General features: G+C 40.9%; 8 protein-coding genes and 4 non-coding genes across 23 annotated transcripts; 7 read left to right on the forward strand and 5 right to left on the reverse strand.

The window, feature by feature from the left end:
• Positions 1-76,746: 76,746 nt before the first annotated feature.
• On the reverse strand, positions 76,747-76,831 carry LOC141921967 (small nucleolar RNA SNORD100). Its single transcript, XR_012622850.1, has one exon. It is a non-coding gene; the product is annotated as a small nucleolar RNA SNORD100 (small nucleolar RNA).
• Positions 76,832-77,165: 334 nt separating this feature from the next.
• Positions 77,166-81,280, reverse strand: RPS12 (ribosomal protein S12). Of its 3 annotated transcripts, none has more exons than XM_074819061.1 (6): positions 81,145-81,280; positions 80,955-81,006; positions 80,402-80,518; positions 78,608-78,710; positions 78,035-78,136; positions 77,166-77,252 (listed from the first exon to the last, which is right to left on the reverse strand). In XM_074819061.1, exons 2-6 carry the CDS (start codon positions 80,966-80,968, stop codon positions 77,190-77,192), a joined length of 399 nt encoding a protein of 132 aa, XP_074675162.1. In that variant the 5' UTR covers positions 80,969-81,006; positions 81,145-81,280; the 3' UTR covers positions 77,166-77,189. The 3 variants fall into 3 exon arrangements, with proteins under 3 accessions (XP_074675162.1, XP_074675163.1, XP_074675161.1); XM_074819062.1 differs by having other exon boundaries at positions 80,955-81,003; positions 81,145-81,264; XM_074819060.1 differs by lacking the exon at positions 80,955-81,006 and having other exon boundaries at positions 81,145-81,263.
• Positions 77,588-77,722, reverse strand: LOC141921964 (small nucleolar RNA SNORA33). Its single transcript, XR_012622847.1, has one exon. It is a non-coding gene; the product is annotated as a small nucleolar RNA SNORA33 (small nucleolar RNA).
• On the reverse strand, positions 78,206-78,292 carry LOC141921965 (small nucleolar RNA SNORD100). The gene has a single exon (XR_012622848.1). It is a non-coding gene; the product is annotated as a small nucleolar RNA SNORD100 (small nucleolar RNA).
• LOC141921952 (small nucleolar RNA SNORD101) lies at positions 79,597-79,671 on the reverse strand. The gene has a single exon (XR_012622835.1). It is a non-coding gene; the product is annotated as a small nucleolar RNA SNORD101 (small nucleolar RNA).
• A 7,801-nt stretch (positions 81,281-89,081) lies between the features above and the next one.
• On the forward strand, positions 89,082-107,506 carry SLC18B1 (solute carrier family 18 member B1). Of its 3 annotated transcripts, none has more exons than XM_074819074.1 (14): positions 89,082-89,486; positions 90,278-90,417; positions 91,479-91,574; positions 93,259-93,332; positions 94,105-94,252; positions 97,026-97,182; positions 98,690-98,826; positions 100,504-100,605; positions 101,575-101,666; positions 102,770-102,865; positions 103,677-103,751; positions 105,198-105,291; positions 105,392-105,438; positions 106,979-107,506. In XM_074819074.1, exons 2-14 carry the CDS (start codon positions 90,286-90,288, stop codon positions 107,049-107,051), a joined length of 1,323 nt encoding a protein of 440 aa, XP_074675175.1. In that variant the 5' UTR covers positions 89,082-89,486; positions 90,278-90,285; the 3' UTR covers positions 107,052-107,506. The 3 variants fall into 3 exon arrangements, with proteins under 3 accessions (XP_074675175.1, XP_074675173.1, XP_074675174.1); XM_074819072.1 differs by lacking the exon at positions 89,082-89,486 and adding an exon at positions 89,655-89,802; XM_074819073.1 differs by lacking the exon at positions 89,082-89,486 and adding an exon at positions 89,702-89,802 and having other exon boundaries at positions 90,281-90,417.
• Positions 107,507-107,621: 115 nt separating this feature from the next.
• VNN1 (vanin 1) lies at positions 107,622-126,394 on the forward strand. Of its 5 annotated transcripts, XM_074819063.1 has the most exons (13): positions 107,622-107,709; positions 109,428-109,649; positions 109,745-109,875; positions 110,763-110,955; positions 111,483-111,774; positions 114,098-114,268; positions 118,027-118,268; positions 118,373-118,503; positions 120,017-120,209; positions 121,676-121,967; positions 123,325-123,698; positions 125,451-125,621; positions 125,881-126,394. In XM_074819063.1, the coding sequence occupies exons 2-13, from the start codon at positions 109,437-109,439 to the stop codon at positions 126,007-126,009; spliced, it is 2,532 nt and encodes an 843-aa protein (XP_074675164.1). In that variant the 5' UTR covers positions 107,622-107,709; positions 109,428-109,436; the 3' UTR covers positions 126,010-126,394. The 5 variants fall into 5 exon arrangements, with proteins under 5 accessions (XP_074675164.1, XP_074675169.1, XP_074675165.1 ...); XM_074819064.1 differs by lacking the exons at positions 107,622-107,709; positions 109,428-109,649; positions 109,745-109,875; positions 110,763-110,955; positions 111,483-111,774 and adding an exon at positions 113,067-113,201; XM_074819065.1 differs by lacking the exons at positions 107,622-107,709; positions 109,428-109,649; positions 109,745-109,875; ... (1 more) ...; positions 111,483-111,774; positions 114,098-114,268 and adding an exon at positions 114,776-116,253.
• A 92-nt stretch (positions 126,395-126,486) lies between these two features.
• LOC141921091 (pantetheine hydrolase VNN2-like) lies at positions 126,487-138,169 on the forward strand. 3 transcript variants are annotated; one of them, XM_074819070.1, is made up of 8 exons: positions 126,487-129,233; positions 130,124-130,355; positions 130,460-130,590; positions 131,666-131,858; positions 132,463-132,754; positions 133,748-134,121; positions 134,278-134,448; positions 135,747-138,169. In XM_074819070.1, exons 2-8 carry the CDS (start codon positions 130,143-130,145, stop codon positions 135,879-135,881), a joined length of 1,509 nt encoding a protein of 502 aa, XP_074675171.1. In that variant the 5' UTR covers positions 126,487-129,233; positions 130,124-130,142; the 3' UTR covers positions 135,882-138,169. The 3 variants fall into 3 exon arrangements, with proteins under 3 accessions (XP_074675171.1, XP_074675172.1, XP_074675170.1); XM_074819071.1 differs by having other exon boundaries at positions 126,487-128,202; XM_074819069.1 differs by having other exon boundaries at positions 126,487-130,355.
• A 6,918-nt stretch (positions 138,170-145,087) lies between these two features.
• Positions 145,088-153,241, forward strand: TAAR1 (trace amine associated receptor 1). The gene is made up of 4 exons (XM_074820721.1): positions 145,088-145,141; positions 146,332-146,411; positions 149,787-149,914; positions 152,142-153,241. The coding sequence occupies exon 4, from the start codon at positions 152,177-152,179 to the stop codon at positions 153,239-153,241; it is 1,065 nt and encodes a 354-aa protein (XP_074676822.1). The 5' UTR covers positions 145,088-145,141; positions 146,332-146,411; positions 149,787-149,914; positions 152,142-152,176.
• Positions 153,242-161,946: 8,705 nt separating this feature from the next.
• TAAR2 (trace amine associated receptor 2) lies at positions 161,947-163,104 on the forward strand. Its single transcript, XM_074820543.1, has one exon. The coding sequence runs from the start codon at positions 161,974-161,976 to the stop codon at positions 163,102-163,104; it is 1,131 nt and encodes a 376-aa protein (XP_074676644.1). The 5' UTR covers positions 161,947-161,973.
• A 9,267-nt stretch (positions 163,105-172,371) lies between these two features.
• LOC141921619 (trace amine-associated receptor 5-like) lies at positions 172,372-176,649 on the forward strand. The gene is made up of 2 exons (XM_074820544.1): positions 172,372-172,377; positions 175,531-176,649. The coding sequence occupies exons 1-2, from the start codon at positions 172,372-172,374 to the stop codon at positions 176,647-176,649; spliced, it is 1,125 nt and encodes a 374-aa protein (XP_074676645.1).
• A 6,941-nt stretch (positions 176,650-183,590) lies between these two features.
• Positions 183,591-221,166, forward strand: STX7 (syntaxin 7). Of its 2 annotated transcripts, none has more exons than XM_074819075.1 (10): positions 183,591-183,693; positions 191,003-191,167; positions 208,750-208,819; positions 210,669-210,759; positions 213,031-213,168; positions 213,837-213,889; positions 214,644-214,734; positions 215,973-216,045; positions 217,027-217,109; positions 219,743-221,166. In XM_074819075.1, exons 2-10 carry the CDS (start codon positions 191,086-191,088, stop codon positions 219,833-219,835), a joined length of 774 nt encoding a protein of 257 aa, XP_074675176.1. In that variant the 5' UTR covers positions 183,591-183,693; positions 191,003-191,085; the 3' UTR covers positions 219,836-221,166. The 2 variants fall into 2 exon arrangements, with proteins under 2 accessions (XP_074675176.1, XP_074675178.1); XM_074819077.1 differs by having other exon boundaries at positions 183,598-183,696; positions 191,014-191,167.
• Positions 221,167-238,198: the final 17,032 nt, after the last annotated feature.

Here is a 238,198-nt window from a genome sequence, read left to right on the forward strand (position 1 = left end):
AATGCTTCTAAACTATTTATCTTATGTTAAAGAATTTCACAATCTCCATGAAATATTAAAGTGACTAAATTCACAGTGGAGTGCCTCTAATTCACATTAAGGTGCCTCCTCATGCTGGAAGGATGAGGCTCAAATTTTAAACTCTTTGATGCCTGCACTGTTACTGTCAGACACATGCTCTTCCCTTTGTCCCTAGGGCCCAATGTCATTTTGATGTTCTCAGCAGCCCAGTTGGCTTACACAATGGCTTATACAAACTGTGAAGAGATACACCCACCGGCATTTGTGTCACGGCCAATGGCTGGACCACTCTCCTGGCATATGGAGGACCTGGATTCAAATCCAGTCTCCAGAATTCAAGATCCCACTTGACTTCACCATGATGTTCTCTTGTGAAAGTTGCCCATCTGCTGTATCTCCATTCTTTCTGTGAGAAAGGAGGTGTTTTGGTGTTAAGTACACAAGAAGCTTCCTTTCCATGACAAGAAGGTTTCTTTCCAACGAAACTGAGTGGAGAGATCACTTAGTTCCCGAGAGCCCCTGTTTCATATTTCCTGCTTGTTAGCCTAAGTGGTTTTCCAGCGCAAATGCAGATCTTGGTGAGGTTTACTCTTTACTGCTTTATTCTGCCTCTGTGCTAGTCTCTGGGCTAAGCCTCAAAGTGGACTTTTTCAGATTGACTATTGCCAAGGTGCTTGAATGCTGCTGTGAAGTACAACAACAGGAACTTGCCAGAATATTGTCCTGCAGCTGGGCAAGTCTGAAAATGACTTTACTACTAGCAGAAGTATAAGGTATTATAATATGACTAGCTAAAGAAAACTTGAGAAATTGCAAGACTTTTTTCCTTATCCCACCCAGGATGAGTATTATAGTTGGGATCAGACATGACTCCAGACAGCGAGAGTCAGAAGTACTCACGTGGATGCAGCTAATGCACCTCATCTCTTCTAAGCTGGAAGAGAGTGCACCACCCACTTAATTTTCACAGCTCCCTCTGTGTTAAGAAATGACTGTCAGAGAGATGTCATTCCGTATCAGTTTGCGTTAAAGCATAAGCTTGTCTTGTTATTGCATAGACACAGAAATGTTTTTTAAGTCGCTAAACCAGAGTTTGGGAGGGATTACCCTGTTGTGCAATGAGAATAGTGAGTTGCAGGGGTTTAGGATCTTGGGCATTTAAAGGGAAGGGCAAGGGGTGTTTGCATGATGACGAAAAAGCGCAAAGGAGGGAGAATGTGAGAGGATCACAGGCACACTGGGGAGAGGTGAAACATGTAGCTCTCTGCTGCTGCTGGGAAAATTAAAAAAAAACCTCTAGGGGAGTGGGAAAGAGTATGTGAGACCTTGGGAGAGGAACCAGAGTGAGCTCGGGGAGTGAAGGGAGCTACATGGGGAGCGGGAAAAAAGCATTACATAGTCTGACAGTCAGAGATGTGCTATGGGCAGGGGACAGCTCTAGGTTAGATGAAAAGAAAATGAGGGGATACAAGCAGGGCAATGGGCAGCATCAGCATATCCTTCCCCTTCCCATGCCACACACACATAACTAGAGAGAGGTGGAGTAACAGCATGTGGGAGCTGAGAAAGAGTCACATGTTTATCTAAGTGGAAAATGGGGCTGAGACAGCAAAAAGACACCTTGTCTTTTCTTGTCATGCCTACATTAAGCCCTCCTCCTCCTCTGCCTCATCTTGATTTTTTCCCAGTCTGCCCCTTTAAAAAATACTCACAGAGCCCTGTATGAAGCTGAACTGGCTGTAGGGAACTGAGACAGCCAGCCATAGAGATGTTATAAAATCCCCTCAGTGCCAATTTATTAATGCTAATGAGACTTGTGTATGCTCAGAATAGATATATTGCTACAAGGGAGGCCTTCATGCAGCCAGAATCAGTCCTCATGGCTCCGCTGAGATGTAATCTACCAGTAAAAGCACTGCTTGAACAAATGTTTTTATTGTAGGGCAGGTTTCCCCCCCTCCCATACAGCAGCCCAAAACCCAATGCTTTCCATCCAAATACCCATGGGTAAACCTGGAAAATCATCAACTACTTGGCAGTACTTAGAGTCATTGTTTTCCAAAACAAAACCTAGCCTCGTTTGTGATGCAATACAGCTGAAGCATGACAATGCAGCATCTCTAGACATGTTGCTGTGCCGTGTCAGTGTGTGCCACAGCACACCCGGCCACCCCTCACATCCCAGCTGGCACAGCACAGTGTGTGCCAACAGCAAAGGGTGTCAGGCATGGAAGGGGGGTCTTGCTGCAGGGCAGAGGTTCGGGGCAGTGCTGCAGGTCATTTCACAGCCCAGTGAGGCCTCTTGGCTCTTTCAGCTATGACAGGACCTCTAAAACAGCCCGGGATCGAGAGAAAGTAGCTGTGGTGGTGAACTGTGTACATCCCGGCCCTCTCATGGCTGCACAGGTGAACAAAGAGTTGGCTCTGGCCCAAAGTGACTCCCCAGGAGCTTTGCTTTATAAATGAGAATGACTGTAAACTTCCCCACTGGTAGTCCCTCCCATTCCCCACCACATCTTAGAACCAGGAGTTAGCAGCAAAAGCAAAACTGAAGCTCATTAAGATAAAAAAAAAAAATGGCCTGGGACAGCCAGCCAGTTTATAAGACTTAAAGAGACTTATGCATGGGAGTGTATTGTCAATTTTTCAAAGACCCCATGAAAAAGAGCAGGGCTTTATTAAAAGCTGATTCCATATAGTAAAACACACTATCCAACAAACCTGATCCTCTGGTTATTTCTTTTAGTGACTCCCTGAGCTAAGCAGAGGTAGTAAGTCCACTCCAAAGAAGGACATCTGCTCCAGAGATGAACATCTGTGCTCACAAACTGGTCTGTAGGATCAGGGCTCCTCTCCTTGGTGTGTCTCAGCTTTTCCTGCACACAGTAAAGCTTTTGCAGTTTCAGTCCAAGCATTTTGGTGTTTCCTCATAGATCTCTTGAGTTTAAGACTAAGAGGGGTCATTAGATATCTACTTGACTACTTGACTAAAGAAGGCCTGAAAATTTTACTGCCTACATCTGACTTGAACTCAGTAACCTGAGTATGACTCTTATACATCTCTCAGAAAGAAATCCAGACTTAATCCGAAGTTGGCAAGATATAGCAAACTCTTCTTTCCCTTAATAGCTGTTTCAGTGGTCAATCTCCATCTCCCTTGAAAAGCCTCTCTTGTTTCTACATTGGATTCATTTGGTCACAGCCTCTCCCCATCCAGATGCTTCAGAGCATCCCCTTGGGATGCTATGGGCAGGGGATGCTCAGATGGGCATAGGCTGCAGCGCAGCCAGCAGGCCTCAGTCCTGCACCCCTGTGGGCAGCCAGTGCTGTCTGAAGGACTGGAAGGGCTTGAGTAGAGCTGGTGCAGCATGAAAGTAACAGGCTGACCCATTCTCCAACAGCCATGCCCCCGTTAGACTGGAAAGCATAGGCCTTCCAAGGCATATGGCTTGTAAAACCAATTGTAAGTTCATGTAGTGACTTACCTCAGTGAAGTGCACTGAGTTTTGTATAACATTAGAAAATAAATATCTTAACAATGTCACTGCCTGCTTGTTCTCAGTCCCATGTGTGCTTGGATGGGTTCAGACACACAGGCAAGGCGAGGTCTGTAAGCAGAAATATGTCTTTTCCTAGGCAAACTACTGTAATTGGAAAAGCCCCTCTTTGTTCTGAAATAGAAGCAGCAAGTTGAGAACAATTATCCTGAGCGCAGCAGGAGTTCAGAAGTCCTTATACATGTGGGAAGGGCACTTTTTTATATGTTGTTGTTTTTTTTTTTTTTAATATGGAGCAAAGTAGAATTATATTACTATAGCCCTCCCCAGTAGTCTTGCAAAGCCAGAGACCAGGAAAGCCTCTACCTTTAGTGCAATCCTACAGCCAGCTGTGCAGCTGAGATTTGTCATAATGTCAAACAAAACATAACCGCACGCCTTTCAAATGCATTCCAGGGGGACCTTCAGCTCTCAGTGGCATGGCCACATCCAAACAGGGTGGTTTGCAGGGGAAATAGCTGACGGGCTTTGACTAGGGCACAATGCTGCAGAGCTGATATGCCATACTGATAGAGGCATCTATCATGTAATATATTAGTATAGAATTAAAGTTAATATGTTTCTTCTTTCTGTGTTTCTTCTGGAGCAGCCTCAGGGTCATGACCAAAGCAGAGGACATGATATAGAAAGGGAGAATTTGGGAGGGCTCGATAAGCAGAAGGGTGGTGGGTTCACTGTGGGAAAAGGCAGACTTCCAGCACTCCTTTTCAAAATCTTGCCCACAAAAGCCAGTGCTGCAAAACCATGTGCTTGCAGGGAACTTGGCACATGCAAATAAGTCCACTAAACTCGGTTATTTTCAGTCATAAATATGTTTAAGATTGGTGTCACGGTAACTAGTACTGTAGTAAGGAGATTGATCGTTATGATCTTATGTGTCTTATGTAAAGCAATGTAAAATAAATACAAATAATCAAACATTCACATGAAGAACATAAAAACAACACTTTTGTGGTCTTTATTCAGTAGAGAAAGTCAAAGATAAATTAACATACTGATAAAAATAAGACATTGTAGCAACTTCCCTTTTCCTGATGAAATCAGAACTGAGAAGCTTAATTCTCTAGAGGTTTTTATTTGTTGGGTTTTTTATTTTATTTTTATTTTTACTAACCTCCCCCAGATGCCACAATTCATGACATGCTTAGCAGATATTCAAGTGTAACTGAAGGCCCAGCCAAATTTCTGTCTGCTGATCTCACTGTCAGTATGTCATGTTTCACTTAATTTTTATATGATGCAACTGGTGGAATAGACAAAGGAAATCTCTAGCACAGAAATTCACTGCCAAGAACTATCAAACTGCTTTTTTTCAGAAGAGACTAACACAAACTATAGATAAATGAAAGAGAAATATTGTCATATTAATTTATCATAACGGAATCCAATGAATTTTCCTCCTAGATGGATTTTTTTTTTTTCATGAAGCAGACCAAGGATTTGTCTACAGCAAAAACAGACTTCTGATATTATCTTAACCTGCTATGACTGAAGTTGTAAAGAGGGCTTATGATCCAGGGTAGGTTTATTGCTGCAGCACAAAACACAGCTGAAAAATGGCAACTGATTCTCTGTGAGCTCTTATCATGCAACAGAGACAAAGTGACTCACCCAGCCATGGAAAAACTTGGGACAATAACAATAGCAAGTAACTCCCTCCCTTGTTTTTCTTCATTGTTTTGTATTGTTTTAACCCAGCTCATTGAAATAATCTAAACTCCAGTATGGGTCCACAAAAGGACTTGCATTAGCAAGCTAAGACTGATCTCCTGAGGTCTATCATAACTTCTGATGATAGTTTCCAAATGATAATCTTCAAATTTAGCTTCACTGCCAGAGAAGCTGCATGCAAACTTCCCACCTTATTAACATTTGTCTTCTGCAGGTTAATACTAGAAATGAGGCTGGGCTCAAGAGTTGACCTATTTCTCCTTTCCTTGATTATTAGGGAAACTAAGGTCTGAACTTAGAAGCTGTTCCCTTGACTGAATCAAAGCCACTGAACAACACCTGCTTGGGAAGTTTGGATATAGATCAAGACTTTGTGGCTCGGGCTCTTTCCCCAATAAATGGAGTGCTAAGTAATTTTGCACAAATCTCCTTTTTCTCTTATCCATTCCAACAAAATACACTTTAACAGTCAAAAGTAATGTTTTATAATTACGCATTGATTAAAGAGTTATTCCTAGAAATAAATCAGTGAATATCATCAACATCGATTTAGCTTACAGGGGATGTGTGCATTCTCATACTGTTGGAGGAATCCATTACTCTCCTGGAAAATACGAATACAGTTCTTTAATTCTAATTATACTTCTTATTACCAAGGCTTTTTCTAGCTTTGAGAAAGTTGAATCAGTCCTCATAAAGTTGTGTCTTTAAATGTCCCCTACTTCACACTTCAGGCCATTGCAGTGTAAAGCAGCCAAGATGCTGTTGTGCCCCAGGCCCTACTGCACCTGTGTCAGACAGGTACATTGAAATTGCCAGGTGCTATAGATGTGCCATTCAATCCGGGGTCTATTTTTCAGTGTCTTAATCCCTGATCAATGTTTAGCTTCTAAAGTCAGTAAGAATAGCTGATTCCAGCCATGACACTAAACCAGATGTGATTATGACTTCCTGAGATGTATGACGTGCAAGATCTAAGCACAGTGTTTAAGGAGCTTTTAACAGAAGAAGGAAGGTAAAAGCCCGGAACATACTATAAAGAACACATTAAATAAGTGAACCACTCCCAGGCAGGAGGAGGGAAAGAAATGGCCCAGTTCCCTGAAAATAAACTGCGTAGCAAACAAGGCTGGATCACACCTCTTTATGTAGAGAGGAAGCATGAAAGTGGATGTTTTAGGTCATTCCACCATTAATAACAGCAGCCGTAAAGATGTGACTAAAATCTTCCCAACTCCATAAGCTGCCTGAAAAATTGGAGTGACTAAGGGGGATCACCACTGTCAAAACACATTCCCAGTCAGGTAGGGACAAAGTTGGCACTAGCTCATCAGACACACACATGCATGCACATGTCCAGTCTCCCTTCACCTCCCTCAGGAAGGAAGAAACCAGTCTCCCAGTTGGGGCTGCTAAACAACGATGGGTTGTTTGGTGGGAGCTTCCAGGAGCCCGTGACAAGACTCATGCAGAAATTGCCAGGCTGTGTCAAGGTGCCTCTCCCTGGCAAGCAGTATACAAAGTCCCTCTGACAAGTAGCATCCAGTACAGAGGGCACCTGAGATGCGGGGCTTGCCTCAAGCTCCCGTTATCGTGCATAACAGAGGTGATGTATTGATATAAGTTTCCAACAGAAGGGTCAGCACATACAGTGGAATCAGAATCTGAATTAAGTCATCTCTTGGATTCGTCATTTCCCTGCAGTTACAAGTCAGTTCAAGCTAAGACAATACATGAAACTGAAGGTTTGAACCCATAAGGTGTTAAATAACTTAGGGTGCTTCCAGTCCAGTTCCTCCTGTAGCTTCTGGGAACAATTTTCTTTTCCTCCTAAGTTGTCGTGCTGGTCTTGATCCTTAGGGGGCTGCCAGGCTCCACCTCAGAGCCAGCTTGAGCTCTATGGTGATGCACTGATTTTTAGTGTAACTAAAAATTGGTCATTTACTTTGGAAAGGAAAATCCTTTGGAATAAAATATGTAACACCGGCACTAAACATGAAATATTGGTAATACAGTGACACTTACCTTAGATAACCAGCCAAAGGACTGACAGAAAGCTGTGCCACTCGGTAGAAAAGGTGTCCTGGTATTCAACAGAGCTGAGTGAATAATGGAATTTTTGTTTGTCTGAAGTCTTAAGTAAAACACTGCTGAAAAGGGGAGAAGAGTGAGAAAGGGCAATATTTTGATCCATATAAAATTAATTTTTGGGAGGTTCTTACCAGACTGAAAAGCCCAAAATATTTCCATTCCCATTTAGGTCTTTTGAGCAGAAAAAGGGCAACTGAAATAAAAGGCAACATTTTGGCACCATGCATAAGCATTTTATTTTTTTGTTTAATAGCATAGAGATGAAGGCAGCAGCTTCCAAACTAGAGTATATTAGGAAAATTTATAGGTTAGGTTGGAAGCTCTCAGAAATGGGGTCCCAAGGGAAAAAGGTGGGGGCCCTTGTCTCCAGGGCACTAACTGTGGGCATCTCAGGCTCAATTCCTGCCCTTCACTGAGGGAACGAGAACCAGCATCTCCCACCACATGTCCCCAAGTGTATAGGCACAGAGTGGTGGAGCTCTCCACAACTAAGGAAAACTGCCCTAAAAATCACCACCTCTGCAAACATCAGTATCAAGAAGCTGGATACCGAAGGCCTTCTTTGAATGAAACTGTTTAGAACTCAGATTAATTGTGACAGAGTGACTGAAACACCCTTTTCTGATAAACAGTTCATTGCTAACAAAAGCAGAGCCTGCCCAAGACAGCAGCAGCTCCAAAGGTATTATGAAATGATCTCTTCAAGCAGGTACCATCAAGGAGAAACATAATTATCCAAGGTGTATTTGTTACACATCTGTAACAAATGGTACTAACTCCAGTGTGCTTAGTGTGTCCCACAAGGCTGGAGGAATTGTTTTTTGTGGTGGCTGCTGTGGCATGCACAGTGCGACTCACCTTGCAGTAGGCCAGTTCACCTGCGCTCTCCTCTGTGCTTTGTCTAGGCAGCCCACAGGCTCATCCTCTCCTCCAGGCTCCTCTGATCCTCTCACAGTGTTAATGTGACATGAGAAAACTGTTTATCAAATGGGAAATTTTATTTTGATGGTTGTTTCCAAGCATTATGACTGTGTGCATAACTAGAAGGTGATACAGCAGTAAAAAGATTTAAATTTTTCTTTTGATTTGGTCTCACTGGGATAGTTATTAAGAGCATGAGCCAGTAGGATTGTTGCTTTTTCTGTGTAGAGATCAGTCAACTAGGCAGTAAGTATAGGCGAATAGCTCATTTTATATTGGCAGCAAATGAAACGGTGGCTCCATTTTGATTATAAGGATGTAAAAATTCTTCAGTATGACACATTTGATTTGTAAATGTAGTGAATGAAAACCAAAGTATGCTCAATATTAAAATTAAGCAAGTTATTTTATTTGGACAGGAGTTAAATTCAGTGTGGAAATGTTTCCCATAATATAGCAAAATCTAAAAGGAGTTTAATACAGCAACATATCTTTTATATGTATACACACACACACATACCCACAAACACACATGAAGAAGTATACGTGTATATATGTGTATGTGACAGCACAAATGTATCAAAATGGAGACAACATTGAATTCTTACTGAACCTTAACAAATGCACTTTAGTACAAAAATAATTACATCCACACTGGACAGCTTCAAACACAAAATCTACTCTCTAACATGAATCTCTGCTCTTGCCAGTTAAAATGGGAAACCTTCTTTTGAAGAGTATCCATTTACATCCCAAGTTGCTAAGCTACAGAACAGAAGGGTACTGTTATGCACACCTTGTTTTCAGAGGCCACATCTCTGCATTCAAGGACACCAGTGCATATTGGTTTAGTTGTTGCCTTTGAGAGCAAGTCTTTTACTGAAGCCCTTGAAATTCTGGCCCTGCAGTGGGAATTTTGCTATTAAAAAAGAAAAGGAAAAAAAGGGCAAGATTTTATTCATAATCTATAATCTACATTGACTACAACTTCATTTTGTCGTTGCAAATGTAAAGGTAGAAAAATGAAAGTGTCTTTTGCCATTTTTTTTTCCTACACAAAGTGTTCTGCCACACTGGTCCCACTCCTTTAATTTCCTCAGAGCACTTCTGCAACGGTTTGCTCTTACAGAATGGTTGACCCAGTGGACTATAACCCTCCTGCTAGCTCTTATGAGGGGAACCAGAAATGCACACCTACTCTATAAGTATTGCTGTTAGCCAGCCCCATAGAAGAAAAACATGAGATACCCATGGTTTTAAGAGTAATGTGTGAACATCCCTCAGCTACAGTCCTTACAGAATGGTTATGCAACCGAACCCATAGCTTTTAGTGTGTATATTATTCAGAGACACAACAATCGATGGGGTGTTTCCAGGATTCACCCATAACCTAAAGGAAATATGTCTACATAGATGAGGGCTAGAAGATCTCTCTCTAACACAGTAGCACTGACTTAATCTAGAAGCTGTATCAACATGGTAGTGTGTGACTCCCTTTACCTTTGCTGCTTGCAATAAGGCAGCCATATAATTTCTAGACTAGAGCTAGCTTATACGCCAGCTCGGAGGGAGGGAAAGTCAACTTGGCCCTCTACAATACAATAATAGATTGTGTGTATCAGATCTCTGGTCCCTGGGTACCATGTAACAGAGGTGCTTGAACTGCAGTCCATGCACCACTGATGGCTGCAGAATAAGTGCAAGGGTGATGGTCACAGCATTGAGTCTCAAGGTGCTGCTTTAACCTCTGTGTTTCCAGCTGCTAAACAGCAGGAGAAAACTGATAAATATGTAAGAGATTTCTTTGTGCTACATTTTCACTTTTTACTTGCTATAGAAGCAGTAGGTGATGAAAAGGACAGGATGAAAAGTGATGTGTATGGCTGCAAAAGAGAGAGAAAAATACAGCTGGGCATCTCTAACGAGGTGCAGTCCAGTTTATGAAAAAATTTAAAAATCATTGGGCCGAGCACCCTAGTGCAACACAGGCCCAGATTCTTTGCAAACAGGAACTAATTGCTAAAAGCTCTCCAGAGGATTTTTCTTCATTCCTTTCAGTTAGCATTGGCAAAGAGTTAGAAATTTCAACAAGAGAAATGATTTCTTATAAGTCCTTCTTTCTTAAATCTTTTTTCCCTCTCTACTGATGTGAGGATTGGCACCAATTTAAGCAACTTCTTTCATCTCTGAACATAGACGTTCTTAAATTGGTTTAAGAATTTAATCCATTTAGCTGAGGTCCAATGCAGTCAGATCCATTCAAGAATTCTATGGAACAGAACCTCAGTGTTTTACCCAAACCACTGCTCTATTAGCAAGAAGAGTAAGAACGGCAACTTCAGTCAATGAGCTCATGTTGCTCCTTCTTCTGGTAACCCACCCTGACACCCTCGGCTGACTCCTGAAGACTTAGGGGGCCTTGTAAATTGGTTTCCAGTGTGAGAGAAATCAGTGTCTCTGAGGTGGACTGTGGCTTTATGGGTATGCTGGCTTTATTTATACCTACATGAAAGTTGTTAAAAAAGAGGCAATCTCATATAACCTCCCCAAAATCTCTGTAGTTTAGGGTCTAAACTAGCACAGCAACATCTTAATCCCAAAAAGTAATCCTCCTTCAAAACTGTCCTTAAATTTCATCAATATTGCAGGCAGTGACCTGCCAGGATATTTTTCCCCAAGGGATTTTTCAAGTAGAAGAAAAAATGAATATCAACCTCATATTTTGCCAGAGGCTAGACATTTGACCCTAACTGAAGAAAAGGATGGTAAGTCATCTGGCCCCTCCTGTCATATCACACAGTTGAGTGTTGGAAGGGTTAATGTTTTTTGTATGCCTGTGTTACTAAGCGAAGCGAAATTACAGGTCTGCTAACATTTGGCCGAGTTGGCCAGCAGCACTCTGGGAGCTCTGCTGGGTGCTGAGGCATGCGGGAAAGCCCATTGTCACCCACCGGGCTGACCCATCGGCTCTTCCCGTCTGCCCATTTCAGCCTGCAGCCTGCAAATTACAGGCTGTGCTCCCGCTATAAAACACACACACTTCCGTCCCCCAAGTTCGTAATGTTATTTTTATATTCATTAAAACATTAAAGTCAGGGTAAAAGGGACAAATAGTTCAGATTTGAAGATTTTCCAGCTAGACCAAAAAATGTTGCATGGCATGTGTGTTTAGCATTAGCAGGAAAATAAATGTGCTGTTTTCAAATTTTTGCTTCAGGGTCAGCCAACATCAGTCTACCATGTAACAGCTTTGAGGGGGGAAAAAAAGCTTCACTTAAGGATATATCTGCCAGAGTAAACAGTGCCTCAAACCAGGGAAATCTAAAGCACATGCCTCATTGTCAAGTTTGGTTTAACTTGTTTTACAAATCAAAACAGCAGCTCAGTTTTTAAAACCTATTTTTAAGTCCACTAGTGTTTTATCAAGGAGGTTAAAGACCTACATTAGTGTTTCAGTCCCTACATTTTAAATCAAATATGATGTACTAATTTATCTTTTGTGAATTAATGTCTTATCCCATTCTTACATGCAGCTCTTCCTACCTCTTCATCACATCTCATAAACCAGAGGGTAGGACTCCCCATTTTAACTGTCCTGATATACCCTGTGCTCTGTGATCAGTCTTTATGTAGCTACGGGGGCTTTTTATGAAATATGTTAGTGCTTCCTGCAGTGTGAGAGCAACTGGTCCCCAATACATGTTGAAGCATGCAAAATTTTGTTCTCTGTGTGAATAGGATTAAGCTTGTGTTCAGAATTTATTTCTCCTTACGAAACAAAGCATATATCAAAAAAGAAACCTCCTGCACTTAGGGTATGTGCAGACAATTCTTCTGATTAATGTGGGAGTTTTTGTATGCATATCTGAGGGAAGAATTTGGCTCTTTGCTGTTTAAATAAAACACTGAAGAGTATTTAAGGAGCAAAACCAAGCCTGGAATGTTTTGAAGACATTTCCAAGAAACTCTAAGAAAGGAAAAAGTCTTTGCCAAACATAGACAAACCTCATCAAACCCTATAGCTTCCTTTCAACTTTTATTGTTTCTGTTCCCCCACAAACCAAGCCTCAGCAGGTAATTCTGCTTACTTGACTGCAGCTGAAGTTCCATGATTATTTTATTCCATAAGTCTGAGTTGTGTTGAAAGGAGGTGGGTGAGGTGGTCCCTTCCCCCTTCTTTGTCTACCCAAAGCTACTTGTGCCTTTGCGCCTGTGTGTAATTTGTTTGGTTCTGCAGGGAGCCAGATGAGGGAACTGATCCAGTCGAAAATCGGCTTTCCCTCACCCAGCCCTGCATTGTGCCTTGCTCCTCTAGCACTGCACGGCTGGATGAGCAGTAATGTGAGCACAAGGAAAGGATGGGGATATGCAACCGGATGAACAACAGAGAGAAGGAGCTGGGGTTTTCATCACACCCCCCACAAAACATCAGCTGAAGAAAACATGTAACTTTGACCTGAATCTAAGGGTGGTGTGCTGCTATCAGTCTCACTCAAGAACTTCCAAGATGAGTGGTGATTAAACACTCTGCATGTCTTCACTGAACATAATGAAGATTCTTTTCTTTAAAAAGACCTTAGAAATTAATTTTAAGTTTAAACATTCCATTTCTCAAATGTCAACAATAAATATTTCCATCAGAAGGGAAGATCCATTTCTCTGAGATTGTATACAGCATGCAAAACTGTTTCAATATGTGACATATAACCACACACACTGATGCATGATAAATAAGGGGAAACGTAGGTGGAAAGACATTTCTATTTATTGCTGTCTGTCTTGTTGCATCAGCTATGTGCAACATGGCTTAGCATATTTATGTGAAAGACTACTTTGGTGACATCAAATAAGATTTCCCATCTTTAGTGTCAATTTTTGCATTTGTTGATTGTATATGAGTAAAATAGGCATAGTTAACAGGGAGTCTACTTCCCTATCATTGTGGCTTTTGAAGTTCCTGGTGGGGTACTGGTCAAGATTTGGATGCCACTGTAGTAATAATAATTCAGTTTTAAAAAATCTCTGAATACCAAGTATTTACTATAAAATGTGATCTAGATCAAACAAATACAGGAGATGTCCCATTTTATATGGAAATCTATTAAAACCTAAGCCATCTCTCTCGAATATCCAAAGCATTACTTAATTGACATACGTTCAAAAAGTAAAGAGGTTAAAGTGATGCTTAATGGCCAAATTTTGAAGTTCATTCAAGTCTGTGAGCCATTACTTACTCCAATAGGACTGATTATGTGTGTGTCACACTGCTCACCGATATCAGTGTGAGTCCAATAGATCCTAGATCTTTCAATATAGCTGCAGTAGATGCAGTCATTCAGGTGTGAAGCTGGAGTGAGATCAGAATTTGGCTTCAGCCAGTATGTTAGCAGGAGTTGTAACAGAAATATTGACTGTAGCATGCAATGGGATTCAATGAACAAAGGAAATAAAGCACATATGATTCCTGCCCAACATTATCCAGGTTGTTCTAAGATGGGCCGAAATTTAACTTTTTAGGAGGATAGGTGTTTGAAGTGTTTCTTCTCTCTTGGGTAGTAAGAAGGACTGATTCAGTTTCCAGGTATTCCTGTGAAAATTACTTAAATGGCACTTGCCAAGGCCTCCCATGCAGAAACTCGGGAAGCTACATAACTCTCCAGGAGTGCTTGGCAATAAGCAACGCCTCGCCAGGCAGGCCCTGGGGTTTAAACAAAGGGGTTTACACAGACGTGACTTCACAGGATGGAAAGGGGAGGTGGAGGACACAATAAAATAGCAGCTTGGAAGGGATGAATGCTCAGCAGTAGAGGAGATCACCACCTCCTGGGCAGCTCTCGGTTCAGCACTCCTGTGGCTGGCTGGTGCAAGCTGTCACAGGCTTTTCTTGCCCCTGTTGATGTCCAGACCAAAGGTGGTGTCAGGTGGCTATGGCTGGGGAGAGAAAACCTGTTTGGATCCTCAGGGCAGCACTCATCAGCCTGTGTCAAGGATGGGGCTGTGCCCTGCCCAAATGCCTCTGAGGTGGCCCAGCCATCACTCCCTGTTGCTGATGATCAGAGTTTGGATATGTTTGGATGCTCAGCCATGGTTACCATCTCTGAGAGCTGCCCTGGGAGCACTCTGTCTCCCTGCAGAGGAATGGGAGACCCTCAGTGCTCTCAGAGGACCCTCACCCCCTGAAAGGGAGGTCATCTCTCATTGGTTCCTTTTTCCCACTTCTCTCTATTTCTTCTATGCCTTCCAGTTTGGATCTTGTACCTCAATCCCACAAACTGAATCCTGCCTAGAGTCACCTTCCACCCTATGCATGTGTGACATGGATGGTGGACTCAGATGGTAATTTTGCCTCATTATTTAGCAGCAGTAAAAGGAAAAACTGCCTCAGTCAGTTGCCTGCATACAAATGGTCCCAGCCTACCCACACAGTTCCTTATTTACTAAAGATATTGGCAAAGAGCTGCTTCCCCAGCAAGTCTCCATCTGTCTGGAGGCCGGGTCTGCCCGTACACCTGGTGTTGATAACAAGCGTCTTGGTCTTTCAAGGTTTCAGACCATGAGGATCACGAAGTAGAAACTACTTTCAGGTCAGGCTCAGCTGTATCTGTCCAAGAACAACACAAATCAGGTGTGGAACAGATCAGTCACATACATCCCTGACGTGACATTGTCATATATAAACAGCTTATTCAAATCTACTCGTTGACTGCAGTCTTCTTCTGTCATGTCTGTGGAGGAGGCCAAGGAGGACTTGGACAAATGTCTTGCAGCAATGCCTTGTGGAATAGGATAGCTGAGAAATCATCCTGCTTGGATCACTGTGCAGAAAGCCTTTGTTGCCAAGAGCCAACATCTTTTATTTTGCTGCAGAATCAAATTTAGCACACAGACATTCAGCTCAGAGGAAACCTTTTTACAGCAGCTGGCCATTTTAATTATAGAAAGAATATAAACAATAAATTTCTAATATTAGATACATTTCTCACAGTCCTTGTTACGGAATAATATCTTAGGGCCATATCCAAGGCCCACTGAATCAGTGGAAAGCATCCCACTGACCTCATTGTGATTGGATCAGAGCCTTAGTTTCTTAAAATAAAATTTTACAAGGTGCAGGCTAATCCTATTTCACATATTTTTAGTAAAATAGCTGAAAGATTTTTTTTCCCCCCCATTAAGATCCATAAGAAACCAAGACACAGTCACAATAACCTCTTGGCACTAAATATTTTATGAGGAATTTAAATGAGGAGGAGGTGAGGGGTGAGACTGTTTTATACCTGGGCTTCAAAATGGCTGGTTCAGAGCGCAGGTCCCAGGAGCAGCAGTGAGGGCCCATTGCGACTGGCAGTGTGGCATTCACTCTGCAGTGCCCTGAGAGCAAGGGGTGGCCAGCCTTTCCCCAGAAAACAAGCAGCGAGACAAGCACAAAGCTGCAGACAGAGCTGGACACCCCAGAGTGCTTATCAAATTCCACAATATTTCATTTATTTAATTTTTCGTATGTAACCAGGCTCTAGATGGCTATAAGGAGCTAGAGCTACCAAAATACTATGTGACAAGCTGTGCCTGGGGTATGTCCAGCCACACCAAGCTGAGAAAGCAGTAAAGCACTCTCAAGAACGTCTGATTTTGTGATTTTCCAGCCTATTTTCCAGCCAATAAAGTTTCAGATAAGCCTTAGATAAGCAAATGGGGGGTGGGTATCCAAATGAAAATATCAACCTGCTCCATTTATTCTACCCCCAGCTTCTGGTGCAAACTGAAAAGGAAATGTCTTGAAAGGAGCAGGGAGGTTAGGAGCAAGCAGAGTCGCGTGCAAACAGAAGTTACCTCTCCTGCAGCCAGAGGAAATCCCCATCTTCAGCACTGCAGGAGCAGCCAGGCCAGCAGTCAGAGACTCCCTGCACTAATATCTACAGCATGACAAAAAAATGTCATTTTTAGAAGATATAAAAACTATAGAGGAAAGAGGGGAAAAAGCAGACAGCATGAAAAAAAAAAAAAAAAAGAATGAAAGTGTAAAAATATAGGTGACAAACATAAAAGTAACTTCCCAACAGACCCACTCTCTGGCAGTTATTGCTGCAATATTTCTGCTGTTGCTTTTAATTTTATCTCTATGAGCTGCATGTTACCCCTCATGAATTTTAAGGACCCTGTTTCTAGCTGTGTGAAAAGCCTGTACTACCCTCCTGTCTGGTCTGGTAAACCTTTTGCACATCAAAGCGGTGTAAAAGCCAGAGCACAAACGGTACCATGCCCCAAACCAGAATTGACCCAGTCAGTGCCATCTGCAAAAGGCCTGATACAACATCCTCTGAAATTTGTGGATTTTAACAGGATCTGGATATGGAGTTCAGCTAAAATGCATGCAGCTTGGGTTTCAATTAAAGTGCACTCACACCCTGACACGTTCAAAGAACATTTTGACACGTCGGCATGCAGATATGAATGCCACAGGTCAGATGAAAGAGAAGGGGCTAGAAAAACACCGGGAAGACAAAATGAATCCATGACAGCACCATCCAATTTCACCATCAGGAATAATGTATTTATTTTATGCCTGAGCCAAGGTTTAAATTGCCAACAGCTTTGTCATCATACCCTTTCACCCCTGGCTCACTTTTGCATACAGCATATCACAAGACACAACAATTCATTTTCTCCTGTCTCACTTCCTGTCAAACCCTCCTGCACGTTGTGTAGGAATTTCTCGCCCCATAAGTGGGGAATAAATAGCCAAGTGATCCAACAGTGCAGCCTAATGCACACTTTGTTTGACATTTCCAGCTTGCGTTAGCCCAGCCTTGCCCCCTGTCCCTTGGCCCTCTGAACACATGTTCATATTTTAAAATTAATTTTAAGTTTAAAAAGTATTTTTCCCTAAGCTAAAGAAGATCTGAATGGCTGGTCCTAAGCTGGGGGCCTCTTCAAAAAGAGGGCAAGTCTGCCTGGGGAGCCCTCCAAGCATGGGATGCTCATGAGCTTTCGTCTCTGCAGTATCTGCAGGATTGTCCAGATCCAGCAGAGCCGAACAGAGGTGGGAAGAGCCCATCATTGCAGTTGGGCCTCCCAGATCCTCCTCAGCAGCACTAAGGCAGCTCCTGGACCCTCATCCTGAGGTCTGCCTCTCCAAAGAAACTTAGGAAAGGAACCATAGGAATGACACAGGGCTGGAAAAATATATTTTAAAGTAAGATACACAAAGAACACTTTTTATTGTCATCAAAAGAAGGTTAAGGATGACTCTTGTAAGCTGATGCACCAATGTGCCATGATAAGTATCTACATAAGGATTCATAGGGTTGAAGACAGAACATATTTTTAGATCACCTTGCCTAATCTCCTGAATATACATATTGCCAAATTTTACCCAGTTACCCCTCAAATTAATCCTGGCTTTGTCTAGATCAAATGTTACTATTTTCCAGCTTATTTGGGTGACCAGTTTGTGCTGAACAACTTGGCCAACAAATTTGATCAGACTTATTCTTTGCACATATTCCAAGGTTTATTCAATGGTCATGAATTTGTGGTTTCAGTAGACCAACTGGTCACTCAAGTTCCACTGTGTTACCCGAGTTCTTGGACTAGATGACTTAACCATTCTTAACCTTTTTTTCCATATACCTGAAATCATTTCATTTAGTCAACAAATATATTTTGTTATGCAAAAGAAACATGTCTGCTACTCTGCTAAAACTGACCCTCCAAAAGGTTTGTGCAACTACAACTTGCATTTACAGAAAAGTGCACAATAAGCAAATAAAGATGCTTGGAAACACAAGCTACGGGAAAAGTTTCTATATGTCCTTAAAGTGTCTATAAATAAGTTTTCTCACTACTTACCCTAGTGGTTTAGCAATCCAGACTGTGGGTAATGTTTTATGTCAGTGTAAACTATACCATTTCCATTTGCTTCACAGGAGATGTGACACTGAACCTGATGCTAAATTTTGCATTTGTGTGTTTGGAATTGCAGACAGGAGAACAGACAGCTATTTGTAGTTGTAGTCTAGTCATTTTTAACAACAATGTGCAGAAAAGTTCAGCCATCCATATTCATCAGCAAGAGGAAACGCCTCATAAACTGAAAATGCTACACTAAGGACTCTCAGTTTTACTTCCCTCTTTATTTCTTTAAAGAGTGCTTTGTTTCCACTGCTGTCTTGTTCCCATTCAACTCTGAGAAATACAACCTGTACGCTTTACCAGTCTGCCCACCCCCAGATACACTTACAGCCAAATATTGCTTCTCCTTCACTTTTTAAAACAAACATCCTCTCATTGCTCCCCCCTTGCTGCTCAGAAGATCCTACAGAAGCGTCCAGGATACTTTGCAGATATTTGACAGCCGGCACAGCAGCAGCGTGTTTTTTTCAGAGGAGAAACTGCAGAAGGCTGAAATGTGCTTGACACTGGGGCACCCGGCAGGATGGGGCTCCCCACCCGTCCCAAGGGCCACCCTGGGAGCAAGGTCTCCTGAGGCCAGAGATGCCATGGCTCTCCTGAGCCCACTGCTGACCAGCCACGAGGGGAGCAGCAGGCAGCGGGGAAGGACGGTGCTTCCCAGGGTGCTTTGATGCTGCAGACTGTAGTGGTTTCTGCTGGAAAGGGGTGAGGTGGACAGGGCTGACAGCCACCAGGCTGTGGATAGAAAGTCTGGGTCACCAGGGTTAGGCTCAGGACAAACTAATGAGCTCCACCCTCCCCTTAAAAACAGCTTGGTTTTCTACTGTTTGCATTCCATAACCACACATTCACTAGTTCTGTGAAATAGGGACTTCACACCCTTTCGTCTAGCACAGCAAGCCAGACCAGAAGCCAGTCCACTGGTCACATGCTCATCAAAACCATTCCCCTGCACCAGCGTAGTTTTTATGCTTCTTAAGGTATTTCAGGTTTGCATGTAGCAATCCCCAATCATATTTGTCATACCAAGATGCCATTTTTCAGCCCAAGAGCTGAGTTGCTCACATGTGGCAATTTAATTATCAACTCTAGAAGTGCTTTAAAATGTAAAGACTAAATATAGAAACAGTAAACATTAAACCAAACTGTGGTGACCTCTCCATGAGAGGTGAGCAAACCCTGCCTGTTGTCCTAGACACTCCAGGTTCAGCTCCTGAGCTATCCAGCTGCAGTGCCCAAGAAAGGGTGCATTCCTAGAGGCACAAGTCACACCCAAAGGGTACCCAAAGGTCAGTGTTTAGCCAACATAGGCCACCAGAGCTTATAAAGGTCATACTTCTATTCAAAGGATGGTATTTCTGCTCTGTGAGATCTTGCAGCTAAAATTTTCATAAGGTCATAATCCTCTTAATTCTCATTCATAAAGTCTCATCTTCAACAACATCTAAGAAAATTTACTCTGAAGATATGCAAATACCAAAGCTGCATGAGTTCTGGAATTTAAAAAACAGTACAGGATTGATCATATGGTGCTTTTGACACAACCTTGAGCTCCTGAGACTCTGTTCTTGAGAAGACGATCCAAAAACTTGTCTTAAAGTTAATGACTAAAATATATTTTTCTATCAGTGCTGCAGAGAGTTGGATGGGTGGGTTCTCCTTGTTCAGGACACCTAAATCATTCTGTTTGATTGCAGCACTGATGTAAGTGTTAAGCTGTTAGTTTCTAATTTGCCTTCAGGGTCTCCATAACTACTGCTCCAGATGACAGTATGAACAAGAACAAGAATGATAAGTACCTGACATTGTTGGAAACCCCCATGCATATCGGATCTCGCAGGGCACATACCACTTGCTGTAAATACAGCCATTACCCAGGCTTACACAGCTTTAGAGAAGCAACCAAGTATATGTTGTAGCTAGCAGTAAATGCTCTCTTGTAAATGATGCCTGTTCTATGTAAAAGTGGATGATACGCACAACATTTTTTCTTCCTTGCAAACTAAACAGAAAGATTTTTCCTCATTTAAATAGTTATTTAATTCTAATAACTGATGGTCTCTCTGATCTACCTCTAAAGAGAACATAGTGACTAAAAAAAGAACCCCCTTAAATATGAAAATTGGTTCAGGGAAATTCCTACCAAGTCTTTAACAGACTAGCTGGTGCCTACCTTAATGAGATTTAGCAGTGCATTTACAAAAAGTGTCCACATTGATGTTTACAAAATGCATACCCATAAGGAAAATTGTCACATGTATTCAGAATTTGCAGCAGGAATTGAATACTAGACATTAATTTGCATCTGCACTTCAGCTAGGTTCAAAAGGCAAACATATATTTGGCATATAAATAGCACCTCTTCAGTAAATTTGTCTTTTAAGTATTGGAGAAGATTCCATTCGATAGGGCATTTTTGACAGGCTTACAAAATGTAACAGCAGTTAATGCACTGAAGTGTTAGTTTCATATCCTACTCACTCAGATGATGATATTTTTTAAGCACAGGTATGATGCTAAGGATAATGAACATGGGAGACACATTTTGTTGATTTGCTCAGACAACACTGTCTGTGTAGGAACAAAGTATTTGTTCCTGGGCTGTTAAATGAAGGGGAAGATGTTTCCTTTACTTTGGTTTCTCTGTCACTGATGATGCCCAAAAAGAAAAGACATTTATGTTTTATGAAGCCTGGTCTAAAGTTAAGAATTTTGTTGGGATTTGTTTTATAAATCGAGAGGATAAGGTCTGCACACCGCTGATTAGCAGAGGCTGTATCTACACTAACCTTTTTGCTGGCCCCCTGTGATACAAGGGAGCACGGTCCAGATTAACCACCAGAAAATTATGTACCTGCAGGAATGTTCTCCAGATCCATCTAACCTGTAAATCTTGAGCTCCCTTCCTGGAGGAACAGGTGCACAGCCTGATACATGTTATGTCCTCTGTAGGGACACAACAGAGTGTTCACACCCAGGCTCCGAGCAAGGAAGTTTAGATACCAGCAAAAGTCCTTCCACGGAAACATTCACACCAGTATAGCCTATAGAGGAGTCCTGTGTTCAGCCATGGGCTCCTGAGTACAAGACAGACCTTGACATACTGGAGCAATGCCGGCGGAGAGACAGCAGGATGGTCAGGGCTGGAGCCCCTGGGGTGGGAGGAGAGACAGGGAGCTGGGCTTGTTCAGCCTGGAGATGGCCATGGGGCATTTACTGCTGGTTTCAGCTACTTAATGGGAGTGTGCAGAGAAGACAGAGCCAGGGTCTCCTCAGAGGTGTGCAGCAGTAAGGCAGGGGACAAACAGCATTTGTTATAATAGGAAAAAAAATCTGATTAGATATTAGGAAAATATTTTTACCATGAGGGTGGTCAAACACTGAAACAGGGGCCTAGAGAGGGTGTGGGATTTCTGATGCTGGAGATATCAAAACTTGACTGAACAAAGTCCCGAGCAACATGATCTAAGTTGGCCCTGCTTTGAGCTGGGGGTCTGGACCAGGTGATCTCTGGAAGTCCCTTCCAACCTAAATTATTCTGTGATTCAATGAGAATGTGTCTAAGCTATATCAGCAGAGCTGTGCCCCTTCTATTAATTGTCAGCAATTTTAACTGTTACATGAGAGTTTGGAATTAACTGGATACATAATCAGCACAGGAAATTAGATTTTCTCCTTTAAATTAAACTGTCATGGTAGGAAGGAACATAAGTAGGGATTGATAGTGCTGTTCAGTATGTTGTACAAAATCAGCTGCTTCTGTTGCTTTTTCATTGTTGGGTAGGTCTTTACCTTCCCAAGTACAAAAAAAAAAAAGTGTTTCAAAGCAATCTAAAATCAGACAGGTAAGCACTCCTTTTTTCTTTGTTTTTATGCCTCATAGCTCTGCCTTCCTCTATACATTATTTTGACTTGTATCACATGGTCCTAAGAACTGCTATCATGGATCCATTCCTTAAAGCTGCTTTATCTTCTCTTTGTCTTTTCCTTCACTGCCCTGGTTCCTGGCCAGCCCTCTTCCACTCTCTTGTAAATGTTAATAGCTGCCTTCAGCTGTACCTGATCTACAGATAGCAGAAGAGCCAGGGGCTAATCTGTCTTCCTTCATGTCTCATTTTCTGTATGAGTAGCTTGAAATAATGACAGTCACTGAGTTATTGTTTGAGACAAGATCACCAGGGCCTGTCCAAAACCAAAGGTGGGGGGGGGCGCTGGGACTTGGACTCAAACTTGGGCTCTGACTTGTAATCAAATCTTAATTTGGGAACCAGGAGACTACTTTTTGGCAAAATGTCTGTTTGAGAGAGGCAGAAAAGCATTTGTGACATCAAATATTCAGGATCCAGTGGAAAGTCCTACAAACTGTTTGCAAGGAAACTGTTGCCATTTATTTTCCTTATACTCCTCAAAACAGGGTTTGCATGCATTTCTTGTTAATATGCTGAATTGCCACATCAGTTTCTTCTCCTAATGAAAATAGCCTGACAAACCCATGGGTGTTAGCTATAACCCTGCATCAGCATGGCGACAGCATAAGTAACCAACACAGAAAGTAAGTAGGTTTGACCTCTGAGAGAAACCTCTCCTGCAGCCAAAGATAAAAATAGCAAAACATCAGTGTTTAACATTTAGCAGGTATAAATGGTGTAAAACTGAACCTCAGTGTGATAAATCTATCCTGAGAGTCTTCTCTATACACTTTTAAACTTCATCACTTCTATGGTTCTTAGACAACTATGTTAAACTGAATTTAAAATTGAAAGTATTAAAAGTTTCATTTTTCAATGAAGACAGTAAATACAGCATCATATTTAGACTCTGAAGGCATCCCTACTTTTTAAGGTATGGAAATCATCAAGCAATAACTAAGAAAGGAAAATTTATCTCTGAGGAATGGTTGGGTTACTTCTGATATTACAGTGAAATCACTTATTTACAATGAGCTACTGACCTAATCACAATTCAAACTATGACAAGGTTATTAATAACATCTTGCTTAAAATCAGTTTCATGCAAGGTTCACCTGTATGTGATTTCACCTGTGTGTATGGCCACATACAGAATAAATCTGTGCAGCTTCATTTTTGAAACCGTTTTCACGTGAAACCTATATAAATTTTGCACTTCTTAAGGGACTCACTCATTAAACTTAATCAATGAACTAATCTGAGATTTACTTTTAAAATCTCCAAACGTCAAATAAGGCATATGAAGGAAAAGATTCTGAGCACTAAAAGGATATGATTTGTGTACAGTGTGTTCAAAGGAAAAATTCAAATCAGCTTTCATTGCTGAAGGCCTGTTATAATCTGATGGAGAAATAGTTCTAGAAGTTGGTCTTTATTTGTATTAGATTAGGGCAGTGATTTACCATGTGGCTTTTGAGTGGTGAAGAACTGACAATAAATCCAATGCTGCAAAATGTGAATTCCCTAACATGGAGCTGTTGGTGAGAAAGTGCCATCTTCCTGTAACGTATTCAATTTATATGGCATCTATAAGTGATATAATGGTAACTGACCTCAAAAGTGCAAAACACCAACACAGTTTTTGGGAAACAGCAGTGTTTGAGTGGCGTTTCTGACTCAGTCTTGTGATCCAAGGTGCTAACAGAGGTTGGTGAAGAAGCTGTGGTGAGGGCATAGGCTTATTGACACAGCTTATTGCGGTGTGAGCAGTGTGGAGCAGAGAACAAGAGTCTCCAACAAAACCAGATGCTTGCGAAACAGGCTCTTGGCAGGTACAAACAACAGTTTCCTCACCCTCAATACCTTACCCGAATTGAGTGCTGCTAACTTTTATCTTATACTTAGGATTACAATCAGCATTAACTTCAGAGGTGGCAGAGGACAGTCTTGCCACTCCTTCTTTGACATTTGCAGCACGTTCTCCAGCCTGCAGTTCAGCTATTGTTCCTGTAAGCATCATATGCCACAGACAAAAGCATACAAAAATCATTTGTGTTTATTTCTAGCAGATCCACAGAGGAAACTCTTCCACTGGCTTTGCAAGTAGGCATGTTTGGCCATTTTGCTACAAAGTCTTCCTCCTAAGCACTCAACAACAACTTATTTCTGGGTTTAAAGTGGTGAGATAGCTGCACTTAAGCATGCAATTCTCATATGGTGGTATGTATAGGAATAAAGATTTTTTTTTTTAAAGTGGGATTTCTGTAATTTCCTATTATAAAATGTTGGGTTCACCAGAATTGGAAAAAAAAAAAAAAAAGTCATCTTTGGCTTTTCCAAAGCAGTGGGGTTAATATGTGGTACGAAGCTATGGCTCCTGACCTGAGATATTACAATGCAGCTATTGCAATGCAGATTAAACAGGTTAGCTGGAGCTGTCAGTGCTGGGCAGGCTGATGGGAATGTTCCCTTTTCTTGGAATTACAAGCGAGAAGGAGCAGAGTTGTAGGAACTGTGGCACCTCAGCTAGACTCAGGATGTTCCTAAAATGCACTATCACATGGATCTGAATGAGCAGGGATTAAATTCAGAAAGCTGTCAAAGAAAACTCAGAGCAACAAATAAATCTGAAGCAAAACTTAATTTCCAGAACAGAAAATTCATCTCAGGAAAACTCAGTAAGCAAAAGATCCCTGCTTTTACAAAACCCACTCTGTGTGCATGTGTGCATGCATGCGTGCACGTGTGTGGTTCCTGTGGTTACGGTAGAGCAGGCCATTGAATTATCAAACCAGTAATTTTGCCATTAGTTTTTCAGTTTGCTTCTTGCATGAATATTCTGTGGTCAAATCCATTAGTAAGTTATAGTGATAAACACCTGGAGTCTATCAAAAACAAAGAGAGTCTTATTCTGTAGGTACAACCAGCCTGGTGAAGGTAACAAGCAGAGACTAACTACATAATATAGAACTCAAACAGGAATATGTTTTTTATGATGTGCCAGCATAAGGGAGATCAAAGACTAAAGCCAAATAAATAGCAACTGGGTACCAGCAAAGGAAACATATTTAGACCTTAAAGTAATCAGAAACAAACCCAGTGTATGCCAACACCCTGTGAATTCAAAAGTAACATTTTCCTCCTTTTCATAAAAGGCTCAAAAGCTGGCAGATTTTGGTTTAGTTTCAAATCTACTGTTTTTATGACTGGGAGGGAATTTTCATTTCTCACAGACAATGGAACATGAAGCACAAGAACCATCACCTCACCCCATCATCCACTTCTTTCTAGTGGTTTTAGGGAGTTACACTGCTGCTACCCTCTGATTGAATTTTCCTTGGCTGCTTTGTGGAATTTGCCAGCTTACATTAACCATTTATTGAGCTCGACTTCTTATCTGGAACATCGCCTGGCAAACTGCAACAATCTGTCTGGCACCTGGGGACTGGCAGAGCAAATTTTTCCAGGTGGTACAAACAGACACCCAGAATTACATGCCAACACTATTTTGTGAGACAGTTTGATCAAAAGGAAAAGCCCAAATGACTAATGTTCAGTGTCATGTTTAGTACCTGCAATGTATCTACATAAACAGTTTTAAATGACTATTACTACTAAAAACACTTGCAGTGTGGGGGAGATGGAGGAGGAGTTGGAGAGGGGAGCAGGGGGAAGATACAAGGGTGGCAATGAATTGACAGGCTGAGCCTGGGGGCAAACAGTTACATCTGTGCTTGATTTGTCAGGGATTTACATTAGTGAAACTTTAACTCTGCAGATGATAAGTAAGATTACACTTACAGAACAAGTTTATGCAAATAAAGCTTAGTCTATGGAGCATGTGAGTCCAGACACAGTGGATTTGGCAGGTTTCACTGAGACTGGTGGATGGATTTAATAAATTCATTTACATAAAGGATTGTGACATCTGGAAAAGTAGCATGGCAGTTTACTGAGATATAAATAACGTTAATTGAGAGGTCACAGGTATGCAAAACACTCCATACATGCAAAAGAGTATCATAGAAAATGAAGGAGCAGAGACTTGCATCTTGCTCTTTGTTACATGAAGCTAAGCTGTAGGTACTAGCTGCCCCATGATTTTCTAAATGCCATTCTTGATTTTAGTTCCCATTACAGAACCCTACTTCATGACAGGTATGCACATAAACAGTCCCTTATTCATAAAAAAACAAAACCAAAATCAGTGGTTCATATCAACTAGCATCAGGAGACAGCCAGAATTCAAAGAATCTGTAGGAAATTACTTAAAAACTGATCTAAATAAGCAGTGGGGTAGATAATTCAGTTTTACCCAAATGCCTGATAGCCTGCTCCCATGGCAACAACATCTCTTTTCAGCAGCAGAAGTTACACAGTGTTTACACATAATTCAAATTTGCTTTACAAATTCTGTGATACATACTTAATAGACTTTTGGCTTTGCAAACTAACATCCTAGTGAACTGGTAAGCACGAGATAACAAGTTGTATATGATCAAGCAGTTTGCAAGAACTATACTGTACCCCAGGATTAATTTATAGCTTGGTAAGCAATTCTAATTCCTTTGCATTATTTTTAAGAGTATAAAATGACAGTTTCTCAGCATAAACCAACAGTTCAGCAGAGCACACGCAAACCTTTTGCAAAGGACTAGAATGTCCATATGTTTATATTTCAAGCAGTTTCCAATAAATATTATTTTAACACAATTGAAATGTTGCTTATACAGAGCTAAAAATATCTTACTTTGAGGTTTTTCCTTTTTCCAGTTTTTTTTATAAGTTCTGCTTAGTTCTGTCCCTTCTTGAAGATATTAAATACATGCAAACAAAATATTTGTCCACACGCATACTCATTTAGACATAGCACCATACACATACTACATTGAGATGTACAGGGGAACAACAATGATAAGCTCATCTGAATTAATATACTGCTCTCTGACCTGGTTGTGCAAAAGCCCTGTATGAAGCAACTTTGCTTTCACTCTTACCTGAGATAGAGTGTTCTGTTAGAAATGCTGCAAAATACACTGAAAGAAAATATATATGCACAAAGCAAAATATTTCTACCACCTGGCCTTAAAATGGTCAGTTTTGCTCTTGTGCAATCCAATTATATCATTGCTATATTCAGATGGAGTGGGCATCTGGTTGAAATATGGGGCAGGAGCAGCTGGGCTTATGTAGTCAGTGGGAATGTTGTTGCTGTACTTATTGACCTTATCCAAGCAATTCAATATGTAAAACTAAAAGCCAAGACATATAAGCATGAGGTATGAACATATCAGCAGCCATGTTCAAATGGGATTAGCTTTTGGAAGTGCCAGTTCAGCTGTGTGCTGCTGCTGGCATCTGTTAAGAGCAGGGGAAAACACTCTTCATGTCTTGGTCCATGAGCCAGATATATCACTTCATTCATCCTTGTGGTGGGATGTTGATAACATCTGAAAGCAAACAAAGGTGATGATTTGGAGTGGCTGCTAGTGGGCACTCGCGGTTCTCTTTCCACTTATCATGCTCTGCTTTGGTTGGATCGTGTCCCCAACAGACAAGATTATGATTTGCCTTAGAAAGTGGCCATGTTCACTAACGATTACAAATTGTGATCACAGTCCAAATGTAGATGAGGCTACAGCACCCCAAGAAATACAGCCCAGCTAAATTAATGGGGGTTGTACAATCCTGATTCTGTGTGAACTTCTCACCTAAGGAAATACATGCCTAAGTAATTTCTTTTTCTCCAGTGTTTATGGTAGACAAATGCCAGAAACCTTCAGCTGTTCAGTTCTCTCTGTGGCTGGACTAGTTAGTTCCAGCCCATCACTGGCACAGGCTGAGGGGAGAGAGCTTCTAGCCTCTGCTGCTCCTCTTTGGCATTCAAGCCATTACCCACTCCTGAGTCAGCTAGCTTTGTAAAGTCAGAGTTCAATTTCATGCTCCTTGAAAAACATTACAAAAATTATCTTCAATTTACTGCAAACCTCTACTGCAAATTCCAGTTATTGTCAAACTATTAAATCTATTTTCAGTCCTTACTGCAGAATATTCATGTCTAAAAGAATTATTTAAATAAACTGCATACTAACTACCCAATAGGTTACAGGTAAAATTGCCCTAGAACAGCCCCAGATCTGAGCTAGACAGCTGTTGTTGCAGAGGGCAGAGTAACTCACATCACTGTGAGTCATTCTGGTTAGCGCTGCCCACTGTACAAACTTTCTCTTTTTCACATCTCATGCAGTTTGTTCCTGAGGACACTTGGTAAAAACAGTCTTATTTCCCTTGAAGTGAAGATACAGCATTTTCCTAACACAGTATAAAATGTACAGAAAAGCAGCTTATTATTCCCTGTCTCTGAACAAGTTAATTGGAGATTAGAATTAGAATCATGTTAAGTAATCTCTGTCAAATCCTATTAGCTCCCTTGCTCTCTTCCAGAGTATGTGCTCAATGATACAGAGCTTGTAGAAGAGTTAATCCTCATATACCTTATGAGTGCAGCTGAAGTATTTAATTTGTCAAGGTAAAAGAGACCCTCAGGCTTCCCATCCTCCACAGCAAAAGGAGAGCTCACCATTCTCCCACGTCACCCTCAGCAGTAACCAAGAACAGCAAACTGGAGATACTAACCACAGTTGTTCATGACCCAGGTTACAATTTAAATGCAAAAATATACCGAAATCTGAAGCTATAGTTCCCACAGCAGCTATAACTCAGTCGCTGGTATTTAGACATACATTGTGGAGTATAGACACAGTAATGCAAAATACTAAAGCTACCCCTGGTTATGGTTCGCTGGGGGAACCGTAACTCTGAGTTTCCTGACTTTTGTGTTAAGATCTCAACCATAAATATTGCTTTAATGTAGCTTTGTGCAGTGGGTTTACATTGGCATTGGGAGGTGCTCATACGGAAACAGTAGAGAATTAGTGTGGTATGCTTATTAAATGAGTAATGCTTTTAGAATAATTCCTGGGGTGAAATCATGGCCCCACTGAAGTCAATGGAGCCAGGGTTTCAACTCAGAAACATCTTATTTATTCAGGGAAGAAAGCAGCAAATGTCCTAGTGGTTTTAATCTTTATAATAAAGGAAAGAATTTCAGACCAGCTCCCTCCCTCCAAATCAGGGCTCTAAAGGAGTAATCAATTTATTTTAAAGGAGCAATCAACCTCCCCAACTGGCAAATGGCGGGGGGGGGGAGGTTGCCTCCACAGAAAAGCTTAAAGGTTATTAAGTTTGTTGTTTTGCTGTTCTCCACATTAAATACCCCAAAGTGTCTATGTTTTTCACAGGAAGTTATTTGCCAGCTAGAAAAATCTCTAACTTTTCCCTGTTTACCAGTAGATGTCAAGTAGCGATCTTGTAGAGTATCAAGCAACTGAAAAAGGGACCCCTTTGAAAAACTCAGCAGAAAAGGTTCAGCCAATCTTGGTATTAATTTCAGTTGTTAATTTCTGCATACTTATTTGAAGGAGGAAGTGACATATTATTTTGCCTAGTAAGATGCTAGAGAACATTTCTCCTAGAAGACTGGTTTTTAGCTTATCATGATTTAGCTTGCACAAAACAGCCTATTTCATTATGCAAATAATAAATAAATAAATGAGAGATGGGCTGTACAGAAGAGGAGAAAAATTTTGTATCTTGTAGTCTGTGACCAGCCAGAGGAATGCTCCATTTGTGCCAATCTGCCTTGTGTTTTCAGCTGGGAAAGACACTGTGCAAACTGATAGCAGATGGTAGAGCTGAAAATAGGTGCTTTACATGTTTGATTGAGAGCCAGCATTTTGTCATTTAGATGCCTCATGTCATTGCACTCTGTTATGTTGTGCAATCACATGTGACATGCCGAAATCAGCCTTACCAACACAGTATTTTCTGAAACGGGACTCCTGTCCTGACGCAGTGGGCAAGAACTTGATGTGTTTACTATTTACTGTTCTTGGAAAGGCTTTCTCTGTTGGAAGCCACGCTCTGAGGAAAATTTCTGCCAGCTTATCCTGATGGGAAGGGACAGTGGTGGTACTTGGAGAAATCTCTGTTCAAAAGCTCTCACGGGAAGAAATCCAGAACCCTTGGCAAAGGCTGGCATGGGGACGGGGTCTGTGAAGAGAGAGAGAGGGTGATCCCTGCAGAGCAGTCATGAGCCATGCAAATCCAGTGCCACCAGCTTGCCTTGCAAAATGAAAATGTTCCAGCTCCCTGCCAAAAAACGTCATGTGGCAGCACACTGACGTCCTCTATTTTTAGCTGCAAAGGCAGCTATGAGTTCAGTTGTTTCTTTCTTTGCTGAAGCAAGGCTCTTAGATTGCTCTGCCATGAGCATGAAATGGTTCATGTTGGTGAAGACTGAAGTCAGATTATTCAGTGGCTAAATCTCTGCCTTAGTGCATGGTAACTCTATTTTGAGCTGTTGAGGTTTTTCATTCATAAATCTCAAATCTATCCATTTCCATGGTGGTCAGGCGATAGCTGCTCTTCTCCATTACATTTCTTCACCTGAGCAAGAAAAAGGAGAGAAAAGGAAAGGATAGAAGACAAAGATCATTGCATGTAATTATCTATGACAATCTTCTTCCATGAGACTGTTTCCATTATGCTGTATTTGCTTCTTTCTAGATTTTTTAGAATGTTCTTTGCATGGCAAAAAAACTAATAAAGATAACAACCGGAAAACAGGCCTCCAAAATTTCCAGTTAGAAGCTAATGAATGCAGGTCATAGTTTAGGCTTGCTAAGCTTGCCCTGCCTGGGTGTCTCTTCCCTCCGTGATGTTTTACTGAGGTGTGATCTCTCCTTGTTCTGCTTTTCAAACTTCCTGCAGTCAGTGGATGCCATTCCCATGATTTCTGCATTTACTGGCATTCTCAAACCACATTAGATGTTTTCCCCCTTTTATTGTTGAAAACTGTGTTAGAAATCAAGAAGTATGAAGTTGAGACTGTAACACAAGTCAGGATAAAAAGCCTGACCGCAGTGCTTCAAATGTCTTTCATGAGTTTCTCTTGTAAGTAGACTTGTTTCCTCTAAGGTAAAAGCCAGTGGAAAAACATCCATCAGCTCCAATAGTGTCAGGTGTTGGGACAACACAGCACAAAAAAGTAAAGAAATTCTTGTATTCAGTCCATCAAACATGGTAATTAGTGCCACTACTAACTCAGTCCTCAAGTAACTCCTGCTTCCTTCCTCCTAGCTGCTTAATAAATCTGAAAGCAGTTACAGGAGGAGCAGAAAGGTAAGCTGGCTGGTATGTCCCCTTTGCTGTCACCTTACACAAATAAATGTAAATATTTTGTTTTGATTAAGCAATTTCAATTAAATAATTTAATTTCTTTTGACAGAAATATCTCAGGGAATTATTGCAACTCAAAGCAGTTGAGGATGTTCCTCGCAAAATGATCAGTAGGAGCCCATATGTACAGGCACATATACTTAAGAGGATAAAGAAACAATATTTGGTAGGCTTTGCTTTGGAGAAAAAATATATTCACGGCTATTTTACTCCCAAAATAGGGGAGGCTATGCTTGCTGCATTGCAACTGGAATATAATATTCTCTAGAAACAAAGACTTGCTATGTTTTCTTAACTGTATATTAAAATAGCAAAACCTGTAAGCAGCAAGATATGGTGATTTAAATTTCCCAATTGAAAGTTGTTGCATGCATATCTTTGGTAGATGTTTTGGCTAATTAGAGAAATAGAATCAAATGAACCTTAACATAAACCCTTAAGAATATTACCATTGCAAAAACTGTCAGGAAAAGATCCTTGTTTAAAATACTGGAGTCTTCTGTGACATAGGTATTTTTAGAGGGCTTTTTAGTTTGCATTCGACATGGCTTTATGTTTACAATTTGTTACGCGGTTTTAATTCTGGTTTTCATAGTACTTAAAGTATGGGTATGGGTTTTGTTTAATTTTTAAGCTACACTGCTTATTTATCGATTTCTGATGGAACCTGGAAACAAAACAAAAATTAGGGAAGTTTTAAAGACTTGTTTAAAACATTTGTCAGATTTTTATGTTAGAAAATTAAAAACATATTGCACAAACGTTAAAGATAACACATAAATTACCTATGACATAGAAATATAAATCCTTCTGTATAGTTCCAAATGGATTTTCCTTGAGATTTGCATCCAAAGAGTCCAACAGCTTCAGTGGGAATTTGGAGTGGTACCTTATGGCATGATCACTCCTTCCTGACAGCAATTTCTGCAGGACATGCCCTCATCGGAAAAGCAGGACCAGCTCAGCCCCTATGCCCTCAGCTCCTGGGTAGCTCACCCTCCATGCCTGGAAGGGAGCTCAGAGTCCCTGCAAGAGATGGGGCCTTTCTGAGATGATGCTTCTAAAAGTTTTTCAGGCATAGTCTGTTGGGGTCCAAAGACCTTCAGAGCAAGAGCCAAGAAACGCAAAATTAGTTAATGGGTTAAAAGCTAGGCCTTCAACTGACACATGCATGCAGACCTTCCTCACAGCATAAATTTTCTTGCAGTCACCAGTTCTACTTTAATGGGAGCACATTTAGTCATTTGCTATTTATTCCTTTTCTAACCTTTTGCATTGACATGTACCAATAACTTGTCCAATATTCCTAACTCCCATGGGACAAAGAACTAGTACAGCTCTGTGGAAACTACTGAAATCAATAGAGCTACTTCAGCCCTGAACAGGTTTATACGGAAAAGAAATCTTGCCCATACTTCATACAAGGGATCTTTGTTGCTGAAATCTGTGCCATAATTGGGGGTTTGTTTGTTTTTTTCAGCTTTCCTACTGGCAAGTGCACCATCCCGACCTCTCTCTTTCTTTCTTTTGGAGGCTTTTTACATAATAGAGAGGTATTTGGCAGAGGTCTGCTTGCTTTCTTTTTTTTTTTTTTTGGAAGAACAATGATCTTTCCCCAGGGTACATTTAGATGCTGAAGCAAATGTAATTCTGAAATGCAACTTTTTTTTTTTTTTAAGAATATTCACAAGTTTGATCAAAGACAGGTTTTTATCTAAGGGGATAATTCTTTTAATGCTGAGCTGAAATGGCAAATGCATTATTTACTAGGAGATACCCTGTTCTGTACAGAAAAGTGAATTTGCTCTCTATAAAACTGCAGCATAATAAACCATGCTGTTTAAAGCAAAACAAAACTAACATCATACATCTGATAAAGGAAAAAATGCAGCTTGCATATTGCCAGAGTAGTATTTTTATCTCACCACAAAACTAGTAGTATTCACAGACCTGCCTCTTCATCTGTTTGCTTCAATAGTAACAAATGGGAGATTTCAAATAATATTTCAAAGGTCATCCACAATTTGAAGGCCAAACCACTGTTGAAAATGAATTCGAGCTATACTATTGTCTTGGTGATGTGGTGGTTGAGCTATGGTTGGTGACACTGTTCAGCTACACTGGGTATGGAAAGAACCTTTCGAAGAAACTACTTGTTTTTCTCTGCCATGCAGAGTCTGTAAACTCACAAAGTAAATTCTGAGGAAAAGGTGAAGAGTGAGATTCAGACTGCTTCCTACAGTGCACAAATCAGGACCGAAAAGCTTTAATCCCTCCAAAATCTGAGGGACTGATTCAACCATCTCCAACAGCCCTCCAGGACTGGTGGTACCTATACTCAGAAGATACAGCTCATTTTGAAACACAGAGTTCCTGGTGGTTTTGTTTAAGATCATCAGGTTCTCCTGGTGCACCCTGTCATATCACATCATCAAAACACAATGGCAAAGTCTGGAAATGGCATATAATCAAACATTCATAATGTAACAGTTTCCTTTCACAGTAAGACAAAACACTGGCAAAGCAGCGAAACTCAGGTATGGTGAGGTCTGGTTTGCAACATTCAAACTGGTGTTCATGAATCTTGGGAAAGAAGGAAAACTTTGCTTTTAACATTTTGGAAAAGTGGCAATCTTAAATCAACTGTGCTAGTTTTCTCTGAGAGTTGGCATGGATTTATTCAGATAACTTCATCCAAGTTCTATTGGTTGGCCAACGAGATCTTAAAGTTAAAAACCAGATAATCTAGTAAAACAAAATAAAAGGCCTAATTAATGATGGTAGCTCTGGCCTCATAAGAAAATAATGTGATGGATTTGGAACACAGATCAGAGCACTAGCTCCACAGAAGTGTTATTCCAGCCACAAAAGGTCTTAAATACACCTTTTAAAATGTATAATATAAAGCCAGATGGTTAAGCCACATCTGAGTTTTTCAGGGCATTCAGTATGCGATCAAAGTTAGGTAATCACTGAAATAAAGTTGCTAAGGACCTGCCATTATACTTAATGTGAGCACTGATAAATTGATTTTTGATCTTGTTCAGAAAAACTCTTGGTGGGTGGCATTTCTGTGAAATAGGTGTTAACTGGAATAGCTCAGTTTCAGGTCATGTTTTTCAGCTGAAAATGTAGTTCTTTCTAGTACTTTAATAAAATAAAATTAATATAAAGCAATAGTTTGTCTAACTAATAGCCAAACTTCTGAATTCTCTTGTTATAGCCAAAATGACATCCAGCTCTGAATCAAAATCTGGGCAGTTTCACTCCTGAACACAACCAATCCCTGGCTGGACAGTTTGGCTGCATCTACACTCTCTTTTGAAATCGTTATGTGGGGGGTTGCTAAACTGCTCAAGTTCTCTGATCGCTAGATCAGATATGGCTGTCTTCAATCAACCTGTCATTTACAGGGTGAGATTCAACTTTACATTAAGACACATAACTTTAGATATGTGCACGTATGTGTTGAAACTGGCATTGTAGCTAATCAAGATCTACGCAAGGCCATCAACAGTGTCTGAATGGCAATTCACCTCAATCCAAACTAGATACTTAGGGCATGGTTGATTGCATTTAGGTATCACATGCTATTTGAGATGATCCAGCGTATCTGAAACACACCCATAGGGGAGGTAAAGGTGACATGCCCCACAGGAGACCCACGATTTCCTAGACTGGCAGCTAGGAGGTCAGGCAGGACACCCTGGAGCATCTTAAATGGTATGGTTAAATGACACATGTGCATGGACAGATGAGTTCAGTGACTGGTTAACCAAATCTCTCTTTAGATTCTGTAGACTGTACTGGTAAATTCTCCATTGACCAGATTGGGATTCAGACACCCAGCCCACATGCAGACACACAGCCAAATGTAGAAGCCTTAATCCTGTAGAAGCCTTGGTCCTACCCAAAATGTTAGTCTGCAGTGTGTACAGACATATTCAACTCTGCCTGCCTAGGAGTTCATGGTCCTTTACATGGGCTTCATGGGTCCTCTATATGTAGGCTCCCAGGTTGTATTATACTCCACATTAGTCCCCTAACAAACAAATCCCACAAACATAATTGATAAACACAGAGGTGGCAGAGCCAGGTGACAAACAGCTGTCCATCCAAAGGTAGACATCTGATCAAGGGGATAATGTGGGCTGAGATCCCAGATTCTTCCCATGGGCCTTGAAGATAGGCTCAGCCCATGTCTGAACACCAAAGTGCACCCATATGGTGTGAAGAGTCTCCACATGGACTCAAGCCCAAACCCGCTCTTGTTTCCCAAGATTATTTATTATTATCCCAGAAAGCCACTGGTTACACGCAACACTTTGGAGTGGAGAGAAAATTCATGAAAAGCAGACAGGACTGCCATGGTATGAAGGTGACCATGGAGCATGTCCTTGTTCACCACGTCAGTGGTATAAAGGAGGAAGACAGAGGAGTTTTCCGGAAAAAGAAAAATCACTTAGAGCAGGGACATGATGAAGACCTTGCCAAGTGGTTTTATGTTGCCCAAGTTAAAATCGCCAAAACAGTTACCCTGGTATAAAACTCATGTAAACAACAGGAAATAGCACCTATATTTTGCAAGCAACAATGAAAGGTAACAAGTGTATCAACTAATAGGAATACAGGTATGGATATACTTTTCACAACAATAGTAGAATTTTCCAGGTCACCAGTTTAAAAAAAATGCAAAAGAATTAATTGTTTTGTCTTTAGGCCTTTATCCTTCCTTGATCATGGGTCAGGAAGGAACTAATGAGAAACCATTGTTGGACAAGGAAATAGCTTGACAGTATGTTATTTATTTAGTGCCCCTGCCCCTCTGCTGTTTAGCTTGTAAACAGTTGTAAGCACAGGCTGATCAGCAAAGTAGGCACTGCATGTCGGCTCCACAGCCCAGAGACTGGGTATAAATATGTTTAAAAGAGATGTCCAACTAGATCCTCAGCAGGTGTCCTTCACAGTAGCTCCATTAAGGGCCTTGCTAATGCCTAATTAAGCTTCCCTATATGCCTAATCCCAAATCCCAGTGTGGACTTGATTCATTGAAGATTTTTCTGGGTTTATCGTGTGAAGTCACGACTTGTTGCAGTTTTTTCATACAGCCCTAACATTTTAGTGGTTCATTAGTAGTAAACACAGTTGTTATAAAGTTGTAGAAGTTACAGCTTAGGGCATGAAGAGCAATTTGGGGTGATTATCTGGTTATTATTTGCTCTATTTTTTAATGAGAGGTTTATACAATCCCTTAATATTAATTTTCCCCGTGACTTCCAGTTTTTAGTCATGCAAATGTGTCGAATATGTAGCTAGGACTTTTTTCTTCCTTTCTTTCCTTAATAGAAAACTTAATGTTTAAATAAATAGAAATGTACAGTGTTCTTAGACTGTTTCTTTCCCTGAAAGACATTTCAACTTTCCACCAGAAAATAAATAAATATTTTTAAATCATGCTTTTAACAGTTGAAAGTATCTTTACATTTTTAGTAAGAAGAAGGAAAAAAGAGGATTTCCTCCTACTCTAGCAAATAAAGATAAGTTGCTTTATCATTAAAGACTTGAAGTGGTTATGCCTCCCACCCCCAGTAAAGATTTCTTAGGTATCTAGATGAGTTGCTCTGGACATGCCTAGAATGTGTTAGCCTCAGCAATGCTGAGCATCTTGGTACCTGTGTCAGTAATATCAGGATCACTGCCAAGACCACCCTGCAGGATCTGACCAGCTAGATGGTCTCAGAGCACACCGCAGATTGGTCCCTGCACAGCACAGAGAACCTGGTACAGCTGCTACATCAACTCTTATCAATTCTGATTAAAAATCCCACTTACCTGTGGTATAGGAAAGTTGTTTCAGCTCTCTTTCTCCCAGGCTCTATAGTATCCAGGGTTAAGGTCCTCCCTGTCTACCCTCCTCAAGCTGTTAGACTTTTCATTGACTAAGCAGTTAACTGGCCATCAAAGAAGGGACCAGCAAAGCCCCAGCTTCAAGATCAGTGGTTGGGACAAACATTTGGGAGAGGGGAGATGTATAATGACTTGACCTGACCACAATTAGGTTCTCTAATTATTTCATTAAAAACACAAGAGCTTCAATGGAAGGAATTAAAAGAGATCCTCAACAGAATGCCATTGGGGTGTGGCATTTGGAGAATTTGTCAAGGTGGAGGGAAATTCGGCTTTACATGCACTCCTATGCTGACAGAGGGCCAGGATGGAGGGGACGGACTCTCCTCCTCTTTGATGTAATTACTTCCCAGTGGCCAGTAGGAGCTCATACCCTTAGCCAGGACCAGAGACAGACATATGCTCCACACACAGCAGAGGACCAATCCCTTGAGATGGGAAGTCTCTTCAGAAAGACCATGTTTCACCATGCTCTCTCCTTATAGACCTCCAGCCCCAGTCACCATGTGGTGAGGCTGCTCTCACCACACTCCAACACTCCAGTTTCCTGTCTCCTGCAGATCTCTGGTTGTCTTCAAAATGTGTAGGGCTATTGCCAAACCCTTCTGCTTTTCCACAGTCTTCTGCAAGCAGGAGAGCAAACTGGGTGCCATGCTTCAGCTGCTTCAACCAGATTCCTGTCAGCTCTGTGCCTCAGTCCGTGCAGCCATGTGCTACTTTCTCTGCCCCTCTGGAGAAATCATTCTACAGTCTAGTGGTACAAGGATGTAGGTCAACCTGCACCTATATAAATTGCAGATACCCCTCAGCATTTTTCTTCCTTGGGGCATTGCAGCATGTTTAATGAAGTCTGCAAATTTGCCAGCTCCCCAAGTCTCCCTAATTAGGTACTTGTGATATGACAAGCTTCTTAACAATATTATTTACTTTTCCTCAGACATAGCAAGGGAAGGTTATGTTTCTCTCCTTGCAGAAACCAGTAGCATGATGGATGAAACTTCAGGAAATATTATACTGGCTGGTTGTTTAAGTTTTAATATAAAACATACTTGTGTCTGGGCTGGACCTGAGTTTTTCAGCAACCTGAATTCCTGTAAGGATATTTTAATTTCCTTTCTTTGATGCAATTAGGTTTTAAAATCTTTCAGCTCTTTTTTTTTTTTTTGCTAGGAAAGAAAAAAAATTTTAATTCACACAGATCCTTTTGGTATTACACTAAGATGTAAGAGGGGAACCCTCTCTTCCACTGGTGGTGTTACCTCCAATAGAAGGAAAAAAATCTCAAACCAATTCAACTAGCTTGTCAGCCACGTAGATGAGCGTGCATACAATAACCAAAGGGAAAAGAGGAGAGGGCAGGTACCCAAATGAGGAGGCAAGCACTCTCAGGGGTGACACCCTCTGCAGTGTATTTCTGTGAGAAGAGCAGAAATCCCCCACCTCTCCCACCACTCCCTCTTCTGCCCTCAGCCAGAGCATGATGCTGGCCTGGGGTGCTGGGGCTTACCTTGGTGGCACCTCCCTCAGCAGCTTAAATTTAGAACAAAGTGATGCTTTCTTCAAACTGAGAGAAATGGAACTCTTCCCTGCAGCATCCACTTTCCTTAAGACTTGTTCGGCAAAATGAAACCAAACAGCATTTGGAGATCTCCTAGGATGAAGCCAATCAGTCTTCAACATCCAGCTCCCGAAATGGCAATAAACACAGCTGAGGCACCTGATCCACAAATCCCCAGTAAAGTCTGAGAGTAATGTAGAGGTGCTTGTTGCTTACCAAACTGAGTGTCTCCACCAGTGCCAAGGAAGCTAGCAATATTCTGCCAGTCACCTCCATTACAGCCTTTCCAGGACTTCAAGCATCTGGACATCACCTTTACCATGTTACTAAGGTGCTGTCATGACTAACAGCTTTTTCCAATAGTATTTTAAGCTCAAACAAAATACCAGTCTTAGGGAAAACATAAACAAACAAACAGTTTACCACATTTCTCACACCTCAAAAAAAAAAATCTTCAGATGATGAACCTCAGAACTTTGTTTTACACCTGTGGATCAACCTTAAAATCAGGAGGTATTGGGAGATGGCTTCTCCTACATTATTCTGGGGGTGAAGAAATATATCCCAACCAAATTTAGATAGATAGATAGATAGATAGATAGATAGATAGATAGATAGATAGATAGGAATTGCAAGGAACCTAACACTATTCAATACACGTTAATGAACCACCAGCCAAATCAATTTAGTTATGCAACAATACTTGTTTTGTCTCCTCTGCAGCACCTCATGCCAAGGGAGGATTATAGCAACAGCAATTTGTTTCAGATTTACTCTGTCAGATCAGCTGCTGATAGCTTCAGACCACCCTAATCTGGGAGAGAAAATGAAGCTATCTGTTGACAGAAGAGCCGTCGGTGATTTTCTTGAGGCACTTCATTGTTTATGTAAAACCATTAAGGAAGCTGGGAGTGATATGAGTTCAAACTCTTTTTTAAAAAGATATAACTAAAAAGACTTCAGATTTATGATTCTGTCTCAGTTCTCCTCATGAGATATTGCAATCTTCTTGGCTCAGATGAAATGCAAATCTAAACACCAATTGTGACCACAGTGCCTGCTACTACAAAATATTTGGTATCTCCTCATAGAACACTAACAGCGGTTTAGCTTTGGGAGCTGTAAATAAATGGACTGCATTTTGAAACAAACCCCAGAGTTTACATCATCTTAACTATAAATTGTAAATTAGGTGTAATGGAAGTTACGTTAGACCTTTACATGCTATTTAGAGGTAAGGCTTTCAAAGATGTCTAAAGAATTTAAATATCCAGTTCCTATTAATTTTAATAGAAAGCTACGCTCAGCTCCCTCAGGTAGTTTCAAAAACTTCATTTTAACAGACCTGTGTTATAAACCCTAAACCTATTAGATCCTTGGAGAGATTCCCACTGGGTTTAGGAGAATTGAATCAAGCTCTCATTCCCTTTCCAGGCTGGGGATCTTCTCCTTGGGCATCAGCGTTGGCAGCATAGTGGCAGGGCCTCAAATGCCTCCCTAATTGCAATCCCATAATCTGCCATTGTAACTTTTTTTCCCTAGAAACAGAGTGAAAATCAGGGAATCACAGAATCATAGAATGGTTTGGGTTGGAAGGGACCTTAAAGATTATCTAGTTCCACCCCCCTGCCATGGGCAGGGACACCTTCCACTAGACCAGGTTGCTCAAAGCCCCGACCAACCTGGCCTTGAACACTTCCAGGGAGGGGGCAGCCACAGCTTCTCTGGACAACCTGTTCCAGTGTCTCACCACCCTCACAGGCAATAATTTCTTCCTTACATCTAATCTGAATCTACCCTCTTTCAGTTTAAAACTCTAACCCCTCGTCCTATCCCTACACTCCCTGATCAAGAGTCCCTCCCCATCTTTCCTGTAGCCCCCTTTAAGTACTAGAAGGCCGCTATAAGGTCTCCCTGGGGCCTTCTCTTCTCCAGGCTGAACAACCCCAACTCTCTCAGCCTGTCCTCATAAGGGAGGTGCTCCAGCTCACTGATCATCTTCGTGGCCCTCCTCTGGACGTGCTCAAGCAGGTCCATGTCTTTCTTGAGTGGGTCCAGAAGAGGGCCACAAAGATGAAAAAGGCCACTGTAGTTCACAAACTTAGAAAGACTGCATACGACTTCTGCATCCACCTAAAGTCTGTAAATCTGCAGACTTTCTTGGTTGAGGAAGCCGGCAGCTAATGTAGCCTCTTCACATGCCTGGAGAGAACAAAGTGGGTGATTCTGTCAGGTAACTTCAATGCCAGGAGAGAGACCCAGAGGAGGGTATTACATTATTTTATACCAAGGTTGGCAAGACTGTCAAACAGCTTATGTCAATGGCAAAGCTCCCATTGCCTGCAGTGGTGCCGGATTTCCCGTGGCTGGAGTGCTGGAGCTCTGTGGGGAACTGCAAACCCCTGGGCACTACAGGTGCCCTCACGGCTCAGGCCCATCTCTGCATCTTCTACCATAAACTCTGACCAACACAGGGAGGGCACGTCCTCAGGTCTGAGCAGTGCTGACACACTGTAGATGTGTCACCTCAGGACCTTCACCCCAGGGCTAAGCTCTGGCTGAGCAGTATGTCCATTACCTACGGCATCATTTGAGGGAACTAGTTAATTCTCCATCTTTGCAGGAGTGGGCTCTTTTTCCACAGGACTCATTGGAAGCATAAGTTTCATTCATACACAGGATTTAAGTTTACTTTTTCATCATAGGAACAATGCTGTTCGAGAGTCCAGATGACATAATGCTGAATATTGCAAAAATGAGAAAATAACCACAGGCAATTTTAAACCAAACACAAAATTATATTAGTTGCACTTGAATTTAAAGCCAAATTTTGGATTAGGGCTTCATTTATTGGCAATTCTGGGAAAAGGTTTCAGTATAATCCCCAGTTAATGAAACCTTTGCTAGTGAATTTCCTTTGTCAACACTGCATTTAATGTGAGAAGTGCTTATACCTGCTAGATCATCAAAACCTGCAAAGCTAATAGACTCAACTGGAATGTAAAAAACAGGGAGGATTTTCATAAAACTTTAATAAAAGGTTTTGGCCTAGAATGGTGTAGGGTGATTCCTTTAAAAACAACTCTACTATTACTATTCTGCAGTTTCCAAATACTTTTTTGCCATGAAAATTGACAGACAGCTATGCTAAAAAAATATATATAGCAAAGTATTTCTTGGAAATGTTGCACAAGTAAAAGAAAAATTCAATTGTAAAATCCCCAGAAACCTAGCCAAGCTGAGCTTTAGATCCTTTTGGTCTTGTGCAGTGCTTACAGAGTCAGACAGATGCCAAGACCCAAATAAACTGGTCAGAGAGAAAGGCAATCTTGACCACTGCTAGCAAGCAGCAAGAGGAGAGGCTGGTTTAGTTCACTGAAATGCTGGGCTCCCCTGATGCAGTGCCGGGTTTCCCTCAGTGTCAGGACCATGGTGACTGACAGGAGCATGACAGAGAGATATATTCTGATCTCCATCCAGCTCATCCATCCTAACCTGCCACAGGGCAGTCTAGGTTTAGCTGGGTAGGGATATCTGCATCGGAGGCATTTTAGAAAAGCTACCTTTAATGAAAGAGCTGTAGGGTGGTGTATTTTTGTGAGACTTCTGTGCCAAAGGTGAAGTTGTTGATTCTGTTTGTATGTCACTCAAAAATTCTCAGGGGCTTTCTGTTGCTAGTAGCATTAATTATGGTATAGGAAAAGTGTTTCCTTTTTCAGGAATTCAAAGTAAAAATGCTTTTGAACACCACATGACTCTTTTTCCCACAACTTCCCACAACTGCAATTTTGTAGTCATCCGCAACACCACTTCATTGGATGAAATGTCTCTTGCACTGTAGTGTCATTTCCATAACTGCTTATCCACCTGAACTTTAGGTACTCCTTTCTTCCTTCTCCTATATGAAGCCATCTGCCACAAGGACCTGGGATCCAACAATGAGAGAGACTTTTAAAGAATCCTTCCTTCTGCATGTAGCATGTGCTGAGGCAGGACTTTGGAAATTCAATTAATGCTTCCATGAACACAAGTAATGTGTGAACGTGCCTGTGGCTGTGTACTTCCCCATGAAACCTTAGAACTAGGATTAAAGTGACTTTCAGGTCAAGCTGGATGATTGCACTAAGAAAGAAACACTTTATTTTTCCTTTAAAATTTTAAACTCTTCATTTCAACCATGTTGACTTTGTGTTCACAAAAACAGGAATGCTCATGGAAACGGTATTAAAAATATTTTTAAATACTCGGGAAAAGCAAATTTTGAAGTCCTACAAAAAATATTTGCAGTGGAAATCTCATTCCCCCTCATCCAGTCAGGAAACAGAAATACACCATATACACTGTACAGCCATTACAGCTGTTTGAAGTGTGCCAAGAACTACTCATAAATTAACTACAGACATAGAATTTTGTAAATAAATTTGATGAATAACTAATCAAAATCTTCTCAATGGCAACTCAATTAAAAAAAAGTGGAAACATTTTTTGGAAAATAAAGTATTACAGACTGCATCTCTAGCTTGACTGCCCAGTTATCTGAACAACTGTGTTACTTTCTGCCAAACGTATCCCGGCTGACTGGTAAGAAAAACTTTTGCTTTATTTTTCTTCCCTTTCACTTGCCATATTTCTAGCTGAGTTTCTCACGACAGTGCTGCCTGAGTGGCATCTGTGGGAGTGCACAGCAAAAATCCTAGGAAAACAGGGGAACTGCCCTTCACCAAAGACATATACTTGGGTACAGTCCTACACCAGTGTACACAGACCTCACCCTGATTTCTTGCAAAATCCCCTTCTTCACATTTATGCTTGAAGTCTCCATGTTTAAAAACACCTACACCCATGCTTAAGTTTCTCTCTGTTTGAAACATGCCTTAATGTGGAACAGACCTGTGACTGACGTTAAGCGCGCTGTAAACTGGCTTTTCTATAGAAATGCTTTCCTGAATTTGAGCGTAAGCACTCAGTTACTAGACAGAAAAATAGATTCATAATCTTTTTGGCTTCTGGTTTACTACAGTTATAATGACCACAGTGCTGTATTGTCTAATACTGTACAACTAATCGTATCCTGAAAAAATCATATCATTAGCTTGATATCAAACATTAGGTGAGTAGAAGCCAAAGGCAGGATATCTGCAGTTGGGATTCCACTTGAGCATAACATCACCCCTGTCTTCATTCTTCTAGCCATGGGTAGAAGAAACACAATCAAAACATCAGATTTCAGTGATAGTTGGATGATGTGCACATCAAACTTCATAGTTAGTTCTTGAAATATGGACTCATCCAAACCCCCACTGAAGCCAGTTTGATGTCAGTGAATTAGGGGGTTGAATTCGTCTTCAGAAGTATCACTCTCCTGGTTGGTGAGGAGAAAGTAGCAGCCAGTGCTACCTAAGTAAGCAAGGTTAAAGGAAAATTATTATCTATCTGTCTGTCTGTCTGTCTATCTATCTATCTATCTATCTATCTATCTATCTATCTATCACCTGAATTGTTCTGAAATCCCAAAGCTTTCTCAGTGAAAAAGTTTTCTTCTTTTCCCACGTAAGCAAAGTTTTCTGTGATGCAGATTTTCTACAGGCTAAGTTCAGCAATAGTGTAAACCTCCATTTTGAGTTGTGTTCTGTTAAATAAAGGTAAATAGTTACTGGACTAAGAATGAGTTGTCTCAGTATCAGATTACAGAGTTGGTCCTTTTAGTTTCAAAAGTAAGGAATGCTATAAGCAAAACTGGGAGGAGAAGATTGGATGGTAAAACCTGGAAGTGCTTCTTAAAAGTAATTTATTACATTTTGAAAAAAAAGCCCAAGATCTTTATTGCACAACCGAGGATGACAACTTTGGTTACAAATGCATTTTGACTCAAGTGGCAAAGATGAAGAAAAGAACAGAAATAGAGACATAAATACAAATTCAAGACAAAGATACAGCAAGCAATACACACTACAAAGTGTGGAAAATTTATAGAGAAAGCCAAAGATGTTCACCTGATCAGGCTGGCAATAAAAAAAATCATAATAAGAGCAAAAGCAAACGTAATGTAGAATGAGATGGCAGGGGTTAGAATATGTAATAAAATGCTGAAAAAGCAAAATAAATCATTCTCTTCTGTATTTTAAAGAACCAGAAAGATGCAATACTTTCCAGTGCATTTGTAACTCAGGACATCTCCTATGGAGGAACATTCTATACCTAGATGGATTGTACCCCTTTTCTTAAAGGAGACATCTTAAATGGCCACATGCAAATCGGTACATCTGGAAACAAGGGGTGCAGGTCTCAGGCAGCAATATGGGAGTTGCAGTCCTGGAAGAAACTGATGCTTGTGGGAACCAAGGGATTGATATGGCTGACCCTGTGTGGCCCTCATTAGAGCCACAGCATGAGCCCTCAGCCTGATTTTCCAGCAAAAGGCTGAATATGGGGTGCAGTATAACAGGGTAAATAAAAACGCAAAAGAGAGTGTGAAGCCACCAAAGTGGGAGGTACAAAGGGAGTAGGAGGAGAGAGTCCCAAGCTCTCTTCAAAGGAAACCATGACCCACCAGGACAATGAGCCTATGTGGGGGCCTCCATCTCCTACTTCTTGCTGAGAGCAAGGACCTCATGGCGGGATGCAGGACACTGGGGCCAGGGAGTCTCTGCTAGCTGCTGCACCAGTTTGCAACAAAGACAGGTTGCCTCTGGTCATGATCCAGATACTGTCCTGATATTTCTTTTAAATACTTACCAGACAGTCATTTTATTGCATTTCTAGAGCCTATAAATCCACTTGTACCTAAGAGGGATGTCTGAGCACCCGAGCCCTGCTCTCTGCTCACAGATTTTCTCTGCTCCCCTTGAAAGAGGCTCCTCTGGTCTAGTGCCTTTTTGGCTGAGGGGCAGACCCCTTTGATTTGCTTTCTGAACACTGGAATTTATTGTGATTTGCAATGATTCAGCCCTCAGCACTTGAAATGTTTATGACATTTTAAACTATTAAGAAATATAATAGTCACAAGTATAACATAAATAAATTTAAATATAATAAACTCCTCTTGCTTCCAGCCAACGCAAACTATGAAATGAGAAACTTGGGGACTGTCTGCCTGAGGAAAAAGAGACTAAATACACTTAAACACACACAGAAGCCAAAGGATTCCTCCGTCCTGGGAAATGTCTTGAGTCTTAACCCCATACACCAATAAAAGTTTTTTGCTGTTGGTTTAAAGCAGTCTTTCTTAGGGCCCTTATTCAGAAGCCCATCACAGGTGACCCAACTGAAGGAAAGCACACCCTTGGACAACCCAGAAAACTGCTACTCAAGGTTTGACCAAGGAGGGGCCTTTCCTAAACCCTAAGTTTTTAAGCACTGAGGGCTGAAGAGCATTTCTCCTGCTCTTCTGGCATTCTCACATTAGTGTCTGTCTCCCCATTTTGTGTTCTGTCTGCAAACTCCACACAGCAGCTACAGCACCTTGGTTCATGTTGGCATTGCACTTAGCACTGCAGGACCATGACCTGTGTCCACGCTCTCCAGACGCTATCATAAGACTGGTAAGTAAAGTCTGCAGATGTAGTACTGCTACCACCACATGTAGGTGAGAAATATAAAGACCAAATGAGTATGATTTGGATACTGGCTATTTCAGAGGCAAACATAAATTACAAATATTTAAAAGATCTGCTATGTCTCTGATAGAGAGAAATTATACAGAAAGATAATCAAAATTACAACAATGGATAAGAAAAGGAAACACTAGAGCTAAAATTGGGGCAAAAGTACTTCTCAAGAGGCTGAGATATTAGTGTACAAAAGAATTTTCTAGAGAAGAAATATTGTCTTCAGCTTTTAGGCTGTTAAGTACTGTATTGGACAAAACCATTTATAGACGCAGTAAAAAACAATCTTGTACTGTCAAAAAAACAAACAGATGATGCAGAATTTTCCTCCTCTGGAGCTGATAAATGTAAACAGCTATCTCTTTTTTCCTTTTACATATGATATGAATCTTACTCTCCTTTGAAAGTACTAATTCTTCAGAAAATACTTCAGAAGTTGTCCAGAAGTATTTTCAGCATAGAAGTTGCCTGTTAATGGTTCACATTGACTAATCTATGTTCAAAAATAACAAGAAATTTCTTTGGCTCTCCTTCTATTTGAGGAAAACATTTTACACTTAGAAAAATAACAAATAAGAAATAATTATTCTTGGTTAGCTAAACACTCCTCCAGATTTTTTACCCTTATATCCATGAAACTTGGAAGAATCACTGACATCTACATACATATTTTTAAGGCGCAGTTTGGCTCAAGGAAAGAAGCAAAAGAATCCTGTCTTTTCACATGACATCATTCAGACTTAAATTTACTTTAAATTCTCATTTTTATTTTCTATAATCATGATTGTTTTCATCACAGAGAATTTAAAAAGAAACATCTCAATAACTGCAGTCACATCAACAGGACACAAGAAACCAGAATTAAACCATGTATTTTCTGACTTGAATATTGACATTTGATTCTTCTGGAATAAATTTGCATAGTGCACACTTGATTGCAGTTAAAAACTCTTTTCAAAAAATCTAGTTTTGATATTTGACGTGAACAATTTCACCATTAGACTAGACAGGGTTAAGCTTGTCTGTGAGCACAGGACTAGCACAGACCCTAAAACCTTCGCCAACCCCTGAAATCCTCTGACATGGCTAGACTTCTGCACTGCAACCTGGGTATCACAGAATTACATTGTATTTGAGTATTTTTAAATTTGCTGGATTAAAAAAACCAAACCAAACCAAACCAAAGAACAACTCTTTATTACTTTGAAAAATAAAAGCTTTTATTAGTAAAATACCTTTTTGGAGTGCTCAAGCTCTCGAGTTCAAGGTTAAAAACCTGACCTAACACTCGAAGTTAAGAATGTTCTCACAAACACCCAAATAAGTGGTTTGTGTATCTGTTTGAAAAGAACCTATTTAGTAGAGTGAAACCTAAGACAAATTCTTTTTCTTCTCTGGCAAGGAGAAGAAAAAATTAATTTTTGCATCCCTTTCTCCCATCACATAAAAGTGTTTAAATAAGTTCTTATCACTTTATTTTTGTGGAAGTACAAATAATTCTTCATAGGTGAGTTTCCCATTTATATTCAGAATCATATAGTGGCCCCATTCCGTTTCATGCAGCTGTTACAATACTGAATCAAGCCACTGTCCCCTATTTATCATTTCAGAAAGAGCATGAAGTATTGCCCAGTTCTTCTAAATCAGGCTACTTGGCAAAAGTGGCTTAAAATAAAATAAAAAAGAAATACAAACAAACCCTGGAAAACATCTTTGTGAAACCTGCAGAATTTCGAGGAGACTTCAGAATAAAATTATTTTCTTTCTCCTACTGCAGAACTTTTTAAAATCAAAAACTAGGGAGCTTCTAATCTAGAAGCACATTCTCAGCAAAGATGACTTCACATTAGAACAATAAATATATTAAACTATTGACTAAAATGGCAGAATATATTAACAATTGCTGCATAAAATTTCACCCTTGTGAAGAAGGGATCTTCAAAAGGAAACAACTTGCATGTGAAGTATTTTTACCTAGCTAAAATAGAAAGTAACAATGAAGGCATGTTGCATTACAGCTGCTATGCTTATTAAGGGCCAGTACCTCTGCCACTTTGGTCCCATCAGGTAGTACCCGAATTCCTTTAGTAATCCCACTGAATCCAGTGGGAAAGCTCACAGAGTAAGGTACAACTATTGTGATTAACAGTGGCAGAATCTGACCTTAAGGTCATTTTAATAAGCATTCTGGGGACTTGCTATTTCCTAAGGACCTCTTTTCATAATACATTCCATAAAAATAAGCTCTAGACAGATATGGTTTCTCCTTCTCCAATATTCCAGGCATTTGGAAATCCTGGTGAGAACAAAACACTGTCTGCTTGTCACAGTGATGGAAATGCCCAGCAGAACATCTGTATGCCGAGGGTCATGTAAATGACAATGTTAAACTGTCCCCTGTGGCTCTATCCTGGAACTGCCCTGGCTTTCACCACTGACAAACCAAGACCACAGGTCTGATGTTGTCCTCCTGCTCTGCACATCACATAGTTTACCTGGCTGGCAGGTACATGCTTTAGAAAAAATAGAATGATAAAAACTAAAGGTGAGGAAGCTTTATTAGATAGTTTTATTCACCATCATCCTAGGGCAAGAATATTCCCTACAGGATAGTCTTCAGTACTTTGTCTAGTCTGGTTTGAAGCCTCTATGGCAGAAGGTATATAGGCCAAGACTAAGCAAGATTGGCAAAACTGCATGGGGAAACTTACATTATCCCAGCTGCAAGCCAAAGAGTATTAGTCCATCACTTTTAAGAGCACAAAACCTACTGACATTTTAAGCACTAGATTCACTTCAGCTAACATCAGCGCCAGGGCCACGAATACCACACATACCTTCAGGACCAGAGCTGTGCTGGGGAGTGGCCACACAGACTGCACACTGGGATATGCTTTTGTGCACGCACTGGCATAAAAGAGTTAGGTATAGCCTTTAGAAAAGCACAAAAGAGGTGTTTAATCTTCAATATCAGGAAGTAAAGAGGACATTAAAACACATGCTTAGCTGAAGAACAAGCTGCATGGCTGCATTACCAAGGTACTAGCTAGGCTGTCAGCCAGAGAAGCAATGCAGCTGCAGCTGCTATGAGGCTCCTCTAAAGCAAGCAAATGCTCCTAACACAGAGATTTATATCCAGCTCAGTGTTACCTTACTGGGTGGAAAGATATGGCTGATGACCCTGTTGGCTTTGCCAGGGCAAAGAGTTCCCAAGTCCCTAATTTAGGGACTGCTGCAGGGAAAGAACCATACGATCTCAGTTTTGCCCTTGCAGCTTTCTGTTGCCGATGGATGGATCCTGCAGCCAGCAGGCTCTGCTGGATCGGGTACCCATGATGGAGAACACCCACAGGGTCTTAAATACAAGTCCCAAACATAACCATTCCCCTCTGGTATCTTTACTGATGTGTCTAAGACTAAATGCTGAAGCTTTAACCTGCTCCTGGTTATCAAGCTACTTTTTGTCAATTTTCATTAGTAAGTTTATACTCTGAGATAAAGGTAACACACAAAAATGTCAAACTGTTCCTTAAGTACCAATTTAAAGTTCCAACATATCAACAAAAATGTCTTCCAAAGTGTAGAAATATCTTATGTAAACAGACCTTGTTGATAGTACTTCAACAGTAGAAAATATACATGTGGTCTACACTCTCTTCACATTTTCTTCTAGCTGTTGTCTCTGTGCAATAAGAAAATAGCACATGGTTTATGTACTGACCTGTCTAGCATAGAAGAAATGGGAAAGGTACAAACCAACTGGTGCTGTCACTTAAAAAATACCTCAGGTCTTCAGTGGAAAATGTAATATCCTACAGAGATTAATATAAGCATACCAGGTTTATGGTTATTCATTATTAAGCTTCTGGGGAAATAGAACAATATATCCTGATAGTTTTAAATACATATTAGATCCTCTGAGTCGCTGCTGATTATTTAGCCCATATTTCTGTCACCATATTTCAAAATGACCTGAGAGAGCATTCTGAATTTGTAAAGTTACAAGAAAAATCAGCAAAAATATTTTTTTTTACACTTAAAAAGGACACTTAAATGCTGACTAGCAGACTCTCATCAAGACACCAGCCAGAAAGTGGAAGACAAGAGCAGGAGACAGCTAACAATAACTTTGAACTGACCGTCAAATGTCAGCTACCAAGCGATGCTCTCAGGATCACATAGATTGTATTTCCCATAATGGGAAATAAAAGCCCATCGTGTTCTGCTCAAGTGAATAATTTGCTTTGGTCACAGGACTAAGAAGCTAAATATTTCTAGCAAACATAGGTACTTACAAAGTTCTGTTTTAAAGTCTGCTCTTATATTGGCCTTGGGAGGGCAAGAGCAACCTGGTCCTCCCCATTCAAAGTGTAAACAGATCTCTCTGTAGGTAGAGAGGAAAGGGTAAATTAATTAGCCAGCTTTTCTTTTGACTTACAAAGCTGTTTGTTGAGGTGGGGAGGAGAGCAGAGGGGGGCTGGAAAAACAAAACAGTCCTTGCATAAGAGCCTTTAGCAATACACATGAGTAAGAAAAGATGTCAGCTGAATTCAGATAAATAGCTTGCACACCAACCTGTTCAGAATTCCAGAACAATTCGTGTTAACTGAGATGAATTTTTAAGCATATCAGAGGAGCATGTTATGGCCTGGCTTAGATCAGGCACTATCCTGGTAGGTATGGAAAACACTGCTGAGGAATTCAGTGTTTCAGTATGCAAGACAGAGCAAGAGTGAGGGAAAATGAATGTATAAGATTAATTTTGCAACAAAAAAAGAGAATTAGATAGACCACAGATGGATGGTTCAGAGGATGAGAAGACCCACACTGGAACAGTTGATTCCCCAGCACTGTCTCCTCTTGTGCTGTTTTGTTGTGATGGGTTCAGCTGGGATACCCGAGAGTTAGCCTTTTCTACAGACACTGGGTCTAGATACTGCTGAAACCATTTAGGCATGTAACCACCTCTGAAAGCCTGCCCACAGACATGGCTGTGGAGAAGAGTGAGGTACAGCCTGGTAACAGCAGCAGTGAAAAGGTGGAAATTTCATAATCTATTGCCTTCCTTTTGAACTCACCCCACCTAGACTATCTTCCCTGCTTCTTGAGGAAGATTTATTTGTGATCGCTAAAAAGCTGATGATTATTTCATTTACCACACACAGCAACTCTCATTGCAAGGATACAACCAGCATCCCTTGGCTCCAGGGATTCCTGCTGTTTTTATAGCCCTAAACCTCTCCTCTTCCTGAAGGCAGGACTCCTGAGAAGAACTGCATGTTTTATACACCATGTAGAGGTTGCTAAAACAATCAGTCCACCACAGATTCCCTCCTTAATGTATGCAGCTCATTAACCACCACAGCTTTATGTTTATAATTCAGTAATTCTACTGAAAAAAACAACCCAAAACCTGTATTAGGTAGAAGGCCATGCTCCAAACTCAGCTGGTGGAGCACATCCAGTTTTATACAGCTGTATCCAAGATCAGAATTTGATTCCAGCACTACCTTGAGCTTAAACAAAACCTCGAGGTGGGACCTGCCAGTAACAATGGGGACTGAGAGGAGCAGACCTCGCTGGCTGGGATTCCCCCTGCAGCATACCCGGCATCCTTGGTAGCTCCTACAGGGAACCCTATGTTCAGACCTCCATCAAAAAACACTCAGATCTTCTGAGTGGATATTTTGTGGGATCTTTTGATAACTGTTGGTGTGCTAGTCCCCAAAGAGAAGAAGAGGAAGATGAAGAAGAGGAAGAGGAAGAAGAGGAAGAAGAGAAAGAACAAGAAGGAGAAGAAGGAGAAGAAGGAGAAGAAGAGCAAAAAGAAACCGTGGGTTTAAAGTTTCTCAGAATTTCAGGCTTGAAATTGCACAGGGGCTAAGGAGTCAGCCCAGACCCCCCTCCATCCTCGGCCAGATCTGCATCCAGCATTCTTCGTTATGTTTACAGCTGGGGAGAAATTGAATTACCTATATAGTATTATTTTAGCATAAACGAACAGGAAGACTGCACCAAAATTGATGACCCAGCGGGTGTTGCCCCTCCCTGACTGTACTGTATACGCCGAGCTTTCTAGACTCCAATTTATTGGTTTGTCAGAAACTTCAGTTATTTTCATCAAGTTGAGTTTTACATTAAACATTCCTCCACTTAATTGGAACCATGCGGATACATTTGGGCAGCATCCATATTCCTGCTCAAATAAAAGGGGTACTTTGTTACAAATTCAGCATACTTTGCTGTTAAATTATATTTTGCTAGCAATTACAATTAAATATGAAGTTCACACTTAATAGCAGACCTTGTAATCATGTGGGAGTAGTTCTCCCGTGAACATCATGCGTGGGTGGGAGAAGGGAGAGTTCTGCAGCCTCATTTTAATAATGAAATAAACAGTTCTGCTGGTGAGTAATTCAGGGATTTTAAAACAGGGCAGTGGCACGATGGAAATTGTTTAAGAAGCTTATTTAACCCTCTCACCTGCTACTTCTTGCTCACTCAAGAATTACCCACCACCCAACTGCAGTCAGACAGGAGCAGCACCAAGAGATTTGGGAAGAGATCAGGGAGTGGGGCAGGGGGTTGTGTCATGCCCAGTTTTATTCTTGCTTTTAGTCCCCTTGTGAAAATTGTTGAGGACAGCAAAGTCACATTTACAGAAAGCTTTTAAAGTTCTCTTTTTTCCCCCAATTGAATTCTGAATTATAATAACAACAATTCTCTAAAAATTTTCTGCTTTTCTGGCATTTGTCTTGGAAAATAGGTAATGTTGTTCTGCAAATTGAGATTTCATTTTAAATTTCATTTGTGGTTTTATATTTTTATGCTTGTTCCTCTTAGCCATAAATGTGTCTGTTATGAAAAGGTATCAAGTGGTTTCATTAGAAGATGGAGACATTTTGCTATGGAAAATCAGATTTGATACTTCAGTCAGTACAAAGCAGGCTCTTTCAATTTTAAAAACAGAATGTGAAATATTGCAACTATTAAATGTTATGGTGGTATTTCTACTATCTTGAAACATGGTTCTACTGACGTGTCATGGAATTATAAAATACAAATTATAATGAAAAATACAAATTATAAACCTTACAGGAAAACTTCTTCATTCTAAATTTGATTTTTATTTTCTTCTGAAAACAAAGTTTTAAATTTGGATTTGTGCATAAGGAAAACTTATGAAAGAATCTAGAGGACTCAGTCTGAGGAGACACTGGGATGAAATCTGCTTTACTAAAACAAAGAAAACCCAAGATTAACCTGGTGAAAATATTTCTGCCCATCTCAAGCTAATTTCCTAGTCTTTGCCCTTAAAATCTCTTGCTGTCTTGCAAATGAACCTAATCTCCACCCTGCCCTTTTAGAAGCAACTGGAGCTTGTCCTCCACATAAAATTGATACTGGCCCAGCTACTGTCACCCATCATTCAACCCAAGGCATGCCCTGCTTTTTCTCTGCTAGACCGGGTTCAGTATGTTTGAAAGACAACTCTATCCGTGTCTGACTCAGAAGAAAAGCAAATGACGAGACTGATGCTGTGTCAGCAGTTCAAAGAAATTGCCCTTGCTGATGATGGCAGCTGCTTGCGTTTGTGATCACATGTTAGTGGCCAGCCGGAGAGGTACATGTATCACAGGGCCTGTGGGGATGGGATTTATGTCTCCAGATACACGACTTCCACACTGAGACTTGCAGTGCATACCACAGAACTCTGCACCGAGCACCTACTCACTGTAGTGTGGAATTTAAAGGACTGTTTTCCTTTAGCCTGCACGCATAACCCGTTTGCTCCCACCATTGTTGTTCCTGCATAAAGCACACTCAGAGAAGCCAGCTCCGTGCAGGCGGAAGCCTTTCAGTTCTCTAGGATGGGGGAGTTAAATAACTCTGAGAGCTACAGAAGGCATCACCCTACAACGCTACTACCCTATTTCTGATGTTGCACCAGGGAATTAAACCCACAACAGCACACTGTTCTCACTATAGAGTCCACCTTACTGTTTCCCTGGAGTGAACTGCTGAACTCTTCTGATCACCCCCAGAGCTGATGTCTCTCTTGGGGGTTGGTCATCCACAAAGCTAACACCTCCTGGGGTCCTGAGAGATGGCAAACTGCTTCCCCAGATTCAGACTTTTCTGCTTTTACCTCTCCTCTCTGCCTGTGCAGCTATTATACCTGTAAATACTGGAAAGTCCATCTATTTCAATTATAGATGGGTGAACCTTGTGGCATTTGAAGCATTGAAAATACCTTGAAATACTTTGGGTTCCCAAGCCAGTTCCAACTCAGAAAACACTTTTACTTGGTACAATTTAGTTCCATGTTTGTCTCATCGCACTAATTTCCAGTTGCGATTTCATTTTAAGCTGGAAAAAAGATTTTTTTCTACACTGGGGCTTTCCTAAAAAGATCACAAACACAACTGCACAGACAGCACATTGAACTTTGGAATCTGTGCTGTTTGACTTGTTTTGAAATTTTACAATATAATGATCCTTAAAAGATCCAAGAAGTGTTTCTGCTCTGTTATGAAGTCCCGATGGATCCCAAAGGATTTCACTGGCCAGTACCTTGTGGTTTATTTCCCAAAGATTCTCAGTGCTGTGCTCCAGCTCACACTTTCTCTGGAGGTGGCCAGATTTCCCTAAAGGCAGACAACACAAGAAAATTGCAGCTGAAGAGACAAACCCAGAAATATTCTACTGAGCTTGAAACACCATATTTCTTTCAGATCTTGAATCCAAGCCCCCATCATCCTGAAAATATGCCTGAAAAGGTATTGCACTAAAAATTACTCTGCTTTGCAGCAATAGATGCCTTCTGCTCTTTAAACAGGTCCCCTTCAACAACACATATTTTCATCTGTGCATTTTTAATAGAAGCATAATTTTTGTCATATGTTATAACAAATAACATACAATTAAACAGTGGATATAAGACTGTAATTCCATCTGGGAGTTTGTTGACATTGATAAACCACTCGTGTGTTGCTTTTGTGGTTTGTACATTACAGCAGCTCAACAGGATTACAGTCCTGTTAGGATAGCTGGTTATAGGCATTATACCATATGATAATGACTGTAAGTTTTATTAAAGAAAAGATTTAAATTTAAATATGTAATTGAAAATTCTCATCAATGGTCTGATAATATGGTGTTTAAAATTATCTTTATGTTATTACCTGAGTGGCTTGTTTATTTTATTTAAGATTCCTCATCTCAGGCAATGAACATACTTTAGTTGGATTTAATTATATCTATACTGAGGGACTGAAGCATTTCCCTTGCAATTTTGTGGCATCACGACTTTTATAGGATATGAAAACCAGAACATTGCACTGCCCATAAAGGAAAGTGAACCAGACAAGTCTAGTAATTTCATAGTCTAAACCAAGTTAAACAGATACACACGAAAGCAGATAAACAGTGAAAACTGCAGTTTTACTTTTTGTTCTTTAATTTCCAGACACTAACAGTGATAGCAGTGGCACTGCTAGGGATTGTTTAAAATATATAACAACATTTTCCTTTAATTCGATTATAATTAATAGATTGGCCAATCCATGCGTGCATTTCCCTCAAAATGAAGTTTATGTTAAGACACATTTCCCTCCTGTCTGCAAGTAAAGCTATGAAATCTGTGTGAACAGGAGCTTTCATTCTTCTGGATTTTACTCACAGTTTGTCTGAATCACCACGAGTTTTAAAAATTTCAGTCATGCATCCTGTTTCCACTGTAGCCTCTGCTAATTGCCATTTAGTTCACAATGAAATTACTACACTGACTACTTCAGCAAAGTCCAGCTATCCTAGGTTGGACAGAAGGGAAATATTTCTGATCTGAATTTTTCTACTTATGTAAATCACTGGAAATGGCCACCACTGCCTGACAGAAGACTGGGCACTAAGTCTGATGTCCTGCTGTTTGGCTCCGCCCAATGTGCTCTGTGGAAAGGTTATTATCTGTAACAACCCCTGTACTGAATTTCCAGATTTCACTTTTTGCACCAAGTAAACATTTAGCAGCACCAGCAGGAAAAATCACTGGGATAGGTCATGGCAGCCCACAGGCACAGTGCGCATGGGACAGAGCACAGCTACACTTCCCCTTCCCACTAGTGGTTTTACTGAGCTGCTGCTCACCCAATGCCTGCACACCAGCCTCAGATGCCTTACCGTTGCTCCCAGATGTTTCTCTGTCCAGCCACAGGAACTCTAGTATTGTGGGAGAGAGTAGAGGTACTCACATTATCTCCCGTCAGCAAAATTAGGGTAAGAAACTAGAGGGCAAGACTGCCCAAAGAGCTGGTGGAAGCTATTCTGTTGAAGCCTATGTGCTCTGGATCATCATCTTGAGGCTCTGCAGGTGATGAGAAGCTTCCAGACAGAGGCAACATTCACAAAGCATCTGCTCTAAAGGCCAAGCTACCATTTAAAGTGTTAGGAGATATTGGGGTACGTTTGCCCATTTATCCCCATTTCATGCAGTTTCAGACTCCACTTTAGACTACAAAAAACTGAAACTTCACTTTCAACATAATGGCACTTCCACCCCGTGGCTAGGGCCTTCTCTGTAGTACAAGATCCTTGCAGACATAGCTTTCACAACAAACTCTCCGAGTGGAGATGTGGTGAATAGTGGCAAAAGATTTTTGTTAGCAGTGTTTATACCAGCTACCCAAATGACATATATTATATCTCTCAATAGAGCTTTTTGCTGGTATAAGAACATTTTCCAGAACTGGTAATTTAATTAGTGGTATGTTTCTTTTCCTCTCTTCCCATGCTCTTAGCTGACAAAGCTGTATATGCAAAATGTTTGAATGCAGACAGACCTATTACTTCTGGGGAAGCTGTGCAATGGCCAGCAAACGATTCCAGCATTGATGGGGGAGTGGAAGGGGCTGAAGCAATACAGCCATGACATGCAGTGAAGCAGCCTTCTCATGGATCCTGGGCAATGTCCAACAGTAACACACAAAAATCTGGGGTGGGATTTAGGGCTGCAGGTTGCTCATACAGAAGTTCTCTGGAGCCAAGATGGAAGGAAAGAGAAGACAACCACCAATGAAGCTAGTTTCTCAGTGATTTAAGATGTTTAAATCCTTTCACTCAACATATGTACTAAATTCTCATTAGCCTTAACATATTAGAATGATCAGAAAACCTTCAGTATGGCACCGTCCGACTAAACACTGTCTTTGTCATCCAGCTATACCTCCTTACTCGACTAACCAACACAGATTTTTCCTCTGTTAACACCCTACAATTACAATGACTCCTGGGAGGGCGAGATGGAAAAGGAGAAAGACTTGGTGGGCCAGACATTATTCTCTCTTGCACATTGTAATAACATTGTCAGCTAAATAATTAAATCATCCTCATTATAAATGCAACACAGAACAGAACTTGATTCCAGGTGGGGTCTGCCACACTGTCAATTTTTAAAAATATTGTTTAAAGTAGGCAAATTTGATCTGGAGCAACTGAAAGAATAAATTTGGAAGACCACCAGGCCATTTTTACAGAATCCCTTTTGTAAATGTAATGGTACTTTAATGGAAGTTACACTACATACACACATAAACAAGAGAAAATTAGTGTATATCAGTTATGATAATGTTTTCTGCTGAGTACTGAAAAATTACTGGAAAATCACTTAATAACTATGTAATGTTTTATAATACTGTCAGCTGAGTGATTTCCTGCTCTACGGGGAGATACAGCCCTGCAGTTAATTTCACCAGGTTGCACTCAGGGACTGTTCCTATGCATACAAGTGCTCTTAGCAGTTGCCTTGTTTGTCATGACACAAAAGGGGGTACAGAACCCACCCTCTGCTCTGTCAAAACCCAGAGACATGAGATAGTTTTGGCATTATAGGCATAGAGATTTTTGTTGTTTTTGAAGCTTTAGTTTTACCCTAGAATGAGGAAGCCAGAGCATCTCTGCCACAGCTGAACCAGGAATGCTCCAAGCTTTATTGACAGCATCACTACTGTAATACAGCTACTAATAATTTGTTTACCTCAGGATTGACAAATTAAATAGTTCAGAAGAAACTAATCAGGAGGCAGAAAATTAAGACTGGGTAACTCAGACACTAGGGCAGGCATGGTACCTCTACCAGAATTGTTGGGCGATTGGCAGTTGGCATAGCCAAGCACAACTAGAAGGTGGCGTCACCTGAAAGAGGTACAGCCGTGCAGCAAACCCCCTTTAGCTCTTTCCTCTTTCTTCCCTTCATGTGGCTCACAGTTAGATCAGAGCTGCATCTTCCCTGTACCACGCTGATCTCGGCACTGATCTGGAGTGAAAAGAGTTTAGACCTTATCCGTTCCATTTTTTCTAGGGTCACTTTCTTTCCTATATTGAAAGAAAAATCGTGCATTTTTCCTAGGGTTAGACACATTTGTGGTTTTAGCCATTTCATATGTTGCTACAGCTAGATCCAACACTGAGTCCTAGCAGCTGGTTTGACCAAAAGGTGGACACACAGTTCTGATTCCTTATTATGAAGCAGGGGAGAAACTAAGTGTCCTCTGTGTCTTGCAGACTTTTTCAGAGGGGAGGAAACACCCTAACCAATACTTTTTAAAATGTACCATCCTGAACAAACATGCTGTGGAAAAGGTGGCAAGGATCTTCTGTTGTATTAGGTGTTTTCATGCCAAATAATTTTATTTCTAGGACTAAATAATCTCCAAACCTGATTTCAGTTTCCATATCTTCTTCCACTGAAGGCAGTGAGGATGAAGGGCCCAACTGCTTGCTAGTTCTTCCTTTAAAAGTAGGGGCAGTTACAGTGTGCTCACATTTACTGGCACATATTTAACTGACTTTCAGCATACCTGACTGGCCATGTGGATTTGCAGTCTCATGGATCGCAATTTGAATTTGAGCTTTGGGGTATATCCAGCTTGCATGCTGAGAGCAAAACTGCAACTTTGAACAGTTTCTAGGTGGTTGTGGTCAGGGTAAAGCAGCCATTTGGTACTGTGTACACACTATTTTTAAGCACTGACCCTGTCTTTGATCTCCTTCCAATGCCTTCCTCCACAAAGAGCTCACTAACAGAGCACAATACACTTCTTTTACTGTGGCAATTCCTGGGGGTGTTTTTTGGTTTGTTTTTAAGGAGGGAGATTCTCCCCATTTTTACCAAATTTGGAGACCAGACAAATATTAGTGGCTGCTAGTCAGATTCCAGCAGAAAAAATGCAGAGTAAGAGAACTAAAAGTTGTTCAACTCTAGCTTTTTCTGTAATATATTAAGCCAGGGCTACTTAAATGCGGGACTGTGATGCAGACCTGGTCTGAGGTAGCTTTGTTCACAGCACCACAAGTAAGCAGACATTTGGGCCCATCGTCAAAGGCTCCCTTTGCACTTCCAGAGGAGCAGGTGCTTCATTTCACTCACCATTTTAATTACCTACTTTACAATGAGATTAAGTGACCCCCATTTTTGTTTTCCATTGGCAGTAAGGAGAGTCAGGGGTGATAACCGTACCTTGTAGATACATAGGTTTGATAAATCAGCCTTGAAGTCATAAACAAACACCATGGGAGGGATGAAGGACCTTACCAGAAGAAAGTCAATGGCATTCCTGGTGTTATGTCCAATGGACTGCTTCTGCATTTTACTTTAGAGAGTCATTGAATCAAAAAAGTAAACAAAGTCCCAAGAAATTACTTGGACATAAAGGACCAAGCTTCTTTCTCCCCATTCTCAGTTCAGCATTGCATCCACTGAACTACAGATCAGAATCTCTCCTGCCTCCTCTCTTTCTTACCCCAAGACTTTAGCATTCCTGGCTGCACAGGTCCACCTTCAGCAGGGTTGAGGGGACACCACCTACATAGAGAGACTGAGAGGGCTGGATTGGTTCAGAAGAGAAATCAGTAAAAATCTCTACTACAGAAACTTCCTAACACAGGCAACAGCTAATAAAATGGACATTTGTTTGCTATAATAAAAATATACCCAATTAAATTACTGCACATTTAAAAGTTCTTCAGGACTCCAGATTTTTAAGCACAAATGAGTGAAACTCTGACATCATTATTATTAAAATCAAGAAAGAAGTGGGTTGGGATAACATGAATATCTGCAAGTACATTACCTCCTTCAGGGAGGGAAACACATGTATGCACATGTACACTTGTATGTGTGCGAACACATGCAGTGGGGGAGTCAAGAAAGGAAACAATTTTCGTAGACTCCCCAGGAAAAAGACATTTAGATTATGGTGTATTTTTCCTTAAATAAACAAATTAAAAGTTGCAAAATAACAATGTAGAAATTTCTCCTTTGTATCAGCACAGATTTCTGAAGTATTAGACTACAATGTATTTTATAATGTGACAAATTTGTAAATGTTTTCAAGAGTAAACCAAAGAATATTATCTTAATCTAATTATTTTTTTTTAAATATAGCTAAAAGAAAACATTAACAGATGCAAATGGTAGCTGCTGTCTTGACTTTACGCAGACAACAAATTAGCTCATGTTTAAAGCTGTAAGGATTTGTTTGGGCTTCCCATAGGCTTTCTGTTTGCCTTAATGTTATCCTACCATACTATCCTCTAAGTACAGGAAGTTTACTTGGAAACATTTGTTTATTTTTTTCAGTTGACCACAACTCCTTGAGATAATTGTTTTAACATTGCTTTTATGGCTGGACTGTTTCAAGTCTATGTAGCATACCAAAATTATCTTATGAGAACCTGTTGAATTTCTTTGTGAGTTTTCTCCCAGGATCCAAAACTTTAAAAATGCTATTATTTTCCTCCCTGAGGTCAGTTTCTGATGGAAAGAGATAGTGGGCTTCTAAGCTCTCTACTCAAAGTGTCTTCAACGCATTTCCTTCCACCCTGTTCTTTGTTTTATGAATTTTCTCATGGCTAACCAAGTAATTTTCACCAAGGTTCAGCACAAAGTTTCAATAATGACTGCTCAAGAACTATCAGTGAGTGGACTCCAGGTTTTCCAGGCCATTCAGATGCTGCAAACTGCCTTCAGACCTGGGAACCACTGCAGCCAGAAACAGCCAGCCCCTCAGAGACGGAGAACATGAGGGACCACAAGAACTCCCTACAGGAACCAGGGAGGTATCGCATGGATAAGACTTGGGTAGGTCTGAAGAAAATTAATTCATGATACAGTTATAAATCAGCTCACCACCTACATAGATCTGTTTTAGGAAAATAGAGTTGGTACACACTAACACTCTCCCAAACACAAACATTGCAGTAGTCACATCACAACCATGAATCTCTCGTTGGCTCAACATATGGCTTTCAAAGTACAGGATGATGGCAAGTCATTTGTATTTTGGGGGACTCTGTATCAAATATTCTGTAGATTAAAGTTCTGTTCTATCATTACCAGTAGTCTGTGACTTTGTGTACAAAAATTGGGATCCGCGATACATACAACTAACACAATGCAGTCTGTGTCCTAAAGGGTTTCCAAGCTAAGTAGATGAAACACACAACAGAAATAAAAAGCCATACTACCCTTGCTCTTTGTATTTGGTGAGCTGAGTGACAGATTTGTTCTAGGTTTCACAGTAATCACTGGCAAAGCTGGGAAATGATTCAAGACCCATGTCTTAACCATAAAATCATGCTTGCTCTCCTGGCATAGAGAGAAACAGGAACATGCCAGAGATGCAAAGCAAACGCCAAGTTGTGGAACGGGCCCCTAAAGTATTCTGTTCCCTGGAGAGAGATTAAAGTCTTGCAGTACATATAAACACCTGCCTAATGATGACAGAACAGAATTTATTGCTTCATGCAGCAAAAATGCCTCAGAAATAAGATACTAGACGTACTATTGAGATCATCCAAAACACAGCACGTGTTGTAGTTATCACAAACTTCAGGTGATCAGCCTAAAACATCTGCAGCACATGTACTATCTATCTGGTGAACACCAAGGCACAGCTCATCACAACTCTGCCCAGGACCCTCCAGAGATTGTAAAGTAGCTGAGACATGATAGACTCAAAAGAACACCTCACCTCATGAACAACCACCACTACCCTAGCACAGCAGCTCCAGTGGAAGCACTGCCAAATGCTTAAGCTGCGCACCCTCTCCTTCAGCTTATTACACTCTTAGGTTAGTGAAAACACATTTCTGAGACTGGGATAATAAATTTGAACAGAGACCTTAATACAGAACTGCTGCACCTTTTCCCTCAGGAATCAACTATCTTTTATAAGCACTGAAGCCACAAAGTCTTTCTAAAAGAAGAAAACTGGGCTTCAAAAATGTTAATCAAATGCAACATTTTAAACAAACCTTTCTAATCCCTCTTGATACATCCACATAGTTGAAAAACAAAGCAGTATCATAACCAGCATCTGTTGGAACAAGTAGTATCATGCCCATACATAAAAGCTTTCCAGCTCTACTGGGTTTAAATTTGGTATGAGTAAAGGCAATTTCCATTAAACTATTTCTGACAGTGATGTTAAAGGTGAGGTACTGTAATTTATATACTGGCTGTAATATGGTTAAAATCCCAGTACAAATGGCAAAACAATCTATGCTGCAGTCATCTGATATTGTTGGATTTCTTTTCTCTTATGAAAAAAAAAGTTTTCACAGCTTTTTATTGACAGAAGATGTAATCAAAATGGTCACTCTTGACTGAAGAGAGTTAATCATGCAGGTTGAGGAGGAACCATATTTGCAGGTCATAAATGAGGTGAAAAAGATCCGTGTTTGTTTATTTTCATTTTTTCTCCTCTGGACAAAAATCCCTATTTTATTATCTGGAGCAACTGGCAAATATTTTAAAATACAGTCCCTACAAATTACAAATTTAGCTTCACTCCTCAGATCTCAGGCCAACCACAGCTAAGAGAAAGAAAAAAACAAATAAATCCTTGCCCCCATTCACCCTTTCACCACCTTCACGATTCTGTTCCTCTCAGAAAAACTTAAGAGAACTGGTGAACTTTGCAGTGTGCCAGAGAAGCTGGTGCATATGGGCTATTTTAGATCAAATGGAGAAATGCCTTCTGAAGTGCCAAGAGCTCCCTCACTATTATACCAGAAAAGTGCCAGTTCACCTTTTCTGCTGGATGAAATATAATGGAGAGAGAAGAGCTGGTGTCTAACATTGGCAGGCCTGGATCATTAAGGACTCTTTGGAGTGGATAAAAACCAACTTTCAACTCCTTTTGGAAATAGCCCATCCTGGTGCACAAAGGCAATATACTTGCAGGGCAACAGATGGCATGTGCCAAATTCAGCCCTGGACTGACTTCAGTTTCTGAGCTGGCTGGGTAAGTAGTTCCAAGTGAAGTGAATCACAGCAATGTAATTCCCAAGATGACAAAAGCACATAAGGTACGTCCACTGCAAAACCAGAGCAACCTCAGAGGGGGAAAAAAGAAAAAAAGAACTTTTAACAAGATTACCTACAAGTATCTAGAAAGCTAACTAGATTAGGTATGTTCACAGTTCTAATAGTCTCAATTTAAATGATAGTAAGAAGGCCTACTGCTTTTTCCACTTTCATAATCTACCACCCTGAGCCACCTTCAGTCTCTGCTAGTCTACAGTTTGGAGCCAGCTGCTAATCAAGCAGATTCACAGAATCATCTAGGTTGGAAAGGACCTTGAAGATCATCTAGTCCAACCGTTAACCTCGCACTGACAGTTCCCAACTACACCATATGCTCAGCGCTATGTCACCCCTACTCTTAAACACCTCCACGGATGGGGACTCCACCACCTCCCTGGGCAGCCCATTCCAACGCCTATTCCTGAGAAAGTCTAGCTTATTGACTTCTAAAATACTGAAGTAGCCGCTTCCTCATGTCTTGCTTTCTCTGTAAGTGCTAACGATTCCTTTTGTACCTTTTAATGATGTGACCATAAAACCAGAGGTTTTAGACATCCACCTCTTTTAGCACTCTTGGGAATGTGTCCATCATACCTTTTCCTATCAGAAATGCTCTACAAGGTGAGGTCAATGTCCATCACCCAGTTTTCTGTCTCTGACAGTGGCTGTTGCAGAAGTTGCTCAGGGAAAGTATGTGAAATGAGTCACTATCTGAGGTCCAATCCTCATGCTCCTCCTGCATCCCGCTATTAGATTTCAGATGTCAGAGGGAACATTGCTGCCTATTCCCCATAGTATCTGGTTTGTACCTTTTAACCATTAATTTGTCTAATCCATTTTGAACCTCTTGATGTGTTCTGACTCCACACTTTCTTGCAGCAGCAAGTTGTAGAAGTTTATCACATGCTTTTGAGAAAGGCACTTTTAAAAACTTGTTTTGATTTATGTCCTATCAGTTTCAATGCATGTTCCCTGATCTACCATTGTAGGATTTGGTAAACAAGTTTAGCACTCATCTTCTGCACTGCCTTCTTGATTTTGTAAATCAGCTTCATCCTTGCTCAGCCTTCTCTCCAAACTGAAGTGAGACCATAAGTCTGCTATTACTTCCCCCTAATAGTTTCAGATGACCTTCTCCATACCTTTTTTTTTTTTAAAAAAAAGAAAAAACTACAGTATTCTTGAGATGTGGAGACCAATTGTATGCAGCACTCAAGATGTGGAGGCAAAAAGATTTTCTACAGTGGCAAAATGTCATCTTTGGTCATGTTCTCGGTACCCTTCCTGATATGGGCAATTTGGGCTGCAGCTGAACACTGAGCCAAGGATGACAAAGAACTGCTAACTCAGCATGGCTTGGATTATTCTAAAGCACCACAGCATTGTTTTAGAGATGCCCAAATTAACTCCAGACAACAGACTAGATCACACAACAAGACAGGATAATGCCATGCAGAGATACTTGCTTAAGCCCTGGAAGATTTGTAACTACATTAACACAGTGCACAGCCTCCTCCTAGATTTGGCAGCACCTTGCCCAAGTAGGGTGTTTACAATCACAGCACACTGGGTAAAATGGGCAGGCCAGCAGTCCCTCCTGTGCATCTAACTTCAGAACAATACCTCTCTTTTGGGGAGTTCTCTCCTCTCCCCTCAAGGTGTCCAGAGGTCTGTATCCAATGTGAACAACATCCGAAGTCTATGTACTACAGAGTTAATCAATAAAAATCAGTGACTAACAAATTCTCCCCAATTTACAACTTGTTTTCAGTCACTGAGAAAATTTACCAGTACCCCATCTGAAGGGCAAGGCATAGCTGTTATGTGACAGAGGAGGATGAAAAGTATGAACTACTTCCTCTTCACCCAGTGCTGCATGTCTTCTCCCTCCCCATGTACGCCACTGATGCACCTCAGAAAATATTTATGAGTTCTCATTCAAATACTTCAGCTGATAAATTTAATATCACATTCCCTGGGGTAAGCAAAAAATAAAATATTGCATTGGCCTTCGCACATGTGGAGATTATATTACTTTACAATGAAACCCAGCAAGCTGCACATTACAGTTTTTACCACAATCTCCTTGGTAGGAATGTTTCAAATACATTGCATATGTGTGAATACAATATATGCATACTGAAACGCTTTGAACACTGTAATACATCAGACACTTGAGGCAGTGGGGGGAAAAAAAAGCCTTCACCTATCTTGGCTCTAAAGTCTATATTGTCCTTTAAATGCTTAATTTGACACTGGTGTTCTCTAGTCTCATAGACAGTGCTACTTACAATGTACAAAGTGAACTTCCAAACAACCGGCTACTTAAACATGTCCCTTGAACCTCTCTACATTTGTCCCTTGTTCATTAAATATCTCCGTGAAAGGAAGCAGACGGGAGTGCCTGCTCTATGTGGTACTGCTCCGAGAAAAACAGATTAAAGGAGTTGCAGCTGTACAACAAAGTCCTTTGGTTTATGCAAACACATTTCTACACACCGTAAAAGTCTAAACATCTGACTGACTTGGATTTTACAAGGCTACAATACTGGAAAATACGCATAGAAATCGACAACATTCAAAGGCATTAAAGAGTTTCATTTCACATTTGTTTCCTATGTCGCCAGCTTGCTGGGATCACCGCAGCACCTGCTCCTACAACTCCAGGCGCGGGCAGCCAGGCCCGGCACTGGCCCGGGCCATTTTTTTTTGGCCACGGCCCTTCAGCTGTAGCACGGGTGCCACCTCCTGCCTCGCCGGGGAAGCGCTGCCGGCAGCGGCCGGCGGGGCACGACCGGCGGCGGGACCGGGAGCTGCCCTCGGGCCCCCGAGCCACAGCCATGGCCCCGGCCCCGGCCCGGCCCGCCGGGGCTGCACAGGCCGGGCTCTCCTGGGCTGCCCCCGCCAGGGCGTGGGCACCGCTTGGCTGCATACAGCCCGAAACTGAGACACCAGCCAAACCCCAAAGCAGGTCCCCGGTGAAGTGCTTGACAAGCAGAAAGGGATTTGTCTTCACTACCCTCCCAAAGGGGGTTATTTCCCTATTCCACGCTTTGGGAAATGGTAATTCACAGGCTGCAGGCACCCATCCATGTAGACTACCCCATCTGAGACTCTTGTAAACTCTCTTTTTTGGGAAAAAAAATCATGCTTGGTAGCTTCCTATGCTTAAACTAAATAGTGTGTCAGTACCTGTGAATGTTGGTCGTTCCTACAGAGTAAGGCACAGCCAAGCCGGTGCACCCAGAAAATGAAAACACAGTATCAGACCCCCTTTGTGAACATTTCCAAGTGACTTACCAACCTCTGCATAGGAACTCCATGGCAGGAGCAAACCTACATCACCATTTTAACCACAAAACCATAGGTTTTTTGGTTTGGGGTTTTTGGAGGGTTTTTTTGTAATACACAGCAGCCTTCTTCACAGTAGATCCCTGGACCATTTTTAGGGTCTGATGGTCTTCATTGCCTTCAAATTACATAAGACAATTGTAGAAACAACAGCACATGACTGCATATTTAAAGAATATATACCTACCAAGAGACTTGGACTGGGTGGTACATACAGCCTTTTTTCCTCTACTATTATCCTGAGCTTTGTTATCTGCCTTTAAAATGGCACATGCATGTGTATGTGTGTATGCATTTTCACTCTCCCACTGAATTTTTCTGTCCCTTGACAGTCATTCTCCCTATAGATCAGTGTTAGAGGACAATGAGAAACATAATTTGACACTCATTGCACAGATGATTATTGGCAAGAAATCAAAGGTGAGACAGGGGTCTGGAGGCTCAATACCAGATTCTCCTGTATCTCATTGACTCAGCCTATTGCTATTCCTGTTCTACCCCCACCTACTATTAATTATGTTGACCAGTCTGCCTTTTCTTTCTTACACATCCAATACTCTCCCTTCATCTATCATCTGGAAGTGCTTCTTCTCTCCTCCCCCCATTTTCCTACTACATCTCAAGTCCATGAATGGAAACACTTGAACTTCCTAACAAAAATATTTTAAGAAGTTAACTGAGCTTTAAAAAAAGAAGTAAATAAACCCCTATCAAACACCTTAGACTCAACAACAGTCTCAAAAATAGCTATGCTGCTTTAACTAAAGTTAAAAAATAAAAATATTTGAGATAGACCCTCAACAAGGAACAATTTCAGGACATGAAAAATAAGCTTAGCAAAATTCTCAACAACCTAATTAGGATCTTATGGAAGGCTAGCTAACATTATCTACATTCACAACCATACTAGCTCAGTCAATAACGACATGATGGATTTTATCATAGGATAACGGAGACAGCCATACGAAGGGCACTGCAATTCCATCCCTGTTTCTTGGCTGTAGGCCAGTTTGGCTAAAAGTTTTTCTTCTCTTCTGAATATATGCAAAAATCACTTATAGCTTATGTCCAAACAGCATTTTTAGGGGTGTTTTCACACAACTGCAGAGGCACATATATTCCAATTAACTTCCATTTGAAGAAGACACATAAATAGGCTTGAGGGTCAGACAGACTGATGATGCTGTTCATAATTATCAGAAAAGGATCAAGACATACTGGTCTTAACAGTAAATGGTAAAAGCTATCATGGTGAGTTTAAAACAGATGGTTAGATAGCTGTGAGGGAAGAGTCAGAACCAGCTGAGATTTTGATTGGGATATAAAATATATTCATGGAAGGAATGGAAGGGTGAAAGTCAGCCTCTGCAGAAACAGAAATTGAATTTATAGGTTTTTAAAAGTACAGTAGCTTGTTAAATTCTATTCACATAAAGGCACTTCTTGTACATGTGCTGACAAACATTGTATTTTGCTGCCCTGAAAAAAGCAAAGCTGAAGGGTGTTACTTGAATATTGTCCATTCAAATAAATGGATGAAAAAGAGAATATAGACCATAGCTTGTATTGACATACAAACACTTATATATATGGATATCTGAGGGTGTTTCATTTTTCTTTGTGGAGGGGTTCTACAAAACATGACCTCCATTCTCTTAAACACATATTCTTAAAACTAGAAACATTTCAGGTTTTTTTCCCCCTTATTTGCCTTCCTAAACCTGTCCTAAACATCTGTATTATGTTATCCAACACACTGGCTGCTAACAATACAATCAATATAAAAGGTTACTTAGGGGGCATGGCTTTTTTCTGTCCTCAAAATACAAAGCTTATTTTAACAGGGATTTGAACTCTTTCACTGTGGAAAATGTCTTAGAACCATTCAGAGAAAAAAAAAGGAAAAAATGAAGCATACTGGAATTACAATTTTTTGGAGTATGAAAACAGGAAATTTGCCTTAATGAATACTTTTTCTGCACATCAGCATAAAATATATTTTTTCAGTTTCATAACTTGATTGTTAAATTTTACAGGGCAGGAACTTGGCATGCCAGCCACTGACCTAAATGCCTATTAAGAACATCTGACCACTTAGGCATTGATATTTTTGTAGAGTATTGACATACAAATTCTACCATTGTGCTTCAAAGAGTAAAATTTACTCTTATCTCAGACACTAGCCTCGGTCTGGCTACAGCAAAGAACAACAGTTTCCCGACTTTGACTGAGCTGGAGGACTACCTGAATGTAACAGACTTCCAATCAGATAAGCAAAATAACAGCTAGGTTGATCTGTACATAAACATTTTTCCCCTTGTAGATACATATTTTTATATAACTCTGCTTTGTGCCTAATAACCTTTCAGTAATATGAAATAGCAGATGGTCATTAAAAGGATTTTTTTTAAACAAACCAATCAGGTGTAAACAATTATTATATCAGTGTGTAAATTTTTGAAAAGCATGACTGTTACTTTACTTATCAGAAGTATTCCCTTACTATGTAATACTGTATTGCTCACACAGGTCTCAGGAAAATGTTTTAAATACTTTTGCTTAAGTACTCTAAAAAGTCTCTCCAATTGCTTTTTGAATTGGAAGAGGAGGGGAAAAGCTCCCGTAAGTCGAAGTGATTTTCAAATTAGTTTCTACTAGTTCACATAACATGACTCAGACACTTTTGGAATTAAAAGGAAGAAGCACAGTTACCAATGGCTGAAAGTTCAGATATTTGTATAGTGGTTTACTTCCATAAAAGATTACATCATCATTTAGAACAGGTCAGCTACATGAAGCAATTAATGTGGATTTGGGGCTTTTTGTAAGTGGACTTTCATTCAAAAAATAATGCCAATGCATGAGAAAATTATGAATGTGTGTAGGATCATTATATATGACAGCATACTAACCACTTCATCTGCTCAATTTGTTAAAAAGACTCTCAAAATAAACACTTGCTTACTGACCAATGGCTGAAAAAATTTCTGTATATTTACTTAACTGTCTAAAACCATTGAGAAAATAATTTGCCATTACTTCTGTTTTTTCTCAGACTACATAAATCAAGCCACAGCTGTGCTCACCCAACATCCAGTATGTGGTTCAATGGCCTTACGCAAATTAAAAATCCTACTGAGGCTTCACATCCCAAACACATCATCTCCAAAGGAGAAGACAAGGCGCTCAAACTGATGTATGTTCAGAGTTCTTTTACATCACTGGATGAGAGACCTTTGTGAGGTCTCCACGAAAGGGAGCACATTTTAGGGACCACGTTTGCACCAGCTTCAGTAACAAGAACACAAGAGGGGCACTGGCTCACAACTGGGATATCCAGGTTCCGTAGTACAAACAAGGAACAAAACTGAAAAGGTAGAGGCAACTCTAAATCCAGAACATTAGTCAGAAAATACTGAGGCTTAAGCCTATTTGTTGCAGAAAGTGTTAAGGATACATGTGTTTTAATACTATATTTTTTCTTCATGTGGGATTAGTGTTCAGCCTCCATAAAATACTTCACATGTTAAATAAGACTGAAAAATATACTCTTCTCTTGGCAAAGCAAGCAGAATAAACAGTGCTCTCCAAAGGAATGGTTGGAGCCTGTAGAAGTGCTTGTACAGCACGGTGATTTGCTGCTGACAAGCCCTGGTCCCCTGACCTTTGTGCTACTGCAAAACATATCAGCATAATACAATGGGAGATCCTGATGCGAATAAGCTGTCCTGATAAGAAATTGCCTTCAAATGAGCACTCAGGCTCCCACTGCAAATTACAAGCACACATACTTCCTTCTTAACCAGAATTAGCATGGAGTAGCACTGCCGTTATTCCAAACTCCAAAGGATTGAAATAGTAAAATGGGCACTGTCATGGGAAAGAGTGGAGGGCAGGTATAACCAACTCCCCTACAGGAACCACAGTCAGGGTCCACAACTCCATCAAAGTAGGAGCTGTGCAAATACGAGGTGGTGGTGCTGTCCAGATGCTCAAGCTTTTACATCTAAGGCAAAATGCACAAGACAAAAAAGCAGTACTGGCCAGGATAACACACAGATGGTTCCAAAACAAAATGAGCTTAACTGTTGTCAAGATATTTTTTTATTTTAAATCTCACATAAGATGTTCTTCCAATATTGTCTATAAATCTGTACTTTGCACCTTCAGAATGGCTTACCAGCATTTCTTCAAAGCACTGTTAGCTTTCTACTTCACATGGAAATGTAAAAATGTAGGCCTGGAAAGGACTACCAATCCATTCAAAACCACTAAAACCTGGTATTTTAGTCCAGAAAAAAATTCATTCTGCTGCTTCTGCCAACTAAAAGCCACAAAACATGCATCATTGAGCAAGCCATTCTGCATTATCATTTCACAACAAGGAAAACCTGCAATGGACATTAAGTACGATCAGCAACAGAGGAAAAGTCAGGGCCAGTCCTGGAACTCTAAATCCAAAGTCTCTAATTCCCAGTTCAATGTTTAATGCTGTCTACCCACAGGTATCTTTAGGGTGATAACTGCAGATGGCTATAATTTAAAGAGTAATCCAAAGTCTACTCTGAAACCTTATCTGAAATACTGCAGGTGTTAAGGGAGAAGCATTCTCACACCAGTCAAGCCACACACACACACCACCCAAGAATTTAACTGCGAAGACCCAGGTCCCTTCACAATGGGCAACTCCAGGGAGCCAATGGGTGCCCCTTTCAACTCCTCACACACACACACCCTCAGACACTACTTCTTCCCTCAGACTCCACCCTAAGTTCCCCAAAGCAGAATCTCCAAACAAGGCCTTTGTACTGGGTCTGGCTGAGCCGGAATTGGTTTTCCCCTGTAGCAGCCCTCATGGTGCTGTGTTTTATGTTGGGAGCCGGCAGGGTGTTGATAGCACACTGGTGGTGTGGCTACTGCTGAGTAGTGCTTACACAGCACCAAGGCTCTTTCTGACATTTCCTCCCCCCCCAGTGGGACGGGGTGGGCAAGATCTTGGGAGGGGACACAACCAGGACAGCTGACCCGAACTGACCAAAGGGATATTCCATACCATATGACATCTGCTCAGTATAAAGCTGGGAGAAAGAAGGAAGGGGGTGGGGTCACCCTTGGTCCTCCAAGGCAACCACTACGCATATTGTAGCCCTGCTTCCTGAGAAGGCCTGACATTGCCTGTTCATGGGAAGTAGAGAATAAATCTGGTTTGGTTTTTTTTTTTGCTTCCGCGCGTGGACCTTTGCTTCGCTTTGCTTATATTAAAACTGCTTTTGTTTTACCCACAAGGGTTGGGGTTTTTTCTATCTTATTTTCTTTCCCCTCTTTGCCCTGTGGAGAAAAAAGGGGAAGGGAGGGAAGTGATAGAGCGACTTGGTGGGTACCTGGCAGTTAGCCAAGGTCAAACCACCACAGCCTTCGAAATAAAAAGCGTAATTTATACTATGGTGCACAAATTTAGACAGCTCGATCTAGGTCCCTCAAATACTAAAATGCCTGGGCAATTATACCCTTACAATCTAAGTTCCCACCCCTCACACCATAGTCTGGTCCAGTAGTAATATTTGGGTCCTGGGTCATCTTCTGTCTCACTGAATCCTTTTTCTTGCCTCTAGGCAGGTTCTTTCTTGTTCCTGTTTTTTAGGCTAGTGGTCACTATGTCTCCTTTTCTTGGCTCTGAATGGTTCTGGGGCTTTACAAATCTTATTCCTCCAATCAGAAGATAAGTCTATATTAAGCAAAAGCAAGCTGTGAGTTCTGCTTTATCCTGAACTACTTTTAAGTGGCTAAACAAAGTCCTTAAAGCCCTCCAAAACATTACCAGCCTCTGTACGTATTCCTGTGCTATTATAGCCTCACAATCTTATACTGTTATTGCCACATGCTGTTCACATCTTGTCTGGTGTGGTCTGCATGCTCCTGTAGCTTCTCTTTGCCATCTTCCACAACACAGGACACAGTTCATCTTCTATGGAAAAACAAAAATACCATCTACCAAATGTGAAGAAACTCGGTCTCTCTAGTCTACAGAGGTCTCAAAGCATATGCTAAGTCTAGCAGTATGAAGAAGGACTAGCAATCACTTGTCTTCCTTGGCCAATTTGAGTAAAACACAAATTAACTTTCACAAAAGATGGTGAACCAGAATGTCTGGGTGGAATTTAGTTCTTAGATTTTTGAAAATAAAGTCAACACTAGGGATAGTCTTAAGTATGAAGTAAACTGAGTCTTAACCAGTTCTCCAACACTGACCCTGCATAGGTTCTAAGGTCACTTCCAGGAAAGGAAACATTACAGAAAAAACCCTAACTTGATACCTAAGCATTTTGATCAGAAAATTGAGATCTCAACCCAATTCCTTCCAGCAAAAACATTTAGGAAATGTTGGTTCTGTTCCTACCTTAGCCTGAAGAGTTGTCATTCCCTAGTATTAATATTCATTGCCATGTAAAATAAGGTGATGTAAAAAAACCCACAGCCCTGAACTTGTATCATTCCATTGTTGCAAAAGAAACATTGCCTAACAAACTTGCTCATGGACTACTTGAACCCCTTTTCCTGCCAGTCACATGATCATACCTGATAGTAATTAAGAGGAAACCTATAACCCAGCTACTGCTGAAGTAGCAGTTGAATATCCCATGAAATTTTGATAGTTATTTTTCTCACACTGAAAATAAATAGTTAAAATGTGCTAAATGAAGTAGAATATTCTGTGGAGTTGATAGTTGGGAGTGTGCTGGACTCTTCTCAAATTGCTTGCATGCTTAAAATATGTAAAACTCCTTAAGGACCTATTTACATTACAGTTAAGACTAATAGCTTGACTAGACATGTAAGTTCACAACGTGTTATCAATTCTTAAGTCTTATACAACTATAGATTCAATGCACGTTCCCCATATATGGCTTTAAAAAAAACCCAAACCAAAAAACTTGTTAGAAGAAATTTCACTGCTCATTTCAGAAGTAAAAAGCAGTATACTACAAATCCATGAAAACAGGCATCTCACCTTTAACACAAACCTGAAACTGGTACTGTTGTACTATTCCAGCCTAACCCAGCAAATGCAATCTTACTGCAACCTTCGTGTAGGTTGTGAGTGATCACTGAACATTTTTCTTTACCCAGCATAGCCTGGTTCTCTACGATGTTTTAGTTGGACAGGAAATCCAGTGATACCACAATGCGGTATGCTATTTTGAATCAGCTTTCTCCACAAACATTGAGGGAAGTGTAAAGGGGAACAAGTTCAGATATTAAATTCAAAACACAAGGTGAACAGCCTTCCACATCCTCTATGCAGGTAAAGTAGTAACAGCCAGACAACTTCTTCATAATTTTAATAAAGCTACAGGTTGTCAACTTTATTTCCACTCATTTTCAGTGATAGTTCCTTTTCCTTTCACTTCAAGACCATCATCTCAGTTACAATTCACCTGTACACGAACATTTTTTCCTTCTTCTACCAATATCCTTCCTATTTTTTCCCCAATAGGAAATCATAAAATAGTAGCCTCTGAAACTTTAGTACATGTTGGTATTAGTGCTTCACAAGATACCGTTAATAGATTTATGAGAAAGTAAGTTTTACTAGCCGAAGTTTTCCATGTTGAGTTGACCTCAAGCTAAGTTTCATTTAGAACAGCAAATCCAAATTAAAAAAAAAAACATCTTAAGGTCTATTGTTTGCCCATCCTAAAGCAACCAAAATTTTACCCAATGGCCCTCAAACCTTAAGCAGGTTAACTTCCCATACTCACACATCCAGAAAATAAATATGTAGACATGATTTACTTGCCTGAATTCCTGCTGTAGTCAGTGAAGCGTATCTTCATTAGGGACCATGCTTTTCTCTATTGTCCTGGGTCATTTTGTGTTACAATGTAACAAAAAAATGAAAAGCTGTATTTTAGCCAAAAAGCCAAACATCTGGAAAAGCTCAGTTTGCTTGCACAGACTTAGACTTTCTCTAATTTGGTAATGTAAGTCTATGGATTTCTTCTTTTTAAAAATCTTCACCTGCTACCCTGGAGGGGCTTACTGGACTGCACGTTTTTACCCTGCATCCAGAGATGTAAGGAGTTAAGAGGACTTTACTACTCCTAGCAAGTAAAAAATGTTCTGGTACAGAAGCACATTCAATTAAGAAACAATTTTCAACCTCAGCAACACACAGGCATTGAACCCAGGTACTGAGCTCCAGTTTTGGATCCCAATTCCCCTTGTGAATTTAACTCTGATAGAGCAGCCAGCCAAGGAAAAGCAAACTATTAGACTGCCAACACCACCACCATTTCAGACAATTCTTTCTCTAGAATGTAGCTGCAAACATTATAAAAATATGAAGAATAGCATAACTATTTTAATCAAAACTCTTGGAAGATGCACCTTCAAGACAGGACAAAAGATGAAGTGTGCTTCTGTATACAAGAGTCATACTCAAAATTAGCCAAACAACTAACAAAGTTTTTCAATAGTTGGCATCTTTCAACTCCATTTAAAAAGAAATATTCTTACAAATTACTCCTATTCTCAGTGTTTAGAAACCTGTAGTAATTTAATTAAATAAGATCTGCAACTAAGTCTCTTATCTACAGGAATGAACTTCTGTAATTTCAACTATATTCAAAAACCATTCAAATGGAAAATGGCAACATTCATGCATTTGTTAACTTCCCTCTATTTGCAATACTGGCTTCTCACTAACTGAAACGTTAAAAGCTACTTTAACTCCTTCACTGAGAATTTCAGAGAAGACTGAACATATATGAAGTTCAGCACAAGGATAAATTTCTTGGTTTTAACCAGACTTGGAACAGGTGACTGCATCATTAAGTATACCTGAAAATGTTACTATAGGAACCTCTCAAAAATCTAAGTCACCCCAATCTACCTATTCAAAAGCTGTGACAGGGCTAAACCCAAGAGACATTTCAAGAGCTTTAATGACAGCAGTGAGGAAGTGCACCTGAGCCCAGCATCTGGAGATGCCTGTCTCTCTACACTACATGAACGAATGGGGACATCAAAAAAGGGGTTTACAAACCTTAATGAAAATTCAAGCTCAAGAGCCTGAGAAGTAAACAGGTACACATTCCCATCCCCTCAGTTTACAGGTGCCCAGCCCCACCTATTCACATTCATGTCGTATTTATCAGCATAATGGAGCAACATTCCTCACAATTCCACTTAGAGAGCTGCTCCGCAGAAAACATAAAACAACTTGCAGGAGAAAAGTAATCTTAAATTCCAGTGTGAATCCCACCTTGCTTCGAAAAAGCAAATAATTGACAAAACCACAAGTTCTATACATCATCCAACTATTATGGAAACACCAAGACACTGGTTAAGTCAGAGCTCAACACTGCCTTCTTTGAGATCTCAACTACCTGGCTACCCTTGAACTGACAACTCCTACAGAATCAGATCTAGAAGTACATGACAATAGTTCTTTTAAGAAGCCAATTCCACCCACAATTTGTGGGGTGGGGGAGGATGGAAAGGGGCAGGGGACAGCAAAACACATTGTGTGAAGCAAGTTCCCTGAATAAATGAAGACAGCATTTAAGACTCCTTCAACATCTCAGAAGCCTAAGATAACCATTAAGGCCATTTTCCTCATTTGTTTCAGCAGAGGGAGCCAAATTTTCATCACAGATGCAGCAGTACTTCAGACTCCCTAACAAGTTACTCAGAATCCCTGCAGAAGTACAGGCCTAAGCACTGCCAAGCAAAGGTAGTCATCAACTGTCAGCATTTTTGCAACTGAGAAGCTGTGCAAAGTTCCCTAAGTTGATAACCTCTGGGGTAGGAACAGGAAGCAGAAGCACCCTAGCACAGCAATGGCTGGGATTGCCATTATCTTTTTAGCAAGCTGACAGTTAACACACTAATGAACTACACCAAGACCCACAAAGTCTTTTTATCTTCTGATGTTATCCTTCGCAACTCTCAGAACTATTCCACCGACACCCACCCATTAATCACACACACAAGTCAGGTTCAAAATTTATTTTCCATTCATTTCTTGCACTTGAAGTACTCTTCGATGACATCTTTGGCCTGAGACTCCTTGCCATAGTCCTGTAACACAAGATAACCCATTAACAACATACAGGCCCATTCAAAACTTTACAAGCTACTTTTAAAAGGACAAGTGAGATTCTGACATTTTTTCTTAAAGCATTCCTAAATGTTCCCAAAATTTCATACCAGTAACCTCAAGCAATCTGCCAGCTTCTTTCCCTTTGTTCTCTAATACAAGACTATTTTGATAAATGACTATTTCAATAAAGCGTAACACCCATTGGCATGAATCCAGACAAATTCTTCATTTCTGCTTAAAGAAAGCCAAGTAAAATACGTGAAAGTAGCAAAACCATGAAAACACATGCAGAAGGCATTAGTCTTTATTGTGAAGATGTAGCCATCTCTTGGGACCTCAAAGACTACGAAGTCTTCAAGGCTCGTACTGTGGCTTTACTTTACCAGTGTCATTTTAAAATATGCTCTGCAAAACATATTCAGGTTGAGCAGACACATTGAACTGGTGGGGGGCGTTTTTTGGCAGCAAAACTTCGTCTCTTCTATAGTTAAAAGGTCTTTCCTTTGATGCTTACTGGCAAGTGGGCATAGATACTTTAAGGACACAACCATTAACTCACAAAATGAATATAAGTATTTTAAACAAACATGAAAAGGAATATAGAACAGTGAAGCAGTTTATTTTCACTATGAATGAGGGAAAGCAGCTGCTTAAAAAGATATCCAAGAGCTCTACTTAATAGTACCTTATGTAAAGCAACCTTATCTTTACTGCTTATTTTCAGAAGTCAAGAAATAAACTGTAATTAGCATCATCTTACTTTGACAACCACACAACTGCAGCCCACTACTTTGCGAGGTTTTCCTTCTCTGTCGATCTTGCAGAGACCTACCCATTCACCCAGTTTCTTGTTGTCATCAACCTGTGTAAAACATATTGCATCACATTAGAACTAGCCATTTCTATCCTAACTGGGTTCAGCAAAAAAGCTGCTGTACTCTCAGAAGTATTGGGTAACGGATGGCTGCTTTCCTCACAAGTATCAGTAGAGGGAGCCAAAGTATCATCATTGTACAGCTTGTATTTTAATTTGAAGAAAAAGCCATGCTGAGACTCCTCCCATGCTCCACAACCACCTGCAGCATTAATTCTTCTTATACAGGACAAAAATTTACACTCAATACACATTTCGTTTGCCATTTGCATCCAGTTTCTGTACTGCTTCTATGACAATCATACAGAACTACAACAATCTCTGCTGCCAAGAGAAATTTTGCTTAGATAAGTCACATACAGAATTATAGGATAGTGTTTCAAAGGTTCAGCTCTCTATATGCTGAAACTAGCAGCTGGACCACTGTTCCAAGCTTGTGTGTGAAGTTCTGACACTCACCTTTATTAAGTTGATCTGATGTTCTGCACAAAGTGCTTCAACTAATTTTACATATGTGGGTTCATCACAGTTTGAAGCCAGAACACAAAGATGGGCTTGACGTCTAAAAAACATGAAAACTGAAAAATGTAACTTCAGAACTGCTCTTTCTTTACAATCAAAACCACAAAGAACAAAATTCATCATGTATATTTCTAGACAACCACTTCCCAATTTTTAATTTTTGGTTTTGAGACACCATATGCTTCTTAAATACTAAATATACCTTTGCTATTATCTACTATTTATGTTTTTCATATATGTAACAGTCTACTAATACATTGTTATATTTATTATCAGGTTCTATTCCAGTTTTGGAAGCTTCTAAGAATCCCACTCACAAAACTCTCAGCCATTGGGAAAAGGTGTAATGACTGGATAAACACCAGGTCCCATAAAGAACTGGTGTCACGATTAGATAGCAACCAAGTTACAAGTTACTTTTTTTTGCTTACCTCAGATTACAATAATTTAACTTTAGAATTGTAATTAAAAGCTTGAATTTCCATGTCAAGTTGTTATAAGCTCTTCAGAACAATCTTTTCTACTTACGTTCAAAGAAGCTGTTATGACAGGGCCCCAATTCTAATTAGGATCTTTGTATACTGTGGTACAATGTTAAGAATACCAAGGGGATACCTGACAACAAAGAGAGCTGTATAGGTCTTCTATGCTTAACTTAATGTAATGTGGCCACCGCAAACAAAGTCAGTTTTCTTTATGGCTGCCTCCATCATGAGTTTCACCAGAATGTTTCACAAACTACATTTCCAAGCAAGAACCATCACACACAAATGTATATAAACCTTGTGCATACATCATCATCTTAACACACAGCATATGAAGTTGTAGCTGAACTCAAAAGAACTCTTACAAGCTACCTGTCAGTCACCCAAGTTGTATTTCTCTTCTATCATTTGGTACCTTGCCTTAGACGTTTTTGCATACAGGTTTGTCAGACTGCTGTTCTCACTCATACAATGAGTGAAGGGGTATCCGACAAACTGTGAAGTCATCACCCAAACACTGCAGCATTACACTTAAACACTGTCTATTCTTAAAAGCATGTGCCTATATATAGACACACAGAGGTGTACCTATGTGTATATATACACATATATATACACAATACTTCACCCTACCAAGAAACCATAACTAATTACCACAGTTGGCACATATATGACAAGTTTAATATTGTTTTGATATTGTATCAAAGCAATTATTTACAGCTGCAACAAAAAATGAAGCTAGTAAAAGAGTAAAGGCAAGCTATGAGTTCCAGTTTTCTTCCATAAAAACTAAACCAACTCTTCAAGGTTAAGTCTGATATACATATTTACCCTCTCAATAAAAATCTTAGAAAGTTTTGAGAAGTTTATCACTTCTTAAAACACAAGGTTATTAAGCCCAATTTCCATAGCTACATACCACAAGTGCCATTCCATTTTCTTCACAAAACCAATCCACACAAGAACTCAATGGCACCAAGGTTGCAGAAAGACAGAACCTAATACACTATATGCTGGTATTCCTGAATCACCGAGTTTAGCATCTGTATTTTAAGATCACAGTTAAAGACTCCAGAACAGAGATAACAAAAGACAAAACTCACTGGCAGAAAAACATGGTCTTGCAAAAGCTTTCAATTAAACAGCTAGACAAAGTGACCACTGCATGTGTTCAACATATCTCATCACAACATACCTCACCCAGTTTTGCTATTCACCACAGACAAAATGAGAAAATGAAACTTACTTGTCCAAAGCTTTGGCTGCTTCACGAATACCACGAGCTAGGCCATCATGGATAAGTGCGGTCTTCAGCACTTCTTGCAGGGCGGTGTTAACATCCATTACACCTCCAGCAGTAATGCTAAAGGGAGGACAGACAGTGCTCTCTGATCGTGCCAATATCTTACAACTATAAGCAAAAGCTTCTCGTTCACCTGCAAGCATCCAATCATTAACAAATACAGAAGGAAATGAAGCTAAAGAACTAAGCCAAAGAAAAAACTGAAAGAAGGTGAACTTCAAAGAAAGCCAACCGGCTGCGCTCTCTCCGTGCTCCCTGACAAAGCGGGGGGGGGGGGGAAGCCACGCCATGCAGACAGCGACCCTGTCAGCCAGACCCCGGCCGAGCACCCCGCCTCTCGCCAGCGGTAAGCATGCGGCAGCGCCGCGGCGGGGCCTGCGCAGGCAGCGCGCGCCCGGAGCTGCCAGGCCCGACACGCAGCAGCGCGAAACGGCGCGGTCAGGCGGGACGCGGCCCGCGCGGCCCCTCCACCCCCGACGGCCCCGGCCCCGCTCACCCTTCCTCGGCCATGGCGCTCTCGGTGGGTGCTGTTCCCGCCCGGGTTCCTGCTGCAAATACAGACACAGGCCGCCCCGGTGAGTGGCGCCGGCCGCCCCAGGGCCCCCGCCCAGCCCGCTCCCGCCGCGATGCCCCACCGGCCGCAGGGATTCAGCCCGGCAGGCCCCGGCGCCATCGCTGCTACTCACCCCGGCACCACCGCGAGTCGCACGCGAAAGAGGGGGCGGGCCTTCCGCCTCACGCTCTTATGGCGCGCGAGGACCCCAGCCCGCGCGGGCGCGGAGGCTGTCCGCGGCGCTGCCTGATCCGCCACCTCGCTCGCCGCGCCCCCGCCCGCCCCCGCGTAGCCATGGAGATGGCGGCGGCGGGGCCGCGGGGCCTCCCCCCCTCCCTCGGTGCCAGAGCAGGCCCGTCCTGGCCCGGCCCGGCCCAACTGCAGCAGCAGCCGGCGAGGGGCCATCTGGGGCCACGGGCCACCTGGGGGTGGGTCCCGTCATCTCCCCTTGGGCAGTGAGAGCACCTGTTGCTGCTACAGCGGTCTGGCTTCAGATGGCACCGTTCCTCAATACCTGGCAGCCTGGAGGAAGAGCGGGAGCAAACCATATTTAAATCTCTGCCGTCTTTCAGCGGGGGTTACAGCACTTAGCTGTAACTCAGAAACTGAAAAAGCGGAATTGCACGTTCCTGTCAGATGCGACGTGTGATGTGTGCACGGGCATGCACAAGCGATTCAGCTGATCTGTGCATGCACAGCATGGCCATCACACTTCAAACGTGTTACTTGCTCAGGTGCTGTCAGTGTGACGTGGGACTTTGTCCATCCTACCTGTTTCAGACTTGACAATTTGACTGTTGGGTGGTCTACATATTGCCGTCTTTGTAAAAAATATGCAGTGACAACGTATAACAAAAATAGGCAACAAATATTGATTGCCATGGTTTGTGGCTAATGCAATCAAACACAGTCACCAACGTTGTCAGTCACCTTTCTACCATATGCCCTTCTTTGATCTTCCTGGCATCTCCTTCATACTGCTCAGACCCCAGAAAGCACTCAAACACACACAAATTATAATGGCCACCTTCTTATCCTCTCCCCAGGGAGAATGTTCTTCTCTATATCCATCTATCACTTCATCTTCTTGTGCCCCTTAAGAAAGCCCCAAAGATGCCTAATCTATAGAGGAGTTTTTGTACTGAGTGGAACAATAAACCATTATCTCCCTCAAGGTCATCAAAGGATAACAAGAAGTCCGTAGCAGCCATAAGACATATGCTGGATAAGTGCAATATATATTCTGTCCAGGAGATGGAAGTATGCACATCTGAAAGATTTGTATTACAGCAAAAGTGATATTCACAGTCAAATTATAATTTAATATTCTAGAAGTAGAATATGCGAAAATAGTTCCTAGCACAGTTGCAAGAAAACAAAGCTGTGCTAAGATGAAAGTTATGTATGTGTAGAGGGGAGGTTGGCATTGGCACTGAACTCTGTGTTGAAATGTTGGTACAGCATAGTAGGTGTACATACCTACTGTGTGTAATAATTAATGGAAGTGTGTGATCCAGTTTGAAAGTCCACTCCACTGCACAGTGTGTTAATGTGAGCTCAGCGTTCACACTGGTGCTCTGCACACTGTTGTCACTACTTGACCTTCTCCACCTTTCTGTCCAGATTCCTACAAGGAGTAGCTAGTCTCTTAACATCTTTATTTTCTCCTGGAGTTATGATGTGCACTTAGCACCCTTCAGTTTAAATGCTCACATACAGGCACAGGGCATGACACGTTTAAGCCGAGGATTGCAGTCCTGTGCTAAGAGAGCACTTCTAGTGCACTTGAGAGTGGGCGAGTGGGGTAATGAGCAGAGTGCTAGAAACCGAGGAGCTGCCAGATGCAGTGCGAGGGCCTGCCTGGGCTCCAGAGGGCTGAGGTGGTGCCAGTGCAAACACTGGCCTGGTGTTTCACTGAGCTGCCAGCACCAGCAGAGGAACTCGGTCGTCTCAAGATTTGCTTATATTTATAAACAGCATAACGTGCTGTCTATAAACTTGGATTTGGGGAGGGGGAGAGTAACAACAAGCTGCTGTCCCATGACATTCAAGAATTTGGATTCTCACCAGCTAGCTGTTCTGGGTGATCCATTGGGACTCACCATCTTGCTGCATATATTTAAAAATCCTCTGGTTATAGCTACTACCCTCTGTGCTCTCCATTCAATTCCTTCACTCCCCCTGACTGTCCCCCCTTTCCAGGGTGGCAGCCTCCCTCTTTTTTCCCACTATGATGAAAATGACAACTGAGCTTGGGGGCTTTTTCAGGACAGCCGTACTGCAGTGAGGATATAATAGTTCACTCCTTCTCAGCCACCCTCTTCCTTCTCCTTTTTGCTTTAGTTATTTCTCTCCTTGTCTCTTGCTGTGGTAACCTTTACCTTCACCCTGTGCTCACCCTGGGAACTACGACCCATCTTTTCATCAAAATGCCAGACTCCAGTTATGGCTTAAGTGCCACGTTGTAAACTGTGGAGACTCAGGAACTGAGTAGTGAGTAGTTTAGACAGTGGCATAGTATGGTGAGACAGCCAGGTAGGCAGGTGAAAGTGTCAGGTATTACAAACTTGAAAGAGAGATCCACAACACTGCTAAACTCTGAACAATCAGTTCTGAATTTCAGTTCTGAACAATCCTTGCAAAACTTATTTCCCTCTGACATCTGTTTCTAGAAATACAAAGCACAGGCATGTGCTACGATTAGATTTCCAATGTCACATGACAGAATCATCTCATTTTCCTTCCAAAACAGACATGATTTCACAGTCTTGTGGGACACTGAGTTGGAAGCCTTCTTGCAAATAACACCAGTGCACATTTCACCCTACTCTTCTTAAACAATTATCTTAATCATTTTGTGGTCACACAGTCCAAAAAAAGGTTCTGCATCATAAAGATGGAAGGCCAGGCTATTTTTACCAATTTTCTTGGTAAGCCACGGAAGTCCTGCTCACCAGCCCAGAGGGGAGAGGTGTGTATTTCCAAGTGCCTCCAGGTAACAGTTCAGAACAGCTAACCACATGCTGCTACTCAGGAGCACAAGAGATGTCTGCCTCGAGTTTCAGGTGCCTGGAGAAATTATGGTGAGACTATTCTGGGGTCTCAGAAAGAGGACAAGCTATGGCATTTCAATACCAATTTGAAAAGAAGAAAAACGTTGATGTCATGATAACTGAACAAAAGAGTTTGCTGCATTTTGTTGCCTTCCATGGATTCTGCACTAGACTCTCAAAGGATGTGGTTATCATGTGGTTACATTAGAGCCATTTTAAATTCTGTCCAAATACCTATGTGTAGCCACTATGACTTCTGGCAAAAGAAATAGCAATATAATACAAATAAGCACTGGCTAAGTGATTTTTGGATGTAATGCAAAAGTATTTCTAAGTTCTCTACAAATATACAGAACAATAATAAGGGATATATATTCCCATATGTGCTGAGCATTTCAGAATATCCTGCATGTCCACGAAGGAAGCTGCTCTTAAAGCAACTTTCTTAATATGTTTTTATCTTGTGAACATAAGCAATGGATGTAGACTCCATTTGTAGTATTTATAGAGGGCTAGTTCTCCAAGGCCTGAATTCTACACATGATTTGGGATCTGAAGGGAAACACACATTTTCTTAAAGTTGCTGCAGACATGACATATGCATGAAAGGTCTGTACACTTTTAAAAAAATTATTTTTGTTAGACTTTAAAAAACTACCATGACAGGCTATTACCAAGTCCCAGTTCAAAGGTTCACAAATATTTATAGCTGTGCTATTTTTGGCTGGGATAGAGTTAATTTTCTTCATAGTAGCTAGTATGGGCTACGTTTTGGATTTCTGCTGGAAACAGGGTTGATAACACAGGGATATTTTCGTTATTGCTGAGCAGTGTTTATGCAGAGTCAAGGCCTTTTCTGCTCCTCACCCCACCAGCGAGGAGGCTGGGGGTGCACAAGGAGTTGGGAGGGGACACAGCTGGGACAGCTGACCCCAACTGACCAAAGGGATATTCCATACCCTATGGTGTCAGGCTCAGCATATAAAGCTGCGGGAAGAAGAAGGAAGAGGGGGACATTTGGAATGATGGTGTTTGTCTTCCCAAGTAACCGTTACAGATGATGGAGCCCTGCTTTCCTGGGGATGTCTGAGCTCCTGCCTGCTGATGGGAAGTGGTGAATGAATTCCTTGTTTTGCTTTGCTTGTGCATGAGGCTTTTGCTTTACCTATTAAACTGTCTTTATCTGAATCCATGAGTTTTCTCACTTTTACCCTTCTGATTCCCTCCCCCATCCCACCAGGGAGGAGTGAGCAAGTGGCTGTGTGGTGCTTAGCTGCCAGCTGGGGTTAAACCATGACAGTCCTTTTTGGCACCCAGCATGGGGCTCAAAGGGTTCAAGATAACAACAGGTTTGATTGGAATGTGCTAGATTGAATTTACAGCTGTTATTGCTGTTTAGCTATTAATTGACAGACTCCTGTACTTGCCATGGGGCTTGCTTGCCTCGCTGTGTATTAGAGTCTAGTGCTTGTTAGTGGCAGCTTTTTGCTTTTGCTGCTTGCTGTAGTGCTGTACTGCTTATCATCTTTCTCTGCTGTGCCTGGGAACATTTTGATAACAGCAATGGCGATGCGTCTGGGCTGGCAGATGGCCAGGGCATCGCTGCTGCTTCTGTGCTGCTGTACTGGACAGGCTGGAACTCCAGTGTGAACTCAAGTCGAAGGGACTGTGACCTGTGGATGCATCCACGTGGGAGCAGGACACCCCAAAGTGTCTGTGGCAGTGATTATGTCTGTGCCACAGCAGGTATATCTCTGAAGGGATTGTTGCCTGTGGAGAAGGCCATGCTGGAACAGGTGCAGCTCAAAGCATCTGTGGCTGTGGATGAGTCTATGCCACAGCAGGTCCAACCCTGGAGAGACTGTGGCTCATAGATAAGTCTCCACTTGGAGCAGGTACACTCCAAGGGACTGCAATCTGTGGATAAGTCCAAGCCAAAGCAGGGGCAATGGGAGGAGTTCATTGCAATGTTAAACCTGATGGTCTGGCCCAAAGGGACAAGGGGTGGAGACTGTAATGGAAATACCTTCAAAGTTGTAATCTGGGATTTGAGTTGCATGTTATAAGAATTACTATATCAGGAACCGCTCAAACCAGTAGAGAACAAGCCTTACAAGAAGCAGTGCAAGTGCAGCAGTGACCCGACCTGATCTGGCTTTGGTGCCCAATAACTCCACACAACACACCACCTCATCTGTCCTGAGTGACCACCATAACAGATGGAGCCCAAAGTCATGGTCTAAATGAACTGCATGGACATTTTGTGGGCATTGTGGACATCCATAGATATTTTACAGACATTTCACAGGGATGGTTCATAGACCAAGGAAATTAAATCTGCTATTACATCAAAGGATGGGAAGGAGGGGTGGTTAATGAGGATGTATTGAATAGCGTGAGACCTGAGCATGATGTAAATAGTACAGAATAAGGGGTGGAGAATGTGCTGGTTTTGGCTGGGATAGAGTAATTTTCTTCATAGTAGCTAGTATGGGCTACGTTTTGGATTTCTGCTGGAAATGGTGTCCATAACACAGGGATGTTTTTGTTATTGCTGAGCAGTGTTTATGCAGAGTCAAGGCCTTTTCTGCTCCTCACCCCACCAGCGAGGAGGCTGGGGGTGCACAAGGAGTTGGGAGGGGACACAGCTGGGACATCTGACCCCAACTGACCAAAGGGATATTCCATACCCTATGGTGTCAGGCTCAGCATATAAAGCTGCGGGAAGAAGAAGGAAGGGGGGGACATTTGGAATGATGGTGTTTGTCTTCCCAAGTAACCGTTACAGATGATGGAGCCCTGCTTTCCTGGGGATGTCTGAGCTCCTGCCTGCTGATGGGAAGTGGTGAATGAATTCCTTGTTTTGCTTTGCTTGTGCATGAGGCTTTTGCTTTACCTATTAAACTGTCTTTATCTGAATCCATGAGTTTTCTCACTTTTATCCTTCTGATTCCCTCCCCCATTCCACTGGGGCTGAGTGAGGGAGTGGCTGTGTGGTGCTTAGCTGCCAGATGGGGTTAAACCACGACAATAGCTTATGAAGAATGTATGAAGAATTAATAAACATGTTCCATCAACCAGTTTCTTCTGTCAATAGTGAGCAGTACATAAGTAAACTGTATGCACGCATAGGGAGTTCATAGCCCCATTTCATTACTGGAGCCATAGCTCATGCCAATCACAGTGCAACGCTGCTATTTCCCACACTTCAGCCTTCTACTGCATGCACTGACATTGGGGAAATCTTACTACCACAGGCTTTATTGGAATTGGATTACTCATTACTCGCATGTAATTATTAATGTGAGGAGGACTGGGTTTTGAAAGTAGTTGGAATCTGTTGAGTGAGAGTCTAGACTGAAAAGAGCAAGTAGTTGGAATGAAAACTGTTTCACCTCCTGAACATAACTGACTGTCTATCGCTAGCCACAGAAAGGAAAGCTTTATTCTCTCACCACAGTTTTAATCTTTGTCTACAACTTTCTTTTATTTGCTCTACTTGTGTATCATGTTTTGCATATATCACCTTTTTCTTATTTTCCTTTTGCAAACTCAGGATGACTTGCAAGTGCTCTTCCTCTTTTTTGGGGGGCACTAAGGCTGTTCAAGGGTCAGTATCTATGAAAAGGATTTATGTTTCTGTCTTTTTCTGGAGACAGACAGGAAAAGACCAAGGTAGTTCTTAGGGATTTTTCAACTTCACAGCCATAATATATGCCACACACAATATATTGTGAAAATAGTCTTCAGCAATGGAATGTGTGGCTGTTGATCTTTGTGGCTGCTAAATAGTTTTTAAGTTTCCTAATCGTGTGATAAGAAAGTAATTCTGCTTTTTCCTGTCATATGGAGTGTGGGATTCTAAAGTTAGGTATATGACAACATTTGCTCTGAAATGTCCTTATCATGCATAACTGGTAACTAGATGGAATACTGATGGCCTTGGTAAAATAGTGCTTTTAAAAAGTAACTACTGATTTTTTCTCTTCAAGCAATAGGTGGTCTGCCTTTTGTTACATTTGGAAGAGGTCTCTAGCTCATGCCTCATCTCCTTCCTTGTGTCAAATGTGTTGATTATATTGCCTCTTCCTCATATCTAGCCTGAGTTTACTTCTGATCAGTTTATAGCAATTAATTCTTGTGACAACTTTGTCATTCAGCTCTTCTGTTACTGTTTTGTGGATCCTGTAACTTGGTAGAGGCTGTGTACATGATCAATGATCTTGCTGGGTCTATCAGTCCTAAGATGCCATCCTGAATCTCCTTTTGGTATGGAAGACAGGGACATTACACCTCTTTTAAAAACAGACGAATTTTTGTGCTTACAAGGCAAACCAGCAGTCCTACAGTATCTGCCAGCCACCCCTGAGGGAACCTTAGAGGGCAAAGCTGAGCCAAAGGTGTTTTCAGGAAAGGCAGTCAGGTCAGTCAGCTGTAGCAAGGCAGAGTCCCTGGAGCTGATCCCTCCTTTACCATCCAAATTTTCTTTAGCTGCACAAACTGCGATGTACCTCTCGGGTCCCTGACCCCAGCTCCCCCAGTCACAATAACATAATATTAATAAATTATTTGAGCTCCCACTTTAATACACTTGGGATTTACACTTCCATTTTGAGGCTTTTCTGTAACATGTACTGTTCTGCTTGTCAGAAACATCATTCTAATGTGCAGGTGAGGTATAGTTGTGTTCAGCAAGTACCCTCAAATAGGGTTTGCTACCTAGTGTGCAAAAGCTAGTCTTACACACAGAGCTGAGGTATCAGTTTGTTCCGTATTTGCTCAAAGATGGGTGCTAGGTGATAATTCCACAAAGCTAACACACCACACAAAGGAAATTCAAGGTATTTATACACTTCAGGCTACATGATTACATATATACTCCAATGACTATTGGTTGGTTACTTATCACTTTTTTCCCTCATTGGTTAGTAACATGCCTCGTCTCGATTTAAAGTTAGTGGGTTTTAATTTTTCTGCACCAGTTCAAAGGGTGGGGGTCTTTATTCAGGCAGGGGTCTTTGAGGCAGTGGGTGTGATTTTTACTACTATATAGAGGACAGTTCTTCTAAAGGACACTCTAATTAAACTGATTTACAGTAAACAATTTTCAACAAGCGTCCAAGTTCCAGGATGTTTCTCTTCTTCAAGGACTGTAGCTCCTGATTAGAAGTTCCTTACTAATTATCGTTGACGGTTTAAAGAACAGGCTGACCGAACTGATGCGTCTTATCTCTCCTTGTATGTGATGAGAAACATTTGTATGGACAATAATGCGTCCTATGTGTCCTCGTGCTTGATGAGCAACATTTGTGCAGACTACGTACCCACTCGTTCTCCTGACAGCTTTGTCCGCTGCCTCCTCGGTTTTCTTGGCCCGTAGCCTCCCGAAGCCGCTGTACCGAGAGACCCGGTTTCGGGTCCGGTAAGTAGGCAGCTCCCCGGCGCCAGCCGCGCGGCGTGACCAGCTTGCCTAAAGCCCGGCGCCCGCGGCCGGCCCCCGGTGCCCTCCCCGCCGGGGCCCGCTGGGCAGCCGGCCCCGCAGGCCGAGCGTGCTCCCTGCCGGCGGCCGGGCCGCCGGGGCTGGCGTTGGCCCCGGTGCGCTGACAGCCCGCGGCCGGGGCCAGGCGGGGCCGGGGCCGCCCCGCACCGCCCCGTGCCGGGCCGGCCATTGCGGGCGCGGCGCTCCTTCCCCATGGGCAGCCGGGCGGCGGGCGGCATGGGGAGCGAGCAGCCCCCAGGTGGGTGGGAGGGAGGCGGGGGGCGCCCGCGTTTCTCCGCCGGTGACCGGGGCGCTGCTGGCGCCGGCCGGGCCGGGCCGGAGCTGAAGGGCCGCTGGGCAGCGCCGGAGCAGGGAGCGGTCGTGCGGGGGGTGGCGGCGGGTTTCTCCCCGAGGTTGCGTCCGGCGGTGCCGCGTACTGGGGCTGTCCCCGCGAGGCGTGCGCTCACACGCGTGGGGCCGGGCCGGGCCCGCGGTCGCGGCGGGGCGGCTCCTGCGAGAGCCGGTGGGCTGAGGGGGGCGGCGGGCCGGCATCGCGCCGCGCCGGGGGCCGCTGCCTCTGCGGCGCAGTGCGGCCCCGGCCTGCGGGGGGAGATTTGATTCCCCGGAGCCGGGAGGGCAGAGCTTTATGCGGATTTCAAACCCGATTTGCAAATCGTAATTCCCTCTACCAGTTCATGATAATTTACTTTTTCCTTGTCATTTTGCATTTTAAGAAGATGGCATGCCAGAAGCACTTGGTGAGGAGTCAAGGCGGCTTACCAGGGAACAGCTATTTACAGTGGTCGCGGCAGCGTCTATAAACTTCAGTTCAATGATATGCTATTCAATCCTGGGACCCTTTTTCCCTTCAGAGGTAAACAAACAATTTAGCCAGCTACTCTTTAGATTATTTTCCGCATGTTGAAACTTTTAAAAGGATCTTGAACACCGTGGGACCTTCATGTCTGGCTGTAAGCTCCAAGTTAAACTTTTCAGTTGTGGGAATTCATAGTGATAGCCTGGTGCTGGCTAAAATAGACTAGAGTGTGTGTAACGGTGGCCTGGATCCTGTCCATGGACTAATTCGTCTTCCCTGTGGCTGCAGAGGAGACAGCAAACTAATGAAATGAGGTAGAAGTTGAAATGGATGCTTGGGGAATGAAGTAGTTTTTTGCCCAGTGTTGTGCAGCCGTTTGGTAGTAAAGCTGAGATTAAAACTGCACATGTCCTGGCTTGCATTTCAGTGCCACTTAATGACTTTTTATTTATAGCTACCTCTCTGTTAACACATTCTGGGCCATCATTCACTGTGTTAAACTTCCTGACCGAGCAACTGGAGAGGAAAAAAATAATTCTTTGCTTATGTTGAGTGAATACAATGTTTAAACACAGGATGCAAAAAAGTGGTCATGGTGCCTTTGCAGCAGAAATCCATTTCTCATGACCAAGTTGTTCCCAAGTACTAACACAGAAATGTTAAGATTATTTTTGCTCTAAATATGCCTATGTACTGCTTGTACCCAAGTAAGTGTACTTTGCCAGTTGCATAAGTCAAAAATTTTCCTGGTTCTTGTCATGGGGAGTCATGGTGCAGTGAAGATAACAGATAACACTGTTCACTGCCCTCTCGCCAGACTTTATACAGCTGAAGCCACCTATATAACGTCTGGTCACGTGTTCAGTAGTTCAGCAAACAGCACAGTGTTTTCATTCGTTGAGGAATTAACGTTGCTTTTCCCTTGATAGCTTAAATAGAAGCACAACATAGTCTTTAAGTTGCTGTGTTGTTACTTTATGAGCTGCTATTGCCTTTGAGAAAGGAAATTGCTTTGTAACTGCACTAGTAGAGAATTAAAAAAAAATTAAATGTAGAAGGCATGAATATTACCTCAAGAATTTGCTTCCATCGTTACACAGTTGTGATCTTTTTTGCAGGCAGAAAAAAAAGGTGCCAGTGACACCGTTGTTGGCCTGATTTTTGGATGTTTTGCTTTGGTCAATTTCTTGTCGTCTTTAATCTTGGGAAATTATGTAAGTATAATTGAAGCTGTAATTTATTTCTGTGATGACACAGGTTGGTACCTGAAGACAGTTCTCTAAGGCTGAGAAAAGAGCTGTCTCTTCAGTAGCACTCCTTCAGGTTTGTGTCTGCAGTAACTGGAGCCTGGCCAGTCAGTCTGAATCTGATCTAAGTCTTGTCAGTACAATTTAAAAATTACTCTTCTACAGTTTTGACGGTAGCATAGGGTGGCAGACACGTAACTGTTTTGTTTCTCTGGTTAACTGTTCTGTTTGCTTCTGAGTAATCTGCTGATCAATTCTCCTTTCTATTATCTCCTTTCCCTCTCCCCTCCCTCCATTTTATTTATTGCACTTATATATTCTGTTTGCCTTTGGCACTGTTGTTAAGGTGTATATTTTTTTTCTCTAGTTAGCTTCATCCCTTCTTCTTTTTTGGTATGTTGTCTTTTTTGTAACATTTCCTCCTATTATGACTCCTTGCTGCTTAACTCAGTTTCCCCTTCCGCTTCATTATACAGCAGTATAAAAGAAATGCGTCTAGTTCTTGCAAATTCAGTTTTCCTACAGATTCAGCATTTTTCTCATGCTGGAGAAATTACAAATAAATTATATAACAGTTTGTTTGCTTATATGCTGGGGCACCACTGTGTATGCATATTTGGCTAGGGCTGCTCAGGATCATACCCTAAGTTGGGGCTGCTGCAGTTTCATAGTATTCTCTTTCTTTGATTGGGCAGTCTTTTTGCTGACCCCATGGTGAATGATTTTCTCTGGTGGTGAGGTGGCTCATCAAGGTGTCACACAAGTGCCATTGGTAAGTCCAGTCCCAGTGCCTGTGATGGCATTCAACTATGGCACAACCCTCACCGAGTACTTTGCAGGGGAGAGAGAGAGTGAGCACGCCATCCTCACTGCAGACAGGTGAGGTGAGCACCAATAGAGGTGGACAGTCCAGAAGTTAGAAATCCTGAGGATTTCAGTGAAACTCGGCAAAATATGGGCTTTAGTAATAACGGCTGAAATACAGGGACTTTGTCCAGGCCTGAACAAGAAAAGAGTGTGAAATACCTGCTGTCCTTAGGAGAAGTTACAGCATGGAATTAGAAGCTGAGATGTACTTTGTTACGGGATTGAGTTAGCTTTACGTCATGCCTCTTGTTGTCTTTCATCCTGGAGTCTGAAATGAAGTAAGGTGGGGTCCTTTACTTGGTAATGAACGGGGAAGCCTGAAGCTACTGTGCTTCCTAGGCCAAAGCTTTGTGCTGGTGAAGGTGGTGATAAATTTGCTTTAAAATCAGCTTCCATTGACTCTCCTGAGCTATGTATTTGACAGGTATTGCTGAACTGGCATCACCCCGCAGTGCTGGAGGGGGAATGTATTACTTTGTTTATAATGAGCAGTGCTGCTGTAAACTGCTGCTCTGCAGAAGCTGTGATGCAGCGCTGTGAAATAGTTAACTGCACCATTGTCTTAATGATTTTGAAAACTGGGTTAAGTCACTTAAACGTTCAGAATGTATTTAGGTTCAGTATTGCATGAAGGCACACCAGCAGGAGCAATGTCTCCAGATCTTCTAGTAGCATATGCTGTAAAGTGCCCATAATGTTTTGATTTCTTAACAGTAACTTACATTGAAAGATTTTTGGTCTAGGCTTGAAATAATAACATGTAAAAATGGTATTTAATTTACAGCTTACACATATTGGAGCAAACTTCATGTTTGTGGCAGGGATGTTTGTTTCAGGATGTGTGACCATTCTGTTTGGGTGAGTAATTTTTGCTGGTTGATTTTGTTGCATTTGTCTTTTAATCATTTTCATCCATATGAAAAGATGGACACAAAACAAAACTGGAAACTCCTGGCCATCTTTTGAGTGTTGGTTAGGTCACCAAACTTTTTGCATCTTTTCATCTATCCCTTGTAAAGCAGAATGAACACTTCTCCCTTGCAGTAGGTTTCAAAGCCTGTTTAGTATTTTGAAAGCAAAGGAGGAAGGTTCTGCATATTTAAATAACTACCATAGTTGATGAACAGCAAGTGAGAAGTCTGTCAAAGTGCAGCAGTAAGGGAACTATTTACGAATAATGTTTTAATTATTCTTTTCTTTAAAATATTGAGTGCAAATAAGAAGCTTTGCCTGACAGGGGGAGGGGCTAAGCCACTAATTTTAGCAAAATAAAAGTTTTATTAACAATGAAGGAAGCTCTTACTAGGTAGTTGTAACTCATTGCATCAGACTCCTTGCACAGTTGCTTGGAAAAGCTATGAAATACAACAGAAGATGGCACTGGAGTTTTTCACAGGTTAGGTTTTTCGTGCTCTTTTCACCACCAAAGAAAGGAGAAAAGGAGAAAGCTGCCAGAAACAGTTTGGTGGAATTTGAATGACTTCACTGGTATGATACAAAAAGATGTGGCAAAAGAAAGCATTGAGTGTCTTGTAACTGTGTCCTTTAATTAGTAAGATACGATGCTCCAGGGCCCTTAGTAGATGACTTGTTGGATCCTGAGAGATCTCCATTTTCTGTTTTTTTCCAGAATGCTGGACAAGGTGCCAAGTGGACCGATGTTCATTGGTTTGTGCTTTTTAGTAAGAGCAATGGATGCAGTAGGTTTTGCAGCAGCAATGACAGCATCATTTTCAATCCTTGCAAAAGCATTTCCCAATAATATAGCTACTGTCCTGGTAAGTGCAAAAACCAGTGTTACAGCTGAGTACCCGCAATATGATAAATTGTCAGCAGGCAGCTTAAAACCAGGAGGAGAAAATCTGCTGTCTCATGTGCAGGCATATTTGAAATTGTCACATAATGTTGGTTTGTTTGTAGTCTAGAATCACAATCCTAGAACAAGTTTAGACCTTAGCACAACTTCAATTAGATATAAATTAAGCAGTATGTATTAGCTGCTTATATTTTGAAGACAGCTGAGCATTGATGGCAGTAATTATCTCTTCAGCTGAAATCAGACTATTAAAATACTAATACAGCTTTTAGCAACTACTTCTACATGGATGGTAAGAATCCATGTGGATGGATTCAAGAAACTTGATTAATTCATTCAAATAATGTTGATTTAAATGACCGAAAGATGCAAAACTGGAAACAATTTTGGTTTCATTTTTCTAATCTATTGATAAAAGTGATGTATGACAACAGGAGAGCTAGAATGTCTTGAAATCTGGAGGGCAGTATTTCTGGTCATCAATGATTCACTACAACCAGAGATACTACCCTTATTTAGCTGGTTTTTATGATGTTAAGTAAAAAAAAAGTTTTGTATTTAATAAAATGTTGCTTTTTTTTTCTCTTTTTCAATAAATTCTGGTTTCAATTAAAATATAGACTGACAGAAATAACTGGGTTAAATTTTAATGGGTGAACAAATGTTAAGAACATCCTTCAGAACATTTAATAAAATTGAAAAAGTAGATGCTTTTATTTTAGTAATATTGTTGTTAAGCTGTATAGTTACTTTTATAAATAAATGTCTATAAAAATATGACCTCCTGATTAGCAGAAAATTACTAAATTGTATCAGCAGTGAGGGGCTGGCAATTTCCTTGGAAAGCAGGTTATTGTAATCATGTTTTGTATTTATTCAGTCTATAAGGTTAAGATTTCCTGTTTACAAATTTTAAAATGCAATTTAAATAGGTAAGTAAAGTAACCTTGACTTAAAGGGACTTAGTTATCTATCTTATAATCAGAATTAAATTAAATTCTGTGGTACCAACACAATAACCATGATGCATAGATGAAAATGGTACATGGTGATGAAGGTCACCTCATGACCACAATCAGAAACACTACACAGCTGTGGCTTGGTAGCTACCTTTGTTTAAAATCTAGAAAGGGTGCTGGCAGAAGACAGAACGCTTTCAAATATCGGTCTGTTTGCCATATTACATACTCTGTCTTGTTCTGCATGAGAATAAAAGCTTTTCAAATTCATTCATGTAGACTTGCTATCCTTAAATGGACATGATGGAGGGTTCTTACTGTGAGCTCTGCTCGTGGTGGTGGCAGAGGCAGGATTAGTTGAAGAGCTGATTAGTTGAAGCAAGGTGCATCCTATGGTAAATTCATAAAGCTTGAAGGAATGGATGAGGGGAATATATGGGGAAGTTATTAAATGTAGGTATGTCAGCCTTGTAGAAGTGGCAAGTTCAGAATCTGTCAACATGATCCCTCTGTTGGGGCAGGTATGAACTTCAGAACATAAACAATACCACTTTTCTTACACTGTCAGGTTTACATTATGCTCCCCTGATCTGCAATAATGCAGTGCCTCTGCTCTGCTCCTCCCCCCCAATAATTAATTGATTTAGAAGAGTTAAATGATGTACAGCCTGATTTGAACTGAAGTCTGACCAATCATAAATATTTTTTATGGCTGATGAGCGACACGAGTAAAAGCAGTATTTGGATGCAGTTATGGTAACTCATGGGCATTCCATGTGTTGAAGTTTACCAAAATGTCTCAAATCTATCTAGAACTAATTTTGAGGCCTTCCTAGTCATGTGCTGTTATTAGTTATTTCCTTCCCCAGGAAAGTAGAAGGCTGGAACCCTAGGCTGACCTAGGGTAAAGAACTTGGCTATTGCTGACTGTGCCCACTATCAGGCCATGTGACCACTCTGACTTGTATCAGTAAAATTAAAGATGAAGATGAATCTCTGTACTATCTTTCTGGGTCCCAGAAGTTAGCAAAACTTTAACTGTAAGCAGTTATTACCACCAGCTGTTACTTGTTAAAAGGGAGTGGTCTAAGCACTGATAGTCGAGTATTGAGGCAGATGTTTGTTGACAGTGGTTATGGTGCTGTAACACAAGATTTAAGTGTAACTGTGTTATTGTCCTTTTGAAAATGAGTGTCTCATAAAAGATGCCAGATTATTAAATAGCCAAAATAATCTGAGTTTTCCCCATTACAATTTCACTGTTATTTCGTACCCCTAGTCAGTGAAACCAAACAGATGGTTATGGAGAGAAAGCTTTAACGTGGCACATGTAACTCATCCCATGAGATAATGACCCATCCAAATAGGCTTGTTTGGGTCCACCCCCTCAGGCTGGAGAGTAACTGAAGGTGGGGGAGATGATCACTTCACCCAGAGTTGTTCTACAGATGCTTTCCATCAGTAGAGCATTTGTCTTGCCTCAGGACTGGGATGTGTTAGGTGAGAGCAGAGTAGTTAATGCTGCAGTAGAGGTGGTTCTCCCATAGTGAAGCAAAGGAGGTGACTGCTGTCACGCAGGCAACTGTGAAATTCCTTTTGCTGTCCCACTTTGTGAAGGTCTCTACTAATCATTATCCCTCTTAGTGATGTGGTGCCTTTTTCTTTTCACTAGCCGGACTATGTTGTGCTGCTCCTCAGAAAAATTGATTGCTTTTATTGTTACATTAGAGTTTCTCAGCATTCTTTTTTTTGCTGGCTTTCTTTTTCATCCTTTAGGGCAGCCTTGAAATTTTTACAGGACTCGGACTGGTGCTGGGCCCACCTTTAGGTGGCTTTTTGTATCAATCGTTTGGTTATGAGGTCCCTTTCATTACACTGGGATGCGTAGTGTTGGTCTTGGTGCCTGTAAATATGTGCCTATTGCCAAAATACGGTAAGCACCCTTCTTCCTGTCTCCTTCACTAACCTCAATTTCTCATGTATATAACTGTGTTTTAGAAAAATACCAGTTTCTAAAATCTGATACAACTCAGAGGGCAAAGCTCCAGCTGAATTAACCTGTGATCTTGATCAGGCCCATGTTTTAATGCAAACCAAAATTAGTCCATGCAGATGTCCTGGAATGAATCCAACACCTCATGACCATCTCTGCAAACACTAAGAACTCTGTGTGACAGTGAATTGAGATAAATTTTTGTTTTCTTTTGTCTCTTTAACTTCAGGGCTTGTAAAGGATCAGTTTTGTCTTCTTTGTATCAGTTTGTCATTGTAGCTAGTTGAAGAAAAGCTGGAGATAGGTTTTGCCTAAAACAAGAGAACTTGATGTGTTTGAGGGGTGACAGGAAAAAATCAGAATTACAGGGAGAATAAAAAAGGGTTTATTTATACTGAATGATGCAGTATCTGATTATCATGAATGAATGTTAAAGTTAATAAATGTGGGGTTTAACTCAAGTGCTGGAGGTCATATAAATTTGATTAAATTTTAGACGGTCCTGCTTGTATTTGACAGAAAGTTAACTTAAAGATAAATTTTCACACAAGATTGTAATTGCAAGGTCTTTTCCAGAATAAAAACTGGTAACTTTAAATTGCATTTTTAAAATATTTTTTCCTCTTAAATATGAAAACCTTGGAGAATAACTTCATAATTATTGGCTTTTAGAAGAAACTGACAGTGGTTAACCGTGTGCTGCTACTGCTCGCTTCCTCCCCACCCCCCTGAGCTCTGAAATTGTGTGGAGTCATGATATTGCTAGCCAGTTTGAAATTACATTAAAGAAATTTTAGCTTTGAGCTGGTGGATGCTAATGAATGAAGTTCTAGTTCTATGTATACTTTAACACCACATTCAACTATTAAAGCACCAAGAGCATCAGGAAGAGAGCCTGCCTTAGAAATGGCATCTAACCATGACACCTGAAAGAGGCTTCCTCTCTGGAGTACAAGCTGAACATATAGGAGACCCAAATGACTAGTTGCTTAAAAATTCAGTCAGATCTCAACTAGTATATAGCAGTCTCTTTATTTTACTTTCAAAGTATGTTTCTCTGATTGGATATGAATGGTTGTTTCATGCATGTGTACATGTTTTTTTGAGACGTATCCATGAGATTTTCATTGTATAAGGGGTAGCGGAGAAGTAACTGTGTTTTCACATAATTGGGAATAGTACATGCTTTTGTTCTTTTCAAGTTGGGGATTTGCAATGTTGGAATAGAAATTGTGTACTTTTCTTCACACCTATCAAATCTGGTTTCTTAATCTAAAAATAGTGTAGGGCATAATAGTCTGCTATTGACTTTCATTTGTTACATAACAAGAGTAATAGGAGTAGAAAAGGGAAATACTGATTTTTGTTCTAAAGCAAGAAGATCAGTTATGAGCTTATGCTGCTGAAAATAATGCAATCCCCCTTCCCCCCCCTTCTCTTGAAACAGATTCGATCCCTAGCAAGGACTCCTTTTGGAAGCTCGCTCTTCTGCCAAAAATCTTACTACTCTGTTTTACTATATTTTCTCTAAGTGCATGCTTGGGCTTTTTGGATCCCACAATGTCTCTCTTTATCCTAAAGAAGGTAAGTTCTGTTAACATGAAGGGAAGTCTTGACTTGCTAAATAGTAAATAACTGGTTATAAATGTGGTTTACATATCCTGAAAAAAATTAAGCCTTATCCAACTACACTGCTTTAATTAACTGTTAATAATATGATTTCCACATAAATTGATTTTCACAGCACTGACAAATCACAGTTTCCATTTACACCATCTGTAGCCACTGGGTCTTGGTAACTTTGAGGAAATGTAAGGCCTTTAAAAATGTGCTTTTTCCACTTAATTGGCTTTCAACAGGGCATAGCAGCTGGTTTTGTGAACGAGGGACTTTGTCCTCCTTTCGGAAAGCAAATTCTGTAAAACTGAAACAGTTACTGACAGTGTTACTCCTCTTGATGTGGACGTTTGTTTTTTGGGGGATATGATATCAGAGCTCTGCCTTGTTTTACAGCAATGATAGAAATAAACTTGAAACTATGTATCTTGTCAGCTGACTTCTTCACTTGCTCATTAAAAAGGCAAATGTTGTTTTATTTAGTTTGTATTTATTTTAATATTTATTTATTTGTTTCCTACTTAATTTTATTTTTTTATTGATTTTCCCCATGGTGTTTAAGGTAATGAATTTGAAGTAAACAGTTTAAGATTCTGTTCGCGTGTGAAATTAAGCAATGCTTTTTGGGTGGTTTATTAATTGTTTTTTCCAGCGCATAGCATTTTGTTTGTGCTCCTACTTTTTGTCAGTCTAGTCCAGTACTTAGAGCGGTCATGCAGTGTGAAGGAGACTTGGTGCTAAACTCTTCCATCAGTGGAGATGTGAATGTATGTCTTCCACCACCCAGGAGGGATCTGTAATTACTCTGCTGTAGAATACTGCTCACTGGTGTGACTCTTCTACTTTCAGTCTGCGCTGTGCTAACAGATACTTGCTGTGGAAGGGCTGTAGCCTTCTTGGCAGGTGTTTTAACCACTAAATTAGAGTTATTAGCATGTGCTTGCATATGGCAAGGATATTGTGAATATTTATATAGTCCATGCCACATGAAACATCCTGGAGTACCTTCTAACTGGTAGTTAAAGCACTCATTTGAGAGACTAATATGGTTTTGGTTCCTTACACATTTTGTTTCAATATGGAAATGTGACTGCATTAGGAATGTGTAGATCTCAGGGTGTTTTCAAGAAGCCTCTTACTCATTCTCATAAAAATCCTCCTTTGGTTGAAAAGCCAGAGTTGTGTTTTATAGCACTACTTACTCTTAAGATGCAGTGATTAGCAGTAGATGACTACTGTATTTATGCTTTTCGAAGTGGAAATAAAACTGAAGATTGGAGAAGTAAAGACTAAATCCATTGGAATTTCAGGGTCTGAAATGTCTGTTTCAAATGTGCCAGATATTCATGTTAGAATACAGTGTGCTGGTGTAGGGACATAGCATAGCATTTCCTCCTGAGATTATTTGGGCTTTATCTGCATACAGTTGTGTCTGATGTTTTCACTTCATGCTTAGAAATGGAAGTGTAAGGAAACTGGAGCTCTGCTGATGACTTAAAATACTTGAAAAACCTCTGTATGATACCAGTAAAATACTTAAAATTGTGCATTTAATTATTTTGACCTAAAATATAATTCTTGGATTGTTCTTTAATGAAGGTAGCATGTATCGTTTGATGTTTTGTTTTATCTTCCTTTCCATAGTTCAAACTCCCAGCTGGTTATGTGGGCTTGGTATTCCTTGGTTTGGCACTCTCGTACTCCCTGTCTTCTCCCCTCCTCGGATTCCTAAGTGACAAACTGCCAGTGAGTATTACCCTGCTGTTGTGCAGGGTTAGTAAAGCACTTTGTGCATTTAGTTAAAACCAGAGGACTTCCCATATTGAAGCGATGGATGTAGGCCTGGTCCTGTAAAGGGATCTGTCTTTCAGGACCTTGCATGTGCAACGAATACTGCCAACTTGAAGGTCTCTTTTGCAAGGTCCAGGTAATACAAGAATGTCCAAAATAGTAAAGGATGTTGGACAAATATCCTGTAGTTGAAATGTGTTGAGCTTTTCTGGTGGACTAAGCACAATCTATTTCCAGCCAATATGGATTGGAGAGTGGGAAAATATGTCCCAGTTATCTGTGCTTTTGACCACATCTAATTTTATCAGCTTTTGAGGAGTAAAGATGTTCTGGTTAGCTGTATTGACTTTATCCACTGAAAAGTGTAATATCCAAATTAGATCAGCACACTGACTGGCTATGGTTCTTAACTGCACCGTAGAGAGACTTTGACAGTGATGGACCTAAAACTGCCTGGTTGACAGCACTGCTAATTGATGAAGGAAACCTGCACTTTGAATGCTGTGCATGAAGGACAGTACCAGTTTTCTGACACTGTTTTTTCCTGACATGAACTAATAATGACCTTTGTGCATGAGAATTCCATGCAACGCTACATGATATTTCTTACACTAAGGAGGAGTGAGACCTAAAATACTTTGCTGACAGAGAAGCACCGTTACTCAGTATCCTGAAGAAATCTCTGTATTAAGCAGCTGCTGCCAGTGATTGCATCGGTGGTGAGGAGACACAAATTCAGTGTTTCTTGATGGTGTTCAGAACTGGCAGAGAAACTGAATTCCCAGTTTGTGTGCAATGATGGTCTCTACAGGAGCCATACCTTTCAGGAGATGAAGATTTAGAAGAGGGTTATTATGAAAAACAAGATACTTGCATTACAAATTCAAATCTTTAAATTACATACCTCTTCCTTTTCTTTTACAGTACCTCAGGAAGTGGCTGCTGGTATCTGGAGGCTTAACAACAGCACTGTGCTTTTTCATGTTAGGGCCTGCTCCTGTACTGCACATTGAAAGGTATGGAACTGTCTCTTCTTGAGCCTGTCCTCTTATGATGTTTTTGTGATAGCTAACATGACCATAGTGATGTATGTCCACAAGTTTATGATTAGCAGCTCTGATCATGAAACAGGGTTTTTTTTAAGTTCTGGCATAAGACTATGAATGTAAAGCAGTGGAAGCATCTGAAATTGGAGATTTATCTTCCTTTGCTTTTTACTGTTACTATGTTTTTTCATGTTAATGTGTATGGTGGGAAGAATGCTGATTTTTATTTTCCTTTCTTCCCAATTCTGTCGCATTTCCAATGCAGCAAAACAAAGTTCTTTTTCTATCTTATTTTTTGATTTTCCCTATTTCATCAGTTTCTTAACTATAGGATTTATTTGCATGGCTGTGCAGCAGTATTGATTTTAATTCTTTCTATATATAGCTTAGTTTTCAGCTAGCTAAGTAAAGACAATGTCTGTTGCATGTGAACACTGCATTGCCATATCTCTCAAGTTAATTCACAGCAAAGCACTCTGTGACATTTACAAAACAGCTGTATAGTCCTTTTGTCCTAGGTTATATACTCTGTTAAAGGTGACGATAGGCTTGCTAAGGTGCAGAATTAGTCAACTCCTTCCTCCTAGACTTATAATTTTTAAAGAAGATCATACATTTGCAACTGGTGAGATCATATGTTTAAACTGATGAGAAAAAAAAAATCAGCAAAATCTTCGACATTCTTTTCTTTAGCTAAGTCTATCTTGTTATAATGTATTAGGCTACAAAATTTTAGCTGCAAGATCTTTCGCTTGTGCAACAAACCAAGCCCTGTATTTCTGAGATAAGCTCATCTGTCTACCTCTTCTGTATGTACTACTCTTAAAATGAACTGCATTTGATAAGGAAATATTTAATTTCAGCACAGGATTTTCAAATTATTTTACAAAGTCTTTTTTTTAAGCATAGAACTGTATTCTTCAAGTCTTAGTGTTCAATTAGAGTCCTTGGCTTCAAGAAACATAGTTTTCTGGTCAGTCATGGAGAGCTGATACAGCAGCCTTCAGTTAAACGGCGTCCTTACTTGAAAAGAGTCTTCAGCAGCTAACTTCTTTCAAATGCCTCTTTTTCAGTCAGCTGTGGATGTTTGTGCTAGTGCTAGTTTTGATTGGCTTTTCCCTTGGCATGATTGCTATCCCAGTGTTTCCAGAGATACTGCACTGCGCATAGTAAGTAACTTGGTCCAACACATCTTTCATGTTACTTAACAGTAGGAAACTGCAACTGATGTTCAGGGGTGAATATGAAGTGGTGTTTTGGTGTGGCTTTTACCCCCCTTTTTGAGGCAAAGGCAGTGAGTAACACTTAAATGTTTCCACTATTCTTTTGTCTTAGTTTTTTTCTGACTGAGCACCTCTGTCATACTCCAAATATAATTTTGTAAATATGTACTTCAGTACCATGAACACACTGAAGTCCACCAGACTTTGGGTCTCATACCATGGGGGGACCTGTGTGTGTGATTTCATATACATGGGATTTATTTCAGCTTCTGAGGACGATAAATAGCAAGCAGTCTTCACTAGATTTCCAGACTGCTTTAGTTTTAACAGCTGCACCTACAGGTGTCATGCTTGCTCAAAGTACAAGGTCTGTGATGTGGCTTGACAGTAATGACCTAGAAGGGTCTTGGTTTACTCCTGTTAGTATCTTCCTCTTGGAACAAGGTCTTATCTTCTTAAAAGTCACCTGCCACCGTTTTACACTTGCTATATGAAACATGGGGAATGAGGGATGGTGTGATGTTAGAAATCTCACTTGGAAGACATCAGAGATGAGGAGTAGCACTGTAATCCTCCAGAGAGGCAGCAAAGAAGAAAGTACTGGCTAAACAGTTATGATTCTGCTGTACGCTTTTGCTTGTTAACTATTTATGTTGTGTGTAAATTAAAAGGAGGAAAAAAACTCTTTATGGGGGAAGGCTATAGACGGAGACACAATAATGTATTGTACTACTCTAACTGGTCTGTCTTTCTGCAGTGAGAATGGATTTGAAGAAGGTCTGAGTCTGCTGGGACTGGTATCTGGGCTCTTCAATGCCATGTGGTCCCTTGGGTAGGTATACAGTCACCTTTCTGGAATCTATGAGTGTTCGTTTGTTCCCTATTGCCACATGAAAGCCTGCTGCCTTACAACAAAAAGTCTTGCACTGCAGTCATTGCATTAACCTTGATTCAGAAGGTTCTCACTAAACAGGTGCCAGGTGGACATGTTAAAACAAAACTTTTTACCCAACAAATGGATTCTGAACTTGTCTTCCTTGAAATGTATTGCCCTGCATATCAAAAAGCTGCGGTGATTAAGTGGATGTTAGCTTGTGCGTGTGGTCATTTTTCTTGTCACTGAAGTATTTAATGCTTAATACAGAGAGAGGTGGACCCTAATTTTTTAAAAGCTAAGTCCACTCACGTGGAGTGAGCTAGAAGGTATCTGCTCCTGACTAATTCTGTTCTCTCTTTTTCGTTTTCCACACTTCCTACTTTTGTCTGGGATAGCTTGGGGTAGAATCTTCTCTTTCAGGCACAGCCATTATTTAAGGTTTGTGTTTGTGTAGCTTAGCAGAGTGTGTCTGTGTTACCCAGTGGTCATCACAGAAATGAGTTAAAGGCATCGCTGGCTGAGTGACCCTTCAGAGCTGTCACTCAGTGGGAAGTGATGGAGTCCCCATATTGACAGCCACTTCCAGGATTTTTTTTATCTGCCCTTGTAGTCCTCTGTGGTTGCAGGTGGGTTTCAGTGGTACAAATTTGCACCACTTTTTTTCCAAGCTAACTGAAGTTCTAGCTGACCTGTTTATCTGGTGTAGGGTTCAGTACCAATATAGGTAGTATAAAGTTACCAAACCCCAGTTTTATGCTGCTGTCAAACCTGGTTTTATTTTGTGACTTTCTTCCAGGAGGTCTCTCTATTTTTACACAGTTTTGTCCCTTTCTGTAGTGAGAGACTGAATCATGTAAGACCTTACATAAAGTGACAGCAGCTGCATAACCTTTCATGGCATTCTTAGACAGGCATGAAGGTGCAGGGCAGTTACATACAGCTCAACCTTGCAGTGACCGCATCTGTCACAAGGTACCTCACCACCTGTATATATCCATCAGTTTTGTCTTGAAGTTTGGAAGTTTTACATTTTGAGGGATGAGATTTTAAATTTGTTCTATGACAGAATTGATTGGTGTAGATGCCCTATTCTAACATGGTCCTTAATGGGGCCTTTAAGCCTTTCCAGATATGGAAAAGGGTGCATTCAGCTTTCTGATGTGGATCCTATTTCCAGCTGAGGAGGTAACTAGTCAGGTTTATTGGGGTCATGGCAAACAAAGAATTAATGCTTATTCTGGGTTATAGGAAAGTTAGGTCTGTGGAAAACAGTCTCTTTGTTGACAAAGCGGGGAGAATCAATGGAGGGAGGCCACACAACACAGTAAAAATCTTATCTGAGAATATGATATGTTATCTTTTTTGTCTGGGATGCCAATACTTCATTTTGATTTGTTGCAGGGCATTTGCAGGTCCCACTCTGGGAGGATTTCTAAATGAAAAACTGGGTTTTGAATGGGCCTCAGCCATCCAGGGAGGATGGGCACTGTTAAGTGTAAGTAATTACACATTTTTTTCTTTTTATATCTATTGCAATTAAAAGCTATTGAATAAGGTTATTACTATTATAATTGTAACTGACTCTTTCCTCAAAGGGTCTTGCAGCTGGAATATTCTATATCACTGAGGCAACAAGGACAAGGTATGCTGAGATATTTATTCTTTATTTTACTTGCAGCCATATAAAGCAAACCTTTGAAACCTGTGCTTCCATTTTTTTCCTCACTACCAACCTGATAATGAATGACAAGATGAGCAGTAAAAATATTGCTTAATACTTTGTCTGTATGCTTTTCTAAATCCCTACTGACCTAAACAGAGACTTAAACCAGACAATGCCTGTTCTATACAAGCAACAAGACTGTGGCATTAAGAAGTAAACCCTACTGATGGTTCCTCCAGGAGTGTGTTTGTGAGCTGGAGTTGGCTGGATGGTCACATTCAGAGAGTAGTGGTCAAAGGCTCAATGTCCAGATGGAGATCAGTGATGAGTGGTGTCCCTCAGGGGTCCGTATTGGAACAAGTAGTGTTTACTGTCTTCACCAACGACATAGACAGTAGGATCAGGTGCACCCTCAGCAAATTTGCAGGTGACACCAAGCTGAGTGGTGCATTTGAGATGCCCGAGGGACAGGATGCCATCCAGAGGGACCTGGACAAGCTTGAGAAGTGGGCCCATGTGAACATCATGAAGTTCAACAAGGCCAAATGCAAGGTCCTGCACCTGGGTCAGGGCAACCTCTGGTATCAATACAGGCTGGGGGATGAAGGAATTGAGAGCAGCCCAGTTGAGAAGGACCTAGGGGTACTGGTGATTGAAAAGCTGGACATGAGCTGGCCGTGTGCACTCACGGCTCAGAAAGCCAACCATGTCCTGGACTGCATCAAAAGAAGCCTGACCAGCAGGTCAAGGGAGGTGATTCTCCCCTTCTACCCTGCTCCTGTGAGACCCCACCTGGAGTACTGTGTCCAGCTGTAGAGTCCTCAGCACAGGAAAGACATGGACCTGTTGGACTGGGTCCAGAGGAGGGCCACAAAAATGATCAGAGGGATGGAATATCTCTCCTATGAAGACAGGCCTAGAGAGTTGGGGTTGTTCATCCTGGAGAAGAGAAGGCTCTAGGGAAACCTTACTGCAGCTTTCAGCAGTTAAAGGGGACTTATAAGGAAGATGGGGACAGACTTTTTAGTAGGGTCTGTTGCATTAGGACAAGGGGTAATGGTTTTAAACTAAAAGAAGGTAGGTTCAGACTAGATATGAGGAAGAAGTTTTTTTCAATGAGAGTGGTGAAACACTGGAACAGATTGCCCAGAGAGGTGGTAGATGCCCCATCACTGGAAACGTTCAAGGCCAGGTTGGATGGGCTTTGAGCAACCTGATCTAGCTGAAGATGTCCCTGCTCATTTCAGGGGGGTTGGACTAGATGACCTTTAAAGGTCCCTTCCAACCCAAACCGTTCTGTGATTCTGTGAAATGATAGGTGTGAAAGCAGTAATACATGGTTCTGTGCAGTAGTGGGAAACTAAATCTAGTGATCCACATAGTTCTTTCCACATAATGTGTGGCTTTTTTTTTTTTTTTTTTTTGCTATAATGTTGGTATTGCACAGAGAATATTGGTATTGTATCTAGAGAATATTAAACCTGTTTCTTTCTTCCTGTTCTTTTCCTTGTGCAAACAGTTCCAGTTCCAGCCTGCAAACTTCTCCTGGTGATAATGAAGAAAGGACTCATCTGATGGGCAGTGAAACATAGCCAGACATACTTGCAATTCTCTGTTTACTATTTTGGTTTAACCTAGTGTTGAAATGAGTGGACTTAACAGTGTTTCATTATTCTGGAGCTGGAATACATACGTGATCCCTTAGTGAACAACCAGTTGTGGTTTAGTTGTAGCTGCATTACTGTTTTGAAACACTGAACACTGACTGCCTTTCTTTTGGAAGTCCTCATGTGGATTGGCTGAAGTGATGAATAATCCTCAGATGTCAGCCCGTTTAATTGTGTTTCATATACAGTGCACCACTGTATGTGAAGAGGTGTGTTTTCAAATGTTTGGTTTCTATACTTGAGCCTGCTGTGCATTATTCTTGGTAAAGCTACTATTTTGCTACCATGATTTTCTGTATTTTTTAAAAGAAAATTCATTATTTTGTAATACCTTAACAGATAACATAAAATGTTGAAATAGAATTTGGAATGACAAAGCATTAAGCACAATATTGTTTTCATTAAAGCAACTTTTTTTTTCCTAAATTTTGTGAATTTTCTTAGACAATATGAGTCTAAAAGACTTTGTGTCTACCAGCACTTGAAAGTGCCTGAAAATGGGAGGCAAAGGTGATGAAAAGAAGACATAGTATCTCCACACAGAACTAACTGATCTTCAGTCCTAGAGGAGACTTGGCATCATGTGTGTATAAATACATACACAGACATATGTATGTTTGTATAATATATGAAGACTCAGCTTGCTGTGTGTGAGATCTATTCTACTAATGAATGCCAGCTGGAATGTCTGTACTAATTGCCTTGGCAACTGTAAATCTATCAAAAGTCTAGGGCTACTATTTTCCAACAATAGGGGAAAAAAAACCCCTCCTCACCTCCAGATGCTCAGCAAAAAAAGGCAAGGGAAACCGAGACAAAGACATGCCTGGCGAACTCACACTAGATTTCTTGACCTCGGTTGTGGCAAAAGTCTTTTGATTTGTCCTTGAGCCCAGAACTGAGTGCTAGAAAGGGTTCTCTGTGGTACCCATTTTTCCATAAATAAGAAAAAGGGTCTAGTCCTAGCAATTTCCAATCAGTTTCTCTTGTGAGTAACTGCTGGAATTTATATGAGAAATACTTTTCTCTGCCAGAGCCCTTTTGAGAGCACTAGCAAGAACTGCTCTGGTAGCCAGATGAACTGTGAAGCATCAGTGTACCAAAGAGCAGGCTTCCCCTGGACACATCCTGGCAACAGCTCCCTTTCCTTTTGTATCAGACATTAGACTTTACTGAAACTGGGAATGTAAACCTCAACCTGTTATGAAGTGCTGACCCTGAGGTACTGATGGTGAGGCAGATGCGAAGGACTAGAGGTCCTAAAAGCACACAAGATGCAGATTAGTAGGCATGAGACTTAATTAGCTCTCTTTGTGGAACGACTTGTTCGCTTACCTGACTTGTGCCATTAGGACTTGGAAGTGACCAGGATCACCAGAAGGAGCACAAAAGTCCTTGAAATTGATGAGCTGTCTTGCAGTGCATGAACTTCACTAGCACTCCAGTAGAAACTAGACAGGTTTAACTAATCCCTCTAGTTTTCTGGCAACGCATCTTCTCCCCTCTTCATTCTTTCACATGCACAACAGAGGCGAAAGAAACCCAAAGGGGAATCCTGATTTCCAGATTTCTTGTTCAAATCAACTCACAAGCATGCTCTCCTGCCATGATTATCCAGGGGTCCTGGACACATGATTAAAGCAGAGCAGTCAGATCTCCTATAGGAAGCTCAGCAATCCCATGGCTACTGCTGTGCTTGTCTCATGTGGTGGCAGATCTAAATACCCATCTGCTGTTGCTAACACAGTTGAACAATCTGTGAAGCTGTGATAAGTAGAGACTGTGCCACGTATAGCCAAACTACACATGGCTAGATTGGAGTGGTCCTGAGCTGGGGTGGCACAGGCAGTGCCAGTACAGCAGCACCGAGCTGGGGGCTGGCCGCCTGCCTCCTGCAGCCCTGCCTGCACACCGCGCCCTCAAGCTTGGACAGGAATGTGTCCGTGCTGGTTTTGACTGAGATTTCCCAAACTCTGGCTTGTTTTCCTGCTGTGACCTGGGCTTGCCTTGAACTGCATTACTACAGCAGTGCCATGCCCAAATAATTTGTAAATCTGGCAAGCGACATGTTTCTTCAGCTGCAGCACAGTGGTGACTTCTCTGTTGGTGGTGCATGGCAGCATTGCTCAATGCTGGCAGCTCTTTTGCCTTTAATGTTGTGGGACTTTCTGGGCAGAGTGATTGCATTTCCTGGTGTCAGCTTTCTACCGCTCTGGGGAAGTCCCAGGTTTTGTGCAAGACTTTTCTTTTTAAATCCCCCTGTCTTTGCTTGCCCCTGGCCTCCTCTTGGGCGACTTCCAGGCTCCAAGCATGGGGCTTCCTAAAGCTTGTGCCTGTGCCGTGCTTTGGGTGCTGTCTGCTCTGGAGGCCTGTGCCCTGGGCAGCTACATCGCAGCTGTCTACGAGCACAGCGTGGTCTTGTCAGAGGACACTGAAGTGCCAGTTTCTCCTGAGGAGGCCTTGGTGCTGATGGACAAAAATATGGCAATTTTGGAAGCAGCCATTAAGGAAGCAGCCAGACAGGTATTATGACAGAGTTAGAGACATTCATTTTGGTAAACACTGACCATTTATTTATTTTCTTAATGGTGTTTTTTGGGTTTATATGTTGGTACTAGGGTGCCCATATCATTGTGACTCCTGAAGATGGCATTTACGGCTGGGTCTTCACAAGGGAAACAATATACCCTTACCTTGAGGATATCCCAGACCCAGAAGTGAACTGGATTCCGTGTGCTGATCCTGGAAGGTATCATCACTGCTGTGCATGGACAAACAGTCTGGTGGGAAAGATGGCTACCTTTAGAAGTGGTTGTTGATAGTTTTAAATGTCTTGGAGCAACTGCTGTGAAATGAAGGCAGGTTAGACAATGTGTGGTTGCCATAAATATCTTCAGGCAACTTCCGTCATCATTTTTCTCTGTTGTTTTTTTCTCGCTGTAATTCTTTTGATTTTAGTTAGTATACTCATACAGGTTGAGATTTATTTAAAAGAAAAACAAAGCCTTACAGAATCTACATTTCAGTAATGTATTCCATACATGTTGAAGAAAATATTTAAGATACAGGAATATTAGGAATAATTGTGAATAAGATAACAGCTACTACTGAAAAGATATGCCGCACAATTTCAAATTTATATTTTTGAATGATGACATGGAAGCCTTTTTATTCTTTTATTTTCTTTAATAAATTGCACCATTTTTTGAAGCTGAAATATTTGGTGAAAGGTAACAAAACACACCACAGAAGAAACAAATCCTAAACTACCTCAGCACAGCAACCAAATCAAGATCTGGAGCAGAATGTCTGAGATTAGCCCATGTGTTGGTGTAACATCAGTGCTGTGCCACATGCTGGCAGCAGAAGGGAGACTTTAAGGTGTAAAGATTCACTTTCACCGCAAGAAAATCCCTGTGTTCCTTACATAGTCAATGTGAGGTGAAGCCAGAGTTTCAGCATACTAAGCTTTGAAGCACAAAACTGCTGCCTTGTGTTGAATAACAGAAAATGACAGTCTTGTATTAGATGTAACTTAAACCTATCATTCTTGTGATCTGTAGTCTTAGTGTTGGCATTTTTATGGATTGACTGTTTTTGATGTTTTATTTCCTTTCTTCCTTCCCTGCTGTTTAGGTTTGCTCCCTCACCCGTGCTGGAAAGGCTAAGCTGTCTGGCGAGGAATAACTCCATCTATGTGGTTGCAAATATGGGAGACAAGAAGCCATGTAACTCCAGTGATCCAAGGTGCCCAAGTGATGGTCACTATCAGTACAATACCAATGTTGTCTTTGACTCAGAAGGGAAACTGGTGGCTCGTTATCACAAGGTAAGAGGATTTTACAATGTTCAGGAAGTGCATGATCCTCAGGTGATTAAAGATGTGAAACAGAACCTGCTTCCCAGGGTTAAATGTATTTGTATATAGAGTCATTATAGAGCAGGCGTCAGAGGGCAGGTGAAAGCCACTGCCTTAAGAGATCTTCATTCCTGCTATTCTGAATTTAATAGCAAGTAATTAAATGAAATTAATTAAAACTCAATAAGCCTATTTTTACTGCTTCTCGATATGAAGTAACACATGAGATATTAAAACATTAATGTCCTGAACTGTTGCTAACTAAATACAAATCCCCTTCACTGGTATAAATCAGAACCATGGATATTTGTGCTTGAGTCCTCTTGAAGTGGTATAAATTCTTCTTTTCAAAACTAAGATACAGCATGTTCACAAAACACATTCTTTATTACTTGTATTTAAGTGAATATTATATTCAATATTAGTCTGATTTAAATGATTTGATTTCTTTTCTAATCTTTTTTTTTTTTAATCCATTCCTCCCTTTCTATGAACAGTACAACCTTTTTGTGACAGAGAAACAGTTTAATTACCCCAAGGATCCTGAATTTGTGACTTTCAATACCTCCTTTGGCTACTTTGGCATTTTCACTTGTGCAGACATACTCTACCATGACCCAGCTGTGGTCTTGGCAAGCAGATTTCAGGTTGACACCATTCTGTTCCCAACCGCTTGGGTTAACACTCTTCCACTGTTGTCAGCAGTCCAGTTTCACTCAGCATGGGCCATGGGAATGGGCGTCAACTTTCTTTCAGCAAATACGTGCAACTCCACTTTAGAAATGACAGGTAATGTGATATTGCTCTAATTGATCTTGTTCACGTGGGCAACATTTACATCTGTGTAGTGCAGATGACCTGAGCAGAAATTCCCATCAGCTTTAGGCATGCATACACATACCAACACGATTAGGACAAGAGAACTTGTACAGACAAAAAGAAAATAAAAATGTGATACATAAGAACTCAGAAATGCTTAAGTTGACTAGAACACCTTTAGTTATATATTAAATGATCAGTCCTGAGAGCTTATGCATGTGATTCTTCATCTTCCAACCCTGGTGTTTATCGATGTTTTGGTCATGTGAAGGCCCAAGCTTTTTTTTCCTCCACTAGGTGGAAACCTAACTCTGAGAAATGTTCTTTTCAGTCCTGCAAGCATTACTTCTGGGCTGGAGACTTTGTGTCAAGTTTTCTTTGCAAGCTCTGTTTTCACTGCATATTTTTCCTGAGCAGATGCTAGAATTCAAACACAAGTTTTGTGGGAATGTGCTTGCAGAAGTGAGAGAAACTTACCTTCCAAATAAAAGCAGATATAGGCCATTCCTTTAGTTCTTAGTCATTGATGACCTTATGTCATACAACTCATATTCTTTATGGATAAGTTTTACTCTTGGTTTTAAAGGTTTATGTATTTATGTAAAGATCTTGGATAAAGATGTGACTTTCGGTAATATCTTTCTCTTACAGAATTTTTTTGGATTTGACAGTGTTACCATTAATTTTATTCAGAAATACTGATCGCTAATTCAGCTAAACTCAATGAGGAATGTATAGCTTCAGCCACTTAAATCATATATAATGGCATATAATTGGCACACTAATCTTGTCACTTATAATACATGAAAGATCAGAGTTTGGTCTACTTTCCATTGATTGCAAAAAGCATTAGGTTAGAATTGTAGTCTGTGGAGGCTTAATTTCGTTTCAAAACAATCTGCTAAACATTAGAATAAAATTTGGCACATGTTTAATTAGTACACGTTTAATTAGTGAAGACTGCTTACTTGTCCCATACACTTGCTTTCAAATTAAAAGCTTTCTGGTGTTATGTGTTTGCAGGGAGTGGTATTTATGCTCCAGAAGGTCCGAGAGCGTGTTATTACAATAGAGAAATGGAAAATGGTCACCTTTTGGTGACAGAACTGAGTTCACACCCACGTCTCTCTCCTGACTATCCTGCTGCTGTTAACTGGAAATCATATGCCAGCAGGATTGAACAGCTTCCATCAAACAACCACTATTTCAGTGAGGTCATTTACCATGATACCTTCTCCTTCACGGAGCTCACTGAACCCGAGGGATATTGTGCCATTTGCCAGCAGGACCTCTGTTGCCATCTGAGTTACAAGATGGAAGAGAAGCAGAAAGATGACATTTATGTTCTGGGTGCCTTTGATGGGCTACATGTTGTTGAAGGAGAGTATTATTTGCAGGTAAAGGTTTTCTGTTCTTATTTGGACAGTAGGAAGGCTGCAACACTTTCTTTGCAGTCCATTTGCATTTATCTCATTTTTGATTGAGGGGGTTTAAGAGGAGGCATTTTTTAGGCCCCTCTGAAAACATTTGTTTTCTTCATGATGCCTTTTGACCTCATTAGGGATGTTGATCCTGCTTTTCTGTCTGTTATAAATTATGAAATTGAAGACCCTGAGTTGACTCTGTGCTATAACACTTCAAGGAGGTTTCCATATATATGTACAAAAGGGAAAGAAGATTGTAGCATTCTCCCTGTCTTCATAGGGGTGCTCTTGTCACAGAGAGCTGTTTTCTGCTCAGTGGTTTTTACCATTGTGGTCATGTGATTCTCTAACATGCGGTTATCTAACAAAAATAAGAAACTAAATATGGATATAACATTTGTATTCACATGGCTTGTCAGTGTATTAATTCTTTTAAATTTCACTGTTAGGCTTTTTTTAATGTGCTATATCTTTATATCTTTCCTCTATAACTTTAGTGTATTCCCACTGGAGTAGGCAAATAAGTATGGCTTCAGTTTTTTAGGAAACTCAGCCAGAGCTGAAGTAACTTCCCTACATCACAAACTATCCCACATCTATGACTAAATGCATATGCATTATGCATGAATGCACACATAACTTATAAACACTCGTGTGTAGACACAGACACAGTGCTTTCCTGTGGTACTGTCAAAGAACTGTCTTTTTACAAAGTTTTATATGCTACCCACAGATCCTCTTGGCCTAAATAAATGAGTAGAAGTATTGGATCATTTCTTCATCATGGTAGCTTTTCTTACAATCAAATACAGCTCTTGATTGTTGAAAGCTTAGTGGTATTTTGCCTTTCTGTATCCTTCTCCCCACAGATATGCACGGTTCTCAAGTGCAAGAGCAACGACCTGGACACATGTGGGCAGCCAGTGGAGACAGCTCAGACCAAGTTCGAGAGGTTCTCCCTCAGTGGCACGTTTGGCACCAACTATGTCTTTCCAGAAGTCTTGTACAGCGGGGTGCAACTGGCCCCTGGGGAGTTCGAGGTAATGGGACACCTTTGTGAGTTGTCAGACTTGTAACACAAATGGTCAAAAAGCCACTACAAGACACACGAGCAACTTGGTAGTTATCAATATCCTCTATTTCAGTAACTGGCTTGAGTTCAAAACAGCTTTATTTCTGCCTGATTTTCCTGGTTTCATTCATACAGCAGGTCCATTTTGCTGATTGCCTTCTTCCCTGTCCCTCCACATCCCCTAGAACAAGATCTTGCTCAAGAAAGAAGTGTAGTTTTTCTCAGACTTCGTGGTAGCTCCAAGTGAGCTACCACATCTCTCAACTAGGTCAACATTAATGGATATATTATTTTGTGGTTTTCATACAATAGTACTGCTTTGCTGATGTTCCTGTTTATTTTACTTTTCCATAACTAGGTGCTAACTGATGGACGTCTGATAAGTCGGACTAGTACATCCAAGCCAGTTTTGAGTGTAACACTCTTTGGGAGGTGGTATGAAAAGGACCCTCTCCACACACAGCAAGTTTCACCATGATTTCACTGCAGATCCTTTAAGATCTCATCTGCTTGATTCTGTAATGCTAATTAATCATAATTAATCCTAATGTTAATGAATGTTAATTGCTGTTAATATGCCATAATTATAATGGCATTCTATTTCCCAAGTTGCCTTATCTAGCAGCATAATCATTGCACATTGATTTGTTGACTTGATTTTGCAGAAAAAATGAATTACTCTGCTAGGCAGTTCTGTATGTTTTTATATGATAGTGTTGGTTGTCGTAGGCTTGATCTTGACACTGGGGACAATAGAAATGGATTCCTCTGACTTTAGTGGTGTAGAATTCAGGCACACAGAAGTGGGTTGTGGCCCAATAATAACCGATTTTTAATTCTTTGAAATTTTTGGTGGAGTATTAGAAATAATTTCCACAACACTGTTCCACCCCATCTCAGAACACGCACTTTTCTAAACCAGAGATTAACAGAACCTTTGAAAGACAATGGTTCAACTTTTATCATTTACTTTGAAAAAAGAAAACAAGCCTTGGAACACCGCTGCTTCAAAAAACTGTTATTCAACTGAGCACACAGTGTAATGTGTTATCCTGTCATGCCCTGACTTACAGTTGGAGGAGTTTACTTTAATCTTTCTAGCCACAGTTTTAGGGTGTGGAAAATTTCCTTTCCACAAAACTATTTATGACTGTGCCCCCTTTTTCAAGCAGTCAGCTGGATCCATATCAAAAATTCTCAAAATGAGCCATTTTGTAGATGCATATCTGTCTTCCCGTGAAATGGTTAGAGTCAGGACTGTGCAGGCAGGTGTTGGGAGAGGCTAGGGCACAGCCTGAACTGATTGAACGCACTGGCATGTGTACAAGTGCAGGCCCTTCAGACTATACTTTCTAAGCAAGTGGACTGGATTACTTTGTGTGGCACAGCTAAGATTTCTATGTGTGGTTAATTTTGTTGTTTGTTCTGCATGTTTGTTTTGAAATAAAAACATTGTTCGCATTTAATCTGACCAAGGTCATAAAAAAATACTTGCAGGATGCAAAATACATCGGTTCTGAACGAAGTGAACTTTGTAAAAACAAGATTTTAGTCTGCAAATGTATTAAATTGTTACCCTCTACAATTCATTTAATAGGAAAACACTCTGCTTGTTTGTGGAGAAAGAGTACTGTGTCTCTACTTTTGTAACTGCAGCCTAGGGCATGGTGTCTTGTTACAGCTAAGCAACATAACTACGTGCTGTTGCCAAAATGAGTGGCTTAGGATTTCCTCACCCCCGACCACGTGTCCTCAGTGCTTTGCAGTGATTGCTGGGTTGCAGCTGTGACCCTTCATACAGGCTTCTCCACAGCACGATTAACACTTCAAATCAGGAGTAGTCTTCCACGCAGCCTCTCTTAGCACAAGAAGAGGATCAGAATCACGATCTGAAGACAGACTACCTCTGCAGCTAAGTTGATTTAGCATCAGACTGCATCCTGTTTCACAAAAGTAAGTCCTTAGATAACTGCCATCCTCGGGCAGTAGCAGAGACGGGGGAGAGTGCAGTACAGGGCTGGGGAGAGTGGACCGGGAGGATGGAGGTGTGACAAGTAGAGGGAGCTCTAGGGTAAGCTTCCTCTTACGTTGCCCAGAGCCATGTATAGCCTGGACTGCTGTAGTTTCATTAAGTTTTATTCAGTGGGTTTGTGTGTTTAACTGGAGTTCGTTCCTTGTTCCTGCGTGAGCTCCCAGCTCTGCAGGCAGTAGGCAGTGGTGCTTGCTGGTACAGAAGCAGACAGGGATGTCTCCATCCCACTGTACCACAGAAGCCACCCTGTCCTGGCAGTTTGACTTGAACTTTGCAGGGCAGTACCCCTGCAAACCGTAACTTTTTCTGCTCAGCCCTGCCAGGATAGTCACCCTTCTGGGCTGAGTGTTGTCCTAGATGTTGTTAAACAAGGCAGTGTTTACTGCTTCCTCCTTCAGACTTATGTCTGATTGTGGTTAATGTGACTCAATCCATATTTTATTTGATAAGAAAACCAGGGTGGGGAGAAAAGTCTTCTAAGCTTCATTACTTCAGTTATCACTGAAATCTCTGTTGCACCTTTTAAAGGCTCTTATTTAAGGCTCCTAAATGAGCATGCTGTATCTAGTAATGTATGTAGAGAAATACCTAGATATGAATGTTACCAGATGCAAATCAACATTCCTAATAGTTGAAACCCTCAATCAGCTCTATTCTTGCAGGGAACGCCCTGGTACTTGCATTCATTCACTCATATTTCTGTCTTTTCTGAGACAGCTCTACAGTGACAGTCTGCTGTAGCCAAAGGCAGACAGCCTGTTCTGCTTCCAGCTATTCAGGAAATCTTCTCCCAATGAGAATACTGCAACTACTAGAAAGTCAAAAAATGGAAAATGTCATAGCAAAAAATGCATGTGAACTGACTTGAAGATTAAAAATTAAGGCCTCTTAATACATAGCATATTCCTGGGGACAAGAAATGTGAGCAGAGGAGCAGGCATGCCACTGCACCTGTTGAACTAGCCTGCTCTTCCACTTCAGGCTAGTGGCAGCCGGCCAATGAGGTGATTGCCTGCTTGATTTCAGAGGAAAACATTTCCTCCAGATGCATATTTCCTGGTGGAAAGCTGTTGCAAAGTGATGTACAGCTAAACAGAAGTGACTGGGAGAGCCACTGGGATAAATGCAAGGGCCAGTTCTGTTGCTGTCATGTTAAGTGTATTACACCTAAATACAGAGAGATGCTAATGCAATTAATTTGGTCTAAAGAAACTCAGGAAAGCAAGCTGCACATACTAACACATAGCACAGGAATTGGGGAATATGAAGACACTAGAATAAAGCAGTTCTTAAGATCCTTAGTTTTTCCACTCAAACTTCACAGACAACTGGCTCCAGGAGTGACATATCCATCTTTTATCTGGGTATCAGAGTTGAGCCAACATAGATAGCAAAAAGCAGTCAATGGCAGAGAAAAGTATAACAAGAAAAACTGGACTGTTCTTTCTGGCCATGTGTTTAATTACTTATTTTTATATTGGCACAATTAATCTTGGCATTGCCTGTTTTTTTAGTCTTGTTGAGTTGCGACATCCTTACTGTGTACTGCTATACTTTCCCTTACGTCACCAGCAATGCTTGATTCCAAGGTAATGCTTTAACAGACCAGCACTTCCTCCTTCCTTCAAAGTTAAACTTTGTCCTTCTTTTCTTTTCAATGCATGCTCCTTTTGCACCGTTTGTCTGTGGCTCAGAGCATTCTAGAAGTTGTGAGGGACCAGCCATGCTCCCTTCCCAGACTCTCCTGCACACTGCAGTGTTCGCACTCACAGTCCTTCAGGCCCTTGCCTCTGACACCTTCATTGCAGCCGTCTACGAGCACGCAGTCATCCTGCCAGATGCTGCTGCTGAACCTGTTTCTCCTGAGGATGCTTTGGCCTTGATGAACAAAAACATGGATGTCTTGGAGGAAGCCATCAAGGAAGCTGCCCAGCAGGTACTCGGTGTGTTGTGAGCATTGTTAATTAGTGTTTTCTTCTCCTGCTGACCCTCCTGGTTATCTGTTGATGGGTGAAATCTTAACGGAGCCTGTTGTGTCAGGGTGCCCACATCATTGTGACTCCTGAAGACGGCATTTATGGCTGGCATTTCACAAGAGAAGCCATCTACCCCTACCTGGAGGATATCCCTGATCCGGCAGTGAACTGGATTCCCTGCACCGATCCCACAAGGTGATTTCTTCTGCAGTTATTTATGTGGTTTCAAACTAGTGTCTCCTGGAGTCATGAGCTGCTCCCAATAAATGCCTAAGAACTGCTAATACTTTTGACATGAGGGGTAAGTTTCAATTAAAGTTGTATATGAAGGTAAGTTACACAGTAAAATATATAGCATGTCCATGACTAATTGATGAGGGAACTCTCTTAAAAAATATATTTTTTGAATTAGATACTTTAAAGAGAAATCCAAACAATATATGGATTTTGGGTTACTGAATGTAAAGGTCAGTAGTCAAAGTCCAATCCTCCGAGTGATACAAACCCAGAAACTTTTAATCTTAGTTTTTCACAATTAAGATACGATAAAGTCTGAATTGCTAGAGCCTGTGTGCTGTAGAACATGATGTGTCATTCAAGCATCGTGTTCCAGTAGGGACAAGCTAACCTATAGTTGAGTGCTGGACTTCAGATCCATACAGCATGCAATGCATGCTCAGCCATGAAACCACAGCTGTGGTGTGCCTTTTTCAGCACGGCTTTCTGCACCTGCTCAGTGATGAGGTGCTTAGAGCATGTTATGACACCTGTGAGGCTGCAATTCCTCAACAGTCCTGAGAGGAGTATTCACAATGGGGAGAAGTGCAGGATGTGCAACTTTTTACTGAGACATAAGTACCTGAAATATACAGTCTTTCAGTGAATGTGGGGTGTGGGGTGGCCACGTGTCTGCAGGTCTTTAGTACTTCGCACAGTTTTTGTGGAGATGATCTCTGTGTCTCTTCACTGCTTTAAATCAGGGTTTTCATTAGCACCTTGTGGGAATATAACACCTGCCATCACAGTCTGGCATGCCCTATTCCTTGCCGTATATGTATCTTGCCTGGTGGTCCTCCTGTGTGGTCCATGCACACCTTGCAAAGCCATATGCATTGCTACCTTACAGAGGGGGATGTATCCTCTCTTTCCAGCCTGGTACAGATGCTTCAGAGGTGCTGCCAGTTTATGGCACATGTCCTGTCACATCTTGAAATGAATATCCCACTCTGTTCATGCCATGGCTAGAGAACTGTGTGCTCCCATCTGTGGGAGGAGATTAATTGCCTTGACCACATCAGCTGCACTATTCCACAGCTTGACTCTGCTTGGTATGTTGGAGGCCCAGAGCTACAGTCCTCGGGTGCCGCTATGCCAGATGCTAAGATATTCTCCTGTGTGACACCAAGTTAGTCTGTCAGTGATTCCTCTCCTACCTTTTCCCAGCCCTAGGATTATCTCCTTGCTGCAGAGCATGTTCCGGGTGCTGCGGGATGCTGGCAGGTAGCCCAGGGGTGACATGTCCCTCTGGATGCCGATGGGAAGGCTCCGGGACCTACTCCAGGCATGGCAGGCAACCTGAGGGACTGCTGCAGCAACCCTGTGTATCTGCCTGCCCTGCCATGACTGCAGGATCAGAATCACTCCAGCACTCCACTGACAGCACAGATTTCATTAGTCTTTTTTTCTTCTTTTCCCTAAAATACATTAGATTTGCTCGTGCTCCAGTGCAGGAACGACTCAGCTGCATGGCCAGGAATAACTCCATCTATGTGGTTGCAAACATTGGGGACAAGAAGCTGTGTAACTCCAGTGATCCCAGCTGTCCCAGTGATGGTCACTATCAGTACAATACCAACGTCGTCTTTGACTCAGAGGGGAAACTGGTGGCTCGTTACCACAAGGTAAAGTGGCCTTGAAAAATCAGGAGCTATTTTTCCACTACTTCCAGAATGTCTCCATTTGGTAAGAGAATTAAATGCCACTCATAGTCACATGGCAGATTTTTCTTCTGTTTATAATTTAAAGGAAGCTTTCTCTTGCTGTGAAGTGTTGGCTCTAAATTTGCATTTGCTGTCATGTTTCTCAAAACAGACTAGCATGAAAAATGATTGCTCAGGTCCAATTTAATGACATGTAGTTTGGTTGATTTCCTCAGTTCATTAACTCCCTATTACTGGAAATTCTGCTGCTTAAGCAGCTTTAGTTTTCAGTGCCAGGTTTTCACCAGACTACCCCTTCGCATTCCAGATTTTAAAATGTTCATCTGCATCTCATCTTAGATGAGTAGTCTGATTTAAGGAAGACAGGCCCTTTCCTATTGTTTTTTTTTCTGATGATGTTTCAGCACAGTTTTTGCATAACAGGTATTATCTGCACAAAACCTTGGACCTAAGCTGGGTATAGAAAGAGATGAGGGTATTGAAACATTTGCACACTTTGAAAGTATATTCTTTCAGTTTTATGTGGCTACCTGCAAGGTTCATCGAAGTTGTCTGGGGGTCATGTGCCAGATGTCATGCCAATGTGGCTAGACTGAAGTCAGTTGTTTATTTAATGCACCTCGGGCCCATTTCACCTAGTTCTTCAGAGACAGTGCCAAGATATTTCTTTGTGAGTAAACTGGGTGAGTGGGACACTGATAATGTGAGTCTGGTCCCCCACGTGACAGCCTGGCACAGCCCAGGCACTGAGTTACAAGTTCAGTAAACTTGAACCTCTTTTCTGGCTCAGTGCACAGGTTTATTGTCCAGGCCACCTGGAGATTAAAGGACTCTTATAATAAATGTGAATATGAAGGAAGAAGGAAAATGTTGGAAAGCTAAGAATGTGGCAAACTTGGATTTTTCTGTTGGCTGAGGTCATCTGTCTTTCCCTCATCACCACAGCCTTTGTTTCTTCTCCACTCTGCAGTCTCCCAGTACTGTCTCGTGCTTCCTGCTGGAGCTGTGTGCTTCCAGTCCTTCTGCACATCTCCACACCAAGGTCACCAATCCTGTCTCTTGGCATCAGATCCTTCATGCTCCTCTTCCATTATTATTTCTCCTCTGTGTGTCTTTCAGGTCACCAAAATTATAAACTAGGTGGGGAGAATGGAGAGATTGTTTTTATGGGAGTTGCAGGTGGCTGACACCAACAGACCTGCAGATAGCCAGCTGCTTTTCTAGCTAGATGCCAGGGCAATATGTGTCTCCCCATATCCACCTTTTGGGCACTACGGTGATCATACAATTTTAGCCTGACTTCCTACATGTGAAGGCTTCAAACACAGATCAAAAAACTTCTCTGGTCGTTCTGAACATTTTTAGGGAATGACTTCAGGATATTGCAGTAGGTGCCTTTAAGTGGTTTCTCTTTTTTCCTTCTACAGTATAATCTCTTTATGTCAGAAATTCAGTTTAATTACCCAAAAGAGCCAGAAGCCATCACCTTTGAGACCCCCTTTGGAAAGTTTGGCATTTTCACTTGTTTCGACATCCTTTTCCATGAGCCTGCCGTGGTCCTGGTGAGCGAGTTGCAGGTGGACACCGTGCTTTTCCCCACAGCTTGGATGAACGTCCTGCCATTTCTGACTGCAGTTGAGTTTCACTCTGCCTGGGCTATGGGCATGGGTGTCAACTTCCTAGCTGCTGATACACACTACACCAACATGTCTATGACAGGTAATTAATTCTGTGTATGAAAAAGCTTTATAACCATGAATCTTTATTCTCCGTTCTGCAAGGTGATTTTGCAGAAGAATATACTGTATTTATCTGAAAGGTGAAGAGTCTAGTCATCAAACTGTAAACCTGACAAATCCTGTCCCTACTGGTTCACAGAATCACAGAATCATCTGGGTTGGAAAAGACCTTGAAGATCATCCAGTCCAACCATTAACCTAGCACTGACAGTTCCCAACTACACCATATCCCTCAGTGCTATGTCGACCCTACTCTTAAACACCTCCAGGGATGGGGACTCCACCACCTCCCTGGGCAGCCCATTCCAACGCCTAACAACCCGTTCTGTAAAGAAATGCTTCCTAATACCTGATTCCATACGAGGCACAGCAAAACTTCTGGTGTTTTCTTTTCTTCTCCCTTTCTTAGGATTTTCCTTTCTTTCTTTTAATGCCTCTAAACAAGTAGTAAGTTACTGCCCCTTCTACCTGAGTAGAAACTTCTGAAACTTAGGCTCTTTCCTTCTCCACCTCTAAGTCCGTGATTGAATGCCAAACTGTATATATACTTGTAAACTGCATACATGGCTCCATTTATTCTGGCCAAATGAAAGACTTATTCGTAGCTGTATTTAACACAGTTGTGGAAAAGTGTTTAAAAAAAAAAATAATTCAGACCTGTTGCAGTAATGCTGCTAAGAAGCCTGCATTTTCTTTTAAGAGCGTAGCACTGATTTTCTAGAGCTTAGCTTATCAGATAGTGTATTTCAGCTAGACCAGTATCTTCACTGAGCTGTGAAACCACAGTATTGGCTTGGAGCTTCTGACAGTTGCCTGACAGCTACTGTTTGTTGTCCATTTTATGTGGCTCTTTGGTAGGTATGCGTATGACAGATCTTTGGTTTCCCTCTGTCACTTGGCACTGGTGAGGTCTGAATTCCCCACATGGGGAGGAGTCCTCAGCCAGTGTAAATGGGGTGGGACAGCTGCTGTGTTCACCAGGATGGGCCTGTGATACTTGCCTGTGTTGTGTTTGGATGTTCTCAGTTGGTATATGGTCCCTTTACATCAATTAGCTCTGTTTCATACAGGAGAAAAGACAACTGGGGAGGCCATAAACACAACCATAACATAACATCCTCTGCCTTTGGCTGCACTGAGCAGACCTCACCCAGTGAAATAAATGCTATTCTTTGCCAAAGTATGAACTCCATATACTGAGTTGCTAATGGTCACCTTTGGTGAGACTAAAATTTCTGTAGTATTTAAAAAATAGTGGATAACCTAGCAGTAGGGACAATTAAAGGACAATATGAAACTTTTTATTCTTTTTGGACTAAGTACTGTGCTCTCCTCAGGAAGTGGTATTTATGCACCAGACGGAGCCAGAACATACTACTACAATATGAAAACTGAGGATGGTCGCCTCCTTGTTGCTGAACTAGACTCACACCCTCGCCGTTCTCCTGCCTCCCTGCCTGCTGTCAACTGGAGCTCATATGCTTTGAGTGTTGGGAGATTCTCACCAAATGACCATGATTTTGGAGGACTCATCTTCCATGACTGGTTCACTTTCACTGAGCTCACTAAGCCTGAGGGGAATCTCACTGTTTGCCAGAAGGACCTCTGCTGTCATTTGAGCTACAAGATGGCAGGGAAACAGGAAGATGAAGTTTATGTGCTGGGTGCTTTTGATGGGCTTCATGTTGTTGAAGGACAGTACTATCTGCAGGTAATGATTTTTTGGAGGGGGAGTACTTATTTTAGGAAGTTTCTTTACAGGGAGAAACATTCAGCTCTGGTGGAAAAAGACAATGACTTTCCTGTATGCTGGAGTCCTGCTGTCCTATTTGTTAGCAATGGGAAATAGTTGCTAAAATGTCCAAGCTTGCTTACCTTTAAATCCATCAAATGCAGTGGAGAGGTCTCTAAACTCCTTGTAGGTTCCCACTGTGTTCACTAATTTTTTTAGTGTGCAATATTGGCTAAATTTAGGTCCTCTTTTGTGACTATCTGCAGTAAGTGTTCTGAATCTCCTCTGTAATCTTCATCAAACAGTTCCTATGAAAAAATCAGTTGATCGTATCCATCTTTATGAGACACTCTGATAATTTAAAGTCACAGAGACATTAATTTTTTGTCATTACCCAAATTATAACAATGAAGTTTACTGAAATGGCATATGATTTTTAGTGGAAAAAATAAGAGATTTTTTATTCTTCCTCTCTTTTAATCAAATGTTTAAGAAGACAGTGAGTTACATCCTGGGTGAATTTGCTTAAAGGCATTTTAGAAAACCTGCTTTGCCTTCATAATCAAGTTATTGTGCCAGTAGATTATTCTTTTTTTAGTTAGTTACTTCTGTCTCTCAGCACAGCTTTTACATATCAGCTGGTGCAGAGTCCAGGATATGGGGGGAGATCTCAGACAGTGAACAGCTCATCTAATACATTTAAGAAGGTAGCTTGAATAAATTCAGTTCTTGGTGAGCTCACTTGGAAAATTTATTTCAGTGATTGTGGAAGCTGCCAGATGGTCTCTGCCAGTACTGGATTTTCTAGAGTAGATAGGAATTCCTACTCTTCCTTTTTCCCTCAGTATTTTTTTCTTTTCGTCAGAACATACTGAGAGAATTTTATTCTTTATTTCTCTGCTTATTTACATTTCAGCACAGAACCATATTTTCTGATGAATAATACTTCTGATATTTGCAAATATGCTTCTTCTATCCTCCAATATCTGACACAAATAGAAAAACTCCATCACCTGTCAGCAAAACCAGACAATATCCTTTGAATCTTCACAGGAGTGCTAACCCTATTTCATATTTCTTCATGATGCCCATAAACTTCTATCAGCTGGATAATTAACTCTAAGGACAAAAGGAAAATGTTGCCATTCCTACTTTCCTCTGTGTGCTGCAACTACTAACACAGAGGATGCTAACAGTAACAGAGGATGCTAACTTCATCACCTTGACATATATTCACCACAAGTTGAATCAAGAACATCAAATTCATATTTCCCATGGACTACCAGGCCATCTAATGAATTATCATTAACAACATGTACAAATGACAGTAAGAGGACATGTGTGTACAGCTGCACAATGTACCCATGGGGAGGACTTTTTTTCATTTGCCTAAAATTTCCATTCACAAACTCATCTTACTAAGACATGTGGGAAAGGAACCTTCAAACAAGAGAACTAGCAATTGGAAGAGTTAGTGGAAGTGACAGGATTGGGCTCTGGCAGCACTTGTATGAGAAACACATTATTTCTAATGGCAGTGCAGGTCTGGAATACCCCCAGTCAGATCAAAGGGTGAAAAAATAGGCTACAACTAAAAAGGAGTCACTTAAAGATTATGAAAGAAGTCCTGTGATGGTCAGCTGCTCCAACACACACTAGCTTTGATGACACAAGGCTTTCCTACCGAAGTGTTTCTGTCTTGCTAAATATGTTGTTGTCTTCTCCCTGCAGATTTGCACGCTGCTCAAATGCAAGAGCACAGATCCCAGCACATGTGGGAAGCCAGTGGAGACGGCTCAGACCAAGTTTGAGAGGTTCTCCCTCAGTGGCACGTTTGGCACCAACTATGTCTTTCCAGAAGTCTTGTACAGTGGGGTGCAGCTGGCCCCCGGGGAGTTTGAGGTAATGGGGCACCCTAGAGCTGTGTCATGCTAGGTTTCCTGTGGGATAGTAGTGGAATATACTGTCTCAAAACAGCCAAAGTGAACTTGCTCATAGTGAATAATCAGATCTATTAAACACCTTTTAATGAAGTCACTAGTTTCAGTAAGAGATATGGTCTGACATACCTTCTTCCAGTTTTGTCACATCTTTCTGAGCTCTTAGCATGTTCATGTGGGTATTCCTTTAATCATGTCCTTCTCTCACCTTTTTCAACCAGGTATTGAATGATGGCCGCTTGATAAGTAAGACAAGACCAACAAAACCAGTCGTCACTGTGACGCTTTTTGGACGGTGGTATGAAAAGGATCATCTGAAACAAGATCCACAGCCACCAGCCTTCCCATGATATTACCATAACTGAAGCTGTACACTATTAATCTTATGTCCAAATGAGATACAGCATCCTCTAGTATAACAATCCCAATTATGTTTCTTATTTTCCAGTTACACAAACTTCTTATCAATGTGCTTTGTTTAGTAGTCATTCAGCAATATAATTTTATTGCTACCATTTATTGAGAAGTGTCTATTTCTATGTCATAATATTACTAATCTTATATTAGTGCAAAACAGCAGTTGTCTTTCTCTCTCTGTTTTCTGGATTTTTATTTTTCTAGCCCTCAGAAAAACTGTATTGTGGGCCAGAGGATACACTCTCATTAAACTAACATCGCATATTTTATAATTGCAGATTATTATGGGACCAGTAAATAAAACTGTGAAAGATGTGATTTGTGGCAGCTCTATACAAAGCAGCTCAATAACGCTTTTTCTCTGATATTCAACTGCTTATGCTGACTTATGCAAGTCTGCTCTTTTAACCCACTCATGCTTCTTTTTTCCTATTTGTGTTGCTTTGGTTTAATTGCCTTTATGCCCTTGGTGCATGTTGTGTGGCACATGGCAGCACAGAATAGTGCATCATGGAGGCTGAGCAAGGAATCCAATCAAAGAGTCAACTCTGAAACAAAACCTGCCACCACTTCTTGGTCAGAACTCAACATGAATCATAATTTCTTTGAAACCTCTGTTGAACCAAAACTTGGAATTGAAACCTCAAAGTATTGCCAGTTCTGAGCAGCAACAGTTGCAGCCTGCTGGCTGCACTGGATACTATTCAGTGCTGAAACTGTTTGCACGCAGTAAAGAGGCCACTGAGTGATCTGGTATCGTACAGCAGCTCCTCCTTCCCATCTTCTCTCTTACTTTCTGGTCATGTAATACGAACACATGCAAAATAAGCCTTGTGCTTTACTCCATCATGATAATGCTGGGTGGTGCTGCCCTGCAGATGAATTTGCTGTAGGGATTAGGGCATTTAGATTTCTACTTAAGACCAGGTACTCCTGGTGAGACGGCACTGTTCACATCTTTGCTTCCTCTTCTCACCCAGCAACCTGTGCTTTGTTGCTGCTGAGGGACCCGAGTGACCTTTCTTCAGCGTATCAGTGTATAGATGTGCATGTTCTGTGGCTGTGTCTTTAAGAGTGGTCAGAGACCCCTCTTAGTCTAGTTTCTCCTTTCCTTTCCCCACACTGGCACCATTCCTGGTCTCTGCATGGTGCTCTCAAGATCCTCAGTCCCATGTACTTCTGTTATGGAGGCGTTGAGACATTGGGAGTGCAAATACTTTCTGAACTCCAGCAGTGATTATCACTGCTGTGCACCATATGATCTCTTCTGTTTTCAAATGCAAATAGATAATCACATGTGACATAACATAGTGTCATGTCTAATATAATGACATGTTTATCAAAAGCCTGAGACAATGTACTCTGACTCATGGAAGCTCAGCATCCTGGCTGCTAGGGCCACGCTTTCTTAAAACCTTGTTCACTGTTGGAGTCAGCTACTGTCTGACCACAGGCTGATCTCTGTCCAACAAGGGATTATCCAGTGTGATCCTCTTCCCATGGGGACAAATGCAGTGCAGATGCTGTACTTGTCCCCTGGAAACCTCGTGGGTGATACTCTCCCAAGGAGCAACTCTCTCCCAAGGAAAGGATCTGGATTTAAAGAGGCTATGGCATACAAGAAGGTCTCATCTTGCAACACAGAAGGGATTCAGTAGGAGCACATGGCTGGTCTAAGAGCTGAGAGGCAGCTCCTTCAGGTTTGTTCACTGCTAATACCAGTCCTCTGGCTAAGGGAATGTGTGTGTAAGTAATATATGATCCCAACCCTGAATCTGGTGAGTAATCTTGAATTCAGGATTTGGTTCAAGGCCATTGTGGTTTGGTTTAGGTATATTTGTATGTTGAGTATTTTCCTATAGAAGACTGGCATAAGCCCTAATGGCACTAAATTCTTTTTGCTACAAAGATTGCATAACATTTATTGTTGTGAAATGTGTTATTGTGGGAAGTGAGTCAAGCATACAGAAAGTAATTCTATGCAAGTCTACCCATTATCCACACACCAACTCAGTCTATATAAAGACAAGGCTGTGTTGTAACCACCGATAACAATAAACACTTCTTCGAGGGAAGTGCAGCAAAAAAAAGTTTTTTACTTGACAGCTGAATCAGAACCAACGAAGGTAAGAAACATGGGCAATGAGATGCAAGTAACCTCTGTGCATGTGCAGCTTTAACTTCAAGATTTCTGTTGGAGTGATCTGTAGATATAAGAAAGCAGGTTGCTATAGGCAAAATTTAGAAATTGTGGCTCCCATTCATGATGCATTTCCAACAGGGATCTTTGGGGGCCAGAGATCTTCAGAGCTCAGTTACTGAGGAGTGTGGTGATGGGTTTGCTCAGAAAAACAGCCTGCCTGGCAGTCCCCTTATGATGTGGAACAGCCCCCAAAGGCCTTGCAACTCTGAGCCGGTGCTGTGCTGAGGAGTGGCACAGGCAGTGCCAGTACAGCAGCACCGAGCTGGGGGCTGGCCGCCTGCCTCCTGCAGCCCTGCCTGCACACCACGCCCTCGAGCTTGGGCAGGAATGTGTCCGTGCTGGTTTTTGCTGAGATTTCCCAAACTCTGGCTTGTTTTCCTGCTGTGACCTGGGCTTGCCTTGAACTGCATTACTACAACAGTACCATGCCCAAATCATTTGTAAATCTGGCAAGCGACATGTTTCTTCAGCTGCAGCACAGTGGTGACTTCTCTGTTGGTGGTGCATGGCAGCATTGCTCAATGCTGGCAGCTCTTTTGCCTTTAATGTTGTGGGACTTTCTGGGCAGAGTGATTGCATTTCCTGGTGTCAGCTTTCTACTGCTCTGGGGAACTCCCAGGTTTTGTGCAAGACTTTTCTTTTTAAATCCCCCTGTCTTTGCTTGCCCCTGGCCTCCTCTTGGGCGACTTCCAGGCTCCAAGCATGGGGCTTCCTAAAGCTTGTGCCTGTGCCGTGCTTTGGGTGCTGTCTGCTCTGGAGGCCTGTGCCCTGGGCAGCTACATCGCAGCTGTCTACGAGCACAGCGTGGTCTTGTCAGAGGACACTGAAGTGCCAGTTTCTCCTGAGGAGGCCTTGGTGCTGATGGACAAAAATAAGACTTCTGAGTGAAGCTACATAGTGAAGAGGAAGATATTTTCAGGATGAAGAATATTTTCCTTGGTCTCTTGCTGAATGGTAAATGATTAGCCAGGTTATGTTCCTTTACCCTCACATACTGCAAGTTCTAACAAAGGTCTTTTTATGAAGAACTTGAAGCTATAGTAGTAATATTCTATTTCCAAAATACTATGCAAAAATTGCTTTCTGTGAGAAAAAAACCTGCTTTGTATGAGTAATTTCAAACTGCTTATTGTGTAAAAAATGCCTTTTGTAACAAAAACAGTAAAAAAAAAAATCTGTGTGTTTAACTCTTTCTCACAAAACAAGCAAGTGTGTTAGCTCTAGTCAGAGAGACCAGCACAGTTCAAGGGTTAGTTTATGTTGCAATATGAGCTCAGGAGGGAGGACATTCTCAGGGCACCTGCTACAACTAAATAAGCCATTGGCCAAAGGCAAGAGGAGTGGCAGGACCACGTGTCTCATAAGCATAGATGAATCAGCTATGCTCTGAAGCACGAGGGCTGTACTTCACACAGGTATTCTGCCTTCAGCACTGGCTGAATACTTAACTGATGGCAGCCATGTGCAGTAAGGTTATATGGAGTAGTGTGCCCTATCCAGGGGAGTTTGGGCTCACCCCAAGATGGGTTTGGAAGCCTGGAGAGGGATGTACAAATGGAGTGTGCAAGTGCTCCTTCCACAAAGTCCCTTTTAGATCAACATTGCTTCTGACATGCTCTCTTAGCCTTTTGTTCACCTTTTATTTAGAGTATTTCAAATTGGAAACAAGATCCAATTCCTAGAGATATTTCTTTGACATCTTACTATAAATAAATGTCCTGATTGTTGGCAGAACTATACTGTGCCTTCCCAGATTACTCAATAGAGGATTATTTCCAAAGCAAACTTATTAGCCTTTACTCCTCCTCTTTCTATCCGGTTTATATTCCCCACGCCCAATCCAGGAGCTGCGAGGGACCAGCCATGCTCCCTTCCCAGACTCTCCTGCACACTGCAGTGTTCGCACTCACAGTCCTTCAGGCCCTTGCCTCTGACACCTTCATTGCAGCCGTCTACGAGCATGCAGTCATCCTGCCAGATGCCGCTGACGAACCTGTTTCTCCTGAGGATGCTTTGGCCTTGATGAACAAAAACATGGATGTCTTGGAAGAAGCCATCAAGGAAGCTGCCCAGCAGGTACTTGGTGTGTTGTGAGCATTGTTAATTAGTGTTTTCTTCTCCTGCTGACCCTCCTGATTTTCTGTTGATGGGTGAAATCTTAACGGAGCCTGTTGTGTCAGGGTGCCCACATCATTGTGACTCCTGAAGACGGCATTTATGGCTGGCGTTTCACGAGAGAAGCCATCTACCCCTACCTGGAGGATATCCCTGATCCGGCAGTGAACTGGATTCCCTGCACCGATCCCACAAGGTGATTTCTTCTGCAGTTATTTATGTGGTTTCAAACTAGTGTCTCCTGGAGTCATGAGCTGCTCCCAATAAATGCCTAAGAACTGCTATTTTTTTTAATCTATTAAAAATCCCAAGTACTGTAGAAATGAGATGCATTAAAAAGAAGTTTGAATTAAATGGTAATGGGAATATGCAAAGTAAAAAGCATTGTGACAGTCTCACTTTTTACAGTTACAAAAGGAGGAAAATTTTAGCAAAAATCATTATTTTTAAAACATGTAAAACTTTATCACTTCAGACCCATTGTGAAAATTTTCTGTTAGTATAAGCTAGTTTATTATAATGTCAGATGCATAGACTAGACAAGATGATTCAGTTCTCAGCTCATGTGGCTGGGTGATTTCTAAATCAAGTTGCACAAAATATTTATCTAGATCTGAAAGAACTGCCTTTTAGAAATCCAACTGCTTGCACAATCTGCTGTGTTACACAGGGCTGCTCTCAATGTGTGTCAGCAGGGGACACCAAGAGGACCAAGCTCATGTCTGAGCTAAACTTTTGTATTCTTCGCTTCTGAGGCTTTAAGAAGATAGATTTAGGGAGTGTTCAGCTCTGTAAATGCTGTGACGACTTTTTACTAAGAGCTTATAGGCAGCTGACTTAAACAGAGTGAAGAGTCTTAAAAAAGGCTAAAATGGTCTTTTGAAATCAAGGTTTAGATCTGCCTGAAAATTTATTTTTAAGTTATTTTAAGTTTATATCTGTCTACTGATTTATTCTCTCCCTTGTTTTCTGAAGCTGTCCATATCTTTGTATGTGTGTTAACTGGGAACTATATCCACATAGAAGATAACATTGTTAATGGTACAGGAAAGAAGAACTCAGGGAGACCATTTTTCAAAGCTAAGAGACCAGCAATTTAAAATGATGCTATGATTAGAGAAGAAAATGAAAAGAAACAATGATTTGATCTATCGCCTTTTCAGCGCTTGGGAAATAGTTAGTGGAATAGCAATTTTGAATGCATTTTTTCCACATCTGAACTTAATCTTATAAATTTTTCTGGTTTTTTTCTTTCACCAAAAATGCATTAGATTTGCTCCAACACCAGTGCAGGAACGACTCAGCTGCATGGCCAGGAATAACTCCATCTATGTAGTTGCAAATATCGGGGACAAGAAGCTGTGTAACTCCAGTGATCCCGGCTGTCCCAGTGATGGTCGCTATCAGTACAACACTGATGTCGTCTTTGACCCAGAGGGGAAATTGTTGGCTCGTTATCACAAGGTAGGGAGGCACTTCAGCATCACCCTGTAATTGATTATCAGTATATTTTTCAGCTCTCTGGCAACAATTTCAGCTGGCTTATACAATAATTTTACATTATTGTAGAGCAACAACTAATCCAGGATGATCTGATGCAAGGATCTTACGGCCAGAGAGAAAAGCAGAAAAGTGCTTGATCGATCAGGCGTTATTCCCAGGAAAATCACAAAGTGATGCAGAGTGCATGCCTGATACCAAACACCTAAGGGGTACATTTATGATATTAAATGGGAAAGAAGCAGTGAATGAGTTTTCCATACTCAGTAAATGTTAGCTGGTCCTCCGTACAGTTTTAGCCAAGCCAGATAGCACTTTTGCAGGTGACATCTTGGCAGGGTTTAGCCATTAATATTGGATGGGCAATGCTTCCAGGAGGTAGCTGGGGCACAGCCATCCTGTTTTGGAGGGGCAGAGGGTCTGCTGGATGGATGCAAACCCCCTGTGTTAGCCAGTTCAGGCATCTCAACCCCCAGCTTTGCCTTAAAACCTCTCTCAGACACAAAAGTAGTACTTCATAATCTTGTCTTATTTTTAGTTTCTAACATGCCTTTTTCTTCACCTGCAGTACAACCTGTTTAGAAGAGAAACTCAGTTTAATTACCCCAAAGAGCCAGAAGCCATCACTTTTGAGACCCCCTTTGGAAAGTTTGGCATTTTCACTTGCTTTGACATCCTTTTCCATGAGCCTGCCGTGGTCCTGGTGAGCGAGTTGCAGGTGGACACCGTGCTTTTCCCCACAGCTTGGATGAACGTCCTGCCATTTCTGACTGCAGTTGAGTTTCACTCTGCCTGGGCTATGGGCATGGGTGTCAATTTACTTTCAGCAAATACTCACAACATCAGCTTGGCAATGACAGGTGAGTTGCTTTTGGGAAAAGGGAAATTGTCTTCAGAGTACTGGATTCAGAAACAGGCAGAAATGTTTTACAAATAGTAACATCTCTGGAAAATAGTGTTTCAGTCAGACCAAAAATCTTCTTGATATTATATTAAATGTAGTAAAGATCTTCAGGCAAGAAAATGTTGAATGTTCTGGGAGAGGTAAAATTAGAAAGTCCATGACATTAAATTTTGATAATTTAAAAGTGAAATTTTATTTCAAAAATAGCATAAAGTTTCACTTAAATTTTCAGCCTCTCACTTAGAAGCAGTATTTTTTGTTTAAAATTCAATCAACAGTTAAATGGAGAAAAAATGTTTTCAACAGAACTTAATAACCTAAAACCAAAAGGAGGATTTCTCTTGTATATTGAATAAAACATTTTCAGGTTTTTGTGTCTGCTGAAGAATTAGAGATATTCATGTTTTGATTTGATCTGAATATATATCTACTGCCTTTTTTTTCTGTAAACTGATAAAACATTGCTGTAGCTGCATCTATAACTTTCCCCTGAAGCTGAAGTGAAAGCCACAAAGGAACATTTTTTCCTGCCCTAAATAGACTGAGCTTTAGAGTTTAGGCTACAGCCTTGGATTTCCTTCCATGAAATGTAATTACCCCCATGGTTTCCTTCTTTGGCAAATACGCCACTCTTCAAGTTCTGATTTATATTTAAATGAACCTACATTCTTAAAAAAAGAAGGAATGGTCATGTGTCAAATTGCCATTTAAGGCTCAGGTTCAAGATCCAGTGAAGCACAAAACCTGTGAAGTTTAGGTCATGTTTTTACAATATGATGGATATTTTAGCACTTCTGTGCTTTAAAATTCTTCCAGAATTCCCCATAACATGTTGACTGAAAATAGCACTGAAAAAAGCCCGCCAGTGTGGCACAGAGGGTAGCTGGCCCCCTGCCTAGCTGTGCTCTGGGGTACCAGCTGACGGAGAGCTGGTGGATGTCTTTGGCAGGCAGCGGGCTGTTCACGCCGGAGGGACCTGCCGCTTACCATTATGACAGTGGGACTGAGGAGGGACGTCTCCTGCTAGCAGAGCTGAGTGCACGCCCCCGTCTTTCACCCACCTACCCCCCCGCTGTCAACTGGAGCTTGTATGCCACAAGCATCAAGAAATTTCCAGAAGAAAAAGACACATTTTCGGGGGCTGTCCGGCGGGATATATTCACTTTCAGTGAACTCAGGCGCAAAGCTGGAAATTACACCGTTTGCCAAGGAGTCCTCTGCTGTCATTTGGTCTATCAGATGTTAAACAAGAGCAAAGATGAAGTTTATGTCCTGGGTGCATTTGATGGACTTCATGGTTCTCTCATAAAATACCATTGGCAGGTAATTGATTTTGTAGGGGTATGCGTGGGTTGTATATGCCTACATCCCAACCCACACTTGTCCACTGCTGCATTGTGATAACTTTTCTTGCTATCAAATCCAGCTCTTGACTGTTGAAAGCTTAGCGATTGCCTTTCTGCATCCTTCTCCCTGCAGATATGCACGCTGCTCAAGTGCAAGAGCACAGATCTGAGCACATGTGGGCAGCCCGTGGAGACGGCTCAGACCAAGTTTGAGATGTTCTCCCTCAGTGGCACATTTGACACCAACTATGTCTTTCCAGAAGTCTTGTACAGTGGGGTGCAGCTGGCCCCTGGGGAGTTCAAGGTAATGTGACACCCTGGAGCTGTTTGATGCAAGGTTTTCCAGCCTGTGGTGCTGGAAACCGAAATGGTAGTAAAATCCCATCCAAGAACCACTTTCTTTGGTTCTGCAGATGGCAACTTAAGGGGACATTTAAATGGATGGATTGAATTAATCCTTACTGATGAGAACATATAAATGCTAAGACCAAGAATCTCTTCAGTGTTTTCTTTAGCAAATATGCCTTCCCACTTCAGGTCCCAAACCTATACATAGCAGCTCTCAAGGACCTATTTTCTACAGGTTAATGCTGATGGGTGTTTTAGGAGACAAAGAAATCAAATATTCTGAGAAATTGTCCAAGCAAGTAAAATTACTAATGAGTATCATGCATAAGAGCAGAGATCCTATACAGTTAAAAATGTTAAAAGTTATTTTTAAACGTTTTGTAGGCTTTAATTTTTCATTTGAAACTTCATAATATATTTAGTTAAAACATGTTTTCATTCATAAACCTTAGATTACATTTATGTAAGAGGCTAGATGAACTCTTAATTGATTTGGAAGGGTATTTAATAGCTTATAAGAGACAACAAAGACAGTGAAAAAGACTTGAAAAGTTCTAGGGGAAAAAAGGGTGATTTTCTTACAAGGTAGAGAATGGAAAAGCATTGCTCATCCTGCATATTTGTTTTGGATAGGACTCCTGTAAAAACATACACATCAAAGGATTTATTGGTATGCTAAAATATGATCATGGTCTAATTTAAAAAAAATATTTTGTATTTTCTTAACAAATACATATTTATAGTTTGTCACAGAGGCTCTTAAAATGTTGCAAGTGTTCATAGTCTATGAACAACAGTGATTTCAAGCTGATCTGTAAAAAGTCTAAGAAAAACAAGATATGTCCAGTAGTTTGAAATTCTCTATTTCCATCTGGAAATTTTTTGGAGTCTACAAATCAAAAAGATTTCAAATTACCATCCTAGATATGTATATAACCTTTATTGCCATGTATGAGTAACTAATGAGAACCTAACAAATCAGTTATTCTCACTCTCACCTTCTTACGAGGTGGAGAAAATGATCTTTTTTTTCCAAAGATGGAGCTGGGAGAAGTTTTACAGACCTTCAGGTTCCAGGAAGTGTGGGAAGGCTGTGGCAGAGCTAGAGAGAATTCTGGTTTCTTTCATTCTCATGATTGTCTTTTAGAAGTGCTGCATAAAATATTCAACAGTTAAGCCCTGCCCTTTCTGTACTATGCAATATTGCTACTCTGTTAGTGGACTATTAGTGTCAGTCTTTCTCTTTTCAACTAGGTGCTACGTGATGGACGTTTGAAAAGTAAGCACGGCACATCGCAACCACTCGTAACAGCAACGCTTTTTGGAAGGCTTTATGAAAAGGACCTGCCACATCCTCTGCGAACCTCCCCATATAACATAACTCCTTAGGTGTTACACAGTCACCATAGACAGGAGGGGAATTTCCTGCAGTGATCCATCTCCTCATGAGCCGTGGCAGTTTTCCTGTATCATTCCTGTTCTGCAATCTTGTACTTCTGCTCAGCAGCCATAGCAGTTGCATTTATTTAGGAGAAAACAATGTAATCGCCCCGTTGTGTATACCTTTTCAATAGCGCTTGAGCCAGTGCAATTATTTTTTAGTACGAATGATCTGTCACATGTCATCTTTAATTAGAAATTATTTTTTTCCCAAAGATATCATGTAGATTGCCAGGATCACACTAGAAAGAAGACTGATATTGAAATGTGTGAAATGTGAAGTTTACCAGTTTGCTGGAGAACAAATCTTCTCCGAGGGAGCCTTTCTGTCCTTTTTGTCCCTTCCTGTTTGTCAGACTGTATAAGCACTAAGTGTCCCTGTTTCTTAGTTTTGCACACCAATTTATAGTGCCTCCCTAATACTCAATGGGTCCATTGTGACCAAGGGACTGGTCAGAGAATGCAGAGAAAACCAGATTTGAAATGGTTTTAGGTGCAACCTTAGAGAGAGAAAGTGGTCCTCCACAACCCACACAGGCACTGATTCTGGCTGACCTCCATAAAGCATCTTCAGTTCTGCAGTCCTGCTGAGCTTGCTCCACATTGTGCATGGCAGACGCATGCTGGGTCCGATGAATTTCAGATCATACATACCATAGAAACATAGTATGTCAACACCTTCTCCTGGACATTTTGAAAATTTCTTCAAAACTGTGAAAGCATAGGGAATAGCCAATGTTTTAGTACCTGAAACACATGTTACCATGTAGTGTGAGAAATGGGCATTATTTGGAACTTCTAGCAATGATATGTAAAACTTGGCACTCCTGGGCCTGATTTCTGTCTATCATGTTTTGCAGCAAACGGGCCTCATTTGTACTACATATGCCTTGGAGTGGTCCCTGCCTCAGTATTTATCCCATAGTCTTTTGTATCTACTACCCTTCACATCACTGGCTTACAGCCTGCACCATGCTTAGCACTGAGCTGCACTAAATGTGGCACATTTGAAACACTCTGGCTTCCCACCCGATGCACACCAACATGTGTTATCCAGAAGTTTTTGAAATCACATGATTTCTGTTTTTCCATGTGCAGCTGCTTCCCAGCACACAACTTTGGAGTCTCCTTCCAGAATTTCATCCTGGAAATAAAACAGCTGAGCTTGTACTCAGGGGAGGGACTGTGCCACTTGGGAGCAAGCTATTCAAGATAGACAAGGCTTTTTCTCACCTGTAACTCAGACTAGTCTTTCATCAAACAGAGAAGGTTTTGGTCAAGAGAAGTTATGGCTGATCTGCGGCAGTACAAATCCCGTGTGACTTTTAGGTGTGTAGTACATATAGGGTCCAGAATTTCAAGATGCAAACGGCCACACCAAAGGGTGGGAGCTGACCCCGCTCCCCGAGCCAGTCTGGTGCACTCCAGTAACCCGTTGTCTTGCCCATAATAGTCAACAGTATGGAAGGGCAAACGAGACTGAGTATACTGGTTATGAAGGTCTGCAGCATCATTCTCTTGACTGTACAAGTCTGTTGGTTTGCACTAGGGTCAGAACAGTCAGGCAGATATGGTAGAAAGTGTCTGCAGAAGAGCTTCGGAGAGCTTTGTCCTGGGGATGGTCCCCACGGTGGTGCTTCCCCATCCATCCTCAGTGCTGCTCACTCAGCTATCTGCCCTGGGAGAGCTCAAGGCAACTCTCTGAGAAAGGCCAGAGCTACCCTGACTTGTAAACTTCAGTACTGAAAAAGATCCTAAAATGGTTTTTAACTTGAAAACATAATTCTCTCTGCTGTTCCTGAACCCTGATTTTTCCCTCTCTACCCCAGAAGAGATACCTCTGATACCTTTCTGTTCTAGTTTTGATTGTTCCTTGAGACAGCTCAGGCCTTGGCTCCAGTGGGGTAGGGCTGGAAGAAAGAGGGAGCCCTGAGGTGGGGGAAGGCCACTGCCTCCTGCTACTCTCTGGCCTCACTGGCTCTGCAAGAGCTGAAAACTTGGGTGTGAAGCCCATGCTTTACCTTCTTCTCACATGCCCTGCTGCTCACCTCCATCTCCCCTTTGGGTGCCCTTCAGGTGAAATACACTTTTATTACCTGGCCTGAATTGCTCATGTAGAAAAGAAAAAAAAAAAAAAAAAGGAACTGCTACTGGAGTGGCATGTGAATGCAATTTGACTTTTGCTTTTGTTGTTGCAGTCAAATCACTTGATTAAAATATTTTTTCATTGGTTGGCATCAATATCTTTTCATTCTGATCCACAAAAAAGAAGAATCTAGGGACATTTGAGACATAAATGCCTCATAGGTGCATCAGTGGCACTCTTGAAACAAACAAATACTTTGCAGGTTGCTGGTACTCTAAATCCTGAGTATTTCATGTACTCCAAATGGACATAGAATTTATAAAAATCTTTCTGAAACTGAAAAATAATACAGTTGGGCGACCTGCACTGAACAGAATTGTAGATGTTCAGTTTATTGTTACTAGCTTTATATTTCTCCTATCAGGTTAAACTTCCCAAAAATATCTGTAGCAGTGGAGTCAGAGTTCATTAGTGTTAATGAAATTGGGCCCCTGGGGAGGTAACTAAATTTTATATAAATATTTTTCTTTTATTCAAGAGTAGATTTTATGCCATGTTCTTCTCCCTTGTCACTATTCAGGCTGTGATAATTGAACATAAAAATCTCTCACATATTGCTTGCTGGCATTTCTGAAGTATGGAGTATTTCCCAGATACATGCAGAACTGACTGTCTTAGGTGGTTGGAGCTAGAAACGGGTAGGGTACAACTGATATTGCTAGTTATGAAGCTTATAGGATATCAGAAAGGACTCTCAAACGTAACCATTAGGGGTGCAGAAGCCAAGGATTCTTTGAAAATGACACTAAAACCAAATTTGAAGAACGGTTGACCTATAGTTTTCAAGATTTGCTGCACAGCTTTCCTCTCCCTGAGAGGGTAATAAGGGTACTGTACAATGGACCACTGAGGAGTTTATTAATCCCTTTCTCATTTCTGGTGATAAAGCAAGAATTTAACCAAGCAGAAGATGAAGCTACATGGACTGTAGCAGCAGTCTCAGAATAGCTCCATCATTTTAATGTGCAAGAACCATGAGCCCTGCGTTTGGGTAAGGGTTCCCTGGAAGGAGTTCAAAAAACAACCAGATCTTCAGCTGAGGAACTTGGTGGTCACAGTGACTAGATAAAGTTCAGTTTTAGGAAATGTGAGGTTTTGTAATAAAGGCCAGTTTCAAATGATGCAAATTACAGAAACATTCAGAATACAGAAGCAGAGAGATAATGGATGACCAATGCAACAAATCACATTTATCAAGAACAGTTTCAGTGGAATTCATGGAAAGTTAACTGGCTATGCACTTTTCTACCTGCTAGGCGGGAGGTAGAAAAGAGAGATCGTTAGCTCATCTTTGGGAAAAAAAAAGACCTATCTTATGTTTTCCTTATGGGACAGAATTTGAGTTTCTGAAAGAACAGGAAAGTTTACTGACTGGAACAGATATGCCAGAGGAGAAGAATAAAATTAATTTATATATAATTCACGTCAATGACTCCACCTCAAAAGCTACTCCAGATGGTATCCTAATGAACCCCATCCTTTTCTGAGTTGGAAAAGCCTGCTTTTCCCACGTCAATATTTCTTCCTTTTACCTTGATGCTGGCCAAAGCAAACAAGACCCACCTGTCCACGATGTTTCTGATCACACAGAGAGAAAAACAAGTCCTCAACAGATTTTATTGATGCAAGGCTTCCGATGAAGGTAGAAAAATACTGTGTTAAAACAAGTGTGAGCCAAACCTTATCGCTGACTTAAGTAAGACTGGTGACAACTTTAGGGAAACTTTAACTCTGAGTAAAATCTAATGTACTTTATTGTACATGCTGAATTAAAGCAAACAGACCTTGAGCAAAAATAGACTGACAGAATCTTAATAATATGTTTTTTTTTTAAAGAGAGCAGGACACTACAGCCATGTCCTTTTGTGCATATTCTAGTCATGATAACCTCAAGTTATGCATTAAATAATGTGAAACAGAAAGGTGCAGTAAGAGATTGCACAACTATTAAACCTAGTAACAATACTAAATGCTTATGAACAACTCATCATAGGTGAATCGCTGGCAGTATAAGACACCATTCTTAGGTACACAGAATCAGTGTAGATACAGTGAGTGATAGACAAGTGACCATGATGTGAGTTTGAATTGAATTCATACATTTCTAATTAACCAAGAACCAAATTATAACCCCACTTCATCCAGACAGTGTTTGCAATGTCACAATCCACCATCAGAGCAGGAAAGCTGAAAAAGGAAATAACTTGCATAGGTCAATAAAGACAGCAGCCATTGTTATAAGGCTTACCACAGCTAATACAAGAATGCTTCTCAGTGGCTTGTGATGGACTATGAGATGTCATGGAGCCCAACAGAGAAATAATTCCAATATACCTTCTAAAAATTAAACTCTCAACACCATAGACAAACAGCACCTCATACTGAAGCCACAATGCAAACAGCATTACCTGTGGATCAGGCACAGTTAGACATTATCAGTCTCGGTGAAACCGAAACTTAAGCATATTGACAATATGTTAATTTCTCTTCTTGTTTAGAAAAGAATTAAGAATTAGCAGAAGCACTTGTAGCCTCCACCTGTGAAAGTATTAACATGTTTCTTGTAGTTATTCATTACTACAAAGTTGTAAGTGAAATAGTCCATTGTCTGTTCAGATATTCTTGTGGCAGCAGTGAATTTCCACTACAAGAACATACAATATAAGAGATGCATTGTAACGACATGATTTTAATTTTTCCTATCCATCTTCATTTGCTGCTTCTAATGTTAGTTAATTTTGATGAACTCATAGTCTTGTAGCTGTGATCGTGTCAGGATGCAAAGGCAGCAAGGGGTGTAGGAAGCAGTAATATCTTTGAATATTGGAAAAAATAGTCAATCTTTAGGACATCCCTTTTCAGAAAAAAAGAGTAAGTATTTGCATACAGTTGATTTCCCAGCTCACTTACTGCAATACATAATAACATAAAACATATAAAAAAAGAGTACCTTAGAGATAGTCCTCAAGATCAAGCGATGACTTTTGTAACAGAAATTTTTGAACATGTACTTCTAAATGAGTGTTAGGAGTATGAGACATATTTGAATTTATCAAATTCAAATACATGGAAACATTAAGGTCAGTTTTTTTAGGATTATTATTTTTCTATTCTGCAACTCACCTTGCTGTGTTTTCCAGACATTTGAGATTGCTTTTTGTACACTGAAAAAGTACTATTGAGTTATAGTTTTGGGATTCTTTAAGGAGAATTGTTTTTTTTTCAGGCAAAATTTTCTTAGCAACTCATGTCAAATTTATGAATGGTTTTGGAAAAAACCTAATTCTGCAATATTTACTAAAATATTAGGCAAAATATTATAATGACAAGGGCTTTTAATGCCTTACCATTAACTCCATTAAGCTGAGCAAAGAGAGTACAGTGAACTTCTAAGTCTATGCCATTGCTAAGTTACTTAGAGAATCTTTAGGATACACTCCCCCATATGTGTTAGAGACCTTTCTGAGTTTTCCATACAGCATTTGTTACTGTGTTGGCTAAGTGCTGCTGTCTAATACCTAAAGCTCTCTCTTTTCTTTTTTCATTTTGTCTTCACTAGGAGCCAGAAGTCTTGACTTATTGTTCTTTTCATTGAAGTCCAATAAAATCAAATGGGGTCAGTGAGTTTGCTATACTACTACTACTAAAATCAATGGTGGTACATCAGTTTACATCTGCTGATTGTGCATCTGCAGAGACAGAGATGTTCTGCATTTAGTTGTGAATTCAAGTGGTTATATTCTGTGTTTTTTTCAGTCTGCCCTGCGTGGAGGCTTTCACACCACTTGACTGGGTTTGGTTGGAGCTGGAAGTCATCAGCTCTGTCCAGGAGAGATAATAGAGACAGTGATCCATCTAGCTCCCACCCCAGCAGAAGTTAGGTTCACTGGCCCTGTAAAATCCCTTGTACCTTCATTTGTCACCCAATTGACAAACTGTACAAAAATTGATCAAAAGTGTACAAACCTTTGTTTTCTTCTCATCCCCTACTTGGTTAGTAGTTGTCTTCTCCAGTTTTCTCAGAGATGTTCTTACGCTGAGTTGGCTGCAATAACTAACATAACAAAATTGTGAAAAGACATTATAATTAATTAATGGAAACTTATTGTTCAAAAGAAGAAATATACTTGCTTAAGTAGAAATCAAATGAATCTGACACTGAGATATAAAAGGGAAAAGGAAGCTGTAAAAACGTGGCCATTAATGGACAGTAATGTGCTTCTTGGTAGCTAGACTGAAACACAGAAAGCTTTTGGCAGGTGTGGGTAAAAATGCATGTGTGGTGCCTTTCATAACAGATGTCAGTTAGCTATACCTCAAGAGTGTCAGATGGTTGCATGTATAAGGACCAGAGCTAGAAAAAAAAATCTGAAGTTTGATCAATCATCATTACCTAGCAACAGGCTTAAACATTTATTTTGTTGAAGACTTTCTGAGCCTATCTTTAATGTTACACTAGACATTTTAGACTGTTTATTCATGTTAACATTAGCCTCTGTTTGCAGGGATTCTTCCAAGTTCAGCATTAGACTAAACAAAAAGCAGACAGAAAACCTCTCACATTTGAGGGTCGTGCAACACTTAATATAACCACTCTTGTGTTTTGCCAAGAGAGTCTTACAATGCTATTTGTTTTCTGACAGGTCTTTTCTCAATGATAGAAGATTGTTGCTCTTCTATCACCAAGGATGCAACCCGTACCCCTCCTGGATTTGCAAAGGCACATCATTAGATAATATCTTGATGTCTTACAAATATTTGCAATCACAGCACTTCTATGAAGCTAGGAGTAATTTTTATCCTATAAGGTAGATGAGGAGATGAAGTGCAAAGAAACTGATGTTTGCAGTAGACACTAAATTAGGTGGTTAACTTGAGATACCAGAATAATTCATATTACAAAAACACTGTATATAGTCAAAACATGATTGTCCCTGGCTTCATGTGCAAGTGCTGACTACCTGGAAAAATCAGCTCCTGGCATGCACCCAGAAAATGAGGAGCACAAGTTCAGTGAAAGCTTCAAAGCCTGTGGTATGAAATGACCCACATAATATTGTGTGGTTACAGATGCATATAGAACATGTTAGAAAGGAGGGAAAGGAGGAAGGGAGCTTGTACAAGGGTCCATTTAAGGCACTGGTCCACATGGGCAGCTGGAACAACAAGGGTTGCAAGGCACAGAATGAAGAAGCAGTAACAATTGTAGATAAGAGCCAAATGGACTACAGGGGGGAGAAAAAGAGGGTGGAAAAAAAGAAGAGAGAGATTTACTTTCTCTTCACCAACCCTCACCTGCATGAATAAAAAGTTATGCAAGCTGGTAGAGGCACATTTAAACAGCTAAATCTCCTGTTGTTGCCATCTGTTCCCTCTCAGTCTCACAGGTATTGGGCAGGAGATGGCTGGCAAGCAGGAACTTGATAACAAGTAATAAAGCAAAGTCAAACTGACTCCAGTGCACCCTTACCTCTTTTTTGGTGATCTGAAAAGCATATTCAAATGACATACAGCAGCTACTGAGAAGATAAATGAAGCTGTTCTGGTGAAAAATCAGGCTGCCCATGCATGTCTTCCTGAGACTGGGCAGCGGAGGGCACAGCCTCTGGCACTGGTAGTTTCGGCAGTTGTTGTTCTGGCAGCGCCATGATACCAGCGATGCTCATTCACAGCATTGCTGCTTCCTGCAGTGGCAAACAACCATGGAAGCAAAGAATGGCACTGGCAGATCCCCCCTTAAACACAGCCCACAGTGCAACAGCACTGGCATCTGCAGTCTGTTGGGCTTACAAATGGACAATTAGAAGCAATCAAACTTATTCAATATTTCTAGGAAATAGCATGTGTCTGATAAAAACAAATCCAGCATTTGTGAAAGGCAACAGAGAGTAGTTCATGAGAATGGAGGCTACGGAAGACTGCTTATTGACATGTAAGCCTTTATGGACAATTTTAGGGCTCAGTGGCTTCCAGTAGAGTAGCCACAGTTCCAGACCAGAATGTGACATTTCAAGACCTTCACTTCACCAAGAGTTGTCCTTCGTGTTCAACCTCATGTCCGCTGTGCCACCTTGCCAGGGCCATACTTTCCTGTCTTCCAAGCCCACCCCAATCCCAAATCCTTAGGGAGAAGTTGTAACCTAAGCCCCACAGGTCCCACTCAGGGCTCAGTGAAACCTCAGGGGAGCAGGCGCTGGAAGGCATGGCTCCCCACCAGTGCAGCCCACCAGCTGATGCACACAAACTGACCCAGAGTGAGTCAGTTCTCCCTGGGATTACTTCTTTCTGGAAGAACTCTCCTCCTTCAGTTCCACAGCAATACTAAAACTCTAACTGTTTGAAGATGCGGTTGCCAGTCAATGAGCAGTGCTTTAAAAAACAACAAGTTGCAGTTTGGCCACTGCTGATATGTAATTTGGACATATTTAGGCATAGTTCCTCTGTTATGGTAAAAGCTAAATAAATAGGAAGTCAGTACCTCTAAAGTCCCTGCTACAATGCATATAAACACCAGATCATCATAAATAAAAGACAAGCAGAATTTTTTCTTTAGGAGGAAACAATATCTTTTTAATCAGTCTTGTTTTCAAATACTGTTGAAATATTGTGGTTGGATTTTTTTTTTAAATATCCAGTTTGGGATAGACAAATCAAATTTTCAGAGAAAACTGAAATGGCTATAGTTTGTCAACAAAATTGAAAGGAGGGTGAGAAACATCAGGCTATCTTGAAAACAGTTCAGTGCTGCTAGCTCCATCTGCCCATAATAAACATTTGTCTTTATTTTGTATGTTTCTTTCCATGAACCTGGCTTTAACTTAATTCAGATGGATTCATCTTTGAATATGCTAGTGGCTTGTGCCAGAATAGATTTATTATCTGCTTATCTTTTCTGAATATTTAATGTTTACGTCATCCTGCTGACAAGATTTTTCCAGCAGGCTGTAAACCAGTCAGACCAAATGTGCAGCCACTCAGCTGGAGGGTTCATGTGGGATAAGTCACTATCGCACTGTATCCACAGGCTGCACCGGTTCGTGGTGAGGAAATAACTCCTGAGCAGGTACTGTCTCCGTGTCACGCAGTCCGAAATATGGTGAGCTGCTAATATATTAGTCTGGGATATTATTTTGTTTCAGAGATGACTCTTCGATGGTTAGCGCTGAAGATAAAAGTCATTATTCTGCACAGATCACTGCGTTCTTTCTGTAATGAACAACAAGAGCACCAACAGCAACGAGGTTTTGGTGGTGGCTGAGAGGATGATTTAAAAAAGCCATTCATTCCCAATAGCTGAAAGAGAAACATAGCTAGGGGGCAAAACTCTTTTCAGGCACAGCTATGAATTCAGAGTAAGGCTCTTTACTTTCTGTGAAGTTATTCCAGGGCCATGAGGATGAAGAATGACAAAGCTGGGATTGTACCTGCTTACTGCTCACTGCCTCCCTCCTCAGCTTTCACCTTCATATTGGAGGCGGTGTTTGGAGGCTACCAAATATCTACAAAACAGCACAGTCCTAAATTCATTCCCATGGGCTTGGTGGGTGCACAGGAGCACTGGAGAAGCCCAGGGGACCTGCCCCACTGCGTGAGTGCCTCTGCTCTGCACCCGTATTCCGGCTGTGGGGATGCTCTTGCCCTGCCCTGTGGGCAGAGAGATGAGGGGCTGCCCCAGCCCACCGGGGAACCCTGGCGCTGCTGTCTGCTGGAGCAGCTTTTGCAACCGAGTGGAGGCAATGGACTGTGTTGTGGCATTACTTAGCAGGGCTATCAGATATGTAGAAACCCCCTTCACCCCATGTGGAGATAATTTCTTGGCTTTGGATGGATGTGTTTTGCTTTGCTGTAAAAATATTATCTTCTTGGAATCTCTTATTCCTCTGTGCATTTCAAAGATTTGCATTTATCTTGAGTTTGGATTTATAGTCCTGATCCTAAGCACTCTGAGAAAGCACAAACATCACATTACTCTGTATAAACAGATAGTTTTACTTGACAAGGAAAAGTGATGGTTTCCACTGAAAAGTAAGAATATAAACCATGGGAAAAGATCTAGAGGCCAATCATCTCACCCGTTCTTCTTTAAATTCCTCTGGTAGAATTCTGGGCTAATTTCAGATTGTCTTCAGTGGAATTGTACCAGGTTTGCAGCAATAGCGTTCAGATTACTCGGCACATCTTCTTGTCTAACTATATAATGAAATATTTATTTTGAACTAATAGCTCACTGGGAATTTGTGCTTTTCCCCCCAGATTTCAAACATATGAATGGAAACTTAAGAAGACAATTTTTTTGCAACGCTGTGTTTTTTTTCATGAAGACTGCATAAATGGTGAGTGGAGTTATATACTTTCAAAATTCCTCTCCGACCATGGGGCCACCTTAGAGCCTACAGTAGTTTTAAATCCATGGTTCTCCTTGCAGAGAGCCAGTTTTTAAAAAGAATCATAAGAAAATGAGAAACTTTCCTCTGTCTAATATATATTGTAAAATGATATTTTCTGCCAAATGACCAAACTGTACCCATAGAAATGCAAGCTAAAAGAATCACAGTAGAAATCAATGTTGTCCTGCCTTTTGGTTTTTTTATGGTCATTTCCGAGCCCCATTCTGTTCCTTCCCATTTCCAGTGTCCCTTTCACAGTCTTGCCTAAGAAGGGCAGAATAATTTTTTAACGCATTTTTCAAATGACAAAAGTGCTATTTCCATTCTCTTCTGGGGTGTTTTCCATTTTAATTATTTCGTTTTTTGAAAACAAACAAGAAGTGTAGAAGAGCTGAAGTATGCTAACAGTGTGACATCCCTTTTTCTTAATTTTCCAAAAGTCTGAAGACTAATTATTGCAGAAATCTAAATTTTGCAGAAAAGAAAGCCACAGCAACAATTTTCTAGACAAGTTTTTACTTTGAATTTTGATGTATAACTGCTTTACATATTACAGACTCAAAAGACTGTTGAACACTATTTACAAGTGCTCTGAGGTCTCCCAAAAATAGAGCTTGACATAGTCTCTTTAATATTATAAATAGCAAGTTTGAGAATACTCATCAGCATTAAGCCACAAGAAAATGCTTTTCTGAAGCATCTACAACAGCATGAAAACTTCTTACCAAAGTTTTCTCTAAATCAGTTGTCAATTTGGCCTGCTTAATTACTTAATTATCTTGATATCTTATAAACCGCTACTTCACATTAATTTCAGTAAACATACCATTAAATACCACCCTCCCCATGCTTGAAGCTTCTTCTAGGTCTGTGGTTCATTCCTTTCTGATGCGTATGGGTCTTGCAGTATAAGCTGCTGCATTCAGGGAGAATGAATGCTAAGTGCTATGCCCGTGGGTTGGTGTTTGGTAGAAGAGTGAAGGGCATCTTCAGAAATAGGCTTTACAGAGACATCATCCTGTTGTGCCTTCCAGTGGCTCCGACCGAGGGCAGCCTCCTGCTGCCATGGGGCTGCTGAAGGCATCTCCTGGTCCCTGCACTGGCCCTGGCCCCGCCTCAGGCAGTTGCGCTCCCCAGCTAGACCTAGCCCACTCTCTCCCCTACACTTTGTAAAGTGGTAGGTGTTTTGCAGCTCTTGGCCCTGAGAGGATTTTGGTAGGAGCAAGAAGACTGGCCAGCCCCACAGATGAGTCTTTTCTTCTTTAGACGCAAAGTCAAGGTGAGAGCCCAGCCATGTTGATAACAGGGACAAAATTCACCTTTAGTGTCACTAGGTCCCTTTCTCTGCATTTCTTCTTTCAAAAATACATTTCATTATTTTAAAGTATATAGGCATTTTGGGAAGTCAGCTAGAGAGGGAAGATGGCCTGTCCCTGACACCTGCACTCAAACTGGCTGCTCTCGGATTTGTTATTTGTTATTTGAACTTCCCCTCCACTAGCATATTCCAGTGTTAAGTGCGCACTGCAGGGACAGTGCAGGCAGACAAGATATGACTATCATACAGTCATCTGATAAATATAATAACCCTATAACATTGGTTTGCATCATCGAGTTTTGACTATTCATTTTATTTCATGTCCCTGAGGACTCCTAACACTTCCAAAGTCCTCAACAGGTTTACAAAGAAGCAGATTGCCTCCTGGAGAAATGTCACATGTGAGAGGAAGAATGGCAAGTTGTTCTTACATTTTATTACAAGTCAGAAACTGGAGGGAAATGCTCCCTGACTGGACTCAAAATCTGGTCATGAAGGGAGGCAGATCAAAAACCCAGACTTCACAGCTGGCTGCTGCCTGCCCCCCTGCATGGAGCAGAGCTGCTCGGGGCAGGGGAAGGCTCCCCTGCCCCAGAGGGTCCCCCAGGGGTTTGGCTGATTGCTGCCAGGTAGCTGCTTCTGAAACAAACATTTCAAGCAGAGCTGCCTTGCCAGATTGTTCACTTCAGTTCTGGCCACTGCATCACTTGAAGGAGAGGCATGGCAGGGGAGCAGTGTGTATGCATGCGTGGATGTCCTTTGACCAAATCCACATAATAAGCTGGCCGCCAGACTTTTTTACAGCTATGAGTTTTGTACAGAGTAAAGCACATTGGATTTGTTCACCTAAACTTTACCTTCCTACAATATGTATGTGTCAGTATGGTAATTACCAAGGCTTAAACATTCACTCAGAGAGAAGTCCCTGGCTCCAAGGAAGGCCCACAGCTATGTATCTCAAAAGGTTGAAGGCCTATCTCAGAGAACAGTATTTGAGTGCCTAATGTCACTTTGACATTTCCCTGACTATCCCATGTGGTTTCTCACTCAGGCTGATGGTTGTTTCTGCATGTTTTTTAGTTGGTAAACTCTCTTCCCATAACAAGAAGAACCTTGCATTGCAACACTCCAGTCCCTTTATGAGTCCACCCTCAAGAAAAATAAAAGAACTGAATTGTTTGCATTTCTTTAGATTTTTGCACATAATATAAAGAAGCAGTAAACCCACATCATGCAGCAGATTTTGCAAGAAGTAATATGTTAATCTACCTTGTTGCGTATGTCCTTGAGGCACCCGGCATAGCTGGGCTTAGTTGATGATCACCATATTAACAGTCATTTATATTCAGCAGTATCACTGTTTTAAAGGGCTGCATGGTCCTTTGTTGAGCAAAAAATTGATGTTGCTCATCTGTGACGCCAGTACAGCCAATAATAGATGTTTACTTTAAACACCTTTTTGGTAGCTGTATCTTGCAAATAGCTGTTAACTGATTAGGCTGTTAGATTAAACCTGTTTGTTCAGTAGAGTAATCAAAACTAGGCTGGTAAATACACATCATGTCACTCAGTAGACAATATGCCTTTTCAAGGAAATCTTACATTCTGCTGTAAACTACATAAAATTATTTATTTTCCTGTATTTTAGAATCTCACAGAAGGGTCACTATATCATGGGTTTTGTTCTGCACCTAGATAATCTCAGACTACTCACAATATAACCACAACATTTAATCAAACAAGTAAAGGTACTTCAAATAAGTTCAATTTACCTATAAATAAGGCCCATTAAACAAACATCAGTGTTACAGCCATTATTTTGGTCTTAAGTGGGTGACAAAATAAACAGTTTGAGCTACTATTCACATTAACAGCTGCTCCTCAGACCAGGAGCCAAGAACGCTATTCATTGCACCCAATATCCTCCAGCAATGTGCCAGAGCTTCTGAAGGTTGCTCTGACTGTGGATTAAGTCCCTGTTTTCTCAAAATTTGTGTATCCAGAACTGTTATGATGGTGAAGAGGCTCAGCTGTCTTTTGAGATGGTCTTCAAAAGGAAGGGGTGACACTCAAACAGCAGAAAACAAGTGAGTGTCAAGAGCAGACTTCTACCCAGCGCGAGGGGAGAAAGGTAGGAAGACATGATTTTAAAAGGATGCTTCTTCATATTTCTATTTTATTGAATTTTAAACTTTATAATTAATTATGGAAGAGAAGTGTTCTTTCTTGTTGAAAACTTTTCCAGTGTTCGGCTCATTTGGACAGTTTGCCATATGAATTTTGATTTATTTTATTTCCATTTCATGCAAAGCCACACACTTGATCTCAGTTTGCACAATATTTTGGTTGGAGGTTGGAGTTTCTTCTTTCTGTTTGATGAAAAAACAAAATCCCCTGAAAATAAGGGGTTTTTTAAAAGAAAAACAGTTTCCAAGGGAGATCATATTTCTTTAGGCTAAACAGTTTCTCTGTTAGAGAACAATAGGGAAGTTATTAATCTTTTAAATCGAAAACTAGAGATAGCACATTAATTATTTTTGGTTGCCTTCATAGCCCAATTTGCTATGTTTGTTTAATTTATATACACATAAACAAATGAAGATCAAAATCTATGTGGCACGTTTATAAGCTGAATGTGCTTAAAACTTTTGTAATTATGTCCAGTATATACAGTTAAATTGGTGTTTAATTCTTTCTGCTATGAAAATTGAAAATTTGGGTTAATAAAGATCGAGCCGGCTGTGCTTTCTCTATCTTGGGTGTAAATGCGCTGAAAGGAGGAATGATAGGAAGGAAAAGAAACATGAAGAGACAGACCAAAAGTGAAGGGAAAAAACATATGAAGTGATAGTTAAAGTGAGGTGGAAAAGAGCAGAGATGGTGTTAAATATTAGTAGACAGAAAAAAAGGGGAAGCAAGAGGCACGCCAAACAGTAAATTAATATACTCTGATTCCATATGTCCTGTTTTCCTGAGACTATCTCTGGATGCACCTTGTCCCTGGCACTCGAGTGCCACTGCCTGGCACTACTTGAAAATCCCTCTATATAACACAAGCTGTTAGTGGTAGATACCAGAGTTTCACAAGCTATAGTTTATCATCTATATTCAACTTCCATTTAGCTTCTAATGACATGGTGCGCTTGTAATAACATTAGTTTTGATATGGGAAAATATTAATTATTCTGTGTGTTCTACTGAGAATAACCAGAGGCAGCAAAGTCCCAAAGCAAATGGCTTAAATTAGTACTGGCTGAATTGCCATGTCAGTATTTTTCTGACTTAAACAAACATGTTATACCTTAACAATAATGCTAGTGAATAACATATGTTATTGTTCTCTATTTTTCACAATAATACAATTTTTCTGTTAACTGAAGGAAAACCAGATCTTTCAACAATGAATATTGCTTGCCAAGTGCTTAAATATTTTCATCAAATGCTTTTGTAAAAAGAGAGACTTGCAAAAGGGACGTGCTACTGCATACACAAGAGAAACACGCAATATTTGTGTCCTCAGATGCAGACTAGACCAATGTTCAGAAAATGTTTCTCTCCATGTTTGGCTAAAAGCAGTATTAACATAATAAATATGCATAATGATGCTAAACTAACTAGATCCTGACAGCAAAGGTATTTGCTTATACAGCAGCTAATGCTTCAGATTAGTCAGGATCTTCCATTATATTTTGACAGCAAAAGGGCAGAAATGTTTTTTTTCTTCTTAGAACTTTTCCTTACATCTCTATCTACAGCTATAGCCCACGAGAATTTTGCAGTAAGACTTAATTTGGTGAGGCAGTGCCACCTGCCTAAAAACTGAGGGCTTATGGAAACTTTTTGGTTTTGCCAGGCTGCCCAGCGGGTTCAGTTATTGCTATCAGGACAGGGCTGGAGGAACTGCTGAGCAGGGGCTCCTCAGCTTTAGCCTTCTGTTTTAGTCTTGTAGATCTTAGACTTATGTATCAAAAAACAAAATGAGGGAGCTTCAGAATCTAGAATGACTGGTTTTCAAGAGCAAAATGAGAGATACAGAACTCCAACTAATTTTGATGAAGACTAGGACTGTCCAAACAGAAAATAACGAAAAGGACTTCTCATCTGCCCACTAGACAAGACATTGCCCAGTGCAGGCCTCTGGGAGCCACTGCTGTTCTGGTGTGAAGACGCCCCATTATACAGATTATTTCATCAAATGAGATTCCCGTTTCAAAGGGAAGTCTAATGATAAAAGTGTCATTCTGTTAAAAGTATAGTTATAAAATAGTTTCATCCTTCACAAATAATGAAATGTGAATTTCCTACGCATTCAAATAAATGAAGGTGTTTACAATTGCCCTTTTCTTTCCTCCCTGCAGCTCAGACTGTATAGAAAAGAAAAAAACAGTTGTAAATGTACCTCAGGAAAAACAGTACCAGTGCTGCATATCTATGTGGATTTGAGACTTCAGTAAGGATGCAACTGTGCTGTGAATCCATAAATGGCTCTTGCATAAGGAGCAGCTGGTCAAACAGTATCCGTGTTTCCATGTATATCTTCATGGTTTGCATTATTCTGGCCACAGTGCTTGGAAATTTGACGGTTATCATCTCAATATCACATTTCAAGCAGCTCCATACGCCTACCAATTTCCTTATACTTTCTATGGCTACAGTAGACTTTCTGCTGGGATTCCTCATCATGCCTTGCAGCATGGTGCGCTCTGTTGAACACTGCTGGTATTTTGGGGAGCTCTTCTGCAAGATCCACACAAGCACAGACATTATGCTGAGCACAGCTTCCATCTTCCATCTTTCCTTCATATCCATCGACCGCTACTATGCTGTGTGTGACCCTCTAAGATACAAATCAAAGATAAATACTTTTGTTATCCTGGTCATGATATTTGTAAGTTGGATGGTCCCTGCTGCTTTTGCTTTTGGGATGATCTTTCTAGACCTAAACTTGCGAGGGGCAGAAGAGATATATAATCATGTCCATTGTGCAGGAGGATGCTTTGTCATTTTTAGCGAAACTTCAGGTGTTGTGGCCTCCATAGTGTCTTTTTACATCCCTGGATTTGTTATGCTGTACATCTATAGGAAAATATACTCTATAGCCAAGAGGCAGGCAAGATCCATTGATGCAATTAGCCAAAAAAAGATGCAATTTGAAATGAAGCACCACATTTCATTCTGCAGAGAAAGAAAAGCTGCCAAGACATTAGGCATAATAATGGGGGTGTTTCTCATCTGCTGGAGTCCATTCTTCTTCTTTACAGCAACCAATCCATTTATGAATTATGTGATACCTCCTATTCTCATTGATGCTTTGGTTTGGTTTGGTTATTTAAATTCTACATTTAATCCAATTGTTTATGCATTTTTTTACATGTGGTTTCGCAGGGCATTAAAGCTGATTCTGTTTGGAAAAGTTTTTCAACAGGACTCTTCCAGGACTCATTTGTTTTTAGAATAACTGCTTTAAATGGTTGGATTCCTGGCTTTGAATTTTTGCCTGGAGGCTGAACTCCAGATGTAAGAGCTGAAAATGAAGGAAACACCTATTTGTTTACTCATTTATCAAACCTGGGTCAAGCAGATAAGCAACTATTGTGCTTTACATCTTCTTTCATTCCAGACTGGGATTTGTATATGGTGTTTTAGTTATAGCTATTTATATGCAATGCACAGAAGAGCAAGACTCAAGTTTAAAAAAACTTACAGCAGTTTATATTCCTGCTCTTGATCATTAAGAAATTATTCTGATCCAACAAATTAATTTCTTGAACAAGGTGTGTTTATATTACAATATTTGTGTTTATTTATTGTCCTCTAGAAAGAGCAGAAAAGCCTTTCCTTTTGAATTTCTAGACATCTTTGAGTAATAACACAAAACTCTTAAGTTTTGTCCTTCCCCTTCAGTATGTGTGCAGAGGTCAAACCGGGCCCATAACCAGCCATATCAGCACACTCCATGGAGGGAAGATGGGACAGAGAAAAGTTGTGCTGCTCCTTCTGTTTCCATTTCAACTAGGGCTTGTCACTTATGAGTTTGTCACTTAAAGGCTTTACTGCTTAATGAGACCAAAAGCATGTTTAACGAGATCAAAGACAAGAAAAAAAATGATGTATGGAATTAAAAGCAATAGCAAAAAGCAGCACTGAACCTGACAGTGCCAGAAAATTATGCTTGTCTAATGAATGTTTTGATGTAAAATATTTACCAGTTTGCATCTCACAGAACTTTCTTTTAGCTTGGACATATTGTTATTTTGTCTGATGGCAATGCTGTGACAGCTGGTGAAGAAAGTATATAGAGAATTTTGAAGAAATGCTATGGTGGCATAATTGGAGTGTGAATGGGGCAGAGTGACTGTGGAAGAACCAGGAGGAGTGACAGAAGAAGGCCTATAGGAATGGTTTAGGGTGATGGCACCTGGGTGAGAGTCTGCCAAGGTTACCTCTGTGGTCAGCTTCTCAGGACACCCAGGCGAGCAAATCAAAAACTAGCACATGGTCACCAGCTGAAGAAGACCCACAGACTCCAATTTTTTTAATCTATCACCTGGCTTTTCTAGAGTTAACATAATACCAAACAGAAGGAAATAATACTTCTGGCCTGATCCTGTGACATCTGGTTGGACTATGAAGGACCAGTCCTGGGAATGGACAGGAAAGGATTAGTACCTGAGAAGAGACTATGGAGAGAAACTGATGACTCTGTATTGAAGTAAGAGCTATGCTCAGCAGTAAATGATGTCCTCCATTCATGTTGCTTGGATAAGTGCACATCGTATGTGTATCTTGTCTTTCTTTTCCGTGCTTTGTAGAGCACTGAAGCACTCTATGCTGTACAGCATAAAAGGTGAATGATGTTACATTTCAGCAGAGCAAAATATCAGGATCTGAGATTGTCTCTTCTACTGTTTCATTGCCATCTTGCAAGTTTGCACTCTCCAAAATGACATAAAAAAGAACAATGAAATATACACCACATCATCACTTGTGCTGCGGAAGATAATCCTTGCTAGTGGCAATATGACTACTTTAATACTTTATCTCACAGAAATAAAATAAGTTAAGATTTTTTAAAAAATCTATCTTTCTGATAGATTAATAGGTAATTCTCTTCTTCCTTCATCCCCAGTGAGTCTGGCTACTGTAGTCAATTTTCTCATGCTCAGTGTTACCTTCTGAAATGAACTGCACGATCACTTGGACATCATGATCTCTCGAAACAGCAGTTTCAGAAGTGCTATTTCTTCTGGTAGTGTTATAGATTGAAGGAAAATAATCTTTCTCTATGAGGAATGTCACCCATCTGAGGTTTTCTAAGTATATTTAGTAAGTTCAGCACATACTAACCTAGTCCCTTCAGGAAGTCAATGGAGAAATAGTTTCTTTCCCCTCATCCACTGTCTATATCCCTGAAAATTTGGAAATATTACTGTCTTTCCAAAGAATTTCAGCTCTACTAGAGTTCACAGCTGGTCAGTCTGTCTTCATAATGTCTTCTGGAATCTTTATGGCATTATCTTCTGGTTGCAGGAGGAGTTTGTGAATGAATATGATCCCAGCTTGCTTGCAGTATAACCTCTAGTTCAAATAGAGCACACACGTCTGCAATCTGTGCCTAGACCCTAGTCTAAAGCTAATCCACTTAAAACCATAAAAAACAGACTCACACGTCTGAAGGTTGATATCCACCTAATCTAAATTTAGACATCTAAAAATTGAGCACTACATCTGCTCTAGTCATTAGTAGCTCTCTTCATACTCACTAGAAAAATAGTCACCTTCACAGGGTGTTTTGTCTCACCAGCTTGTCCATTTTTAGGTAAGTTGAACTGTTCCTGCAGATGTTCTTTCTCTTACTACCAAGAGGGATCTCCCAGTCACTAGAATAGATATTTTGATGATTTTAGATATAATTTTTAGGGAGCTGAAATGAGGATCACTCATCACAGGTGAATCCCACACTATGGAAAAATTGGGATGATCCTGGAACTCCAAAAATGAGTCAAAGGCCAGTTTTCTGGAACTAGCAGTTAGATGTCTTCTTAGGACCAACTCTTGACTAGCAAGAGCCCTGAAATGAGATTTTGGATCTAGGGAGTGATCCATAGAGCTACTACTGAAGATCTGTGTGAATAGCTACAGTTCAGGGACAGTGGTGGGATGGTGGTTTGTAAAGTCCCAGAGGCACACACACAGTTCCCCATGTCCTGCCCTGGAGCACATCAGGAGGGAAGCAGGTCAAAAATTGTCAGCAGCCAGTAGATCATCCTGAGGACATAGGGGAAACCTTGGGTTAGGGGAGTCTCAGCTATCCCATGCACGCTGTGCAGAAGTTTGGAGGATGTCATGGTTTAACCCCAGCCATCAAGTAAGCACCATACAGTTGCTCACTCACTCCCCCAGAGGGATGGGGGAGAGAATCAGAAGGGTAAAAATGAGAAAACTTGTGGTTTGAGATAAAGACAGTTTAATAAGTAAAGCAAAGCTGCTTGCACAAACAAAGCAAATTAAGGAATTCATCACTACTTCCCATCTGCAAGCAGATCTTCAGCCATTTCCAGGAAAGCAGGGCTCCACCATGCGTAATGATTACTTGGGAAGATGAACACCATAACTCTGAATGTTCCCCTTCCTCCTTCTTCCCCCAAGGTTTTATTGCTGAGCATGACATCATATGGTGTGGGGTATCCCTTTGGTCAGTTGGGGTCAGCTGTCCCAGCTGTGTCCCTCCCAACCTCTTGTGCACACCCAGCCTCTTCGCAGAAAAAGCCCTGAGGCTGTGTAAGCACTGCTCAGCAATAGTTAAAACAGGGGCGGTGTTATCAACACTGTTTTCATCACAAATCCAAAACATAGTACCATACAAGTTATTATGAAGAAAAATAACCCTATCTCAGCCAAAACCAGTAGAGAGGACAACCCAATATCATGGCTGCACAAGATCACCACAAACTATTTAGTGTAAATGGAAATAATAGAAGACGTTTTCAATGTATAGACCAACAACTCCCCTGCAAGCTAGTCTAGCCAAGATGTCACCAATATTTATTCTCTGCAGAATTAACAAGGGGCTTCCACACACAGACTGTTGGTGACCTTCATCCACCCCTAGAAGGCAGTTCTCCTTGTTCTTAATAACCTACAATATAAGTCAGCTTTGTGCACAGCCCAGCTCAGAAAGTTTCAGAAATAACTTTTTCCTCTGGTGTCCTATTACCTAAAGGTGGCACTTCCCCGAAGAGCCTCCTTGCCTTCTGTTTACAGAGTGCCTTCTCTAGCAGAGCAACTTTAATGAAGTCCCAGGTTACTTTCTCTCATTAGCTCTAATCGCAGGCAGCGCAAAGCTATTTCTCACGGTGAAGGGGATGTACAAATGAGATGTGTTAATGAGGCCACAGGGACTCTATTTGAACCCAAGACTGAAAAATTAGGAGAGCACAAGAAAAACGCCTCATGCAGTTGTCCGACCAGATTATGAGTTAGGTCTGGAGAAGCAGAATGTACCTTCCTGCAATCTCAAAGTGTCTTCATGTAAATGAAGTGCAAAGGGTATTGTTAAATTCTTTATCAACACATTTAATTAGTGACCTTATTAAACATTTCCCAGATGGCTACCTTTTTCAAAACAAATGAGTCTCCAGTGAGTGATTTCATATGTCTTAACTTCCCTGAAAACTTGTGCAAAGCAATTACTCCAGCATGATGAAAGGCTCTGTTTCACCAGTAAAGCTATGTCTGTTCATTTTGCCACCAGTGAGCACAATTTGCAATGTCACCTTCCTCTCATGCTTTGTACAGAACTGATAGTGAATTTCAGAGTCAAGCTCTGCTGTCTGTCCACTCTGCTTTAGTGCCTGTAGCTCGTGTTTTGGAGGTCGTAATGTGGTGCTGCAGCCTGTGAGGTGACGCCTGCTATGGCCTCCTGCATGGTGGTCCCACCTGTGGTTGAGCCTTATTGTCTTCGGACAGCAGATGCAGCAGGATGGGGGAAGAGGAGAAGCACTAACTGTCCAAGCAGGACCCTTCTAGAAGTCTCACAAGGAAAGCTTCACTCCAAAACAGAGTATTTTAAACTGCTAGATAAAAAAATACATTAGTGCAGTGTTCAAACAGAAAAACTGAGCTCTCAAACTGGGTAAATATTACAAAGTGTATGGCTTTCCTTAAATCATTAACTCATCTAGGTTGTGCACACTGTGCGCTCTCTGTCCTCTATAATGCACTCATACCCGTTCAACAAAGAAGAAAATACTAGATACAGTCAAACATAAGATACTAAATGTTCTACAAAAGTCTTTTACTTCTGTAGTTTTCCTGATCATCTTAGTTACCTACAACACTGCTTCCACAGTAATGCATCTAAAGACATAATTCAGAAAGACTACACTTATCTGTAAGCACTTTTTGACTAGTCTGTTTCCATTAGACATAGCTTAATTTTTGTAAACTTCTATGACGAAATGACTGGCTTGATAGACAAGGGGAGAGCGGTGGTTATTGCCTACTCAGACTGCAGTAAGGCTTTCAACATTGGCTCCTGTAAGGTCTTCATAGAGAAGGTAATGAAGTATGGGCTAGATGAGCAAACAGTGAAGCGGATTGAAAACTGGCTGAATGGCCAGGCGCAGAGGGTGGTGATCATTGGCACAAAGTCTAATTGGAGGCCAACTGAGGGTGTACCTGAGGGGTTAATACTGAGTCCAATCCTATTCAACATCTTCATTAATGATCTGGATGATGGGGAAGAGTGTATCCTTCCCAAGCTCAACCATTCTGTGATTTTATGATTCTATGAAATTTAATTCCCATATTTACTGAGTCTTGCTTAATGTTACATAGTCTTGCTTAACCAGATTTTCCCAACTAAATTTAATTTCCTACTTTGTAGGTTTTTTGATAAGATCTTTTCACCTTCATGCTGACACTTTAAATCCAACCAGCTGCATAGGTAATTGAAAATGTTTCTATGTGATGACTATGCAATAGCCTTTGTAAAACAAATTCATTTCCTAAGAGATTGGATCCACAGGTAATTTAGGCAGTGGGAACTCCACAACCCACTTGTAGAGGTCTCAACTTATTTCTTACATTTAGAGGTCTTATAGAGGTCTCTATTATTTCCCATAGTTACAGGAAAAGTCAATCTCCTTAAACACTGAGTACTCACAGCATACTGACTAAAAGATATGTAGGTTAAAGAGAGAGTACTCACAGCATACTGACTAAAAGATATGTAGGTTAAAGAGAGATCACTGAAAGCAGAGTGCATCCTACACCCTTTAGACTTTCTCAGTTGCCAACTGGAGAAAACAATTCTTTGAGAAAATTTGAGCTTGTCTTTTGCTCTCTATTGCTGGGATTTCTGCTTTACTGAAGCGGTTAGTAATAAGTAACCAAATAGTTCTCTCCAATCAATAATTAAGAACAACACTGAAATGATGAGGTACAACATAAAGGAAACTCATAGGCTGTGTTTTACCAGTGAAAATAATGACAACAATTTTCTCTCCACACTGCCTTTGCAGTACAGCAGTGCTTCACACGACTAATTCTCAAAGACAATTTCTAAGGCCCTTTCTGTAGTCTTGTTTTAACACAGTTAAACAGTTTCTTTTATAAAGGTTTCAGTTCCTGTACATTTGTTAGCAGGTTTTAGACATTTCATTTCTGAAAGGTGAGATGTCAAACTGTTCCCCCATCCCTGTCTTCTGTCCCATGCTGAAAGGAACACCAGCGGTGAGGCACATGGAACACTGCTTTCTGAAGGTAATGCTTTTTCAAGTGTAGCCTCTTTCCACAGATTTACTTTTTTTAATCTAATATAATTGTGTCTGCATAGATTTCTGCACAGATTTATGTTTTAGCAACTTCTTTTAATAACTAATAATCTGTGTGAAGCTTACATATCTCTCACTTGTTTACTTAAAAAGGAAGTTACTAGACATGCCTGTCTCAAAAATACTAACAGATCTCAAAGATAAAATATTTCTGCTGTACACACTGACAAAATTTTATTATTTTTTGAAGTTTGTAAATAATTCTGTTGTAGATAATCCCAGATATTTGCCTTTTATCTCCAACAGAAAGTTTCCTTGTTTGTCTTTAAAGCAGCTGACATAAAGGTAGACTCCTTTAAATGTTCTTACTGTTTCCTTAATTAATTTTAAAAACCATGTTTATTTTCTGCCCTGTTCTTATGACATACTGTATATCACATTCAATAAAGATCCTGTCTCTGCTGAATAGCAGTCATTTACCCTTGGTTTTGTAATGCATCTTCAATACATCTGCATGAGGGTCAGCATTAAGTCTCAATACCCACCTCTGACCTCAGAGGACTCCACTTATTCACATTATTAGTGAATTAATTTGGTCTTTTCTTGTAACAAAAGAAATACTACCTTTCCTAATTTTTATTTCTTTATCAATAATAGATTTCCCAGTAACAGATGATAGATTGACCTAAATTAACACTTCTTTTTTTCCATTTCTGTAATATGTGGGGAAGATTTTCTGTACGTTATGCTAAAGCTGCACATGCAGCCAGCATGAGAGAAAGTGCTGTTGTGGCCCATTAAATTACAAGATAGTAATCTTCTTCAAGGTTATTAAATATTTCATTTCTAAGCTTCATTAGAAATGGTAATGATTAAAAAATGTGAAAGAAGGTATTGGCCACTAAAATAGATAAAACCCAGAACATCTTTCCTTCACCTTTACCTTTAGCCTCTCCATTCAAAGACTCATTTTGATATGACTTGTATCTACCTTAAGTCACCAAAATAGCTCCTCTATATGTGAGGGTAAATGAATTAATAGATCAAACAAAAATAATGGTCTTGGGAATACAGACACTTGGCTTTGTTTATCTTCTGTTGATGTAAACCCCTAAATTATATACATATTTTTAACTCAAAATCTCCTGGGAAGTAAATGCAATGTCATAAAAGAAAAATAAATTCCCACCTTTCATTAATCTGAGTCAATTTACAGAGGGGTGTCTGCCTTTTACCGACATTGCAGTTGCAGTTTTGCAGGACAATAACAAAACAGAAAAATGTCTACTTAAAGAATCTATTGATGGTGTTATTAAAAGAGATGCAGGTAGGATTAGCCAATAACAATGACTTCCAAGCACTCTTTTTAATCTTTTGATGCTCTGCTTCTGTATTTTCTTTATTCCAAGGGGTTACCTAGTGGACCAAGCTGCTTCCCAAGTTCCTTTTAAGTGGGTTAAAATACTGTGGAGAAGAGTATCTCCTTCTGCTTCTATTTCTAAATTTGCTCTCAGTCCAAAACAAGTTATCAGGAAAAGAAGTGGAAGAAATGGGTCTGGTTGTCCCCAGATAAATGAAGGGAATTTTTTACCCCTTGAAAATATTCACTGGTGTATTCATTTGCAACTACTGCAGCTGGACCACAGTCTATTACAGGAGACAAGAGTCAACCTATCTCCCCTCCCTTTTAGTTAGTGGAATTATAATCATAGAAAACAAGTATATATGTAGGGAAAGAAAGGAGTATTTCTTATCATACCAATTTTACAACCTATTTCCATGAGATGCATTCATTGCTAATAATCCACAGCAGGTGAGTTTAGCATTGTAAATAATTTGGAAAAGGGGGTTTTGGCAGCTGATCTGTGATTCTCGAGATGAGAATTTAGGTGAATATCTCATTAACTGAAACCTGCAAGAAAGCTGAGGTATGTCAGCTCACATAACATTTCTCCTATAGAAAAAAAACATCAAAAAAAGATCATTCTAAGATTGAAGAGACAAATAAATCCTACATAGTATTTACAGACTGAAGTGACTTGAGGGCTTTCTTTGCCTATGCCTCATTTTCTTCTAACACTTTAAAATTACTAAAATTGTGATATATATAAAGTACAAGAACCATATTTTACAAAATGCTCCAGATACAATAGATTGCGCAAAATAAAATTAATGTTATCATATAATTTATTTCATTTAAGATGTAATTAAGTTTACTTTCAACTGCTTGTTTAAATATTATTTGCAATGAATTTTCTAATAGCTTCCAGTTATCAGATTTCATGTACCATTTTGGAAAAATAATGAATTACAGTTGGTCCTTATTTAAGCCAAAAGAAAGTTTGCCTCATAATTACTTCATTTCACTTAGTAATTGAGTTCATGCTCTTGACTTATTTTATCTTGTATTCTCATGTTAGGATTTGGAATCTTTTGGAAACTTGTGAAAATTAAATCTGTCTATGGAACTGCATCTCCAATAGAAAAGTCTAATAAAGGATTGATTATGCTTTCTCCAAATATCTCAAGGGATTTGACTGATTGCTCTGAGTTTGGAAATAGATCCTGTCCTGAGAGCTTTAGGTCAGCAGCAGTACGAGGGGTAATGTATCTATTCATAACAGCAGCCTTCATTCTCACCATCTTAGGGAATCTGGCCATAATCGTTTCCATCTCATATTTCAAGCAGCTTCATTCTCCAACCAATTTCCTCATCCTATCCATGGCTGTCACGGATTTCCTGCTGGGCTTTGCCGTTATGCCCTACAGCATGATGAGGTCTGTGGAGAACTGCTGGTATTTTGGGATGACATTCTGCAAAGTTCATTACAGTTTTGACCTGATGCTCTGCTTAGCTTCCATTTTCCATCTTTGTTCCATTGCTGTGGATCGGTTTTATGCAATCTGCCACCCTCTGCATTACGCCAGCACCATGACTGTCACGGTCATAAAACAAATCATAGCAGTGTGCTGGTCAGTGCCCACTGCTTTTGCTTTTGGTGTGGTTTTCTCGGAAGCTTATGCTTCTGGAATTGAGGACTATGAAATGCTGGTTAAATGCTCGAACTTGTGCCCTATTGTGTTCAACAAACTGTGGGGGGCTGTTTTATTTACAGTCGGTTTATTTGCTCCTGCTTGTGTTATGATAGGGATTTATGTTAAAATTTTTACAGTCTCCCAAAGGCACACATGTGAGTTGTGCCAGGCACACAGGCACAGTAAAAGTGACAAGAAAAATGAGCTTTCTAAGAATAAAGATAGGAAAGCTGCCAAGACTTTGAGTATAGTTATGCTGGGTTTCTTAATATGCTGGTTTCCTTGTTTTTTCACAATCTTAATTGATCCATTTTTAGATTTCTCTACTCCTTTACCTTTGTTTGATGCTCTAAACTGGCTTGGTTATTTAAATTCTCTCTGCAATCCATTAATATATGGCTTTTTCTATCCATGGTTTCGGAAAACGTTTAAGTATATCTTAAAAGGCAAAATATTTAACCCATATCTTCGTATGATAAAACTTTTATCTGAAGATCAGTCACAGTAATAGATTCTACTACTGACAGCAGCTCTAGAAATGAAGAAGAAACTATGAGATACTGAATATTCATGGTTCAGTAAAAGCCTGAAATGTGCAATATGAATTTTATGAGTCATCCTGTAGAATTATGTCACCAAATATTTCTTTAATAAAATCAGATTCATTTTGTATGATATTTATTTACCGCTTGTGTTCACTCTTAATGCCTTGATAGTGTTTCAGAAGATAAGTCTTTCTAGAATCTCTTAACGCATTGGGTTTGGGTTTTTTTTATTTCAGAAAGTATTTAGATACAGTCTATAAACTCAATATTTCATCTAACCTTGTATGCATGCAGCTATCTTTCCTGAGGTTCACAATCAATAATATCCTAAACTGAACACATCCCAGGCTAATCAGTCTTTATCACCCTTTTGTGACTGGGGCATTAGCAGATGTATAGAGTATGCTGTTATTCCCAAGAGTGTAATTTTGGCTTGAAGTTGACCTTTTCCCCTGAAAACAATAGAATTGGGTTTTCAGCCCTTATCCTCCATGTGCTTTGTACTTGGGGAGGAGTACTTGGGAATGAGAGTACTGCTCACACTCACGTATGTGCTTGTCCTTTCTTTCTTTAGACGTCAGGCTCCAGATGTTATAAAATGTGTTTGCTGACAGCCCACCCCATATGAACCCCACCACACTTTCACACTGAACTGGAGCCTCCAATTGAGGTCCTTGCCATGCTGATCTCCCTCTGAAGTCAGTAAGAGTCACTGCCAGAGCTCACATCAGTTACATGTTTAAAATAAAGTTGGCCGAGTTGTCGTTACTGAATGCAGCTACTGAAGGAGTCTTTTTGTGAATTGTACCTCTGATTTACCTTTCGCGGTATGCATACAATGTATACTCTACCCTTATTAAAGTCTGACTACCAAAAAGTCACCCATATGCTTATTCAGTTCTTGGCTTATTGCACCAATATTAGTATGGCATACTAATATGGCATACATATGGCAGTGATAGCTGCTCATTTTCTTTGCTGAAAACTTTTTAATGGATCTGTGGTAACATGGACATGTTATAATTTGGATCTGGAAAATCTCAATTTCACCTCACCCTGAAACACTTGAGACAGCAAGGAGCTGGAAGGTTACAGACTTGTCTGGGGTGGTGTGTAAGTCTCTCACCTTTCATAATAAGAAACATAAAACCCAAGACCTTTAAGTTATTTTAAATGCTGGCTCTGCACAGTTGCCACCAGCTGAACAGTCAGAGCAGGGAAAAGAGCAGGGCTGGATGCAATAAGGGCTTTAGGCACCTAGTAGTTGGATAATACATTGTCCCATATCATTGCTCAATACATGTCCAGGGAGACCCCTGGATTACACAGAAGGACCATGGCAGCGATGCTCAAGGAGAGCAAGAAAACAGCAGCAGGTTTCTTGTGGCTAATGTCCCAGCTCTGGAGAGCTGCATCTCTTTAAGACTGCCCAGCCCTGACTTTCAGAGCCTGTGTTGTCACCTCAGGTTTGTCTAGACTTGTCTTAATCTGTTTTTGCTCCTGCAGTGCCTTCCTCGGGGTCAGCTTTCTGGAAGCTCTAGTGAAGCAGCGGGCAACCTTTGCATACATTTCACATGACACCTTACTGTCCAGGGGACCATCTGGGATGCGATCAGGAACTTTCTGCTTCTCCTTTTGGAGCTGAGCCACATGAAATACACAGTGTTTTGGGGGTGATTCTGAGAGCCCACAGTGTGCCAGTGCTGGCAGGGAGAGGGGAGCTCCATTCCAGGTGATGGGGGACACAGCAGAGGCAATGTTGCAGCCAGTCATGCCAGGTCATGTCTGCATGCAGCTCAATGTTGCTTCTTCAGAGAAATTTGCATGCCGTCACATCTATCCTTGTGGTAAAACTAGTCCATGAGGGTTTTTTATTGAAAGCTAACAAATCCTAAATGTCCCTGACATCCTTCCAGCAGTGAAACCATGAGTCAGATCATGGACCACAAAAAATTAAATATAACAATAGACTCGGAGGCAGCTACAGATCCTTTTAGAGTGTTTTCACAATGTTTGCTGCCAGCAGAATTTGCCACTGTACTCAACTATTCTGCAGAGTGCATTTTAATCTCTCCTGTTAGTTACACAAGAATGTGTTAAATTAATGTTAGATGTCTAGTTAAGTCTCTGAATCCACATTTAGGCATGTCTGAAAATTTTTCTACATATTAAATGTCCAGTTGGTGACACAATGCAACTGGAGGCACTTTAAGTAATGATTAAATTACTTCATTAACATATAGCATATCATTCAGAGTCAGCCCAATACAGTACATCTCCTACAAAGACAACTTTTCTTCCAGACTGCAAATTTTCAGGGAACAATTTTGAGATACCTGTGAGGCTTCAGCATGTCATGTCCTTGTGTGTGTCCAGTGTGTGCCCTCGGATGTTAAAGGAGTATCTATTTAGTCAGTCTTGCTTCCCAACTTGCAGCCCACAGCTAGATCTTCTTCAGTAGTTCTTCTAGCCAAGGGGTCTTGCAGATGGTGGGGTTTGGTTCCTGAAAGACTTTGTGGCATGTCACGCTGTTTCACCTGCTGTTAAACATGATGCTGGTGCTAAACTTGACGCTAAACAAAGCACTGCTTTGCACAAAATGTAGGGCATCAGAGTAACAGGGGTTTTTTTTGTGGACCACACCTGCTGGTTCACAGGACAACCTGAGTGTCTGTGGGTTTTGCTATAACATATTCATGCCATTCAGTTCAATAGGGTACACCATTTATGTTCAGATGCAAGCATTGTTGATATCTTCATTTCTTCCTCTCCCTAAATATCATGGTAAGTTGTTATGTTTTATTTTTTTCTGAAACACAGGTTCATTCATTAATCTATTTTTCCAAACTACAGTGAACTGTTTTTAGCATGCATTCTGGTCTATATCAAATCCAGACTGTGTTCTTCTCCCCAGGGCAGCAGCCAGAAGGGTTGGAACTTGTATCTTTTTTACTGTGAATCATTCCAGCAAGAGCTAATGTTGCTCTCAGAGGATATAATTCCAATCCTGGATTCAGGAGGGAGTTCAAGCTCCCACATCCAGGTGGGCACCTCAGTCTGAGAGCACCCCCATGGTCCTCTTCTCTGCTACATCCCATTTGAACATGCAGGACAGTAAGACACACTTAAGAGGATCCCAGCCAGGTAATCCACACTCAGTATTCCTCTTGCAATGCCTCGAACAGCGACATTCAGAGCTGTCTTCAAAGCCAGTGATCTTTATTCAAACAATTGCTATTTTTTATTCTTAAATGGTTTGCAACTCAGCAACTAGAAGGTATTATCTGCAGTGCCTGCTTGCAGTCAGAATAGTTAAATTCGCCAATTTTTTTAAAAATCTTTTCTGTCACAACCTAAACTATGAGAAATTATTTCCTACCCCCTTGTGGAGTCCACAGGCAAAGGAAGCTTTAAAGAAAAAAGTCGACATCTATTAAGACATGGGTAAAAAAAAAAAATTAAATCCTTGGGTTGCAAAAACACCAGCTGAAAACTTTTTGAGAAATACATTGATTTATTTTTGCAAGATCTGTGCTGATTTTTATTTTATACCTCAATACTGCAGAGCACTTAACAAGTATTTAGCATGAAGTCACTGATATAACTATGGTTCTGAAGGCAGGCGTGTTCTGGAGATGAAGAAAGTGAGAATAACATAAAACATCCAAATGACAATTCTCTGGAGACACTGTAGTAGCATTTCGAAAATAAATTCTTCAAGATTTAAAGATTTTGGTTTACAGGCATTAATTTTTCTATTAAAAATTAAAATATGCCAAAGAAGTCAGATAAATTCAGGTAAATTAATGCTCAATAGTCAGTATCCAATTTTCAGTTGTAATGTTTTTTTGACAAAAAAATCCACAACATTTTAATCATCTTTAGTGAAAACTAAGTAAATAAAAGTGACTGTTCCAAGAAACTCCTAACAAAAAGGCATATACAGCTGTAACTGTAATATATTAAAATTACTTATTTATTCTTCTATTTACATAACCTAATCAAATCATCTTCCCGCTGGATCAGTTGCATGTCATGGTTGCAGCAGCAACAAGCATTCATGAAGCATTACAGAGAAAACTGACATAGGAAAGGATGTGCAGTTTCTCAAGAGACAGCTGTGAGTCTTTTTAGCTATATATAAACCAAGAACATTACAGTTTTCTTGTAAGAAAGGAGGAGTGTTTTCAGTTGTATTTTTAATTACACATTTTCACCAAAATGCAGGATGGAGAAAATCCAAAGCAGATTTGGATTTTAATAAGAGGAAGGACTTTTAGATACAAAAAAATCAATCTGGTAGTGCTCTGGGGTATAGACAGAAGCAAGATGGAAAGACAGGGGAAGGGAGCCCTCTGAGGCAGGAGGGGAGAGGAAAACAAGCAAATAATTCTTTGCCTCTGATAGGGAGCAGCCTTCTCTTGCTCCGTGCCTGCAAGCAGAGGCTGTAGCTGCAGCAGCTCGCAGGCAAGGCCAGCTGGGAGCAGAGGAGGTGGCCTGTGCCACCAGCCCACATCAACATTTTCATACTAGGCAGCTGGGGACAACTGAGCTCCTTCCTGCGCTTGGGATCCTGCCCTCAGACACTTCAATTTCAAAGCCTGCATGTGACCCAAGCATGCTGACACTGCAGGTAGAGCTGACATCAGTGGAGCTAAGGGCCAGATCTTGTCCCCTCAACCTTCAGCTCAGATGAAGAGTGACAGAAGTGACAGTCACAGCACTTGCAACTGTCACATTTGTCTCTAGACCTGATGTAACATTGTAATCATTCTGGTTCAGAGATACTTCTGAAGATATAAAGAGAAGTTTTAAATAAATCAGGAGAGGCAAGATTTGACCCAAAGAAGGGATTGTGTGCTCAAGAACACCTTGATGAACTTTCCCCTACAGATCTTGTTCTTCAATGTTTAAGCAAATACGTTCTATCTGGTTTTCTTCCCCTGGACTGGCAGTGTTGCAGTACTTTGGCGAACACTTCATGCTGCTAAATCATGACTTCATCCAGCCTCTGGAGCTCACAGATGGTGTAGTATTGTTTTGATTTTGTTAAGATTTTAGGGCCTGCAAACACAAGACATAGGCTTTGCCCCTGTGCTATGTACATGCGCACAAGTGGAACCATCCTGTTCAAAAATGGGGGGAAATACGTCTGTGACTGCTTCTATTCATCATCTCCAGCAATCCACTCTTCTACCAAGATTCTGGTCTGCTTCATGTTCAAAACTGACTTTTTCTCAGTGTCATGTTATGCCCCACAGCACAGCCAGCTCCATCAAATCATGCTGGTACCTTGGGGTTCTCTCCTGAGAACTCTACACATCTTGTGAGGTAGTTCTGTATAGCACCTGTCCTTTTTGTCTGATTTATTTTTCTTGAGTGTAATTATACCACTTTTGACCCACTACATTACATCACCAAATAACAATTCCTATGATAGAAGTAATTTGCTTAGATAGCTAGTCAATTTTATTCTTGTTTGCCTTTAGCATGGTTTTCTCAGTGATAAATACTGACATTACTGGAGAATATATGGCACCTATTGCCTGTAGCAGTTTCTGTGTTTCTCTAATACTTAAAAAATGCTGAGGAGTGGTGGCTTCTCTCTTTTCCTCATCTTTTCCAGACACAGTGATGGTAGAGATACAAGTCCACATATTTTCTGTAGCAAGAAAACATTCCAGAAAAATTACTAAAATTCTCCATGTGTCACAATCAGTTGTATGAATCAGCATTCCTTCGAAAAACAGAACAATGTAACAGAAACACCATGTGTAATCATGGAAATTTGAGGGGGTTTTGGTTGGTTGGTTGGTTTTGTTGGTGGTGTTGACTGCCTTTCTAGCAATAGCTGATCTTTTTATTAACTTCTCAGCAGCTAGGGGCTTGTGCAATGCCACCTTCTGGCTGGATCATTTCAGCTCTGTGTGCAGCCCAATCATTTATGGTTTGTTTTACCCTTCGTTTCAAAAAACCTTTGAAAATGGTCATTGCAGGTGCAGTATTCAGACTCTTCAACTTTCAGGGTACTCTACTGACTTCCTGTAAAAACTTGGTTAACTAGCCACATTCTTTATAAATGAATTAGCAACTCCTGGAATTACTTTCAGAAAACTTTGCAAATATTTATATGGGTTCTTTTATCTTTACAGTATTTGTATATACTGTCAAATACAATAATAAGTAACCTATAAGTGGACTTACATTCAGCAGGATAATACAGTATCCTAGGAAATGTTGTGTCTGGATGCTAGGAAATGACCCAGCACGCTGACAACCTATACAGGATACATTATCCAGATTCTCTGCTGTGCGCACAGTGACACAAGCTACGTGGTCAAGACACTGAAGAGCCATTGTGTCTACGGGCCAGCGTGAACTCTCAAGTTTAAGCCGCATGAGGTAATTATTTAGATATCATTGTCTGAAAATTAGGACCCTAGTCATTCTGATCTATTAGCCAAACTTTCCGAACAAACTAGGGCAGCAGAATGGAGCCAAAACATTTTTTTCCAGCTGAAAACACTCCGTTGTCTTTATCTATTTACATGACTCCAGACACAATCTTACAAGCACTGGTAAACCAACCTCAGCCTGCTTTTATAAATGTAATTTTTATAAATGTAATTTTTCATTCTGTAACTGAAAAATATTTTAAATGTGGGTTGATTTAGGGTATGATTGTCTCTGAAAACTGCCTCTCTCTCCATGTTCTGCCCTGCACTGATTATGAAAATAAGCTATCGTCAAAATAGTCATCTATGAAGGTGGGTACATTCCCTGAGAGAAATTAAAGTTTAGATTTTTAAATAATATATAAATTTAAAAAAACCATCGTATTTGTCAAAGGTTGCATGGGCAAAACTTCAATTCTGTCTTCCCAGTGATTACGCACTGTGCCCCTTTCCCACAGTCAGGATGCCGAAGTGATGTTTGGGTGGTGTGTGATGGTTTAGTCCCTGCTGGGGGCTGAGACCACGCGGTCGCTGCCCCTCCCCCACAAAGGGAGTGAAATACAAAGCCCCGAGACTGAGATAAGGAAAGGTTTAATACAACAGAGCAACAGCAACACAACAAACAACAACAATAACAATAACAGTAATAGTGATAACAATGAACAGAGCAAAATATCTACCAATACGGCAGTGAGAGGACCAGATGTATAAAACCACGCGCCCCGCGCTCCCGCGCCAGGATGTGATGCCCGCATGGTATCTGAATAACCCGGCTAGAGCTCCCCCCGGCACTGCTGGGGAAACTTAACCCTATCCTGGTTAAACCAGGACAGTGGTGCCATGCAGCTGCTCTGTTGTGTGAGTACAAAAGAAGCGTGCTCCTATCTGGAGAAGCAGGATATTCCAGCACATCTGGCTTTTCTAATATTATTATGGGCAGAAAAGTGATTTTTATTCCTCATTGTGACAATTTAGCAGGACTCAGTATCTCATTCAAGTGACACTACCAGCAGTGCCACATTGCCTAGACAGACAGGAAGAAAATTGCTCATGGAGCAGCCCTGGACCAGAACATCCCCTCTAGTCTCTCAGGCCCCACACCAGCTGAGCAAGGAAGAAGTTGTGGGCAATTATATTGTCCATTTCTGCTTCATTTAGTGGAAATTGCAGGGAGTAAGTGGTATCTACCCAGTCTGGGATCCACGGTCTGGCTGCAGGTCAATGCTGTGCAGGTGCCTTGAACCGGCAGAAGACGCGTGATGGGAAGGCCTGCTGTAACCTGCCATGTGCTCTCCTGCTCCTTGCCCAGGGGAGTTCAGCCACCTCTGCCCACTTTGTGCCACTAAAATATTGCCCAGTATAAAAAGGCAGCTTTGCATGGGCCACATCCAGATGGTTGAAGGCCATCTGATGCTTTTCACAAGATGGACTACTTGATGGCTTGTATTAACTCTTTGTTCATTTTGTTCTGCAATGGTGCACTACACCACCATTCTTCTCCCTCTCCCTTCCTTTTTTACCATCTTAAAATATCTTAAGTTTCTAATGTTTCTTCTGAAATGTGATTTAACAGGCCCTATTAACATAGTGCTTGTTTTGGTTAGATTATTCCCGGCTGACATGTGTTTTGTTCACTGCAAACAACAGCAAAGGGAATCGGGAGCTCTGGGGAAGGGCTGTATTGGTTGTACCTGCAGCCCTCTTTTGCAGTCTTGGGATTACCTTTAACACCTGTTATTATTGAATTCTTCTGCAGAGAACTCTTGAACCAGACTATGTCACATTCAACTTTTTTCTGTGTGTATTTTAGCTTTTTCTGTCATATATTTTGCAATTCCTCTGTTGCATCACTAAACACTGAGTCCACTGAAAACTGCGCTTTGGAGTCACATTCAGAAAAATGTTTTGGACAGAAAAAAAGTGATGAAAGGGAATGTTTTGAAGATGATGAACTAGTGGTATTTTTCACTTTATTATGATATTAATAATTTCAAATTTGACATAAATGGGGAAAAAAGTAGACAATAAAAGGATAACAAGATCAATAAACTGAAAGAAAAACATTTTATTTTGGGTTAAGACAATCCTAGACTGAAACAAATATATGAGTTCTTAATTTCAAAGATAACAGATAAAATAGTTGAATTTATTCATTTTTTTAATTAACTTCCTGAACTAAAATATCCTTTTTTTACTCCTTCTCTAATCCACAATTCCTCAGCTTTAATCCTTCATCTGACTAATGTGGACACAGATGGGGGCAACGCCAGTGAGTTCTTCTCTCTTCATCTTCACTTCCACTTTTAGCACAGTTTAAGCTGCCACAGTTAACGTACAAAGGTACTGCTTCTAAAATGGCTCATATAGGTGTGTCCGTTGTGAGCACTTGAATGGACAGAACACAGACCAGTGTAACCAAGAGCAGGAAAACATAAAAGCAAAAGTTACATAAAAATGGGATACATCAGGTGGAACAATTTCTTGTGAGCACTGTGGACAAGAATTTTCCATAGTTACAAAACTGAAGGCCAAATGCTGCCATCTATGTAAGAAATATGAAGAAAAAATAAATACCACACCCTATGGAGACCCCCTGTCTGCACAGAGGTAGGGTGTGCTACACCTAGCAGAATTTTAAGCTGAACTGGATATTTTCACTACAAACATTTCCACCACTCTGCAGTATAAAACACTCATATATGATATGCTGAGTTCTTCAGAGATGATTATTGCTCACAACTACAAAGGAGAGCAAAAGGCTGCACTATAGGCTATATGGCGGTAACACACATGATGGGAGATTTGAGGTTTAGGTTCACTAACTCAATGTAGGTCATCTTAGTAAGCCCATAGCCTTCTCATACTGTTATATTCTATTTAGGGATCTCAGACTGACTTTTGGAAGCTGTGAGGAAAATTTTCATGGCAAAGGGGCACTGATGATGGCCCTCTTAGAAAGTCTGTAATCCTTTGAAATTGTCTTGTTCTATTTTAAGGAACTCAGACTCAGAGGTTATTTAGAGGAATTTAGATCTTAGAGGATATGTGCAGCAGTTTCAATAAAAGAAGACATTGGCTATGCATGTTTTCACTGCAGGAGATCAAATCATAGCAGATAATACACTTTTCCTTCTATTTTTTTGTGTTTTCCTGTTGAATACTAGGTCACATAGTACATTCAATAAAAATTCAGTTTGAGATTATATCCGGCAATTTTGTCTGAAGACAGAAGGGTAAAGAGAAGGAACATCTTGAGAATGATTGGCATTTTTCATTTTATGATAGCATTCTTACTTTCAAAGTTGATACACGTTAAAAAGCTCTTCTTGTTCCAAAGTATAAAGACCTACATTGTCAGTATTTGAGCCTTCTCTTAATCATGAACTGGTGTCTTTTCCCATGACCAGAGGAGAAGAGGGGAAAAATGCAAAGCGATTTTAACAAGTAATGTGTGCAGAAAGGGTGAGCTGAGATGGTTCTGTTACATGTTGTTCCCTTTAGGGCTAGTGATAATCACTTCAGAAGCATCACGATAGCTAGCTAGCTAGACAGGGTAAGTATTTTGACAAGGACATGATTTTACTTGGAATTTGAATGACAAAGTACTTGGATGAGAATTATACTTTATTACATATAAAATACAGGAAGAATGAAAATGTCAGAGCATCAAGGACAAAAAAAATGTTGTTAATATCAAGAGCTATCCAAAAGCCTCTGACAACCTTAATATAAATGATCACATATTAAAATGTGGAAATAGGAAAAGGAGAAGCAAATCTCTTTGAAGTTTTATAGCAACTCTGCAGCTAAGCAGTGTTTCAAAGAACTATGTCCAATTTATACCTTTTTGCACTGGAATTTTAAATAGTGATTAAATGCTGCCTTAAATTGTTGCTGAAGCAAAACTGAAAAAAAAAAAAAAATCTTGCTCTTGTAGGAGTTTTTAAATCCCTATCGTAATAGCTGCTACTCATGTCCTGACATAAAACAGAATGATATGGAAACTGATGCTGACTTTAGCTCCTTCTTGTATTAAAAATTCAGTTTAAAAAATTGCCTCAGCCTTATTCTAACAGTGTCTCTGCTGGGCATCAGCAACCTTTGGCACAGAGTGCCTCAAAAACATCAAGAGGGAGGGGAGGGGAGCTGGGGAGCTGGCAACTACTTAACCGAAGAATCTCAAAGTAGGGAAGAAGAAAGATGGCAGTCATACTGGAGAGCTTGTAAAAAACTAATTGCAGAGCAGGGAAGAAGAAGATGAGCTCTGAGAGATGTACCATTTGGAGTCCCTTAAGGAGCTGGTATGATCTTGCCCTGAGTGAGCAGGAGATGAGAGTAGAGAATCTGATCACTGTGAAAACTGTCAGAAGTGAGAAGCTTGTTTTAAAACCCTGTATTCTGCCTAGGATGAAAACCCCAGGACTTTCCCGAGTGATATTTGGCTCTGTAATGTCCACTTTAAAACAGACCGTTCCACTGCATCAAATATCACAAAATCATCCAGGAGTGAAGGCTGCTGAACCCACCTCTTCTGCCAGCTTATACTGTGGGATAGAAATGGGGGCTGCTATGGGGGAAGCAAAGGAAAATTCAGAGGTACCTGATGTACCTCCTTCTGGAGTGAAAGAGGTGGTTTTGGGGAGACCAAGACTCAGGAGCAGGCAAAGGAGGCCTCCATGGGGTGAGGGTCACTGATGCCCCAGCATGAGCTGGCATTAGCTGCATCTTCTAGCAGGAACACCTGAAGAAGGAAAATTCACAGCAAACTCTGATATAAATCTTCAGAGATTCTACAGCAGCTGAGCATGTGTGCATTTAAACTTCTTAGAAAACAGCAATTTTTGCGAAATACACAACAGTGTCTCTATACCCCTAAGGTATATTAGTCACCTAGAGGGACTCTCTCCATCTGGTTTATATAACATCTCACACTTTACACTCAGGCAGTAGACATGTACTTAGAAAAGGATTTCAGTGCACTGCGGTACAGTTCCCATTCGACGAAAAGAGATATTTTACTGTAAGTATTCCTGATTTAAAAGTTTATGGAAATACAATTAAGAGAGATTTGCTATTATGTTTTGTTGCTGCTGGGAGGGATGGGAAAGGTGGGAATAATTTCCAGCTATTATACCAGTCATTTCAAGAACAAAAATACATACAGAAAAATGTCATGTATTTAACTGTAGTTGTCCTACTGTTAAAAATCATACCATTCAGTTACCTGATTTATTAAAAAGACTACTGGAATAATCCATTATAATCCATTAATATTGTATTTTTCTTACAGTTCAAATTTCATAAGTAAAAAGTAGGGACAATATTTAGGGCATGTAACAATATTTCTACTTGCCTTGCTATTTATGTCATCAACACAATGGATACCCATATATAACCCTATAGCCAGAACACTATAAAATGAGCAACTTGCCCTGAGGGGTTTTCCTTTGCAATCAGATATTAGTTGTTTTAGAATAATCACTTTGAAGCTTCTACTTAACAAAAAGAATCATAACTAAATTGGAACTTCATTTCCAGGGAAATTCACAAGAACCAGTGTACCATTATACTAGAGTCAGCTTTCAAAACCCTTAAGGAGCTTTGGCTTGCAATGCCTGTTACTTAGCACTGGTTTTCCTTCTAAGGCAGACCTTCTCTTTACTGATTGCTTGCTCACACACCTCTGGATTTGCTCCATTTTCTGCACTACTTGTGGTATTGGCTGAAAGAAAACCAAAATATAATATAAAAAATGATGCCACAAAAATTGAATACACTGATCTGGAGCTGCTTTATTTCAATAGAGATATAAAACAGATAAATCGGGCTCATTTTTTTGTTTGAAATATGGAAACTCTCTAATGGCTTTAATAAAGTACTTGATTAAAAGACACCTCTCCTTCTAACCTGCCTTTTTATTATCTTTTTTTTCAGGTTACTCATTTGGCATCTCTGCCGGAAGGTGAAACCTTTTCCAGGGTTGTGTCAGAGCCAGAGGAGGCAGTGGGACTTGGGCAGACTGGCATGAGCTCAGACCTGGTCCCCAGTGCTGAGGAGGGGATGCTTGTCACCTTGTGCTACGAGGTGAATGGCTCGTGCTACAGGACCTTACACCCCTTTGGGGTCCAGCTGGCCATTTATCTGGCCTGTGCCTTGGGCACGCTGATAACGGTGCTGGGGAACCTGCTTGTTGTCATCATTGTTTCCCATTTCAAAACCCTGCATACCCCCACCAACTTCCTGCTCCTCTCCCTCGCTGTTGCCGACCTCCTCCTGGGGCTGACCGTGCTGCCCTTCAGCACCATCCGGTCTGTAGAGCGCTGCTGGTATTTTGGAGATGACTTCTGTAGGCTGCACACCTTTCTGGACACACTCTTTTGCTTGACCTCCATATTTCATCTGTGTTTCATTTCCATTGATCGGCACTGTGCCATCTGTGACCCTTTGGTCTACCCCACCAAGTTCACCATAAGAGTCACCTGCATTTACATTGGGGTGGGGTGGGCAGTGCCTATGGCTTATACCTCTGTCTTCCTGTACACTAAAGTGAATGCAGGACTGGGTCATTTTTTGCAAGACATGCCCTGTGTTGGTAGCTGTCAGCTGGTGTTCAACAAGATCTGGGGATGGCTGAACTTCCCAGTATTCTTCTTCCCTTGCCTTGTAATGATAGTTTTGTATGTTAAAATATTTACTGTGGCTAGCAAGCAAGCCAGGCTGATAAACAACATGAATAGGAGTATTGGCTCTCAGCTACATGTAGGAGCATCCAAGAGTGAAAGAAAAGCAGCAAAGACTCTTGGGCTAGCTGTAGGAGTCTATCTCCTGTGTTGGTTGCCCTTTAATATTGACACCATGGTAGACAGTCTTCTAGATTTCATTACCCCCCCAGTTCTGTTTGACATCCTGATTTGGTTTACTTACTTCAATTCTGCCTGCAATCCCTTGATCTATGTATTTTCCTACCGCTGGTTCAGGAAAGCTGTGAAACTAGTCTTAACTCATGGGATCTTTTGTTCCAGAACATCTACAGTAGACTTGTATCAGCAATGACCAGAGCCTTCACATGCACTGTAGAAAATATTGTAGGCTATATCATCGCATTTCTCATTAATATTCTTCAACATCCACTTAGCTAGTATTCTTATTTTCTAATTTTTTTAAACAGCTGGCTTGGGCAGATCCCCAGTTTAAATAGACATGCCATTCTGTGACTCACCTTCCACAACATTTGTCCCAGCACACACACCTTAGTAAAGTCTTGCATTTGGTATGTGATGCCAACAAGTGTTTGAAAATTGACTGTAATCAGCTCTAAAGAGGACCCTATCCATACTATTCCTTGGGTATCCTGAAACAGTTGCTGCCTGTTTCTGAAAAGACTTTCTTCACAGGCTATTGTCCAATTTTTACACAAAGCAGATGGTGCTGATTTACAGAGTTACATAGGGTGTTATGTCAGTTTTTAAACACAAAAAGGCATAAGGATGCAACTACAGGTGAGATCAAATGTCTGCCTAAGCTATTGGCCAAGAGCAGAGGAGAGAGCAAGGTTATACCAAGAATTTTTACACTATTTTTCTGGCCCACAGGAACATGCTCCTGAGCCAAAGGCTACATATGGGAGATACTATCCTGAATTCCTCAGTAGTGTCCATTGAAACCCGTGGAATCTTTCCCTGTTGGATCCGTGTGTGCAAAGAGACTGCTTCATAATTTTGAACACCCTTTTTGCCTTGATGCACCTCTTTTCTACTCCTACTGCATAAAGGGAGTTAGAAGGGGAAGAGGGAGGACAGAACAGCACCGGGTACTCCAGATACCAATAGGTGTTATGATGGTTTATGTTTTGTTCTTTTATATTGTTTCCCTGACAGTCCTGAGATTCCACATGCTCTTGTGTTTGCTTGTTTCCAAAGAAATGAGTAGGTCTCCTTATAGACATAGCATATGCTTACATACTTGGGCTGAGCAAAAAATGTCAGCAGAGGTTCTCAGGGTTTTTTTGCTATGTTTATGTGCATTCATGAGGCCAATTTTAAAACTGTAGAGATGCTAAACTGAAATCTCTGTTCAGCAGCAAGCTGCATGGTAAAATTTTGTATTATTCATAAGGGAGTTATTTTCTATCTCACTATTATGAACATTTTTTCAGAAAAAATTAAATTATAGTAAGCAGTAGTAACTCTTCTATACAAAATTAACAAGCAGCCAAATAACACTAATAATTTTGTCTCCTTTTTCTGTTAAGAGTATGTAAATCTATTATTAGGTTTGAAGGTTGTTCAAATTTTTAATGACATCTAAAAAAGTCATTCTGTCCTATAGCCAGCTGCATATTTTCTGAGTGACAAACACTAAAAGAACAAACAGCTACAGAAAGCATGTAAATAACAGTAAGATGCCCCGTAGCCTACTGAAAAGAGTGGTCCATTTTTCACTACATGAGGTAGCCAATTGAATCAGGCCCTACAGTGTATAAGAACAAAAGAAAGGAACTTCACAGTGAATACTCTGTAGGAAACCAATGGAATACAGTGATTGCTGTAAAAACGGTATATTTTAATGTATGCAATAAACTAAATGATAAAACTCTTTTCCCTCTTTTTTGTCATATCATTATGGTTTTTGCATGGCAAGAACTCTACTAGTACAAATAGCCACAGTTTTGGGATGTTGTAATCTGTTCTGACATCTGTTTATCTCAAACCCTTTTTGGATTTGTATGTAATCTTAAGACCCCAGTCTTAAGATTGAATATCAGTGTTCAAAATATTCAAAGGTAAAGCTTATGTCTGGAGGAAGGGGAAGAGAAGGAGGGCTTATGTGTTATATTCAGGGATGTCCTGAATAGAAAGTAACCATAAAATGTTGGTGTTTTTAAACTGAGACATTTATGAAGCCTTATGCCTGGAGTTGGAGTGTCATTCAATCTCTCTTCATTCTCCCAGTGTCTGATATCCCTCCAGTTTGCTACATTAATCTCCATTGTTTCTTAGGAGAGAAACCAAGGCTTCTTCTACTGTTCCTCTGTCTACTCATGCTGTAGCAAGAGGTAAAAGCCTGACCCCTACTGCATACAGCTGTAGATTTTCTGTAATAAGGGTATCAAACCCAGGGACAAGGCTAAAGAGTGAAAGGCAGAATTGGATTCTTAGAAAAATTCAGGTGTCAAATTACTACAGAAATATACAGGGAAACTGTGGTACATCTTGAAAGACATGGACGGTGGGACGAGTTTTGAGATGAAGACTCTTAAATTTAATGTGTATAGGTAGGTGTTTATAATTATGATAAATGCCTAAGCACTGATTATAGCTACAGCCAGAATGGCTGTTTAAGCTCAGGCTGTAGTCAGTGGATATTTAGAGGATATGAATCATTTGCCTAGTGCCACCTAAGGTGCCTTAGGGAACCTGAGATGTCTATATCCTGCACCAATGAAGGAGCAGTTGAGAGCCAGGTGGGAAACATCTGGGCTCTAAAATGGAACTAGACACCCATCTGTGGAACACTGAGCTTAAGCAAGGCATATAATAGAAGTTAAGATATTTAGCTATGTAGAAATCTTCAAGTTGCAAACTGAATCATGTCCTAGGGACATCTTAACAACATCTTTCATTGACATCTTTTGCTCTGAACTCACTGCAGCCAAAGCAATAGAGAAAGGGAACTTCCACTGAGTTTCTAGTTGTTTTTTGAGACATTTTCTACCAGTTCTTAACAAATTATAGGAGGTATATGTCATGAATGCATTCAGTTGGCCACTTCTGCATAATCTGTCTTTATAGTTTTCTTCTATGGAAGCAGATGAGCCTTATTCCTTCGATGGGTTACCACCATCTATGCAGCCGAATAAGGGGTATGCCATAACATCATGTGATTGTTGCTAGATCTCCTTTTTGGCTAAACAGCACACTGGAACGATGGATAGAGGGAAAAGCAGAACCCAGAGTACTGATGTGTACAGTGAAAGTGGCAGAGCAAACAAGTGAGAAAGAAAAGCTGCTAAAATTCTGGGAGTAGCCAGGATCGCTTTCCTGATTTTCTGACACCGCATTTCACAACTATCATTAAATGATGTTTTCTTCCTCTTTATAACTCCCCCCTGTCCCCTTGCCTTTGTCATCTGGTTGGTTTACCTAGCCAAATTCTGTTAGGATCCCTTTATGTGTTTTTTTTCTTCTCCATGGTTTCAAAAAGCAATGAAGGTATTTATGAATTGTAAAATGAGGAGGAGGAGGAGCTGTAAAATGATGAAGATTGATTACTCAACAATGACCTCATTTTCCAAATAAAAATCTATCAGATTCTATCAAAGCTAGTTGCTGACCTCAAAGTCCATAGGTTTTCTTATTTTTAATATATTTCCTTCTGTAGATTTGTATTTCTTTATCTGGATAAAATATTGCCTCTTAACTTTATGCCCTTTATAACTCTTTATCATTTCAAAATGGTCTGGTTGAAGCTGGAAAGATTATGTATTTGCAGGTACTACTTAATTAAAGACTGGGCTTTGAAATAATAATGTCAGCTCAGTTCACTAGTGCAGATGAATGGTCTTTGAAAATTAAACAGAAAGGCAAAGAAAGATTTGAAAATAAGTTGCTAGCAAATATTTTCTCTCTTTTTTAGGAAATAATATCAATATTGAGAACAGAATTTTTCTCTGTTTATTTAAGACTTATGCTACCATGTTAATTAGTGCTGCTGGAGAGCAAGTACCAGCCTAAAAAACATACAAATGGTCAATACAGGTCTTTTTAAACAAATAGGTTTTACAGGCCATTCTGCAATATAATTAACCCATAAGCTTTTTCAGGCTGGAAACCATCATCCGTCATAATTTTGTACAGCATTGGGTGTAATAGGAACCTAATCTCATTTCAGGTTCTGGAGCAGATATTTAATTCAATTAGCAAATGCAGATGATGATGACAATAACAGGAAGTTTTCCTGATGGTGGAATGCATGAGTAACAACTGTCTGGGAAGCTCTGCCAGGAGGTTTGCCATCAATACCAAATACTGGCAGCATTGTTCTTCCTATCTAAAGTCAGAAATGAGCAAGTGAAGTGCAATAGCAGAGAATGAAATTTGCCCATAAGGTAAATTACACATCATTTAGGCACCGCTCACACCTTGGAAAGAAGACACTTATCAGGAGTACGAGGCCAGGGATGGGCTGCTTCCCCTTCATTTCATCATGCAGGCATGGGGAGCTGCACGGAAATGAGTGCCTTGTTCCTGCATCATCAGCAACCCCGACGCTTGTGCCACTCACTCAGCTGGGCCCACGTGCCTGCCGGTTAGGTGCCAGGGCAGGAGCAGGAGGTGGGAGGCAGAAATACAGAGCAAGGAACGTGGGACTGATTTGGATACTGGGCTAGGAGGAAGGTGTGCTCTTTCAAAATCACACTATGCTGGTGTGGTTTAATTTCCAACTCTTTCAAAGATCAGATACCATACAGAGTATGGATCCTCAAACAGCGTGTGTTTGAAGTCACATCCCTTTTACTTCAGTTTCACACACAATAACAGGAGTATAATTGGCAAATACTCTGATCTTCAGTCAGTGAATATCCAGAGGATCCTCCATGGTATGCTGTGACTATGCATAGCAGGGTCTCAACATTTTTCCCTTTCTTTCCCTAGAGCTTTCCCCATTTCATTTAATCAATTGAAATCTGATCACGCTCCAAAAGCAACAGGAAAGGTAAATGAATACATGATTCTGAACTCAATCCCCAGGTAACACTGGTGTGGGAGATCTGGAAGGAAGCCAATTAAATGAGTTTATAGACAGAATAGTGCAGCAGCACTCATTTCAGCATCTCTGACAATAACACTTAGAGACGTCTTCCTTACAACTCCTGTCCATGCACCATTGCTAGCAGAGAAAAGCATGCAGAAACTGAAGGAATCCTCCTGTTTTATCTAAAAGGGTGAAACAGAGCACATTCTACCATTCAGTGACTTTTCTATAGGAGTTAACAAAAATCTTCTGAGGACATACCATGCTCTTAGCAGTATCTGATCAATAAATAGGACTTTCTGGCTGATCTATTTACTGTATCTTCATAATTATTTTATATGATTATTTAAGTACTTTCAGCCTCCCAGGTTGTAACATCTTTGTTGCAACCAGTTATTTTAAAGAATTATATCACAAAGATTTCTAGTTATTTAACAATAAAGTATGGATTCTGATGATGTCAGCTAACAGCAGGTGAGCACCAGCATTTTGTTCATGAAACACCCAGCATTGCTAGGAAAGCATTGGATACCTCTTTTCCGTAGCATGAGAATGAACATTGATCACTGTTGACTGTGTATTACCTTCAAGACTCAGAAAAAGTGCCCAAGAGGTGATCGGCAGGTAAAGCATCATCACTGATGGTCACTTCTTTTAATGGGAAGTACATGTTTGAAATTAGAGAACAAAAGATGTATTGTTTTCGGGAGAAAAACTGACAGTGAGCTCAGCTGAAGCTTTATAAAACAAGAGTGGCTGGGCTCAATTAACAGAGTTTATGACAAACACTTGGAGATAAAAATCAAGACGAGGCCTTAATTCAGAAGGGATGTGCATTAAACTCTCATTAGCGTAGTGTCTAGTGGGATCATCTTGGATCAGCTTCAGTATGTCAACAGCATGGGTGCAAACACCTGCGCATCTAGCAGCGCTAAAATCATTGCTAATCAAAATGGCCTATTAAAACTGGAATGAAGATGTATACAGCATTCCTGCAGCCGATGGGCATATCAGAATGTTTTTTCCTTAGTAACTTTAATTTCTGAAAGTGAGAAAAGGACATTGCATCAGTTAACATAAAAACTATATGTAGGCATACAAGTCTCAGAGGCTATATTGTCTCTCAGCATTCTTTGAGACATGTCAAGAACCACCTATGTAAAGGCTAGTCTTGTCTATTGCATGCCTTTTAACTTCAGTCTATCGTGTTGGCAGTTTATTGGACTTTTCTGTTAGTGTTATTTAGTTAGGATGCTATTAGGGTTTCAACTGTTCTAGTTATTTCTAAATCTTAGCGATGACCAAGATCTATGACGTAGAAGAAATAAACTTGCACTTCCCAAATTCTGCAGCTCTTCCCTAGGCAAGGCTGGGTTTTGCGGAGGGGCCAGCGTTCCCAGCAATCAGGTGCTGTGTGCTGTTTGGGCTGTGGCATTTAATGCAGGGGTATCCTGAAGATGAGGCAGCCCAGCCCCGGGGCTCTCGGGAGCATCTGGTCCTGTAATTTTCCCTTTGAAGAACTGGGGAGGATGCAGAAGCGCCCCAGCTGCTATGCAGGGTGGCCTCGGGGCTCACCTGCCGCTTCTCCTCAGGTAGCTGGGCCAGGAAGAGACCCGGTTTCGCCATGGCCTTGGTTTCCCTGTGGCCTTGCTCCCCGCTGCCCTCACAGCCACGCATGGCCTGCTCTGCCTGCACCCCAACCCTGTACCCGCAGCCATGGGAACGCACCCCTCGTTTTCCGTTGTTCCTGCCACCGCTCGCCTCCTCTCTCAGCTAAATATCTCTTCATTTAAAGGCACTGTTAAATGTATCTGTAATTTCCCACTCAATTTCTTCTAAGTGTCCACTTCCATTTTAAAGACGAAGTGACCAAAACTGAGGGCAGTGCTTCAAAGCAGGATATTAATGTAGCAACATCGTATTTTTTACTGTAACAGTTTTTTTACTGTAACATGTTTCCCCTTTCATTCCTGATACAACACCATCTTTTCCTTAAGTTACACTCTCCCCCGCACTCCCCACTTTTTCCACTCGCACAGAGCTGCGGCTACCGGAGCGGCCGGCAAGGGGCCGGGGCTGCCCCGTTCCCCTCGGGAGCCCCCTCCACCGGCCGGTAGCCAGCCGCCCCCTCAGGCCGGAGGGCCCGGAGGCCCGGCCCGGCCCGGCCCGGCCTCGCCTCGTTTCTCCCCGTCTCTCCCCCTCCGCCGGCCGGGCGGGGCTACAGCGCGGCCCCGCCTCCCCACGCCCCCGCCGTCACGGCGGGCCGGGGCGGGAACGGGCCGGGGCCTGTCCGCCCCTCCTCGCTCTGCCGCCGCCGCCCGCCGGGAGCAGGTTCGCCGGGGCCGGGTGAGAGCAGCGGGAGCCCCGCTGGGGCGCCGGGGGGTGTTGGTCGCCTAGCCCGCCCAGGGGAAGGGGCGGTCAGGGCGGTGTCCGGCCGGCCGGGAAGGGGCTGCCAGGCGCGGGGAGCCTGTCGGAGGGCGGCGGGAAGGGCCGCAGCGCCCCGCGGGCCCTCGCTGGGGTCGGGGTCGCCCCTCCCTGGGGCGAGCGGCGCGGCTGTGGCGGGAGGGGGCTGTGGGGCGGGGAGCGCCGGGACGAGGTGGGCGCGGCTGTGGAGTGCGATCGTGGTGTCACCGCCACCCCCTCTGCCCCACAGCCCTCCCCGTGACACCCCCCTGACGTCGTGGCTTTGGGCTTGACGCCGGCCGTGATGCTCCGGGGAGAGACTCGGGGCCTACGGCTGGTGTTTTACGGCAGCTTATGTCGAATTGTAGGGTAGGATGGTCACCTTCGCCGTGTCGAAACGCTCTCCGTGCTATGCCAGATCCGAGGCGAGCAAAGCGTGTCAGCAGGAGGAAGGGAGATTATACAAATCGCCTGTGTAGATAGCGAGCCCGGGCCTGGCGCGTCAGGCCCCTGGCCCGGCGTTATCGCTGCTTTCCTGGTGAACCACTCGCCGCCGCATCAGAAACGGGCGCTTCTTGGAACTGTAGAAGGAAGTGGAAGGTTTCACTCCCCTTTGCATGAAATGCAAGGCATTGCATCTTAATTGAAGCTCGGTGGTAAAATCCCAGGATACTTATTGCCAGAAGGGACGTGCTCACGTGTTGTGACCCCCTCCGCTGATGAGCAAGCCGTGCGAGGGCCGAGAGCCGTGCGAGGGCCGAGAGCCGTGCGAGGGCCGAGAGCCATGCCGGCAGGGCAGCAGAGCCCTCCTGGCCGGTCACCACCTAGGCGCGTGCTCTGCCAGCAGTGCAGCCCTTCTGCTTGGAGCCTGGGGTTTGGTGCAAGTGCTGGTAATAGAAGAGAAGGAAAAGAGGAGGGGGGAAAAACGTTAAAATATGTTAAAATCGAAGAAAGTGATGCTAAATGGTGACATTGTTAAAAACTGTATTTGTGTTCCTTTCTGAAGACATCTCTTGTAGTCTTAGAATATAAAGTAGCACTCTACTTGGTGGCTTACATTGAAGTAATACTCTTCTTGGGGGGGGGTGGGCGAGAGAAAAAAAGAGACTATGAGCTATACGTAGCCATTAGCATCCTGGTAGGCCTCAGAGAGACTCAGCATCCAGTACAATCAGATACTGTGTGAAGGTAACTTCTGCCTTGGTGTACTTGATCTGACCATTTGGTTCAAAGTGAACAAGCTGCCGTTAGGGAGGTTTGGGTGAGAACACGTAGATGTCCTGTGGTTCCGGTCCATCTTTGTTTTCCCATGAGATGTTTGTCTACCAGCAGCACAAGAAACTTGGCACTCTGAAACAGTCATCTTGGGTCTGTTTTCAGCCCTCCTGTTCTTTCCCCAGTTCCAGTACCCAGCGTTCATTTTCCTATTCCTGCTTCATCATCAGGCCTCTAAACGCTTTGTGCGCTCATAGAAAACATAATTCCCTTACTTAAGGCATTTCCCTGAGAACTAATATGTTCTGTTAGGCTTGTGAAACCTATGCGCTTCCTTCACCTAGTTCATTATCAGTATTGGTGTGGATGAATCAGAAAATGATAAGCATATTCTTTTTTTAGCCATATATGCTGAGCCTTGGTGATACATTAGGCCTAATAGTATTTCAGGCTTCTGTAATTTAGTTTTTCCACACTGAGCAGTTCTAAATGCCACCGCTTTAAATTACATCTTCGTTGGACAGAATTGTTTCTAGGGAAAATGACTAAAACACTGACCAGTGGCACAATCTAATAATTTTTTTTCCTTTCTAAAAAAAAAAAATACTTCTAGCTGTTACACAATATAAGCTTGGTTTTGATATGTTTCAGCATGACTAATGTGACAAGGCTGAGGGAATTGGGCAGAATGGAATAGAAAATTACCTTTTGACATCTTTTATGTTAGTGCTGCTGCGATAGAGCGACGTTTTAAATAAACTTCACTTGCTTTTCCCTACCTTATATGGATGTAAGTTTGACTTCTACCTGAAACTAGATGATAAAAGAAAATCTGAAAACTTTTTTTTTTTTTCTTTTAAGAAGGCAGGAAGGATGTAATTTTACTGCTGTTTTGTTTGCATGTTTATTATGCTCCATAGTTGGTTTTGTATTATGGAAGCCCCTAGCCTGCCTTTGTGGGCCAGGTTTCCAGCACATTAGGAGCTGTAAAAGCCCAAAGTAGAAAATATGATCTCTGTCTCTTAATATTTTAGCATAAGGGGAAAAATAGATAAATCCAGAAAAAACTTAACCTCCCTCATCCCCCCTAGAGAAAGTAGTGACAGATTTAATGCTCACCTGTATACTACTAAGTTGCAATGAGTCAGTTATGAGAATCTCTCAGGTGCTGTAGCAGGGAATACTTATCTTACAACGTATAGTCTGCCCTTCATTCCAAGAGCTTTTTTTTTTTTTTAAGATTAATTTTACCTGCTGCAAAGTTACTACTAAAGTCAGCAGCAGATGCTGTCCAAAGATGGTAATGTGTTTTGGGTTGCCTTAGGGAGGTGCCAGTCACTCTGTAGATGCACTTTGTCTCATCTCAGTATTTGGGTGGTAAAACCTACTGAGGTGAAATAGATTGAGCAATGTTATATTGCAGAAATCTTTACTAATCGTGGCTGTTACTATGATACAAATGTTCTGTAGCTAACATTGTGACTGGATGCAAATTTTTTTTTTTTTGCCAGTGTCTTTCAGTAGTTCGTCATTTTTGCCTGTTTTCACCCTGCTTGAAGGATTTTGCACTTTGGCAATAGTTCACAAAGGAAGTCACATTTAGGAGTTGTTTGGGAGAAGCTTTGTTTCTGTGACCTTTATTTAGAAGAAAAAATAGACACATACAAGAAAGCCCCATGACTTGTCTCTGGATATTTAAAGGCATAAAATCTTAATTCAGATCAGATTTAAATTTTCAAGCATGTGGAATGCAGCATGTACTTTTTGCTTTCTGAAAGTTAAGGGTCCATGTAAACATTTCTAGGTTTTGATGCTAAAACGTTGCTTAAACAGTAAAATTATTCTTTAAGGGTTCTTATCCTACTATATATGGTCTAGGTTTATAGGAGAAGGAAAACTCTTAGAATATCTAAATGAGAAAATACAAAATAGATTAGGTGCTTATTAACTGTAGCTGACTGGAGCCTGCAAGGTATTTAGGTGACCACTGATGAGATCTAACATATGCTGTGCTTGTCATGCTGCATCATTTTGGCTTGATGGAGTTTTCAAGAATGGCACTGGGGACCTGCTCGCTGTGGAGTTCCCACTTTCTTGTCTCTGCATCTGGCAGTGATCTGACTGGAAATAGCCAAGGGAAAAGTGGGATTTTTCTATGTCTGACAAACACCTTTCTAGAAAGGTTCATTTTTTGCTTGGGTATGTATGGAATGACAGTGTGATGCAGGAAGCAGTTAATGCAGAAGTTAGGAAAAATACATAGGAATCCTTTGCATTCTTTGAACATCATGTATGTACAGAGAGGTTTTGCTTCAGTGAGTGTAGATGAAGTGTTCTGATTCTTTATTTCATTTGTGCCAGTAGACTCTGTTCTTTGGACTTTCTTCAGTAGCTTGACAAGCCAAGTTGCTGCTAGGTATACTCCCAAAGACAGACATGTTGAGTGGAAAATAAAAGGTACAATCAAAAGCTCACACCTGACTGAAACTTCTAGAGGAACTGAAGACTACCACAGATGCAGCTCCGTTCCAGCTTGAATGCAAAGTGTACTTCCCTCAACTGCAGCAGGTTAATAACTTTCCCATTTTAGAAGTTATGCAGACAGTAATATCAAAATATGTCATGATGGAGTAGGTAAATACTGTGGAAGTGAAAAGGGCTCATATCTATGGAAATTCAGAGTATTGATGAATGCTCCTCTCACCTTGGTATGGAAGGAAGTGGTGTATGTGTCTGGTTTGTTTCTCGGTGGTTGAAACCTAGACTTTGTCAAAGCCGTTAGCAAAACTCCCGCTGACTTCCCAAGAGCTAAGCTATCTGTGTTTTCAGAGGTGTTTGAGTAACTCAGTGCAAACAAGCGAGGGGTGTGTGAGCAGAATTAGGGTGTTTGTTCGGTTCAGACGCCCATGTTGCTGTGAGAATTAGAATGAAGAAGTTATGCACACTTCCCATTTGAAAAAATAATAAACAAATACAAAATTTTACTTCTCTTTAGGCTGTTCAGTTTTGTTTTTTCTTGACTTGGGGAGTTTGTGGTGAACATTGGGAAATGATGAGAGCTGATGGTTGACCCCCCCTTACCTCTCCCTCTGTCTGTTCCCCAGACCAGTAGCTTACCCCGTCACCAACCTGTATTATTAACATGCTCAGGAATAGCATTGCTGGTGGAAGAATTTGTATGGAGTGAAACAGCTGTGAATTTATACTACTATCCTACAAATTTACTATAAATCTCAATTGAAATATGTGTATTGATGCAAAGAATTGTATCAACAATCAGATCTACATGTGCAGCTGAAGAGCTAAACTGTATCCTGTGGATTTTGCAATCTGTCATCTGAGCATCCTCTCATTGTGTTGTTTGGATGCCCAACTATGTAGCTAGAAAGTTGAAAAACTCAAAGTCTTGTGTGTTGTACAATCTGTACATTTGTCAGTATAGTGCAGTGTAACTTGTTTAAAGATACTAACAATTAACTGAAGAAATTTTCAAGGGAAAAAAAAGGAAAGTCAATCACTGCTTTTGTCAAGATTTGAATGAACCATTCTGTGTATATCTCTTGATTGTAATGCTGTTGCTGACAACAGTGTTACAGGCAGCTGTCTAGTGAATACAAATACGAAGGGAGAAAAAACTATCACGAACTCTTTCAGTTAGTTCTGTAGCTGTTCTATGCAAGGTAATTTATTCTTTTGCTGTCTCTTCTCCCAGGCAGCTGCTTTTATTTAATTATTTAATGTTTAACTTTTAACATTAAATATAATATTTAACTAAAAAGTGTTTTTAGTCAATGCTAGCATTGTAGTTAGCATGCTACTAATGTGTCTAGAAATAGTCATGACTTTCAAAAGAAACAAACAATGTCAAAAGTTCTGAGAAATCTTTTTCAGACTAACTTCTTTTAGGTGGTTTCTTTGGATTTTATGCCTATGATTGTATTTTCTGCTAAATTGATGGAATTCCCTTACTTAGTCGATATACCAAGACATAGAGCCATTTATTCGCTATAAAGTTTGCATGGGTTTGGTCTTACAATACAAATTCAATGCAATATTGCCTAGAGTTTCCAAAAAGATCAAGTGTTGTTATGCCAGGTTCGGACCAGATAAGTGGGATTTAGGCTGACTGGCTGACTTCAGACTTTAGTCTGTGACCCAAAATAGCTTGAACCTGCATGTGGTACAGACAAAGACAGGAAACAATACTGCAGAGAGCTAGCATGACTAGCGGGCAGTCGTGCAGCAAGTACGTAGAAGAGTGCAGATACACTCCCTGTCGCCTCATCTGCAATCAGGTTGTTCATTCCTAGAGGATACTTCATGCCCTGAAGACTTCAAGCAGCGTTTGGGACCCTGGTACAGCAGCCATTTCGGAATCGTGCAGGGTTTGTCTCCACAGTAGCAGCAGCAGCTTGTTCATCCAGCATAGGTAATGTAACCTGCAGGGCAGCAGGGATAAGCCTGACCTCTGTAGTTATATCCCTGGTGAAGTCCTGGTGGGATGTTTCGTGGGTCTGACCAGTGCACTGTCTTGGCAGCTCTACTAGAGATCATTTCATATCATAGAGATATGAAAACAGTCACATTATAAAACAACCAGGGTGGTGCTGTGCTGTATTAATACAGGCATTTCCGAAGGTGAAAAAAAAAAATATTTGGAAACAAGTATTTTTAATTTTTTATTTTTTATTTTTAAAAAGAGTTCATAAGAACTTGAGTTTGCAAACTGTAGCTTAGGTGGTATCACACTTGACAAATCACTTGACCTTTTAATTTCTCTCTTTTCTGTTTCAACATTTAAATGTCCTTTCTCCCTCTCCCTGAAACTGAGTTTTAGCAATGTCTGTTAACCAGAAGCTGACAGGCTAGGAGAAGAGGACATTGCTTGGAAGGCATGTGGTTTGGGTTGAACAATGGAATTGTGGGGAACTGGTGAGGTTAAAATGTTGAACCTGTGGAGGTGATGTGCAGGAGATTGGAAAGGATGAAGTTGAGACCAACCACAGCCTGGATGGAGTTGTGGGATTGCGTTGGATGCACATATGCTTGATTAGTCTACATTCTCACTGCAGAACAGATAAATGGCCAGTTTTGATTCTCACTTGTATCTGAAGCTACATCTTGTTAATTTAGATCTAGAGTATCTTTAAGCTTGTGCAGAAATTTGGTCTGTATGGATGGAAAGCAGGCTAAGACATCTCTACTAGTTCACATGCTGCATGCTTGTATGTGTGCACTTTAAGGGCAACTTTATTTGTGAGTATTTGTGTTGTCAGATTTTGACCTTTTTACATAAGATATGATAGTTCTGGGTGCAAAAAACACCCCTAAAATGCATTTGTACACCCAAGTTGTTGAAAACTGAGTTCATGTTGAGAAACATGGCAGCTGAAACAGGATAAAGTGGCAATTCATAGAATTCAGATGAAACTGGTTTACAAGTAAAACTGAATTGATACAAATTATTGGTGTTTAGAAGGAATTGGGTGCCTTCTTCATTCTGATATCTTATGTGATATCCACTGGGAGTTTTTTTCCAGTTTATATATGCTAGGTTGTATTGGTGGGATGGGTGATACATGGTATAGAAATAACCATATAATTGGTTTAGGATATAATTCATCAGAGGATTTGGCATTGACAGAATAAATGTACAGCTTCTTTCTGGAATGGCAACAAATGAAAATGCGTACTTTTTCTTTGCTTACTGTGGAGAAAATATGTAAGAAGTTTGACAAAGTATGTAGTTTCTGAGACATAGCTGCTGTGGAGTAATCGCAGATCTTAAGCCATGTGTATTACTGAGAATCTTAATAGTAAGAGTTATTGTAGGAAGTACAAAAAGGTTGCCATATTCTTATTTAATACTTTTTTAAGAAAGCATTCCCTTAAATTCTGTCCTTGAAGTACTGTGTTTTTGGAGAGGGTAAACATTAGTATATGGAGTTTTCTTTAATCTTTTCCTGTGCATTCTTCTTTAAGATGATGAAGACGGTTGTAAACCAGTGACCAAGACATAACTTTGTTTTCTTGGCGGGGGGTTAGGTTTCCTTCATAGGTGGAGACTGCCTGACTTGTTCCCATCGTGGATGATCTTGACAGCGAATCTACTCAGCCATGTCGTACAGTGCGGGTTTTGGGGATCCTAATCAACTAGCCCAACGCATAACTTCTAATATCCAGAAGATCACACAATGCTGTAAGTTGCAATTATGCATGTTTTATATAAAAATTTAATAATGGTGGTGCCCATGATTTGAGGTTAGTTTCTCAGATTCATTCATGGGAATTCACTCTTTTGACTTCACTTCCTCATTTGACAGGTTTGTGGCACCCCACACAGCAGATCCAGTCCTTCATATGTATGGTTAAGCGTGATCTGTCTTGGGGAAGTATCGTATCACTCTGTATTCACCAAATGAATAAATAATTAGTAAGATGGCTGCTGGTAATAAGCCAGTTTTGTCCTGGCCAGTTAGGTAGGTTGAGATGTTTGCTGAGTAAGGATTGCATCAAATATTTGTTGGAGCTTGAATTGTTTAGCAGGGACAGAAGCTGTGGCCTTGCAGCTTGCCCTTGGAAGTACATAATAGATATGTATATAAGATTGTGCAAGTTTTTTAATATACTTGTGCTTAGATTCATGCCACCTAATTTTTTTAGCCACCTAACTGGAATGTTCAAGTTAGAGGTAAGTTAGGTTTCTGGGGTTTTCAGTCCTTTTCCCTTTCTCTCCATTTTTTCATTATATTTTTAATATGTGTGTGTGTATATATATATAAAGCAAATACTACTTGATCTCACAAATTATGCAAAGTATACCGTTCATCAGAAGGGAGATAGCCCTGAACAGCATATGGCTATGTTTTAGCATGCATGTTTTTAATTATTGTGCATACAGAAATGGGTAATTTTTTATTAAAGCTTCAAATTAATTCTGATCAGTTAAGTATGTCAGTTCTAATAGAAACTTTGATTTTTGTTTCACAAGACAAGTTTTAGGAGTTGGTATTTGTATCACAGATAGTGGCACAGATTGGGATTTTGCCTGTTTTTTCAGCTACATTTTTGTATTTTCTTCCAGAAGATTTTTTTTTGGTTTTTTTTTTTTTTTTAGATCTCAACAGACAGGACAAAAAAAATTGCAATTTTACTTTATTGAAAAGTTTCTGTACATCAGGGTTGTATTTCCTCAACCTGAAATTAACAAACTGGCTCTGTAAAAGCCTGTATGCTTTATTTCTTAAAATCTGCTCAGTGAATTCACTCAGTCTCATGGGTTCTAACTTGGTCTTCCAGAGACACCTGCCAACTCGTGACAGGCACTGAGGGTCCAAGATGTAAAAAAGAAGTCTTGGTTGTGAGGTGAAAACATAAACTGAAATTAGTGGCTGAAACCGGAGCGTTGTGAAGACAGTCACTGAACATAATTAACCATCTTGTGCTGGACTCAGTGAGTCCTTAGTCTCATCCTGCCTCTTCCATATCCTCTCTTGCTTCTGCTGTGTCTGTCTCCCTTTCCCTTATGACAAACAAGGCATACTAAAAGTAAGCTGCCCAGGCTTAGACAGGAGACATGCCACAGGGGTTACCTGCTCTCGTTTCCTTTTTGAAATTTAGGTGGCTAATATTAGAGCAACAGACAGGTGATTCTGGCCTTCGAAGACACAAGTGCAAATGTCTCTTAGCCCCACTGCTGTAAGGCTTCAGAAACATGAGCTTTGCTTTCAAAAACTCAATCCAAGCACTTTTCTTAGACTGGTAGGTACACAGCTGGATTCCATCCTTCGCTCTTCTGTAGATCTGACTAAATTGTAACCACTCAGTTATTCTTGCAGTCCATTCTCCTCTGATAGATTTTATGAGGATCTGGATCCTTTGTGCATGCTGAATGTTTACTGGACTGAGCTCTCTAAGGGTTTATGTACACTTTTCTAGTTATTTTGTTCCCATGTGTGGTACCTGCCCAGCTTTCTGTTGTAAGATGCGAGCTGCAGGAACTTCCAGGTCAAATGGGGAAAAACGTGCAAGCTTAGAGAGCTATAGAGCTAGTCAGCTGCTGAGCACGTGTCTGTTAGACTGCAAGTTTTGACTTGGTGAGGGAGGGAGGGGGAGAGAAACAGGAACCTTGACCCTAAATCCATGTTTTTTCTTCTAAGCAGTTGACTTGATTTTTACACATCTGTCCAGAAATGCTTAGCATTCAGGAGATGTATCACAGAATCACCAAGGTTGGAAAAGACCTTGAAGATCATCTGGTCCAACCATTAACCTCACACTGATCATTCTCAACTACACCATATCCCTAAGCGCTATGTCGACCCTACTCTTAAACACCTCCAGGGATGGGGACTCCACCACCTCCCTGGGCAATCCATTCCAACGCCTAACAACCCGTTCTGTAAAGAAATGCTTCCTAATATCCAGTCTAAACCTTCCCTGGCACAACTTGAGGCCATTCCCTCTTGTCCTGTCGCTTATTACTTGGTTAAAGAGACTCATCCCCAGCTCTCTGCAACCTCCTTTCAGGTAGTTGTAGAGGGCGATGAGGTCTCCCCTCAGCCTCCTCTTCTCCAAACTAAACAACCCCAGTTCCCTCAGCTGCTCCTCTTACCACATGTGCTCCAGACCCTTCACCAGCTTCGTTGCCCTTCTCTGGACACGCTCGAGTAATTCAATGTCCTTTTTGTAGTGAGGGGCCCAAAACTGAACACAGGAATCGAGGTGCGGCCTCACCAGTGCCGAGTACAGGGGTAAGATCACTTCCCTGTCCCTGCTGGCCACACTATTTCTGATACAAGCCAGGATGCCATTGGCCTTCTTGGCCACCTGGGCACACTGCTGGCTCATGTTCAGCCGGCTGTCAATCAACACCCCCAGGTCCCTCTCTGACTGGCAGCTCTCCAGCCACTCCTCCCCAAGCCTGTAGCGCTGCTGGGGGTTGTTGTGGCCCAAGTGCAGCACCCGGCATTTGGCCTTATTGAAACTCCTACAGTTGGCCTTAGCCCATCGCTCCAGCCTGTCCAGATCTCTCTACAGAGCCTCCCTACCCTCGAGCCAATCAACACTCCCACCCAACTTGGTGTCATCTGCAAACTTACTGAGGGTGCATTCGATCCCCTCGTCTAGATCATCAATAAAGATGTTAAACAGGAGGGGCCCCAAACCCGAGCCCTGGGGGACACCACTTGTGACTGGCCACCAACCGGATTTAAGTCCATTCACCACAACTCTTTGGGCCCGGCCATCCAGCCAGTTTTTAACCCAGCAAAGCGTGTGCCCATCCAAGCCGCGAGCAGCCAGTTTTGCCAGGAGAATGCTGTGGGAAACGGTGTCAAAAGCCTTACTGAAGTCAAGGTAAACAACATCCACAGCCTTTCCCTCATCCAGTAAGCAGGTCACCCTATCGTAGAAGGAGATCAGGTTTGTCAAGCAGGACCTGCCTTTCATAAACCCATGCTGACTGGGCCTGATCATCTGGTTGTCCTGCATGTGTTGTATGATGGTACTCAGGATGAGCTGCTCCATCAGCTTCCCGGGCACTGAAGTCAAGCTGACAGGCCTGTAATTTCCCGGATCATCCTTCTGACCCTTCTTATAGATGGGCGTCACATTGGCCAGTTTCCAATCTGTCAGGACCTCCCCGGTCGACATGTGTGCCAACACATCTGAAATCTTCTTGGTTAACCTAGAGTTCTGTAGATACTCTGGTTTTCAGAGTGAGATTAATAGAGTAAGAGAGTTTTGCTTCAGATTACTGATTTCAGGAGGTCCCTCAAAACTAATTCACGTTTCTGCTAACATGCAAGCAAACTGTGAGTACTACTACTACTACAGAGATATAGATGAGCTACAGATTACTTGAAAGAATGCTGGATCTTCCAGCGAGAAGCTGGCCCTTTAACTTGTGGTCAAAATACAGAAGGACTTCCCGAATTGGACAACACTGTGCTGCCGAGATTTCACAATACACCAGAGCTTTATAGGAAGCAGCACTGGTCTGAACAACAGTCTGTACTGTAACATTTCTTCAAGGTTGAATTATTACAGCCATCTCCTCCAAGTAATAAATTTGATCTGGTTCTTGATTAACTTTTTAATAGGGCATACATATAAAAGATAAAATACATCACATTTCATAGTGCATCCACATGATGCTGCTGTCACATTAAGACCTGTGATCCTTACCTCTCTTCTTTCCTAGTTCAGGTAGCCCACTGTTACTGATTGACAAGCAAAGCTCATCTCTGTGCTGGTTTAGCACACCAGTAATTAAATCCTTTGCAAGATAGTGTTCTTTTTGGTTTGGGTTGTTCTGTGGTAATGGAGATACAAATATATTTGTATCACTTAACAGCTGGATTAGTTTAGCTTTTAACTCGAAAGAAGGGATTCTATTGATCTAATCATCCAGTTGATTGTTTTGTTGAAGATGTGTTAAGAGTTGTAAATTGATTCTGCCTTGCCTGAACTACTGGTGAACTACTACAGTACATGCTATCTGTAGTGGGATGTTTGAGTTTCTTTGGAGGAGAGGGGGTTGGTGGGTCATTTTTTAGGACCTTGAAGATACAATTGAGCTAGCTAATAGGAAGCAGCATACACTGCTGTCCACACTCTGAGCTCTCTTGGAAACTTAAGCTGGGAGGGCACCTCTGTGTTTGGGATCTGAAGCCCCAGAGCCTTCTGTGAAAAGACGTTTTTTTCAGCTGTTCTTTAAACAAGGATCCATGCTCTGTTTTGCGTTTCCAGCATTTGTGCAGAAATAAGTGATTATAGCGTCCCTTAGGAACATCTAGGGAAGGATTCTACCTTCCTCAGCCTGAAACTCATGTTTTGCTTATCAGCAACATCTCCAAGCTGAGTAGGGAACTAGTCTGCGGAGCATTTCTCCCTACCTTTTGTTAAAACTATTCAACTGAGCAGCTGGATTGCAAAACTCAAGGCTCTTCTTGATATCCGATACAGAGCGGCAGGCCTCAGGCAGGAGAGGAAGAGTTAGGCTCTCAGATCCACTCCTAAGCATGTTTGAAGAATCCACGTGATTCTCTTTGAGCAGTGCTGTAAAACCTGGGCAGCCTGAATCACATGTGCTTGAATGAGCTGCAGTGTTGTGTGTTGAACCGTGGTGAGGTCAGCGATGCCTGCGAGCTGTGTCTCGCTGGTTTGGTTTCAGGTCCGTGTTAACTGTGATGAGAAGCAGATCTGCAGACAGCTAGGGGAAATTCAGATTTAAATAATAAAATCAGAGAAGTGTATAATTAATTTTGGCACCTCTTAGGTTTAGGGAGCTGCTGAATTTTTGTTACTAGAACGCAACTTATGATTAAGGTTCACAAGTCTGTCTGTCCGAAATCTGGTCCAAAGTAACTGTAATTCTCATTCCAGGCCTATCTTATATCTGATCATAAAAAATAGATGACATACATTGTGTTGGACTTCTGAAATATGATTTTAAAGGTGGTTGAGGTTTGTCCCCAACTTTCTGGATGCGGAGAACAGAATATAAGGACTGATGCAGGGTGTAGAGCTCCAACCTGTCTGGGCTTTGCAGATGAAGAACCTATTATCAAGGTGTTTTAATCAGTGTTTACTGAAGGAGCAGTAGTTCCAGAACTGGGTTTCATAGGTTACACTCTCACTTATGTGGCAGCTTAATGGCAGCTGCTATTAACTTGAGAGAAATCTCAGTGCCTTCCTTGAATATTTCCTTGAAATATTTCCTGTTGGTCACTCATTTACAACAACTGGATAGACGAGGAATGAGTGTGATGCACAGAAACAAGATGAGCTAAGCAAAACATATTTCTTTGTTACAAAACAAGTCCTGCCTTCTTACAAATCTGTATTTATACCAGGCATGTTCATTTACCATACTAGGGATGTGTCTAGAAGTATGAGAGCACTGAGTCTATATTGTGATTTTTTTTTTCTTTTTTCTCTCTTCTCCTTTTCTTGAAGAGAGTGTAGCAAACTGTACAAGAAGAAATATGATCTTTCAGCAAACAGAAAGATGAAAGTAGAATAAGTAAAACAAACAAGCCTAATTTAAAAGCTTTAAAATAGGTTAATTTCAGATTTCTTACAGCTGTGAAGAAGAGGCAGAACAGTTCTTTGAAATCTGACAGTTTTGTGCATTTTAAAGAATTGATTCTCTGTGTGTAGCAAAAAGAGAGAGAGCATTTTGTTTAAAAAGATGTTCCTAAGAGGGAGCAAAATGGGAGTTGCATTCATCTGCAGGGACAGCTCCAGAGCTGTAAGAGTAGGAAGGATATGGTTAGAGGAGTAGGGGCCTCTTCTACTCAGCTGGAAAGATTTGACTGGTGTCTCTGACAGGAACTGTGCAAGAAGTAGTAACCAGTCATGTTTTTTCCTCCCCTCACATACTTCTCAAGTCTCTCTCCCACATGTAGGTCACTGAGGAAGAAGGCTTGTATGCCTTTGTTTTGGTTTGCTCCTAATATTTTCTTTGTAGCTACTGAATATGTCACTCAGAGCAATCCCTGAAGAAAAGCAAGAACGATACAGGCTACATAGATAACTATCATGTCTCCACTGGCATCTTAAGTTGGGGTTTGGGAGCTGTTAGCTTAGAGGCAGTTTAGAATACTGCCTTTTGCTTGGAAACACAGAACAAAGCCTGGCGTTGATAAAGTACACCCAGTCTTTGAGTTTTAGAGAATTTCTGGTTTGCAAACTGTAATCAGTTACAGAACCTGTGGTAACTGAGGTGAGGCATTCGTATTCCCTCCCTAGCTCTCCCTTCCCAACTCCTCCAGTTTATAGAGGTTGTGGCAGGATTTTGTGCAGTGGTAGTTGCAAAGTCAGTAAGAATGGCATAATCTACCCTTGCTCAGTATTGGCAAGGTCAGTGATATTTGACTTGTTCATGCACACTGAAAATCAGCCCAGCTGGAGAAACATATGCTCTGAGTTCTGCAAGATAACAAAAATAAAATAAAATTCAGTAGCCACATATGGCTAGATGGAGTCTGTCTGGCTTTGAGAGATTCTTTCTCATAAGGACTCTTGCTTTCTGCTGACTTTCTTTTCTGTTCGTTAAGGTGGAACAAGCATCAATTCATACAGAGCACATTCCCAGAAGGTCAGCTTCAGCCCGCCAAGATCCCTCTGTCATATGATACCTCTCCTGTGACAGCAAGTTTGTCCAATTTCTGTTGCATCCCAGATTTTCTATAAGCCACTATTTTCACTGAATGTTGTTAAAATAGGAGTTGAATTACATCCATCATATGACTTTCCCTTTCACTTTATGTAACTGTAGAAAATCATAAACATAGATTAAACCCTGGAGAATAATAGAATTCTGATATATGCCTTTTTGTTGTGGTTTAAGCCCAGAAGCTAGCTAAAACATTCATCTATAACAGGCTGAAACATTCATGAAGAACTGTGTCTGCCAGTATGTTTGTAACACCAGCAGGTTTGCATGATTCTTCTTTAGTTAAAGGAGGATACAGATGGGCAAGTAAAAAGTAAATGAAATCGCTGAGATGTTGAAATCAGAGCCTGTATGAAAACAAAATTCTGTTTTGTCTATATTTAAAGTGCGGTTTTGTACAGGTGTGGTTTTAAAGCAAATAGCCTTAAAGTAGAGTTTGATGAGACTTTTAACAATGATATTGTCAGAAATTTCAAGTTGGCTGCAGTTAACCAGAATTTAACTTTGTGGGAACATACTAGTTGGAACAGATCTTTTTTTTATTATTGTTGCTGTTTTCAGGAAGATTTCTTGGATTTAGCATGAAGTTTCAGTAAAACCTGGAAAAGGCTGTTTATTTAGGGGTTTTAAGCACCCATTATGGTCCTCCACGTTCCATTTTTGTGGGCTTTTCCAAGGCTGAGGAATTCAACTTGAATCTGCTATATCAAATTTATAACCTCAGTATGGAGGGTAACAGGAGGAGAAATTCAGATATATCGGGCCTTTCTAAATGCCTGTCTTTCTGCAAGGAGGTGAAGTCGTGAAGCCCACAGTTCTAGAAATAAACTTTCTGAAAACTTCAAGCATGAATTATTTGCATGCTGTTCCTTAAACGCTTTGTTCTATGTAAAGTAGAATATATATTTAAGGTACTATGCCTCACAGATTTGTTCATGAATTTGGAGAGTTCTTTTAATACTTTTGTGTTTTGTCTTGTTTGTTAAAAATATTCTGGCTCTATGGGAAATGACATATGAAACTGTGTCTTACATGGATAACATTGCACAATAGGGACAGGGATTTATTTATGCTAGTGGCAGAATAGAGTGAAAAATGGGTCTTCCATGTACAGAGTGCTTTTTGTGTTAGTATGTGCAGAAAAGGGAGAATTTTCTGTGTTCTACACTGTTTTGCTCTGCCTTAGTTAACTAGTCTGGGGGTGGTGGGGACAGAAGAGGTCTGTAAATTAAGCCATCTTAGTTTGAAAGTGGTTTAAATAGCAATTGTAAAACCACTGTGCAATTTATAAATACAAGGTGATCAGTGAAGGCATCCACAATTTGTCTGCAACTGTTGCTTTTGCTGATGGAGCAAGTATAAATAGACTCACCTAGACAAGATAACTTTTGCAAACCAGCCTGCATTTGCAGCAGAGAGGGGAAGGGATGTGACCAGGGTCCTCATGTTCCTTCCAGTCTCTGAAGAGTTAAATTTCAGAGCCTAAGGTACTTAAAATACCTATTGCAGTTCAATTCTGTTGGATTTTCCAATTTTCAGACAGAAGAAGAGGAGTTTGCATGGCAGTTTGATTTTCTAGAGAGCCTTCTATCACATCTGCTATATAACTGCTGTGCAGGAGGCTGCACTCCAGTTAGGGCTCAGAATAAACCCAGGTCAGTGGTTGATTGCGAGTGACCCCTGGAGTGACAGCTATTTGCTTGTGTTGGCCAGTCTGTGATGGTCAACTTCCATGTCTTCTTCCATGTTAGATCCTTAGTTTCCTGACCTCGTGTAAAAAAAAAAAAAAAAAAAAAGAAGCTTGCTTCATGTAGGTGAGTTGGATTTATGGTGTTTGTGCAGTTACTATTTACTGCAATATCATGCATCATTTTCATAACTTAATAAACTATTGGTATTCTTTAGAGAAATGTTCAAACTTTGGGGTTTCAGGGAGTTACCAGGGATGGTTTAGGATATGAATATAAAGTGACTGTATCTTGATTTGTTGACTTTCCCTTGGCTGAGCTGTAATAATTGGTCACATGATCAGTTATTGTGCACTTAAACAATGTGTATTTAGTGTGCTCTATGCCCACATTAGAAGAACAGGCACTACTTCTATCTGACTTCACATTGTCCTTGAAAGACCGTTATAGATGGTAGTACACTAGCATGAAATAATTACAGCAGCACTGAAAAAAACTGAAGGCAGATCCTGGACTCCAGACATTGTTGCTGATGTTCCTGGTCACTTGGGGGCATGATTCTTTTTAGAAATGCTAGAAGCTCTAATAAAATCCAACAGGAAGGGGTACAAGACTTGGTGTTTTCCCACTCTTCCATGCTTAACAAGTCTTTAGTCCTTTAGAGCTCTGAGGACAATCTTCATCCCCATCCTCATTTTATTTTCTCCTTCCCACACATAGTTCATTTATTGTTTCTCTATGCCAATGTATTGTCCTGTTTTAGAATATCAGCGTTATATATTAAGACAGAATAAAGCAAATGACTTAAAACCAAATTACTGAAGTTTTCAGATACTTGATTCCAATTAGGTGAGCTCTTGGGTGTGGGGGTGCTTTTTACTAAGCTGAGGTCTTTTGGCTGGTGTCCTGGATTTGATTCCTCTAGTGAGCCATCACTTTTGGTTAAAGTAGGGTTAGCAATGCATACAGTACTGTGGTGTTGTGATGTATTTAAAATTTTGGTGAGTGTGAACTACACCAGTAGCTTTCAACAGGTGCTTAACACTCATACAGAAAACTTCAGTCTTCTGAATTTATTGCAACTACATTAGGTTGCTGTGTGTAACAACTTTTACAAAAGATTGATCCAGGAATGTTTCCTGCAGCATCTGTCCATCTTTAGTCAAGTACCCTCAGTTGAAGTGCAGTAGGAAAACACATAGAATTGGATTTGAATAAAATGAGGAAGTCTATTGTCCCCAGGCAAAAGCGGTTTGCACTGGTGTAATTTTTACAAATACTTCTTCTATTCCCATAACCTGTTCTGAAGTGACTCTGAAGTTTATTAGATTCCACACAATCTGTAACTGGATGTGCTGTGTGTTGTCTCACTTGTTCAGCTGGAAACAAGTAGGAGATTTCTTCATAATTACCCAACCAGTGGCAGCGCATGTAAAGTCTTTGACGAAGTGTTTCTAAGTGGTGACTGTACTGCTGTTGTATTCACTACTTACTTGCCGTATGAAGCCGTAGCTGAGCCTGAGCCTCATGTGGAGCAGACTTTGCATTTGGTGTGTGCAAAGGAATGCTTCTCTGATTCTGTTTATGCTGCTTGGGCTCAGGAGCTAGAAAGATGGCTCAAAATCAATGGCTTTAAATCCCCATTGTTAGTTTTAGTCCTGTGAACCTTAGGCAATGACTAAAACCCTGTCTGTCCCCTTTTTAAGTAAAAGACAGTGGCATGGGGGGGACCCTCACCATTACAGTTAATATTCAGGAGCAGCTGATTGGAACAGTGCTCCTCTTCTTCCTGTGACAGGTCCCAAGCCCTGCTGTTCTGTAAGGCAGGTTTCATTGTACTCGTCCTGCCCGCTTGTCTGGTTCTTGTCCTCTGCAGTACAATGACTCCGTGCTTGTTGCTCCTGTTGCTGCCGGTGTTTTTTCCACGCACACCCAATGGGTACTGCATTTCTTGTGGAAGCATTAGACCGTAGCTTCATGAAGCTGGGCAATGTGGTGGGTCTGGCTTGGACTTGTAGCACAGAAGGAAACTGCTGCTGCATGGCTGTAATGCAATCTTGTGTGATCCAAGGTAGAAGTGAGATTTCAGGCTGCAAAGGGGTAATAAGCAGCACACATTAAACATATTTCCCCCCCCCTCCCCAATGTCATGCTTCTGTGTTGTGGCCTTCTTTTTAGAACTCTGTGGATTGTGTGTTGATTCACCTCCCTCTCCAGCTGTAAAGCTGCAACAAGCTTGGTCATGGCCACTTGAGAGTTTAAAGTTTGGTTTTCCAAATGTTAAATAGAATGGAGGTTGAGATAGGAGGACAGCTGACTGTAGGTAACCTGCGAAAGCTTCTCTCATGTAGCTGGAGTTACTGGTAAGTGTTCCAAAGGAGGATCATCCTCAGTTTCCCTTGTCTCGTGCTAGGGATGAATGTGACGCTTGGATGCTTCTCAGTCCTGCCAGAGAAGGTGGGTGACCTACAGTCTGGTCTTCATTTACCTCCTCTTAGTTAGTTCTGTGCTTTTCAAACATTAGGATTTTACTGAAGGGTTTGGGGTTTTTTTCATCTTTTGTTCTGCAACAATACTGTTATAGTGATTACTAATTCTCAGTTGGGGATAACATTGTTTGCTCCTATGTTCTTAGAGGCAAGAAGTTGTTAACATTTTGGTCTTTAACTTATTATTTGTATCTTTATTTTAAGTTTGAAACGTCCTATGTGATTTTAAACATTTACATGTTCAAGGAACAGAACCAGAAGTTATGTCAACATGGATTTACTTGCAGTAATGGAACAGCTTTGCAGAGCTGGCTGAAGAACAAGGAAAGATGAGGAGAAAGGAGATGAAACTGTCCTCTTTCCCAGCCAAAAGCCAGCTGTTAAGCAAGGATAGTGTGTGATCCAATATGTGAAATATATTTTTGTCTATGGAAAAAATAGTATGTATTGCAGATCTGGCCAGAACATGTTTCTCAAATACTCCTACCTGTTAAAAAATGTAAATATTTCTACTGTATATTTCACTATTCCTGTAACTCATGTAGAGAAAAGGAGGCCTTTTATATGAGACTGTATTACTATTTATTTCTGTGCCCCTTTTTTTGTTCTCTTTAGCTAGAGGGAGAGTTTCCATTGATGGAAATGGAACCACTGTTTGGCTTAGTAAAAGTAAATATGAGCTGACTCTGAAATAATTTTCCCTGTAGGAATTCAGGTTAGGTCTTAATTGTTTCTCTGGCTCATCATTAACCATGTCTGACCTGTTCCTGAGCATGTGACTGGTCTGAGAGTAGCTGAGTAGCTTTCATGAGCTACTAGTTATGTATTATGAGATCTAGATCAGGAATGCCGCAAAGAAAAGCGTAAAGTCTTCTTACTAATATAGCATTGCTTCTTTCTAATACAAGATTCATTTTCAGGTGGAAAAAGTGAGATTCTTTTCTTTTGCATGCGAGAAGCAGTTGGAGAAAAGGTGTTTTGCTTTTGTGGTGTGCTTCCTGTGCTGCCGGGTTCCCAAGGTGGACTTGCCTTCTGCAGTGGCTCATTGCCAGCCCACAGCTGACAGGGTGCTGCTCCTGCAGGGTTGCAGTATGAGCCTTGAAAGATCTGTTGATCTTCATTATATGCAAACATCTACCCTGATCTTCAGTGTAGAAGTGGCTGCAGGAGTTAGCACGCCTCTGACAGAGGCTGTTGCCATATCCTGGTGACTTCGGTGAAGAATGCCATGTGCACACAGTGTGTGCCCTTCTGCAGCTCCTGAGCAAAGTCCAGCAGCTAGCTGTACATACCCAAGGAACCTGAGCTAAAGTGTTGGGCTGAAATGGATTAAAATCATGCACAAGATACAATCAGGCCCTGTTATAGGATTGGTAATGCCCTGAAGGACAGGAGGGACCTCTGATAGTTGTATTACTCCTGTCTTTCAGAGCTCCTCAGGAAATTGGAAGAATCAGGAAGTGAGGAAGGGAAAAGCCATAAAGGGTGTGGTAACCTAGGAACCTATTAAAACTGTGCTCTGATCTTTGGTCCCTGACTGTTACCAGTGTGTTTACAGCGCAAACCTAGGACTTTGTGAGTTGGGCCTAAGCTTTGGCTCTCTGGGACGCTTGAGCATTACTGATGGATCGAGAAGCATCAAAGCAGCTGGCCAGGTGCCTTGACGTGCCAGCCTGGACTCCCTGCACAGGGGCAAAAGCTAGTTGAATGAGAGAGGCACCCTTATAAATACCACCATCAGCAGTGAAGCCAGGAACTTGGGGGCCTCTGTTTTATGAAAAGTAATCCCAGGTTTCCAGCAGCTTTTCTCCCCTTTCAGTGCCAAGACCCTCTCTTTGCTTGTTTCCCAAACGGGGCAGAGGAAGCAGCCAACAGAGTTGTTTCTACAGCCTAACCTTCAGGAGGAGAGACTAAGGCTACCCTGCTTTTTCCTTAAGGAAGAGACTTTCATCTAAGAAGTTTTGAAGCCAGTTCTTTGAATCAAATTCTGTAAGATCTCTGTGTGTACATGTGAGGGAACAAGGCATTTCACCTCCGTGATCCAGGCAGTAATGTCTTAAAGTCTATTTTAAATGTTGTTTTTATCAATAAAGCTGTACAAGTTCATGAGTTTGGACAAATGTTTGTGGTTTAGGAGGTTTTCTGGCTTGTTTTTTTACAGATTTCTTATTGTAGGTACTACTCTTTCAGACATTTGATACAATTTTAGCCTGTATACACTCCAATATGTTTATATTAATGTGATGGAGTACAAAGGATCGATTTCTTTAACTCATCAACCTGCAGGTATGTACTGTAAATCAAGATTTCAGGAAGGTCAGCTTCTGTACTTCCTGTGTTATACTGGTCCTACCAACTTGCTTTTGGCTTTTTTTATGAAGAACAGCTTCAGAAGTGCTACTGAAGGCTGGCCAAAATTTACTTTTACTGTTCTGCCTTTTTCCTGTTTGCATACTTGAATAAGCAAGGTTTCACTTTTCAATGCAGTATACTTCATATGAACAAAAAATTGAAAAGAGAAGTGCTGTTTTTTTCTGAATAATATCCTTATTGTGAAAGGTTAAGGTGGAAAACACTAAATTATAGGAAGCCCAGAAAAATTGGTGACAGTTCAGTCCTTGGGTTTTTTTCCTTTAATTTTTTCCCCTTGAAATTTGAAAGCCTGTTAGCACTTTGTTGTTTTGATGCATACTTACAGACTTCTTGGTAAAATGCATTTTAATTTTGTGCTGAATTCTTGAATCCCAAGACCTGAAGTGGGATGAACACACAAGTCTATGGGACCGGATGGGATACACCCGAGGGTGCTGAAGGAGCTGGCTGGGCTGCTCGCCAAGCCGCTTTCCATCATTTACCAGCAGTCCTGGCTGACCGGGGAGGTCCCGACAGATTGGAAATTGGCCAATGTGACGCCCATATATAAGAAGGGTCGGAAGGATGATCTGGGAAATTACAGGCCTGTCAGCTTGACTTCGGTACCCGGGAAGCTGATGGAGCAGCTCATCCAGAGTATCATCTTACAAGACATGCAGGACAACCAGGGGATCAGGCCCAGTCAGCATGGGTTTATGAAAGGCAGGTCCTGCTTGACAAACCTGATCTCCTTCTACGACAGGGTGACCTGCTTATTGGATGAGGGAAAGGCTGTGGATGTAGTTTACGTTGACATTAGCAAGGCCTTTGACACTGTTTCCCACAGCATTCTCCTGGCAAAACTGGCTGCTCGAGGCTTAGATGATCGCACGCTTTGCTGGGTAAAAAACTGGCTGGATGGCCGGGCCCAAAGAGTTGTGGTGAATGGAGTTAAATCCGGTTGGAGGCCGGTCACGAGTGGTGTCCCCCAGGGCTCGGTTTTGGGGCCACTCTTATTTAACATCTTTATTGATGATCTAGACAAGGGGATCGAATGCACCCTCAGTAAGTTTGCAGATGACATCAAGCTGGGTGGGAGTGTTGATTAGCTCGAGGGTAGGGAGGCTCTGCAGAGAGACCTGCACAGGCTGGAGCGATGGGCCAAGGCCAACTGTATGAGCTTCAATAAGGCCAAATGCCGGGTGCTGCACTTGGGCCACAACAACCCCCATCAGCGCTACAGGCTTGGGGAGGAGTGGCTGGAGAGCTGCCAGTCAGAGAGGGACCTGGGGGTGTTGATTGACAGCCGGCTGAACATGAGCCAGCAGTGTGCCCAGGTGGCCAAGAAGGCCAATGGCATCCTGGTCTATATCAGAAATAGCGTGGCCAGCAGGGACAGGGAAGTGATCTTACCCCTGTACTCGGCACTGGTGAGGCCGCACCTCGATTCCTGTGTTCAGTTTTGGGCCCCTCACTACAAAAAGGACATTGAATTACTCGAGCGTGTCCAGAAAAGGGCAAGGAAGCTGGTGAAGGGTCTGGAGCACAGGTCTTATGAGGAGCGGCTGAGGGAACTGGGGTTGTTTAGTCTGGAGAAGAGGAGGCTGAGGGGAGACCTCATCGCCCTCTACAGCTACCTGAAAGGAGGTTGCAGAGAGCTGGGGATGAGTCTCTTGAACCAAGTAATAAGCGACAGGACAAGAGGGAATGGCCTCAAGTTGTGCCAGGGAAGGTTTAGACTGGATATTAGGAAGCATTTCTTTACAGAATGGGTTGTTAGGCATTGGAATGGGCTGCCCAGGGAGGTGGTGGAGTCCCCATCCCTGGAGGTGTTTAAGAGTAGGGTCAACATAGCGCTGAGAGATATGGTGTAGATGGGAACTGGCAGTGTGAGGTTAATGGTTGGACCAGATGATCTTCAAGGTCCTTTCCAACCTAGTTGATTCTGTGATTCTGTGAACTTCCCTCTGCCTGAAATTATATAGCTGACCAGCTATGAGGTGCTGGCTTTTAATTTCCTCTGAATTACCTGCGTTCAGTTTTAGAAGTAGGATAAACATCTAATTAACTTGGAATGCAAATATTTTAAGTATAGACTTTGTTTTGGAGAATTTTTCGAGTGAGAGCCTTTATTTAAAACACAAACCTGTATTTTCTTTATTTGCAGTTAAATAATGCATCTGTAGGTGGCGGTAGGACACACCGCTACGTTTTCTGTGTTCGAAACGGGTGTTAACAGAGTGCTTGCAGTTTGTTTTGGTTTTTTTAATTCTCCCTGTAAAAGTACATACAGAATCGCGAAGCTCCTTGGCTCTTGAATCAGAAGGGAGGCTGTCTTGGAACAAGTGAAGGATAATTAGTGTTCAGTTTTATAGATATTAAAACTTCACACTGGTGGAGGTAACCCCAGCCTGTTATCTTTTTGTTTGTTTATTTTAAACCAATGCATTATACTGAACATAACCGGAAGGCTTAATTAGCCAAAGTTGGTATTTGTCAGTATGTGTGACCAGCTCCAGCTGTCCAGGAGAAGTGCAGTGGCCCAGCCAGTGGGAGGCCTCCAGCAGGGAGAGGCTGGTGCTCCACCACAGGTGGAGAAGGGAGGCAAAATTCAAAAATTTTAATTTATGTTTTGCTGTTTTTCAGCTCAATTAAAATACGAGCTGTGTGAAACCCAGCTTACAGTGCTGTTCCCCTCAGTAATTCTTTTAGTAGCTTATGTCCACTCAGTTACCCCAAAGACTTCTGCCTTGAAGCATTTGATTTTTGCCTCATGCAAAACTTAAGTACTAACTTTCCCTCTTTTTTGATATCTTTATTACCTGGGTGTGCACAGAAGAAATTAGCTATAGCAGTTACCGACATTGGGACCTTATGCAAAGTAGTGTAGAAAATCCAGTATCATCTAATTCATCAGAGACTTGTTATGAAACAAATACTAGAATTTATATTATTACTAAAAAGGTTCTAAGGAATTCGAGTTTTATCTAATTGTTTAACATGAGTCACAGATAACTTTCTTCTTGTAACTGAAGTTCTGTCTGTTACAGATCTCTTCCATGGTACATGGAAAAATACTCTTTTTTGTAATGGTTTTCTTCATTACTTAGAGATGCCTTTTCCTGTAATTTTTACTGTATTTAGGAAAAAAAAGATAGTGTGCTAGTAAAGCAAGGATCCCACTTACTATCATACAATCATATTTTCTACTGACTGCGGTACACCAGTCTGCCTGGGGAGGGCCACAGAAATACAGGAAAGACAAATCTACTCCTAGCAGAGGTCAAGCAAAAAATAAGTTATTTTGCATATGTTCTTTCATTTTAGAAGATGTGAGGGTGTTAAGCTGAGATAAAGCATGTCGAGGATATTAGTTTTGCAGTGTGATAAACTACATATCCTTGAATGGCCTGTCTGTTTTTCTCCTTGTTTTCTCATGTGACAGTAAAATATACTAAGCTGAAAATAATGCTCAGATGATGTGTCACTTCTTGCAGTTCAAAAGTAATATATTTTATGAAAAACAAACCGCTACTGATTTTTAAGTGTATCCCACATTTAAAAATAAAAGGATCTCAAAATTATTTTTTTTAATGTACTGTAAGCCCATAAAGGCTTTGTTGCCATTTCTTAATTAATGCACTGATTCTGAAATGTTTGTGTATGGTAATGTCATGGCAGACTTTCATATGGCTTTCCAAAATGACATGCATAAAATATGATTAAACCAGAATAAGAATTGTGCTGCTTATTTTAAAAATTAATATTAAAAGGCCTGATTTATACTTATTATAGTGAAACTATTAGCTGTTCTTTAAATTGCCTGTTTCTACCTAGACACCTGAATACATTCCCATCCTTTATACGAACCCTGGGCTTTGACTTGGCAAAAACCATTCACTAGTTGTTCTGGGACTTCTTAAGTGGAGTCTGTGTAATAGGTTGAAAAAGTCTTGAATACCAGTTTCTGTCAACTTTTATGACTTTAGAATTGTCAAGCAAAAATGCATAAAAATTAAGCGGGAATTGTGTGTGCCCCATTAAAATTTTTCTTCCTCTTCACAAACAGCTGCTGAAATACAAAGAATACTACATCAGCTTGGAACACCACAAGACACGCCTGAGTTGAGGCAACAGCTGTGAGTACTTCACATGAAAACATTTAATTTCATTGTACTGTAAACAATTTCCTGGTAGGTGATGAGGTAGTGTTTTTGTTAGGCAGAGTGCTTGATCTCACTGAGAAAGGCAAGTGTAGAGAAATACTTGAAACTTAAATGTTGAGATGCGCTTTTTAAAATTGGTCTTGGATAGTCTGTAAACTAGAGTTGGCTGGTTTGCCCGTGTATGTTGCCTGAAGTATCAATACATCTGTAAAACCAATGCTGTATGTCAGCAAAGGAAAAGTGGCAGGACCAGAAAGCAATATCACTTTTAAAAACAAACACCTACACCCCTCCATTCCAATCAACTCTTCAAATCTGTATAAGTTTCACAAGGTAATGAACATAGTGTGGGTTTTTGGTGAGACGTGATAGGAGAGAGGGAAATATCTTTTTAGTGATGAAAACTACAGTAAGAGGTGACATTATAGAATAAACATGTACCAGAAATACTAAAATAGCAGAAGTGAAATAAGGCTCCAAGGCAGATTCTGTGCTGTAGTTCACCCACCTGAAGGTGGACTTTCATTAATACGCCGCTAGCAGAGACAGTAAGCTTCTCTGCACGGTCTAATGAACTGGTATGACTTTTTCCATTAAGCTCCTTTACCACATTAATCTCAGCATCATAAATACATGGAAGCGATGTGTTGTGCTAACCCTGTGGGTGAGAGAGTTGTTGGTCTCCAGTGTGTTTAATGCCACACTGTGGCTCTTAAAGAGGAGGAGGAGGAGTGTATTTGACTTTGTGTGAACAGCCAGGTTGCTTTATAATAGCCTGAGTTCAGGACCCATAACATTGGCCAGGTACAGTCCTCGGTGGATATCCTACTGGAGGCTGTGAATAGGTGAAGATCAATACACACAGTTTATGCAATAACCAGACAGGATCTTGGCATAAATTCACAACTAAACAGGATAGAAACTGTTGTGAAGCACATGTTCCAGTCCTTTATGCAGGTAATGTATATGGTAAGGTTCCTTGAGTTTTCATCTGTTTCTTTTTCACTTGTCTAACATTTGGCCTTTCATTTTGGTATGTATCTGAAGAGTTATTTGATTATTCTAAATAATTATGTTGACTGTTTGTTAATAGCTTTCCAGATAAAACCTTTTTATATACACTGGGGAGGAGGATGCAAAAGCAGGTAAAGAATTTGAGTTGCTCCAGGAAAAAAAAATGTGAAGATTGGTAAAGGAGTGTGCAATAATATCAGAAGCAAGAAGACAAAAACCCCAAAATAGCAATGCTATTGAAGACAAGGCTTTTTTTAAGCACTGTTAAATCTATTAGTAAATAATGAAGTTTTCAGCTAAGTTTGCAGGTATTGTATCATGGGAGAATGTAGATCTCTTTAGATAATCTTCCCAGTAGCTGTCAGGAATTGACCTTTCATGGGCTGTGGTATTGGAATTATATTCAAGCCACAATATGTTATTCCAAGCAGAAAATATTTGGTCTTTCCCACAGTTATTCTGAACTGAGAAATGACCAGGTGTTTCTACCTATTGATATTCTCAAAAGGACTATGAAAAGCATGATTAGATATTCATAATAACTAGAAACCTATTGCTGCACATTAGGAAAATAGAAGAAACCTAAAAAAAAAAAAAAGGTGGGTAATGATGCTGTCACACCGAGGAACACACCTTCTTCAGCATCTGTCCTGCCTGGAATCCATGGTGTCACACCTTTACAGTGAAGAACAGAATAAAGATGGCTTCGTGCACTTTAGAGAAGAATTTAGTACTGCTGCTTTTCTGAGAATCAGTGAAATTCAGGGTAACCCAATGGTCTCTAATGAAACTTTGCATTTGATTTTAGGCAGCAGAAGCAACAATACACCAACCAGCTTGCCAAAGAAACCGACAAATACATTAAAGAGTTTGGATCTTTGCCTGCAACAAGTGAACAGGTATAAAACCAAAGAGCATGGCTTGCTTGACGATCATGGTGGCTCATGTAGTGACTGAGTGACTTCAGTTCTGCATGCGTATTTTTGTGCTCCTTACTGGGCTTTCAAACCGCTGTTTAGTTAGTCAACACATTTGCACAACAGGAACACTTGCAACACAACAGTATTTTGTTGCAGTCAGACTTGTTACAGAATTGGTTTTATGTATCAGGAATGAGGTAGTTTGAAATTGGAGGAGTCAAGGCAGTGTGCTGTGCCAGTGATTTCAGGTATGTTGTTTAACCCCAGCCAGCAACTAAGCACCACACAGCTGTTCGCTCGCTCCTCTCCCCTCCCAGTGGAATGGGGAAGAGGATCGGGGAAAAGGGTAAAACTTGTGGGTTGAGATAAGAATAGCTTAATAACTAACTAAAATAAAATAGTAACAATAATAAAAAATATAATATTGAAAAGGAAAATAATAGAAGAAAAATCCAAGAAAAGACAAGTGATTCACAATGCAGTTGCTCACCACTTGTTGACCGATGCCTAAGCAGTGACTCCCCCTGGTTTATATACTGAGCATGACGTTCTTTGGTATGGAATATCCCTTTGGCTAGTTCGGGTCAACTGTCCTGGCCATGCTCCCTCCCACCTTCTTGTATACCTGCTTGCTAACAGAGCATGGGCGATTGAAAAATCCTTACCTTGGGATAAGCACTACTTAGCAACAACTAAAACATCAGTGTGTTATCAATGTTATTCTCACACCGAATCCAAAACATAACACTGTACCAGCTACTAGGAAGAAAATTAACTCTCTATCCCAGCCAAAACCAGGTCAAGATAGCTGGGCACTTTGTAATCTGTTGCAGTGATGCTAAGTCTGACTCCACAGGCACTCTGACTGCTTCTGGGAGTCAAGGAATTCTGTGCCAAAACTGCTTGCAGGGCAGGTGGCCAGACCTGTTCACTCACTGTCCAAATAATTTCATTATGCGCAGAAGGTCTGTTCTATATCACTCAGATCGTCATATGGGTTATGTCTTGTCCACAGGCTTTTCCTTTTTCAAGAGGAGTGGACAGGAGCTGTTACTAAAACAACTTGTGCAGTCTTTAAACTGCTTCATTCCCAGATCTGTGTAAAACCTCATTAGGAGGTAACATGTGAAGTGGCTGTTGTTAGCACACTGCTGTCTGCCACCCTGTGATTTCTTATCCTAGTGAAATCTGTCGCTTAAAATAAGGGAAGAGCAACAGGATCCCAGAAAACATGGATTCAGGTTATCATCACTCAACTTGCCTGGTCTGTGGCTGGTTACCAAGGAGCCTTTAGGAAAATTAATTGTCTTGAAACACTGAATTCCAGTGGCAGTCCATGATCCACGTGTGCTCATCCTGTCAAGTTGTAAGCTTCTAATAGAGGTGTTAAAACTTGGTCTTGGTATATAACCTCTAGTTCAGGCAAAGTATGTTTGGGGTGATTTTTTTATGGTTTCTCTGTTTCTTTATCTTGGAGCTGAAAAGTTCACAGTGAGATATTTTACTTTTTAATTTTACTCCTTTTGTCATGAGCATCTTCATCAAAGCTACCTCCTAATGAAATGCATAAATAACAGATTGATGAATGGCAAATTATAGCCTCTCAGAAATTTGGAAGGAAGGGTTGATGTAATGTATACATTTAAGGAAATATGTTGGAGGCTGTCCTAAGTGCCCAGTATTCCTCTTCCCTCCCCTACATCTTAAAAAAAAAAAAAAGCCTGAAGTGTTAAAACAGGTATTTTTGTACCAGTTTTTAAGCACTTAAGGGAAGATGTGAAGCCACTTCTGGATGCAGCTCAATATGCATTTCCAGCATTTCTGTAAAATACATGTGAAGTGCCTGGTTCTTTCTTTTCTGCACCTTCAACCCCAGTCACCTTTGCATATTTTATCATCCACGGTATCAAAATATTTCACACTTAAACAGTAAGTTTTATAATTAACAGATAATAAGGAAAGTAGAAGCTTTCTTGTCCCTGCCTGTTCCTCATTTCCAGCTGTTAAATGAAAATAAATACATTGGTTTCCTCTTTAAATGCCTTAAATTGGGCAGAGTTATATGATCCCAGAGGGAAGGAAGGTTTGTCCATGCAGTTGCAAATGGTTTTGTAGATATCCTTCCCTTAAAACTATTAAAAAAAAAAAAAAAAAAAAAAGCTTGTATGCCTTAGCATTGAGCAGCCTGGAAATGGCAGAGCCTTGAAAAGCCTGAGCTCATTTGACTTGGTAAAACTTTTTCTCTTATAGCGTCAAAGAAAAATACAGAAAGACCGTCTTGTGGGGGAGTTCACCACAGCACTAACAAATTTCCAAAGACTCCAAAGGCAAGCTGCTGAGAAAGAAAAAGACTTTGTAGCCAGAGTAAGAGCCAGCTCAAGGGTATCTGTAAGTATCAGAAAATGTGCCTTTATACTCTGTTTACAATAGTGTTAATGGTATTTGATGTCAAACTTGCCTCCACAGGACTACTTACAAAAACTCATATCTGACTCCAAATACTGCAGAATGTGTCCTATATGATTAAGTTGTAATAACTCACACCACCCCCTCCCACCCTGAGAACTGTTACTTTTTCCTGTCTTTGTCACACGAAGGCATGAACTGCCCCTGGGTTCCTGCCATACTCTTGTAAAACCAATTTTTAGTAGATTTTGAAATGCTTTTGCTGGACTTTCGATATCAACAGATTTTTCCTACAGGGAAGAATAGCTTGCTAGATTTCTATGCAGTATTAAAAGTGGAGAGGTGCTGAGGAGCTTGAGATATTGAGCTTTTCCTTGTTAGCATATCAATTTTGCTTTTTCACTCTGTGCCAAATACACGTTGCTGTACTTGTAAATTTTAGCAGGCAGTTACTGAGCTGAATGTTTTTGCTTGTATTTCAGCTTTATGCATGCATAAAGGATAATCAGTATGAGAACATGTTAAATCATGTTTCAGTTTGAAGTTGATTTACTATAACCCTTGTAATATTGACTCATTTTAGAAATGCTGACAGTGTTCCTTTCAGGGCCATAATGTTTTATTTATGTTTTTAAACACTGATCATGTAGGGTGGTGCTCCTGAAGACAGCTACAAAGAAGGAACACTTGTCTCTTGGGACAGGTAGGCTGAATTTGTTAAGTCTTAACCTAGCTCAGAATAATAAATGGCCTGCAGAGAAGCCAGCTTGCCTTTTTTTTTTTTTTTTTTTTTTTTTTTTGTATCAGTTGCCTTTTTCTGGAGGGAGTTGGGATAGGTTGTTCAGTTAGGCTTTTTTCCATAGGAAAAGTTCAGGGAAGGGGCTTTGGTGGGATAGGGGGAAGAACAAGGACCAGTTCATATCATCTTCCCCTCTTTTCCCCCATGCTTCAGCTTTAGTCATGTCCTTAAGCTGCCCTAAATCTGTATTTGGGCTTTCTGAGACCCAAACTTAGGTAAGCAGAGTCCAACCTGAATAGAGTAAAACTGTTAAGTTGTAATAAGGGTCCAGTGTTTACTGGGATCTCCTTTTGCTTTCATACTCTTCAAGAACTGATTCTCAGTCTCAGATTCTGTTCTGTTGGCTAGCTTGCTTTTGCCTCAGATGGATATAAACTCTGCAGTTCATAATTCAGAAGAAACTTTGCCCTTGTATTCATACTTGGAATTTCCAATCAGCTAGCTCAATGCTATGTGCAATGTTGCTACAGCAACATCTTCCTGTACCAAAGGTGTGACTCTCAGACCTTCCGTGTTCGCTAGGCAGGCAGGGGTAAAAACGTGCATTTTGTTAAGTAATGATGTAAAGTATGTGCCATGTACTTAACTCAAAAAGAATAAAATGGCAGTTATTTCTCATCGTGCCTGTTCAATTCTTGGTGGGGTTTTTGATTGATAGTCAACCGCAAGCACAAGTGCAAGATGACGAAATTACAGAAGATGACCTCCGTCTTATTGAGGAGAGGGAATCTTCCATTAGGCAGCTTGAGGTAAGTACAAGTGGTTTTACAGCAGAATATGCTTTTAATATTTCCAAAGAAAAAAGCATTTTATAGTGGTATGAGCATTAATTGCAGACATTAGTCTTGAGGAGTTAGGGTTTGTTTGTGGGTGTGGGTTTTTTCCTTCAAAACTACAAATACTGCCTTTAGATGTGAAATATGCATTAGAAATCTACTGTATGAAAGCCATGTTTTGATACTGTGTTTAGCTTCAGTGGTTCAGTTATGGAATAAGAGAGTGCTCATGTGATTGCAAGAAAAAATACTTATAATTTTTTCCAACATAGTGGTCATATTATAATAACCTTTTTTAACAGTGACTATAAATAAAGCACAATTATACCTTTCCTCCCAGGTATTCCCAGTGTATTGTTCAACACCATTTTGTAAGCAGCTTTTTTGAACACTTCTGGAAATACAGAGATACTCTGTTTCATTCAAACTTTTGTAGTTAAGGGCTTGTCAAAAAGTAAAAAAATCCCCACATTTAAAAACAAGATGTAAACTACACAAAAAATTGTCACCTATGATGAAATGCTGATATCAAGAGACTTCTGTGAAGACAAAATGAATTTTTCCAGCTAGTCTGGAATCCACAACAGGAAAGATGCTGGAACTGGAGTTTTTCAGAAAGTCTTGCTGATGCATGTGGCAAAATCCATTCTATGTATAAACTTTTCAATAATCTCTCCCTTGCCACCCATACTTTAACTTACAGTGAATTGAACTAAACATGTATCAGTCATTAGTTAAGAAATCATATGCACAGCAGTAACATGGCATCATCATAACCACATGGTAATAGGATAATGTAATGTAGGTGCAATAGCTTGTCTATATTATAGAGGTAACTTCTGTAAACTGTGGTGCTTATGAAAGCCCTCAGCAATGAGAGATCCTGTTTGTGACGTGATGTCAGATGTCCCTGCCCATGGCAGGGGGTTGGAACTAGATGATCTTTAAGGTGCCTTCCAACCCAGACCATTCTGTGATTCTATGTGAAGTGTACTTCATGCACATACTCATCTTCAGTTAGTTTGAGTATGATAAACTTGGTCTCATAGTACCAAAAAAGCCTTCCAAATAAGCATATTAAGAGGGTTTTTTTTATCCTGTAATGTAAAGAGTCACAGATGCATACTCAAAAGGAGAAGGAGCAGTATTTGTGTCTAAATGTACAGAGATGCTAGAATATGTCAATCAGTGCGATGACTGTTTCCTTGCAGGCAGATATTATGGACATCAATGAAATTTTTAAAGATCTAGGAATGATGATTCATGAACAAGGTGATGTGATAGGTAAGTCCAATTCAAATATTCACTGAAAATGTTTTATTCTGTTTTTCTGGAGAGCAGCAATGTAGAACTTCCTTTTGCTGGAAAAACTCCTCTAATGAGAGTATCAATGCTAAAGCAAATCCAGGCGCAGCCTAATAATGGGTAGACTGGCTGAGGTGACTGTGAATACATTAAGAAAGTGTATTTAAAATTTAGTTTAAAACATTATGTAGTTTTTCATGTGTATAAAATGTCTTTAAAAGTAGTTTTTTGAACTGTTTGTACATAAAATTGGAGTTTGTATGGAGAAGTTTAAGGTATTACTAATGATACAAGTGTGCAGATTCAGCAAAGGTTCCTGCTTTGCTGTCCCTGCAGATGGGTTTATTCTTTTAATGAAATATGATTGGAAAATACATTTTCTGAGTCTGCTGCTAAGCCATGCTGTTGTCTATGTCCAGCATACATTTTCAAGGCTTTTTGTATCACCTTAGCCCATAATCTGTTCAAATTTTTCCAGGAACAAAAATAAATCTGTGTCAGTATGATGAAAAAGCAAACTCGAGTCATGCCTCTTGGGGTGTTTTGTGTATCTGTTTCCTCTGATTTCATAGGCCTCGGGACTTTTTTAATCTGAGCAGAGGGTTGTCATTAGCAAGTTGGCGAACAAGTAAAAGTTTAAAAAAAATTTTAGAAAAGTAGAAGTACTGAAAGTTTCTACCCTGGTTGGTACCTAAGATTCAGCTTTACATCTAGAACAGGGGAGTTGTTACTGACATGAATTCAACCACTCACTGCCTGGGTGGTTCTGAAGTGAACTCAGGCATAAGTATAGGATGGGTCAAACTTACATAATCCAATTTATAAAACTTTGGGTATTGATGAAGACACCAGCAGTCGGGGGGCAGCTATTACATATGCTTTCAAGTGTATTTCAACATTCCAAACCTTTGGCTGGGTTATGACTAATCAAAATTTGAAATATTTCCTTTTAAAATAAAGACAGCATAGAAGCCAATGTGGAAAATGCAGATGTACACGTGCAGCAAGCAAACCAGCAGCTGTCAAGAGCAGCAAACTACCAGGTAATGTCAGTGCTGACTGCCAGTTGTGTGTAACTGTCCTTTCTCAGTAGTCCTGACTTCCACTTTCTTATGCAGTTAAGATTTTGCTTATCAATTTCCTCAAGGCTTGGAGACTTACTTAAAGGTTTATGTTAGACTATGACGATGTTTCTAGGTCACTATAAAACAGAAGTCAATGACCTGAAAGCTTTGGGTTCCCTGTAAAGTTAGCCAGGCTGTTCCAGAGCACCTGGAGTTATACATTTATTTTAAAAAAAGGGGTTTGTTTGGCTGGTTTTTTATTATAGCTGAAGAAGTAAAAGGTTCATGTATGTGGAGAACAAGCCTCTAAAGATCACTGGAGTAGTAGGAAAGATAAGCAAGGAAGTCTCCTGAGGGTGCTGCCAGTTAGCACCAGTTTTTGCTGTCTAAAATCTTCTTGAAGCTGTATATATCCGGCTTCAGTTAATTGCTACCCTTATGGTAAAAACATATTTCAAACTCTCAAACCTTTTTGAAAAGCCTTTTAAATACCTTTAAATGCCACTTCTTTATAACATTTTTGGAACTTACTAGAAATAATCTTATTAGTAATAAATCTTTCCTCTTAAGTCACAGTTAGTCCTTAGACTTTTTTTTTTTTTTTAATCCTCTTGTATGTGTTAGTAGTAGCCAAGACAGTAAATCAATGACAAAATGTCTGAAGGATTGCCTGCTGATTTCGGAAGTGGGAGAGGGAAAGGTGCGGATGCATCCTTGAACTGTATTCTAGGTGGCACTAATTGGCACATTAAGTACAGTTGATGGCTCCTATTTTGATACTGACAAAGTTCAGGAAAAAAAAATAGTAGCAGACAATGTTTTCTGTGGAAGGTGTTAGTTTTCTGGTTGAAATTTAAAATTAAAAACTTCATGCTTTATCTTGAGGAGGAAAAGATTAATGTCTTCTGATCTCAAAGGAAGGTTATTGAGACTTTTAACAAGCTTTGGTTCAGTGGGTCTTGCAGCAGAGACCAGGCACTTGTCAGAGTTGACCTGTGTTTGAAAGGATTTTGTACTTGGCTTCAGATTTGAACTTTCCTTTGCTTGAAAACTCATCCTGTTCCAAGATGCTGAAAAGTCATTTCCACTTTCAGCAGACTTATTTTAATTTTGGCAACTATTACATTTGTATGGTCTGACCCCCTCAAGGAAGTGTTAGAGGCCCAGGCATGCTGGTGCACATGGTTGGTACCCTCACAGCTCCTGTTTTTGGTTGGATGAGGTATGCACCACTCATCTGCCATATGGGGTGCGTTCACACAGCAGAGCTATTGGGGCAAAGCCAGACTCCTCTTTTCTTTCTGCCTTTACCACTGCTGCTTCAGCACTTGTGGAAATGATGATCAAGTGTATGAGGAAGTAAGATCACCATGTCTTTAGTCCACTACCTTGCTTTAAGTAGTGTTACAGGGGAAACGTTTGACTTCAATGCAGTGTTGGCAAGAGGTGGTCTCCAAGATGAAAAAGGAAGAGACTGGAAGTGTAAGGAGAGAGCTGGCCACGGATTTGAAAAAAAAAAAAAAAAAAAAAAAGGAAGGTACTTTATCAAATGGATTGAGTTCTAGCAAATAAAATGTTGAAGTGAAGAAATCTTAGCGTGAGAATGGGAGATGTGGCAGCGAGATAGTAAAACTAGAAAAAGTTAAGAAACTTTGTAGTCTGGGTGGTTCTGGGCAGAGCACTGGCAGGTCCAATGAAGAACTGACACAGATGTAGTTCTTCATAGGGGAATAAAAAACCCAAAACCACCCAGGTAGAACCTCTGCCAAATAGAGCAAAGCCTGGCTTTGCTTCTGGAGCTGTGGCCTAGAATACCAAGATTCGAGTGTTGTTATCTCTTGGCTATCAGCAAAAGCCAGTGAAACCCACTGGTAATTTCCTTTCCTGCTGTGAAGGAAACTTTCAGATTCCATATCCTTCAGATAAAGGATGACCAACTGCTGCTAGTCTTGGGTGCTCTGGTATCTCAAGTTACAAACCTGTACGGGAGAGGTGAAAGTTCTGGATATGCTCATAACTTACACTTTATTGCAGTGACATCTGTGTAACTGTGTCTCTAGTCTGGTCTCTTTTTTCTCCTTTTTTTTTTAAGAGCAAGTTATACCTAAGAAACTTGACAAAAACAACTTCAAAATAACCCTGCGAATAGATGCAAAGTCAATCTTCCAGAAGTCTAAACTTGCAATTTGTTGTCCCCTTCTCTATATACATTAATAGTCTTTAAATATCTTTTTTCTAGGAGACCATTTCTACCTCCTCTACTGTGCACATTGATTGTCCATTTTGCTCTATATGCGGTCACCTGCTCTCTCACATTTTTTTCCCCCAGTATTCTAATTACATCCATTCATTACGTTACTGCATTCTCTTTCATTAGTTTATTATATATGCCAGAAAATACCACTGAAATCATTCTGTTGGATAATATAACCGTAAAAGTAAGTTGTGGATAACTTTGCTCTTTTTTTCTTTAACAACTTTATATGACTTGTTTTTAGTAAGGACACAATTTAGTTAGATTACACAAGCAATAGGACCACAAAAGCATTTGAGCAGCCTTCTGATGTGGTGGTGCAGTTGTCAGTCAACTTTGTTTTTTTCTCTGTTGGCAGCAAAAGTCCCGAAAGAAGATGTGCATCCTCATTATTATACTTGCTGTTGGAGTATTGATTCTTGGACTCGTCATATGGTTATCCACAAAATAAGTCTTCGCAGGAAGCATTGTAATTGGTATTTAAATTATGAAAGAAAATTCCTAGTCACAATTTGCTCATTGCGAAGCTGAGTAAAATAATGGTTCTGTACTTCATCACACTTTTTTATAAGACTTTTTGTTCTAACCTGAGAAGTAATGTTCTCAGTACTACTGTCAGTATAACTGCCTGCCCTCTTGGATGTGGGTGCTGTCTTACCAGAAAAAACAGTCAAGGTCATAAACTGTTCCATTAACTTAATCATAAAAGCTTCTTAAGGTGTTTAGGGAGCTAATCAAAATCCTGATAATTTGTTTTGACGGGGTGGGTAATTATCTTTTGGGATATTGCTAAATGTTGCTGCCAAAACAAACTCCTGAATTGTTGCTTGAGGCAATGAATTCACAGCTCGGAATTCATTTTTAAGTTAAAGATGTCTTTCTATCTCTTTCCCTTCCATCCCACTCACCTACCCATTTGATATGGGTGATTCAAAAATAAAATGTAGGTTGCTGAAATTGGTGTGATCTCTCTTTTATAACTGAAGCCTTTGAATTAAGCATTCAGTTTGCCTGAAATCTTTTAGGTGCTTCATATATCTCTGTATCTGGCATTGACTATGGTTATGCCTGGAAGCCTCCTGCAAAGGTAGGTAGGGTGGATGATGTAATCATGCGGATTTTTTGTTTCAGTTCTTGCATTAAGAAATACTGTGTTTTATGTGCACACGTCTGGTATGTTTGCATCTGAAGTGTGCATCAGTGAGCCTGGCTAGATGAAAATAAGCTCTAGTCTGTGAGTTCTTAGATTTAAAGGGAAGAAGAGAAATTCCCAACTTCCGAACTGCACTTGAAAGTCACTGTTCTGAAACTGCTGTGATTCGGTTTCCATGAACAGATCCAAAGTTCTGTGGGAGGTCTTTCCTACAGCTGAAGAAAAGAAGGTTACAAGTTCAATTCCGAGTTCCACAGTGGTATCTGAAATTAAGTTGAAATCGGGTGAACTGATTCAAACTGTTTAAGATGGTTGATGCTTATAGCCTTTAAAATGACCTTTTCCTTTTGTGCCATTTTGTACTAATGTATTAAAAATTTAACAACACTTTTTTGCCAACTAATCTATTTGCCTTTTTAATTGATCTTGATGAACTAATCTGAAAAAAGTGTACAGATGAAATATTCACTTAATCTGTATTTTATAAAGTTCTTGTACACTAGACTGATAGAGAATGCATTGTTTACATGGTGAGCTATGAAATATTGTTTGGGAACAATCTAACTGTAAGCATAAATGGACTTCAGAATTGTAACTGTGCAACCAAAATAAAGGTCTTTTAAAGAGTATGTTTTTCTACTAGGTCCTTTTTTCAGAATCCGTCTTTACAAGCACAGCTGTGATCTTTGCCTTTATGTAAATGATTGAAACTTCTCTAAACAACTCCAGAGATCTTCAGCTCTGCTGGCTAATCAGCCCAGAGGAACCTCTGTTCTTGTGTTGCACTTCACATGGTTCATGGAAATGCTCCTGGATCTTGCATTCTCACCTGTGTTGAGCCTAGTCTCAGGAGGGAAGGCTGCTTCACTCTGTGTGGACAGTTGGTGCCAAGGGTAGACTGTTGGTAGCTCTCCTTTGGCATAGCATGAAACTTGAGGGATGGGAGTCCGTGGTGCAGGAAGGAGACTTGTGCTGCTGTATTTGGATTCCAAACACAGTGGAGGAAAAATAAGTCCTGTCAAACTGCATGATTATGTTCTATGTAATGTGGAAAACTTCTCTGAGATCGAAAGGGGAATTTAATTTAATTTAAGTTGCAGTATGGACTCTTGTGTGTTGAGATCCCAGCTACTGTGTTCCTGTGGCTGCCTTTGTGCTGAGAGGGAGGCTGGGACTCTATTTACCCTTACTTGTTAAATAACCATCAGATGTGCTTTTGGCCACTACCAGCCACGGTAAGGCTGGCACTAGGGATGCTAATGCCTTTTTTTGTTTCCAGGCTGCACTAGTCTAAACTAGAAGAGCGGTCAGCATTTTGGCTGGGTAGCTTTCTCACCAGTGGACTGTTTAAAACTGACTGGAAGTTTCCTGACCTTAATGTTTAACAAACTCTTTGCAGTATTGCAAACAGGTGCACAGGAATGGCCTGAATCTACTTGCCCAGAAGATCCTTTTCTTTGTTGCAGTACTTCATACTTGCTTCTGCCAGTTACTGACTGATTCCACTGACATGCTGGGGAAGGAAAGCAGCGCTTCAGCAGCAGATCTTCAGCTCGGACTCCTGACAGATCAGAAATTCTGTCTATGCTTGATACTTGTCACATTTTGCATGCATTGCAATTTTTCTGTTTGGTTGGTTTTCTACTTGGAGGGTTTTCTGTTAAAAGACTTGCCAAGTTGAAGAACATGGCTCATCTTGGGATGAAATGGTATATTTACTGATTGCTTATTTACCTTGTAAAGGGATGAATACCCTCCATACTGAGTTTATCCAGCAGTGACTGCAAAGCAGAAGAGCCAGTGCATAAAGCTTCATTCATGAGGAGCTGAGGGCAACAATTTCAAATGACTTAGAAATGCTGTGAGTTGCACAGCATTACATTTCCCAAACCCCTGTTGCAACCTGCTGCCTCTGTTCTTGTTTTTCGGTGTCCAATTTGTCTGCATGTCTTTATTTCCCACATGGAGTTGGCTCTTTATTTTCAGAGTCGTGCACCTGTTCAGCTGCTCTCCAGTGGTAATAGTTTGGGCACTGTGAGGGAGGGGAGAGCTGTTGAGAGCCGCGGTGCGTGCATTGCTTGCTTCCAGTCATGATCTACTCATAAAAACTGCTTATGGCATGGGGGTGCCTCCCCCACGTGCTCGCAGACGAAAGATTGATTTCTTTCTTGAATCCCAGTGGAGGGGGCACACTGAAGCCCTGTACCTCTGGAAGAGATGAAAGACCAGCTGTCAGAAGTCATGGGGATGTCTCTGCCTGGGCAACCAGAGCGGGGCTGGCTGGTTCCCGCAGGCTGGGCAGCTGCTCCTGCCCTGAGGTGGGGAGTGGTGGGGAAGTCGGCACTGGAGTGTTTACACACAAGATCCTGTACCTATTGGAGAAACCAGCCTGCAAGGCCCTAATTGCTCATTAAGAATCTTGGTGCTATTAATTTTCAAACTTGGTTAAGCAGAAACAAAGTGTTGGGCTTTTTTGTATTTAGAGTGTGCATGTTGGGGGGTATAAATACTCCTTTTTAAGCTGCTCTTAATGGAGCTCCTCTCCTACTATCTTTTCCCTCCCCTGCATACATGCATGCTTAACTGTATAAAATGCAATTTCCAAGTATTTAAAGAAAGCTTTGATAAGAACCCAGTAAAACATCTGGGTGTAACATGTATGAGTCAATGTTTTTAGAACAAAGATTTTGGCTGTTCCAAATTATCCATCAATATCTGTCAGATTAGCAAGGCCAAAAAATGCAATCAAAGCACCCTTCATTTTACTGAAGGAACCTGGTAAGAATAGTTCCTTTGTAGTTATCTTAACCACACACCAGGGGTGCTTTTCTGTTCTTGCTTTTTCAAAGAGCTGAAAATCACAGGGGCAGACAGCTTTTTTAAAGGCTTTTTTTTGTTTTCCCCTGCACCTCCCCCCTTGGAAATTGTTCTTGATAATCAGCAGGGTATACAATATTCCCAAACTAACTTCATACCTAAAAGCCTTCTTAAGTCACCCACATGTGCCCTGTGTGCGTATAGTCGGCAAGTACGTTTGATGTCAGAGGTATGGGCTAGATTTTGGGCATTGAAAGTAGCCTGAAACCATGAAAAAAATTAATCTTGGGAAGTAAGGGGTCAAAAGGTGGGGGAGCGAGCTAATGACATAATCTGTTAGTAAAATTTGAAAGATCACATACTCTTGTAGTTGATCACTGGTTGGGATGTTTCAAGGACTGTTTGTGTTGCTGGGTACCACATTTAGAAGAGAGGATTTGCTTTGCTTTTGTTTTAGTTCTGGTTGAACCTATTTGATGCTTTCAGGAGCAGAAGGTTAGTGAGAGAGGAAAGAGCAGATATCTGTTGTATATCAACATTTGATGACTTTCTGTTTCTTATGATACCTACAGTGTAAAGTGGTGCTTAACTGCATAGCATGCAGCTTTCCTTTTCACTTTGCAATTAAGTCCAAATCTCACCCAAAGCTGGTGTGGAGCGAGAACTAATTATTCTCTGATGAGGTGCCCACCTGCAGAGCCATTCTAGATGCTACTGCAACATAGAGTTGCAAGAATAAATATCTGAAAGCGATCAGCTTTCAGACATCGTTGTCCTTGTACGTGTCTTTGATGGTGTCCCTGAAGATACAGAAATTTCTGTATCTTAAGAATGCAGATAACAAGGCATTTATTTAGTTCTTTTTGTGTCCTGAACACATTCAAAGGAAGCCAAGTGTTTGCACAACAGTAAGAACTCTACAAACCCAGAAATAACCAGAAAAAGTAACAAAATGTTAATTTTCAAAAGGCAGTATTCCCTCAAGAAAAATATCATGAGAGCATCAAACGGTGCTGTAATTTGCTATTTATGCAACTGTTTCTCTGCTTTTCCCTTCAGCTATTTTAAATGTCTAGGCTTGAACAGAGCTGCAGTGATCATTTTTGCTCCTATTCCAAATATCAGAAAGGTACTCGGGGTAAGGGAATGCATCACACTTGTTGATATTTGCAAGAATATTCTGAAGAATAAATACTCACTATAAGTATCTGCTCATTAATAGTCATGCCTCTGTCCACAACATGGCACTTTTCTGCTACTGCTGATAAAAACTCTGATTTAAGAAAAAAAAAAAAGCTAGATTACAAGGGTTGCTAGCACAAGAAAATTAATCAGATGGCAGCTTTGTTTTTATTAATGTCACATATTTTGAAATGTCTTGCAAAAAGTGGGGAAAAAAAGTAAAAATAAAAAATAATCAGATGTTGCTAGCAGCATTGTTCACGCCCACCTCCCCAACCAAGTTCTTCAGGATTTATCATGGACTGAGTTATGATCACATTTTTCCTTTATTTAATGTTTAAGCAGAAAATGTTTGGTCTTTGGCAGAGCAGATTGAAGTCTGAGGAGGTAATAAGCATCAGAAGGAGCAGGAAAACTGCATAATCCAGGCAGTATAAATGATAATATACCTTCCAGCCTTTACTCAAAAAAGGAAAGCTGCTGGAGCTGTTGCTGTAACTGTTGAGATTGCAGTTCAGGAGGGAGAACTTGACTATGCTCAAGACCCAACAGCGAGTTCCTCAGCGATAGCTTCAGCTGCTCCCGAACGCTGCCCACTGGATGGACCTTTATCTAAAAAGGAGGTAAGCAGGGACAAGGAGAGGATCTTTTCTGCTCTAAAGGAGAACATCAGCCATCAACTTGCAGGGAGGGTAGATAAATATATTCCCTGCCATCTGTGCCGTGCTTGCTCCCTCCCACCCATCCTCACATATGCCTGAATGTTCTCTCTGCAGGGGGAACTGAAAAACCAAGACTGGGTTTCTCTGAGCCCCAGCACAAGGGAGGAAGTAGACCTTCGTACCTCATACTTTTCAGAGTATCACTGAAATAGCAAGAAGCCTCATTATCTGATGTGCCATTCCCTGACTCGTCTTCAACCAGAAAAATAAATATAATCTTGGAGACTAGCCACTGTGTTGTCAGGGAGAATTAGGCTGAAGAAGCTTGGGAGGATTAGAAATGCTTATTAAAAGTAGATTTAAACTGTCTTTGTAAGATGACAAAACCAAATTGAGGATTTCTTACCCTGTGTCAGCCTTGGTTTTGATGTCTTCAGCAAATCATTATTTAAAATAATAAAAAGAGAACCTTAAATTGAGAAGGAAACTAGAGCATTTGTCCTTGATCTGCATTGTTTCTGTTAGTTTGTAAACTAGTTCATAAGTTCCCGAACAGGGAATTGCAAACCTTGAAGCTCTAGGAGGGGAGGGGCTGTCTCTGCAGCGTGAGCCACTATCGTTCCACTGCAGACCCACAGTGATGTCCCTGGAAAAGGGCAGTCTGGCACCTGAGTGGCCAGACAAAAGCACAGGGCATCATTAATTTTCAAGTCTTAAGGCAAAAGCAGTTTTTTTTCATTTAAAGGCTGGAATACTCATAAATACTGTCTGCTGCAAGAGGAATAGATGCATGCCTCTCTGATGCCTGAGTTTTAGAGTCACAGAAAGGATTCTTCTGCAGCCTGGTCAGCCATCTAGTGCTGGGGCAGGATGTGGTCATTATTAAAACTCATCTGGTTGCAAATAGGAATAGAATCAGGTATCTGAATGTCTGAAGAATCTGAAATTGCAATGAGAAAATGCAGCTGAATTATTGGAGAGAGCCACTTGTGTATCTTTTCATAGTTGGTTTGCGGATGAGTGTTGGACCGGCTCTTATTAAAGTCAGTGGTGCCTTGAGATGAGTGAAGAATTTCTTATGTTTTTTGTGGAAGTTTCTTTCACAGTTTTGGTATCTGGATGGTTCAATGAAGGGTAAAAATCACCTGCTAATCTGTTTTAAGGAGTATGGATTTTGTTAAAAATATTTGGAATATAAAATATATTTTGAAATATACAGATTTGCTTTCAGCGCTGTATAAACTGAGGGTTGTGGATTATATACTATTTGAGATTTATTCAGGAAGAATATCAATATGGTTCTGTAAGATGTTTAAGATACTTTCTTGGTTGCTCCTTACACTAAACTAAACGAGCAGCTACTTGGAAAGACAGGCTGTTTCTATAGGATTTCTATACCTTTGTTTGGGGCAGATGTGACTGTCCATAAGGACCTGTCAGCTGCTGCTGGGTCATTCTGCTTAACCACATAGTGTCCCTGTCCCTTTGAAATGGTTTCTGTGAAGCACCGCTTACAGTTTTTCCTTGCAGAAACTTACCAGGAGAAACACTGTTTTTTGTAAGGAGGGTTGTATCTGATTCACAGAGTGTGGGAGATGCACAAACCAGGACAGAGAAGGCAACCAGTGCTACAATCTACCTCTTGGGCTTTGCCACCCTTGGAGTGGTGCCCTCAGAAACCGAGGTCCCTCTCCAGGACTCAGACTCTCCTCCTTCAGCATCTTCCCTATGCTCCCCATGCCAGCTCACACAGACAGGAGGCAATTTTTTTTAAAAGCAACTCTTTGCACAATTTATCCTGGTCTTGCCTTTCTTACTGGCACCTTTTTCCCTGCTCCAGCCTTCACCTGGCAGAACCAGCTCTGCTTTAAGGTTCTGCCTACCCCCTTGTGCCAACTTTCTTTCTGCAACTAAGGTCATTTAGGTTGGCTACATGATTTCTATGCAAGTCAATAGTTCTAGACTGGAAACAAACATTTTGTTCACTTGGTGTCAAAGGCATTCAGTGATGGAGCAATCTGCCATCATCAATTTAGTAACTTCCATGAACTTGTCAACCAATTGTAGCCTTGATCTCAATGTAGCTCTTCCCAGTGAAGAGGAAAATTCAGTTTGTTTCTTCTGGCAGACACTGGAGTGAGATTTTTTTTTTTTTAATCCCTACAGTTCTAATTTTATGACGAAACTGCACCTGAAAACAGGCAAGCGCCCAGTGAGCCAACCATTTCCTTGCAAGTCAACCCTCCTGCCATCTCCTCTGCCCCCGCCCCAAGATTTACTTCTGAACATTGCCAGGACAGTGGAAATTTGACCTCAAGTTTCTCTTTTCCCTCAGACATAAGATATCTCTAAACTCTCTAGCTAAACTGAAACTCCTCTGAATTTGCAGTAGAAATTATTTCTCAAAAAATATGTATGAGGTTTGTGATTCATCCATTTGCAAACACAGCTCTGCATAAAAAGGCTAAAGGGATATTTTGTAAACCATGCACATAGGCTAGAAGAGCTCTGAAAACCCAGAAATATTACTTAAAGACCACAAGACTAAATGAAAGTAAGAAAAATATTTGAAGGGAGAGGATGAGGTAGGGGAGACAGAAAAGGATCTTTCTATAGCTTGTGCTATAGAGAAGGGCAGAAACAAATATAACAACTGTAGGTCTGAGAAACTGGACATGACTGCAGAGGGTTGTACTGAATAACACTACGCAACATTGTTCTGGGCAATAAATGGTGGCTGACTGTCACCCAGTACAGATGACTCAAATTTTGGAAATTACTCTTCTATGAATAGCCTTCTAAAGCTGGCCTTCTCAGCCAGAAAAGCCATCTTTGCTGTTGTTGTTTTACAGCTTTGGGAGGGAAAAAACAGATTTTCTGCATGTTGTGTTTCATTTGTATCCTGAGGATTCGGTAGCTTAGTGGAGTCATTTTTGTTATGAGTCTAGGGAAGCGTTTAGATCCCTGAACTTTTCTTGACTTACCAGTTATGTTCTTGTTTTCTGGGAGAGGTGTGTGCAGAGCAAAAAAAAGTAAGGAGGACTGGAGCAGAGGCAGGATGTGTTAGGAAAGTTTGTAAAAGGATTAAGAAGACCAAAGTAGTGGCATCATAGTAATATCAAGGAATGGAGATATACAGGCATAATTCAGCTTGGCTATGCGTGAGTTGTAGTAAGACAACAGATATACCGGTCTCAAAAACTTAGACACTTAGCAAGCCAGATATTAAATCATATACAAAATTTCAGGAAGGCATAAATGTATTTGCTTTGACAGCACCCTTAAAGTTACAAAGGTTTGTAAATCAATATGAGAAAGGAGAATGCAAGTTTATCACAGTTTAACCCAGTCTCTAACACGAGCTCTTTTTAGGAGCTGTTTGTTGTTTTGTTTCTTCTACTTATCCGGGGTTGTAAAAATTTCCTTGGGTATGCATTACAGAATACTTCCCACTGTGCTGAGTAGTGCTTAATGACTATTAGTCGTTATGGTGCTAATAGTACTGATTTGCTTTTAATGGGTGCCAAAGTACTTCAAGTGTTTACTATGTTAAAGATGTTGGGGGCAAGGGGATGAAGCAGACTTAAGAGGATGATTGGCACAAGGCTGGGGCTAGTCTGGGCTGGTGTGTGGGTGTCATCTCAGACAAAAACAAGTAGGTGACAACTGCACCTCCTAACCATGCTGTTTCTGAGGTAGTCATGGGGAAATCATTAAGAAAACCAAACCCACAGACCAAACTAAACTGTCTGTTGAAACTCAGGCAACAGCCTAGTGGTAGGGTCTGAAGCCTGAAATGCTGTGGCATTCTTACCTAGGCTGCCTTTTCCCTCAAACTGTGTCAGAGCAACCTGGACAACCTGCACACCAGTCACCCTATTGATGACATTTTTCCACCAGCTGTAAGAGGACAGTTTGGTGATACACAGGGGAGAAAAGGTCCAAGATCTGCAGCCCAAGACCTGCAGATGCTGCCTGGAAAACCCTTGAGGGTGTTTTCAGATCATTAGTCCAGATGAAGATTTGCTAGGAGAATAAACAGGTGACTGGATGTCTCTTGAACTATCGGTGATGTACTTCACCAAGAAGTCTCTTGACAAGAGGCTGCAAGCACATAAACTAGCAATTTGCAGGGAAGTTTGGGTTTGGACTGTAACCTCTTATCCTACCAGGGTTAACAAGAATATGGTGTTAAAATAATACAGAAGCTCCTGAAAAATGCTGAGGAGTCATACTCTGATCTATACTTAGCACTGTAAAATTACAGTACAGTGCCAACAAACCAAAGTTCATTACTCGTAGACCATCTATTTAATGGAAAATTGAGAGTTTGGCTGTTGCAATGTCAGGCTTGTAGGAATAGAGCGAGATGAATGAGGCTAAACAAAAAAGACATTATGATTTAAAGTCCATGAAATGCCACTACTTACTGAAAATGACACATTGTGCAACTAGGTTGGAAAGAAGTGGTCAACAACAGCGTTGGTATCACATGAGTCTTCTGAGGTTGTGACCACAGATGGATGTGTCCTGTGACCTCCTTCTCCAGCTTCCACAGAGGGTTTGGGGGAGAGCACTGAATTCACTGTTTCCTCGAGGAGCTCTGCTTCAAAAGCAGAACTATTATGGGCCCAGATATGTGAGCTCCAGAGCATTATGCTGCCAGAACAAATTGTCTGCTGGCAATAGTGGTATTGGTATTTTAAAGCAGATCTGTAAAACACTGACAGGGCAAGGGGCCATCAAAAAGCAAACACTGTGGTGTTTTGCTGATAAGTGTTAGTAGTGTGTTGACAGGGAGAAGAAGATGTGGTGTTGGGAATTGGTGACTTTAAAGGGCTTAGCTTCAGAGATGGGAAGTCCGTGAAGCAGTGGTGGAAGTGTGAGCTCCCCAGGCAGAGCCGCTGGGACTGGTCCCTGAAGCAGAAGAGCTTCGCCATGACCAGAGTGATTCCCCAACACTGCTGTCTCAGTGGCCTATCTTGATTTATCATATATCCCTTCTCAAAGGAAAAAATAAGATCCTCTCTAATCGCTCCTCCCAGCAGGGAATGTAATTCCCTGTATTTTTCCCTGCTGAGCAATTTCTGTATCTGGTTGATCTCAGTAGGGTGATTTTTTTCTTACTGGAGAAAGGAAAAGGGGGGGGGGGGGGGGGCTGGGAGGGGGCAGGAGGGAACCAGCTTCTTTTCCTGCTCAGAGCTGGAGTAGCGTATGAAAACATTTGTCTTCAAAATGCTGTATCATAAAGAAATCATGGACTCTGGAAGAATTTTTTGTTTGCGAGGTGTTTCACAGGCCATATCATCACACAGCATCACCCAAGTCAGCTGCTTGAAATCTTGGCACCAGCATGGGGCATTTCAGGCAAAAAAACCCCAATCCCTTGCAAAAATGCAGTTTGGGGATGCCTCTGACCTCCCTTGGGAGGGAGGTTTGAGAAGATTGTTTTGTACACATGTATTCCAATATCCAGATTGCCCAAAAGCTGCTGCTCTTATATTTGCACTGTTAATAGTTTGCTTGTGCAACTGCTGCGGAAATATTGCTTGTGCAGCCCCGGAGCCACAGGCTTTATGAAAGGAGCACTCCTGTTGATTTACAGCTTTTAGACTGGCCAGCTGTAACTCCCAAGCCTGTGGGAATGGCTATCAGAAGCTGGTTTTCTATCTTTATGCCTTTTTCTCACAGAAATCTTTTCTCTTTGGGAGTGGTGAAAGGAGCCCCTGCTTTGGCACTTCTGTAGGAGAGTAAGAGTGGGGAGGAGGGGCTCCCTATCTTCTTGTGCAACCTCTTTCCTGCTTTCTTCCACCCCAACCATGAAGTGACCACACAACCTGACCTGAAGTAAATTTAGGAATCAAGTAATCAGTCTTGATCCTCATATTTAAAAGTTTCCCTATAATTAAAATAAATACTTAAGATTTTCTTTTTTACTTGTTAGCTTTTCATACTAAAGAACTGCAGCTCCTGGAAGTTCAAAGCAAGCTCGGTTATGGGAAGAGGTAGGTCTTTTTCTCCTGCAGCCCAGAGGTGTTTTGACAAAATGTGATAGTCTATGTATTTTGTTAGTATCATGACTTGTGACTAATACAAAAGGAATTAAAGCCTCAGTCAAAACAAAAGCCAGCAAATAGGCAGTCAGTTTTACATGATCTTTGTTCTCCCCTCACACCCACGTAGTTTAGCATGCCTGGAGTCATCTGAAAGTTTATAAAGCAAACAAGGACCCAAATTCGTATCACCAGAAGAAAGTGTTAAATACACCCAGAAAGTCCCCACAAATAGTCCATGGCTATTGAGCTCAGCTGGTACAGTCACATATAGAAAGGTTACCTATATAAGTACAGGTTTCAGGCTTCAGTCTCATGGGTATATTAATAAACCTGTCATTGCCAAAAATTGAAATAACACGTATTCATGCTTTGGATTGGTATTTTGTGCTCCAAGCAGTGATTTGTTCAGTTTTGTTTGGAAGACTCCAGCATCAGTGAAGTGAGCCCTAATTTGAAAATGTTTGTGCCTATGAACATTAGACAGCTGCAAATCTGTACGGTACTACTCATATGCTTTTCTCTTGCTGTTCAGAAGAAACGTCTGCGATCTACTGTGGTCTGGACTTAAACTTTCTCAAAAAGTCTAGAAATCTCTCCATCATACTTATTGTTTCTTCTGCAACACTTGCATAACATCTTTGAAAAAATGTCAGTGGTTCATAAAATAATATGTACTGATAACACTGTATCCTCAACATAGCTGTATTGTGAAAGAATAAGAATGCAAAAGTATACATAATTTTATCAGAGTAACTCTTAAATGACCAAACTGAGCATGGGAGAATATTTTACCAGATACAACATTCTCGTATGGTCATAAACCATCTGTGCAGATCCCTCTCCACACAGCCAGCTACTGAGAAAGTGAATAGTGATTTTGCAAAGCGATTACAAGACTTTCTTGTACAAATATGGGGAAGGGCTGTATAACAAACCCGGAGAAAAAAAAAAATCAATTTCTTATCAAAACTATAATGAGCTAGGTTAGTTTAGAAGCTTTAAAAGCACAATTTTGTGTCCACTAATTTGGAAAGCACTGGGTTAGAGAATGGTTAGGGCAGTAAACCAAGGAGCAAAAGCAGTGTAGGGAAGGAAGGGAGAGATGGGGGAAAAAATGGCAGCTCCTGACTAGGAAAGTGATGGTGAATATTTGGGATTTGTCTGGGAGAGCAATCTTTTTACCCAGCTCAGATGCAGTAAGAACAGGACGTGTGGCAGCCCAAACGTGCTTCCAATTGTATTACAACGGTTAAAATCTCTTACAATGATAATTTGTCATTAAACATTGGAATTTAGATTTCCCATTAAGTTTTTTATCTAGATTTATGTTCTGCTATCTCCTGCTGATGTGAAGGCCAGAACAGCTACTGTGACTCTGATGTCTGATCACCATGAAACGTTGCCCAGAAATCTCTGCACCCAATTCACAGCTCTGGGTTGAGCTGGCGTGTACCTGCATGTAGGACCACGGGTCCAGCCTGCAGGGCAGCATCTTTTGGGAAGCTGGCCAGGCATTTATGGTTACCATTTAACTTTTCCATGCAGTTGTCCTTCTTGTTTTGAATTTGAATGGCTTTTGCTTTCAATGATGCAGTTGGGTCGTATCTTTATTTACAGATTATGTTTTTTACTGTAATTTTATCCATAGGTATTTACAGGCCATGATCAACTCATTTCTTACCTTGACTCAGAGCTAAGAAATGGAAAGAGATTTCTGAGACTTTCAGTGAGTCTTTCAGTTATTTTCTGTATATTTTCAGTTTCTCAAATGTCTTTTCAGTGTGTGGACAGAGCATAGCAATACTTGCCTCATTCCCTGGCAACACAGCCAGTTCTCCTCTCTCTCATCATTTCGCACTTGGGGGCTCCTGCTTAGCTGATTATTTAGCAAGGTGCCTCGGTCTCTTTCATCATCACTGCTTCCTGGGTACTTTTTCTGTCACATACCTGCGACCTTATTTTTTTCTACACTTGATGTTATGGTGTGGCACTTTTGTATTCCTTCTTCGTGTCTGCTGTGTGTCCCCTGAAGTTAGTGATCCATTGCTAACTTCACCAATGTTAAGAGGTGATGTCATTTGTTAATTTTAAGGATTTTAATTTAATTGCTTTTTGACATATTCTTTTCACTTTCATAGTAACAGTGCTTGTCATTCTAGGTTTGAAACTTGACAAAAGCTTCTATGACCATGCAAGCAACTCAACAAATCTAGGAGAAAACTCCAGACATTTTAATGATGACCATGTGGAACACCATCTTTTGGAAATCTTACAGTAAACTTACCTTCAAATCAGCAGGCAAGAATCTTGTTCCTCCACCTTTGTACACTTTATATGCATACACTTTATTTATAAACTCCACATTTCAACAAAACTTTATTCTTTGCTTAAATACAAGCCATCTTATGTGTGCATAAATATTTGGGGTGTGTGTTATATATACAGGAGCAAAATGTATTGCATCAGTTCTAAGTAAAAAACTCAGCTCAGCAGAGTGCTTGAAAGTTTGAGAGATGGGTATTTTTTTTCCACCAAGGAATGTTTTCCTTCTTAAAAGCAAGGTTACTTCTCCTGTTTGCATTAGGAATTCACCACTGACTTCAGTGAAAAGAGGATTGGGTTCAATAGTTTGCTGTGTTGAAAAATTCTGGGAACTTTTCTGTGATGGAGTAACTGCAAGCTAATCTTCATAATTTGTTGGGAAGACAGATGCTACTGTTGTTGTCCAAAGGATGCAGTACATTTGGCACCCTCTTTCTGTCACATTTTTATTTCTTATGTGTATTTATAGCTTTGGCTATGCAGGCTGTTTGCACAGAGGGTAGGGCACGGGGATGCTCTCCACTTCTGCAGAACAACACATTCCCCCAAAGGCACCAAGTCCCACCTCCTGCTCTCCGTCTGCTTTGTGTTTGTTCTGCTAATTTTGACATTATAAATAAGAAAGGGAAATTAAACCCAGAAGTAAGTTATGCTCTCTGAATCCATCTGTCCAATTAGGAAAAAAAGTAGAGATTGTTCATTTAGATTTAGAAAACTGGATGCCTATCGATCTTTGTGGAGGCTTTACAGGAGGGATGGTCTTCAGCTTCTTACAGAAGTTGTACAGGTTGAAAACCTATAACCACCAGTTGGTTTCCGAACTATACCAAGACAGAGAACAAGGCAGCGAGGGGTAGGGACCAGGAAGCACCTTTCTCCCCTCCAAGAGCAGCTGTGTTGGCTTCCACACAGTCAAATAAACACTTAAGGTGGAGAACAGCAGTTATGGACTTAAATTGCTGCTTCCAAGATTAGCCACCTAGCAGAGCTTTCTAATGGAAAGAATGGTGATGGGTCAGAGTCGATCCTACCCAAAGGGAGAAGGAGAGAGGAAAAGAGAAAAAAATCCATGCTGATGGACATTGTAAAGGGGAAGCTAGACAGACATCCCTCAGGTCTGACACAGGTAAAAGCTGATCCTGCCCCGGAGTCAGGGTTTGACTTACATGGTCTCAGGAAATTAATTCTCATCTGGGAAGTGCATTACTCTGATAAAGATTTTCATTTTGATTTTAGCCAGTCTGTTTTAAGGGGGGGGAAAAAAAAAAAATCAACAGGTGTATTCTCAATCTGAGAATTATTTAACAACCTGCACTATTTATTTTTTTTAGTAAAAGAGATGTTACTATAAAATCGTTATTAACCCATTAGCATATACTCTGTCTCTCAGAAATTTAGCATTATGTGGAGATAGCAACATACAATATTTAATTAACCAATAAAATCTATGATAATCTCTGTACAATCTTGATATAACCAGTAAAAAAAAAAAAAAGTTGAATAACTTTGGTTTTTCAGATTTCTACTCATGCTTGAAATTGCAAGGACACAGCAGAGAGAACTAATTTGACTCAATTTTTTTCACTGGTGTCATTGTGGTGAAAGTCATCCTGGCACCAGTTGCTCTTCTTCCTGGGGCTGACTGGCTTCCTGCACTCTGCCTCTACTCCGAATAAATGGATTTATCTGGCTGTATGAGAGGAAGAGAATAGAAGGTACTTTTTAGATTAAGAAATATTAGAAAATAGTCAATATTTTATAGTGTTTAATCCAGCCAGATGTTTTGTGTAATCACCAAAATCTTTGGGATGGAATTTTTAATGGGACTATGAGAAACCAATTTAGAGGTGTACCATAAACCACACAAAATCAGAAGCCTCAGACTCCTTGTTCGTTTTGAAAAATTACTGTATACAACTCTAAATTTTGGGGTTTTTTTTAATTTTTCAGCTATGGTTTGTGTTCATTTAAAGTTAGAGAGATTTCTCTCCAAAATATATGCTGTTTTCATACTCATTATATATAATGATTTTCTCATTAATTCAGGCCTACAGGTTACAACCGTAAGACCTGTATGTAAACTGAACGTGGCAGGTTTTAGAGCTGGGTGCAATACCCGGGTTTAGAGGATGATAGTGAGTTCTGGGAAGTAAGAGCTGCACTTTGCCTCCTGGTGCTACCCTATTGCGGATGCTCCCAGGTGTTGATAGGATCTGGGGAGCAAAAGGCAAAGAGATGATGCCTTTCTATTGTTCCTTAATGAGTCAATTAATTACGAAGACTTAGCCTGATCATGGGTAGTGACCTACCACCTGATTTACCCGTGCTGGTGTGTTGTGGCATTTAAGCATTCTTGCCAGAGAGCAGCCCAGCAAGAGCTGCCTGATCTGTCTGTTTGCAGGCAACAGGGTATCCCAGAGACATAAAAAGGTTTGGATTCAGCCTGTTTCTCGTGTATCCTGTGCTCTGCGGCATACTTTGGGTTAGACGCCTGCCGGCTGTTCTCTTATGCAATGTAGCTTACATGCAGATATACATTACAAATTAATGCAGTGTCTTTTATAAACGTTTTATAAACTACCTAGACAATAGCAACACCATTTGTTAACAGAGGGCAACAAGATGTCTGTTCTCACCTGTGAAAATTAAATGAAGCACCTTTTATTTACCCTTTTAATGTAATGATTTTTATGCCCCATTGGAATGATCTACATAAATCCAGATTTTGACATCAGTGTGATGCAAGAGGGTTAGAGAAGCTGGAATCTTGTTACAGTGGGAGAATACCTACACAGAATAAACCCAGCTTCACTGACAATCCTGTTGGTGTTCAATGCAGATGGAGGACCAAGAGTGGGAAGGTTTGTGGGTTGAACTTAATATTGTCTCCAAAATGCTGAGCCAGCAGGATGGGCTCCTAGGGAACATTACTACCAGCAGAAGTAAGAGGAGCTGGAAAACTCTGCTGTCTTGATCCAAGGCCAAGACTGCTCCAAGAAGAGGAAGGTGGAAATGTTCCACCTGTGCCGCTGCTGGTGCCAAACATTTCCTCAGGCACACACGATGATCTGACTGGTCTTAAACATTTGTTTAAAGTATTTATCTTAGAGAAAAAAACCTTCAAGTTGGGAACAACTGTTTTGTCTTAACCTTCTTGATTAAGGTGGGACAACAGAGCATCATGCTTATTTTGTTGATGTTTATTGAAGCTGCACTTAGGAGAACAGTGATATGGCCATGCAAATATGCCAGAGGTTTTGTATTTACCATTCCTATGCCTTCCTGTGTTTTTCTGAAAAGATATCAAAAAGGCATTGACTAGCTCTGAGGGGGGAAGTATATGGCTCCATCGTGTCTTCTGAAAATGGAAGCCCTCTGAAAGCGAGATATCAGTTAAAGTGGGGAATCAAGCTCTCCAGCATTTCAGTCTATGTTTTTTTTCTGGAATTTGCTATATTACTTAATCTTTTGGTCTTTACAGTTTTATTTTTCCCTTTGTCCTTTTTCCACTCCATTTCCCAAATACTTGAGAATTATTTTTACATTGTAAAGTGGGAAATGCCTACAATGTAATTGATCGCTGTAAACAGAGTAACTGCAGGAAGGCCTTTAATTCTCTTTCTGTGCATTTTATGTACTTGTTTTGCATTTGTCTTTTCTTTTGCTGGGGTAGTAGAGAAGAAGACACAGTTGGTTTTGCTTTTGGGTTGGCATACTGAGGAGATATAAATTCTTCTTATGAAGTAATATAGATTTATCACTGGAGCTGGAGGCAATGTTTGGGACCAGTAAGTACAGAGGAGGACCATTTCTACCTTTCTGTTCCTGAAGCAGCCTGACCTTGGCTCAAATTAGGACAGTTTGGGAGCTCTGCTGTGATACCTGCAACCTATGTTTTAAATGCTCTGTTAATCTCAAACTAGTATAAATAAAGACCAGTATGCTTTTAGCTATTCTTATGATGAGTTTGGACTCATGTTTGTTGATGTTTTAAACGACTTGCCTGAGGACAGAAAAATAAAATCAATGTTAGAAAAAAATTATTTTCCCAATCCTGTGCTTGGGGCACTAGCAGAATGATTTAGCTTTCTTTTCCACACTGTCAGGCTGGTTTCTGCAGACATTGCCAAATTTCCAAATACCTTGACTCAAGTTCATAAAAACTACTTCTCTTGGGAGAGAAAATTGTAGGGCAAGAGTTTTATTAGACCAGTTGGAAAAGCCTACAAGCTTTACAGCAAAGAGTCTCTCATTTCTCTTGCTTGTGGTTGTTGTCTTTTCCCTTCTTTTACAAGTACCTCTGCGAAAGGAGGCACTTAGCCGCAGTCAGTCATGCAGTGTAATGCTGGGAGCTGATTCCCAGCAAGTGCCACAAGGGGATACCTCAGCAATGGCATTTCTACCCGCTTGTATCTCCTCAGGTGTGGGGAAGACTTCATTCCCCTTCATTTGAATTTAACCCAATCTCAATGTTTTTACTTTTTACTGAGTGTATCTGTTCTGGCGCTGATGTTCCCTGAAGATGGATACCTTTTAACATATGTACCTGTAGGTATAAGTACTATTTTAAAATGGTTACTTATACTCCATATATATCTTTGCTAAGTTAATACACATGTAAT

Source organism: Strix aluco, chromosome 3 (genome assembly GCF_031877795.1).
Source record: "Strix aluco isolate bStrAlu1 chromosome 3, bStrAlu1.hap1, whole genome shotgun sequence".
NCBI classification, from domain to species: Eukaryota; Metazoa; Chordata; class Aves; order Strigiformes; family Strigidae; genus Strix; species Strix aluco.

Bases quoted from the DNA above. Each gene is read 5' to 3' on its own strand.
- RPS12 (XM_074819061.1), bottom strand. The intron at 78,137-78,607 runs GTGAGTGTCAGA...TGTTTTACACAG, and splicing joins ATCAGATCAACTTAATAAAG to GTTGATGACAACAAGAAACT. The intron at 77,253-78,034 runs GTAAGATGATGC...CTTGTGTTACAG, and splicing joins GCAGTTGTGTGGTTGTCAAA to GACTATGGCAAGGAGTCTCA.
- SLC18B1 (XM_074819072.1), top strand. From the start codon at position 89,757: ATGGGCAGCCGGGCGGCGGGCGGCATGGGGAGCGAGCAGCCCCCAG. The intron at 94,253-97,025 runs GTAAGTGCAAAA...TTCATCCTTTAG, and splicing joins ATAATATAGCTACTGTCCTG to GGCAGCCTTGAAATTTTTAC. The intron at 98,827-100,503 runs GTAAGTTCTGTT...TCCTTTCCATAG, and splicing joins CTCTCTTTATCCTAAAGAAG to TTCAAACTCCCAGCTGGTTA.
- TAAR1 (XM_074820721.1), top strand. From the start codon at position 152,177: ATGTACCTCAGGAAAAACAGTACCAGTGCTGCATATCTATGTGGATTT.
- STX7 (XM_074819075.1), top strand. From the start codon at position 191,086: ATGTCGTACAGTGCGGGTTTTGGGGATCCTAATCAACTAGCCCAACGC. The intron at 208,820-210,668 runs GTGAGTACTTCA...ATTTGATTTTAG, and splicing joins CCTGAGTTGAGGCAACAGCT to GCAGCAGAAGCAACAATACA. The intron at 213,169-213,836 runs GTAAGTATCAGA...CTGATCATGTAG, and splicing joins GAGCCAGCTCAAGGGTATCT to GGTGGTGCTCCTGAAGACAG.
- VNN1 (XM_074819063.1), top strand. From the start codon at position 109,437: ATGGGGCTTCCTAAAGCTTGTGCCTGTGCCGTGCTTTGGGTGCTGTCT. The intron at 110,956-111,482 runs GTAAGAGGATTT...TTCTATGAACAG, and splicing joins TGGTGGCTCGTTATCACAAG to TACAACCTTTTTGTGACAGA. The intron at 111,775-114,097 runs GTAATGTGATAT...TTCTCCCCACAG, and splicing joins CTCCACTTTAGAAATGACAG to ATATGCACGGTTCTCAAGTG.
- TAAR2 (XM_074820543.1), top strand. From the start codon at position 161,974: ATGTTAGGATTTGGAATCTTTTGGAAACTTGTGAAAATTAAATCTGTC.
- LOC141921091 (XM_074819069.1), top strand. From the start codon at position 130,143: ATGCTCCCTTCCCAGACTCTCCTGCACACTGCAGTGTTCGCACTCACA. The intron at 130,356-130,459 runs GTACTTGGTGTG...CTGTTGTGTCAG, and splicing joins TCAAGGAAGCTGCCCAGCAG to GGTGCCCACATCATTGTGAC. The intron at 130,591-131,665 runs GTGATTTCTTCT...AAAATGCATTAG, and splicing joins CCCTGCACCGATCCCACAAG to ATTTGCTCCAACACCAGTGC.